This window comes from Scyliorhinus canicula, chromosome 7 (assembly GCF_902713615.1).
Source record: "Scyliorhinus canicula chromosome 7, sScyCan1.1, whole genome shotgun sequence".
Classification (NCBI taxonomy): Eukaryota; Metazoa; Chordata; class Chondrichthyes; order Carcharhiniformes; family Scyliorhinidae; genus Scyliorhinus; species Scyliorhinus canicula.
In genome coordinates this window covers 158847055-159134443 of record NC_052152.1, presented here as the reverse complement: position 1 = coordinate 159134443, position 287389 = coordinate 158847055, and the positions used below count along the sequence as shown (strand labels likewise).

Here is a 287389-nt window from a genome sequence, read left to right as displayed (position 1 = left end):
GACCCGATGACAGTTCCAACGCAAGCCCTGGTGTGATGTCACATAGACCCTTGGAGGGCGGGAGAACAGGGTGGTCGGGAAGGGGTAAGAGGGTAATTGGGGAAGTGGTGATGGGGTGATGGGGGAAGAGGATAATGAGGGAAGGGGGAATAGGATGGCCAGGGAAGGGGTAGTGGGATGAGGGGTGTTGTGCTAACAGACACAGAGCCTTTTGTCATGCGAATCTGGAGGCTATGTGGGCCTCCTTGAACCTCCTGGCACATTGGGCCCTTGCGTCCAATTGTCCTCCATCCTCTGGGTCCTCCTCAGACTCTTCCCCCACCCCCTCCTGATCATTTTCCTCCTCTTTAGACAAGGCCCTCCTTCCCCTCCTCCTCGTCCAGCACGTCGCCCCTCAGCTGAGTCAGGTGATGGACACAGCAGACCACAACAAATCAAGAGGCCTTCTGGGGTTGTACTGCCATGCAATACCAGTGGGTTCCAGTCATCAGAAGCGCACTTTTAGCAGTCCGATGCACCACTCAATGACAGTCCAGATGGCAGCGTAGGCCTCATTGTAATGGGACCCTGCCTGAGTCTGAGACCTCCACACTGATATATCATTTGGAAATTCAGGGAGTGGAACGCTTTCCTGTTACTAAAGGGCACTCCTTGATGTTACTGTGCATGCAGGGCGACATTGATGATTACCTGCACCTGGGGCACCCCAGCGATGGTGGCGAATTCTGCAGACCAGGCATCTTGTTGGGCCAGGTTGAAGTTGGTGTAGTCAGATACTCGGGTATACAGTGCATCCATTTATTTATTTATTTTTTAAAAATAAATTTAGAGTACCCAATTCATTTTTTTTTCCAATTAAGGGGCAATTTAGCGTGTTCAATCCACCTACCCTGCACATCTTTGGGTTGTGGGGGCAAACCCACACAGACACGGGGAGAATGTGCAAACTCCACACGGACAGTGACCCAGAGCCAGGATCGAACCTGGGACCTCAGCGCCGTGAGGCTGCAGGGCTAACCCACTGCACCACCGTGCTGCCCTTACAGTGCATCCGTGACCTCCCGGATGCACCTGTAGTCTGACAACTGCAAGATGCCACATAGGTCTCCACTCGAGCCCTGGAATGACCCAGTGACGTTGAAATTGAGGGCAGCTGTGACCTTCACACTCACCACAAGTAGGTGTCCTCCTCCTCCACTGGATGGCAGGTATGAGAGGATGTGGCACAGGTGCCGCACTGGCCTCCATCTTGGTAAGACGCAGTCTTCTGCAGCACATCAAGTATTGTATGATCTAGATCATCATCAGTTTATGCTTCTGGCACCCTCCACTGCCTGATGGAAGCTGGCCCGATATGGATCCCCGCACATCCAGGTTAGAGGCCGCGCATGCATACGGCAGCGGCCTCCAGCGGCCGTGTCGTGCTCCATGGCGGACTCAGCCCGCGGACCTGGACCGGCAAAATAGTGCCCCGCATTGGCCGCTTGCGTTCCCCGGACCGCCCGCACACATTGCCTCCAGCCTCGAATGAAGCACCCCCCCCCCCCCCCGCCCATCGATCGGCCCTCCCCCGACTGAGGCGGCCCTGGACTAAGTCCGCAGCCGCCACATGAGGATCACGGATGGTGAGACCATGTTAGAACCACGCCGTTGTGAATTCCGCCGGTCGGCAACGGAGCATCGCGGGGGGGGGGGGGCTTCAGGCAATGGCCTGAAGCGGTGGATACTCGGCGTGGCCTACTCCATGAGTACGCCGATTTTCCGGGGGGTGGGGAAGAATTTGAAAACCGCCACCGTTTCCAATTTCAACGCCAAAACGGATTCTCCGCCCCATTGCCGAACTCGATTTCGACGTTGGGGACCGGGAAATTAAAACCCTGATCTTTCAAGGAGGCACTTTAGAGTTCTAGGACTGTCCCAGTGCGATTTCAGCTAACAAGGTTAATCTCTCCTGTGAGATAGCCTTCAGCTGTCAAACGAGAGGCTAATCACAGTCAATGGGGTGTGAAATGGAATGTAAACAAAGGTAGAAAAGAGGAAATACTGTAACATTGAAACCACAGAGCCTATTGAAACATCAAGGGGGCTGAAATAGACAAGCAAGTTCAAAGCGGTAAAACGGACTTTCATGAGAAGTTGCTCCTTTGTCCTGTAAGAATGTTGTAGGACAGACAGGCTGCAGCTGTGGTTTGCCCCTGTTATGGCTGGTCTCAAGAAATAAAGATGGCTTCAATGCTTTGCATACCCAAATCTGCCCCCAAACCCAGGGGCAACCTCTGACCTGGCCCCCTCCAATTCCCCAACCCCCAGCTTCCTTGAAACCCCCCCTCCCCCCTCCCACAGCACCTGGCCAGCAGCTATGGTGCCCTTGAGCTGAATGGAGGGAGGTGGAGAGGGTTCCATGATCTCCCTCTGTGCCTATGGCACCTGTTTTTGTAGAGAATACTAAATGATGCCTGCATAACTTCCCACTTGGGGTGGGGAGGGGGGGGGGGGGGGGGGGTAGTAATTGCCGAGCTGCAACTGCATTATACTTGAATCTCGCTAATGAGATTAAAATGAATACAAAAGAGCTGTGATCATCAGGTACCTGGTCCTGATCATGGGAGCTTTAATGGACTGAGAGAATGGCAAACTGTTTGGCGCCCGTTTTGGTGCTCTCTCACTATTCTCCCATCATAGCCGGATCGGCGCTGGGTGCATCTCAGCCAGGGAATTGCCTCTTTTATCTTTCTCGCTTTGCTATTTCAATGTGGTGAAACCTTTGTGCCTTGAGCAGGGCTAGAGGAATTCTTGCATGCTCACGGCTGATATTCTCTGAGTTTTGGGGGCAGGGAGGGCCTTCCAAAGACCGCCCCAAATGCATCTGAACAGACAGATTCAGCCACAGGTGCAGGTGGCAGCAGGTGGGGCTCTCATTGAGATGGGACAGGTTCAAGGGGTCAGAAGTGGAAGCACTTTGAGCATTGTCCCCACTTACATGTCTGCTTTCTCTATCATCCCTCCCATGGCCCAACTGCATTCATTTCCCTGTCAGCCAAAACCTAGAGAGAACTTCAGCATTGAAGATGCATGGTGAGGCTTTCCTCCATCCTGCTTAACGTGATAGATTGACTATGCAGGACATTGCATGCACTTGGTGGTTTGTTGCATCTGATGCACCATGCCGATGGCCACTCTTTCCATGGGGGTGAACATCAACATAAAGACTTGAGAAATCATGAGACAATCATGGTTGGAGAGACAGATTACTCCAATCTCTCTCCAGGCATGCACATTGCCTCTAGAAATGCTGACAGAACCTCACATTTTCTGCGACCAGCCCAGAATTGTTCACAACAGAGCTAGCTGTGTACGACACCCTCTCACAGCTGGGACTCACCATTGCTGTCACTTGTTTCAACATCTGTTTCTGTTCAGTTGTGGTTTATGTTTCACCATGTGACAACTCAACTATCTGTCTTGGCAGCCTCACCACGTTGGGCATATCTGAGCTGATGGATTATGTGCGTGCGTCTTATAACAGCGCATCCTCAGAGTAAGCTACTCAGAAGACACTTCATTCTCCTGTTGCTCGTTCTGGTGAGTGTGCTCTACACTCAATTGGCTCTGTTTTATTACCTCGCTCTAGAGTTGCCAGGTATTATGATACCACCACGAGTTTCAAGTTCAAGTGCTGATCAATAACTCGGTACACCAATTAGTAAGGTTCAAATCAAAACGCGTTTATTATATACACAGTTAATTGCTACTCATGCATAAACGCTACAAAACTAGACTATCTCTACCACTACAGGCCAATACTTATCTTTGGAAAAGAACCCACTGGGTCAGGGAACAATGGCCTCTTGTTCAATCCTGAGGCTGCGGGCTTCCAACTGGTACGGACTAAGGGTCAGGAGCGCCTATCTCGTAGCGTGTGTTGACTGGACACTTACTTGTCGGTGTAGCTGTTAGCTAGGCCTCTCCTCACGGTCAAGAGTTCTTCCAAGCTGCTAAGATGTTCTGCTGGGAGGGCCGGCTAAGAGACTGAATTGAACTTGGGACCTGTCTTTTATAGGCCCCAGGGGCTTCACGCCCTTTTTGGCGGTCCCCGTTCCTGCCTCCAATCGATTGGATCACGTACCAATTGATCGGTTTGAATTCCCCAATACTGGGGCTGTTCCCTGATCGCTGGGCGGTCCTTGGGTGCTCTTTAGCCTCTTTTGTCTTGGACTCCTGCTGGCGCCGAGGAGTCTGACTTGTTATTGAGTATCTCAAATGTAGCTAATTGTTCCCAGGGATCGCTCATCAATATGCAGATTACAACTGGTTTCAGTGCTGTCTGCTTTCTGCAGACTGAATACACGAAGGAACTCTGAAAAACTGCTTGTTTTCGAATGCTGTCCATTTTTTCCTGTGCTCTTTGCGAAACTCCATTTTAAGTCGGGAAGTGGCCAACCCAGGTGGCTACACTCCTCATACACTGCCCCCTTAAGAGCACTTGAACGGCATCTGGGAGCAGAAAGGATTAATTAGAACTGACGAGGTGAGAGATTTCTAAGTTATCATTGCGCACATTATCATTTTTCATTGCCTGCTGATATCAAGTCAGCAAGAGTGAGATGCCATGTGGCTGGGTGATATTTAATTCTGTCATATTGTAACTAAAAGGTCCCAACTCTCCATCTCCAATGACAGACATGTCAACACCAGGCTTAACTCTAGCCCTCTTCCCCTGCAGCTGTTAAAGTGGCTGTGATTGGATGACTACCTCCGCTTCTCTGACTTTCTCTGGTTTTTTGTGCCCTTTTCTGCTGCCAGGAGAGAAAGAAGAGACCTCGGTGAGTGTGAGCTGTGGAATATTTTGCGAGTGTGAAAGGGCAAGATTTGTGGATTGTCAGCTGTGAGATATGACGTTGCAATAAGATGAGTGAGTGTCAGTGGTGACTGATAGGATCAGAATGTGGAATAATGTTAAAAAGAAAAAGTTAAGGGTACTCTATCTTAATGAATGCAGCATTCACTATAAGGTAGATGGTTTGAAGGTGCAAACAGAGGTCAATTGGGAGGATTTAATTGTGATTTCAGAAATGTGGTCACAGAGTGACCAGGACTGGGAACTGAATATTCATCATTTAGGAAAGTTAGGCAGAGAGGAAAAGGAGATGTGGTGGCACTGTTAATAAGGAATGAGATTAGCATATTAGTGAGAGAATCTTAGATTGAAGGATCAAGACATAGAGTCAGTTTGGGTGCAACTAAGAACAGCAAGAGGCAGGAAATATTAGTGGGAGTTGTTTATAGGCCAGCAACGTGTAGTGGTAAATGGCATGGTTAAATACAGAAAGTAGAGCTGCATGTAACATACATAATATAGTAGTAATGGGTGACTTTAATTTATATATAGACTATGTAAACCTAATTAGCACTAATGCTATGGAGGATGAACTCCTGTAGTGTGTGTGAGTTGGATTTCTGGGGCAATACACTGAGGAACCAAATAGGGATTGGGCTATTTTTGATTTACTATTATCTAATTAAAATTCAATAACCTTTCTATAAAGAAACTATTAGGGAAAGTGATCACAATATAGAGTTTGGGGTGGCACTGTGGCACAGTGGTTAACATTGCTGACTCATGGTGCCAAGGACCCGGGTTCGATCCTGGCCCCGGGTCACTGACTGTGTGGGATTTGCATTTTATCCCTGTGTCTGCATGGGTCTCACCCCCACAACACAATAATTGCAGGGAAGGCCACGTTAAATTCCCCCTTAATTGGAGACTCAAAACAAAAATCATAATAATATGATAGAGTTTTACATTAAGTTTGAAAGTGATATTATTCATTCTGAAATTAGTGTCCTAAACCTGAACAAAATAAATTATGAGGGGATGAGAAGCAAGTTAGCTATGATGGCTTGGGAAAATACATGAACAGATTTGATGGTAGATGTGATGTTCTTTGTGATTCTTATTCTCAGGATGGATGTTGTAGTGTTCACAAAGACAATTTACTAATCCAAGAAAGAGCAAAGTTCTGTGGCATCTTACAGAGTGGGTGCCATGTTGATTGCCCGTACCTTCTCGGTGACCATGTGTAGGCCGACTTGGTCCACCCGATATACCAGATATAGCACTTCTTTTGCATGAAACACGCACTTCGTGCAGGCGAACCCCATATTCGGAAAAACACTGCCTCGAGATTCTGCAAATGTTCTTGTTCCGTGGCCCCTGTGACTAACACATCGGGCGGGATTCTCCACTGGGAGGGTGCTCCGCTTTGCCGGTGCCTGGGGGTTTCCCGACGGCACGAGGCTGTCCCACCATGAGAAACCCCATTCACCGGCCGGCGTAACGCAGAATCCCATCGGCAGGTCGAGGCAGAAATGTGGCACGGCGGGGCGGAGAATCCAACCCATCATCTAAGTAAACCGCAATCCACACAGGATGTTTCTCCATGATGCACTTGACACACCAAGGAGACTCGAAACGGAAGCCAGGTGCACTCATAAAGTCCGTTGTGCATATTAATTGTGGCGTACCTCCGTGAGGATTTATCGAGCTCCAGCTGTGGATAAGTGTTGTTCATGTCCAATTTTGTGAATATACTGTCACTGGCCAATGTTGCATTTAAATCCTCAATGGACAGTAAAGCGTAACGGTCTAATCTCAATGCCGTGTTCACTGTCAATTTATAATGTCCATAGAACATAATAAGAACTAGGAGCAGGAGTCGGCCATCTGGCCCCTCGAGCCTGCTCCGCCATTCAATTAGATCATGGCTGATCTTTTGTGGACTCAGCTCCACTTTCCGGCCCGAACACCATAACCCTTAATCCCTTTATTCTTCAAAAAACTATCTATCTTTACCTTAAAAACATGTAATGAAGGAGCCTCAACTGCTTCACTGGGCAAGGAATTCCATAGATTCACAACCCTTTGGGTGAAGAAGTTCCTCCTAAACTCAGTCCTAAATCTACTTCCCCTTATTTTGAGGCTATGTCCCCTAGTTCTGCTGTCACCCACCAGTGGAAACAACCTGCCCGCATCTATCCTATCTATTCCCTTCATAATTTTAAATGTTTCTATAAGATCCCCCCTCATCCTTCTAAATTCCAATGAGTACAGTCCCAGTCTACTCAACCTCTCCTCATAATCCAACCCCTTCATCTCTGGGGTTAACCTAGTGAATCTCCTCTGCACACCCTCCAGCGCCAGTACGTCCTTTCTCAAGTAAGGAGACCAAAACTGAACACAATACTCCAGGTGTGGCCGCACTAACACCTTATACAATTGCAACATAACCTCCCTAGTCTTAAACTCCATCCCTCTAGCAATGAAGGACAAAATTCCATTTGCCTTCTTAATCACCTGTTGCACCCTGTAAACCAACCTTCTGTGACTCATGCACTAGCACACCCAAGTCTCTCTGAACAGCGGCATGCTTTAATATTTTATTGTTTAAATAATAATCCCGTTTGCTGTTATTCCTACCAAAATGGATAACCTCACATTTGTCAACATTGTATTCCATCTGCCAGACCCGAGCCCATTCACTTAACCTATCCAAATCCCTCTGCAGACTTCCAGTATCCTCTGCACTTTTCGCTTTACCACTCATCTTAGTGTCATCTGCAAACTTGGACACATTGCCCTTGGTCCCCAACTCCAAATCATCTATGTAAATTGTGAACAATTGTGGGCCCAACACGGATCCCTGAGGGACACCACTAGCTACTGATTGCCAACCAGAGAAACACCCATTTATCCCAACTCTTTGCTTTCTATTAATTAACCAATCCTCAATCCATGCTACTACTTTACCCTTAATGCCATGCATCTAGAGGCGGATTATCTTTTCCGCCTTCATTATGGGGACCACCAGCGCCGCCCAATCAGTGAAGCGCACAGCCAATAATGCCCAAACTTTCCAAATGGCGACGTTTGGTCTCAACCTTCTTCCCTATAGCACTGGGCGGGCACAAAAATAACGGGGCTGGGCTTCCAGGTCAACCTGGAGTTTAGTGATGGCCCCTTTAATGCAAAGCAGGCTGGAAAACCTCCAGGAATTTGCTCAGTACCGTACACAAACCACCAGACCCCACTTGGAGAATACGCTTGCAATCCAACTGCAGCTAGTCTAGGGGCATTTCCATGCACAACAATGAGAGGAAGGTGCACTGACTGGCGTCCATAACCCTCTGGGTTCGGTCTGGGCCGTGGAGATACCACGTAAGGGACGACGCTCCAGTGCGTTCAGCTCCATCCCTTGTATCTTTTAGATACAGATTCTTGGGATAGGGAAATCAGTAGCTTTTGCTGAAAAGTTAGGGGGACTTCATCCAAAAGTTTTTTCTGAGTTTCCAAATTATTGATACCGCAGATCACAGAGCATATCGGACAAACCAGTTCCATACTCACAGAACTTGGCTATCTTCCATAGCCGAGACACAAACTCTGCAAAGGACTCACCGATGGACCCCTCCACCATATTAAACCAACATCTTTGAACAATTATCGGCAGGATTGGGTTAAATTGTTGCACCACAAGTATCACAAGCTGGTTGAATGTTCGCATATCCGGCATTGTCGGATACGTGACACTTTGGATCATTCTGACTGTATGCGGTCCACAGGCCATCAACTGTGTGACTGTCTGACACTCGTTTTCCATGGTATTGTTGACCCGGTAGAAATAAGGCATTCGTTCAGCGTATTGGTTCCAGTCTTCAACACTGGCACATAACCACCCAAACAGAGGCATGGCGAATCAAAGAAATCCAAACCTGCGTCCAGAAAATCAGGAGGTGGCTCAACTGAGTAAGTCGCAGCATCAACAGCAAACCAGTTTACTCCTCGTTGCCAGATTAATAAGGGCACGGAGAGTCCACACCGAGTCAAAATAAGAAACAAGTTTTAAATGCAGCAAAATCTGGCCAATATCCAGGCTTGGGCTGACAAGTGACAAGTAATTCACGTCACACAAGTGCCGGGCAAAGACCATCTCCAACAAGAGAAGATTTAACTTTGATAAGGACACGGGGCCTAAATAGAGTCAAACTAAGAACAAAGTTTTATTTACAAACAATATATATACACTTTCTAGTAGACTCCTACCGATTTCTTGCTTGGTCGGTGCCTAACTAGCCAACTTTCTGTACACTGGATAATTGAGATACCCTGCCCCTAGCGGGGGAGCTCATACTCCACATGGAACACGGGAAGACAAGCATTTCCACCTCGTAGGTCCCATCCGGAATATTACACTAACCATCGTCCCTTGACATTCAATGGCATTACCATCGCTGAATCCCCCACAATCAACCTAATGGGGCTTACCATTGACCAGAAACTGAACTGCACTAGCCATATAAATAATGTGGTTACCAGAGCAGATCGAAGACTAGGACCCCTGCGGTGAGTAACTCACCTCCTGACCCCCAAAGCCTGTCAACCATGTACAAGGCACAAGTCAGGATTGTAATGGAATACTGTCCACTTGCCTAGATGAATGGAGCTCCAACAACACTCAAGAAGCTTGACACCATTCAGGTCAAAGCAGCCCACTTGATTGCTACCCCATTCACAAACATTCACTCCCTCCACCACCGATGAACAGTAGGAACTCACCAAGGTTCCTTAGGCAACACCTTCCAAACCGTTGACCACTATCATCTAGAAGGACAAGAGCAGCAGATACCTGGGAAGTCCACCAGCAGAGGTTCCCCTCCAAGTCACTCACCATCTCAACCTGGAAGTATATCACCATTCCTTCACTGCCGCTGAGTCAAAATCCTGAAATTCACTCCCTAACAGCAAGTTGTGGATGTACCTACACCTCAGGGACTGCAACTGTTCAAGAAGGCAGTTCACCACCACCTTCTGAAGGGCAACACTGGATGGGCAATAAATGCCAGCCAAGCCAGTGACGGCCACATCGCGTAAAAATGAATTTAAAAGAAGATACTGAGAGATTGTTACTCCTAGTTGGAGAGTCTAGAAGTAGGGGAAATAGTTTCAAGAGAGGAGGCTGACCATTCAAGACTTGAGATGGGGAGGAACATCTTTACTCAAAGGGTTGTGTCTCTGGAATTCTATACGCAGAGGATTGTATAAAAACAAAGTTGCTGTATATAATTGCAATATACAAGCTGTCTGTCAAGAATAAATCGCAATTCTCCTTCTGGGAGGCGTTCAGTTATCCTCTGAAAGATCTGCAAATCCAACTGGCACGTTTGATTATTTAACATTTTTGTGAACAATTTCAAAGCTGCTGTAGTTAGAACTGACTGACTGTTACCCCTGTGGTAAATAACTTTACCTTTGGATAAACCTATTTTTTTAGTTATTCTGTTACAAAAGAAACTGGCATAGCAGATATTAATCCTGTTTATTGAAATGCATGGTTAGGTAGTGAAAATCTTGTATGCAATCCAAAGTCAGTAAATGGCACCATTGTTTGCTCAGGACTCAGGATAAGATGTCGCAGATTACTTTGTGCATGAGATCTCACATCATTGAAGCAATTCAGAAGCTGACTTTTGTATTAATCATGAAGGAAGTGTCTCGTGAAAATCCATTCAATTTGATCCTTCTTTCCACGGTATGTAGGCCAGAAAAACAGGGCTGGGAAGGATGACAGAGACCTGGAGTGGGGGGGGGGGGGGGGGGGGGCGGGGGGGGGGGGGGGGGGGGGGGGGGCAGGGGGGGGGGGGGGGGGGCGGGTGGCGGTGCAGTTTTTAAAAAAAATGCCTTTGAGATGTGGGTAACTCTGACAAGGTTACATTTATTGTCCAGCCTTAACAGTCTTAATTATCTCAACTTTACAACTAATTCGCTTGCCAGTCTTATTGATATTTGAATTCTCGACATCTGTGTCATTATCTGTCACCGAACCAGCGTAGCTACCAAGTACTACCATCAGTACCCGGCTCTGCGAGGCACAGGAAATTAGAGCCGCCTTTCAAATATGCACCGTTTTGTATTTATTGGGACATCTCCCAAGTGCAGGAAAAGCGTTCCCTTAGAGGAAGACCTTAAATTCAATTGTTGCATCATTTTTCTGATTTTGTCTGATGGTCACCCAATGAAAAAAAAATCACTAAGGAAGTGAACGTTGGAACTTGTGGCTAGCCCCATTAGATTACAGAATCTGTAAATAGGCTGCAAGCAACTGCAGTTTCAGGACTGCAGAAGGACAAGTTTGACATTTATTTCAGGCAACAGGGCAGCCCAAGGGCTATAGACCATCCAGCTGCTGTTTTTAACAGAGAATGTGTTCTTCTACAAGACACCCAGTTGATCAGAACAGCAGATGCGCTGTGGCAACCATCCATTTTCCAAAGTGTTTTCCCACCAACGTGAGGACAAGGGGATGAAATGAGCTGTTCCAGGAACTTCATACTGGTTCTGCCATATTCAAAGTCGAGTGGATTATTGTACCAAGTGACGGCCAGGGAGAAAATAGTTAGGCAAAACGACACTGTTAGGTGATGTGGTTGCAGACTCTTCCACACAACTGTTTACATCCGCTTTTCTAACTCTTAACACTGGCAATGATTTCATCAACATAGTTTGATAAAATAGAACAAATATTCCTGGGCATGATGAAATGAGTTAGATAGTAAATGGGTGTGACTTATCAATAAAAAGTCAGACTATTCCATAAACTGAAACTGCTACCACATCAGCACATTTCGGCAACAGTACATGCTTTGTACCTCACAGGTTAAGATGCTGGAACCTAATCAGATTCAAGAAAAACATCATTTAATTGCTTCCCTGTCTTCAAATAGTAAGTAATCTGGGAACCCATCCATTTTAATTTAAAATAAACTATGCATACCAGTCTTAGAGTTGTCCTGAGGCCTCCGGCACTGTAGATAAAATTCAATCTGAACACTGTTTTTCTAAGGTTAAATCAATAACTTTGGTACAGTCATCTTTGACTCTGCCTTGTTTTACCACCTTATATACACATATCCAACAAGAAAGGTAAACAACTTTATTTTAGGGTATGTTCTGTCTTTAGCAATACTGTGTTCCGTGAACACTGAGCAGTGATTACATGATAGCATACACATGGAGGAGTTCAGATGATATCCTAAACTGTACGAGCATCGCTCCGGCAGCTTCACTTGCTTTTGTTATAAAGGTAATGAAGAAAAGATCACACAACAAAGACATACAATAAACATTGCAGTTTCCTCTGAGCGCAGGAATCTTAGGAAAAACTGTAATAGAATACCAAAGAGTATAAAAGTAAGGTTAAGGGGGGGTTGTTGGGTTATGGGTATAGGGTGGATACGTGGGTTTGAGTGGGGTGATCATGGCTCGGCACAACATTGAGGGCCGAAGGGCCTGTTCTGTGTGGTACTGTTCTATGTTCTAGTTCAGTAATAGATTTACCACATTTTAATAAATGAAGAGACGAGGAGCATCAGGGTTCATCAAAAGATGGTTTACTGAGTATTTTAATTTTCACCTACCAGCAATAAAGTTGCCAAGAGTTGATGCTGCTTGGCAGAGACCAGAGAAATCAGAATATCCCACTCAATTGACATGTGTTAATCCATGTTGAAGTTTTATGATTACAATGCAATTCATTTAAGTTTATTCCAACAATAATCAACAAATGATTGCCAAGGAATATAATTCTGCACATATGATTTGAAGCCCTGATCACAACATTTTTGAAGGGAGAAGTTAGCAATTCATTGCACTCATTATGGGAATATGAAATACTTTACCCACCTGGCTAATGAGGACAGATTATAACATAAATAAGAGAACATTAGATAAGTTTTTGAAAAAGAATATAAAAAGCAATGAAAAAGGGTCAGAAAAGAGGTGAGCTCCAAATGAGGAGCTAAAACTGGCACAAGCAAGATAGATTGAACAACATTCTTCTCTGATTATTTGAATTTGGTGCGACGTCCGTGACTAGAAATCAAGATCTTTGACTTATTTCTGATTTGAAGCGAGCAAAAAGAAGTCCTCAGTAAATAGTGTTTCGTGAACTTTCTTATTCAATTTACTCACACCTTAATTTGTTTTCAGTCATGTTTCTACCACATCAGAATGAAGTAAACACAGCTATGAGAGAACTTCCCACATTCAGTACCTTATACTACAGCACCACCACTGGCAGCAACAGCTGAATGTCACGGAATTGCAAAAATAACCTTGCGTTCTATAAATACTGAAGAAACACTGGAACTTTTAGGTTTTCCTAAATATTAACAAAATGTTTCAAGAATAAGTTAACTTTTCAGGTCTGTGACACCTGAAGCAGTAACTCTGTCTTTCTCTCCGCAGATGCTGCTTGAACTGCTTAGTATTTGCAGCATTTTCTGTTTTTATTTCAGATTTCCAGCATCTGCACTATTTTGCTTTTGTTTCAAATCTAAATTTGCAGTATCCCTAATCTTGTGAGTGTAAGGGCTCATTTGAAATTGCCTCTAATGACACGTATTAACAAAAGTCATTCTGATGCCTAAGTAAGGTCGTCAGTGTTGATGATCTAGCATCTTCATACTCATAGTGTATAGCATTTTTGAAGAAACATTCACATGTAGTTTTAATCTGTCCTGTTATTCTTCCCTATTTTGTGTTGGCTTCCACCTCTCTGCAGACTTGGTTCAGAAAGCTAAACTTAATAAAAAGGACAAAACTCTATTAAAGTAGTAGTAAATCATTTGTATTATGTTTGGATACATTTTTTGCAGATGCCGGTTATGTATTGCAATAAAAACAGAAAAATGCTGAAAAAAAACTCAACAGGTCTGGCAAAATCTCTGAGAGTTAGCATTTCGCGTTTTTATGTCTTCTTCAGAGGTAAAGAGAGGGAGAAATGTGATGGATTTTATACTTCACTGCTAGTTGTGTTCTTCTTATGGCTCTGGATGCAGCCTGTTTCTCTTGGAAGTCTTTTGCTATGTTTTTTAAAAATGCTTTAATTGGATTTTCACATCTTATATTTGTCAATTAGTTTTACATTACTGTGTCGATTTGTACGTTCTCCCCGTGTCTGCATGGGTTTCAGCCGGGTGCTCCGGTTTCCTGCCACAGTCCAAAGGTGTGCAGGTTAGGTGAATTGGCCATGCTCAATTTCATGTATCTTTTTTTTACCTCGCTTGTATAAACTAGAACTGCACCCTGATTAACCTTTGTAAAAATACGACTCGTGGATACGACACCTGTAACTCAACTGGAACTGAAAATCATAGAATCATAGAACACCTACAGCGCAGAAGGAGGCATTCGGCCTATCGAGTCTGCACCAACCTTTTGAATATGCACTCTGCCCATTTACAAGTGTCCATCCTACCTATCCCCTTAGTCCCATAGCCTAACCTGCACATTCGTGGTCTTTAAGGGGAAATTTAGCATGGCCAACCCACCTAACTTGCATATCTTTGGATTGTGGTAGGAAACCAGAGCACCCGGAGGAAATCTACGCACACGGGGGAGAACGTACAAACTCCACACAGACAGTGACCCAATCTTGGACGGGGCGGCTGGGGGACCCTCGCATGTTGTGCCTGGGCTGGGGGAGAGGTTGAGGATTTTATTTGTGGGACTCGGAGAACGGGACACCATTGTCCCGATCTCCCGCTACAACAGGCAGTTCCAGAGAGCATAGCTCCCCATTTTTAAAAACGGGGCTATGTGCGGCCTTGGTGAATTTTCTCCGTTCAGGCCCCTTATTCAACAAGAGTAGCGACGAATAGTCAGGGATTTCTCGGCACTGTGAGTGCCAGGAAACACGTGGCAAAAGGGGCTGGTTTAGCTCACTAAGCGGCTGGTTTAGCTCACTCGGCTAAATCGCTGGCTTTTAAAGCAGACCAAGCAGGCCAGCAGCACGGTTCCATTCCCGTACCAGCCTCCCCGGACAGGCGCCGGAATGTGGCGACTAGGGGCTTTTCACAGTGACTTCATTGAAGCCTACTCGTGACAGTAAGCAATTTTCATTTTCAAAAGCGCTCGCTAGGGGGCTTTGTTCCCTTTTGGGAAGATCGCGTCCTCACATTCTAAATACTGTCCCCATATGTGGTCTGAAAGCATGTTCTGCCTATAATCTATATTGTGTGATTCTATTTTATAGCAACAAAGCACATTGCGTTCAATAAAAGGATTGCATTTTGTAAAATAGCCCCTACAGAGGTACAAGCAGCCAGTCCCAAATATCTGATAAAGGACAGTTCACTATTCACAATCTAGCAAGGGTGGCCAACTCTGAAATGGTTTGAAACACTAATTCCAATGGCATTATTTGCATAACCTTGCTAGCATTAGTGCCTGGTTAATGATTTGCACCAGTGATATCCTTGTAACGTTAGGTAGTTAAGAATATTCCGCAACAGCAATTTTCTACTTTTCTTTCATATTTTGCAATGGTACACATATATTTCGGGGTCTTTGCATAATACATGATTAAAGTGCCATTTAAATAAGAACTTTGCTGCAACATCTGATCTCTTCCACTTGACAAGAGTCCGCCTATATTGTTACTCACATGATCCAATCTCTTCTGGATTGTTTCAGGTCAGTTGCTATCTGGCATGTGTCTGCTCCAGAAGGTAGTCCATCATTTGACACCTGCTTTACATCACCACCAACAGTTAAAACAAATCCTATTTTATTCAAGCAACATCTTCTCTATTACCCATGAAACTTTCCATATCAACTGACATGGCAAATGTTTAGTAGTTCCATGGACAGATTTATCTGTTTTATTGTTTTTCGGGATCAAAGTGTTTCAATGTGTGAGGTTTTCTCATCCTCACAGTGAATAATCCTAATTTAAATGATTCCCAGCAGCAAGCTTTTGCAAATTTAAAAATAAAGAAGATTTTTCATTAACACACATTTGCCCTGAGTGTTTAAATGTGGCATCCCACTGCTCCCCGGACCTGGAATACCTGACCATGAAGTGCCACTCATATTATCTCCCACATGAGTTCACTTCAGCCATTATGATGTGGAGATTCACCTGAGGAAGGAGCAGTGCTCCGAAAGCTCGTGTTTGAAAAAAACCTGTTGGACTTTAACCTGGTGTTGTAAGACTTCTTACTGTACTTCAGCCATTATCACAGTGGTCTACATCCCACCCCGGGCAGAAGTGAGGAAGGCGCTGGACGAACTGTACACAGCTATAAACAACTACGAAACAGATCACCCGGAGGCCTTGTTCATAGTGGCCGGAGACTTCAACAAGGCCAACCTCAAGGGTGTACTGCCAAAATTCCACCAGCACATCTCCTGTCCCACCAGGGGCGACAACACTCTTAACCACTGCTACTCAAAAGTCAAGGGTGCTTACCGTTCCATCCCCCGACCGCACTTTGGGAAATCAGACCATAAGACGGTTCTCCTCCTGGCATACAAGCAGAAACTCAAGCGGGAGAATCCAGTTAAGAAGGTGGTGCAGTGCTGGTCCAAGGAAACAGAAGAGCTCTTACATGACTGCTTAGAGACAGTGGACAGGTCCATATTTAAGAACTCAGTGACCAACTTAAATGAGTGTGCCACCACCGTCACAGACCTCATCAGCAAATGTGTGGACAACTGCGTGCCAAAGAAACCAGTACATACGTTCCCCAACCGGAAACCATGGCTCAATCACGAGATTGACTCCCTACTGAAGGACAGATCTGAGACGTTCAAGTCAGACGACCCTGACCTATACAAGAAATCCAGGAAGGACCTCCGCAAAGCCATCCGAGATGCCAAGAGAGAATATCAAACCAAGCTAGAGTCACAGACAGACTATCGGCGGTTGTGGCAAGGACTAAACAACATAACGGGCTACAAAGCGAAGCCGAGCAGTACCTCCGGCAACAGTGCACCCCTCCCCGATGAACTCAATGCATTCTATGCTTGGTTCGAGCAGGTAACCAACAGTCCGCTATCGAGTGCCCTAGCAGTCCATAACTCACCCATACCCTCCATCACAGCTTCCGAAGTCAGATCGGCCTTCCTAAAAGTTAAACATCGGAAGGTGACGAGCCCGGACGGGATCCCTGGTTGTGCATTCAGAGCCTGCGCGGACCAGCTGGCAGAGGTGTTCGTGGACATCTTTAACCTGTCCCTACTCCACTCCAAGGTCCTCACCTGCTTCAAGAAGACCACCATCATACCGGTGCCAAAGAAGAACCAGGCAACGTGCCTCAATGACTACTGTCCGGTGGCAGTGACTTCAGTCGTAATGAAGTGCTTCGAGAGGTTGATGATGAAGTGCATCACCTCCATACTCCCAGAACGCATTGATCCACTGCAATTCGCATACCGTCGCAACCGGTCCACATCAGACGCCATTTCCCTGGCCCTACACTCATCCCTAGAGCAACTACATCAGACTCCTATTTATTGACTACAGCTCTGCCTTCAACAGCATAATCCCAGCCAAGCTCATATCCAAGCTCCAAAACCTAGGACTTGGCACCCGACTCTGCAACTGGATCCTCGATTTTCTGACCAACAGACCATAATCAGTAAGAATGAATAACAAGACCTCCTCCACAATAATCCTGAATACCGGGGCCCCGCAAGACTGCGTAGTTAGCCCCCCATTCTACTCCCTGTACACACACGACTGCGTGGCAAAATTTGGTTCCAACTCCATCTACAAGTTTGCTGATGATACAACCATTGTGGGCCGGATCTCGAATAATGACGAGTCAGAATACAGGAGGGAGATAGAGAACCTAGTGGATTGGTGCAGTGATAACAATCTGTCCCTCAATGTCAGCAAAACTAAAGAGATGGTCACTGACTTCAGGAAGCAAAGTACTGTACACACTCCTGTCAGCATCAACGAGGCCGAGGTGGAGATGGTTAGCAGTTTCAAAGTCCTCGGGGTGCACATCTCCAAAAATCTGTCCTGGTCCACCCACGTCGACACTACCACCAAGAAAGCACAACAGCGCCTATACTTCCTCAGGAAACTAAGGAAATTCGGCATGTCCACATTAACTCTTACCAACTTTTACAGATGCACCATAGAAAGCATCCTATCTGGCTGCATCACAGCCTGGTATGGCAACTGCTCGGCCCAGGACCACAAGAAACTTCAGAGAGTCGTGAACACCGCCCAGTCCATCATACGGACCTGCCTCCCATCCATTCACTCCATCTACACCTCCCGCTGCCTGGGGAAAGCGGGCAGCATAATCAAACATCCCTCCCACCCGGCTTACTCACTCTTCCATCTTCTTCCATCAGGCAGGAGATACAGAAGTCTGAGAACACGCACGCACAGACTCAAAAACAGCTTCTTCCCCGCTGTTACCAGACTCCTAAATGACTAAATGACTCTCTTATGGACTGACCTCATTAACACTACACCCTGTATGCTTCATCCGATGCTGGTGCTTATGTAGTTACATTGTATACCCTGCGTTGCCCTATTATGTATTTTCTTTTATTCCTTTACTTCCCATGTACTTAATGATCTGTTGAGCTGCTCGCAGAAAAATACTCTTCACTGTACGCCGGTACACGTGACAATAAAGAAATCCAATCCAATTTACACACACTGCCACGCACATAAATATTTGTTATAGATTAAGGAGAAAAATGGTTACAATCTGTAGGTATTCAGTCTCTTTACTTGGGCTATAGTTTCTTGCTTTTTATTGCTTTAAAGCTTGTAATAGCTATTGAAATAATCTACCGGCTGCGTCGTGCCCGAACGCGATCGTGACACAGCCGGAAGATATCGGGAGAAGCCTCCATCAGGATTCCCGACAGCCATTATGCCTCATGAGATTTGTGAGGAATTGCGATCAGGATCCCGCTCACAATAACCGTGACCAAGCCTTGCGCGCCTAAGTCTAACGGCCTCCCCAGGGAATCCCCAGCCGGGCGCCGTCGTTCAGTAGTGGTCCACACAAATGTGGACAAGTTGGAACAGCACCTCAGGGATGTGAGTAGGGGTCCCCCTGGCCATCAGAGGTACTTGGGTGGTCAGAGACAGTGCAGGGTAGTCCCCTGACCCTCGCCGATGAATGTTGGTGTCTTGGTACTGCCAGCCTGGTACTTTGGCGCTGCCTCCCTGGCAATGCCAAGGTGCCTGGATGGCACTGCAAAGTCAGCAGGAACCCTGCCCGGGTGCTCAGGCACTGCCAAGGTGCCATGGTGGCATTTTTCCCATGTTGTGTTTCACTGTCTAGAGTCAGAGCCTGAGGGGGGCCATGCCCATGAAAGGAAGGTTGGGAGGCATGTGAGGGTGGGGAGGGGGTGCATGGTAGGTACAAAGGGACCTCTGGAAGTTTTGGGGGTGAAGGGTGGGGGTCTTGGATAGGGGCCGAAAGGGGTCATGGCAAGGCCTGAAAGGCGGTGGCCCTCAGCACTCCCATGGTGGGGTGTCATCACTTGGGGGAATGTGGGGTAATGTCCATATGTGTAGGGGTGACATTGCTCATGGATGGGGATTGTAGGGGACTCACAAGCCCTCTGAGACACCAGGTGAACCTTTCAAAATGGTGACCCAATCTCTGTGGAGCCAGTCGGGCCAGCGAGTTTAGCTTCCCAGTGATGAAAATAATTCTAAGTCTGGGCTTGACCGGGCAGAAACCCTCCATTGGGCAAAAAGTGTCTAATTGTGTTTAGATAGCAGTGGAGAGCTCACCGACGGAGCAGGCGGGAAACTCCCAGCAAAACCCGCCACAAATGACATTTAGAAACTTTTCCATTAGATTGCGCCCTCTGTGTCTGTATTGGATTTGACAGTAGTGCCATAGGGCGCAATCTACCGGCCGCATTACGCCCAAAAGGCAGCGTGGCGCAATGCGACCGGTAGATGCTGGGGGATTCCTCATCCGGGATCTACTCGGCTCGCCACACCTCGTGAGACCTAATGCGATCTCGAGAGATGTCATGATGTGAATCCTACCCACTGTGTGCGGATCACTTTTTGGCAAGCCTACACATTAGAGTGAGACAGCTAGTCTCTCTCACATATGCATTCCCACAATCTGTCCAAGGCGATGGGATGTAACCGAGCGACGTTCAGTGCTGGTCTCCACAAATGGGGACTAGACAGAACGGTACTCGTGGGGGTCTCCCAGGGGATCAGAGACCCCAGTTACTTGGGATCGTAACATATCACTAATTCCATGTAAAATCATATACCATTTTCCATATGATCTTGAACCTGTGCCTGTACGCTGCAGCCATTAAGTAGTAAGCAGTAAAATTAAGGGCCAGGATTCTCCGTGCCGAAATTGCGCTCGGCACGGGAGAGGAGAATGCCCGCGGTCGGGTCTGAGGCAGTGACGCGAACCTCCGGCGACCAAGAATCGGCAGCAGTCGCACACGCACAGTCGATGTGGCGGCGGTCGAGGGCCGTTGGAAGAGGCGCCCGCGACGATTCTCCACGGTCGACCAGCCGAGTTCCCGCCGAGTTCTGCCGGCATGTTTCCAACATAGTTCCACCCAGCGGGAGCTCGACGTCGCGGCTGCGGTGGCCGTCCTGGGGGAGGGCGGGGGTTATCAGTCTCCGGGGAGGGCCTCCACGACGGCCAGGCCCGTGATCGGGGGCCACCGATCAGTGGGCGCACGCGATCGGGAGGACGCATACCTTCTTCTGCGGCGGCCCGCTGTGTGGCTCCGCATGTTGCGCTGGCCCAGTGCGCAGACCCACAGCCAGCAGTGCAGGGCTGCGTATCAGTGCCGGAGCTGCGTGGAGCACTCCGGCACCATGCTGGCCCCCCGTGAGCCACACATTCGCTGGGCCAAGAGGCCCGTTGATGCCAGCATGAAACACTCCAGTGTTTACGCTGGTGTCAACACTTAGCCGTGTTTTGGGAGAAACCCGGCCAAGGTACCTCATAATTTCATACATGATGTCATACAAAATTCTGAGATGAAAATGCTGTGAGCACTTTTCCACTAAGTGTTGCAGGAATTTTTCAGTCCAAATTTCCATATGAGGGAGCTAATTTCCATTCTTTTTTGAAGGAGAATGGAGAAGTAGCACTTTGAATATCAGTACACAGAGCTTATCTGCCACCATCCATCATTTTAATTGTGATCTGGGCACAGAAGCAGGAGCGACTAACATTGAACTGGTAGGAGCCTCCTTGGTGTGAAAATCAGGGTCCAACTTTGTTAATAGGACCCCAATGCTATACCGTGCATTTAAGCAGGATGAACTACCCAGCGTCAATGAGCTGCACAGGTCAGAAACAGACACTTCTGGCAGGACTTAAAGGGGCACTTATCAGCAAATAATTAGTTCACTGGCAACTACATGGAGAGTTCTAGAGATTTATCAAGAAAGTTTTAAAGTTGAAATTGTGCATTTTTCCTCTTGCAATTTTTGTCATTTCAACCATTTGGCTAGCACAGAGAGGTGTTTGCACCACTGCTACTGGCCATCTCCTTATTGGCTATAAGAGGAGATGAAACAGTAGCAGCAACAACAGAGTAAAAAGTTTCCAAGATGATAACAAGGCCGTACTGGAGAGTCCAGAAAGGAGGGGGCGGGGGGCACACTCCGATCAGTCTTACTAAGCTAATAGAGTTTACAGGCTCAGACTGAGCTATTTGAACCTGAGTGAAATTAATGAAGGAGGAGATTGCCTATCACCAGAAGTTAGCCATGATGTGGAGATGCTGGCGTTGGACTGGGGAAGCACAGTAAGAAGTCTTATAACACCAGGTTAAAGCCCAACAGGTTTGTTTCAAATCACTTTCTTTCGGAGTGCAGCTCCTTCCTCAGGTCTCTCTGTTCCTGCACCTGCTTTAGAATTGTTCCCTTTATTTTGTCTTGCTTCTCCTCATTCTTCTTGCCAAAATATACCACTTTACACTTCTCTGCATTAAATATCATTGGCCACGTGTCCGTCCCAAACCTCTTGAAGTCCAACACTGTCTTCCTCATAGTTCAGAATACCCACAAATTTGTGTCATCTGCAAATTTTGAAATTGTGTCCTACACATTCAAGTCTAGATTACAACAAAAACAATGGTTCTCATACCAACCTACACAGAACCTGACTGTATATATTCCTCCAGTCCAAAAAAACAATCATTTACTACTACTATTTCCCTAGCTCAGTTTCACATTTACTCCTCTTCAAGCACAAGCTGAGTCCTCTGGTTCTGCTGTCCTAGACAAGATCAAATGGCCTATCATAGTCTCAAAGAATCCTAAAAAACAGTAATCATATCAGTCGGGATTCTCTGGGGCAGCCCGCTAGTCGCAATGGCTTGCTGAATCCCACACAGGCCAAAATCAGGATCCAAGACAGGCATCAAACTGGTTGCGAGTCCCCACCGGCCACAAGAAGTTTCCCGACATCACAGCTGATCTTCCTGACCCGACCCGGTGGGGCCATGCAAATAACTTATTTCAGTTGTTTTGCATCTCATTGATCGCAAGAAGCCCAATTCACTTGCCACCTGGGTTGCTCCAGGCCCGCCCCCTGCCCCACAGCCGAGAGTCCCACTGGTTTAAATTGGTGTATGTATTAAGGAACGTAGACCTGATGGCTTGCATCCCAAGTTGTGGCAAGGTGGTAAGTACCCTCCCGACAATTGCCTCCATGGTGCCAATAGCTCCTTCATGGGAGGTGGGGTCACGGGGGCTTGTGCTGGGCTTGAGGGGCTCAGTTTGGGGATCTTTCCTGGGATGGGCATGTTTGGCTGCACCGCCCATCTCCGACCTTTAAACCCTTTAAACAGTCAGTCAGTGTGTAAAAATGAAAGTTTTCTCATAATAAAGTGAAAGTGATCCCATCTGTACCTCTAAACCCATCAAACAGTCACTGAGTATCACAGAAACGCACATCTGTCATAATAAAGTGAAAGTGATCCTATCTGTACTCCTCAAACCATTAAACAGTCATGGAGTATGTCAGAAGTACACATTGTTCATAATGAAGTGAAAGTGATCACATCTGTACCCCTAAACCCTTTAAAAAGTCTGTCAGCATGCCAAGTTTAAACGTCTGTGGAATGAAGGTAAAAGTAATCTCTTTCAAGTGGTGGAAACCTTTGAAGTGGTTTTCACACAGTCAATTTCATGTCATATAAAGTGTGTACGCCTAGAAGTCTGAAAGTTTTGAACTGCATTGTTCACATTCAATTTTGTGCCCTACTGCCTGCTGAAAGCTTTTTGATTGACAGGTCGAGGCAGTTTCAATGTGGAGATTCAGATTGTTTATTTATATCGCTCTGCAGGGATCCATTAAATCAGGGGATCAGGTGTTTTCCTAACTACAGCATTTTTTATGAGGCTGCCTCCTTGTTATCAAATGCTTCCTAGAAAGAGCAGGGGCTGCCCCTACACCTGGAAAGCGTGATTCAGATTAAAATAAATTCCAAGTGCCATTGCTCGGATTCGCTCCTAGTGCCAGCGGGAATCATCTCAAAGCATTTAGTTGTGGAGCAGGCGAATCATCGCCATCATCTTTCAACTTTTTCTTATCCAGAGAGAAATGATAAAACCACACAATCATTTCTCCTAATTCTAATCTTTCCTTATTCTGGTTGTGGTCTTCAGTCTCCTGTCAACAGTTGCAAAATCTTTATGTACTGCAACGACCAGAAATGCATACAGAATCCTAAATCCGGTTTCAACAAAGTGAGATGTTGAACAAATGTTAGTAATTCAGCTCAGCCGTGACTTTTTAGTGCATCATAACACTTTAGATTAATTTATCTCACTGCTAATGAGCATTGTTAATTGTCAGTCAGGAGCCCTAGATCTCTTATTTTCCATGCACAGTATTTTCCTTCCATGTATGTAATAATCCCTTCCTGGATTTCTGTTAAATGTTACCCAATCCTGATGCAATAGTGCACAGAAACCTAACATAAGGACGCAAAATGCATTGTAGACCACCAATGGAATGTCTCGCAACTGGCTGTCAATGTATCGAGTAGCAGATCTTTACATTTGTTGAGAGATTGTGTGTGCTTAACACACTTACTGCCAGCTGGTTCAAAGAGACACTGATTCACTGGTCCAATTCAAATTCATTCAATGACAGAAGAATAACATCTTGGGGTGGGGCAGTGAAATACTTTCAAAAAAGACTAGTTTATTTTCAGAAAAAATTGAATAAGACATGTGTAATAATCTCGAACGGTCAGTCTTTCAACACCACACCCTTTTACTTACATAATGGAAAAGGCCGCAGTCATAGCTTACAACGCACAAGTCCAAAACCGGCAACCTACAGAACACCAACGAAGTTTGAAGCAGCGAGATTTAAACTCTAGCTGGAAAATCTCAGCAAGTCTGGCAGCATTTGTAGGGAGAGAAAAGAGCTAACGTTTCGAGTCCGATGACTCTTTGTCAAAACTGAGCTTTCCCTGAGCTTTGACAAAGAGTCATCGGACTCGAAACGTTAGCTCTTTTCTCTCCCTACAGATGCTGCCAGACTTGCTGAGATTTTCCAGCACTTTCCCTTTCGTTTCAGATTCCAGCATCCACAGTAATTTGCTTTTAAACTCTGTCTGCTTGTTTCCCATTGGATGAGCTCCCGCCCGTTCAACATGGAAGTTCATACTTCATGAAGCTCATGGAGAGATCTATTGATGATGTGTCCTTCCATAACAACATGGAATGAACTTCACAACATAATGGTGAAGGCAAAAATCCTGGAAAAACTTAGAAACCGCTGTATACTGTGGTTGGGGAGGATTGCAGTCTTTGGATTTTGGATATATGATAACAGGGTGGGCCTTCCTCACCTACATCTATTTTGTGACCTTGAGTAAAAGGAAAAGGTTTTGTTCAAGTTAAAATCACTACAGTAATATGTTTACCCCAGCAAGTTTTATTGCTGGTAATTGCGGAGAAGCATTCCAAAAGATCCATGAAGCGTACGATTGAAATGTTTGAGTTATTAATAAACAAAAGCATGCTGTGATCATACTATGTTATTTTATGTATGTACCATATTGGCATTGCCAGATAGTCCAAGGGCAATACAAGGAGAGCTGCACATCGGTTATTTTGAGCTTCAACGTCAAAGCCCCTAAGTTTGTATGCATGCAAATGCAAAGGGCTTATTACGCCAGCAAGCGTGAACACATTTCCACGTCCCATAACCCAGTATTGTCCGCAGATCACGATCCACTGCCATTCATTGAAGACTAGTTTGCCGGACTTTCTGGAGGTCATAAATTCAGTAAAATTGATTTATCACAGGCAAATTTTCAAATGAATGGCTGAGAAATCACAGCCACTTCTCACTAACGTGATGCACAGAGGTCTGTTACATTTCAGAATACTTCTTTTTGGAATAACATATACACCTGCTCTTTTTCAGAGGCCCATGGAACAAGATTTAAGTGTGTAAATGGGTTGCAATGTTATTTAGATGGCATTCTCATCACCAGTTCGAATGAACAGGAACGCTTGAAGAACTTGGAAGATTCTCTGATACGTCTGTAATACCATAATGTCCAAGTTAAAATGGAAAGTGTAACTTTTACAAGACATACATAAATTATATGGGGCACATCATCGATTAAGATGGCTTACACAAAGAGCTGAAGAAGATGACAGCAATCTTAGGAGCGCCACGTCCTCAAAATGTAACACAACTAAGATAATTTTTAGGATTGGTCAATTATTATGCAAAATGCATGCTGAATTTAGCAACACGATTGAATCTTTTACACACTACTATATGTCAAACAGGTATGGCACTGGACAGAAGAATGCAATGAGGTAAAAGATGCCTTTCAGAAGTCAGAACTGTTGGTTCACTACAATCCTAAGCTGAAGTTACAACTTGCTTGCGATGCATTACCCTATGGGGTTGGTGCAGTTGTCTTGTACATATGCATTCAGGAGAGGAATGACCAATAGAATTTTCTTCATGAACTCTTACTAATGCAGAAAAGGTATACATTCAATTAGAAAAAAAGGCTTTGCTCATTTTCAGGGTAAGAAGGTCCCACCATTATCTTTATAGACATAACTTTACTGTCATTTTAAAATAAATTTAGAGTATCCAATTCATTTTTCCAATTAAAGGGCAATTTAATGTGGCCAATCCACCTAACCTGCACATCTTTTGTGTTGTGAGGGTGAAACCCACGCAAACACGGGGAGAATGTGCAAACTCCACACGGACAGTGACCCAGGGCCAGGATCGAACGTAGGACCTCGTCGCCGTGAAGCAGCAATGCTACCACTGCACTACCGTGCCGCCCCTCTAATGTTACTCTCTTGACGGATCATCAACCCTTGACGACAATCATTATGCCATATAAAATGTAGTAATAATCAAGGCTTAGTTTTAAGGCCGATTAAATTGGATATCTTAAATTAAAGAATTGGGCACTTTAAAAACCACAGTCTGCAGAAGCCTGCAGCATCCGAATATACAGAACTCAAGACAAGCTGCCGGGGTCTGTCTGAAGCAGTCCCTGAATAACCCATCAAGTAATTATCATTGCTACTTGAGATTCACTGGCCTATTGTCCACAGTTCCTGATATCCCATCAACTGATAGTCGCTCCTACGTAAGATGCATTGGCCTATTGTTCACAGTTCCTATAACCCATCAAGCAATCATTGCTCCTCCCAAGACGGGCTCTGGTGCCCTGTCAACAGGTCATCAACCAGACCATTGGGCACTGAGACCCTGCCTCCTGAGACTCCATTGGCCGAAGGCCAAGGACAGGTGGAGAAAGGAGGTGGATGGCGACAGGGAGATAAAAAGATAGGCATTTTCAAGACATCTGGAGAGAAAGGACTGGAAGCTAAGGCTAGAAGCAAAAGACTCAAGGCAAAAGACTCGAAGCAAAAGAATCAAAGTAAAAGACTTGAAGCAAAAACTTGAAGCAGACTCAAAGCTTGGTGTGTGAGGTGACCTTGACCAGACCAGAAGGAAGGGAGCAAGCAAGGAACAGCCAGCGAGAATCACCTTTACAAAGAGGAACCAGGAGGACTCAGGGATCAGATCTGCAGCTTACCAAATCATCTTTACGGGAAGCATAGTCGAATCCTGGGTGTTTCTTGTATGTATAGTGGGTAATTCATGGGTTAACTATATTTAATAAAGTATGTTGCATTATATCTGTGTCCTACTTTGTTCTTCTCATAAATAAAGACACCTAGGTAAACTTTAATTAAAGAGCTGGTTGAAGTATCTGAATTGGACAGATATAACAAAAGGTATTCCTTCTTTAGCAGCTAGCAGGTTACAAAGATGGCCGGCACACATGTATGATATCGATTAGCGCAAGTCAGAGCAGTATGCAGATGCTAATGCTTTGTCAAGATTACCGTTACAAGTCAAGCATGACTCAGAAGAACATTCTGTCAACATTCTGTATTTTTCACTTGTGGATAATGTACCTGTGACTTCATCTCAAATAAAGAGGTAGAAAGAACCGATCCAGTGATGGGGAAGGTGATGGTCATGGTCCAAAAAGGAAAGCTGTCAGGCGTTCATCAGAAAAACCCAGACGTCAAGCCATACATCACACGAAGACTTGAGTTGACAGTCCAAAATGGAGTTTTATTATGGGGAATCCAAGTGATAATTCCTCCATGCTTGCATAGTAAAGTCCTTGACAACTACACGAGCTATATCCTGGTGTGGTGAGGATGGAAGAACTGGCATGCAGCTATTTTTAGTGGTCAGCATTAGATCCTCAAATCAAAGTGAAAGTGGGGTAATGTCAATCCTGATAAATCTAAGAAACACTCCACTATTGCAACCATTGCATCAGTGGGAATGGTTGAACAGCCATGGCAGAGAATACACATAGACTATGCAGGTTCAGTGGAGGGTCACATGTTCCTAGTGATTGGCGATACACACTCTAAGTCAATGTTTTTCAAACTTTTTTCCCGGGACCCACTTTTACAAACCGACCGACCTTCGGGTCCCATGCCAGCTGACCTTCGCGACCCATGCCGGCCGACATTCGTGACATACCATTTTCACTTACCTTTAATGCGACAGGTGAGCCTGCTTGGTCCTCACAATCTCACCTGCTTTGTCATTCAATGTTACATTTCTGCTAAGGTCTTCAGCTGATGATTTATGCTCTCACTGCATCCTTGAAAAAAGATCCATCTTTAGTTCTTCACAGCCCTGTTGCCTTGCTTCCTCGCAGCTAGAAAATGGAGGAACCTCTTCCCTGTTATTTCACACCAAAATTACCAACATACGTGACATCACTGTACATGCCGGGTGCGTGACCTGCTCTGTGCCACTGCTTCTGGCTGCATCATTCTATTTAATAGCCAGCCACGGCCAGCAGTCTCAATTTAAAAGCCAGTTGCGACCCAGCCCACAGTTTGAAAAACCCTGCTCTAAGTGGCTAGAAGTCATGATCATGAAATTCATGATGACAGAACCAACCATTGAGAAGCTAGAGTGGTGAATGACAATGGTCCTCAGTTCACTTTGGAGGAGTTCGAGGACTACCTGAAGGGAAACAATATACACCACATCAAGTCAGCTCCATACCATCCTGAAACAAATGGGTTAACAGAATGTTTTGTTCAATCATTGAAACATTCCATCAAGGCATCGAAGGACCAAGGTACATTGGCAGGAAGAATTTTAAAATTCTTGATGTCTTTCCAGGACACCGCACATGCAAAAACAGAGTTCACTGGTAATGCTGCTGACCAGGAGGAAACTACAAACACAGTTTGATTTGTCAATACAACCTGATACTTCTGAGATTGTCAAATGACAACAACAAGCACAGATTGTTCGGAGACAACAAAACTCTAAAAAGTGAGTATTCAATCAAGGAGAGCGAGTGCTAGCCAGAATCCACACCACCAGTGAGAAATGGGTACCTACTGTGATCCTAGCAAAGACAGGTCCAATATCAAACATGGGAGAGACAGATGATGAGAGTTTGGTGATTTCATACTGAGACTTCTTAAAAAGTATTTTCTATGGAACATTTAGACAGCAATTCTTCAGAACAGAATTCAAACACAGGGATAAGTGCAGATTCTGTTTCTGAGGACTTCCCAATACCTACAGTGATGGACACTGGAGTAACTTCCTACTGAAGGAACAGAGGACACTTCCAAGATCGCGAAAAGCCAGGTTCCAGAACGTTGAATACAAATCCATCTGAGAGACCGTCTTATTAAGTTGTATATATGCGTATAGAGATAATGCATAAATGAGTCTGTTGCATAAATGTTAAGAACTTGTCACCATACAATAAAAGTAAAGGTGGAGGGGTGTTACATATCGGAGAATACATCCCTGCTGGGCGAGCATCATGTGATTTATAGTGACGTCAGCAGAAAATGTTTTGTTCTGGTTTTAGTTCTCCATCTTGTACTGTAAGATCACATCCCCCAATAAAACCTCTCATTCAGTTTGTAAGAATCCAGAGTGTGTGCACCTCCATACCTTTTCTCTTCGTAGCACACATCGAGAATATACCAATTATCAGAAATTCAACATCACAGAGAACATCAGATTAGTACCAATTCTGCAGAATATTCCCAGAAATTTTCTATCACAGAATAATTTTTACCACTGAGTAGTTCCCAGCATCATATTTTAATATATTGCATTAAACAGAAATGTTCATTATACAGATTGGAAACACTAATGATATACATTTGAATTCCAAATGCACCACTAACAATTCAAATCTGAAAAAAATCATTACATTTTACAGTCCACCTCAATCTATTTTTCCAAAACAATGAAAGTAGTAAAGAATTAGTATGGCATGCATTTAATAAATATCTTACGCACAGAAAACGGGTATTATATTTAAGCAAAGCTTCCATAATTTTGCAATATGTACACTTGATCATACAACGAGGTTCTTTCTCATCCCACACCATTCTTGGTGCCATTCTGGAGAATATTCCTGCCAAACATGCTTTATTATTGGAATCATGAGTCATTATATTAAACCTTCTTTGAAAACTGTACACTGAAGCAAAATGCCTGCCAGCATTTTTGAATTTATACATTGTTTTTATTCCTATCCACTTTGTTTAATTTGTTTTTAAATGAAAGATTAATGTAAGGAATTTATTTTATTGGTAAACCATAGTCACAATTGCTAAACCATGGAGGCTATTTGAAACCTCCTGCCTAGTGGAAACCCAGTAGTATTGCCCTGAAAATAGATCTGGGAATGACTTTCCATCCTGTTCCTGACAGTGTGGTTTTCCCCATCTTCCACAGGATGTATTGCCAGTTGACCAAAGCCCTATAGCAGGGTCATGCAATGACATGATCCTAACTGCTATTTTAGGATAATACAAGTGTCAGTAAGTGGTCCAGTCAAAGAGGGCAAGATAAATACATTTTTTGGTCTGCGTGGACAGAAATGCTCCCCCTACTCCACAAAAACAAGCTGGCCACGGATGCCCCGAAGAGCTAGCAGACTACCCCTGGGCTGATCATTTTTCTGCCTGCAACTTGCTAGTCTCAGTATTAGGCAATGGGGGAGAAGCACTCAGCAAGGTGATTACTGAAAAATGTACCCACAGTCACAATCTACACTGCAAATTTAAAAAGACTTTCCATAACTTAAAATTACAGCAGCACGGCATGCTGGCTACCAGATATTATTTCAAAATGTATAGTAGTGCCACCACATTGAGACTACTGATCTCAGTGCTTTACAACTCTCGAAAAAGTATTCAGCTGCTGGAGGAAGCCACACATCTTAGTGTATTAAAGCCTCAGTTGTATTCAACTCTCGTCTTTGTGTAATTGATCGTGCATCAAATTAGTACACTAAAGTTTTCAGAAGATGGTCCTCCGCATCAAGCCGGATCGTGAAAGCAAAGACGTTGGAGAGATTATCCGTCCCCTTTTGTCATGGCCGCTAATTCTCACAAGAGGGCCAGAATGGGATTTGTGGCTGGGAGATTTAACTTGCAGATCTCTCCCCCCACCCCCCACACCGGTGACATAATCAGGTTCATGTCCAGCGATGGCGTGAAACTGATCATCATGTATTTAAATATATTTTAACATTCAAAAACAGCTTTATGCCATTGCTTCCGTGTTCGCCAAATATTTCCCACCAGCGGGAATCACTACTGGATCCAGTCCTGGTACAGCCCTCGGCAGTCTAACAGTGCCAGTCTGGCAGTGCCAACCTGGCAGCAGGGGGAGGGCCATCAGGGAATCGCACTGGGGCTTCCCATTACGTTGGGGGAGAGAGGCAACAAAGATGGGGGGAGTAAAAGAGGGTATGCTAGCATTGCCAGGGATGAGGAAGGGGATTGCCTGCATTTGTGGGTGGGGGTGTGTGGTAGTCACCACTGATGTATATATTAGGTGATTTGTGGTAAGGCCCTGTACTATAGGTACGGGGGTAATTCCCTGCCTGCTGGCTTCGCCCAGTAGGCAGAGTATAAATATGTGTGCTGCCTGTACAGCAGCCATTTCGTCAGCTGCTGGAGGAAGCCACACATCTTAGTGTATTAAAGCCTCAGTTGTATTCAACTCTCGTCTTTGTGTAATTGATCGTGCATCAAATTAGTACACTAAAGTTTTCAGAAGATGGTCCTCCGCATCAAGCCGGATCGCATGCAGCTGGATCCGCAATCAGGCAATGCCAAAAAGGACTTTGAACATTGGCTAGCCTGTTTCAAAGCTTACATCAGGTCTGCACCAGACCATATTCCGGAACTCAGAAGATTCAGATCCTCTACACGCGGCTGAGTTCCAACGTCTTTCCGCTTATCCAGGACGCGCCGATCTACGACGACGCCATGGCGCTACTGAAAGAAAACTACGCTCAGTGGACTAACACGCTTTACGGCAGATACGTCCTCTCCACTCATAGTCATACATCCTCTCCACTCATAGTCAACTCCCTGGTGAGTCAGTAGAAGATATCTGGCGTGCTCTAATCCTCCTAGTCAGAGACTGTGACTGTCAGGCCGTCACAGCCACGGAACACTCGAACTTGCTTATGAGGGTCGCTTTTGTTACAGGGATAGGGTCAGATTACATCCGCCAGCGCCTTTGAGAAGGGACCACGCTCGACCTCGCAGCAACCAAAAAGCTTGCGCTCTCACTGACGATCGCCTCGCACAACCCCGGCCGCGTGGCTCCCTCCTACGCATCATGGACTCAGCAGATGGCCGCCCCATTGGGGACCCCACTCAGCCAACCCCACGCCTGTGCCGCGCGCCCGCCAACCAACCCCGGGGGCCCCAGATGTTACTTCTATGGGCAGCCAAAACACCCCCGACAATGCTGCCCGGCCCGGAGCGCCCTTTGTAAGGCCTGCGGCAAGAAGGGCCACTTCGCTGCGGTGTGCCAGGCCCGCTCAGTCGTCGCTATTGTTCCGACCCCCCCCCCCCCATCGTACGGCCACGATTGACCTGTCTCGCCCACACAACCTAGCAACCGCCTCCACGAATGTGAAAATCGATGGGCACGAGATCTCCTGTGTGCTGGACTCCAGGAGCACTGAGAGCTTCATTCATAGGAATAACAGCAAACGGGATTATTATTTAAACGATAAAATATTAAAGCATGCCGCTGTTCAGAGAGACTTGGGTGTGCTAATGCATGAGTCACAGAAGGTTGGTTTACAAGTGCAACAGGTGATTAAGAAGGCAAATGGAATTTTGTCCTTCATTGCTAGAGGGATGGAGTTTAAGACTAGGGAGGTTATGTTGCAATTGTATAAGGTGTTAGTGCGGCCACACCTGGAGTATTGTGTTCAGTTTTGGTCTCCTTACTTGAGAAAGGACGTACTGGCGCTGGAGGGTGTGCAGAGGAGATTCACTAGGTTAATCCCAGAGCTGAAGGGGTTGGATTATGAGGAGAGGTTGAGTAGACTGGGACTGTACTCGTTGGAATTTAGAAGGATGAGGGGGGATCTTATAGAAACATTTAAAATTATGAAGGGAATAGATAGGATAGATGCGGGCAGGTTGTTTCCACTGGCGGGTGACAGCAGAACTAGGGGGCATAGCCTCAAAATAAGGGGAAGTAGATTTAGGACTGAGTATAGGAGGAACTTCTTCACCCAAAGGGTTGTGAATCTATGGAATTCCTTGCCCAGTGAAGCAGTTGAGGCTCCTTCATTACATGTTTTTAAGGTAAAGATAGATAGTTTTTTGAAGAATAAAGGGATTAAGGGTTATGGTGTTCGGGCCGGAAAGTGGAGCTGAGTCCACAAAAGATCAGCCATGATCTAATTGAATGGCGGAGCAGGCTCGAGGGGCCAGATGGCCTACTCCTGCTCCTAGTTCTTATGTTCTTATGTTCTTATCCCGATACGGTAAGGCACTGCTCCCTCGCGGTACACCCCGCCAATCAGAGAATCTCCCTGGCCTCCAGGTCCCACTCCGTAGCGATCCGGGGGTACTGCATAGCCACTCTCACTGTCCAGGGCGTGGAGTTTACCTGTTTCCACCTCTACGTCCTCTCCAACCTCTGCGCTGCCTTACTACTCGGCCTAAACTTCCAGTGCAACCTCCAGAGCCTAACATTGAAATTCAGCCGGCTCCTACCACCCCTCACTGTGTGCGGCCTCGCGACCCTAAAGGTCGACCCACCTTCCCTATTTGCAAACTTAACCCCAGATTGCAAACCCGTCGCCACCAGGAGCAGACGATGCAGCGACCAGGACAGGACCTTCATCAGGTCCGAAGTCCAGCGACTGCTCCGGGAAGGCATCATCGAGGCCAGCAACAGCCCATGGAGAGCCCAAGTGGTAGTGGTGAATGATGCTCTGGATCCGTGGAACACATACAGGCTACCAACACTTAACATAGTACAACACTATTTTATTAAGCTAGAAACTGTTGAACATACTTTCACTGTGGGTTAACACGATGTTAGATTAAACTAAAGACCTATGCCTATCCTAACCAGTCTATGCACTCAGCACATGGTGAAGATCTGTGCTGTAAGCTGTAAGCTCTGTCCTTCTGAAAGGCTGCATCCCGAATGAGCGGGAAAACTGATGCCCTCTGTCTTTATAGTGAGTGTGCTCTAACTGGTGATTGGCTGTGGTGTTGTGCGCGTTGATTAGTCCTACTGTGTGTCCATCAGTGTGTGCGTCTGCACCATGGTATACTGGTGTATATTATGACAGTGAAAACTGGGGAGAAATACAGAATGGTCGTGGACTACAGCCAGACCATCAATAGGTACATGCAGCTCGATGCGTACCCCCTCCCACTCATATCTGATATGGTCAATCAGATTGCACAGTACCGGGTCTTCTCAACTGTGGACCCAAAATCCGCCTACCACCAGCTCCCCAACCGTAAGGCGGACCGCCCACACACTGCCTTTGAAGCAGATGGCTGCCTCTACCACTTTCTTAGGGTTCCCTTCGGCATCACCAATGGGGTCTCGGTTTTCCAACGGAAAATGGACCAAATGGTCAACCGGCACGGGCTGCGGGCCACCTTCACGTACCTTGACAGTGTCACCATCTGCGGCCACGATCAGCAGGACCATGACGCCAACCTTGTCAATTGTCTCTGCACCACCACTCTCCTCAACCTAACTTACAACAAGGAGAAGTGTGTGTTCAGCACGACCCGCTTAGCCATCCTCGGCTATGTGGTCCAGAACGGAGTTCTGGCGCCCGATCCCGACCGCATGCGCCCCCTCATGGAACTCCCCCCTACCCCACTGCCCCAAGTCCTTCAAACGTTGCCTGGGGTTCTTTTCTTACTACGCCCAGTGGGTCCCACATTATGCGGACAAGGCCCGTCCACTCATCCAATCCACTCTTTTTCCCCTAACGGCCGAGGCTCACCAGGCCTTAAACCGTATTAAGGCCGACATCGCCAAGGCCGCGATGCAAGCAGTCGACGAGACGTTACCATTTCAAGTAGAGAGCAACGCATCAGACGTCGCTCTAGCCGCCACCCTCAACCAGGCAGGCAGACCCGTGGCATTCTTTTCACTCCTCCGTCGAAAAAGAGGCCAAGCCGTCGTTGAGTACTCCAGATTCCCCTTCGCCATCCCATGCCCTGATATGACGTCTGCCACCGTCATCAAAGCCCGCAACACCATCTTCGCTCTGTTTGGCTTCCCCGCCTACGTCCACAGCGACAGGGGATCCTCATTCATGAGCGATGAGCTGTGCCAGTCCCTGCTCAACAAGGGTATCGCCTCAAGCAGGAAGACCAGCTATAACCCCTGGGGAAACGGGCAGGTGGAGAGGGAGAATGGGACGGTCTGGAGGGCCGTCCAGTTGACCCTATGGTCCAGAAATCTCCTGGCTTCCCGCTGACAGGAAGTCCTCCCCGACGCACTGCACTCCATTCGGTCGCTCCTATGCACTGCGACTAATGACACACTCCATGAACGCCTCTTTGCCTTCCCCAGGAAGTCCACCACCGGGGTGTCACTCCCGACTTGGCTTGCAGCTCCACGACCTGTACTCCTCCGTAAGCACGTTCGACTCCACAAGGCGGTCCGTTGGTTGAAAGGGTACAGCTACTCCACGCCAACCCACAGTACGCCTACGTAGCGTATCCCGACGGTCGCCAAGATACTGTCTCCCGACGGTCGCCAAGATACTGTCTCCCTCAGGGACCTGGCACCAGCAGGTTCCACACACACACACACCCCTCCGGCCCTGCGCCACCCTGCCCTTCCCCAGCGCACCCAGCCGCAACTCCCGCTCCAGGACAACCCGTCCTCCCCCTGCCCACGCCCGAGGATGATGAGGATTTCGGCACGCTCCCGGAGTCACCGAGGACCAGACCAACACCGGAATCGCTGCCACCACTGCTGCGCTCCCAGCAGCAGATCAAGGCTCCGGACCGACTGAACCTGTAACTCGATCGGAACTCTTGAAACATCATCCTTCTGTATAATTCACCTCCACCTTGCTGGACTCAATTTTTATCTCTCTGTATTTTAAAACATGTACGTGTATATAGTTCTTCACCAACCCCACCGGACTCAATTTTAATGGAGGGTGAATGTGGTAGTCAACACTGATGTATATATTTGGCGATTTGTAGTAAGGCCCTGTACTATAGGTACGGGGGTAGTTCCCTGCCTGCTGGCTCCGCCCAGTAGGCGGAGTGTAAATATGTTTGCTGCCCGTACAGCAGCCATTTCGCCAGCTGCTGTAGGAGGCCACACATCTTAGTATATTAAAGCCTCGATTGTATCCAACTCTCGTCTTTGTGTAATTGATCGTGCATCAGGGTGGAAGGGGTCTAATGCCCTGATACTGGCGATGATGTGCATGAGAGTCTTTAACTTCAATTTGAGATCAGGTGTCCTTTACAAAGGGGGCCCCGATATCTGATTCCTGGCTCGGCCAGTGAGTTTAGACCATACTCTCCCATGCTGTCTGTGTGATTCTCGCCAGCACTTTGAAATTGCAAAGAGTGCTGTTTGATCTCACTAGAAATGACATCTGCGAAATCAATGAGTTTCACACTGCTTTCCTCACCTGATCCAGCACTCTGCAATTTTTGGGAAATGGTACCCATTGTATAAAGATATGCAGCATGTCGTGAATCAGAAAATGACCGTCAAGCAAAAGCCTAGAAGTAAATCCACGTCGTTCCTTTCTGACCTCCAACTGCATATAGAAAGAAACAAGAAAATAGCCTTGTCCACCCAACCCCTTCCTCACGAAGAAATAAATTCTTGACTGTTGTATACTGTTTATGTTTCCACCCTTCATTTAGAAAGTGAAGATCAGACTTTCACAGTAAGAAGTAATAAACATAAAAACAGGCAATCAATTCATTTATTGTGCTCTATATTGACATTGGGTGTGCATCATATAATGGATGCTTTCATTGTAAAGTATACCTCCTTAGGCCTTCGGGGCCAACATCCATTAAAAAAAACATTTCTAATAGCAAAATGTCAATGTGACATTTTCCAATTATTGAAACAAATGGAGCATGAATTTGTCCTCACACGGGGAACAATAAAACTGAACATAATGTTTTGCCAAGTGCCTTAGTGAAGTCTTTGTTTCTCTCTTTTATAACTTAATAAATATCAGGAAAAAGTGTTTTTTTAAATCTTTGTTTTGTGGGGTGAAGGTTGGGACTTTTCCGAAGAAAGACGGGTGAATTCTCAGTGCAACGTGCATGATGGAGAGATGCAGAGTGTGCAATTATTTTCTTGGGTTATCCTTTCACTCTGCCACAATACCCTATTTCAACATGTATTCTGACACTTAGATATTGTCTTGTAATAAAGGTTCTGACATGTTGTACGGATTCACTCACACAGCTGAATCTTACCTGACCCTGGATTGCTCACTGATGCTGTTCTGCTGCTGGACACGTTCCCCAGCTGTGGACAAGAGTCTGTCTGGTATGGGACAGTCTGTTCACCTCCATGATATCTATTATTAAGACTCCAATTAGGGCCATTAGCGAGCTGTTAACAATTTGTCAGCGTTGGGACCAACGCCCCACCCCCATTGCATGGGATGTTGTCAGCTTCATGGAGTCAACCACCATGTGGAGGGCTGAGGGGGCCATTGGAGACAGAGGTGGGCAGGATAGGCAGCACCCATCCAGCAATCTGGCCGAGAAGTGATTTCCTTTGGACCCTCTGACTTTCTGAATTTACTATTTCTATTTTATTTACCTGGTGCGCCCCAAATTTTTTGGCAAGCCTCAGCAATGCCCACCTCTCCCAGCAACATTCCTGATGCTTCCGAGCTGTCGGTCTTCTGATTAGGTTGGTAGTTCCGGGAACCTAGCCCCAGTCCTTAATTGTATGGCCCGCGGTAAAATCGGCAAGCGGGTACTGCTGCCGGCAGCTGGCGACTCAGCAGGCATTCTTCACCGTGATGTCGGGGTCCCAAATCCTGTGTAGAATTCAGCCCTATTTATCTTGGAGCTGAGCAATTTTGCAACACTAGCACAAGATCTGGTGGGACTATTTCAGTGGGCCTGAGAGTAAGGTAGACAACGTTGGCCAAGTCGCACAAATATGTACCGCGTACCTGGTGGGTGGTGTTCTCACGTGTAATGGTGGTACCCATGTCAATGATCTGGCATGTCTTGCAGAGAGGACTGCATCTACATCTCCCGCTGCCTGGGAAAAGTGGGCACCATGATCAAAGACCCCTCCCACCTGGCTTACTCACTCTTCCAACTTCTTCCATCGGGCACGAGGTACAATTCTGAAAAATTCTGAGAACACGCACGAACAGACTCAAAAACAGCTCCTTCCCCGCTGCTACCGGACTCCTAAACGACCCTCTTATGGACTGACCTCATTAACACTACACCCCTGTATGCTTCACCCGATGCTGGTGTTATGTAGTTACATTGTGTACCTTGTGTTTCCCTATTAGGTATTTTCTTTTATTGCCTTTTCTTTTCATGTACTTAATGATCTGTTGAGCTGCTCGCAGAAAAATACTTTTCACTGTACCTCGATAGACATGACGATAAACAAAATCCAAATCCAAATCCAATCTGCTATATTGTGGATTCTATTCCAGCTATTTCATTTCCTGAAATATCCCTTATTCCATAAAAGTAATTAACTGAACCCGAGAGAAACTTTCCAGTACTATGTTCAACCCAATCCAACTGGTCCCTGCAGATGATAAAACCCCCAAGCCCCAGTGGCACAATAACCATTGAATATTTCATCAGTTTGGGCAATATTAAAGCCTCAATTGTATGTCCTAATATTTAACAGCTCTTGATTATGTCAACTCACTTAACTTTGAATTTGGTCTCCATATATTATTACTTTGTTGAAGGAGGGTATGGTAACCTGCAGCCCTGAAAGTTCTGGGGGCCCAACCACAAATGCAATACTTCTACATCACCACAGCCTCAAACTAGAGATCATATCCCATACCCCAGGGACAAAGTTTATATTTCAATCATTTGTGGGATGTGACCAACACAAGCAATGCACAAGCACAAGCAACGTCAGCATTTGTTGCATATCCCTAATCTCTAATGAAGATGACGATGAACTGACTACTTAAACCACTGCAATCCAAGTAGTGTAGGCACACCTACAGTGCTGTTAGTGGGGGAGTTCCAGGAATTTGACCCAGGGACAGGGAAGGAATGGTGATATAATTACAAGTCAGGGTGGTGCATGTCTTTAAGACAACTTGCAGGTAGTGGCGTTCCATTCATCAGTTTGGCCAGGGGTGCGGCTAGTTCTGGAGCACAAGTGCTCACTACTACAGCAGAGATATTGTCAGGGCCCGTGGCCTTTGTTGTGTCCAGTGTCTTTAGCCTTTCTTTAATATCACATGGAGTGAATTGAATCGGCTGAAGACAGGCATCAGTGATGCTGGGAACTTCAGACATAGGCTGCAATGGATCGTCCACTCAGCGCTTCTGGCTGAAGATGCTTCCACCTTGCCTTTTGCAATTAAGCACTGGGCCCATTGAGGATGTGAATGTCCATAGGAGCTCCTCCTGCAATTAGTTGGTTAGTTGTACAACACCATTCACAACTAGACGTAGCAGAATTGCAGAGCTTGGGTCTGATTGTTTGTTCTGGAGCAAATGTGAATTTGTGAGATTCATTGTCATGCCATGGTATGTTTGTACTCTTGTCATTGTTTTTGAGTGTAATGTTACATTGTCCTTCATGTGCAGAGTTGTACCATGTTGTACAGGTCCTTGTTTCATTGTTGTTTCTGTCGTTTCTGTCTTTGTTGTTTTCATTGTTGTTGTTTTTGTCATGCTTGTTGGTGTTGTTGTTGCTGTTGTTGTCTTTGTTATGCTTCTTATTGTTTTTGTTGTTGTTCTTGTAGTTGCGCTTGTAGTTTTTGTTGTTGTTCTTGTTCTTGTTATGCTTCTTGTTTTTGTTGTTGCTGTTGTTGTTCTTGTTTCTGTTATGCTTCTTGTGGTTTTTATTGTTTTTGTTGCGCTCAATGACTGCTCCGTGGGGATAATTTGAGTCATTCTCCAAGTTATTGGTGTCAGCGTCCTCTGTGGTATCTGCTGTTTCATTGAGCATTTCTTCTTGAGGATTGTGAGAATGATCTGATGTTGCATTGATCTTGGTGACATCAGTCATCTGTAGTGGATTTGATTCCTCTTCTTTGCTTCCTTGGTGCTCCTCTTCTGGAGTCATTTCTGGTACATTTGAATCATCTTTGGTTTCATGGTGCTCCTCTTCTGGAGTCAAAATCTTCAAGATTCCATTTTCCTGTGAGTCGTTTAGAGTGGATGACGTTTCAATCGACGTGGCCTCTCTGGACTCATGAGTAGCCCTACTCTGATTATTGAGTGCTTCTGTGCAGACAAGCTCAGATCTGTCAGTCTCGCTGTGATCCTGCACATCCTGTATGTCGATTGTGATCACATTGTCACTGTTTTCACATACAGTGGGTAGACTTACATTGTCTTCTTGTTGATTATGTGAGCTTGGTAGACTTTCATAGTCTGCTTCTGGTTGCTCAGATACGGTGGGTAGACCTTCATGGTCTTGATCATGCATAGCGTTAGCTATGGAGTGTTTAATTGCTTCCATTTTGGAGTCTGTGAACGAGCTCTCTGTGGAGGCTTGCGTTGCTCTCTCTGTGGAGTCTTTCATTGCTCTCTGTGTGGAGTTGTGCAGTGTTCTCTCTGTGGAGTCGATCTGTGCTCTCTCAACGAAGTCGGTCAGTACTCGCTGTGTGGCGTTGTGTTCTTCTTGGGTTTCTGTCATCCAATGTATCGCCGATCTGCCATTCATCATGGTATGGGATTCATCTACCATGAGTAGAGTCATGTTGAGCTTTGCAACCGTGTTGCTGATGCAGTGATCAACATATCCGAATAACTCAGCCATGTATGAGTAGTATTTTTCGATAAACAAATCATATCTTTTTGTTTCAGAGTTGTTCTCTTCATGTTCAATGAACAAATCATCTTTTTGGTTTCGGAGTTGTCATTGTGCTCTTCACTTTGGGTGGTGCAAACTGCTTGTTCCAGGGTGCTACGAAAGTTATTTTCAACTGCTGGTAGAAGTTCAGGCATTGTTCTGCCTTTTGAGGTTACATTTGTTGGTTTTGTGCCTTTAAACGTCTTGTTTGTGATTGTTGGGCATTTCCCCTTTTCGTGGGCGTGGTCTGAGTCATTTGACATCATGACGCTCATGATGCAAAGCGTAGGAATTGATTGTGCATGCGCAAATCGATGTTTCTTTACTGTGCGCTCTTTTGTAAACTGCGCATGCGTGGCTTGCACATGCGCAGAACAATCTGCGCCAAAAACTTTTTTTTTCAATTGCTCATGCGCTCATTGCGCATGCGCAGAGCGATCTGAATCCAAAATGACTGTTTTCAACTGTGCATGCGCGGTTGCGGTTTCCTGCACATGCACAGACCCAGATTTGCGTCTTTTGTTCCCCGGGCAGTTTAAAATGTGCTTAGATGCCATTTTAACTGCTTCAGGCCTGTGGAAAAGAACTTTATTGGTGTTTTTCTAGGTATGCATTTAAAAGTTATCTTTTTCTTACAATCTGCACTTTTCGTGATTTCCAGCATTAAACCTTTCTGTTCTGGTAATGATTGGTTGAGTTTTGCATCACTCATTCCGTATGCAATTTGGTCTCCGAGCATTGTTTGTCTTAAAGCAGCATTGTTACTGGTGTTACAGTAATCTTCAAATTTTTTCAGTATTACCTCTAATTTGGTGTTGTCTTCACCTTTCAAGTATTTAAAACCATTATATATTTCTCTAATTTCATGTCCTGTGAGGAGCAGTGCTATTTTCATTTCTTCTGAGGCTGCTTTCAAACCATTAGCTATGATATATATGTCAAACACTTGTTTAAAACTTTTCCAGCTACGACTAAAATTACTGGTTGTGTTCAGCTGCGGTGGATTCCAACAAATTTCATTAAATCAGCGAAGTCTTTCCACGTCGAATGTCCGGTACGGGTTTTCTTGTCATTTCGATCTTTCTTTGTCTTCATCTTCTAGTAAGCATTCTGAAGTCTCCTGGTACCATGTGTTGTTCCCTGTGTCTGAATAAAGCTCGTAGTCTTAGAGTTGAAACAGATGCTTTATTTTGAGTTTGTTCTCTCTCCAGCGCTCATACTATGTTACATCTGTGTTGCCTGTCTGTGTTCTTCTCACCAACTGCCGTTCCTGTGAAGAGTGCACAGACTTCCTGTCTGTCTGTATTCATACATCTCCCGTGCTCCCTCTAGTGATTGCTTAGTTGTAGTGCATCTACATTGACCCCTGATATATACACAGATATGCAGATCACTACACTCACCTCCTGCTGAAGAACTGGTGATGCATATGCTGCCATCGCCCTTCTAGATGGTAGCAGTCGCGGGTTTGGAAGGTGCTATCTAAGGAGCCTTGGTGAGTTCCCAGACCAAGGGCCGGACACTGAGGACTACAGGATTCAGCACACAGATAAAAGCCAATATCTGTATGGTACTTGCTAGTTACTCTGAAGTGAAGTAAAGGTCTAGTATGAACTTATCATACTCTGTAGTGTAACTTATGTTGATAGTGTGATTTTGTAACTCTAATATTCTATGAATGCGAATAAATAATGTTTGATTTAAACAACTAGACTTGTAGTCATTTGTCCACCGTATATGGGTTAAGACATACTGTGGTAGAAACACTACTAAATCACACATTTCTTAAACTCCCAAAAAGCATACCCATGAAAAGCTGGCCGTAAAAACACTTCCCCAGATCTGCGTCTTCTTACAATTTAATGAATGGCCCATCAACTCCATGTGATGGTGGTTTTGATAGGGAAGATCCTGGTTATGATATCCAGTAGGTTTCACTATAATTGAAATATTTTCTGAGATTAACATTTGCAAGGAATGTTGGGGCATGTTCAGATGCAGTGGCTCAAAATCTATAGTTCTTTTTACAGTTCTACAGTTTGTACACATGCCCATTGTGTGGTCTGAGGTTTTGTTAGTTGTTTTGGACTAGTACATTAAAAGTGTCACTCAACGTCCAGCTTTCAATGTCCTGTGGAATGCTGGGAATACAGAGATTTGCCAATTTCTGAAAATTGTCCGTGACAAACAGACCGGTTTTTGGAGTACATTCTTTTTCTTTTTAAGTGTTGGCTTCTTTTAAGTTGAATGCGTTCTTGCTGAAGGACCCACCACAGGATATACTCAGGAATGGTGATGGAGGAGTGGGTCATTTTTTAAAATGGAATCCCTCCAGCGCCGAAGGAGGCCATTTGGCCCATGGAGTCTGCATTGATCCTCTGAAAGGGCATTCTACCTAGGTCCACACCCCCTCTCCCACCAGAACGTGCAAATTCCACACAGTCACCGAAGGCTGGAATTGAACTCCGGTCCCCGATGCTATGAGACAGCAGTGCTAAACAACTGTGCCGCCCTTTGTAAGGTCGTCAGGTTTGTACGGTTGTATGGTTTTATTCAGTGTGTATGATTATGTCAGGTTGGTGCCTGACTAACATATGGCACAACTCTCCCAGTTTTAGCACAATCCCCTGATGTTAGTAAAAAGGATGTTGCAAGGGCAACTGGGGACATCTCACTCTTTCCCAAGTTCAATTTGTACCCCAAAACCAGCGAATTCCCTCAAAATCTCCATGATCCCTCCAATGCTGCCCATCGGGTCCGAATTTTATAATAAATCGTCTGCACATAGCCAAACTCTATGCTTAGCACCTTCCCTGCTCAATCCCTTTCCAGACCCTCGATGCCCTAAGCACCACTTCCAACGTCTCTACTGCCAAAGTGAAAAGCAATGGGGAGAGAGGGCACCCCTGTCTCATCCTATGATAAGAAGTCTTACAACACCAGGTTAAAGTCCAACAGGTTTGGTTCAAACACGAGCTTTCGGAGCACTGCTCCTTCCTCGTGTTTGAAACAAACCTGTTGGACTTTAACCTGGTGTTGTAAGACTTCTTACTGTGCTCACCCCAGTCCAACGCCGGCATCTCCACATCATGGCTATCATCCTATGATATAACCCAAAATACCCGGAAATTGTTCTGTTCATCCGAACGCTCACCACTGGCACCCTGTACAACAGCCGAACGCACTCCATGACAATCTGCCTAAACCCGAAGTGGCCCAGCACCTCCAACATATATGCCCCACTGCACCTGATCAAAGGCCTTCTCTACGTACATAGCCACTGCTATTTCTACCTCCTGCCCCTCCAAGGGCATCATAATTACATTAAGCAGCCTGCGTACATTCGCCGACAACTGACCCCCCCCTTCACAAATCCCGCCGATCACCCGGCACACAGACCTCTATTCGTGATGCCAAAACCTTCGCCAACAACTTTGCATCAACATTCAGCAGCAATATCGGGCATTACGACCCACACTGCTCCGGGTCTTTATCTTTCTTTAAGATAAGGGAGATGGAAGCCTGTGACAATGTGGATGGGAGCTTTCCTCAGTCCCTCTCCTCATTGTACGCCCTCACTAACAAAGCCCCAGCTCCGCATCAAACTTCTTAGAAAACTACTGGGAACCTGTCTGGACCCAGGGCCTTCCCTGCCCGTATCCCACCATGCTTCCATCACTTCCCTCAACCCAGTTGGGGCCCCAGTCCTTGCACCCTCTCTTCCTTCACCTTGGGTAATTCCAACCTACCCATGAACCGTCTCATCCCCTCCTCCCCATGCGGGGGCTCCAACACGTACAATCTCCTGTAAAGGCCTCAAATACCCCATTTACCCCCTCTGGATCCACGGCCACCTTACCATTCTCATCCCTCACCCTGCCAATCTCGCTTGCCGCTGCCTGCTTTCCTAGCTGGTGCACCAGCATTCTACTTGTCTTTTCCCCATACTCGTACACTGCCCTCCCACCTTCCCCGTGCACACTAAACCAAATGCCATCTGGAGCCTCTGCCTCGCTTTTAACAACCCCTCCTCTGAGGCCGAGTACCTCCGATCCTCTCTCAGAATTTATGTACGTCCGCCTTCAAGCTTCTCAAATGTGTGAAAACATGCGACCGTTTAACCGGCCCATTCAACCCTCGCACATTTCGCCCCGCCCCCCCTCCCCTGTCTATCAGCAATACTTGTTTTTAAGCCAGCCCCTGCCCATATCCAGGCCCGCCCCAAATGTCCGCTGCCATCTCTCCCTTCCCAACTGCGCCACATCATGTCATAAACCCTCCACCCCCACAATAAAACAAAAAACCAACTCAATCCCCTATCCCACAACCCTCCACTTCAGTCCCGTAACTAGCCCACCAACTAGCATAGTGGCCCCCAGCCAAGGCCTCCGTCTTCCCCTCACCCCTCCAATCCACACCTGCCCTCTCAACCCTCCCAACCACCAACAAACAAAAATAAACCTGACCATCACCACTGCCCCGTTGGACCTACCCCAATTCAACCACCTAATGTGCCCCACAATTTACACAGAACTCCTCTCCAAAGTTCAATGTCCTCATACTCCTCCCTGCCCACGGTCCCTCATAAAGTCCATTGCCTCCTTTGGCGAGTCAAAATAAAATTACTGTTTTTGATGAATCACCCACAAGTGGACAGGGTACAAAACCTCGAACATCATCCCCTTCTTTTAGAGAGTGGCCTTGATCCGATTATACCCGGCCCTCTGCTTAGCAAACTCGGAGCCCAGGTCTTGATAAATCCGCAGCTCACTCCCCTCCCAGGTGCATTTCTTGGTCTGCCTCGCCTCCCTCAGGATCTTTTCTTTATCCAGGAACCAATGCAGCCTCATCACCATCGTCCTCGGCATTTCCCCCACCTGCGGCCTCCTCATCAGTTCCATGTGCACCCTACCCACCTTGAGGGGCCCGGCCAAAGATCCTTTCCCCCATCAGCTTCTCCAGCATTCTTGCCCAAACTTGGTGACTTCTGCACCTTCGATGCCTTCAGGCATCACAACAATCCTCAAATTCTGTCCCCTGGAGTGGTTCTCGAGGTCCTCAGCACTCATACACATTTTGCCCTCAAAGAGCACAACATTCTGGTGGGTAAGGACCAAAACAATCCACCTTGAGCAGGAGCCACCAAATGTGCGACCACTCACTCCATGGCTGCCACCGGAAGTCCCCATCCTTTTTTATCTAACGCTATCAGAAAACCCTCCTATTGCTTTCTCCTTTGTGTACATAGAACATAGAACAGTACAGCACAGAACAGGCCCTTCGGCCCTCGATGTTGTGCCGAGCCATGATCACCCTACTCAAACCCACGTATCCACCCTATACCCGTAACCCAACAACCCCCACCCCCCCCTTAACCTTACTTTTTAGGACACTGCGGGCAATTTAGCATGGCCAATCCACCTAACCCGCACATCTTTGGACTGTGGGAGGAAACCGGAGCACCCGGAGGAAACCCACGCACACACGGGGAGGACGTGCAGACTCCGCACAGACAGTGACCCAGCCGGGAATCGAACCTGGGACCCTGGAGCTGTGAAGCATTTATGCTAACCACCATGCTACCGTGCTTCCCCTTAATGTGCCAATACCATGTACCCTTGTGTAGCTGCCCCTTAATGTGCCAATACCATGTACACCTCAACTATTTCATGTGGTACTGAATTTCACATTCTAACCACTCTGAAAAGTGACCTGAATTTTCGATTGTATTTATTGATGACTATCTTATATTTATGGTCCCTAGTATTGGTCACCCCCACCAAGTGGAAATGTCTTTTCTATATCATCACTATTAGGTTGCTTCTTAATCTTGTGATTAAATATGACATAAGTAAATGTATTATTTTCAGCCTGAGAGATATAGACTGAGGGTGCGCTGTTTTTCACCTTTTGGAGTGACCAGGGCTGTTCATTGGGCACCATTGGTGAGAAACCTCAAGGTGAAAGGGGAAATTATTAATCCTGCTATTTAAATTTGCAGAATGGATAAATGTGTCAACTTCTTTCAAAATGCTCCAGAATTTATAAATAGGGGGCGGAATTTACTAATCACCCGCCGCGTGTTTCTCGGTGGGGAGATGGCCCTCCAGCGGGATCTACCGGATTTACTGCTGGCAGCGTCCCTCATCGCCGGGAAACCCATGCACTGGCATGGGACCGGAATTTCCCGCCGCCGTGAATAGCCAGTAAATCCCACCCAATATGTGTAAACCGAGTGGTCATGTGAGAAAGTGATGGCACAGCTACATAAGAGGTCACGCGCCGGGATCATGGGAGTTATCCCCAACACAGGCAGAGTACAGGCATGAAATAGCTGTTAAGCTAGTGAATAAACTACTCTTTGTTACAAGTCCTTGTTGTCTGTGATTCTGGAACCCAGCACATTCACATCGTGAAATGGTGTTTGTATGGCACAAGGTCTTTGCCGCAGGGACCCGCTTGTCTTTGATGAAAAAATTGCAGATCGTTGGGAAAAGTTTGAGGTGTGCCATATTTACTGCAGCACTGCATTGTCTTATAAGTCAAAAAATGTATAGGCTTATACCTTGTTAAATGTTGTGGCCCCAAGGCCCTTGAAAAATTCGAGTTGTTTGTTTTCCAAATGGAGGAGGAAAAGAATCATTCTACAAAAGTTTGAGGATATCTGTCTTCCGGTAAAAAATATAATCCTCAACAGACATCTATTCAACAAATCAAAAAGCAGATGAATCAATACAATCTTACACAGTTAAAAATATTGGCAAAGAAAAGTGCGTTTGGGACTCACCGACGAGCTAATCCGGGATTGAGTAATTTGTGGAAATCGCAGCGATTTAGTCTGCAAGCAGCTGTTATATGAGAAAGGTCTAAGGTTACAATCAGCTATTAGTATCTGCAGGTTAAACAAACAATCAGAAAAGAGCAGAGATTTTATGCACGAAACAGAAATATTCACTGTACGGGGCACACCCTGCTCCAACTGCCATGGCCTCAGAACACATTGTTTTGCAGATATTAAAAGATACAACAAATGTTGGAAATGGAATCGCTTCGCTGCAGATCAAAATCACAACAGCCCTCCTCTGCCATCAGAAAATTGGGAGCTGGTATGTCCCCCAGGAGTAAGAGTGTCAGTAAGGTGATTGAACGGGAGCTCAGCCAAAGCAGCACAGCTACAGAGCCTCCAGAAACACTTTATTGTGAGGATTCTATGATTCTATGGTTCTATTGCAAGAGCGTTGACACAATCACAGGAAAGGGTGAGACCTTCACCACTCTCAACATGATTTGCAGTAGCGTAAAACTGAAGGTAAAGATTAACACTGGAGCAAAGTATAACCTATTGTCCAGCAAAATGTTACAGAAATTAGACCCATATGCAGCACCAGATCTGTGCACCCAGATGGACCTCATGGCTTACAGTGGACAAACCATCCGCACCGAAGGCACACAGGGTAGCTTCAAGTTTCATGGATGTGCAGGTTAGGTGGATTGGCCATGCTAAATTGCCTTTTAGTGCCCAAGGACGTGCAGGTTAGATAGGGTTACGGGGATAGGGTTACAGGGCTAGGGCAGGGGAGTGGGCCGAGGTAGGGTTCTCTTTCAGAGGAGCGGTGCAGACCCGATGGGCAAAATGGCCTCCATCTGCACTGTAGAAATTCTATGACTATAGTTCACTAGAATGTAAGGCCACCTTGGGACAACATTACATTGGGGGTCATTCAACTTGGTCCAGAAGTGCATGTTTTATAACACCAGGCCTTAGAAATGATAACATATAAAGACTTTTCCCCTGTGATATCATTGATAAGCTACCAATTGTATACCACATGAGACTAGATGATTCAGTACCACCAACAGTCTGTCCTCCAAGAAGAGTACTTGTAGCCGTGAAACAGTAAGTAGTCAATGAGCTACATCGGATGACAGTACTGGGTGTCATAACTCCTACAGACGAGGCCACAGAATGGGTTTCAGCAGTGGTGGCCGCAGTAAAGAAAGGTGGCATGGTCACGATATGTATTGGCACAGTCCACCTAAACAGGGTGCTGTTCTGCCCTCATCACCCTATGAAGACAGTGGAACAAGTGATAGCAGACATGCCAAATGCTAAGTATCCTCGATGTGAAATGCAGGTTCTGGCAGACCCCATTAGATGAGAAACGATGCAAGTCTTTGTCTCGTCCTCAATAGAGTCAGAACCATACAGCTCAAGCTTAATCCTGCAAAGTGCAGGTTCAGGATTGATCAGGTTCCTTACATGGATCACCTACTCACAGCCAATGGTGTAAATCCCAACCTAGACAAGATAATGGCTATACGACAGATGGCCATGCCTATGGATAAGCACACTTTGTTGCACTTCCTTGGTATGATGAATTAACTGTCTAACTTTATCCTGTATTATAGTGAGGTCACAGAACCTCTTTGTCAACTCCTCCACCAGAATGTTGAATGGCGCTGGCAAGGACACCAGACAGCGGTCTTTAACAGACTAAAACAAGCACTCTCAGACCCACCAGTGCTACAGTGCTTTGACGTTTGAGCAACTGTACTTATATCAGCAGATGCCACCCAACAAGGATTTGGTGCAATCTGCATCCAGAATGGCAGACCAATCATCTTTGCTTCAAGGACCCTCACTGACACTGAGGCATGTTATGCACAAATTGAAAAGGATCTCCTTGCTTTAGTTTTCACCTGTCAAAGTTTCATGACTTTGTCAACCCGCAACTGCTGAAACAGATCATCAGCCATTAATAACTATCATAAAAAAACTTCTCCACATTGCGTCTGCACAGCTGCTATGCATGATGCTAAAGCTGCAACATCACAGGGTTGCCTACAAATGTGGTAAGGGGCTGTACTAGGCTGATGCCCTCTCCAGAGCCTTATCCCCTACTGTAGACCAGGAAGATCGTGAGGAAGGACTGACATTAGGACAATAGAGGCTTTATCCTCTCATTGAATTCAGGAACTCAAAGATGCCATCGAGGCAGGCATCACATAGAGACAATTGCACAACAATTTGAGGGGCTGGTCAAAGTCCTCAAGGGAGCTTCCCCACATGCTTTGCCATCAGAAATTAACTAACCGAACAGGATGGACTAATTCATCATCCATAGTTCTCTTCATCGCTACTGCACCCAACAACTTCACCCTGAGTTGCAAGCAACCAGTTACAGGGAAAAGAATCTAGGGTACTGGCCCTCCACATATGCAGACATAGAAAGGGAAGTTTCCAGTTGTGCACATGCAATGCATAAGCCAAACCAAGCAAATGAACTGTTGCATTTACATGAGGTCCGGCCTCCCGAGGTCATTCACAGCAGTTGACCTCTTTGAATGGAATGGTAATCCACATTTAGTCTTCGCTGATTCGTATTCTAGGTTTGAATTCAACTACCTGCCAAACAGGACGAGTGTTGCAATCATCATCGAGCTCAAGAGACATTTCACTCCACACAGCATCCCTCAGAGACTCATGACAGACAACCCTCACCAATTCATATCCATAGAATTTTGTGGGTGGCACAGTGCTGTCTCACAGTACCACAGGGTTCAATTCTGGCACTGGGTCATTGTCTGTGTGGAGTTTCTATGTTCTCCTCGTATCTGCGTGGGTTTCCTCCGGTTTCCTCCTGCAGTCCCAAGATATGCGGGTTAGGTGGATTGCCCCTAGTGTCCAGAGGTGTGCAGGCTAGATTATTGGGTTACAGGGATAGGGCGGGGTGAACGGGGGAGTGTAAATGGGTAGCTCATTTGAAAGGGTCAGTGCAGATTCGATGGGCTGAATGGCCTCATGCTGCATGTAGGAATTCTATTCTATTCTATTCTAGAATTTTGCACAGATATGGAATTTTGAGCATATGGTGAACAGCCCCCTATGGTGGAATGGGCGGTACACTCAGCCAAACATCTTCCAGAGAAATGGCATGGGATCAAACAGGCTGCTATGCTGCACTGTGAAATCTACCTTAACAGGGCCTGCCGTCGTCAGTATGACTCTTTTCCAAGCACACCAGGACCAGCATTCCTACTGCTAAGGCCCTGCTGAAACCAATGTGAATGATGCCTTCATGCAATGCACACTGAGAAGCAAACACACTATGATCGGAATGCCGAGAGTCGGCCCTCTAATACCTGGTCAAACAGTCAGGATTCAGACCTCACGTGGCATGATCAGCCATATCTGCAACCGAACAGTTACGTAGTAGCCTCAGATGGTGCCCACTAAGTACGCAATCACATCACCACCAGCAGGTATCAGAACCAGCACCAAAAGTTAACACAGCACTTCAGTCATCCGACCTATGACAAAGGCCCCTACACCAGTGGACATGCAGACTCCTCCAGAGGCCAGTGCAGCAAGTCCCACACCCACCGAACACACTGATGGAACACCCCAGAATGCCCACACTGAGGATGCCGGCTTGAGAAAGACAAAGAATGCACCGACAAAATGCTCCAGGTCCTTCACAATGAGCACACTGGCCAGAAAAATACTACAATACCACCAACCAGCATAACCACATGCTGAGGGTGCCTGAACAAACCAAACACAAGGTTCAAGGACATTATTACCACCTAGTCCAGAACTGGCTTTTGAATCTCATCTTTCTGCAACAAAAAGTGGCGGGGGAAAAGGAGACGCGTTGAGCTATGCACTAGCTCCAACAACTTAACCTGCACGTCACTCTACATGGAAATAGTTATCCCTGTTTAACTTGTATGTTATAAAATGGTCTGTACATAGTTTCCTATTGTGCACATTGTTATATTCATGTTACCCAGTGTTCAAGCTAAACGGGGAAGATGTAGATCACGTAGTCACGTGAGAATATGATGACACAACTTCCAGTGGCGGCCATGGAGTGATGGTCGCACATTTAGCAGCCGCTCAAGGTGGATTTTCTGCACATTTTCCCCATTCATAGGGTGGAGGTTTGGATGGAAAAAGGTGCAGGAGTGATAGGAGAGAGTGGGATTCCACTGGTGTGATTGGTGGATGGATCCATGGACGTGGGGCGAGAAGAAAGGAGCTGGTGGAGCAAGAGAATCTTTGTGTACCACAGGTCAAGATGGCAGAGGGCAAAGGGCCTGTCCTGCCCATCCTGAGGTCGACAGAGCAGCTGGTGGACTTTTTAAATGAGAAGTTCACAAGCCGAGGAGGGAAGCCCATGAGGATCTAGCCAGGGTGGTAGAGCCGCTGAAAACGGGGACTGACCGTATGGAGCAGAGGCTGGAGTCCCAGGGCCAGGCGATTCAGAAAGTGGAGGAGATGGTGGAGGAGTACAGGAGCAGCACGTCTCATTGGTGGCCGAGATGGGAGTGATGCAAGACCCAAAAGCGGCTGAAGGAGGAGGTGGGGGATCTGGAGAACTGCTCCAGAAGACAAAACCTGCAGATCACGGGATACCCGAGGGCATTGAGGGAGCAGACGTCAGCACGTGTATGGCCAAGATGTTGGAAAAGCTGCTGGGGGAAGAGTGCCTTCGACCGGCCCCTGGAGGGTGCTGATGAGGAGGCCTCAGGCGGGTGAGCCACCGAAAGCGATGGGGGTGCGGCTGTACAAGGAAAAGATTTTGTGAAGGGCGAGGCAAACGAGGAATTGCACCTGGGAAAGGAATGAACTGTGGGTGTACCAGGACCTGGGCGCAGAACTGGCGAAGAGGGGTTTAACCGGGTCAAGGCTGCCCTCTTTAAGAAGGGGGTGAAGTTCAGGATGTTGTACTCAGCCCACCTCTGGGTGACCTTTCAGAATCGGGTATATTATTTTGGAACGCCAGGGAAAGTAACGGAATTTTTGAGGAACAATGGACTGGCAGGAGAGGGAGGACATTGATCTTTTGAGGAGGTGTTTCTTGTCTTTTGATGGTTGTTGGAGAGCTCTTCTCCTTTGAGATGTTTTGTTGGGCTTGGTGTCGGTATGCTTGGGGAGCATCAAGGGTGAGTGCGCCTTTTTTCTGTTTGTTTGATTCGTGGGGGAGTGCGAAGGGGGGCAGGGGAATCTGTAGGGGGGGGAGGAAGCTTGGACGCCTTGGGCGGGGGGCCGTCAGGCTAGCTGGGCTGGCTAGTTAACGGGAGCACAGTGTGGGGCGTTCATGTGGTTGGTGCAGGGGAGGAGGATGGGGTTGTTATTTTGTTTAAGGGAGGGGGAAGGCGGGGGGGGGGGGCGCTGCTGACAAGGGTGTGGTTGTTGTGGAGCAGTGGGAAAGGGAGTGATGATGGTGGATATCCGAGGATGGACCTGGAAGGTCGCGTGACACGGACTGGGGGCTGGCCCACAAAGGGATATGGTTGATCGGCAGGGGAGGGGGGTGGGGAGCTTCCCAACCAGGCTGGTCACATGGAACATGAATGGGCTGGTCAAACAGTCACATGTATTCGCGCAACTGAGGAGTCTGAAGGCTGACATGAGATTTGGGAGGCTGAGAGTGAAAGTGTTTTTGTACTTTTCCATGTGCTCCCAAATTGATTTATTTGTGGTGGACAAGGCGTAGCTGGCGGGAGTGGTTGATTCAGGGTATTCGGCGATTGTGGTTTAGGACCAAATGCTGCATTGGGTGGATTTGCGAGTGGACTGGGGGGGCAACAATACGGGGAGGTTATGGCCGCCACGCTGTGGGAGGCATTCAAGGCATTGGTCAGGGGGAGTTTATTTCAATTCGGGTGCACAGGAAAAAGGAGGAATGAGCAGAGATGGCAAGATTGGTGAAAGAGGTTTTGAAGGTCGATAGGAGGTAGCCCCAGAGGCAGGGTTGTTGAAGGAGAGGCAGAGGCTCCTGATGGAGTATGTGCTGGTGCCCACAGGGAAGACAGTAGGGCTGTTGCAGAGGACTAGGGGGCAATATACAAGTACAGGGAGAAGATGAGTAGGATGCTGGCATACCAACCTGGAAAGCAGGAGGCGGCGAGGGAGATTGGAAGATGAAGGATGGACAGGATGGATGGGACTGGACCCGTTGGGATTGAATGGAGTCTTCGAGGAGTTTTATTGTAAGCTATAGGAGTCGGAGCCCCTGGCTAGGGGGCAAGGAAATGCAACGGTTTCTGGATGGGTTGGAGTTTCCCAAAGTTGATGAGGACCAGGTGGAGGGGCTGTGGCCCTCATTGGGTTGACGGAGGTGATGGAGAGTATGGGGGCGATGCTGGCTGGGAAGACCCCTGGTCCGGATGTTTGGGAGGGATTTCGGGCCTCTGCTGGTGAGGACATATAATGAGGCTGGGGAGAGTGGGAGCTCCCCCTGCACTATTGCAGGCGTCTATTTCCCTGACACTGAAGAAAGATAAGGATCCGGAGCAGTGCGGGTCCTACAGTCCAACATCATTGCTAAATGTGGATGCCAAGCTGCTGGTGAAGGTGCTGGCCTCGCGAATCGAGGACTGTGTCCCGGGGGTGATAGGTGAGGATCAGACAGGGTTTGTGAAGGGGAGGCAATTGTCAGTAATGGAAGGAGGTTACTTAACGTGATTGTGATGCCCCCAGAGGAACAGGAAGTGGAGGTGGAAGTGGCAATGAATGCAGAGAAGGCTTTTGACTGGGTGGAGTGGGAGTATCTGTGGGAGGTGTTGGGACGGTTTGTGTTTGGGCAGGGCTTTGTGGATTAGGTTCCGTTGCTGTATAAGGTGCCAGTAGCAAGCGTGCGGACGAACCAGGTAAGCTCGAGATATTTTGGGTTGCACCTTGAGACAAGGCAGGGATTCCCGCTCTCCCTGTTGCTTTTTGCCTTCGTGATTGATCGCCGAGGGGTTGGAAAGGGATTGTGCGGGGGGCGGGCACAGGGTATTGTTGTACGCGGATGACCTAGTGCTATATATTTCGGACCCACAGGGGGGCATCGGCAGCATAATCGGGATTTGGGAGGACTTTGGCCGATTTTCCGCATACAAGCTGAACATGGGAAAGAGTGAGGTGTTTCCGAATGAGACCAGGGGGCAGGAGTGGAGGTTAGAATAGCTGCCGTTCAAGGTGGTGGGGGCGAGTTTCAGATACTTGGGCATCCAGGTGAGGCGGGGTTGGGCGCAGCTGCACAAGTTGAATTTGGCTCAGTTGGTGAAATGAAAAATGAAAATGAAAATCGCTTATTGTCACAAGTAGGCTTCAAATGAAATAACTGCGAAAAGCCCCTAGTCGCCACATTCTGGTGCCTGTTCGGGGAGGCTGGTACGGGGATTGAACCATGCTACTGACCTGCCTTGGTCTGCTTTCAAAGCCAATGATTTAGCCCTGTGCTAAACCAGCAGATGGAGCAGATGGTGGAGCAGATGAAGGGGGATTTTAAGAGGTGGGATGTGCTTCCATTGTCGTTGGCAGGACGGGTGCAGACATGATGATGACGGTGCTGCCAACACCTTTGTTTGTATTTCAGAATCTCCCGATCCTCATACCAAAGTCATTTTTTTAAAAAGGTCAATGCGTTGATTTTGGGGTTTGTGTGGGCGGGGAAGGACCCACGGATCAAGAGAGCATTTTTGGAATGGTGGCAAGGAGCGAAGGGGGATAGACATTGCCGAAGATAATGAATTATTACTGGGAGGTAAAATCACTATGGTTAGGAAACGGGTAGTGGTGGAGGGGTCGTTATGGGGGCGGATGGAGACGGCTTCTTGGAGGGGAACGAGTTTAGGTGCACTGTTGACGGCGCCTCTGCTGTTCTCCCTGGCCAGGTACTCCGTGAGCCCAGTGGTGGTGTCAGCCTGAGAGTATGGGGGCAGTGGAGGCAGCAACTGAGATTGAAGGGTGCCTTGGTGTGGGCACCGATTTGTCACAACCATAGTTAGCACCAGGGATACTGGACGCGAGGTTTTGGGGATGGTGGCAGAGGGGGATTGAGCTGTTTGTGGACCTCTTCGTAGGGGGCAGCTTTGCGAGCTTAGAGGATCTGGAGGAGAAAATGAACTGCCCAGCGGGAATGGGTTTAGATACTTACAGGTCCGGGAATTTGTGAGGAGGCAGGTGCCTGCCTTTCCCAGGTTGCCACCACCGGGGCTGTCGGATAAGGTGCGGTCAAGAGAGGGTGTCCGAGGTTCATAAGGAGCTGATGGACTGGGAGGGATCCCTAATAGGAGATGTTAAGCGGAAATGGGAGGAGGAGCTGGGAGGGGGGTGAAGTGAGGTGGAGGCTGGGATGTGGGAAGAGGCCCTGCTGAGGGTGAAGGGGTCCTCATGGTGTATAAGGCTCAGCCTTATTCAGTTCAAAATAGTTCACAGGGCACATATGGCGGTGGTGAGGATGAGTAAGTTCTTTGAGGGAGTAGAGGATTGTGTGGCCGGTGTGTGGGGAGGTCTGCGAACCATGTACACATGTTTTGGGCGGGAAGGGGTTCTGGCAAGGGTTTGCGGATGTAATGTCTGAGGTGTTGGGGGTAAAGGTGGGCCAGAGCCCAGAGGTAGCAATATTTGGGGTGTCAGAAGACCCAGGAGCCCAGTGGGTGAAAGAGGCAGGTGGCTTGGTCTTTGGCTCCCTGATAACCCGGAGATGGATTTTGCTTGGGTGGAAGGACTCGGAGCCACCGAAAGCAAGGGTGTGGGTGGGCGATCTGGCGGAATTCCTGAGGTTGGAAAAGGTTACGTTTATCTTCAGAGGGTCGATTGATGGGTTCGCCCAGAAGTGGAAGTCGTTCATTGACTTCTTTAAGGAGGATTGAGGTGTCAGCAGAGATGGGGGGGGGGGGGGGGGGGGGGAGGTGGGGGAGAGGGGTTATCAGAGGGTTAAAATGGGGATGGCAGGGTGGGAGGAGGGGACGGGCGGGGAGGGTTGGTTATTTATTATGGTGTACAAGTTTGCTTTTGCTCTTATTTATGTGCTTGTTTATATCAATAAAATATTTTTTTATAAAGAAAGAGAATGTGATGACACGGCTACAAAAGAGATCACATATCGGGAGCACGAGAGTAATCCCAGAGTGCGCGGGTAGAATACAAGCATGAATTAGTTGCTAAGCTCGTGAATGAACTACACTCTTCGTTATTCGTCTTTGTTGTCTGTGATTCGGGAACCTAACACATTTACAATGTGAAATGATTTTAAATTACATGCTGTCGAAAACCAAGAGTTAATTATTGGTACAAACATTAAACCAAAAACATAGGTTTTACAATTACAACTGTAAATATTGGCACAGAAGCTATAATCCATTTTTATGTCATGGTTTTATCTGCTGTTTTAACAGAGGCATTAACTTGTCAATTGGGGAGGAATTCGGTCTACCCCCCCCCCCCCCCCCCCCCAACACTAACCATGTTTTTCTCCCTGAGGCAATCTGCAGACGGAAGGTGAGCTCCTTGGTCTCTGCTGGGGAGTTACACTAGACTGAGGCAGAAACTTGCTACAACAGGCCTTGGGAGCCTTCGCCAATGAGGGAAAGAGAATCAGCCGAGAGCTATTTTCTATATTGGTAGCACTGTGTTCCAATGGCCCAGAGTTTCTGCACAGGTTCCTCCTTCAATTGAAATCCCAAAGCTCCTTCCAATACTTGTATCCAGGACCCAGTGACCACAAAATCCAACATTTGAGCTGGGTTAATTCAGGAAGCACTGCCTTCAAGGTGATTTCCTCACTACCATAGGATTTGAACGTGCCAGTCACATTTAGGTTGGGAACATTTACTTTAAATAATTTTTTAAAAAGTATTAAACCAGTTTTCTGACCCTCTCACCCAAGACACCAAATTCTCCATTTTCCAGTTTGTTTTGTACTTAACATGCTACCTGCAGGAAAACAGAAATGTAGGTTGTGCTGGGGGAACACAACTGGTGAGCTGCCAAGTGTAGAAATTCCAGATTTGTAATGATATCCCAGCCGTATATTCTATTTTGCCAGCCCAGATCTGAACACTTTACCTGAAACATATATCAACTTGGCCTCAGTATTTTAAAGATTTGGATCATGCTTCTCAATCTTTTACAGAATTTAAGTTTTACTATTGGGTCTGGAAAATAGTGAACACTACCCCGTAGCGTTTTACTACATGCCAGCAGTGTGCAAGGTATCTTGCTGCCAGTTCAAGCTCAGGAAATTTATCCTCAGAATTTGCATGAACTCTTCATTGAGACATTGGCATGACAACATCCTGGCACAATCGATTCCCTGTGTAGCTCCAGGGACTGCTAGCATTCACACACATAAAATATTTTGTAAGTCATTGGCTGGTTGCCTCATGTAAAGCCTTGAGGCACTCAATCCAAGAAAAGGAATAAAAACAAAAACTGGCATTTATGTAGTGCCTTTGACCACAGCAGGGCACCCCAAAGCAGCTTACAGACAATGGAGTGCTTTTGAAGTGTAGTCAGTGTGCAATGTGGAAATTGCAACAGCAAACACATACACAGCAAGCTCCCCAAAACATTGTGATAATAACTAGATAACCTGCTCTAGTTACATTGGTTGAGGGATAACTATTATACAGGACACCAGGGAGAAACGGAGAGGAAGTCAGAGGGTCATGATATTTCAACCTATTAGTCAGGAAGAAATATTGTCATCAACATTTTGGAAGTCTTTTCTTATCTGTTCCAGCAAGTGTGTCTTAGGGTAAACAGAGAATAATAATTTTTAAATGTTTCCATAAAATATGTCACCATGGCTGGGATTTGACAACCTTACGGGGGCAGGTTGGCAGATATTTGGGGTCCATAAAATTAGGCACCAATTGAAGTGCCTACCTGCTAGCTCATGAGTCAGCTGAGGCCCGGCCCTTAAGGGACTCCTCTCCCTGCTGCTGAGATTTTACCTGCAGTTGTAACACCACACCAAGTGTACAGTCCAGCAGCTTCCACTGCCCGGACTCATCACGGGAAGGGTGTAGCTTCTTTTTGGGCCCCTCTATGCTCGTTGGAGACCCCACCCCAATATCTTCCCACCCGTGAATTTTCTCTCTGCTCACCGGCCCACCTCCCCTCACCCCACCTCACCTCACCGGGCTGGCAGAACAGCCAATAAATGGCTTGAGGGAAAGCCACCAAAGCAGGGGAATGCTCATCTGACTTTTATGCTGGGGGTGCGGGGTGGGGGGGGAGGGGGGGGGGGGGGGGGGGGTTGCAAGGACCCTGCCCACAGCATAAAATTTAGTCCCATGTGGATAAACACAGTTTTGAATGGAACCAAATTTTAGCTCTCAATGAAATGTGTGGTCAAAATAAGTCAGTCAATTACATTGTTTTTCCCTTCCAAGTGCTCTATGGAAACCTATTCTTTCCTTACATTTAAGTATTTATTTAAAAAATCCGGCAGACACGAGGATAAAGATTAAACCAAATTTATTTTAACTCAAAAGTAAAGCCACACCCACGGCATACAATGCAAGTGTCCCAGCTCAGGACTAACAGGAACTCCCCTTCCAGATGTGAGACGGCATTTAAAATGCTTGATAATGAGTCCAGTTGGAAGGACCTCTACCCATTACCATTGGAACTCATACTCCACATGCTCTACCGGGAGACCAGTGAGGTGGCCAGTTAGGGATACATTCCCCATAATAATTGATGAGGCCTAGGAACAACTTTGTGTTCCACGGGGTCGGTGCCTCATTTATGGCGTCCACCTTGTTCTCTACCGGGTGCAGGCCGTCTCTGTCAACGCGGTAACCAAAGTATGTCACCTTGCTCGACTGAAACACCCACTTTTCCTGCTTGAGGTGAACGCCTGCATCTGAGAATTGTTGCAGAACTTCCTCCAAGTGTGCCAGGTGTCCTTTGCTGGTGGCTCCTGCAATTAACACATCATTTAGGTACACCTAATCGTTGATCGTTGACTCCGGGTGATCGTTGACCCGGAGCTTAATTTTGATAGGGGCAAATTACATTAGCTCATCCTATTCTGGCTGATAGATTTGCAGGTCCGTCCTGGGCCTGAGGTGGCTTTGGCTTCCGACATGGGCGATACGCATACTGACGATTCTGGTAGCCTTGCCTTGGGTGTATCCTTCAGCTGCAGGTACAACCCTTGCTGCCAGTGTAGTAATCCAGACTGCCTCCAAATACTTCTGGGAAGTTTCTCTCACAGTCCTGGACTTTTGCAATTGGCAGCTCTTGTCCTTGTGTGCCATGGCTGAGTAGTGAACAGGTGGTGGGTGGGGCATAAGTGCTGCGGTTTTCCGATATGGGGGGGCATCCGACACTGAACACACTGTAGTCCATTGAACCTTGGACTTCATGGGCCCCTTTTTTTGGCATTTTCCAGGAACAGTGCCAGTTCAATGACTCTTTTAAGATCAAGAGCGGGTTTTGTAAGCAGCTTTTTCTGTGTCGCGATGTTGTTTATCCCGCATAGTAGTCCCATAGCATCTCCCATACTCACAGTGCTCAGTCAATTTCATGAGCCTGGTCAGGAACTCTGTTACAGATTAACCTGGCTGTATCAAACCTGTAGCTCTGGAGGATAACTGATGGCCTTGGTCACAGTGGTTCGCCACTAAGTCTACCAGCTCAGTAAAAGTCTCTGAGTCCAGGGCCGCTGGGACATTTCCAGGTTCCTTTCGTACACTTCTTACCAGAGACATTTTTTAAAGCAGAATCCTGTTCTTGCTCCTCATTGCCAGTGTAGTAATCCAGGAGACACGAAGATTAAGGTTAAGCCAAATTTATTTTGACTCAAAAATAAAGCCGTACCTACGGCATACAACACAAGTGTCCCAGCCAGGGACTAACAGTACCTCCCATTCCGGGACTGGGACGGTATTTAAAAGGCTTGATAATGAATCCCAACTGGATGGGCCCCGCCCATTACCATGGAACTTGTATTCCATGAGCCCCATGGGGAGATCAACGAGTGATCACTCGTGGTTCTCATGGCTCGGTGCCCACATTCCTGAGAATCGACAGAGAATGCATCCCCAGCAATTGTGACAGACCCGTCGCCCTTTTACACTCAATTGGCAGCAGGCAGGGGCTCTGGCTGCATATGATGGAAGTCTCGCCTTGGAGCGCTGTTGGCCAAACAGATTGGCCGACAGCTCTCCAGTCTCTCCAGGTATCATGTTGGAAGAGATACTGTAGTGCCGTGCCTGAGCCTAAATCCCAGGACCGCGCTTCAGATAAGTACCAGGGGTCTTGGAGAGGGGTGGGGCTGCTCAAGGAGGCCGTGAGGGTGGTGATAACGGTGTCAGTGGAGTTGGCCAGGAGTGGGAGGGAGAGCTGTAGTTCCCAGGTCCCGGAGGGGAGGGTTCCCCCACTCTGAAGAGACCTTCCAAATGAGAAGTAGCTGCACTCTTCCCATATGTGATTGAGGGTGAAAAGATTTTCCCACCCTCGCTCATTGGGTATCCTCCAGCATACAAATTAAAGCCGGATGGGGAAAAGCTCTCAAGTGACCTTTAAGTGGGCACTCAAGAACCTTAATGGGTGCATGGGCAGGCTTCCTGTCCGATTCCCTGCCTGCCCCATTGTAAAAACATGTCAGGATTAGGGGGATAGAATCCCAGAGGGAACCCTATCCATGCAAATTTACGCTCCTGCTCCAAGCCCCCCACCCACCTCAGAACTCACCGGGGGCAAAGCACAAAATTCTAGCCTATTAATCAAGAAGTTGTGAGTTCAAGCTGCATGCCCAAGACTTGAGCTCATAGCTTAGTCTGCCAATGGTGCGAGTTACATTATCACAGGTGTTATCTTTCAGATAAGGCATTAAACCTGCCAGATAAAAATAAGAGGGCGGACAATGATATTTAAAGAGAAATGGAATTTTTGCATTGATCGTGTCTACATTTATCCCTTAACTAACAATTAAATCAAATGATCTGGTTATTTATTTCATACTTTCTCTTTCAATGAAGTGCCAATTCCACTTAACTCACAATTTAACAAAATAAGACTCTGCTAGGGAAGTAATTGCTTGCTGACTCCATTTGCCCACTTGAGATTAAGTATTAGGAATTCACTGATGTAAAACTTATACTCGTGATATCAACTATGTATGGATACCAGTAAATACAGAAGCAGTTCAAACAATAGTTACTGTAACATATTACTCATCAAAACCACAAGCAATAATATTTAACAAGCACTCATAGGCAGGCAATGGCTAATGACGCTATTGCATGTTTTCCCAAGGAGTATCTATGGAAAGAAAAACAGATGTTTTGGCATGGTATTCAAGTGCTTGACGGGACTAGTCTGGATAGTGTTCTTCAAAATAATGCAGCCAAGGTACATTTAATCATTAGGCATGTATAAATACCATATACAGCAAATGTATTTTAAACCAGAAAATACATACTTCTTAAAAAAAATACACATTCATAAAATGACCACCACTTTTATTTCTCAGAGATTCTATTAATTCTCCGTCTTGTATGGCACATATTTGCAGAAATCAATTAATGGTAAATCATCAATGGGCTGATTTTCTTTTCCACAAACGTACACTATATAGCTGAATATGTCCATATGCATAAATTGCTTGCATATGTTAATGTTGATGTTCGCATTGTCTGCAATTTGTGGTATTGTTTATTTTCTGTTTTATCGATAATGGTGGAATACCATTAAAGTAATTCAACAGCAAGATCATTACGTCCAAGGTTCCATTCCAATCAGACACCAACCTGGCTTGACATTTACCACCATTTCTTTATGGTCACTGAATCAAAATCCGAGAGCTCTTTGTCTGACAGAATTTCAGCACAAGGATGGCACAGACTCAAGAAAAAACCACTGTTCATTGGCGGTGGAGGGATTGAATGTTTGTGGAAGGGGTAGCAATCAAATGGGCTGTTTTGACCTGTATGTTGAGTTTCATGACGGCAAATGAGTTGCACTCAGCGAGGCAAATGGAGAGTATTACATTACACTCCTGACTTGCACCTTGTACGTTGGGATAGGCTTTGGGGCATCACAAGTTGGGTTACTTACCACAGGATTCCCAGTCTTTGACTTGCTCTTGCAGCCACAGTGTTTATATGGCTAGTGTAGTTCAATTTCTAGTAAATGGTAACCCCAAGGATGCTGATCACATTGGTTGCATAAAAATATTAATAGAATATAATCATAGATTTTCTACAATCCAGAAGGAGGCCATTCAGCCCATCGAGTCTGCACTGACCCTCTGAAAGAAAACCCTACCTCTACCTCCGTAACCCATCCTAACCTATATATCTTTGGGCACTAAGGGGCAATTATAGCATGGCTAATCCACCTAACCTGCATATTTCTGGACTATGGGAGCAAGCTGGAGTACCCGGAGGAAACCCACGCAGACACGACAAGAAAGTGCAAACTCCACACAGACTGTCACGCAAGGCCAGAATTGAACCAGGGTCCCTGGCGCTATTAGGCAGCAGTGCTAACCACTGTGCTTTCAGTATCATTATTATTATTAAGATCTCAGTTGGTGTTGTAGCTGGATGGGAAGATCCTAGAATGGAACTCCAGCTCAAAAGACCGTAACTTTTATTTTTCTTTTGAAAAATGTGGAGGAAAAAAGTCCAGGAACATGAATTAGTTTAAACAAGGAAAAGAACATTTATTAAACGTGAAAAATATTGGAATTTGATACTATACCCATTTACTTCCCCTTAACTAAACAAATACACATGATTTTACGATTAACATGGATTACAAAGTACTCCTTGTAGTATTAAGCTACAATGGTCTCAGTGACACAAAGTCCCTTTAAGCACATGGATTGACTGGGTCAAATACACACACTCTGTCTGAACATAAGTTACTACCTGCGGATTTCTCTTCAGAATTCCCCCAGATGATTGTCACATGAGAGTTTCCAAACTTCACTCCCAGAAACATACTTTAAATTCTTCTCTCACGGGCAGCACGGTGTGCAGTGGGTTAGCCCTGTTGCCTCAGGACGCCGAGGTCCCAGGTTCGATCTTGGCTTTGGGTCACTGTCCATGTGGAGTTTGCACATTCTCCCCGTGTTTCCTTGGGTTTTGCCCCCACAACCCAAAAATGTGCAGACTAGATGGATTGGTCACGCTTAATTGCCCCTTAATTGGAAAAAATGAATTGGGTACTCTAAATTTAAAAAAAAAAATTAATTTTTAAAAAAATTTCTCTCGCAATAATGCCTTTCCTTAGCAGTTTTCATTCAAAACTCCAGTCCATGTTTTCCAAATGACACTTATAAACAAAGTTCTGTTCCACATTTAACAGTAACTCCAGTCCAGGATATTCAACTCCCCCTTTAGGATTTATTTGTCTTGACTGCAGTACAAACTGTTCACAGTTGCTTTAAATCTCGATTCCCAGATTTGAGTAAAACGGCATCAAACCTTTGATTTACCTCTGAAGAATACTGTCCCACTTTAAATGTGGTTACTGCAATTGTCTCTTTAACTCTGAATACTTTGTTTAAAATAAATGGGAGAGGGGGCGGTTGGTTCTGTAGAAGGGCTATATAAGCTTACAAAACAAAAGGATATGACAGTATTAGAAGGCAGCTATTTAGGTCATGATACCCAAAGTGTGACAGAAAGGGACAGGGTGCACAAACAAAAAATAAACAGCAATAAATAGGGTCAAATGGGGGGGGGGGAGGAGAAATTGTAACAAGGCAACATTAATGGCTCTTTACTTAAATGCACATAACATTTGGCACAAAATGAAATGACTTAACGGCTCGAATTGAGGTTAATAGGTCTGATCTTACAGCCATGCCAGAGACATGGTTACAAGGAGATCAGAACTGGGAACAAAATATTCAGGGATATGTGACTATTCATAAGGACAGGAAGGAAGTAAAGGGTGGTAGGGTAGCTTTGAGATTAAATAAGTATAACAGCAAGAAATGATCTTGGATCGGAAGATAGAGAATCCATATGGGTGGAGGTAAGATGTAACAAGGGGAAGAAGACACTGGTGGGAGTAGTCTATAGGCCTCCAAACAATAATATACTGTAGGATGGCGAATACATCAGGAGATAATAAAGGAATGTAAAAATGGCAGTACTTTAATTATGGGTGGCTTTAATCTTCATGTAGATTGAGAAAATCAAATTGGCCGAGGTAGCCATAAGGACGAATTCGGAGAGTGCATTCGGGACAATTTCCTAGAACAATATGTTTTGGATTCGGGACAATTTCCGAGAACAAAATGTTTTGGATCCAACGGGGGATCAAGCTATTTTGGATTTGGTAATGTATAATGAGGCAGGTTAATAAACAGTCTCAGAGTAAAAGATTGCCTAGAAGTAGTGACCATAGCATTAAATTTGAGAGTAAAGAAACTTTAGTCAGAAACAACTGTGCTACACTTAAATAAGGGTAATTATAAAGGAATAAGGGCAGAGTTGGCAGAAGTGGAATGGGAAAGGATTAGCAAGAAGGACAGTTGATCACCAATGACAGCAGTTTCTGAAAATAGTTCATGACTCACAACAAAGATATATCCTAGTGAGGAAGAAGGATTCTAGGAAGGGGATAACTCAACCATGGTTAACCAAGAAAGTGAAGGATAGCATTAAACATAAAGAAAAAACATAGAGGGCGGGATTCTCTGATTCTGAGGCTAAGTGTTGACGCCGTCGTATTCCCCTAGGAGCAGCGATCCTGCGCCGCACAGGGGATCAGCACAGCACTGGAGCAACTCACCCAGCTCCAGCTGCCGATACCGGCATCAGAACGGGCGCCACGGGTCTGTGCATGCGCGCTATGGCCGACGCAAGTTTGCGCATGAGCGCTATGGCTGGCTCAAATTCACGCGCGCGCATGGGTTTCCTTTTCCGCGCCAGCCCTGACGCAACATGGCGGAGAACTACAGGGCCCGGCGCGGAGGAACATAGGCCCCCACCAGGACAAGCCAGCCCGCCGATCGGTAGGCCCTGTTCACTAGCCAGGCCACTGTGGTCAGATGCCCCCTTCCCCCCACCAGGTCGCCCCCCCAAAGGATGAACGCCGAGGTCCCGCCAGGTAGGACCGCATGTGAACGGCGTCGGTGGGACTCGGCCTATCTCGGCGGCCACTTGTGCCATCACACGTGGAGAATCGCCGGGGGGGGGTCCACGTAGAGCGGCCCCTGACTGGCACCGTGCCAGCGCCAATTCTCCACTGACTGGAGAATCAGCAGACCGGCGTCGGAGCAGCGTCATGTGAATTGCGCCCCCCCCCCCCCCCTGCCCCCCGCCCCCCCGCCCCCCCCCGCCCCGGCCCGACCCGGTGTCGGAGAATTCCACCCATAATGTGGCAAAGATTAGTGGTAAGCCAGAGGATTGGGATAGTTTTAAAAAACAATAAAAGAATAACCAAAGAATAATAACGAGGGAGAAGATAAATTAAGAGGATAAATTAGCAAACAACATAAAGACAGTAAGCGCTTCTTTAAATATATAAAACGGAAGAGAGAGACCAAAGTGAATGTAGGCCTCTAAGAGAATGTGACCAGGAAAATAATAATGGGAACCAGGAAATTACAGAGGAGTTAAACAAATACTTGTGTCAATCTTCATGGTGGAAGACACTAATACCATTCCAAAAATACTAAATAATCAAGTGGTAGAAGTGGAGAGGGAGGAAATAAATGCAATAACTATCACAAGGAAAAAAGAACGAGGAAAACTAATGGCACTTAATGCCAACTTAAACTGGACCTGATGGGTTGCATCCCACAATATAAAAGGAAGTAGCTACAGAAATAGTGGATGCGTCAATAGTAATTATCTAAGAATCCTTAAATCCTGGAAAAATTCCAGAGGATTGGAAAACTGACAATGCGATACCTTTATTCAAAAAAGGAGGAAGACAAAAACCAAGTAACTATAAGCCAATTAGCTTAACTTCTGTCATTGGAGAAATTGAGTCCATTATAGAGGATATAATAGCAGAGCATTTAGAAATAAATAATATAATCAAGCAAAGTCAGCATGGCTTCATGAAGGGGAAATCATGGCTGAAAAATTTATTCAAATTCTTTGAAGTGGTAGCAAGCAGGATAGATGAGGGGGAACCAGTAGATACAATATAATTGGATTTCCAAAAAGCATTCAGTAAGGTACCACACACTACTTAATAGGATAAGAGTCCGTGATGTTGGGGTAGTATATTAACATGGATAGAGGATTGGATAACTGATAGAAGACAAAGAGTTGGGATAAGATGGACATTTTCAGGACAGCAACCTGTAACTGTTGGAACGGTAATGAGATCCATGCTGGGGCCACAATTATTTACAATATATATTAGTGACATAGATGAGTAAGCACTATTGCCAAGTTTGTGGATGACACAAAAACAGGTGGGAAGGCAAGTGGTGAGGATGATACAACGAGTCTACAGAGGGATAGAGACAGGTTAGATGTGTGGGCAAAAAACTGTCAGATGAATATAATGGTGAAATTGTGCATTATGGTAGGAAGAATATAGGCGCTGAATATAAATGGAAAAAGACTGCAGAAAACTGCAGCACAAAGGGATTTTGGAGTCCTTCTGCATAAATCACAAAACGTTAGCATGCAGGATCATCAAGTGATTGGGAAGGTAAATGGAACATTTGCCTTTATTTCAAAGGGAATGGAGTACAAAAATAGGGAAGGCCAGCTAAAACTATACAAGGCACTAGTGTTATGGGAGAGGTGTATACAGAACCCCAAAATGTATCATGGAGTTCAACCAACCCCACCTTTAATGGATTGTAGTTTTTGAAGCACAGGGCTTGTTCCCCAGGTGTAGTATTACAATTATGGACACGTGGTTTTTAAACACAAAACAATGTTTATTCCATAAACTCAATTTAACCTTTTAAGATAAATATTGGATCTCTTAACACCCATTACTTCAAAGATAACCCCGAAAATAATACAACACTACCCAATCCTGCAAACTGTTCTTTTAAACATCCAAAAGATTTCAACCCTTCAAAAATAGGAACACAACAGGTTACATTCAATATATTTATAGTCTTTGGATTTGCAGAAATCACCAGACCAGCTCTTTTCCTTCCTGCAGCTCTCAGCAAAACACAGACACTCCCAGCTGCTCTCTCAAACTGAAACTAAAAACTTCAAAATGGCCGAGCTGAAGCCCAGCTCCGCCCACACTCTGACATCACTATTTTCTTAAAGGTACATTACTTAAACATCTATTTCTTAAAGGTACTCTCACATGACACCTCCCCCAAGAAAAAAAACCCATCAACTTCAAGATTGTTTCATTTTTAGCCTTGCACCATCAATTTAAAAATGCACACAGTAAAAATACTTTTTTGTTTAAAAAGAAACAACACACGCAAACAGGCATAATAATATAGTCCATTTTTATTACGTACTGGAATGGCCTCTGGAAATCTAGTAGATACATCCATTATCGTCAAAAGATATTGATTCCCAATTTTTGTTTTAGGAAGCGGTCCTACACAATCATTAGGACCCTCGTAAAAGGTTCCTCAAATGCTGGAATGGGTATTAAGCGCGCTGTTTGTATCACTGCTTGAGGTTTCCCTATCACTTGAAATGTATAACATCATTGACAAAATTTAACTACATCTTTATGTACTCCAGGCCAATAAAAATGTTTCTGGATTTTAGCTTGAGTTTTCCTGATTCCTAAATGACCTCCCACTGGTACCTCATGTGCAACTCGCAACACCTCCTTTCTATACCCCACCGGCAATACTACTTGATGAACTTCTGCCCACCTTTCATCTGCCTGCATATGTACAGGTCTCCATTTTCTCATCAAGACATCAGTTTTACGGTAATAACACTCTGGTATACTCTCAGATTCCTCTTCCGTATATGCTTTCTGATATATCCATTTTATTTCTACATCTTTCTGTTGTAACTCCGTCAATTTTCCTGAGCTAAAAATATCCACCTCATCCTCCACCTGTTCTTTTTCTTTTTCAACCACCTGATCAAAAATCGTTTCTGATAATTGCACTTCAGCTTCATCTTCACTCTTTGATTTCTCCTTTGTCTTAACCTGTGACTTTGCGACCTTGTTACTACACAATCCGGAAAAATCCTAGGGTATTCGTCCTTCAACACTTCAGTTGTCTGATTTTCCACAGGCTTATTAACCACAGTAGGCATCACTCCCACCTGCGATCCAGCTATATCATTACCCAAGATAAACTGGATTCTAGGACAAAATAGTTTATCTATTACTCCTACTACCACTTCACCACTCTTCATTGGACTTTCGAACCTTAACCTATATAATGGAACACTACTCTTCTCACCCTGAATTCCACATATTACCCCCTTTTGAAATGAAATGAAATGAAAACCGCTTATTGTCATGAGTAGGCTTCAATGAAGTTACTGTGAAAAGCCCCTAGTCGCCACATTCCGACACCTGTTCAGGGAGGCTGTTACGGGCATTGAACCATGCTACTGACCTTCCAGATGTGGAAAGAATATTTAAAACATCGTATGGAGTTCTTCGATCGACTTCAGGAGGCGGGTTTGGTGATTTACCTAGTCGAAAGTGAATTTGGAGAAGCCCGAATCACTTTCCTTGCGGAGTTTCCGTGTCGCTCAAGACGAAGGGAAATAATGCGATCTCTTAGCATGAATGAATTTGATCGAAACTTTGAAAAGATTTGTAGTGTGGTTGCTCCACTGATGGAATTGCTGAAAAAAAGTAAAACATTTCAATGGACAGGGGGCTTTCAACAGGCATTTGACTGCCTGAAAGCTGTGATCACCAATGCTCCTGTATTGGAGAATTGCAAGGGGCTCTGTGGTCAGATTGAACTAAAGTATCTGATTCTAAAGAGAAATGCCGAGGAGTAGAGGAATGGATGGATCGTGCAGAGACTTTCTTGTTCAAAGAGACTGTCAATCGAGAAGGTTTTCTGTTGGAGGAAGAAGAACAAAGAAAAATTGTACAGCCAGTTCAAGAAGTAATTGTTAAGAAGGTGCCAGATGTCTTTAAATAATTTACTTGTGTGGGTAAAGTTTACTCATGTGTATCAGGAGGAGCAGGTAAAGAAGTCACAATTTTAAGAGATACAGGGGCTAGTCAATCTTTAATGGTAAGAGATGAGGAGTTATGTAGTTTGGGAAGAATGTTGCCAGAAAAATATCCAGTTAAAACTAAAATGTAAAAGCTTTCCAATTTGACAAGGGTGTCCCATTGCTAAGCGACCTCTGCTGTTACTATTTCTTCTTCACGTCGTAACGTCTCTAAGCACAATAGAATTGCAGTAGGAACCAAACCAACCCCCACACATACATTTATCTTTGTCCAGCTGAATATTACTCTAGGTTTTACTCTTTCAGGCACAGAAACGTTACATTAAATCCACTTAAACTATACCTTATTTCTAATGTTTGCCAATATAAATATAAATCCCTTAAAACTACTTTTGTTTTCCTAACATTATGCAATTAAGGAAAAGTATATCAGGCTTGTGTTTTTGGGACATTAAGCAGTATGGAGTTGTTCTTTTTTTAAGATTATAAAGCAAAAGATCTAAACAAACTCCCAGCAGCAGTAAAATTCCCTTCCTAAGAGCACCTGTGGGTGTATTCTCAGGCTATTAGTGATGGGCAATAAATGTTGGCTGAACTAGCCTTGTCCAAGTTCCATGAAAGAATAGGGGTAAAAAACTTAAATTGGGAACATTTCAGATCTCTTTTAATTAATTGGAAATGGCCAAATTCCTGGCAGTTCAGAAAACTCCATGTAAAATACAGTTCACAAGCATAATTTAGAAGGCATTCAGTTCTTGATTTCAGCAGGTGGAAGAAGAAGAGGCAGAGAAGAGACAGAGAGACATGAATAATGTCTGGACATTCTATACCTGAGGGGAAAAAGTAAATCTTTGGAAACTAATTACAGCAGCTAAGAAATTTCCAGAATGCATTCGACAAGTTGCCACACAAAAGGCTGCGGCATAAGATAAAGGTACACGGCGTTACGGGTAATGTATTAGCATAGATAAAGGGTTGATTAACGAACAGAAAGAAAAGAGTGGGATAAATGGGTGTTTATCTGGTTGGCGATTAGTGGCTTGCGATGTGCCTCTGGGATCAGTGTTGAGACGGCAATTGTTTATGATTTACATAGATGATTTGGAGTTACCAATTGTAATGTATCAAAGTTTGCAGATGACACTAAGGTGAGTGGGACAACAAAGTGTGCAGAGGACACTGAAAGTCTGCAGAGGGATACACATAGCTTAAGTGATTAGGCAACGGTCTGGCAGATGGAGTACAATGTTGGTAAATGTGAGGTCATCCATTTTGGTAGGTATAACTGCAAAATTGACTAATATTTAAATGGTAAAAAATTGCAGCATGCTGCTGTGCAGAGGGACCTGGGAGTCCTTGTGCATGTGGGACCTGGGAGTCCTTGTGCATGAATCTCAAAAAGTTGGTTTGCAGGTGCAGCAGGTAATTAAGAAGGCAAATGGAATTTTATCCTTCATTGCTTGAGGGATGGAGTTCAAAAACAGGGAGGTTATGTTGCTGCTGTATAGGGTGCTGGTGAGGCCACACCTGGAGAATTGTGCACAGTTTTGGTCTCCTTACTTGAGAATGATACACTGGCACTGGAGAGGGTGCAGAGAAGATTCACTAGGTTAATTCCGGAGTTGAGAGATTGGCTTATGAGGAAAGACTGAGTAGACTGGGACTATACTCACTAGAATTCAGAAGAATGAGGGGGATCTTATAGAAATAAATAAAATTATGAGGGAATAGATAAGATAGAAGCAAGAAGGTTGTTTCCACTAGCGGGTGAAATGAGAACTAGGGGGCATAGCCTCAAAATAAGGGGGAGCCGATTTAGGACTGGGTTGAGGAGGAACTTCTTTACCCAAAGGGTTGTGAATCTTTGGAATTCCCCGCCCAGTGAAGCAGTTGAGGCTACCTCGTTGAATGTTTTTAAGGCAAAGATAGATAGATTTTTGAACAGTAAAGGAAGTAAGGGTTCAGGTGAGCAGGCAGGTAAGTGGAGCTGAGTCTACAAAAAGATCAGTCATGATCTTATTGAACGGCGGAGCAGGCTTGAGGGGCCAAATAGGCTACTCCTGCTCCTCGTTCTTATGTTCTTATCATAGTGCAAAAATAACTTTTTAAAAGTCAATAAATATTTTTAGGAAGAGATCTGAGAAGGACTGAACAAGCTTTTGTTGAGTCTACAGCTGTGTAATTGATCTTCACAGAGCAAACCAGGTGATGGCAAATCACCAATCACTTTGCACCCAGCCTAATTGAATTGGATTGAAATAATTTTTAACATGTGGTGGATCAGTGCGACTTGATTCCAGAGTAGGTGGTATACTTGGAGGCTGGAAAGTAATTGAAGCCCAACCCATAACAGCATTCTAATATTGTATCTGTTGGCATAAATTACATCAAGGCAGATCAGTTGAAGCAATTGGGGCGGTTGTCAGAGGCTACTGGCAATACAAGGGGCTTTTTTTTTGGTATATATGTGCTGGTGTGAGGAGGAGAATGGAAGACAGGGGCAGGAGCAGCCCAAGGATTCATTCCAGCTTGGGCCAATAGGACTGCTCTCAGCCCTCCAGTAATCCTCCTGAAAAATTAAAACACAAAATTGACATTGCCCGTGAGTGATCACAGCCTCGTGTTCTCTGGTGGGCTTACCACGAGGCATGCCTTACGACCAAGTTCTAAATAAAGTAGCATAACAGCATTGAGAACATTATCGAGCCATGAATTTTGCATTTCAGTAAGGCCATGGCATATTGCCAAGTTAAAAGTCATCAAAGAGCAGCAGAGAACAGGGAAAATCCGGGCGAAAGACGGAACGAACGGCTGAAGCGGAGCTGATCGCGAGATGACAACGATAGTGAAAACCGTCCGGGAGAAGCAAGCAACAACACCAACACCAGATCCATTCACGTATTGCCCTCTGTAATTGTTCTGTAATTGTTTCCCCGGTGCCCAAATGTATATGTACCTCCGCCCACCGCCCCCCCCCCCCCCCGCCCCCCACAAACAGATACCTACTTATGTGCTAAAAACAATGCTGCCAATTGTACAGAGCTGCTGTTGTTGAGCCAGCACATAATACCCTACCAGTTATTTTATTCTAACTTTTTTTTTGTTTGTTGTTGTTTGTTTTGTTTTTTGTGCGTGTTCTCTTCTCTTATATATATGTATTCTAATTTGTGTACATAACGGTAAATATACTTTATTCAAAAACCTATAAAAAACATTTATTTTAAAAAATCAAAGAGCAAAGGGCACCAATTGGAAACAGAGTAATAATCACCCAATTTAATTTTTTCCTATTCACCAGTGGTGGGGTTAAAATTGACATGCATTGAAATGAATATATTGTAATGTATAAAACAGCCTGGCAATTTTTTTCGTCATGATTGTTGAAGACTAATTTCACCCTTACTGGTTTAACACTGTATGGTAACAAGGTTCAGTCTTGAGTGCTGTTCTGAAGATATATTTAATGAGATTGATCCAGATGGATGCTGGAAGCACATGAAAGTACAGATATCATCTCTCTTTGGCAACAGTTTGTTGTTCTGAGATGGTTCTTCTATCTTGGACTCGAGGCATGGGATTTGATTAGTAGACAAAATGTAGTCATACTTTGATGTGCTTGTATGCCGGAGCCACTACATTTGACAGAGCATGAACATATTCCTCCATCCTTTGTTGCAGTCTGGTGATGACCTCTGACAGCTCTGCCTGATGTTTTTATGTATGTCCTTGCACCTTCAACAATTCTCTCATGGTCATTTCCAGAGGCTCATCATTGGACTCGGACTCAGCAGTGGCATAGTTTACAGCAGTTGCCCAAGTGTGTAGAGCTCAGCTGTCACTGCCTCCACCTCCTACAGACACAGGTCCATGAGGTGATCACCAGGCTGTGACCCCAAATCTATTCCAGAACTGTGGCCCACCAAATGCGTGTACGTGCACTGGTGGAGGGTGCAGGTGAACGTAGTGATGGGTCTTCCTCAATTGCTTCATCTACTTCCTCATTGAGGTCCTCTGCCTATTCTTGCTACTGGCTGGAAGAAAGAGAAAATACAATTAGTGATTGACTAGACGGGCTCCTACACGGGTTTGTTTCCTTCGAGTGCCATGATAATGCAGAAGATCACAATTTCCTGGTTTGTAGTGACTAAATGTCTGAGCAGTTGCTGTTTAAATATGACGGAGACCTCCGACCCCATGAGATAGTGGACAAAGTGCTGAATTTCTGCCCACACTGCCACAAGATTCGATTAACTCCTCGTTGATGTGTAATTAATTAACTGAAAAGTGAAAAATCAGGGTACAAAATTCCATCCTGCTGCCCAACAGGAATCTCACCATCACACATAGGGCGGAATTCAATGGAAAACTTTCTAAGTTCATTCTTGGCGGGTTTTTCAGGGAGTTTCCTGCCAGCTGTGCCGATGAGTTCCCATGTGCAGTATCCACCAGCATTCGGTTCCGCGGCCAATTCAGGGAGGCGGCAGCTGGGCACCAATCAGTGCTGGTCCAGACAAACATGGACCAGGTGGAACGGCACCCGGGGTCTCCTGGGCCACTGGAGACCCCAGGATGGTCAGGTCAGTGCACGGTGGCTCCCAGGCCCTCCCCCTGGAACGTCGGCACCTTGGCACTGCCAAGGTGCACAGATGGCACTGCCAATCCAGCAGGAGGACTGCCTGGATTCCAGGATGGCAGTGCCAGGGTGCCCAAATGCCAGCGTGGCACTGCCAAGGGCCAGGGGGCAAGGAGGGCCTTGCCCATAAAATGAGGGTGGGAGGGTTGAAGGGTGGGAGACTGCAGGGCAGGTAATTAGGGGTCTCTGGGAAGTTGAGGGCTTGATGGGTGGGGGTCCTGGAAGGGAGAGGTTGTTGTAAGGGGGCTGGGAGGCCTGAAAAAGGGGGGCCCCAGGGACCCCATAGCGGAGTGTTTGCACTTGGGGGGGTGTGGGGCAGTTTCCATGTGTGTGGGGGGTGACATTGCCCATGGGTGGGGGTGAGGGGGACCCACAAGCTCACTTAGAGATCGAGGCGTGCATGACGGCCAGTATGGGTGCCAGAATGTGATGCATGGAGGGGCTCTGTCACCCTCTGGGTGTGGGGGGGGGGTGTCAGATTACGAGTGTGTGGGATGGGGGTCAGTGCCAGGGCACACTGCTGTCTATTCCCCCGGCCGTCCTGAAGAGGTTGTGCAGTTTTTTTCGACACTGCTGGCCGGACCGGACGGTGTTGCCCACGACGCTGACAGCCTCTGTCACCTGCGCCCAGGCACGGTGAATGGCAGCAGCTGGCAACCTCCTCCCAGGGCCAGGGTACAGGGTCATCCGTCTCTCCTGCACTGTATCCAGGAGGGTCCCTAGCTCAGCGTCAGTGAATCTTGGGGTCGCGCGTCTTACTGCCATCTTCTTAACTGGAATGGTTTGTGTGGGGAGTGAAGTGTATATTTGCAGCTGAACCTTGTCAGCCTCCTGAGTGCCGATTGCAAAACCGGCGAATCCTGCATCATTTCTTATTGGAATCGATTGTGCAGTAGCGGAAATGGTCCAGGTGCGGCGCCAGCCTTGCTGTCGTGGAACTCCATGAATTCTGCGTCGGCATCAAAACTTAGGGCGCGGTTCTCCGGAAATAATTATAATAATAATAAGCGCTTATTGTCACAAGTGGGCTTTAATGTAGTTACTGTGAAAAGCCCCTAGTCGCCACATACCGGCGCCTGTTCTGGGAGGCCAGTACGGGAATTGAACCCGCGCTGCTGGTTTTGTTCTGCATTAGAAACCAGCTGTTTAACCCACTGTTTAACCCCTTCTTAAGTGCTGAAGTGCTGTAGCGAGCGGGACATGCCGCGAGCTTCCGGATGCTCGGCACAGCAAGGCCGACAACGCAATTCAACATTAATTGATCCACTTAACGAGGCCTCACGGGCTTCTCACTGCAAATGAAGGCTCGCCAGCTGATTCGCTGGTACTGCGCTCACTAGCCCCTCACTAACACTAAAGTTGCACTTGCTCAGCCAACCCCAGCCAGTTCGCAATAATGGTGATGAGGAGACCAGCCCCAAGATTCGGGGACACTGTCAGAGGGCTGCTAGATCCCAGGACCCAGCTGGGTCCCAGCCTGATGCTGAGCCTCTGGAACAGAGTTACCCGGAGCTGATGGAGATGTTAGGGAGCAGCCGGGACATTCAGAGGGGGATGTTTGCGTCCAGCAGATCCATAGCCACTTGGAGGAGTCCCAGAGGCTATGGGCGCAGGAGATGTCGCTGGCAATGCGTGGCACTGAGGCCACCCCTACTAGAGTGGCGACTGCAGTGGAAGGTCTGGTGCACGACGTCGGCACCATGAGTGAAGGTGTCCAAGGTGTCACGCAGTCGGTGACGGCTATGGCTGAGGGTCTCAGCAGAATGTCCCACTTGCTGGGGTACATGTCTCCTGAAGTATTTTCAAAGCATCCACCAGTATCCCTCTCCTGTGTCTCCTGAAATACTTTCAGAACATCCACCACTATCCCTCACCTGAGTCTCCAGCAGTACCTCCAGAGCATTCACCACTATCCCTCTCCTGGGCTTCCTGCAATACCTGCAGAGCCTCCAACTTTGTCCTTCTCCTGAGCCTCATGCAGCACCTCTGGGGCCTCTATCACTATCCCTCTCCCGGGCCTGCTGCAATTCCTCCAGGGCACCCACCACTGTCCCTCTCCTAGGCCTCCTGGTATGTCCAGTGCCTCCACCACTATCTATCTCCTGAGTTTCCTGCAGTACCTGCCAGGCCTCTAGTGGGCATCCAGCAGTACCTCTTGGGCTTCCACCATTGTCCCTCGCAGGTTGCCTGCAGTGCCTCCCGGGTCTCCACCACCACCCCTCTTCCAAACCTCCTGCAACGCCTCCAGGGCCTCCACCACTGTCTCTCTCCTGGGTCTCCTTTAGTATCTCCTGGGCTTCCACCATTGTTCCTCTCCAGGTTGCCTGCAGTACCTCCGGGGCCTCCACCATTGTCCCTCGCCCAGGCCTCCTGCAGTACCTCCGGGGCCTCCACCATTGTCCCTCGCCCAGGCCTCCTGCAGTACCTCCGGGGCCTCCACCATTGTCCCTCGCCCAGGCCTCCTGCAGTACCTCCTGGGTATCCACTATTGCTGGGTCAGAAAAAAATTGCCAGTCTCTGATTGGCTTGCAGCTCTTGGGAGCAGGATCTTCATCCTGAAGACCCCTAAAAGCAGGCAGGCCTGATTGGATTAATCTCATTGGAGCTTCCAGAGATGGCTGTGGTGGGGTTAGGCACTGGCTCTCTGGCTAGTGATGGGACCATTGTCATGATCATTAAATTTAATTTGATATTTCCGTATTTGGGGTTACCAACACTGTCATTCCGCACAAGAGGATCAATGGCAAGGTTATACTCAATGGGCTAATCTCACCCACGCAGAAGTGAGAGAGACAGCACAATTACATCTACATGTAGTGAAGTCTACAGAAAAGCAGTGGGGGGTATTCAGAAAGGAAATGGAGAGGGTACAGGCCCAAAATGTTCCTTCTCGGGTGGCAGAAAGGAGTAACAAGCCCAGAGAACCATGGATGATCAGAGATACGATGAGAAGGAAAGGAGAGGCTTTTAGTAGGTATAAGGGGAGCAAATCATTGGAGCATTAGTGGGGTACAGAAAGTACAGAGTGGAGTTTAAAAAAGCAATTAGGAGAGCAAATAGGGGAAATGTGAAAGCTCTGGCTAGTAAAAATAGGGAAGATCCCAAGATGTTTGACGTATATCAATGGCAGAGGATAACGAGGGAAAGAGTAAGGCCCATTTGAGACCAAGGGGCAATCTGTGGCTGGAGCTAGAGGACATTGGTAGGATGTTGAATGAATACTTCCCATCCATCTTCACCCAAGAGAATGAGGATGTAGGTATGGAACTCAGGGAGAGAGACTGTGAGGTTCTTGAGAAAATTGACATAGGGAATGACAAGGTATTGGAGGCTTAAAAGTGGACAAATCTCCAGGTCCGATGAATTGTGTCCCTGGCTGCCGTGGGAGAACAGGGATATTCAGCATGGCTTTGTCAGGAGGAAGGCATACCTAACAAATTTGATTGATTTTGAGGTGACCAGGTATATAAATGAGGGTAGTGCAGCTGATGCATTTTGTATGGATTTCAACAAAGCCTTTGACAAGGTCCCACATGGAAGACATATAAAGAAGGCAAATGCTTATGGGATTCAAAGTAATTTGATAAGGTGGATTCAACATTGGCTGAGCTATAGGAGACAGAAGACGATGATAGATGGCTGCTTTAGTAACTGGAAGCCAGTGTCCAATGGTGTACCACAGGAATCTGTGCTAGGTCCCCTATTTGTCATTTATATAAACACATAGATGATGATGTGGCGGGGGGAGGAGGGGGGGGGGGGGCGGTAGGATCAGTAAGTTTGCTGATGACACAAAGATTGGCTGGGTGGTTACCAGTGAGGTTGAGTGTTGTGGGTTACAGGAAGATATTGACGGGATGGTCAAATGGGTAGATAAGTGGCAGGTAGAATTTAACCCTGAAAAGTATGAGGTGATATACTTTGGAAGGAGTAATTTGACATGGAAATATTCAATGAAAGGCATGACGTAGGTGATGAAAATGGCAAATGGGACACTTGCCTTTATCAACCAAGGCATAGATTACAAAAACAACAAGATCATGTTGGAGTTGTATAGAACTTTAGTGAGGCTGTGTGCAATTCTGGTTGCCACATTATAGGAAGGCTGTGGTTGCACTGGAGGAGGTGAACAGGAGATTCACCAAGATGTTGTCTGGGATGGAACATTTGAGTTATGAAGAGAGGTTGAGCAGGCTTGGGTTGTTTTTGCTGGAGAAGAGAAAACTGAGGGGCAACCTGATCGAGTTGTACAAAATTATGAGGAACATGGACGGGGCAGCTAGGAAACAGCTGTTCCCCTTAATTGAAGGGTAAGACAGGCGGGGACTCAAGTTCAAGGTGAGGAACAGGAGGTTTAGGGGGTATGTGAGGAAAACCTTTGTTACCCAGAGGGTGGCGATGGTCTGGAATGCACTGCCTGGGAGCGAGGTAGAGGTGGGTTGCCTCACATCCTTTAAGAAGTACCTGGAGGAGCATGTCATAACATTCAAGGCTATCGGCCTGGTAAATGGGATTAGGTCGGTAGGTCCAGTATTTTTCACATGTCGGTGCAGACTCGATGGGCTGAAGGGCATTTTACGCACTGAGGGATTCTGTGATTCATTCAACTCTCCTGCTATGCTCCTACAAGCACCCCAGAATCAAAATGTACAATGGCTTGATTATACAGATATGTAAATGACCACTGAAACGTTTTGGCATCCTTCCATCTATGAAAGGTGAAAGCGGTGGCATTGTGGTATTTTCACTGGACTAGTAATACCAGAGATCCAGAGTAATGCTCTGAAGACCCAGGTTCAAATCCCTCCACTGCAGATTATGATACTTGAATTCAATGAAAATCTGGAATTAAAGGTCTGATGATGACCATGAAACCATTGTTGATTCTCGTAAAAACCATCTGCTTCAGTAATGTCCTTCAGGGAAGGGAATCTGTCATCCTTATCTACTCTGGCCTATATGTGACTTCAGATCCACAGCAACTAGATTAACTCTTAACTGCCCCTCAAGGGTAATTAGGGATGGAAAATAAATGCTGGCTCAGTCTGCGATGCCCACATCCCATAAACAATTTTTTTTTTAAACGGACAGGCTGCAAGCAAATTCATTTTTTTTTAAAAATAATTTTTATTGAAAAATTTTGAATTTATACAACAATGACGCACCATAGTAAAATACCAAAAATAACAATAATATTAACAATCATAAACATTCGCCCCACCTCCATGCACAACACAGTATTTTAACAACAACGCAAATTAACCCAATATAAAGTTACAGAATAGACACTACAATAAGGAACCCCCCCGGGTTGCTGCTGCTATTGACCAAGTTACCTATCTTTGAGCCAGGAAGTCCAGAAAAGACTGCCATTGTTTATAGAACCCTTGTATTGATCCTCTCAGGGCAAATTTGACCCTTTCCAATTTTATAAATCCTGCCATGTCACTGATCCAGGTCTCCACACTTGGGGGCCTCGCATCCTTCCACTGTAGCAGAATCCTTCGTCGGGCTACTAGGGACGCAAAGGCCAGGACACCGACCTCTTTCGCCTCCTGCATTCCCGGCTCTACCGCAACTGCAAAAATCGCGAGTCCCCACCCTGGTTTGACCCTGGATCCAACCACCCTCGACACCGTCCCCGCCACCCCCTTCCAGAATTCTTCCAGTGCTGGGCATGCCCAGAACATATAGGCGTGGTTCGCTGGACTCCCCGAACATCTGGTGCACCTGTCCTCACCCCCAAAGAACCTACTCATCCTAGTCCCGGACATGTGGGCCCGATGCAGCACCTTAAATTGGATGAGACTAAGCCTCGCACATGAGGAGGAAGAGTTGACTCTCTCCAAGGCATCTGCCCAAGTCCCGTCCTCTATCTGCTCCCCAAGTTCCTCCTCCCATTTAGGCTTCAGCTCCTCCATTGATGACTCCTCCACCTCCTGCATTACCTTATACAGTAGTCCCCCGTTATACCGCGCTCCGCAATACCGCGGTTCGCGATATACCGCGGGGGGGTTTATGGACCCCAACTGTCAGTTGTGTCAATTTCAGCGGCCGGCTCACTTTGATCCGGAGAGGGAAGCTGCTCTCACTGAAGCAATCAGCCGGCCGCTGAAATTGACACTGCCGGCTGCTCTCTCCCTCCAATCAGAAACATTAAAACTTAAAAGTTGGATTGGAGGGAGAGAGCAGCGGGCAGTGTCAATTTCAGCGGCCGGCTGATTGTTTCAGTGAGAGCAGCTTCCCTCTCCGGATCAAAGTGAGCCGGCCGCTGAAATTGACACTGTTTTAATTGGATCCACGATGGGGGTTTTAAATTTATTTAAAAATCTATGCTAGCGCTTCCCATTGTGAGTCTACGGGGGTCTGACCTCTCCCCCCGCCCCCCGTAGACTCACAATGGGAAGCGCTAGCATAGATTTTTAAATAAATTTAAAACCCCCATCATGGATATCCGCGGCTCGGATACAACGCGGGTGGCTGTCTTGGACCCCAACACCCGCGTTATAAAGGGGGACTACTGTAGATGTCAGACATCTTCCCCTCTCCGACCCACACCCCCGAAAGCACTCTGTCCATCATCCCCCGCGACGGCAGCAGAGGGAATCCCTCTACCTGTCGCCTAGCAAACGCCTTTACCTGCAAGTATCTGAACAAGTTCCCTTGGGGAAGGCCAAATTTATCTTCCAGTTCCCCCAGGCCCGCAAACCTCCCGCCAATAAACAGGTCCCTCAATTTGCTGATGCCCGCCCTTTGCCACCCCCTAAATCCCCCATCCTTGTTCCCCGGGATGAACCGATGGTTGCCACCCAGTGGAGCCTCCATCGAGCCCCCTGTTTCCCCCCGATGCCATCTCCACTGTCCCCAGATTCTTAGGGTCGCTGCCACCACCGGGCTCGTGGTAAACCTCTTAGGGGAGAGTGGCAACGGTGCCGTTACCATGGCACCCAGGCTCGTACCTCTACATGACGCCATCTCCATTTTTTTCCACGCTGCCCCTCCCCCCTCCAAGCAAATTCATTTTAAGTGAGGTGTCTTCATATGACACAATGTTGCTGATGGCTGGAGATGCCAATCCTTGAGAGGCAGGTTCTGCCATAAGTGCCGCACATGAAGCTACCAAGTCTTATTGTGTGTTGTTGTTTTTGGTGTTGGCATCGATAGCCAAGCTGCTGTAGCCATTATTCTTCATCCTGGTGCATGCCAGTCCACAGGAGGTGTTACCAATTTCCTCTAATGTCAGCTTGAATTCCAATAATTGGCATTTAGGTTCTTCATGTCATGCCTGCAAACACCCTTGAAGCAGAGCTTTGGACATCCTACTGGTTGTAAAAGTCCTTGGATATGCAACCACCTTCTATCCTGCTAATGTGTCCAAGCCAACAAAGCCAATTTGGCGAGTGCTAACGAACTTGGAAGCTCTGCCTTTGAGAGGTGTAAGAAGTCTTACAACACCAGATTAAAGTCCAACAGGTTTGTTCTGAATCACTAGCTTTCGGAGCGCAGCTCCTTCCTCAGGTGAATGAAGAGGTGGGTTCCAGAAATACATATATAGACAAAGTTAATGATGGAAGACGATATTTTGAATGTGAGTCTTTGCAGGTAATTAAGTCTTTACAGGTCCAGATGGAGTGACTGAAGAGAGGAATAATCACAGGTTAAAGAGGTGTGAATTGTCTCAATCCAGGACAGTTGGTAGGATTTTGCAAGCCCAGGCCAGATGGTGGGGGGTGAATGTAATGCAACATGAATCCAAGGTCCCAGTTGAGGGCGTACTCATGTGTGCGGAACTTGGCTATCAGTTTCAGCTCGGTGATTTTGCGTTGTCACGCGTCCTGAACACCGCCTTGGAGAACGCTTAACTGAAGATCAGACGCTGAATGCCCTTGACTGTTGAAGTGTTCCCGATTAGAAGGGAACATTCCTGCCTGGCGATTGTCGCACGATGTCCGTTCATCCGTTGTTGCAGTATCTACATGGTCTCGCCAACGTACCACGCCTCGGGACATCCTTTCCTGCAGCGTATGAGGTAGACAACGTTGGCCGAGTCGCACGAATATGTACCGCGTACCTGGTGGGTGGTGTTCTCATGTGTAATGGCGGTACCCATGTTGATGATCTGGCACGTCTTGCAGAGGTTGCCATGGCAGGGTTGTGTGGTGTTGGGGGTCGCTGTTCTGAAGGCTGGGTAGTTTGCTGCATACAATGGTTTGTTTGAGGTTGCGCGGTTGTTTGAAGGCAAGTAGTGGGGTTGTGGGGATGGCCTTGGCAAGATGTTCATCTTCATCGATGGCATGTTGAAGGCTGCGAAGAAGATGTCATAGTTTCTCCGCTCAAGGGAAGTACTGGACGACGAAGGGTACTCTGTCGGTTGTGCCCCGTGTTTGCCTTCTGAGGAGGTTGGTGTGGTTTTTTTTGCTGCGGCACGTTGGAACTGTCGCTCGATGAGTCGAGCGCCGTATCCCGTTCGTACGAGGGCATCTTTCAGCGTCTGTAAATGTCTGTTACGTTCCTCCTCGTCTGAGCAGATCCTGTGTATACGGAGGGTTGTCCATAGGAGATGGCTTCTTTAATCTGCTTAGGGTGGAAGCTGGAGCAGTGGAGCATCGTGAGGTTATCCGTGGGCTTACGGTAAAGCAAAGTGCTGAGGTGACCGTCCTTGATGGAGATGAGTGTGTCCAAGAATGCAACCGAGAGGAAGAATGCATTTGAGAGGAGTGGCACATTTGTTCGCACTGTCTCTGTGGAGTTTGCACTCGATAGGCCAAATGGCCTCCTTCTGCACTGAAGGGATTCTATTCCATTCTATCTTATTTGTGATTTTGTCCTGCCAGGACATACTCAAAACGCTCTGTAGACAGCGAAGATGGAAATTGTTGAATTTCTTTTCTTGATAGCTGTAAGCCGCCAACGTTTCACAGCCATACACAGCAAGGTGTTGAAGGGTCAGTTTGGCATTCTTCCATGCATGTTTTGTGAGTTGGCCAAAGCTGGTGGCTGCTTTCCCTATGTGTGCATGAAGCTCTGATCATTGCCTGTCAGTGTGGATCCAAGGTAACAGAATTTGTTAACCATTTCCAGTGAGGTGTTAATCTGATCAAAATGTGGAGATGTCGGCGTTGGACTGGGGTGGGCAGTCCACGGCAATCCTACTTAATCAGATCAAAGACAGAGATGCAAAACGTTGTCCTATAACCAGTTTTGTTGACATTTAAAGTCAGAAGAACAAGCTACAGGCATGTGAGAGCGAGTCCATGAGTCTTTGTAGCCGAGTTTCCATGTGGGTGACTAACACAGTATCATCAGCACGGGCAGCACGGTAGCATTGTGGATAGCACAATCGCTTCACAGCTCCAGGGTCCCAGGTTCAATTCCGGCTTGGGTCACTGTCTGTGCGGAGTCGGCACATCCTCCCCGTGTGTGCGTGGGTTTCCTCCGGGTGCTCCGGTTTCCTCCCACAGTCCAAAGATGTGCAAGTTAGGTGGATTGGACATGATAAATTGCCCTTAGTGTCCAAAATTGCCATTAGTGTTGGGTGGGGTTACTGGGTTATGCGGATAGGGTGGAGGTCTTAACCTTGGGTAGGGTGCTCTTTCCAGGAGCTGGTGCAGACTCGATGGGCCAAATGGCCTCCTTCTGCACTGTAAGTTCTATGATCTGTGATCAGCATAAAGGAGTTCTCTGATAAGAATGCAATGCATTGTTGACTTTGCTTTCAGTCTTGACAGATTGTAGAGCATGTCATCTATGTGAGTAGACTCCTTCCAAATATGTTGGGAAGACAAAGGTCAGAAGCCTGAAACAAATGTCAGAGTTGGGTCCTGGAAATTGTCAGAATTGGAGCCATCAAATCAGTGTATGTTGTCATGCAAGAAGCAGATTAAGGTGTGAAGCTTTGATGGACAGGCAATTTCCCTCCAAATCTTGTAGAGCCTTGCTGTGCCGATGCCTTTGTGAAATCTATGTAAAGATTCCCTATGTTCTATATTCCCTACATTTCTTTTGTAGTGGATACACCCAAAGGAACAATTTACCTAGTGTCATTCCCCCATCTCCTCTCCATGGCCCTGCAAATTCTTCCTTTTCAGATAATAACCTTGAATGCCATGATTGGACCTTCCTTCCCCACTGATGTACCCACACTCTCAGATTTCAGGTCCCAACCATAAATCAATGAATGAAACTCCCCACTGCGGTGGTGATTTGAACTCATGCCTCAGGATCATTGGACCAGGTATCTGGATTAGTAGCCCAGTAACTTAACCATTATGTCGCCATTCCATGATCATGCCCACACTAGATCTGCCACCATGTTTCCAGGTCCGCTCGGTCCACAAGTAAACCAAGTTTTTAAAGTTTGACCATAACAATTGAGGCCTTCCCCGTAACATTAAGAAGTGAGATGCCCCTGTAGTTGTAGTCTTCTGCTGCCTTTGTTTTTGTATAGCATGATGATTTTTGCATCATTCATCTCATGTGGAATAGTGCCTACTTTTCAGCAGAGAAGGAGAAAATCATAAAGTTTTGGCAATAGATGGAACTTTCCTTGCTTGAGCAGTTCAGCTGGGATTCCATCCTTGACGGCTGTCGTTTTTTTTGCTAAGTAGTCAATTGAGTTCAAGTGATGAGGTTTCTTCAACTAACTCATCCATGACAGGACATCTAAGTTTATGCTTAAACAGTTGATAAATAGTTTCCTAAAATTTTAGTATAGAAATATTGAAATGTACAATGCCTGCAGAAGAAATGTATGAAGGAATTTTTAAGAAGTCAATAAAATATCACAGAACATTTATTTATTCAGATTGAGCTACTAGTCAAGGCACAGGTATGTGTGGAGAATCTGGCACTCTGTGTCACCAGATATGCATTAAGAAGTCTGACTTGATACTTGTCTGGACTGGAGTAACCTTATCATACACCAAGCCCTCATGCTTGTAGGATATACCAGCCAGTTTGCACAGATTTAGAATAAATGGCAGCCAATAGGTTAAATGATGTCTTCCATGTTCAGTAGAGCTAGTCAGTGCTGGATAAAAGTAAGCATTGAAAGCAATCCAGTACGAAAAGAACTACTGAGTGACCCTGAAAAGAGTAAAATATGCCAATTGCATTTTCATATTTTCTTCTTACTCAACTCAAGAATCTGCAGCTAGATAAGATTCAGTATACAAAGCCTGACACATGAATGAAAATGTCAGAAATACATGGATGTAATAAATTAGTTCCCAAAAGGCTTTTCTCTTCTTAGGAAAGCATTCCTGTCCAAATCATGCCTCTGCCTATGGTATCCTCAACAAGCTTAATCTATTTTATGGCCCGTTGAAAGAGATGGATAGTCTCATTTATTTCTGAGTGCATTAGAAGTAAGTCCAAGGTACTTAGGTCAGGATTTGCAAAAATTCTGCAACATTAAGATTCAGGGTGAGAAATTGCCTCAATTGCCTATTGCTTGTAGTGACACTATGGAGACTTCATGCCAATCTACCAGTGTTCCTCGTACCAACAGCCACTCACTGTGTGATCGTGTGACGGTTTGTACATCAGAAGGCACTGATATAGCAATATTCAAACTTCACTTAGCTCTTCAGTTGATGTGAAGCCAGGATCCCAAATGTGGGCAACAATATCCAGGCAGTATCTCCATTATTTACTCAAGAAAACAAGCATGACATTGCAAGATGGGCCCTGCAGGAGCATTATTGAAAAGGTCAAGCACCTTTTCAAGAGGTAGCTCGGATGGCCCAGCCCGGTCTGGTATGGTCTGATGGTGATCATGGCTGATATTTTTCTCATCCCCATTCTCCTGCCCTCTCCCCATAACTCTTGATCCCCTTATTAATCACCTCTCCTCCACCCTGTCCAAAATTCTGTCCAGCTCTGACTCCGTGAATCGGGACACAGGTCTCCGTGCAGCCACTTTCTTGGCTGGAATGAGAATGTGTGGGGAGTGTAGTGCTTATAAGCAGCTCCAGCTTGTCAGGTTGTCCTGCACCAATTCCGGCCCCAGCGAATCAGATGCCAGCGGGAGTGGGAATTGCTCCAGATTCACGTGGGTAGTGTGTTGGCCCATTAGCATGTCCTCACTCACTCCCTGAATAGCACCGCCAACCAGAACGCAAAACACACGCAATTCAGTCCCAACGACAACCTCTCCCAAACAGAGAATCCTGCTCCAGATCATCTGTTTTTGTGATGTTAGTTAAGGAATGAATATTGGGTGAAACACCGAGGGATAATTTCTTTGCTTTCTTCAAAATAAGTACCATGGAATCTTATTTATCCACTTGAGAAGGCAGATGTTGCCTTGGTTTAATATCTCATCTGAAAGACAGCACCTCTGACAGTACTACATTACAGTGTCGCATTTGTGTTTCGTGCTCCAGTTGCAGAGTAAGACTCGAAACCTTGAATTCAAATGCAAAAATGCTATCAACTGAGGTTTGTGTGCTCGGATTAAGTACCTCAATCACCATGTGGTTTGCTTTCCTGTCATCTATTCTGGCATAAATCCAATGCTTAACATTGGCATTGAGGCATTTTGTTGAAGCTAAACTACAGAAATCGAAATAAAATCAATTATAAAGCTACCTTTGATAACATGCAAAACAGCACTGACAGGGAATTTAAAATTTCAGGGTCGACTTCCCACTACATTGCAGTTTGGTTGTTTCAGTCAAAAATAAACACAAACAAGCAGCTGAATGATGTCAGTAGTGAACTGTGGTTTGACAGGAAATACAAGCCGCAACCCAAAAACGGGCAGCGTCAAGCCAAGTAATAATGTTTATCAAAGACAGATAAATAACTTTGTAATGGCCTATTTATTTAAAGGGTCAGTAAAAGCCACAAATGACGTTCTACACAGCACAACATTTTTTTTTTAAATCACCACAAAGAAGGAAATCATTTTGTTTGCAGGGAGCTGTATGTGTGAGTTTGCCACAAAGGAGTCGGGGAAAATGAGAGGAGGAAATCGTAAAGTTCAAAAACTTTACACTATTTTGGCAGAGCAGAGTTGACATTTGAAAGATGCCTTTCTTGCTCAGTCATACCAGGCACAATGTTAGGAACAAGTTGTTTTTCCACAAAACATTTATTCATTGGTAGAAAAAAGCTAAGTATTTCTATCTTTAAAATGTCTTTAAAACTCCAAAGTATTTTGCTTTTCTCATGTCGAGTGGATGACTCTCGGACAAATGGACGTAACCACAAGAGGACAGACAGGCCAATCAGAAGAGAACTTAGAGGCAAATTTTAATGGACGCCTGGGTGGTAATGGCGGACATGGTACAATAGTGGGGAACCGCGCGGGATGACTCCCTGATGTCGCCTTGCCACCAGGACACTTATCCAGCGAAAGGACCAAATGCACATCAGCTGCCTTCTTCAAGAAAGTGGGCAACTGATTTGCATAATTGCCTTATTAAGGGCCACTTTACAGGGAAGCAGTTCCTGTGACATTTAACTCCCAGACTTACCCTGGCTCTGAATTTTAAAAAAAAATCTTACCTTAGAGCTCCTCGGATCTTCTGCATGCTCAGTGCCCTCTGATCAGGCTGGCAGTGGCTGGCAGTATCAGGAGCCCACCTGCCATCCTTAATTGGACTACAAGGCTGCCTGTGGTAAGATTGCAGAGCTGGTCCCAGCAAATACGGGCTTCTGGACCTGCTTTTCATGCCAATGTTAGGGTCCTAAAGCTCAGAGTACAAGTTAGGTCAAGAAACATTTCTCCATACGCAGAAAGTAGTTGAAACTAACATAATTAATAATTTAAAATTTGGTGCTGATAGATTTTTGCCAGTCAAACGTATAAGAGAATCTGGTGCCAAATCAGGTGAGTAGAGTTAAGATATAGATTAACCATTATTTAATTGAACAGGGAGCTGAATAGCCTTCTATTTCTCCTGTTTGTATGTCTCCAAATATACATTTTCTTCTTTTGTGTCATAATGCTGAGTCATGGTTACAAAAGCAAGTAGCTGTAGAAGGTACCAAATGCAATCCTGTTTTCACCTGATCATCCGCATTTCTAGCTAAAGTCACTGGATTGTGGTCAGAAGTAAAGAAACTAAATTGATTTTCCCCTTCCTAACCCGAGGAAGTGTAAGCCAATTGTAGAATCTCTACAGCCACCCTGTGAGGTTAATAAATTGGACTTCATATCTGATTTATTTTGCTTCAACATTCATGGAGATTAACATTGATAGGGACAAAGAACAAGGGGTTGGGAAGGGAAGAAATACTGGGAACCTCAACTGCCAATTGAAGCATAAGAAGCAGTGCATTGCCAATTTGATTCATTCCATGTTAACATTAAGAGGTGAAGGACTCACCAGCACCATTACAACTGCAGTACTGAGGGCCTGCACACAGAGCTAGCTGCACCCTTGACCAAGCTGGTTTCGTACAACTGGCATTGACCTGATAATGTGGAAGATTGCATAGGTATGTTCTATCCACAAAAAAGGGATACATCTAACCCAACCGGTCAATGCCCTGACATAAAAGCAAATGCTGGAAAAACGAAGAAGGTCTGGCAGCATCTGTGGAACTCTAGTTTTATCTCTGAAGAAGAGTCATACAGGCTTGAAGCATTGGGATCATTTTTCTGGTCTTGCCCACCACGGGAATTGTCACGGGCAGGACGGAAAATCTGGCAAACCAATGAAAGGACTGTCCACCTTGGGCAAGAATTTCCGGTTTTGGGACATTCGTGACCAGAAAAGTTGCGCCCATTAGCTCTTGTCTCACTCTACAGATGCTGCCAGACTGGCTGAGTTTTTACAGCACTTTCTGTTTGAATGTCCTTACAGACTCCTTACATTCACACAATACATGATGGAAGGAGTCATCAATAATGCTACCAAGTGACACCTACTCATCTATACTCAATTCAGGCTCTGTCAGAACCACTTAGCTCCAAAAATGGATATATGAACTTACTGTGAGAGAAATGCGAGAGTATTTAAAGATTACTGCAAATAGTCTACAAAAGAGGTGCAATTTAAGCAGTAAACAACAGCTTTGCTTTGTCAGCTTCCCATCACAAAGCAAAAGTATTTATTTCTAAAGTATGTCCATTGTGGCTTGAAGTGGCAAACCACATTGGTTTCTCATGCCAAGGAGTGGTGGGACATAGTTCCATAGCCAGGATTCCTCATATGATAAATATTCTATTTCAACTTGATTGTTACAAGAAAACTTAGTGTGGTCAAAGTTGTTCCCCACACAAAGAAAGGGAAAACTGGAGATCAGAATGTCACTCTGATCTGTTCCATTGCATTCCCAAGTGTCCACAGAGAACACGGCATTGGCAGCCCACGATACATAAAGGAATAAAATGAAAATAGATGTCACAAAAGAGGCTGAAAACAGAAATTTCTATTCACTGTATACACAGAAATATCATAGAATTTAGAGTGCAGAAGGAGGCCATTCGGCCCATCAGGTCTGCACAGGCTCTTGGAAAGAGCACCCTACCCAAGCCCACACCTCCACCCTATCCCCATAACCCAGTAACCCCACACAACACTAAGGGCAATTTTGGACACTAAGGGCAATTTATCATGGCCAATCCACCTAACCTGCACATTTTTGGACTGTGGGAGGAAACTGGAGCACCTGGAGGAAACCCACGCAAACATGGGGAGAACGTGCAGACTCCGCACAGACAGTGACCCAAGCTGGGAATCGAACCTGGGACCCTGGAGCGGTGAAGCAATTGTGCTAACCACTATGCTACCGTGCTGTCAACCAGATCGCACACTCGTAGAATGGTTAGAGGAGAGAGGACATTGAACTTGTTGTGTCCTTGGTGTCTCTGCAACAGCAATTTACCTAGTCCCACTCCCCTGATTATTTCACAATGCCCTGCAAAGACTTTCACTTCAGATAATTATCTAATTTTCTTTGAAGGCCATGATTGAAACTTTCCACCACACTGTCAGGCAGAGATTCCAGATCTTAATTAAAAAGGTGGTTCCTCCTGTCATTGTTGGTTCTTTTGCTGATCACCTTAAATCGGTGTCCTCTGGCTCTTGGCCCTTCTGCCAACATGACTGTTTCTCCCTATTTACTCTTCCTTCCTTTCATAATTTTGAACACCTCTATCACATCTCTCTTACTCTTCTCAAAGGAGAACAGCCAAAGATTCTCAAACCTATCCAGAAAGCTGAAGCTTCTCATCCTGGAACCATTCTTGTCAATCTTTCCTGCATCCTTTCTAAGCCATCACATCCTTCCTAAAGTGTGGTGCCTAGAATTGAACACAATATTCCAGGTGAGGGCAAATCAGTGTTTTATATAGGTTTATTAGAACCGTCTTGCCTTTGTACTCTATGCCCCTATTTATTAAGTCCAGGATCTCAAGGCAGTTCGCATTATGGATTATTGGCTAGAGCCCAGCCATCCATTAATCTTCTAAAACAGCTACACCCAAGGGAAATCTTTGTTTCATTGACAGCTCTTTCTCTTAGATCTATTTGCCATTTCTACAATGTTTATTTACACAAGATAAAAAAGTGTCAAGTGTCTGCAATCTCAACTGTTGATACATTGAAGGTTTGGATGATTGATACTTTTCTAAGGCTGCAGTAAAGGTAGTCTTTTTAAACAAGTTAAGAATGAATGACATTTGTTTTTAAACTTGTCCACGGATGGCATTGTACTATAGGATTTTGTATAGAGTGTATACTGGGTGGATGGCGATTCTGTATAGAGTCTATACTGGGTGTATGGCAATGGAAGTTCCATAGGTTGGCATGGTGGGTTTTTAGGGGCCTTTGGGGTTGGATGGAGGGGCATTGTTTGGTATAAAGGGTATGAAGGACCATTAGGGATGGGTTGAGCGCTATGAGTTGGCATGGACTTGGCACAAGTAGTGTATGTTTGGATGAAGGGATGGATTCAATGAGAAATCCTATTGACAGCGGGGGGACCAGAATATCCCATCGCTGGCAAATAGCGGGCTGTCTCTCACAGCCAGGAAACATGATGCCCCCCCCCCCCCCCCACCCCAGTTAATCTTGTTTCTCTTCACTTTTATGACCGTTCCCTGGACAAAGTCCCTAATTTGTCATGATTCTGGATGAGATACCCTCAAATTGTTATGATCCCGGCCGAAGAGAGATGAACTGGCTCCCCTTCTTTATTCAACCCCTTCAGTTGGTTGCAACAAAGTTAATTTAAAAAGGATCCCTTCACCCATGGGTACCATTTCCCAGTCCAAATGTATTTCATGTTTTTAAAGGAGTGTGGTGAATGTAATATATATGTATATATGATAATTCACACTGTCTTTGTAAGCACAGTAGCGCTATCCTACCACTAGGGGGAGTAGCTCTGGGAGTACTCAGGAACTTGTACTGGGCTCCACCCTTGGCTCTGCCCACGACTCCTTCCCCTAGTGCAGCTGTATAAATACCCTTGTCCAGAGTCAGCCTGAGTCACTAAGAGTTCATCAACGGGTAACAGGCTGGCTCTGAAGTAAGTCGATTAAAGCCTAGATTCATATCAGAAACACGTGTCTGGTGAATTGATGGTTCCATCAAGGAGCCAATTTAACTAGGCTTTTATGAGTTAAAAAGTGATTTTATTAGTTTTGTAAACATAATAATAAGAAAGATAATAAAAACACACCCACAAACTCACACAGTATAAATAAAAATTGAGTCCAAAAATATAAGTTAAAGCAATATACGAATCAGTTTTTGGCTTGTCCAGGAGTCAATGGTGAAACTCTGTGGCCGTTAAGTTGGATGATTCTGGTAGCGTTGAATTTGGCAGTTGAGCAGTTAGTTTGGGTGTCGTTGGTTCTGCTGGTTAGCTGAAAAGAGTTTTCCTGTTTCCTTTCCGACTTTTTCTTTGCTGACTTGTGACTTGATTGCAACAATCAGAGATAGAGAGACCTTTTTACCTGCAAGTGCAGGGATGCTGAGTGGATGTTCTTCAGCTGTGATCTTCACATCAGACATTAGCACAATAGAACCAGAACATCATACTACCATACACAGGTCAGGGCTGCAGACACTGCTTTTTATCCTGTTTCTTGTGCATCCATGGAAGGGGAAAAACAAACATGCCTTTTGCCCAGAAACTGATTTCTTTCAACTCACATCACTTTTTTTTTAATATAAATTTAGATTACCCAATTATTTTTTCCAATTAAGGGGCAATTTAGCGGGGCCAATCCACCTACTCTGCACATTTTTGGGTTGTGGGGGCGAAACCCACGCAGACACGGGGAGATCAACTCACATCATGTCGCCCATCTTGGATATAACTCTCAGAAGATGGTTTGTGATGAGATGGTAATCAGCCTCCATTATCTCCGCAGGACATTACTGTTCAGATTTTGAATATGCAACTCTTCCTTTGAAGTGTCTCTGTCTTAAATTCTTTGGCACCCTCCAAGTACGACATTCCATGGTCTCCGGGTTGAGTATAATCCATACAGGAACATTCCAGACAGTCACTGAATTACTTTGTCAGAATTTACATTCTCAGCCATTTTTGTCTTGTATGTCCTGTTTTTAAAATAAATGTCTTAAATAAAAGTTCAATATATCCATATGTAATTTGGGGCTATTATCCATTGTCATTACACAATAGATGCTGTCTTGACCTGCAGAGTATTTCCAACATTTTCTGTTTTTAATTTCAGATTTCCAGCATCTGCAATATTCTGTTTTTTGGAGGCAATTCAGTCCATTTATTGCAAGTAATACACTCCTAAAATCTGGAACAGCACCCAAGTAGTTCAATATGTTTCAGGCACATGGGAGTCTTATAATAATTGAACTTCTTCTCTGAAACATTAAAATAATGCAAATGGATTCCAAATACAACAAAATCTTCCCAGTAAGCAGTTGGCTGGACAATATTTAACAGTCTTATTGATATCTTAGAAATACCAGGCTGTTAATGTCTTCAGTGCTGTCATCTTCAATGCTAAAATTAGGGCGGAAGGGAGTGGGTGAATTTAAATTTAGATTTGGACGATTAAAAAATCTGAACCAGTAAAATCCAAAACACATTGCAAAATGCTGAAGTTGGTGATTTTAATCAAAGTACTCATAACAGAAATATTGTAGTATGGGAATTGTGTTATGATTCCGCTCAGGTCATCAAATGAATTGTTAATAGTATTTTCTACTCAAGCAGGTGGTGGGCAAAATATTTCCCCATAGCAATAGTACAAAAACTAGCTGCAATGATGTAAAAATTCTGGTACCAAATCCAGTGGTGTGTCCATATCTCTTAAATGTCCCATTTGATTTCAGACTTGCTGAAATGAAACAGTACCAGGGAAAAGTTGCAAGGTTGTACAAATGTCCTGAATAGAAAAATCAGCTGATAACGAAGAAAGCCATTACCCCCATTCCAACTGCGAAGCAGAGTTCCACCCAAGCAAGCCCTATGAATAAATGGTCTGGAAACGGGGATGTGATAGTTCGGTGAAGGAGTAGGGAAAAGCTAAGAAACCATTAAAGAGTTAATTGAACAATCAAGAAAAGAAGAAAAACAAGTGTAAAACTGACTTTTCTTTCATCTGTCATGAGCGTCTAGAAGAGTTGCTTAAGCTTCTATTTAAATCATTTGTTTTATTTACATTGATCACCATTTATTCACTTGTATCCACATTCGTTTCTGCTTTGTTGAACTTCGAGGTATTTAACAAGTTTTGAAAGGTTAAGTCACTTATAGCCTTTGATCAATCATAATCAGCCACCATAGAACAATTAATTCACTACGGAGCTGATAAGCTAAAGTCTGGATTAAATTTAAGACAAAATGCTGTTTGTCAAGAATTTTCAGACATCAAATGAAAAAGAGTAATTACCTTCAATCCAATGGTTGTAATGATGATAAATAGCGAAATAAGTGGATAAAAAGATTAATAGCCAGCTCTGTTCTTTCATTAAAATAACAAAAGAATGCTGATGTTGAAATCCAAAGCAAAAACAGGGGAAGTTGAAAAAACTCAGTTGTAGAGAAAACAGGGTTAATGTTTCGAGTCCGCAAGACCCTTCTTCAGAACTAAAGAGGGAAAAATGTGATTATATATAACCACTCCCTCCTTGACAACCTGGCCACTCCTCCATCATGCCCAACTCCTCATCCCCTTCCCACGGTTCCTTCCCTTGTTAATCACAGAAGGCACAACACCTGTCCCGTTATTTCCACCCTATTGACTATTTAGGAGCCCCAAGCACTCCTTTCAGGTGAACAACAAATATTTGCCATGATGTGGAGATGCCGGCGTTGGACTGGGGTGAGCACAGTAAGAAGTCTTACAACACCAGGTTAAAGTCCAACAGGTTTGTTTCAAACACGAGCTTTCGGAGCACGGCTCCTTCTTCAGGTGAATGGTGATCTTCTCCATTCACCTGAAGAAGGAGCCGTGCTCCGAAAGCTCGTGTTTGAAACAAACCTGTTGGACTTTAACCTGGTGTTGTAAGACTTCTTACTGAACAAATATTTGCATTTCCTTCAATTTGGTCTATTGTATTCACAGCTCCAAATGTGGTCTCCTCTACATTGGAGAGACTGAATGCAAACTGAGTGACCACTTTGTGGATCACCTTCACTCAGCACGCAAGCTTGACCCCAACCTTCCCACTGCTTGCAATTTAAACTCAGCACTTGCTCTCATGCCCACATGTCCATCTTTGGCCTGCTATAATGCTCCAGTGAAACCCAGCGCAAACCGGAGGAGAAGCAACTCATTTTCCTGCTCTTTAGCTCTGAAGAAGGTTCATGCAGCCTTGAAATATTAGGCTTGTTTTCTCTCCCTATGGATGCTGCCAGATATGCTGAGTTTTCCGGCTTCCTCTGTCTTTGCTTGTTCTTTCATTACTTTATGTCAGACAACCTTCAAAATGATTTTCTCCCCAATAGAAGAGGCAGGGAACCACAGTGAGCATGGGTCAAAGCACATGCCTTTGATCTAGCTTCCCATCATGAGTGAAATAAACACTGGGTGAAATTTTATAACCCCTCCTGCCAGCAGGATTTTCAGTGCTGCCGAAGTCAATGGACTTTTCAATATCTCGCTGCGTTTTATGGCCCCACACCCACTGATACAGGGCCGTAAAATTTTGCCCATCATTTTGTCTTGGCAAATGCTGAATCCCCAGAGATAAAGGGATTCTAGAATTATCTGTGATCACTCATTACTTCCACCATGTTATATTATTATGCACCATGTTGTATTATCCATTAGTCTATAGTGTCTCAATTATGAGATCTGGAGACCGCTATGTTTAAACATGAGCTATTTATTGTTAATCTTTAATTATATATAGATCCCAGTTAATGGCATGCATTGTGCTGCTTCTCCAATGCAGGCAGCTTCTAGAGTGTTCTATAAGCATTACCATGTGACTCTATACATCATACCTTGGGCAATGCTATTCTCCAATCCCACATTAATCCTTGCTCTACTGAGCACCTTTACATTACAATGGCATGCAGGCACATAATACAACACACTACATTACAATCACAAACAGCAATGTAAAGAAGTTAACATGGTTGCCACAGCTATGCAAAATCCATCTTTCTTTCCATTTCCTCACTCCCAATTTTAAATGTTTAATGATTCTCTAAACATACATCGTTCGCTCACAATTAAACTGAAATGGGTTCTTCTCCTAGGCCAACTGTGTGAAGCTGTGCAAAGACATGGCTTGGCAATTTTCCTTCCTTTGCTGTAGGGCAATGTTTGACCTGTGCAGGCCTCTTTCTCAGGTAACATGCTGGCAATCCGGACATTGGTATCTGAGCAGTGGCAATCTAAATCCAGCAATGTATTATTTTGCAACTGAACGTTGAGCCATTAGTACTGCCCAGAAAGCTATTTGGCCCATTGAGTCTGCATTGGCTCTTTTGAAGAATTAATCCCCATTCTTTCACCATGTAACTGCAATTATTATCTCCTTCAAGTCCAACGTTTGAACAGTCCTATGTTTCCACCACCCTATCAGGCAGTGAATTCAAAATCCAACAAGAGAAAGCCGAACAATCGCTACCTGACATTCAATGCCATTACCATCAGCACATCCCAAAGCTTTCACATCCTGAGGATCATCAATAATAAAGGTAAATATAAACACATAAATACTGTGGCTTCTGAATTCCCTATGGTCGAATGGGTTTCAGATATACTGATTTTGAGTTAAGATTGTTGAGTAATCTCGAGCAGAGAACACTCTCCACTTGATTTTGGCATAATCGTATTGCCACCCTAAATATGATTTGCCTTGACTTCAGTAACAAACATTTCAACTTGGGGGCTAACATCAAATTTGGGACCAAGTCATTTCTTGATTTTGGGAATTTCTGGATTATAAAATGATGTTAGAATGCCAAACCATAAGTGTTTGAACCGGAAAACACCATGGATATAAATAAACCGATACATTAAACAGTGATGAGACACAACAACACAGGAATAAAAATTGTCTTACTTATCTAAATACAGTATCTTCCATTTCCGCTTCCAAAAGTACTCTTGTAAAATGATGCTGATAATGCTAAGGGTCTGCTCAAATTATTTCCGGACAACTGGCCCGGGATTCTCCTACCCCATGCCAGGTCGGAGAATCACCGGGGGGGGGGGGGGCACGTGAATCGCGCCACGCCGCCCCGATGCCAGCTCGCCGATTCTCTGGCGGCGATTCTCGGGCACCCACGGGATCACCACTGCACCGGTCGGGGTTTCACCGTTGAAAGCGGCCCCCCGGCGATTCCCCGGTTCTCGATGGACCGAGTGCCCGCCGAGTTCGGCGGTTATGTATGGTCCAGCGGGACCTCAGAGTTCTGGTTGCGGGGGCCATCCTGGTTCGGGTGGGGAGGGATTTGACCCTGGGGGGGCCTCCATGGTGACCTGGCCCGCGATAGGGGCCTACCGATCGACCGGAGGGCTTGTTCCATGGGGGGGCCTACGTTCCTCCGGGCCGGGCCCCTGTAGGGCTCCGCTATATTACCCGAGGGCCGGCGTGGAGACAGGAACCCATGCGCATGCGTGGACTCGTGCTGGCCGTGGCGTGCATTTTGTCACTGAGTACTTGCTCTTTTGTTGGTCATCCTGTTAAACGCAACTGAAATTAAATATGTAAATAAACAAGACCAAAGTTTTCTGTTGGGAAACTTTACCTGACATATGAGCTGTCTCAATGTCTCAAAGATTGGCTGGCAATCAATGGGGTATCTCAACGTTACGAATACTTAAAAAATTTACAGCATGAGTAAATTTAAAATAAATGTTTTTGGAGCATGGAGTCCAAAATAAATGTCCCAACTGAAGTACATTTGATGTAAACTGGATAATAATTTTACTAGCCTAAGATTTAATAGCCTAGAAATTCTGGTTATTTGTGTTATTGTATATGTAGAACATTCCTTTGCCCGTTATTATTACACATTCATTAACTTGTATATTTCAAACAGGTTAATGCCTCGATTAAAATAGCAAAGGAAAAACAGAGCAGAATTTAATGCTTTCCCTGAGGCAGGTTTGGTGACGATGAAGGCATTCAATCAGGTTTAGATTTGGATTTGTTCATTGTCACGTGTACCGAGGTACAGTGAAAAGTATTTTTCTGCGAGCAGCTCAACAGATCATTAAGTACATGGGAAGAAAGGGGCGGCACGGTGGCACAGTGGTTAGCATTGCTGCCTACGGCGCTGAGGACCTGGGTTTGAATCCCGGCCCTGGGTCACTGTCTGTGAGGCGTTTGCACATTCTCCCCGTGTCTGCATGGGTTTCATCCCCACAACCCAAAGATGTGCAGGTTAGGTGGATTGGCCACGTTAAATTGCCCCTTAATTGGAAAAAATGAATTGGATATTCTAAATTTATTTTTTAAAAAGAACATGGGAAGAACAGGAAATAAAAGAAAATAAATAATAGGGCAAACACAAGGTGTACAATGAAAATGAAAATGAAAATAGCTTATTGTCACAAGTAGGCTTCAAATGAAGTTACTGTGAAAAGCCCCTAGTTGCCACATTCTGGCACCTGTTCGGGGAGGCTGGCACAGGAATTGAACCATGCTGCTGGCCTGCCTTGGTGTGCTTCCAAAGCCAGCGATTTAGCACTGTGCTAAACAGCCCCTGTGTAACTACATAAGCACCGACCGGACGAAGCATACAGGGTGTAGTGTAAATGAGGTCAGTCCATAAGAGGGTCATTTAGGAGTCTGGTAACTGCGGGGAAGAAGCTGTTTTTGAGTCTGTTCGTGCGTGTTCTCAGACTTCTGTATCTCCTGCCTGATGGAAGAATTTGAAAGAGTGATTAAGCCGGGTGGGCGGGGTCTTTGATTATGCTGCCAGCTTTTCCCAGACAGCAGGAGGTGTAGATGGAGTCAGTGGATGGGAGGCAGGTTCTTGTGATGGACTGGGCGGTGTTCACAAACTCTCTGCAGTTCCTTGTGGCCCTGGGCCGAGTAGTTGCCATACCAGGCAGTGATGCAGCCACATAGGATGCTTTCTATGATGCATCTGTAAAAGTTGGTAAGGATTAATGTGGACATGCCGAATTACCTTAGTTTCCTGAGGAAGTATAGGCACTGTTGTGCTTTCTTGGTGGTAGTGTCGACGTGGGTGGACCGGGACAGATTTTTGGAGATGTGCACCCCTAGGAATTTGAAACTGCTAACCATCTCCACCTCGGCCCCGTTGATGCTGACAGGGGTGTGTACAGTACTTTGCTTCCTGAAGTCAATGACCAGCTCTTTAGTTTTGCTGGCATTGAGGGAGAGATTGTGGACGCTGCACCACTCCACTAGGTTCTCTATCTCCCTCCTGTATTCTGACTTGTCGTTATTCGAGGTCCGGCCCACTGTGGTCGTATCGTCAGCAAACTTGTAGATGGAGTTGGAACCAAATTTTGCCACGCAGTCGTGTGTCTACAGGGAGTAGAGTAGGGGGCTAAGTGCGCAGCCTTGCGGGGCCCCGGTATTGAGGACTATTGTGGAGGAGATGTTGTTGTTCACTCTTATTGATTGTGGTCTGTTGGTCAGAAAATCGAGGATACAGTTACAGAGTGGGGAGCCAAGTCCTAGGTTTTGTAGCTTTGATATGATCTTCGCTGGGATTATGGTGTTGAAGGCGGAGCTGTAGTCAATAAATAGGAGTCTGATGTAGGAGTTCTTGTCAAGATGCTCTAGGGATGAGTGTAGGGCCACGGAAATGGCATCTGCTGTGGACCAGTTGCGACGGTATGCGGATTGCAGTGGATCAAGGTGTTCTGGGAGGATGGAGGTGATGCGCTTCAAGATCAACCTGTCAAAGCACTTCATTACGGCTGAAGTCAGGGCCACCGGATGGTAGTCCTTGAGACATGTTGCCTGGTTCTTCTTTGGCACCGGTATGATGGTGGTCTTCTTGAAGCAGGTGAGGACCTCGGAGTGGAGTAGGGACAGGTCAAAGATGTCCGTGAACACCTCTACCAGCTGGTCCATGCAGGCTCTGAGTGCGCGACCAGGAATCCCGTCAGGGCCCTTCGCCTTCCAAGGGTTCACTTTCAGGAACGCCGATCTGACTTCGGAAGCTGTGATGGTGGGTATGGATGAGTTATGGGCGGCTGGGGCACTCGACAGCGGATTGTTGGTTACCTACTTGACCCGAGCATAGAATGGATTGAGTTCATCGGGGAGGTGCGCTGCTGCCAGAGATACTGCTCGGCTTCGCTTTGTAGCCTGTTATGTTGTTTAGTCCTTGCCACAACCGCCGAGAGTCTGTCTGTGGCTCTAGCTTGGTTTGATATTCTCTCTTGGTATCTCGGATGTTTTTGCGGAGGTCGTACCTGGATTTCTTGTATAGGTCAGGGTCGTCTGACTTGAACGCCTCAGATTTGTCCTTCAGTAGGGAGTCAATCTCGCGATGAGTGGAGCTGGGGCAGGGTAGTGGATGGATGGTTGGGATTGGTAGGGTTAGTTCAGTCTTCACTGAGATTGAGGATAGCCCCCCCCCCTCAGTTAGAGCTAATCAGAGTCGGAGTGATTTTTGTTGTTTTTTTTAAATGTTACTTCAATTTAAGAATTTGTGCCTTTCTCCTTCAATGACCTGGGCAGATTTTGTATCCTGGAGAGGACTGGGTCCATTTGACTCTTCCTTGAAGTTGAGTTTCTACTTTGGATCTCTCTTTTTATTCCTCTTTGGACCTATTGGAATGGGAAGATTTAGTAATGGTGCTCGCTGTGATGAGGTTGGCAAGTCTATGGTTGGTTTGCTGAGAGGGATTATTCTTGGTATCCTCTCTGTGTTTGCGGATGATGTGGGGTGGTAGTGGCTGTTTCTGGGTCAGTTCAAGCATTCCTTCCTTGGGATGTTTTTCTATTTTTTTTGTTCTCGTGTTTTCCTCATCTGGGTGAGAAGGTTACTGTTTCTAATCCTGGTTCAGTGGTTTGAGAATTTCCCCATCTCAGGCAAGATCATCATCATCATCATGATGATTGGCATCATCAGCCAAGATCCCGAACATAATGCATGTACTTCTGAGAAAGAGGAACAAATAGACAGGAGAAAAACAGGGTGAGAGAGAGACTAGAGTATAAACCAGTTCATGCAAACCTTGCACACTCCACATGATCAACTAAAATGCAACTTCAGGAAAGATCCTCTGCAGGCCACTGAGCCACCTCGCCTGCTTTACCTCTTCGCCAAATAAAGCGGTGAAACATATAATAAAAAATATAAAAATAAATGGTTTTATGCATCCTAAATTCTAACCAAGTGTTCTTGTGTTTAATAGCAGTTTACAGAAAATTATTTTGTTTTTGAATAAAATCAGCTATTTATAAGGCAGATAAGCTCTCTAATATAAATAGAATTAGTCAGAAACATTTACTGTACTTTGATCTGTTTAATATTACATATGTGATTTATCACCATTAGTTTGTTCTCACATATTGCAAGGCACAGCACTTTAGAGCAGGCACCCCAGCACATGACACCATTGCTCAGTCAACACAGGAAGTGACTTTGCAAATCTCCTTATATGAATTTGCATATAAATCAATCATATTAAAAACTGCATGAAAATACATTTGAGAAGTCTTGAATGAATTTCACATTCAAAATAACTGGTCCATTCTCTATATGGACCAAGGCTACTCCTTATCATCCTGTTCAGCAGTCCAATGCTACCATCAGGACAACCTTTAGGAGCTGCTCTTTGCAAAACCAGAACAGCGAAATCAAAAGGAGCTCTAATTAACTGAAATTTAATTGCTGGGTTAGGCTTAGCTTGTGTTATCAATTTACAGGAATTTTATTTCTTAATGTGCTCATCTATAACTTATTCAAATTGCACCAGCATCATAAGTGAGGCTCTTGTTCCATTGACACTGGAAGATTAATGTTTGCATGAGGTATAATTCCCTATTGGGTATGTTATGTACTCTAAAATAATAGTCAGCAACAACACTTAACTGAGATTGTGTTGGAAAACGTTGATGCACAACAGATTGTCAAAGAAAATTCAATGCACAATGAGCAAAGTATTTACAGCCTGTAAATCTTTCTGCCGTTATGCACGTAAGATATACATAAAGTAGGGAAAGTAATCAGCAAATAAAACTTGTTCCAATCCTTTGCACGTAATGAAATAATCCATCAGAGAGTAAATGCTAATTACGCATGTAATAATTTTGAACATAAAAGTGCAATGCAGTTACAGACAGGTTCACGTGAAACCGCATCAGTCCTTCTCAACAACTACGCATTTCATGTATACAGAGGAAATTAGTACTTCCTCCCTCTGTACTAAATTCACCTCGCAAGCTTTAGGCAGCAGTGACGTACCAATCTCCAACTGATGTCATCAGAACAACATCTTCAGTAGATCTAACCACCTTCAAAACATCCACATCCAGAAGAGCCATTAATGCTGACAAGGTAAGTACATTTGATACATGCACAACAGCATCACAGCAAGATGGCTCATTAGCATATGCTGTTTGTGGTTTACTGCTAATAATCCATTTCACTCTATGCTTTCTGCCCAAAGATATGTGTTACTTATTCCTGTTTGCTATTTTTAAAATAACCCCGCTATAGTTCCCCACAATTTTTTAATGACATTTTAATTGGTGTGCATCCTTACTTGCATAAAAATTTCTGAACATGGCTAAAAAAATTTCAAGTATTTTCAGGGCCACTTATCTGGGTTACAAATATTTCCAGCCAGGCATATTGTTTGTATAAAATGTACTACAAGCATAGTGTAAATACAGGAGAAGAGTAACAACGACAAGCTCAGTGGTAGCTCTCTCACTTCGGAGTCAGAAAATTGTGAGTTCAAGTACCACATAATTCAGGCTGACACTTCAGTGAAGTGATTCTTTTGGTGCAGCAGCAGCATTTATCACACAACTAACATCCTCAAAACAGCTTAACTAGTTACTTACGACATTGAAGGACTTTACTGTATGCAAATTAGCTGTCATGTTTCTCTATCATTATAAAAATTCAAATGGTAGTTCATTAGCTATTAAACACAGTGGCGCTTCCTGAGGTACAATAAAAAGGTGGAAGACAAATGCATAGGGCAGGATTCTGAAAAGGCGATTGGGGAAGAATGGTTCCCGACACCGAAATCACAGCAGCCACCGGTTTGACGGTGGGTCGTGATGCTCCGCCCCCTCCAAATCGGCAACATCGAGACGTGCGGCGCGCGCAGTCGCAACCCCGTTGGAATGTCATTAGCGGGCCCACCAGTGATGTTCCACCTCCGATGGGCCGGGTTCTCGGCGGCACAGGCCACGTGTGGTCTCAGCAATTGTGAGCCTGGCATGGCGCCTGCGGAGGGATAGAGAAGGCGAGCAGGCAGTGTCCAGCACCGCCACACTTGGTCGAGATACGTGCCACTGGCCAGGGGCTTCTGTCAGGGCTGGGGGGAGTGGTGGGCATGACCAGGTGGGCGAGGTGCGCAGGTATGCAATCCAGCACAGTCGGCGCCATCTTTTCCGGTGCGATTAGTGCATGTGTGGGGGTGTAGGCGTACGCGTGGCTGTCAGCCCTGCGCATGTGCAGCATGGACCCGGCGATTTTACAACCATTTTCCGCGCGTTCTGCGGGTGTTTTATGCGGTGCCAGTGCTGGCCCCTCACCAGTCGTGGAATCGGTGAGGATTTTCCTGTTGGGAAACACTATGGTTCCTCCGTTGACATCGGCACTTAACCTCAGGTACGGAGAATCCAGCCTTTGATTCATGCAAGAGGCTGTGCAATCTTCATTGCCTTACATCGGAAAAATCAAGAGGATCATATAGTTAGACTTGATTGTTAAGCACAACACACCAGTTAAAATATGTGGTGCAATCCAATGGCCACGCGCTGCCTGAAAAGCAGCTCGCTGCGATGCAGCATGGCCAATAAAAAACGGGAGACCCCATCCCCGGGATCTACCCAGCTCATAACGCCTCACGAGATCCAATGCGATTTTGCGAGTCATTGTGATGCAAATCCCTCTCGTTGTGGGCGGGATCACATTTTAGCAAATCTGCATATTGGAGCGAGACAGCTAGTCTCACTCTAATGTGCAGATTCGTGAGGTGACTGAGACTTTGGGATTCATCCCCTTTGCCTTGGAGATCTTGGGCAAGTGCTGATCAGAACTGGTCCCCCACTTGCGGGGGTTTCCCAGGGGAATGGAGGTTCCCAGTTGCATGCCCTTTGGGCAGGGTGGTGCCCTGGTTCTGCTTATACCACCTGAACACCCTGGCAGTGCTAGGCAAGCACTCCAGCAGTGCTAATGGGTGCCAGACTGGCATTGCCAAGGTGCCCAGGTGGCACTGCCAGCTGGCATAGGCACTGCCATGTTGGTGGTGCCAGGTTGGCATTTTATGTGTGTGCGTGATTAGGTCAGGGATGTTGGGGGGCAGGGGACTCTCCCATATTGTGTTTGGGCTGGGGGGGGGGGTTGCTTCAAGAGCCTCGGAGATTGGGATGCCATTTAAAAATGGCGCCCGGATCACTCAATACACTGGGGAGTTCCAGCGAGCAGAGCTCCCCAGTGTATAAAACGGAGCTGTATGTGGCCTTAGCCGTGCGTTCCTCGCTGCCACTTATAGCCATGTGTTTCGCGGCGCTGCAAGCTACGGAACCTTGGGCGGAATTCTCCGCTCCCGAGAAAAATCGTGAAGGCCGTCGTGAACTCGACCGAGTTTCACGACGGCCTCGGAGGCCGCTCCTCTCACCTTATTCATCCCCACCCGGGGGGCTAGGAGAGGCGCTCCGTTATTTCGGCGTTTGCGTCAAGGCGGCGTGCCGAGAATGACGCGACGGCGGCGTCTATGTGACATCAGCCGCGCATGCGCAGGTTGGCCGGCTCCAACCCGCGCATGCGCAGCTGACGTCACTACTGCTGAGGGCTCAAACCTGCGCATGCGCGGTGGCCATCTTCCCCTCTGCTGCCCCGCAAGACATGGCAGCTTGATCTTGCGGGGCGGCGGAGGGGAAAGAGTGCGTCGCTTTGAGACGCCGGCCCGACGATCGGTGGGCACCGATCGCGGGCCAGGCCCCTCCCAAGCACGGCCGTGGTGCTCACTCCCCTCTCCGCCCCCCACAAGCTTCAAACGGGCCTTTGGCGCCCATGTTCACGACGGCAGTGACCAGGTGTGGTTGCCGCCATCGTGAAACGGTCGCGAACGGCAGGCCGCTCGGCCCATTCGGGTCGGAGAATCGCCGGTCGCCATGAAAAACGGCGAGCTGCGATTCTTCCTAGCAAGGGGTGGGAGAATCGCAGGGGGGCGCCACGGGGGCGTGAAATTAGTCACCCGGCCCTCCCGCAATTCTCCCACCCGGCGTGGGGAGCGGAGAATCGCGCCCTGGTTCCTAATTAGTTGAATCGTGCCATGTATATATGTTGGTATTAAGAGCCTCCTGGGTTGGATTTATCACAAGTATCTTTAATTGACTTTAATTACCCTGCCTTCAATCAGGTTATTCTTCTATTACACCAAAACATTGAGGTTTCGTACAATCAAAGCAGAAATATTCTGCTTTGCGGGGAAAATGCAGGAGAGCCGCTAAACAGGGTTCACACCACGCACTGTACAGTGCGTGATGCTCTCGGCCGGCTGCAGCTGACATAATCTGGTTCACCCTCTCATTAGGTGTGATCCAGATTAGTTTATTTAAATAGGCATTTAAATATGCTTCATCAACTATAAACCGGATCCTCCACCCCCATCCACTGCCGCCAGCACAGAGTGAGGCCGGCAGGAATCACTATTCGTCTACACCACTGGAGACCAGACCTGATGACCATGTCAGGGGGTTCGGAGGCCACTGAACCCTCCGAGTAGTAGGGAGCATGGCAGCGTGGTGTGGCACCCTGGCAATGCCAGCCTGACGCTGTCATGTTGGCACAGACAGGGTGCCAGGTTGGCATTGCCAAGTGATGGGGCCATGAAGGGGAACATTTGCCAACCCTATGGTGGGGTGTCACTCGCCTGGGGGTCATTGACACCGGCGTTTGAGGTGTTGGCTGGTGCTGGCTAGAGGGTGAGGCGTCTCTTGTCAACGAGAAGGTATCACAAATTACTCTTCTAGCTCTTTGTTTTCTCCAACTTTTCCATCACTGTGCCAGGCTGGTCAGCTGTCCACAGTGCCTGTGGTATTACAAATTAACCTGGCTCAGGTACTAGTTTCTGTCATGAAAGCCTCATTGGCTCAGCCAAAATCTCCGAGTCACTTTATGAAACACTCTGAAGTCGATGTCAACTGGTACAGGTTGTATCAGTTTCTATTGATTGCACCAGATACATAAACTGCAAGCATAGTTCGCATAAAAGCAGGCTTAACATGTGAAGATGGGCCTATGTTGATCCTACAGTCAATTTATTTCCTGCTTCTCTCGCATCACTTGCTCCTGATCAGCTGTGCCTCGAGTTTCTGACGTCCTTAAAGCACTAGAGAAATTGAAGAGGAAAAACAGCCTACAATACTGGCATCAACACAACCCTTGAAATATGGATTGCAACATGATGTAATTTGCTTTCATATATGGTTTGTGGGCAACACTGAGAAGAGTAGGATGGAAAGTAAATTATTAATATTGAGATGGGGGTTTCAATTGTCCCATCATTTACTCAGGACCATAGCTTGAGGGAAATCTTCTCAATATCAGTCAAATTAGGATACCTTCTTCAGTTTGAATCTATTGCCTTCCATTTTATGTATCTTTTGTCTGCAAATATAAGAACTGAGGTGGCTAGTTGAAATTATCAGAAGCATGCACACAACTGCTATAATGCAAATTAGCGGTGATAACGTATATACATTGAAAGAGGATAAATATTGCAAGATAGTGTGAGTGGAAAGAAATAAAGATATGTGCCATACCACTGAACAAATAATTATGACGATATTACGGTGGTATTTTGCAGCTCAGCAGATCTGGTGAGATCTGTAAACTTGTTCTGGAATCAGGTACAGATTCACTGGCTGCACTACTTTGCAATCATATGTATCACCATTGCCTTTTAGGCACTTTTCAATGTTCATTACTATATCCAGTATCCTGAATGCTGAAGAGTGCCACCCTCTTCTGAGCACTTGCTTAATCAATACTTCAATTGAAGCGTTCACAAACCTGGCTGCTTATGGTACAGCTGCTCTGGAAGTTGACAATTTGTTTAGCAGCATAAATTCTGCTGAAAGTTTCAAGTAGATGGCCTTTTGAAACATGACCTTTAATTTAGGATGATTCTTCACTGTGTCTATACTTTGTAGCGCCGTCTTATTCTTGGTTGTCACAAAACAATGGGATCGCAATCAAAGGTGTTATTCATGCTTCAGGCTCACTTTTTTACAATGAGCTTGAGCCTGGGGTTTCTGGCAGGTTTGGCATTCCAACAGACAACCTTTAAACTATGCCATGCCCATCTCCTTCCAGCTTCGTGCTGAAAATCTGCACGCCTATTTTGTTTTCCAAAATAATTCTTTAAGATCATTTCTGAAATTCTGAATTTTATTTGACATGAAAAACTTGCAACAAATGATAAAGGTCAAAAGTCTTTTTTTTTTGTATGCAATGTCTTTAAACCCTCTTCAAAAAAGAAAGGTGTATCCTGAATGACCTCTCTGAAATCAGTTACTAGGATGCCTGAAACCCACTACAGTTAAAACAAAAGTACAAGCATTCACGATGAAGTCGGGTTGTGTTTCAAATATTTACAATTTGACCGCCTGACCCTCGCCTACCCACCATGGCAAAGGTTGAAATACCTCTATCCTTTCTACTTTTTAAATTATTAAATCTCTGTAAGCTCATTTACAGCAGTTTGGGCACCAGCTTCAGAGGGAAAAGGGATGGAAACTAACACTCACTGAACATTTGTAGACCCAGTAGGCCAACAAAAGATTTTAATTTGTTTTAATTTTAATCTGATATTTTTTTAAAAACTAGGTCTGCAGTTAACAGCAGCAGTAAAACTGTGGGTGAAATTCTCTCATCTTGCCCGTGGCGTGTTTGGTGGAACAGGACAATGTAGAGGAGCCAAAAGATTTAGATTTATTGTCACATGTACTGAGGTACAGTGAAAAGTATCATTCTCCGTACAGTCCAGGTAGATTGTTCCATACATTTAAAATAGGACACACAATAAATACACAACTGTAAGGGACGAGCTCGCAGAGAGTCACCACGCTCCGGCGCCATCTTGAGACCAAAAGTTCAGAAACCTGCTGACGTAAAATCACATTTCAATTCTCCCAATGGTGGGTTAATGGCAGGTTGGTCTTCTCGCTAGCTGGTGGTGTAAATTCCATTTTCATTCATTTGCATCTCATGAATGTTCATTAAAACAGCTGCCTGTCAGTCCTTCCAATCTTGCATCGTGCCAGTGTGAAATTATGTCAGTCTAAAACCCGATTGTCAAGAGTGGCATGCACAAGGCAGTCCTTAGTTCACAAGAGACGTTGAGGTAAGTACAATAAAGCCAGTCAGTCATAGTGCTGCACTGCTCCTGATGCACTGTTCACCATTCTGCCACACCAGACCTGTGCTTGCCTTCCATCTCCATGCCGAGGTGGACTTCATGGGCAGTACCATGCTGCTGGATGCTCCTGTATCACCAAGGCGGATCAGTACAGCACCTGGGGTTGGTGAGTACAGGGGTTTCCTTTGTCCTGGTGCCACATACCTGTGTCTATCTGGACAGCACTGATCTGTGGGACTCATGCAGCCACTGCAACAAAGGTCCGGACTTCAACGGGGTTGGAGGTGAGGCCAGGAGTGGAGGGATGACCTGGGACGAAGATAAATGGGGCGATGTAGATGGAGAGCTGTGAAGGAAGGGTGGGGATGTGTGAGGGCTCATGATGGCAAGCAGAGGACAAGGAGGTGAATGAAGACGACGAACAGTGCAAGGCTGAGGCACGTCCAAGGGAAGCTGGAGCTTATTGTGCCTCCAAAATTATTTTGGCCTGTTCCACCCATAGTGACTGGCTAAACAAGGTCAAATGCCTTGTCCTGTTTCTGCCTCTGGAGTTCTGGACAACTTTACCTTGAAAGCACAAATTATGAAGTTTTAGAAAATAACGACATACCGTAACCACTACTCCAGTGTCCAGTCCAGCTCTGTTCCTGTATGTTGACATTGAAAGGCATGATTATGGTGGCGATGCCTCTTCAAATAGAAATTTGAACAGTTCAATACTGGAACTATGTCACAGAGTCAAAGCGGTCTACAACACAGAAAAGACCCTTCACCTCATCACGTCTGCACCTGTCAAAAAAACAACCTAAGTATTTTAAGCCCATTTTCCAGCACTTGGCCCATTGCCTTGTATGCCTTGGCATTGCAAGTGCACATATAAATACTTCTTAAATGTTATAATGGTCTCTGCCTCCACCACCCTTTCAGGCAGTGAGTTCCAGACTCGCACCACCCTCTGGGTGAAAAAGCTTTACCTCACATTCAATAAAGAATGCGGAGAAAAGATTCTCTCAAAACATTGTAAGCATACAGTAATTCAATAATACATTTATGGGTTTATTTACCCTGCTGCTTGCTGATGCTATTGAATTTGTTTTACATATGTTCCCAAACCTGGGAGACTGTGCCACTTTGCTCCATGGCCTCCATCTATACAGCATGTATCTGTGCTTTAACAGAGACTGGCTTGCGCAGCAGCATCTATAATCTTCAAGTCAAATTTAGGTGGCAGCAGGTAAAACCTATACATGCTTCTCTGAACAACTAGGTCCAGAATTTATTATGCGGCTGATTATCTGAGGTTGCAGTTAACATCGGAGTATAGCATAGGATACTGTGACTTCATTATTGTATGTGTTCACATATCAATAGCATTTTTCAGGGACTTTCTGAGAGAAATATATTTTAAAAATATATCTGCATTGCTATTTCACAGAAGACGATATAAAGCTGATGTAAACCTGCTAACAAGTTTTTCAAAGTTTGTCATCCGTTCTTTTATTGCATATGTTTGTACTCTAATTATATTAGCTGCCACTGCGCAGTACTGCTTTACAAAAACCATGGGCGGAATTCTCCGCTCCCGTGGAAAATCGAGAAGGCCATCGTGAACTCGGCCGAGTTTCACGACGGCGCCGGAGGCCACTCCTCTCACCTTATTCACCCCCGCCCGGGGGGCTAGGAGCGGCGCTCTGTTATTCTCGGCCGCTGGGCCTTGTCGCTGGCGTCAAGGCCCGGCGTGCCGAGAATGACGCGGCCGGCGCGCCTAATGACGTCAGCCGCGCATGCGCAGGTTGGCCGGCGCCAACCCACGCATGCACGGTTGCCGTCTTCCCCTCCGCCGCCCCGCAAGATGTGGCGGCTTGATCTTGCAGGGCGGCGGAGGGGAAAGAGTGCGTTCCCTTGAGACGCCGGCCCGACGATCGGTGGGCACCGATCGCAGGCCAGTCCCCTCCCGAGCACGGCCGTGGTGCTCACTCCCGTCTCCGCTCCCCACAAGCGTCAAACCAGCGTTTGGCGCCATGTTCACGACGGCAGCGACCAGGTGTGGTTGCCGCCGTCATGAACCGGTCGCGAACGGCAGGCCGCTCGGCCCATCCGGGTCGGAGAATCGGCGGTCGCTGTGAAAAACGGCAAGCAGCGATTCTTCCAAGCGGGGGGGTGGGAGAATCGCAGGGGGTGCCAGGGGGGCGTGTCATGAGTCGCCCAGCCCTCCCGCAATTCTCCCACCCGACGTGGGGAGCAGAGAATTGCGCCCCATCTGTGAAATCCTGAAAAAGTTTTCAATGAGCATTAATCTGGTTAATAACTGGTGCACCTCCTGCAGTACTTGGAGTTTTTGGTTTATGGTTGTCTGTCACATTCAGCAAGAGGTCTTACAACACCAGGCTAAAGTCCAACAGGCTTATTTGGAATCACTAGTTTACAGAGCATAACTTCTCCATCACCTGATGAAGGAGCTACCCTCCGAAAGCTATTGATTCCAAATAAACCTGTTGGACTTTAACCTGGTGTTGTAAGACTTCTGAATGTACCCACAGCCGTCCAAAGGCGGCATCTTCACATCACATCAAGAGTTAAGGCAGTACATTTGTAATCTGAAGGCAAAGTTAAATAGAAGGGCTTATATTCCATAATCAGGCATGTTTGACAGTTCAGCTAGCTGCTGTCAAGCACACTTTTACTGCTGCCTATGCTTACAGAATGATGTTTGACAAGTTAAATTGGGTATTGACTTTACTAAGTCCATTGAATGTCATCATGCAATCACAGCAGAAATAGCAAAACCAAAAATTGAAATCTTTCTGTCAACTGTCAGTCACTGTGCTTTTTATGCTATGGCTCAAATATTAGTTTATAATGTAAAGCTATTAAGCAGGTTTTCAATAGTAATATTAAATGTGTGCTTGAAAAATCAATCGAAGAATGTATTTGTTTTTGGTTGGCATTTTTACTGCTGTAATTTTCCTTTCTCGTCTCCACAATCCTCTAATGCATGAAAATTAGTTGTACTTGGAGGACAGCCAGCCCTCCAATGGTGTCCCTCCAAATGCTACTATTACACAACTCAACAGGAGGGCCTTCACTTGAAAAGCTTCCGCTTAGGCTGGTTTCCCCTTACTTCCAGCAAATGCTGATAAAAAAACAGCAAGGCTCACCTCTCAAAAAGTCAGACTCTTACTCCACATACACATTCCCTAACACTCTGCCTAGGCTGTACTTTGGTCAACATATTAGATTTTTATGTAAAATATAAAAATGCCCATACTTTTCTGGCCCACTGGAAAGTTATTTAGATACCTTACTTTTTGGGGTCCACACTGGCATCCGCTTCCAGCTTTACTGATATGCTTGGCATTCAGCAGATGTTTTGTGGATAGGGATTACAACCCTACTGAGAACTGAATGATGTAATTGGTCACAAAATTTCAAGTTTTAATTTGGGCGACCATCCTTGACAAGTACCTCACACATCTCCTGAAACCAAGGAGTTTACACATCAGATGGAGGAAGTGTGGTAAGAAGGGGAGATGCTACCTGGCCCCAATTTAAAACCACTCCCCTCCCTATCATGCGCCATTCTCACTGGAAGCAGGGGGTTATAATTGGGGCTTACGTGATTATCGGAGAGAAAAACATTTCTCCATCTTCCCTTCAAGGCTTTGTTCTTTCTATTCCTAAACGCTATAAGCAATTGTAGCTTGCTTAGTTATTTTATTAACTATGGTGACCAGAAAGATATGTTGGGGGTGATTTTGAGCCCGGGTTAGCTGTGCGTGAAAATGGGAAAGCAGGCGCAAAATTCTGTGAGAATCATAAAACGCGATTCTTTTCAGCGAGATCGTGATTTTCAATTTTCCAGGCCCCTCAACAGCGGCATAACGTGAAATACGCTGCAGAAGGTTGGGAACCACGCTTTAATACATTATAATTTCATTAGCCAGCCTTCCCTTCCTCACTCATTAAATATTCATCAGTCACCAATGTGACATCACGCCAGCGTGATTTATAACAACTGTATAAAAACAAGAACCTGTCGACCTCGCCTGTGAAGGGGCTATCAGAGGTGAGCGCTCAGTCGTCATTACCGTCCAGCATGCCAGTCACAGAGAGGGCAGCAGAGAAAACGCAGGGACCCACATAAATTCAACTCGGGACCGGGGGTGGGGGGAGTCGCTCACAGGCGTTAGCAGACTTTATGGCTGTGAGCCTTTAGTGGTCTGGTGGCTGGTATGCAGGCAGCGATTCCCCTGTCCTCCTTACTGGGCTTGTGGATATATAACCACTGAGGGATTGCCCTTCCAGAGTGGGAGCTGGAAAATGCATGGGAGCAGGTGAATCCATAGGGTCTGTTCATATATAGCTGTTCACCATATATATTAATGATCTGGATGAAGGGACTGGGGGCATTCTAGCGAAGTTTGCCGATGATACAAAGTTAGGTGGTCAGGCAGGTAGTGCTGAGGAAGTGGGGAGGCTGCAGAAGGATCTAGACAGTTTGGGAGAGTGGTGCAGGAAATGGCTGATGCAATTCAACGTGAGAAAATATGAGGTCTTGCACTTTGGAAAAAAGAATCCAAGCATAGACTACTTTCTAAACGGTGAGAAAATTCATAATGCCAAAGTACAAAGGGATCTGGGAGTGCTAGTCGAGGATTCCTTAAAGGTAAACATGCAGGTTGAATCTGTGATTAAGAAAGCGAATGCAATGTTGTCATTTATCTCAAGAGGGTTGGAATATAAAAGCAGCAATGTGCTACTGAGCCTTTATAAGGCTCTGGTTAGGCCCCATTTGGAGTACTGTGTCCAGTTTTGGGCCCCTCATCTCAGGAAGGACATACTGGCACTGGAGCGTGTCCAGCGGAGATTCACACGGATGATCCCTGGAATGGCGGGTCTAACATATGATGAACGGCTGAGGATCCTGGGATTGTATTCATTGGAGTTTAGAAGGTTAAGGGGAGATCTAATAGAAACTTACAAGATAATACATGGCTTAGAAAGGGTGGACGCAAAGAAACTGTTTCCGTTAGGCGAGGAGACAAGGACCCGTGGGCACAGCCTTAGAATTAGAGGGGGTAAATTCAGAACAGAAATGCGGAGACATTTCTTCAGCCAGAGAGTGGTGGGCCTGTGGAATTCATTGCCGCGGAGTGCAGTGGAGGCCAGGACGCTAAATGGCTTCAAGGCAGAGATAGATAAATTCTTGATGTCGCGAGGAATTAAGGGCTACGGGGAGAATGCTGGTAGGTGGAGTTGAAATGCCCATCAGCCATGATTGAATGGCGGAGTGGACTCGATGGGCCGAATGGCCTTACTTCCACTCCTATGTCTTATGGTCTTATGGTCAGCACTGGAGTGGCTGTGAGATTCTTGGGTGGGGTCCCATGAGAGGCCAGGCTGCATGGGCAGAGTGGGGGATTCTGAGGACTGTTGTCCAACCTCATGAGGCCTGAAGATCCCTACAGGGGAGGTGCAGGACAACTGCAGTGAGAAGGAACTGGCAGACTCAGGAAGCACTGTGAAGCCAGAAGGCATGAGCCATATGGAATTTCAAGTCACTGATTATGGAGGTCAGTCTGTCTGGGATTAGTGTCTGGATGGCTGGTTGTTCCAGTTGGCAGGCTCATATAATCCTCAGCCCATGTGAGCTGGGGGAATGAGGGTGTCTTCTGAGGATGAAGTTGACATACTGATTGCAGTATTCACACAAATCAGCTGTGCCTCACCTGCCACAAGGGCAAAACAGTTGATCAGCTACCTGACCCTTCCTTGATGTGTCAATTTAGTTGGCATTGCAATGCATAAGTGTGCCACTGATTGGCACCCAATTTTTAACCCTTTAGAAGCATTATCCTGAAGCATTAAACACCAAATCTACATTACAGAGAGATAACGCAGATGTGACACCAATTCCTGGTGTTATGGTGAAGTCTCTCATCGGTCACCCTGTTCAAGGGATGTCTGGGGGAAGTGCCTTGTTCTCCCATGAGATTAGAATGCTAATTCATTGAATGCACTCAACTCTCCGAACTTGTTACCCTTGGGATGGCGGGAGGGGGGGGGGGGGGGGGGGGGGGGGCAGACCCTTGAGTCGCTCAAGGGTCCAAGCTTCTCATTCAGGTGGAGTTCAGAGGGACAACTGTGGGGAAGTTGCTATTGTGTGACACAGGGGAAACTGAGGCTTCATGGAAAGGCGCTCACAGAGAGGGATGCAGACTGGTAGATATTCCAGATCCTGGGAGGGCTGAGGGTCAGGGCACTGTCAGGAATCCTCTGCTCACTTTGATGTTCTCTTCCTTTCAATTTGATTCCAGAAGTTATGGAGCCAGTCGAGTTGGCAATTCTTTTGATTGCAATCAGCCAGCAGCGACATTGACTGATCAAACATAGAGGGCGCGATTCAGCGACCACATTGAGCCTGCCATGGGTCCCAGCGTAACGGGTAAATCGCGCCCCAGCCCCAAATCGGGCTCCCCACCAAGTCACCCGACTCACTCTGCCCGCAGCATCTGGATCTAGCCAGATATGGGCGTGATCCTGATCTGAGTATTTAAATGAGCTGATATCCAGAGGCCTGATTCACCCGCAGCCTGGGACTCACCGGCCACATCTGGGAGACCTCACCTTGGCGCCGTTTAGTATTGGTCCTCACAAACATGGATTAGTTGTAACAGCACGTGAGGGGGGAGTGGGTTTACTCAGGCCATTGGTGAGGTTATGGACAGGGCAGGGTGGCATCCTGGCACTACCTCTGGCACCTGGGCACCTTGGCACTGCCATGGGTCAGGCCCAGGGGACCGAGGGGGCCTTGCCAAGTAGACAGGGGTGAGGGTTTCTGCTCACCAGCAGGAAATCTCTCTAAGTGCGGCTTCAGCAGAGGGCATCTCCCCAGGGTCAAAGAAAGGCAAAGTGCCGTTGGGTAGCTGGGTGTTTCGTGACGTTGCAGCCACCGAGAAACAGCCCACTAAACATGCCATTCAGCAGACTTTAACTTGCGTCAGCTAAACTGCGCCCACAGTAAATAAATTGTAACTGGAAAATTAAGTTCAATTCCATCGTGTACAATCCCACTCTATAGTCAGGTAGAGGAATAGATTATAAAGACAGAACATGTTTTCATAGTATCTGTCAATTATCCAAAACTGTATATCTACAAGTGAGAGGAACCATTCAAAATATAAATACATGGTCTCACAATCAATATTTTTTGAGAATCATAGCCCTGCAATTAGTTAGATGAAAAAATTTATATTATATGTGGTCATAGACATTTATCACCCTCGGATGAAGTGCTCACTAATCATCCATTGTAAATATTCTCCATACCATATATTAAACACACAGATTTAGATCCGCAATTTTTAATTTCTGCCAAATCCAGACACATTTTGACTATGGTGGAAATTTGTATGAGAAGTCTTGCCATCGTGAACTTTATATACATATACATACCCATGCTAGACATCTGAATGATCTCCCGGAAGCCACCTGCCGCCTCAGCTGATAGGCTAAAAGATGGCTGACCTTCTCCTCATACTCGTAAAAGCCCCCCTCCAAGCTCTGCAGCTAGCTCACTGCCTTGCCCCTGGATAGCAGATAAAACTGTGTCCACAGCTTCTTCCTGTTTGCCAGAAGCTCCGGGGTAGGATCACACGGGTATCTGAGGTCCACCTCAAGGATAGCATCAACCAGCCTCTGTTGCTCCACCCTTACCTCCCTATCCGTTTGCACTTTATATTTTTCCCCCCTACTAACCGCCTTCAGGACTTCCCAAAGTGTGGAGGCTGAGACAGGCTCATTCTTAATTGAACCTGACATACTCCTCAATGGCCGTAGACATATGCCCATTAAACCCTTATCTGCTAATACATCCTCATTATGTGCCAGGCTTAGCCGGATACAGTTCAAGGTAGTCCACTGGGCACACATGACAGTGGCTAGGATGAGTAAATTTTTCGGGGTGGAGGACAGGGTTGCGAGGTGCGCGGGAGGCCCAGCAAATCATGTCCACATGTTGTGGGCATGCCTGAAGCTTAGAGGGTTTTGGCAGGGTTTTGCTAAGGCAATGTCCATGGTACTAAAAACACGGGTGGTGCCGAGTCCGGAGGTAGCGATCTTTGGAGTGTCGGAAGAGCTGAGAGTTCAGGGGGCGAAATAGGCTGACGTCTTGGCCTTTGCCTCCCTGTTAGCCCGGAGACGGATCTTGTTAATGTGGAGAGACTCGAAGCCCCCGAGTGTAGAGACCTGGGTTAGTGACATGGCTGAGTTTCTCAGTCTCGAGAAGATAAAATTCGCCTTAAGAGGGTCAATGGTTGGGTTCGGAGGTGGCAGCCGTGCGTCGACTTTCTTGGGGAAAATTAAGATGTCAGCAGAGGCAGAATCCCAAAGGGGGGGGGGGGGGGGGGGGGGAGAGGGCCAGATTGTTGTTTTATGCTTGGGGTGTGTGAAGATTGGGAGGGGGGGGGAAATGTTTATTATACCATGTTGATGTCATTGTGAATGTTATTATTATTAAAATTTTCAAATGCCTCAATAAAAATATTAAAAAGAAACTTTTATCTGCTATTTGAGCTGCATCCAACCTCCACAGTGGGCGCTGAGCGGAACCCAACTCCAAAACTATGTCTATTAGATATGAAGCATGGACCAAAATTACAATGGCCGAGTACTCCACCTTCCTCAACCAGGGGAGTAAAGACCTACCCACTAGAAAAAAGTTTATCTGAGAATACACCTGTGGACCTTGGAAAAGAATAAGCATTCTTTTTATTCTAAGTGTTAATAACACCACGGATCTGATCCCCCCCCCCCCCCCCTCCCCGCCATCTGCTCCGTAAGAACTAACAGCACCTTTGCTACCCTCGATGGAACCAACAACTTAGGCCTAGAGCGATCCAGATTAGGATCAAGTACATGGTTTAAATCCCCTCCGAAAATCAGTTGACGCGTGTCCAGATCAGGAATGGATGCCAATAGTTCCCTGTTAAATGCTGTATCGTCCTAATTCGGTGCATAAGCATTGACCAACATCACCAAAATGCCCGCCAAAGACCTGGTGATCATCACGTATCTCCTGTAAGGATCTGTCACGGTCCTGGTAGCCAAAAAAAATAACCTGTTTGTTAATCAAAATTGCAACCTTCCGGGCCCTGCCATCGAATGGAGTACCTGACTCACCCACCCCTTCTGCAATCTCATCTGATCCCTCATCCACAAATGGGTCTCCTGCAAAAACACGTCAGCCCTCAGATTCTTTAGATAAGCAAATACTCTTGATCTGTTCACTGAGCCACTCAACCCCCTCACATTCCAGGTAATCAACGGAATCGGGGGCCTCCCACCTCCCTCAGCCCGGAGTCAGTCATTTCTACTGAAAGGGATTATCAAGCTCTCTGCCTGCCAGAGAGTGCGTAGACCCAAGGCCGACCGGAAATGGCCGCCAAACTCACCCACAAAGTGAAACAAAGAAAAGTCGATAGTCACCATCAGCAAACTAGCCCTTCCCCAACCACCCTCTCCCCCCTCCCTTGAAAAACACCCCTCCCATACATATTGATTACATGGAAATGAACAATACCCCCTCTTAACAAACCCCAACCCTCAACAAAAGATGCTATCAAGCAAAACTGGTTCAACAAGCCGCAGCTCCTCCCCCCACCTTGCTCCCATTAGCTGGCTAAACTTACTGCTACTAGGCCACCCCACCCAGGGTAGAACAAATAAAAAGAAAACTCGACTGCCTGACCCTGGTATAAAAAGTAAAACATAATCCAGCACCCCTACCAAAACCAAATTCCCACCGAGACCTATATGTTTCCAAAAATATTATCAAAACCGAAACCCCTCAGAATCGAGTGAGGAGGAAGAACCTCAAAATCATGGGATTGCCGGAGGGTATGAAGGGCCTGACTCCCACTGCGTACTTCTTGATAGGGGAGGATGAAGCCGCGTCTCCTCCCGGTTCTACACCAATATACAATATGTGAAACAACCATCCCACCCAAGAACAAAGAAATACCAACAGAAAGATACAAAATGCCCCAAAACCCTTCCCCATCCATAACAACATAAGTCCCCACAGAACCCAATTAGTTTGAGCCAAATTCATGCTTTTTAACAAAGGCATTAGTCTCCTCTAGCGTATCAAAAGAATAGACTTGTAGGTAATCCGCAGCCTCGCCAGTTCTTGTATAAGGCGGCCTTAGCCTTACTTAAGCCCACCGCTTCCTCGCCAGTTCTGCACCAATGTCCTGGTAAATCTTGATGAGGTTACCTTCCCATTTCCAATCTTGATGTTCCTTGGCCCACTTCAGGACACACACCTTCTCCTGGAAACTGTGAAATCGAATGATCACTTCCCATGGTGGTTCATTTGATCGAGGCTTCTGCTGGAGTGTTCGATGGGCCCTGTCGAGCTCCATAGGGGACACAGGTGCACCCTCCTGCACCATCTTCCCAGACACCTGTGAGAAATACACTTCTTTATTGAAACCTGTCCTCACTCCCCCCTATCACTGACCTCCTACACTGCTGAAGCTGCTCCACTCCATCTTATACAGTGTATAATCCAGCACATTTCCCCCTCTCTTTAACTCTGAAGAAGAGTTATATGGACTCAAAACATTAACTCTGCCTCTCCCTCTCTCTACAGATGCTACCAGACCTGCTATGTTTTTCCAGCATTTCCATTTTTCATTTCGGATTTCCAGCATCTGCAGTATTTTGCCATTATTATAAACTATTAACCTTCTTGCCCTAGTGAAATCCAGATAATGTTCACGTATAATGGTCTCAAAAGACTCATGGGTAAAAATATGCAAACAACACATTGCAAAAGAAGCACAGTCACCCACAGAGTACCCAACATCTTTGTCTTAATCACTGATGGGAATATTTACATATTGAGTTGTAGTTTGAGTTATTTCACAATATTTTATATTTTTCTGGGATTTCCTCCTTATTACAGATGCTTGAGAACACCCACATATGTAAAATTAATAATTAACAAAAGCCACGTCTCTACCCACATTATGTGGAAAGGCATACCTGAGCTCACTCTAATTATGTGATTGAATTCAAGTCTAACCACCTTCGGTTTACAAGTATAGAAATAATGAATAATATTCCATATTAAAACTCTTCCGGTTATCAATTTTTCTCCTAGCATTCATATGGTCTGAGAATTATATGCATACGATGCAGCAATAATTTGTTTTTCTCCCAAATTAACACTCATTAACAAAATTAAGATCTATATATTTTAATTAGCTAGCTTTCTTCAGTTGCTAATATAGTCATGTTTTATTATTACAAGGTCATGGGCACTGGTAAAGTTCAATTTTTGTTATCTCGTGTTAATTTCAGCTCATCTTCTAACTACTCTGTACTGGGGTCAGGGAACACAAATGTTAGGATAGGTTTGCTATAAAGTTTCACTATATTTTAGGTATTGCAGGTCATGGTTCAGTAATTTCCCATATCAAAAACATATCATTATTTGATTATTTTTTTCCAATTAAGGGGCAATTTAGCATGGCCAATCCACCTAACCTGCACATTTTTGGGATGTGGGGATGAAACCCATGCTGACACGGGGTGAATGTGCAAACTCCACACAGAAAGTGACCGAGGGCTGGATCGAACCTGGGTCCTCGCCGCCTGAGGCAACAGTGCTAACCACTGCACCACCGTGCTGCCCCTATTAAAAGCATACTTAAGACATTTAAAATGTGAACTGCCATTTCACTGTCAATTGCAAATTGTGTCGTTAAATATTGAATGGAACTTGGAGAATAACTTGGCAGAATCATGTTGTAAACGGGGGAGTGATCCTCAGACCCAGAAGCAGGAAAATTCCAAATGCTATGTTTATGTCCTTTCTGCCATCACGAGTAAGCAGGAGTATTTATATTGAGATCCATTCATTCATACTGAAGACTATTTCTGGGCCTAGTGCCAGCTTTCAGCTGACGTCATGCTGCACACTAGGAACACAATGTGCTGGCAGAGATACAAAAATTCACTCTGGTAAAGAACAAGCAAAAGCATGTCCAGAAAATGTATACTCAGTGGCGGAGCTAGTTAAATAGTCTTAAATCATTTCACCTGGCTTTCGTCATAATATGCTCTTCCTCCTAGAACTGCCTCTGGCTGGAAAGTGCAACAGGTACAAGGAATTAATCATATATTTCATGGGAACATAAAGCAGATGAACGTAGCTCCATTATATGTTCATTTACTTAGAGAAAGTTAAACTAGAAGAATAACCATGCCAAAGGCGAGTCAGAAAGTGAGGCAAATTCACAATTGCGCCAGGTCACCATCCTTCCTTGCATTACTTCGGAAGCGGGGGATGATGCTCAATTTGAAGTTTGATATTAAACTCATCAGTTTCATCATTGTAGGTTGACATTTCAATAAAGACGCTTTATAGAAGAAAACCTGAAAGGAATAGGCTTAGGTGTTTTTACGTTGTTGGTCCTTTTCTGTATAAAAAGGGAAATGCAGAGAGATTGGAAATGAGAGCCGTCACCCTAAAGCTGTCATAATTTTAGTAATAACAAAGCTTCAAAGGTAAATGTTTATAGAAAGTGTAATATAGACTTAAGTTGGATGCAATGACCAATATTCTTAAGTGAACTATTTTGACTCCCATTTGCTGCCCCTCATTTTATGTTAATGGATGATCCAGTTTAAATAAACTTCCCAATTGCAATAATAACTTACATTTCCATGATGTGGAGATGCCGGCGTTGGACTGGGGTGAGCACAGTAAGAAGTCTTACAACACCAGGTTAAAGTCCAACAGGTTTGTTTCAAACACGAGCTTTCGGAGCACGGCTCCTTCTTCACCTGAAGAAGGAGCCGTGCTCCGAAAGCTCGTGTTTGAAACAAACCTGTTGGACTTTAACCTGGTGTTGTAAGACTTCTTACATTTCCATAGCATCATTGATAAAACAAAATATCTCAAAATACTCCACAGTTCAGGGTCAGAACTGAGAAGGAGTAGGACAGTAAAGAGGTTCAATATCGATCTTGAAGTCAAATAAAGTACAGATGAAATCAGGGCCTCTGGATAATGTATTTAAAGGAATTATGAATCATTAATATTGCAAATCATCTACCAACCAGATGGCAATTAAAAACCATGCACATTACCTCTACCCTGCTAAAGCCACAATTTTTAGAATGGTTCCCAGCTACTCACTTCAGGCTGTCTGGAATTACAGATAATGGGCAGGAATCACCGGTCCCCAAGCCACATGTTACTCGGCAGCGCACTGTTTCCTGGTGGCAAGATTCCCTCTTCCCACCATTTGTCAATGGGATTTCCCATTGAAGCTGCCCCATGCTACTGGGAAACCTGCGGGCAGGGGATTCACTGCAAGGGGAGAAAAGAGAATCCCAACAGTCGGGAAATTCCAGCCAATATCTTGTGAAATGTATTGGTTGGGACGTAAAGAGGAAAAGAAGAGAAGCATTGGGAACATCTGCCTGACAGTATGTGACGAGAGGTATTCCCCATGAATCTGCAGCCATACATATAAAATTACTTGAAGGAAGGAATAGAGAGCTGTGTGATGAAGTTTGCAAATGACTCTTAAGAGGTATTTATTCATCACAAGCTGGGAATAGGAAACTATAAAGAAACAAATGAGTGGGTAAAATGATAGCAGATGGAGTCCAATGTGAGAAAGTGTGAGGTTGGAATGTGGACCTTTATCTCAAAGGGGTAGGAAAAGAAAAGTGAAAAAGTGATGCTTCCATTGGACAGAGCTTTGGTAAGATCCTATCTGTAATACAGTGGAACCTTCTGCCCTCTCTAGTGGCATGTTTGGACGTGAGCAAGATATTGAATAAGGTTGAGGGTGAAAAGCCCAACGTCACCTTCCTACCTTCAACCCGATAAAGTCCAATGTGGGAAGGTCGTGGCCGACCGTCCTGTCCTATCTCAAATTGAGGGCCTCATCCTGCTGCTACTGGTATTTACCTCACTGCGAGTGGACCTGTCAAAAAGCGGTGTGCACAACAAGTAAAGCTTTGCAGGCTGTTTAATCTTCCAGGGTAGACGGTCTCTCCTTCAAAGCCACTCAGTGCCTGATTGAGGAACCTCCATCAGGAGGTGGGGTCCACTGAGATCCAACTCTGCCTTTGCTGCCAAACCCCCCTATCTGAGACCACCTCCCCACGAAACTCATTCTGTCAATACTTACCTGTGGCCTGGATAACTCCACGACCCTGGGCCTCTGGTGAGTGTCTTTCCTCCAGCAGCCACTAAGGTGCCACTGAGCAAAAGAGATGGCTCTCAGCAGCTGGGACCTCTTCCCCCGCGGTCCTAATCCCTGCCACTGACCTCTGTTGTTTGATTGGCTTATGAATTGTCAGGCTTTTCTAAAAGGAGGCAATCTTGGGTCCCTTGCTGACTCTCCAGCCGGCAGTTGAGGCCTGCACCACCTTCACAAGATTCTGCCCACAATGTACAGATTTGGGTATTACAAATCAGAGAATGCATATTTTTATTTTAAACGTGTTACAATTTGGAAATTATCTGGGGTAAGGGTAAGCAATGCAGATTTACCAGAATTATGAAAATGGCTTATTGTCACAAGTAGGCTTCAAATGAAGTTACTGTGAAAAGCCCCTAGTCGCCACATTCCGGCGCTTGTTCAGGGAGGCTGGTCCTGGAATTGAACCATGCGGCTGGCCTGCCTTGGTCTGCTTTGAAAGCCAGCGATTTAGCCCTGTGCTAAACCAGCCTCTATACTAAGGTTTACATAAGTATGAGAACTGGTTGCATAAACTTGGTCTGCCTTCGCTTAAGTTTAGAAGGTTGAGGAATGATTTAATCAAATTGTTTAAAACAAATAAGGATCCAGTAAAGTTAAAAACTGATGACCTGGTGGCAGAAGGCAATCTAAAAATTAGAGATAAGCCATTAAGGAGTGAAACCAGGAAGCAGTTTTTTGCAAAATTATGGCAGCAATTTTGACTTTTCTCCCTTAAAAAGCGGAGGATGTTGAATTAGGTAAAGGCATGGAACAAAGGTAAATTCACACAATTAAAATAGGTTATCCAGAATCTACATGAATAGTGGAACAACCTCAAAGAGGTTAAATATTCTGTCTTTGTTCCAATGATGTGTAACAGTGACATGCTGACATAATAATGAACCTGTTATATCTGTCACGCTGCGTGATCTGATGAAAATTAGGTTAGGGGGTACAAGAGCAACATTTAAAAGCAAATATCATGGAGGGTTTGGGCGCGATTCTGCCATCTGAAGGCAGAGTGTTGACGCCGTCGTAAAAACTGGAGAGTTTAACGACGGCATCATCAGACCGCTATGTGTAGCGATCCTCTGCCCTACAGGAGGCCAGCACGGCACTGGAGTGACCCGCGCCGCTCCAGCTGCCATTACCGGCATCAAATGGGCGCCACAGGTCTGCGCATGCGCACTGCGACCAGCGTGAGTGCGCGCATGCGTGGTAGCTTCCTTCTTCATGTCGGCCCCGACGCAACATGGCGTAGGGCTCCAGGGGCCGGTGCGGAGCAAAAAAGGTCCCCACCACGAGAGGCCGGCCCGCTGATTGGTAGGCCCCAATCGCGGGCCAGGCCACGGTGGAGGTCCCCCGGGGTCGGACCACCCCCACTCCCAAACCCCCCCCCCCCCCGCTGCCCACCAGGCCGCCCCAGACAGGTTGGATGCTAAGGTCCCGCAGGGTAAGACCAGATGTGAACGGTGTTGGCGGGATTCGGGCTTTTTTGGGCGGCCACTCGGCCCATCCCGGGCGGAGAATCGCCAGGGGGGCCGCGCCAACGCCAATGCCGCCGATTCTCCGCTCACCAGAGAATCGGAGGGCTGGCATCGGGGTGCGTCGCACGATTCGCACCCGGCCCGGTGATTCTCTGACCCAGCGTGGGCTGACAGAATCCCACCCCATATATATTCAAACATTCTATTTAAAATCCATTTCCAAAAATTAAAAGGCAAATAGAAACACTGGTAATAAAACTATCTTGGAATTGTAAGATCTAACAACGCATTTTTGCAAAAACATATTTTGTTGGAAATGTTTGAGAAAGGCACTTGCTCCACATTCTGCAATATTACACCGCAATGGGTACTAATGTTATGTACAAAACCAACAAAGCATCACATCAGGATAGAAGCCGCACACCAGATAAATATCACTCACATACCATATTTTCTGGTCCACAGCACCACCTAAAGGATTTGTTTCAGTGATCAAATACATTTTCTTGAATGGTGTGCCGGGCGGGATGGTCGAAGGTGAGCCACAACTGGCCTCGACACTTTTGGTTGGAAAGAAGAAAATTAGCTGGGACTCACACCAGTAATAAAGTGTTTGTGTGTTTGTGTGTGCGCGTGCGTGATGGATCTCAGGTAAGAACAGAATCCGGCTCAGCTACAATGTCCTCTACAGGTGAATAGCTTTCTGAAAATCACTTGTCAGCAATCACACATGAAGAATGACCACTCAGGCATGGTACAGCAGGGTTGTTGATACCTGTGGAAAAACACTGCAGCAGAAATCACCTGAAAAGAGGAAAAGGGAAAGAAAGTTGAGGAAAACAAACACCTTGCAGCGATTTCCAAAGCATGCCTCTTGATATTTGTTAAATAATGTTACAACTGAGGGTGAACGCATCCTCGTCATGTGCAAGGCTAATCCTCATCCAGTTTAAAGTGATGCATAGGGCGCATATGACGGCAGTAAGGATAAGTAGGTTCTTCAAGGGGATAGATGTGGGCGGTGTGCGGGGAGGCCCGCAAATCACGTCCACATGTTGTGTGTCCAAGTTTGAGGGGATTCTGGCAGGGGTTCGCGGATGATATTCAAGGTGCTGGGGGTGGAGGTGGTCCCAAGTCCAGAGGTGGCAACATTCTGGGTGTCGGCAAACCCGTGAGTCCAGGGGGTGAGAGAGGCCGATGTCTTGGCCTTTGCCTTGGCGTTTGCTCGGGTGGCAGGACTCGGAGGCACAGAAAGCCGGGTGGGGGGTGGGGGGGGGGGTGAGTGACCTGGTGAAATTCCTGAGGCTGGAGAAAGCTAGGTTTGACTTGAGGGGGTTGGTGGATGAGTTCACCTGGATGTGGGAGCCGTTTACTGATTTCTTTAAGGAGGTTTGAGGGGTCAGCGGTGGCGGGGGGTAAGGGGGTTAAAATGGGGGTGGGGTGGTATTACGGGAACTGAAGGGGGGGGGAGTGGATGTTGGTTGTTTATAAAGGTTTTTTTTCCTTTTTTTAATTTAGAGTACCCAATTCATTTGTCACGATGCCCCTTAAATGTCACTATCGTCCCTGCTTCCACCACCTCCTCCGGCAGCGAGTTCCAGGCACCCACTACCCTCTGTGTAAAAAACCTTGCCTTGTACATCTCCTCTAAACCTTGCCCCTCGCACCTTAAACCTATGCCCCCTAGTAACTGACCCCTCTACCCTGGGAAAAAGCCTCTGACTATCCACTCTGTCTATGCCCCTCATAATTTTGTAGACCTCTATCAGGTTGCCCCTCAACCTCCATCGTTCCAGTGAGAACAAACCAAGTTTATTCAACCGCTCCTCATAGCTAATGCCCTCCATACCAGGCAACATTGCCAAGATGTCACCGCCTCCCCTTTGTTATTTAACTTAATTAGATTTCAAGTTTAGAATATTATTCAACAATTATTCAGTTGTGTTGTAGAGTTTAACTATTTATAATATAAATTTAATATGATACTTGTATTTCCCTAATACTTGGGGGGGGGGGGGGGGGGGGGGCAGGGTGGCACAGTGGTTAGCACTGTTGCTTCACAGCGCTGAGGCCCCGGGTTCAATCCCGGGTTCAATCCCAGCCCCAGGTCACTGTCCGTGTGGAGTTTGCACATTCTCCTCGTGCCTGCGTGGGTCTCACCCCTACAAACCAAAGATGTGCAGCGTAGGAGGATTGGCCATGCTAAATTGCCCCTTAATTGGAAAAGAATTGGGTACTTTAAATTTTAAATATATATATTTCCCGAATACTGCTATAAACAACTATCCCAGTTTAGAGGATAAAAAACATAAATCATCTACTTGCATATCGAATTAATGTCTTCAGCCTTTGTCTCTCAGGTCTTGCTGTCTCTGGCTCCCTCTTCTGGACTACGTTTTGGTGACGGCTATAACATCTCCCTCACGGTACTTCTCTCTCTTGCCAAATTCACAAATTTAAGCACTCAGCCTCTAGCTGCCTCGTTTGTGCTATTTAATCATCTTGGTATGAACTATGTAAAGTATGAATTTCTATTCTGATTACAATCTCTGTTTTGACATTAGAAAATTCAATCACTGTGGGCAAAATACAAAACTATTTGTTTTCCAGAAAACATTAAATGGCGCAAATCTTCCGATCTCCATATTATCGGCAAGCTGATGTATAACTCAAGATGCATATCGTTACTCCACGGAAGTCCTGATACAGTGACAGGAATATTGAAATTCTAATGGTCAATTTCCCTGCTTGCTGGAATCCTCCCCAAACGTTTCAGCCTCCCGAGTTCAGCAATTTCAGACAGTTGCGACATACTAACCTGGATAGTTATGCAGAAAATGCAAGACAGAAAAATCCTAGTACAACTCCTGGGTAACTATACAACTCGCTTCCTCTCCCTGACTTCCATATCAACTACCCGGGCAGCAGGGTAGCACAGTGGTTAGCATTGTGGCTTCACAGCGCCAGGGTCCCAGGTTCGATTCCCTGCTGGGTCATTGTCTGTGCGGAGTCTGCACGTTCTCCCCGTTTCTGTGTGGGTTTCCTCTGGGTGCTCCGGTTTCCTCCCACAGTCCAAAGATGTGCAGGTTAGGTGGGATTGGCCATGATAAATTGCCCTTAGTATCCAAAAAGGGTAGGATGGGTTATTGGGTTATGGGGATAGGGTGGAAGTGAGGGTTAAAGTGGGTTAATGCAGACTCGATGGGCTGAATGGCCTCAATCTGCACTGTATGTTCTATGTACCCAATTACCCACCAAACCCCCACCTATACCCACTCCCCCACAGTCAAGATTAGCCCTCACCATATGACCACCCCATCCCTTAACAACTCCGCAACCGTCAGACTCCCCCAAACCCAATCTGACTAGACTCCACAACCTAACTCCACTCCCAACCATCCGACACCAACCTGACCCCAAGTGCCCCCACCAACTCGACCTGATTAGACACACCTCCTGAACCCCGACCCCCAAACCGATTTAACTGCTCCCAAACTGACAACCCCTCCCAACCCAACTCCCTGCATTCATCTCACCTGCTTGCCACCTAACCCATCAGCCACCTTACCACTTCACTCACTGGCAATCACACTGGACATTTAAAGTTACCTGACGACAGCTAGTGCCGTAAAAGGAGGCATAATGCATAGCTTAATGCGGTGATTCTCTTTGCTGCTCTGTGAGGATTCCTGTGCTGAGGGAGTTCTTCTTCATCTTGGAGATGCAGAATTCAGAACTGTATCAACGTATGCAACTAAGTGGGTAATATTCTGTGATCTGCGTTGGATGCATTGGTGTCATTTCTGATCAGATATTTTGAGTAATTCAATTGGTTTATCAGTAAACCATGGTGATAGAATATTTGTATATATTTCTTCATTTTAAATTATGTACATGCAGAATCCCATTCAAAATGTTTGCATATGTTTACTTTGTAGTGATAACAAAAGTGTTACATGAAGAAGAGTTTGCGCACTAGAAAGTACCATACACAGATCTCGTGCTATATTGCTCACTGGAATTTGGAGGTTTTATAAGAATTGGCGTGTTATACCAAGTAGTATTTCTAGGTTTATCAGGACTGACCCTGGGATATGGAAGCATTGGGAAGGAGGCTTGGGGTTTGATATCACTGGGCTAAGATCATAGGGGCCAGCAGTATTTTAAGTAGTTGTTGTTCAGTAATCAGGCAGTAATGAATTTTAAACAATTGCTAAAATATAAATTGTTACTACTGGGGGAGGTGTTCTGCTGTAAGCAAGATATAGATAAAACTATTAAAAGGATCCACTAAGGCAAACCCTTACTTAAACGTATAGGAAAATTGAAAAGGGACACCAGGAAACAATAAAATTAACAAAGGAACAACAGATATAATAAAATATGCAGAAAGGATGCAAATGGAAGGGTAGTAAATAGTAGAAAAGAAGAAAGAGACTTTGTGATATATTTATTGTGGAATGTTGGTGCGATGATAAAGTCTGTCCCCTGCATTTTTGTTTGGAAGGAGAGATGAATTTGTTAATTGATGCTGAAAAAACAAGAAAGGATGAAGAAGAATATGTTAAAGTAAATGAATCCATGTATTCCTCACGACTGAGAACAGTTATAATTCTGAATTCACCAAATGATCAAGAGATAGTATTTTCATGGAAGAGAGTTCAATAGTACACCTGCTCTGTCTGGATTCAGCTCCAACGCTGAAAACGAAATTAAAACACACCCTGCAGCAAACAGCCCAGCTCCACCCACTCTCTGACATCACTGCAGTAGTAAACACCCATTTCTTAAAGGTACTCTCACTACAGATATTTATATACACAGCCATTTATAAACACCCATTTCTTAAAGGTACTCTCACATGACACATGCACTGCCAAGAGAATGCACTGCCTGCTCACACTGTTCTTCAAAACTCAGTTCATTCCGAAGAAGATCCTGCAATGGGCATCAGTTCTGGGAGTACATAAATTAGAAACCAGCACCACCCCTCAAACATTCATTGTCATTTTGACAAAATAAATGTGGACAGCGTTTTGCCGTAGAATAATGCAGGAAATTATCTTCTGTCTTTTCTGCTAGAATGATTTTATGAGTGATCAGGAGAAACAAGACATCGGGGCGGGATTCTCTGATCCTGAGGCTAAGTGTTGATGCCGTTGTAAATGCCGTTGCGTTTTACGACAGCGTCAACAGGCCCCCAGGATCAGCTATTCCGAGCCATACAGGAGGCCAACACGGCACTGGAGTGACCCAAGCCGCTCCAGCTGCCGATACCGGCCTCAAATGGGTGCCGCGGGTCTGCACATGCACGCTGCGACCGGTGTGAATGCGCGGTGACTTCCTTCTCTGCGCCGGCCCTGACGCAACATGGCATAGGGCTACAGGGTCCGGCGCTGAGCAAAAGAGGTCCCCCGCCCGAAAGGCCGGCCCGCCGATCAGTAGCCCAGGCCACAGCGAAGGCCCCCCTGGGGTCGGACCCCACCTCCCCCCCCACCAGGCCACCCCTGAAAGGATGCACGCCGAGGTCCCGCTGGGTAACACCACACGTGGATGGCGCTGGCGGGGCTCGGATTTCTTTTGCGCCCACTCGGCCCATCCCGGGCGGAGAAACACCGTCGGGGCATCGTCGCACGATTCGCGTCCGGCCCGGCGTGGGCTGAGAGAATCCCACCCCAGATTCTGCCTGCGTCTTGAAAAAAAAACTACAACTTACTGCAGAGTACAGAATCTTTTATTTAAAAAATTCCCATTCTTTATTCATAGAGAGCTTTAATGATCTATTTGACCATTTTGCTCCCTTGTGACCGTTTTGCTTCTATTGATACTGCTTTTGTTTTCATTGTCTCCCCTTAATCCAACCAGAACTTGTATATCCCAGAAACAATTACTCCATCTAACTCCTCTACTTTGCAGTGCATTGGCATGATAATAAACTGTACCTGTGAGAGAGTACAGTGGATTTAATGTCAAGCTTACCAAATTAACTTTATTTTTGTCTACAGAAGTGAGAATTATACAACAGCCACTTGATGGCAGAATATGTTCAAAGCAAATTTGAGGGTCTCTACATCAAGAAACAAAGTTAATTAAATATCCAATCTAGGTACATACTGGTTTCCATGACCAAACAATTAATTCCTATCAAATCATTTCAGGTGTTAGGACTGTGAATATCTGCATAATAATCATCGATACTGCCAACAGAAGCTATGGATAAAGAAGGACTTACATTTTTATAGTGCAATTTCAGGACACCCAGCTAACGTTAGAGACAACAAACTACTTTTGAAGTGCAGTTACACGTATAATGTAAGAAATACGACATCTAATTTACACACACACAGCAAGATTCCACAAACAACAATGTAATAATAGCCAGATAATTTGTACCAGTTGAGGTTGAGGTTATTCATGAAGGCTCCACCTTCTCAGCCTTGCCCCTCACCTGAGGTATGATGATTATCAGGTTAAATCACTACCATTCAGCTCTCCCCCCTCAAAGGGGAAAGCAGCCTAATGCCATCTGGGACTATGGCGATTTAACTTACTTTAATAGCCAAAAGTTTGTTTTAGGTGTGGGATAAACAATTAATATTGGACAAGGCATGAGGAAAAATGCCCCTGCTCTTCGTCAAATACTGTTGTGGATTCTTTCACTTCCACCTGAAAGGGAGACAGGCCATAATTTAACTTTTCACCTGAAAGATAGAGCAAGTCAATTTTTCCTTCTCCTTCTCGGTCAAGGCAACCTTGAGGAGGAGTTTATAGAATGTATCCGCGATAGTTTCCTAGAACAGTATGTAATGGAACCTACGAGGGAACAAGCGGTCCTAGATCTTGTCCTGTGTAATGAGACAGGATTGATTCATGATCTAATAGTTAGGGATCCTCTCGGAAGGAGCGATCACAATATGGTGGAATTTAAAATACAGATGGAGGGTGAGAAAGTAAAATCAAATACTAGTGTTTTGTGTTTAAACAAAGGAGATTACAAGGGGATGAGAGAAGAACTAGCTAAGGTAGACTGGGAGCTAAGACTTTATGGTGGAACAGTTGAGGAACAGTGGAGAACCTTCCAAGCGATTTTTCACAGTGCTCAGCAAAGGTTTATACCAACAAAAAGGAAGGACGGAAGAAAGAGGGAAAATCGACCGTGGATATCTAAGGAAATAAGGGAGAGTATCAAATTGAAGGAAAAAGCATATAAAGTGGCAAAGATTGCTGGGAGATTAGAGGACTGGGAAATCTTTAGGGTGCAACAGAAAGCTACTAAAAAAGCTATAAAGAAGAGTATATAAGACAAAAAAGAGTGGCTAAGGTAAATATTGGTCCTTTAGAGGATGAGAAGGGAGTTTTAATAATGGGAAATGAGGAAATGGCTGAGGAACTGAACAGGTTTTTTGGGTCGGTCTTCACAGTGGAAGACACAAATAACATGCCAGCGACTGATAGAAATGAGGCTATGACAGGTGAGGACCTTGAGAGGATTGTTATCACTAAGGAGGGAGTGATGGGCAAGCTAATGGGGCTAAAGGTAGACAAGTCTCCTGGCCCTGATGGAATGCATCCCAGAGTGCTAAAAGAGATGGCTAGGGAAATTGCAGATGCACTAGTGATAATTTACCGAAATTCACTAGACTCTGGGGTGGTCCCGGTGGATTGGAAATTAGCAAACGTGACGCCACTGTTTAAAAAAGGAGGTAGGCAGAAAGCAGGAAATTATAGGCCAGTGAGCTTAACTTCGGTAGTAGGGAAGATGCTGGAATCTATCATCAAGGAAGAAATTGCGAGGCATCTGGATAGAAATTGTCCCATTGGGCAGACACAGCATGGGTTCGTAAAGGGCAGGTCATGCCTAACTAATTTAGTGGAATTTTCTGAGGACATTACCAGTGCAGTAGATAACGGGGAGCCGATGGATGTGGTATATCTGGATTTCCAGAAAGCCTTTGACAAGGTGCCACACAAAAGGTTGCTGCATAAGATAAAGATGCATGGCATTAAGGGTAAAGTAGTAGCATGGATAGAGGATTGGTTAATTAATAGAAAGCAAAGAGTTGGGATAAATGGGTGTTTCTCTGGTTGGCAATCAGTAGCTAGTGGTGTCCCTCAGGGATCCGTGTTGGGCCCACAATTGTTCACAATTTACATTGATGATTTGGAGTTGGGGACCAAGGGCAATGTGTCCAAGTTTGCAGATGACACTAAGATGAGTGGTAAAGTGAAAAGTGCAGAGGATACTGGAAGTCTGCAGAGGGATTTGGATAGGTTAAGTGAATGGGCTAGGGTCTGGCAGATGGAATACAATGTTGACAAATGTGAGGTTATCCATTTTGGTAGGAATAACAGCAAACGGGATTATTATTTAAACGATAAAATATTAAAGCATGCCGCTGTTCAGAGAGACTTGGGTGTGCTAGTGCATGAGTCACAGAAGGTTGGTTTACAAGTGCAACAGGTGATTAAGAAGGCAAATGGAATTTTGTCCTTCATTGCTAGAGGGATGGAGTTTAAGACTAGGGAGGTTATGTTGCAATTGTATAAGGTGTTAGTGCGGCCACACCTGGAGTATTGTGTTCAGTTTTGGTCTCCTTACTTGAGAAAGGACGTACTGGCGCTGGAGGGTGTGCAGAGGAGATTCACTAGGTTAATCACAGAGCTGAAGGGGTTGGATTATGAGGAGAGGTTGAGTAGACTGGGACTGTACTCGTTGGAATTTAGAAGGATGAGGGGGGATCTTATAGAAACATTTAAAATTATGAAGGGAATAGATAGGATAGATGCGGGCAGGTTGTTTCCACTGGCGGGTGACAGCAGAACTAGGGGACATAGCCTCAAAATAAGGGGAAGTAGATTTAAGACTGAGTTTAGGAGGAACTTCTTCACCCAAAGGGTTGTGAATCTATGGAATTCCTTGCCCAGTGAAGCAGTTGAGGCTCCTTCATTACATGTTTTTAAGGTAAAGATAGATAGTTTTTTGAAGAATAAAGGGATTAAGGGTTATGGTGTTCGGGCCGGAAAGTGGAGCTGAGTCCACACAAGATCAGCTATGATCTAATTGAATGGCGGAGCAGGCTCGAGGGGCCAGATGGCCTACTCCTGCTCCTAGTTCTTATGTTATTATGTTCTTATGATACAATGGTATCAGTCACTTACAAGCATATGAATCGGAAGCAGGAGTTGGCCACTCGGCCCATCAAGCCTGCTCCGTTATTCAATGAGATCATGGTTATTCTAACTATAACCTCTATGAGAAAAGGTGGGGGATGTGTGTGACTGTGTTTGAGGAGCTGTTCGTCACAGAGAGAGGGTGATAAAGGAGACAAAATTTGTACAGACTGCACAGTTGATTGTTGGGAAGTTTGTTTCCCGGGGTGTTTATGTGTTGTAACCTGTTTTGATAGATGTTGGTAATAAAATAATTTATCTTTTATAACTATAAGCTCAACGCCACATTTCTGCCTATCACCAATAATCTTCCACCCCCTTGTTAATCAAGAATCTTTCTCACACTGTCTTAAAAATATTCAAAGGGTTTTCCACTGCCTTTTGAGGAAGAGAGTTCCGAAGACTCACAATCCTCTGGGAGAAGAAAATTCTCCTTATCTCTATTTAAAATGGGTGATCCTTCATATTTAAACCATGATCCCTTGCTCTATATTCTCCCACAAGAGGAAATATCCTCTCCATGCATTTTATCAAGACCCCTCAGGATCTTAAAGGTCTCAATCTGATAAACAAGCCGAACCTGTCCAACCTTTCCTCATCAGACAACCTAGCCATTTCAGATATTAGTCCAATAAACCTTCTCTGAACTGCATTTACATATTTTCTTAAATAAGGTGACCAATAATGCACACCAGTGTTTTTCAAACTTTTATTTTGGTGACCCATTTTTACAAAATGGCCACCTCTCACGACCCACGCCAAGTTCACAATAGATTCTCCATAGTTACTTTTTAAAACATCACGTTCATTGTTGCCAATTCTGTATTATTACGTGTAAAAAATTGTATATGAAAATATGTTCTCTATTTTCTGTTGTTATGGATATCTAATTAACTTGTAATAAAAATCTCTGCACAGATGAGTGTGCGAGACTTTTGATCACAGACTCCTGAAGAAATTCTTGTAAACACGCCTTGATTTTGGGCTGGTGGAGAAGGAAGGAGAGTCACCATTGATCGCAAATTCAGTGTCACTCAGAGAGCGACTGATCTCAGAAAGCAAGGGGAGTGGCTCCCCATTTTAAATATACATCAAACCCCTTATGCACACACAGCACATCCTTTAATATAGATCTGATTGACAAGGTTAATAGTAACTGAAACTCAACAGACATCAACAAGATTAACAGTCGCATAAATTGAACCAATACTGACAATGTTAATGGTAACAGAAATTCAAGATTAATTGACGATTGTAACAGTGGCAGACATTAAACATGCATCTGTTTCAGAACGTTAACCCTGAAGTCAGTCTCTTTGTGTGATCATTGAGTCCCTGCTTCATAAGAGCTGTAATTAAACATTTGTATTTCTTCCCTGACTGGGATGGATGGAGTTCCCAAACACACACCCGTCGCCCCAGAGCCAAGTTCAGAATGAGGCAAACATAAATCAGCTTTGTGTCAATGGACCAATTGAAAGGTTGGGAGATCCCCACAGGATACACAGGAATTATCTGCTAGAGCGAGGTCCTGTAAAAGAGAGAGAATTCAGCCAGTGTCACCTGTATTGTATGCCCTTTATTTACATGGTGCTCAGTAAAAACTATGAAACAAGAAAACAATTAAAACACAAATTCCAACTCAGGGAACTTAACTATTTTCTAACAGATTCCCCCTTTTTAAAGGAAAGAAGAGTTCATCATAGATTACAATATAAAACTCCAAAAATATATATTTTATTTCCTGCCTTCAATGCACCTTATTCCCATTTCTTAATTTTTTTCTCACATATCTTTTCCTGGTTGGAAAAGCCTCCCCTCTAAGAATCTCCTTAATTTCTTTGAGCGAGCCCTCTTTTGTTCAACCAAATTGGTGACTGCCATCAACCCACTTGACCTCGTCAATCTCCCTGTTTTCTAGCATCTGTTTTATGTTTGCTATGTCAATCTGCAGTCTCTTTTCATTGATGCATTTTGTGACTGCACATTCACCCAAAGGGTCCTATTCGCCGACCACCCACCGGGTCAGAGAATCCCCGTGGGGCATCGCGAATCCTGCCTCGCCGCTCCGCCGCCGGCTGCTGTATTCTCCGGCCCGCGATAAAGCCCGCTGACGGGAATTGCGCTGTGTGCCTCACAAAACTGGCAAGAATCGGCGCGACGTGATGGTCCCCGGGCCTGCTGTAAATCTCCGGCCCGGACGGGCCGAAGTACCGCCGACAGCGGTGTAAATCAAAGTATGTTTTAAACGGTGTCAACCAGTCATGCTGGCTGACGCCGGCGAGCGAGGAGGTACAGGTCGGCGTGGGGAGGCCATCACATAAGAGAAGACACGGCCGTACCTGGGGGGCGGGGGTTGCGGGTGTCGGATGCCCCACAGGGTGCGTGGTGGGGTCGGTGTGGGGGTGGGGGTGGGGGTGGGAGGGAACCGGGGGTGCTGAGGAGGGGATCGGGGGTGCCAGGGAGGGGATCGGGTGTGCCGGGAGGAGAGTGCTGTGGAGGGGAGTGCCGGGGAGGGGAGGGGAGTGCTGGGAGGGGATCGGGAGTGCCGGGGAGGGGAGTGCCGGGGAGGGGATCGGGAGTGCAGGGGAGGGGAGTGTCGTGGAGGGGATCGGGAGTGCCGGGGAGGGGATCGGGGAGGGGATTGCTGAGGAGGGGAGTGTCGGGGAGGGGATTGCTGGGGAGGGGGGTGTCAGGGATGGGATTGGGGGTATTGGGGAGGGTATCGGGAGTGCCGGGGAGGGGATTGCCAGGGAGGGGTGTCGGGGAGGAGATTGCCGGGGAGGGGAGTGGCGGGGAGGGGATCGGGGGTGTCGGGAGGAGATCGGGAGTGCCGGAGAGGGGATTGCCGGGGAGGGGTGTTGGGGACGGATTGCCGGGGAGGGGCCCGGTGGTGTCAGGGAGGGGATCGGGGGTGTCGGGGAGGGGCATGTCAGGGAGGGGATCAGGAGTGCCGGGGAGGAGATCAGGAGTGCCGGGGAGGGGGGTGTCAGGGAGGGGATCGGTGGTGTCGGGGAGGGGATCAGGAGTGCCGGGGAGGGGGGTGTCAGGGAGGGGATCGGTGGTGTCGGGGAGGGGATCAGGAGTGCCAGGGAGGGGGGTGTCGGGGAGGGGACCAGGAGTGCCGGGGAGGGGATCAGGAGTGCCAGGGAGGGGGGTGTCGGGGAGGGGATTGGGGGTGCCGGGGAGGGAGGTGTCGGGGAGGGGCATGTCGGGGAGGGGATCAGGAGTGCCGGAGAGGGGATCAGGAGTGCCGGGGAGGGGGATGTCGGGGAGGGCATCAGGAGTGCCGGGGAGGGAGGTGTCGGGGAGGGGGGTGTCGGGGAGGGGATCGACGGTGTTGGGGAGGGGGGTGTTGGGGAGGGGATTGGGGGTGCCGGGGAGGGAGGTGTCGGGGAGGGGATTGGAGGTGTCGGGGAGGGGATCGGGAGTGCCGGGGTGGGAGGTGTCGGGGAGGGGATTGGGGGTGCCGGGAGGAGATCGGGAGTGCCGGAGAGGGGATTGCCGGGGAGGGGTGTTGGGGAGGGATTGCCGGGGAGGGGCCCGGTGGTGTCAAGTTGAGGATCGGGAGTGTCGGGGAGGGGCATGTCGGGGAGGGGATCAGGAGTGCCGGGGAGGGGGGTGTCGGGGAGGGGATCGGGTGGGGATCGGGGATGTCGGGGAGGGGGATCGGGGATGTTGCGGAGGGGATTGGGTATGTCGGGGAGGGGATCGGGATGTTGGGGAGGGGATCGGGGTGCGCAGAGGAGATCGGGGGTGTCGGGGAGGGGATCGGGGATGTCGGGGAGGGGGTGTGTCGGGGAGGGGATCGGGGATGTCGGGGAGGGGAGTGCCGGGGAGGGGGGTGTTGGGGAGGGGATCGGGGGTGTTGGGGAGGGGGGTGTCGGGGAGGGGATCGGGGATGTCGGGGAGGGGAGTGCGGGGAGGGGGGTGTCATGGAGCGGATCGGGGGTGTTGGGGAGGGGGATGTCGGGGAGAGGATCGGGGTGTTGGGGAGGAGATTGGGGGTGTTGGGGAGGGGAATGCCGGGAGGGGGGTGTCGGGGAGGGGATTGGGGGTGCCAGGGAGGGATTTGTCGGGGAGGGGATCGGGAGTGCCGGGGGGGAGTGTCGGGGAGGGGATTGGGGGTGCCGGGGAGGGAGGTGTCGGGGAGGGGATTGGGGTGTCGGGGAGGGGATCGCTGGTGTCGGGGAGGGGGTGCCGTGGAGTGGATTGTGGGTGTTGGGGAGGGGATTGTGGGTGTCGGGGAGGGGATTGCCTGTGTCGGGGAGGGGATCCCTGGTGTTGGGGAGGGGGGTGTTGGGGAGGGGATTGGGGGTGTCGGGGAGGGGATTGGGGGTGTTGGGGAGGGGATCTGGTATGTCGGGGAGGGGATCTGGTATGTCGGGGAGGGGATCGAGGGTGTTGGGAGGGGATCGGGTATGTCGGGGAGGGGATCGGGGGTGTTGGGGACGGGATCGGGGATGTCGGGGAGGGGGATCGGGGATGTTGCGGAGGGGATCGGGTATGTCGGGGAGGGGATTGGGTGTGTCGGGGAGGGGATCGCTGGTGTCGGGGAGGGGGGTGTCGGGGAGTGGATTGTGGGTGTTGGGGAGGGGATTGGGGGTGTCGGGGAGGGTATCGGGCAGTGCCAGGGAGGGGGGTATCAGGGAGGGGATCGCTGGTGTCAGGGAGGGGATTGGGGGTTTTGGGGAGGGGATCTGGTATGTCGGGGAGGAGATCCGGGGTGTTGGGGAGGGGATCGGGTATGTCGGGGAGGGGATCGGGGGGTGTTGGGGAGGGGATCGGGTATGTCGGGGAGGGGATCGGGGGTGTTGGGGAGGGGATCGGGTATGTCGGGGAGGGGATCGGGGGTGTTGGGGAGGGGATCGGGTATGTCGGGGAGGGGATCGGGGGTGTTGGGGACAGGATCGGGGATGTCGGGGAGGGGGATCGGGGATGTTGCGGAGGGGATTGGGTATGTCGGGGAGGGGATCGGGGATGTTGGGGAGGGGATCGGGGGTGCCGCAGAGGAGATCGGGGGTGTCGGGGAGGGGATCGGGGATGTCGGGGAGGGGTGTGTCGGGGAGGGGATCGGGGATGTCGGGGAGGGGAGTGCCGGGGAGGTGGGTGTTGGGGAGGGGATCGGGGGTGTTGGGGAGGGGGGTGTCGGGGAGGAGATCGGGATGTCGGGGAGGGGAGTGCGGGGAGGGGGGTGTCATGGAGCGGATCGGGGGTGTTGGGGAGGGGGGTGTCGGGGAGAGGATCGGGGGTGTTGGGGAGGAGATTGGGGGTGCCAGGGTGGGAGGTGTCGGGGAGGGGATTGGGTGTGTCGGGGAGGAGATCCCTGGTGTTGGGGAGGGGGGTGTCGGGGAGTGGATTGTGGGTGTCGGGGAGGGGATTGGGTGTGTCGGGGAGGAGATCCCTGGTGTTGGGGAGGGGGGTGTCGGGGAGTGGATTGTGGGTGTCGGGGAGTGGATTGGGGGTGTCGGGGAGGAGATCCCTGGTGTCGGGGAGGGGGTGTCGGGGAGGGGATTGGGGGTGCCGGGGTGGGAGGTGTCGGGGAGGGGATTGGGTGTGTCGGGGAGGAGATCCCTGGTGTTGGGGAGGGGGGTGTCGGGGAGTGGATTGTGGGTGTCGGGGAGGGGATTGGGTGTGTCGGGGAGGAGATCCCTGGTGTCGGGGGGGGGGGGGTGTCGGGGAGTGGATTGTGGGTGTCGGGGAGGGGATTGGGGGTGTCGGGGAGGGTATTGGGCAGTGCCAGGGAGGGGGGTATCAGGGAGGGGATCGGGGGTGTCGGGGAGGGGATCGGGGGTGTTCGGGAGGGGATCGGGGATGTCGGGGAGGGGGGTGTCGGGGAGGGGATCGGGGATGTCGGGGAAGGGATCGGGGGTGTTGGGGAGGGGATCGGGGATGTCGGGGAGGGGGGTGTCGGGGAGGGGATCGGGGATGTCGAGGAGGGGATCGGGGATGTCGGGGAGGGGGGTGTCGGGGAGGGGATCGGGGATGTCGGGGAGGGGATCGGGGGGTGCTGCGGAGGGGTGGTGTTGAGGAGGGAGGTGTCAGGGAGCGGAGTGCCGGGGAGGGGGGTGTCGTGGAGCAGATCGGGGGTGTTGGGGAGGGGGCTGTCGGGGAGGGGATCGGGGGTGTTGGGGAGGGAGGTGTCGGGGAGGGGGATGCCGGGGAGGGGATCGGCGGTGTTGGGGAGGGGAATGCCAGGAGGGTGGTGTCGGGGAGGGGATCGGGAGTGCCGGGGGGGGGTGTCGGGGAGGGGATTGGGTGTGTCGGGGAGGGTATCGGGCAGTGCCAGGGAGGGGGTTATCAGGGAGGGGATCGCTGGTGTCAGGGAGGGGTTCGGGGGTGTTGGGGAGGGGATCTGGTATGTCGGGGAGGGGATCGGGGGTGTTCGGGACGGGATTGGGGATGTCGGGGAGGGGATCGTGGATGTTGGGGAGGGGATCGGGGATGTCGGGGTGGGGGGTGTCGGGATAGGGGATCGGGGATGTCGGGGAGGAGGATGTCGGGGAGGGGGGTGTTGGGGAGGGGATCGGGGATGTCGGGGAGGGGATCGGGGGTGTCGGGGAGGGGATCGGGGGGTGCTGCGGAGGGGGTGTGTTGGGGAGGGAGGTGTTGGGGATGGGATCGGGGATGTCGGGGAGAGGATCGGGGATGTCGAGGAGGGGATCGGGGGTGTCGGGGTGGGGATCGGGTGGTGCTGCGGAGAGGGGTGTTGGGGAGGGAGGTGTCAGGGAGGGGAGTGCCGGGGAGGGGGGTGTCGTGGAGCAGATCGGGGGTGTTGGGGTGGAGGGTGTCGGGGAGGGGATCGGTGGTGTTGGGGAGGAGATTAGGGGGTGCTGCGGAGGGGGGTGTTGGGGAGGGAGGTGTCAGGGAGGGGAGTGCCGGGGAGGGGGGTGTCGTGGAGCAGATCGGGGGTGTTGGGGAGGGGGGTGTTGGGGAGGCGATTGGGGGTGTTGGGGAGGGGATCGGGGTGTTGGGGAGGGGAATGCCGGGGAGGTGATTGGGGATGTCGGGGAGGGGGTGTCGGGGAGGGGATCAGGGAGGAGGGTGCCGGGGAGGGGATCGGCGATGTTGGGGAGGGGAATGCCGGGAGGGGGGTGTCGGGGAGGGGATCGGCGGTGTCGGGGAGGGGGGTGTCGGGGAGGGGGGTGTCGGGGAGGGGGTGTCGGGAAGAGGATCGGGGAGGGGGGTGCCAGGGAGGGGATCGGGGGTGTTGGGGAAGGGAATGCCAGGGAGGGGCGTGGCGGGGAGGGGCGTGTCGGGGAGGGGATCGGGGGTGTCGGGGAGGGGATTGGGGAGGGGGGTGTCGGGGAGGGGATCAGGGAGGGGTGTGCCGGGGTTGGGATCGGCTGTGTTGGGGAGGGAAATGCCGGGCAGGGGGGTGTCGGGGAGGGGATCGGGGGTGTCGGGGAGGGGATCGGGATGAACCGGGAAACTGTCGCCCATATCTGCCACCTGATGGCACACCTGGCACCGCGTGGGTCTGGTGGAGGACACCCTCTCCCTGTGGACATCAAGGTAACCCTGAGGGTCTTGAGCTTCTATGCGACGGGATCATTCCAGTCGCCGAGTGGGGACCTGTCTGGCATCTTCCAAGCGTCGGTGCACAGATGCATCCTGGCAGTGACTGACGCCCTGTATCATATCGTGGCCCGCTACATCAGGTTCCCTGTGGACCACACCAACCAGGATGCCCGGGCAGCAGGCTTCGTTGCCGTCGCCAGGATACCCATGGTCCAGCGGGCGATCAGTGGGGTGCATGTCGCCATGCGGCCATCAGCGGATAACAGGGCCATGTTCATGAAGAGGAAGGGGTTCTACTCCATGAACATACAGGTGGTCTGTGACCACCGCATGAAGGTCCTAGAATTTACAGTGCAGAAGGAGGTCATTCGGCCCATCGAGTCTGCACCGGCTCTTGGAAAGAGCACCCTACCCAAGGTCAACACCTCCACCCTATCCCCATAACCCAGCAACTTCACCCAACACTAAGGGCAATTTTGGACACTAAGGGCAATTTATCATGGCCAATCCACCTAATCTGCACATCTTTGGACTGTGGGAGGAAACCGGAGCACCCGGCGGAAACCCACGCACACACAGGGAGGATAACACACATGTGCTGCATGTCTGCGCCCGGTACCCGGGCAGTATGCATGACTCGTTCATATGTTAAGTAATGGGTTAAGAGACATTGCAATTAATTGTCTCATTGCTATATGTTAAGTGTTCAATGATTGACACTGATATGTAAAGGGGCTTCAAGTGGACTCTGGATCTGGTGATGTGATGATTGAGTTTACTGTAGAGTCTGTTAAAGTGAAATAAAGGTGTTTGTGAAAAGGAGCTGGACTTTTGTCTCTTCACACCACAGCATCCATTCATTTAACAAATGGTAGCAGAGGACGGTTGCTGTGTAAATGTGAAGGGTTGAAAGATACAGGGCGCGATTCTCCGCAAATGCGGCGAATCGTAAAGGCTGCCGTGAAACTGGCCGTGTTTCACGGCAGCCTCCGCGCCCCCTCCCGGGACCCGATTCTCCCCCCCGGGCAGGGCTAGCAGCGGGGCCCCTTGAAGCACGGCATCGCGGCTTAGCGACCGTCGCTAAGTCCGCGCGCCAAGCGTCATGCCAGCTGACGCGCACGATGACGTCAGCCGCGCATGTGCGGGTTGGACAGCTCCAACCCGCGCATGCGCGGGGCCGTCATCTCCCTCGGCCGCCCCGCGGACTGATCCTGCGGGGCGGCGGAGGGAGAAAGTGTGCGTCCATTACGGACGCACTGCCCGCGATCAGTGGGCACCGATCGCGGGCCCTTGCCCCCTTGGCACGGCCGTGGCACTGCCGTGACAAACGGGGCCCTGGATGCCCAGAGCGGGCATGTTGCGGCCGTTTGTACGACGGCAGCAAGCAGGTGTGTTTGCTGCCGTAAAAACGGCCGTAAAGGCCTGGGAACTCGGCCCATCGGCCTGGGGAGAATCGCTGTTCGCCGTAGAAAACGGCGAGCAGCGATTCGTGTTGTGGGGCGGCCGTGGGGGGGGGAAATAGCAGGAGGGCGTGAAAAATGTCGGGGACGCCCTCCCGCTATTCTCCAACCCGTCATGGGCAGCGGAGAATTGCGCCCACAATTTTTCCAGATCAAACCAAGGACTGAAAAAAAAAAGGGGATATATGGCTGAACCCAGGACGAAGACGGCCGGATATGATTATCCTCCCTTATTCTCTGAAAGGGAATCATACGACCAATGGAGAAGTGTGGTAGTTATGTGGACTAAGGTGATTGCTTTAGGAAAGAGAAAACAAGGTATGGCATTGGCTCTTTCTTTACCGTATGGCAGTAAAATCCAAAACAAAGAGATTTCTGAGCTGGAGTTGGAAGAGTTAGTCTCAGAAGAAGGTCTGGCGACGTTATTACTTTATATGGATAAGATTTATAAGAAAGATGACTTGTTAAGTGCGTATGAAGCATGGTCGGATTTTGATAAGTTCCGGAAAATGGAGGATTTATCTATGGAAGACTATATAATGGAATTTGGCAGACTTTATAAAAGGCTGCAGAAACACAGGCTTGAATTTCCACAGTCTGTGTTGGCCTTTAAATTACTTGACTGTGCTAGAGTGAGCAACATGGATAGGCTCTTGGTTTTCACAGGAGTTCAGTTTACGGATAACGATATCTTATTCGAACAGATGACAACAGCTTTAAAAAAAATTTGGGGGAAACATTCAATTCCAATGGCTCTGATGATCCAAATAGGTCAGCCTGCAATAAGGCAGCATATGAAAGATACACTACTAACAGGATGGCGAAATCGTATGGCTACGAACAGGCTCAAGACTATAAAAGGAGACCGAGACAAGGAAATTATGAAGACAGAAACCCAGTTAGAACCTACAATCGGAGGATGAACCCCAGAAATGCACGGGGCATGATAAATCGATGTTTTCGATGTGACTCTCAATACCATTATGCTTTCAACTGTCCAACTCGTTATGATATAGTATTTGAAGTGACACATGTCACGGAAGAGTCAGAAGAGGAAAAAGATAGTGACCAGAAAGAAGGCATTGTCCTATTAACAAGCTGTTTTACGCCGGTAATGAGGGTGTTGGTTGCAGAATCTTTTAACTGTGCTGTATTGGACAGTGGCTGCACATCTACTGTGTGTGGGATTGACTGGTTAAAATGTTATCTGGACTCATTGGATGCTGAAAATCGTAACAAGGTTAAGGAATTTAAAAGTTCCACAAGTTTCAGGTTTGGGGATGATAATACTCTGAAGTCGCTGAAAAGAGTGGTGATCCCTTGCAATATTGCTGGAGTGAATCATTTTATTAGCATGGATGTTGTATCAAGTGAGATACCTTTGCTTCTGAGCAGACTGTCGATGAAGAAAGCACACATGAAGCTGGATATGGAACAGGAAAAGGCAACAGTTTTTGGAATGACGGTGGACTTACAATTTACACAGTCAGGACATTATTGTATTCCATTATTGACAAATAATGTTTCGAGTAGAGTGGTTAAGGATGTGTTAATGACAGTTGATACTGCGACTTTAGCTGGTAAAAAGCTTATTGTAGTAAAACTGCATAGGCAATTTGTACATCCGTCTCCTCGGAGGCTGAAAAATTTATTAAAGGATGCAGGGGTAAGGGATGACGATTATACTAAACTGATAGAACAGGTTAGTGATCGCTGTGAAGTTTGCAGGAAGTACAGAAGGACACCAGCACGGCCGATAGTAACCCTACCTTTGGCCAGGGATTTTAATGACATTGTGACCATGGACCTTAAGATCTGGGATAAAGCAAATAATATATTTATTTTGCATTTTGTAGATTTAGCAACCAGATTTAGTCAACCAAAGATTGTACGAAGTAAAGAAAAGAGAGTAATTTTGGATAAAATTGTGGAAAAATGGATCGGGACAGGAATGGGTCCACCAGCAAAATTCTTTACGGACAATGGGGGAGAATTTGCAAATGATGAGTTTAGGGATATGTGTGGAAACATGAATATCAGAGTTATGAACACGGCTGCAGAAAGCCCGTTTACTAATGGTGTCTGCGAAAGAAATCATGCTGTTATCGATGACATGCTTCGGAAAATTTTGGGAGATCGACCAAACTGCACGCTAAATTCAGCTTTAGTATGGGCGGTACATGCAAATAATTCATTGCAGATGGTTGGGGGCTATAGTCCTTACCAATTAGTGTTTGGTAGAAATCCTAAAATTCCTTCCATTTTGGATGACCAGCCTCCAGCTTGGGAAGGGACTACAATTAGCTCAGGTTTTGCTGAACATTTAAACGCGTTACATAGCAGTAGAAAAGCTTTTTTGGAAGCAGAAGTCTCTGAAAGAATTCGCAGAGCTTTAAGACATAATGTACGGCCATCGGATGCCGTTTTTCAGCAAGGAGACATGGTATCCTATAAGAGAGACAATTCTAATGAATGGAAAGGCCCAGGGAAGATCATAGGCATAGATGGCAAAACATTTATTTTGCAATATAGTAATCAAACTGTTAGGGTACATTCATCAAGGATAATGGGTACCGATTACAAATTTTCAAATTTAGACAGAGCAGACAGACATGACGAGGAACCAGAGTCATCTGGTACGCATGTGTTACAGAACTATGAGGACCAGTTAACTGATATAGACAGGGTTTCTGTAGAGGAACACGACATTTCTGATAAATTAGATCAGGCCATTTGTCCGAAAGGGCAACTGCCAAAGGTTGGTACAAAAGTGACATACTTGCCTGAAGGGTCTAGTCAATGGAAGGATGCAACTGTTATTAGTAGAGCAGGGAAGGCCACTGGAAAGTATAAACATTGGTTGAATGTACGGCATTCAGGGGAGGAAGTTAAGACAATAGATTGGGAAAACAAAGTTCAAAAATGGAGGACACAGAAACGCAGTGCTAGTTCAGATAAGACATCGGATAGTGACAGGTTCGCAGGAAAAGGTCGAGAACTATTGAAAGGACATCCCGCTACAGAAGAGAAAGATCAAGCAATAGCAGTACAGAACGAGATACCAGGCAGGAAAGGGGACGTAGTTTATCAAGATCTCGGAACAGGAGTAAGACTACGAATACTAAAAGAAGTAGAAGCCCACATGCACGTGAGATTTTGGTGGCTTCAAATAAATTAGATGAAAAAGTTATCAAAGATGCTAAACAGCAAGAACTGCATAGTTGGAGTGAATTTGGGGTATACACGGAAGTACCGGATAGAGGACAAAAAGCTCTATCCCACAGATGGATTTGTACAGAAAAGGTTCTTCCAGATGGAACTTATAAGGCAAAGGCCAGGCTTGTGGCAAGGGGATTTGAAGAAAACTTAGATGATCAGGACTTAAGGGTAGATTAACCTACAGCAGGAAAGGTTATTTTAAAGATCTTATTGGCTCTATTAGCCACAAAGGCATGGGAATGCAAATCTATAGATATAAAAGCTGCTTTTTTGCAGGGGCATCAGCTCCAGAGAGACATTTTTCTCCGTCCTCCTAAAGAAGCAGCTAACACAGAAGGGGTACTGTGGAAGTTGATCAAATGTGTATATGGATTAAATGATACATCTAGAGTGTGGTACTTTTCGGTAAGGTCAGTCTTGTTAAAGTTAGGCTGTTGCCAGTTGAAAGCAGATCCTGCAATGTTTTACTGCCATTATAAAGGAAATCTTGCTGGCATCTTCATGATGCATGTTGATGATTTTTTGTGGGGTGGGACTAGTGATTTTGAAGCCATTGTAATCTCTGGTTTGAGGAAAGAATTCAGGGTTGGAAGTCAGGCTTCAGGTGCATTTAAATATATTGGTTTGGAAATCGGACGGACTCAGTTAGGGGCAACTTTACGTCAGCAATCTTACTTGGAAAGCATCAGCCCAATAGCAATTAGTCGTGACCGGGTTTCACAAAAAGACAAAATGGTTTCGGAGATAGAAAAAGAGCAACTGCGAAGTTTAATTGGGCAACTGAACTGGTTAGGAAGACAGACTAGACCGGATGTGAGTTTTGATGTTTTAGAGTTGAGTACAAAGGTGAATGATCCCAAAGTGGAAGACATAATAAGAGCAAATAAAGTGTTGGCCAAACTAAAAATGCAGGAGTGTGTTTTGAAGTTCCCTGTTTTAGGTGATCCTAGGCATTTGAAACTCATAGTTTATAGTGATGCGTCCTATGCAAATTTATGTGATGGAGTTTCAAGCGCAGGAGGTTTTATAATTTTCCTTTTGGGGAACAATGGTAAATGTTGCCCTCTTGTGTGGGAAACAAAGAAAATAGGGAGAGTGGTCAAAAGCACTTTGGCTGCTGAGACGTTAAGCTTGGTGGAGGTGGTGGATATGGCCTTTTATATACGTCAGATATTGACAGAAATTTTGGGATTAGGGGATTTGGGTAATATACCTATTGACTGTCACATTGACAATAAATCCCTGTGGAAAAATGTGCACTCTACAAAAAGTGTCAATGAAAAGAGGTTACGGATAGACATCGCAAGTTTAAAGCAGATGTTGGACAGAGGGGAAATAACTAAAATTAAATGGGTTGACAGTAGCTATCAACTGTCAGACTGTTTCACGAAAAAAGGGGCCAGTTCACAGAAACTTTTAGCTATTGTGAATGAAGGGCGCCTGTTTCTGTGAATGGTTTTTTTCTTCTACTTAAAAAAAAAGCGGGGGGGGGGAATCAGGTGTGTGTTTTAGTTTCTTGAAATTTTAGTTTCTTGAAATGTTGTTTTCACCTAATTGGTTTGTTTTCTCCAAGGAAGGGGAGACTGTTAAGTAATGGGTTAGCAATGTTAAGACATTGCAATTAGTTGTCTCATTTATGTTAAATGTTCAATGATTGTCTCATTTATGTTAAGTGTTCAATGATTGACACTGATGTGTAAAGGGGCTTCAGGTGGACTCTGGATCTGGTGATGTGATGATTGAGTTTAGTGCAGAGTCTGTTAAAGTGAAATAAAGGTGTTTGTGAAAAGGAGCTGGACTTTTGTCTCTTCACACCACAGCATCCGTTCGTTTAACATCATATTGGCACAATCGTGCATCCCCAGCATGTTCGAGGGACACCCCCCCCCCCCCCCCCCCTCACCAGCTGTGGGGCTGGTTGCTGGGCGACAAGGGTTACCCGCTGTGGTGTTGGCTGATGACGCCTATACGGAATGCCCATTGTGTAACCAGGGGTGTGGTCGAGAGGTGCTCTGGGCTGCTGAAGATGCACTTCAGGTGCCTGGACCGCTGTAGAGGGGCCCTCCAGTACCCGTCGGATAGGGTAGGCCGCATCATTGTGGTCTCCTGCATCCTGCACAATATAGCCCAGCAGAGGGGCGATGTGCTGGAGGTAGAGAAGGGGGAGGAGCTACATGACGAAGGGTAAGCCTCCCCAGATGAGGAGAATGTGGAGGGAGCAGCAATGCACGGGACATACGGGCTGGTCAGGGACGGGAGGCTGCCAACCGATACCGGCTGGGCCAGCGAGCATGGAAGCAGTTGATAGCCGCACGGTTCACAGACTGAGGGAGGGGGGATTCACTTAGCATGGGCGCGGACAACACAGTACGACACCCCGCCCACCACCCACACCCCGCCCACCACCCACACCCCGTCCACCACCGCATCACCCTCATGCACACCACCCCTCCACTGCACATCTACCTGCGGCACAACGGGCAAGGCTCACACGGTCGCCAGTTGAAGCGGGTCTATTGCATGCCATGGCGGATGATGACAAACCACTCTGCGATGAGCTCTGGGCTCCAGATCGTTAGACAATGTCTGACTCATGGCCACAGTAACACCCTCCATCTGGGAGGTCCCTGCATGCGGCCTGGACACTGCAGCGCACAGACCCATCGTCTGCCGGGGAGGGAGGGGGGGCACACTCACCTGAGCTCAACGTCCTGTCACCCCTCACACACAAACTGGCGCTCATCTCATACCCCACCCATCAAGCATCGGCAGAGCACAGAAGCAGCTTCTGTAGTTGTGAAAGTGATTTTAACTCCAAACAATTCATACATGTGCCCTAGCCCCTATGACTAATCTGTGCCCTGCATCCGTGCCAACTTACTCAGTGTCTAATTTTATGGCTTTACGGGCCCTATGACTAGGTCTTGGTGGTTTCCCAGACGGTACAGCAGAACTGGAGGCGGACTCCTGGATTCCTGCCCTGTGACTAGGGTCTTCTTTTGCGGCCATTTCCTGGATGGGCCAAGCTGCGCCTTAGGTGAGCGGGATGGCGTGCTGCCAGCCTGTTCTGCCCGTTGCCCACCGGGGGGGGGGGGGGGTTGTCCGAAGTGTCGAGGTGTTCAGGGACCTCCCCTGCAGTGGGACCCGGAACAGGCCCCAGCACCTGCTCCTGGCACCTGGCGCTGCCAGTCCTGGAGGCCTGCCCTGGTATCGACAAGGGTCTGCAGGTTTGCAGCCATGGAGCTCAGGGAGTTGGCCTTCCCTGTCTGTGCCTGGGCGACGCCGGCCAGCACCTGTGCAATGACGCCGATGCCCTCAGAGATGGCCTGCTGAGACTGGGCCACTGCCTGCTGAGACTGGGCCATGGCCTGCCGAGACTGGGCCGCGGCATTGAGCGCCTCTGCGATCTGCAGCTGGCACTGGCTCATGGCTGCCTGTGAGAGGGCAGCCATGTCCTGGGCCACGGACGCCACCTGCACGGAAAGCCCCAGGCTTTGCATACTTATACCCATGTCTGACGCCGTCGCACCCATTGCCTCCACCGCAGACGCCAACCGTGCGGTCTCGGCCTGGGTGACATGCATGACTGGCACCACTCCCAGCTCCTGCACGCGGGTGGACTTCTCCAACTGTGTCTGCAGGTGCTGCAAGCCAGCCGTCATCCCGTTCATTTGTCCCTGGGTCCGTGACTGCATCGGGTCTATGGGTGGGCAAATCCAGGAACCCGGGACCTGTCTCGGCGGCAGTTGGTTGCTGGGGCTGGTCTGCCCTCCGACCATCAGGCCCCTCGTCTGCTCCTACCTCCACCTGCAGTACCGTAACGGCTGTGTAGTGAGTGTACCAGAAGCCTCATCGCTAAAGTGACCAACCGAGGTTAGTGTCTCTGCGATGGTGGTGGGTGTAGGAGGTAGCAGTGGCATTATGTCGAGGACCTCATCGGACCCGAAGTCCGTGGTCCTCTGGGATGGTATATCCTGTCCGACCGTCCCCTGTCTTTGGGTGTCCTGGGCGGGTGTGTCATGCGTCTCAGTCTCCTGGGTGGGTGTGTGTTGTGTGTCGGTGTCCTGGGTGGGTGTGTCCTGTGTCGGTGTCCTGGGTGGGTGTGTCCTGTGTGTCGGTGTCCTGGGTGGGTATGTCCTGTGTGTCAGTGTCCTGGGTGGGTGAGTCCTGTGTGTCAGTGTCCTGGGTCAACTGGGACGGGGGCCTGTTGGTGTGGCTGCCCTCCCCATCACTGGATGTGGCCCTACGGCAACGCCGCACTGGCACTAGATGAGGGCGGTGTATGCCTGGTGGTCCGGGTTGGTCCCTGGCGTGTGGTCTCCCTGGCACGTCCTGGGGGTGGTCAGCATCTGCAGGGACAGGTGGGTCGACGTTTTGTCCAGCAATACACAATACAGCATGCATGGTTAGACACGCAATGGGGGCGGGGGAGTTGGGGGGTGGGGAAGATGGGGGGGGTGGGGAAGATGGGGGGGGTGGGGAAGATGGGGGGAGGGAAAGATGGGGGGAGGGAAAGATGGGGGGAGGGAAGATGGGGGGGAAGATTGGGAGGGGGGAGATGGGGGAAGGTAGAAACATGGGAGGGGGACAGGCAGTGGGGGGTCTCACTTGGTGCTGGGCCCCCCATCTCTGCATCCGCAACCTCCCGGTCCTCAGGTCCGCCTGCAAGATCCAGGGCCCTCTCGTCATGAGCGGTGAGGGGGCACAATTCAGGTGGACGGTCCTGTTACGCTCCCGGTTGTTATGGGCATACTTCTCTAGGGGGTGGGGAAGAGGGGTGACAGAGATAAAGGTCAACAGTGTTAGGCGGACATTGCAGACCAGCGGTTGTGTGTATGTTGGCATAGGTTCGCAGCCCATCCTGCATGGGTGGGTGCAGCCATGTCGGTTTGTACTAGGGCTGTGCTGCCCATCCTGGGGGTTGGGGGGTACTCACCCTGGCTGGCTTGACTAGGTCATTGACTTTCTTGTGGCACTGGCTGCCTGTCCTCGCTGTTACGACCACGGCGCTAACGGCCTCTGCCACCTCCCTCCACAGGCGCCGGCTGAAGTTTGGTGCGACCTTGCGGTCGTGCCTGGGGTGCAGGACCTCCCTTCTCGACTCCACTGCGTCCAGGAGCACCTCGGTGTCCCGCTCCTGGAACCTCGGTGCTGTGCGGCGGGCGGCCATGTTCCAGCGTTGCTTTCTTTCCGCCGGTGGCGTCGTTTGAGGAGCGATACCCCGTTCCGGGTCACGCCGTTGCACTTGGCGTCACGCCGTTGCTGGCCCCTTCTGAGGCGGAGGATTCTGCCACTTCCGGTCGGCCCGACGCCGGAGTACTTAGCGTCGTTTTTGACGCCAGCGTCGGGTCATTGCGCTGATTTCGGAGAATCCCGCCTACCGTCTATGTGACACTCTATAGGTACTGTTCCTGGATGCCCTGTTCCACTTAATCCTGGATATTAAAAAATGCCATCTCTACTGCCTCCACTAGGGCAAGTGTCTCCACTGCCAATGTACTTTTTATCACTCTTCAGGACAGAGATTCTCCGAAAATGGGGCTGTATCCCCACGCCCGCCGGAAAACCGGCGCGAATCACTCCGGACTTTTTTCCAAAAAGTCCGGGGTGATTCTCCGATTTCAAAAGGGATAGCAGAGCCCCGGCGTGTGACTCGCAGCTCCTGCTGCCGATACGGGGCCCTGCACCTCCGGCCGCGGGGTCCCGGATGCACGCGGCGGCGGGCCGTGGGTCTGCTCATGCACGCGGCGGCCGTTTTCATGCTGGCCCCCACGCAACGTGGCGAAGTCACACAGCGGGCCGGCGCGGAAGAAGATAGCCCCCCCCGGATCGCATGCACCCATCAATCGGTAGCCCCTGATCGCAGGCCTTGCCGTCGTTGCGGCCCCCCCCACCAGGACAGCCACCGCGGCTGCGAGTCTGAGCTCCCGCTGGGTGGAACCAGGTTGGAACCACACCGGTGGAACTCGGCCGGTCGATCGCAGAGAATCGGTGCGGAAGCCTCTTTCAACGACCCCGACCGGCGCCGTGTGGATCGCACACTCGCAGCTGGTGGCGAGAATTGCGAACCGACGTCGGAGCCAATCGTAGGTCTGAGATCCCATTCTCTGCCCGCGTGCCAAGTGCATTTCGGCGCGGAGGGTCAGAGAATCCCGCCCCATATCCTTTTAGTTTCCCATGCCAAAGGCAACATTTCCCTTTCTCACCTGGGAGAAAAATTATAAATCCTCCCATACTCGAAAAGCCATCACAGCGATTTGCATAAGGTGCGTCACTACAAACAATCATTTTCAGTTGTCTAATACAGTGCTTTTCAAACTTTTTGCCCGGCGGCCTATTTTTACAAAATGGCCACCCATGCCACGTTCACAAGAGATTCCGCACAGTTAATTTTTAAAACATAACGTTCATTGTTGTCACTTCTGTATTATGAAATGTAAAAAAATGTCAATGAAAACATATTTTCTATGTTTTGCTATTGTTTGTAGATCTAAATAACTTTTAATAATAATCTCTGCACTGATCATTTAGCACAGGGCTAAATTGCTGGCTTTGAAAGCAGACCAAAGCAGGCCAGCAACATGGTTCGATTCCCGTACCAGCCTCCCCGGACAGGCGCCGGAATGTGGCGACTAGGGGCTTTTCACAGTAACTTCATTGAAGCCTACTCGTGACAATAAGTGATTTTCATTTCATTTCATTTCAGTGTGCGAGACATTTGATCCTGAGGTGTTTGAAGGGGGAATGAGGAAATTTTTGGAAACACGTCTGGATTTTGGGCTGTTAGGGAAGGATCGCAAAGTCAGTCTCACTGAGAGAGTGACTGATCTCAGAAAGTGAACGGAGAGCAGCTCCCCATTTTAAACATACACCAACCCCTTATCCACACACAGCACAACTTTAAACATAGATCTGATTGACAATAGTAACAAGATTATCAACAAAATTAATTGTCACAGAAATTGAACCAACACTGATGACGTGTATTGTAACAGAAATTCAAGATTAATTGACAATGACAGACATTAGACATGCATCGGATTGACAACGTTAACCATGAAGTTGGTCACTTTGTGTGATCAAGGAAATCTGTAACTGACTTTGTAAGCAAATATCAACGATAACCCACTACCAGCGGACCGGCCTCATTGACGCTGTGCTTCTTATGAGCTGTACTTAAACAGATGTATTTCCCCCTGACTGGGATGGTAAAATTCCCAAACCCAGACTATCGCACCAGAGCTGAGTTCAGAATGGAGCAAATACAATTCAGCTTTGTGACAATGGACCAATTGAAAGGTGAGGACACACATGAATTATGTACTGGAGCTAAATCCTGTATAAGGGAATATTCCAGCTATGAGTTACTGACTGGGATACTTGTTGAAGTCACTTGGTTTTGGATGGGTGATGCAGGCCTGGAAAAAAAGAAGAGGGCGATGTACTACTGGAAACTAACTTTCTGCAGAAGGAGAATCTGCAGGAAATACATTTAAAGATAATTGCTTTTTTTTCTTTTAAACTCTTCAGTTGTAGGTGCAGGTGCTGACTAACCTGTCTGAAGAAACGGGAGTGGCTGCTGGAGGCTGTGTCGGTGGCGGTGAATATAACAGTGACCCAGGGAGGCAGAAAGTCCACGGCACCGTCTCTGCATCAGCCTCATGTGGCCACACACACGCAGTGTAACCAGGAGTCACCCAGGGAACAAAATGGGAAAAACGGTCAGGCGATCCTTGGGGATCATTTTTGGAGACCTTTTGGCGACCCTTTTTACATCATCCTGTGACCCACCTAATATCACCTAAAGATGGGAATTTCAAAACAATTCTCAAATTTTAATTTCACCAATGTTTCGTCTGCTCGAACAATTTCTTCAATTTTGGGATCGTTCAGTTTCGTACTTAGTTCGAAAACATCAAAACTGGTGATCGGTCTGGTTTGTCTGGCTCGCCAATTCAGCTGCCCAATTAAACTCCGGAGTTCCTCTTTTTCTATTTCAGAAGCTGCTGTATCTTTTTGTGAAACCCTACCACGAGTGATTGTTGTGGAGTTAATATTCTCCAAGTAAGGGTGCTAATACAGAGTGACATGCGAACCGCTCTGCCCGATTTCTAACCCAATGAATTTGAATGCACCAGAGGCCTGACTTCCAATCTTAAACTGTATTCTAAGCCTGTTAATAACATTTGTCTCAAATTCACTCCGATCACCACAAAAAAAATCATCTACATGCATCATGAAGATGCCCAAAAGTTTCCCTCCATGGTGCCAATAAAACATTGCAGGGTCTGCTTTCAACTAAAAACAACCCAACTTTAACAAAATCAACCTTACTGAATAATACCAAATTCCGGTGTCATCATTCAACCTATGTAATTTAGCAGAGTATCCCTTCTGTGTTTGTCACCTCTTTAAGAGGACAAAGATCGATTTCTCTTTGAAGCTGATGACCCTATAAAAAAGCAGCTTTAATATCTATCGACTTGCATTCCTAAGCATTTGTTGCTAACAGAACCAAGAAGATCTTCAAAATAACTTCTTCTGCCATAGGTGAATCTACCCTTACATCTTCATCACCCAGATTTTCTTCAAAACTTGTGCTATTAGTCTGGCTTTGGCCTTAAAAGTTTCAACGGGAAGCACTTTTTCCATGCATATCCAATAATTTTTTTTCTTTTTTTATAAATTTAGAATACTCTAAAAAAAATTAGAATTTTCCAATTAAGGGCCAATTTAGCATGGCCAATCCACCTAACCTGCAAATCCTTGGGTTGTAGGGGTGAAACCCAAGCAGACATGGGGAGAATGTGCAAACTCCACACGGACAGTGACCCAGGGCTGGGATTCGATCCCAGTGCTAACCACTGCGCCGCATGCCGCCCTCTCATGCATATCCATTCATGAATCAAAACTCGTTGTCCTCCATCTGGGACCTCTGTGTATACCCCAAATTCTTTCAAACTTTGCAGTTCTTGCTGTTTTGCATCTTTTATTAATTTATCACCTAATTTGTTGGAAGCCATGAAGACCTCTCGCTCACATGGGCTTCTGCTCCTTGTATAATTCCTAGTCTGTAGCATTTGTTTTTTGACCTTGTTAAGCTGCACCCTCTATCCTGCCTTATATCTCATTCCAAATGCTACTGCTTGACCTTCCCTCCTGTTGTGAGATGTTCTGGCAACATTCCTTGATCGATTCCTATGAGCATGTTCACTGTCAGACCTACTGTCCAAACTGACATGATGTTTCTGTGCTATCCATTTTTGTACTTCATGTTCCCAATCCATGGTCTTAACCTCCTCTCCTTTATCTTATACATTCAACCAGTTTTTATATTTTCCCGTGGCCTATAGTTGTGTCCTCACATTGACTGTCCCATTCTGGTAAGTATGTTACTTCAGTGCCAACTTTTGGCAGTTTCCTTTGGGACAAATAGCCTCGTGCAGTTCGTCAAAATTACAATGTCTCTCTTCAATGATCTATGTTTCTGTAATCTGGTCCTCATAATTCTGTAACATTTGTTTATGAGAAGTACCTGGTTCCTCAATGCTTTCAACAACCCCTTTCGAATCTGCAAACTTGTAATCTGTGCCCACTATTCTTCTTGATGAGTGTACCCGAACCCGGTTTTACTATATGTACCTATAATTTTCCTGGAGCTTTCCAACAATAGTATGCCATGTCTCTCGATTTGAAAATAGTTTCCGATGGCTGCACATTGTGTCTCAGACCGCTCAGAATTATTTGAGACTTCTGCTTTAAGGAATGCTCCTTCACTTCCGGTGGTGGCATGTAGGTGGAAGTCGCACATTGGATGGCTCCTGCCCAAGGTTAACTTTTTTGTGAATTTAATGCCTGGTCCCAGGGACAATTTTTAGATGAGCTGGTGCAGGAAGATATAAAGAAGGAGGGGAATGCCAAAGAACCTGAAAAAAGCCATCAGGTAAAGTGGGTAAGTGAAGGTTCGCCATCGAGCAAACGGGTCAGCCCATCTGCAGGAAAGATGGCGGAGGCTGGGTCGTTGGGTAGGGCCACACCCTTCACAGTAGAGAAAATAACCAAGGTGATGGCTTGAGAATTCAAAAAGCAGTTTTCCAAGCATATGGAAGTGATGCGTAAAGAGATGATGGCAGTGATGAAGGAGCTGGTGGAGGAGGCAATAGCCCCGGTGAAGACATCGGCCAAGGTATAGGAGCAAGGAGAGAAATTGAAGGAGGCGGACGAAGCTCTGTCGCAACATAGTGACCAGTTCGCCTCGATGGGTGAGGAACTGCGGAGGTGATGGAGGCCAACAAAGGACTGAGAGCCAAGGTGGAGGACCTGGAGAACAGGTCGAGGCGGCAGAATTTAAGAATAGTGGACATGCCCAAGGGGGTGGAGGGCCCGAGGCCAATTGAGTACTTTGCAAAGATGCTGCCGGAGTTGCTGGGAAAGGGGTAGGAACCCTCCCGGTATGAACTGGACTGGTCTCGTCGATCACTCAGGTCCAAGCCTAAGACAAATGTATAATTTGTTTTCATAAATACCACATTAAGGAGAAGGTCCTGGGTTGGGTGAAACAAAGGCGTGAGGTGCAGTGGGAAGGAGCTGCACCAGGACTTAACTGTGGAGCTTGCAGGAAGACGGCACTCTACAGTAATGGTGTAAGGTTCGGCGGGGTCTACCCGGTGAAGCTGAAGGTGACCTATAACTCGAAGGACTTCAGCTTTAGAGATGGTGGAGGCGTTCATGAAGGCTAAAGGACTGCAGTTAAAATGGGAGATGGAACTGGGGGTTGGCTTTGGACTGAGGGTAGGGGGTTATAATGCTGTATATAGTTTAATTTCTTGTTTGTTGTTTAAGGATGTTTAATTGTTGTGTATGAGGGAGGGGAATGGTTGGGAGTTTGTTTTTTGGGGGTTGGTTTTTTTGGGGTTGGTTGGTGGGGAAGGGCAGTGTACCCTGTGGTATGGGATACAGCGGGTAGGAGGTTAGTGAACTTTGGGGTTACTGTGGTTTTCTGGGGTGCGTTGTTTTGCACTGGTTATGGCTGTTTGTCTTTTGTTTTTAGAGACCGGGCATGGGGCAGCCACACTAGCAAGTGTTGGTTGGTTGGGAACAGGACTGTGGTGGGGGGAGGGGCCATGGTCATTAGAACCTGGTTGAACAAGTTTCGATGGGCCTGAGAGATGTGAAAGGTGGGGGGATGGGATCAATACTGGGAGAGGAGTTTTCAAGAGGAGGTGGATGGGGGGGATTCTGGGAGGATGGGGGGGGGGGATTCTGGGAGGATGGGGGGATTCTGGGAGGATGAGGGGGGATTCTGGGAGGGTGGGGGGGGGGATTCAACGATAACAAAAGGACAGGTCAGGCCCAGTGGACAGGGTCTGGGGTTATGATGATGGTGGATAGGAGGGGTGGGGTGGTGAGAGACTCCCAGTCAGAATAGTAATGTGGTACGTGGGGGGATCGGTGAAGAGGTCGAGGGTGTTTGCGCATTTAAGGAGCCTAAAGGCCGATGTGGTGATGCTGCCGGACACTCACCTGAGAGTGAAGGGTCAGTTGAGGCTCAGGGAAGGTTGAGTGAGTCAGGTGTTCCATTCTGAGTTTGATAATAGGGTTCGGGGGGTAGCGGTGTTGGTGGGCAAGAGGGTGAGGGAGGGGGGTGAAAGCGCTGATTGGGCTCATGAGAGAGATGGGAGGAGTGGACCCGCAGAGGTTCCTGCACCCGAGGGAGCAGGAATACTCATTTTTCTCCCCGGTGCATCAAGTCTATTCGAGAATAGACTTTTTTGTGGTGGGGAAGGCATTATTGGCTGCAGTCAAGGGGTCGGAGTATTCTGCAATAGTGATCTCGGACCATGCGTGGCATTGGGTGGATGTGGTCTTGGAGAAGGGGGTAGCCCAGAGGCCGGGGTAGAGAATGGATGTGGGTTGTTGTGGGACCGGAGTTTTTGTGATAAGATTAGGAAGGTGAATGAGGAATATGTGGGATTCCCTTGTACAGGGGAAATTTCACAGGCGGTGGTTTGGGAGGCTCTGAAGGTAGTAGTGAGGGAGGAGGTGATCTTGTTTAAAGCGAAGATGGGTAAGGAGAAGACGGAGGAGAGCCAAACGTTGACAGAGAAGATGCTGGAGGTGGATAGGAGGTATGCGGGGCACTCAGACCTGGCCCTCCTAAACAGGAGAAAGGAGCTTCAGGCAAAGTTTGATCGGTTGTCCACAGGGATATAGATAGTTTAGGAAATTGGGCCAAAATTTGGAGTTTAATGTGGATAGGTTGAAGGGGTGTAAGTTAGGTTGATCTTAGATTAGGATAAGTGGTCAGCACAACATCATGGGCTGAAGGGCCTGTACTGTGCTGTACTGTTCTATGTTCTAAGGCAGTGCGCCAATTGAGACGGGCGAGGGGGCAGTCTATGAATATAGGGAGAAGGCGGGCGTATATTACCGGCTAGCTCCGGAAGGAGGCAGCGGCAATGGAGATAGTCCAGGTACGGGATAGGACGGGGAAGTTGGGATGGGCTCCGAAGGTATAATTTTTCTAGTTTGGTGGGGAGGGTGCAGTCTGATTTGGCAAGGTGGGACAACCTCCCTCTGTCATTGGCAGGCCGGGTGCAGGCAGTTAAAATCAATGTGCCACCGCGATGTCTGTTCCTATTTCAGTGCTTGTCGGTCTTTCTACCCAAATCTTTTTTCAAGGAGGTGGACAAGTTGGTCACCTTGTTTATTTTGGGGGCGGGGGCAGGGTTAGGAGAGTGGTCCTGCAGAGAGGGCAACTGGCGGCGAATGCTGAGAAGATGTGGGATGGGTCGAGAGTGGGTGGTGGGGGAGTCCTGGTGGGTTAAGATAGAGGAGGGCTCACTTAGAGGGTCGGGGTTGAGGGCGCTGGCAATGGTGCCGCTCCAGGGCATGTATTCAGTGAGCTCAGTTGTGGGGGCAGCTTTGAAGATCTGCAGGCAGTTTAGATAGCACTTTAAGCTGGGTCCGGGTAGGGGGAATGCCAATTAGGGGGAATCATAGGTTCAAGCCGGGGAGGCTGGATGCGAGGTTTCGGAGGCGAAAGCAGAGGGGCATTAGGGCAGTGAAGATTTGTTCCTGGGGCGACGATTTGCGAGTTTGGAGGAGCTGGGAGAGAAGAACGGATTGGAGCAGGAGGAAGGGTTTAGGTACCTACAAGTCCAAGATTTTGCGAGGAAGGAGCTCCCGACCTTCCTGATAGCACCGGCCCCCTCGCTGTTGAAGGCGGTACTGTCGGCGGGGGGATTGGAGAACGGGGTGTTATCGGTGATCTATGGTAGGATTCTGGAGGACGATAGGGGCTGGAATTCTACAAAATCTCAGCTAAGTGTTGACGCCGGCGTAAACTCCAGAGTGTTTCATGTCGGCATCAACAGGCCTCTTGGCCCAGCGATTCAGTGGCTCACAGGGGGCCAGCACGGCGGCCGAGTGCTGCACACAGTTCCGGCGGCAGTACGCGGCCCTGCACTGCTGGCGTGGGTCCTCGCATGCGCGTGGCGGCCGTTTCCGTGCCGGCGCATGCGCGTGGTGGCCGTTTCTGCGCCGGCACCGCGCAACATGGTGTAGCGACACAGTGGCCCGGCTTGGAAGAAGGTAGCGCCCCCCCCCCCCCATCTCGGCAGCTGCGGGTCCGAGCTCCCGCCGGGTGAAAACAGGGTGGAACCATGCCAGCGGAACTCAGCGGGAACTCAGCCGGTCGATTGCGGAGAGTCACCGTGGGAGCCGACCGGCGCCGTGTCGACTGCGTGCGCGACTGCCGCTGATTCTCTGGTCGGAGTGGCGTGGCGGGAATTTCCGGCATCACTGGCGATTCTCCGACCTGGCGCGAGCTCGGAGAATCCCGGCCAGGATGTCCATGGAGGGGATTAAGGTTAATTGGGAGGAAGAGCTGGGGAAGGCGATGGAAGAAGTCTGGCTGTGAGGTGCTGCGAAGGGTGAATGCTTCAACCTCACGCTGAGGCTGATACAAGGTCGGAATCGAACCCGGGTCCCTGGTGCTTTGAGGCAGCAGTGCTAACCACCGTGCCACCACTTGGACTGGATATTCCACTTGATTGGGATATTTGTCCCTACACTGGACTTTTTCTGTCTCATTCTGTCCTGCACTGACCTGCTGTGCTGCAGTCATATCATTGGCTGATTTCTCCATCAAATTGTTCATCAGCCAGTTCATGTTTGCTCACCTCAAGACAAAGAGATCACAATACTGACCATCTCTACTGTCATGCTGACAACAGCTAAACTGGGATTCCATTTATCAATTAATGCAGGCTTATTGTTTTCATAAGTTATAAAGAGCACTATAAGAATCTGTCAAGCAGTGATTTTGGGATTCTGTAACTTGAATATTGTGCATTTCAAATAGATTATCAATACTGTCGGCCTGTTTTTTTTCACAGAATTCCTACAGTACAGAAGGAGGCCATTAGGCCCATCGAGTCTGCACTGACCCTTCGAAAGAGCACTCTACCCAGTCCACTCACCCGTCCACCTAGCCCTTACCCCGTAATTTCATTACTGAACCCGCACATCCTGGGCACCAAGGGGAAATTTTATCATGGCCAATCCACCAAACCCATACATCTTTGGACTGTGGGAGGAAACCCACGCAGACACGTGAAGAAAGTACAAACTTCACACAGACAGTGACCCAAGGCCGGAATGGAAGCCGGGTCACTAGTGCTGAGAGGCAGCAGTGCTAACCACTGTGTCCTCGTGCCGCCCGTTGTTGTCATAAGTTAAAGAGAACTACAGAATTCTGTCAAGCAGTGATTTTGGGATTCTGTGCCTTGTATATTGTGCATTTCAAATAATTTATCAATATCGTAGGCCTGTTGCTGTCATAGGTAAAAGAACACTACAGCAGTCTGTCAAGCAATAATTTGGGTTTCTGTGCCTTACAATGTATAAGATGAGAGTAGTCTGAGTCAGGAGGACATTGACATTGTTTGGGGTCGGATTCGACATCATGGAATCATAGAATTTACAGTGCAGAAGGAGGCCATTCGGCCCATCGAGTCTGCACCGGCCCTTGGAAAGAGCACCCTATCCTCGTAACCTAGTAACCCTACCCAAACTTTGTGGACACTAAGGGCAATTTAGCATGGCCAATCCACCTAACCTGCACATCTTTGGACTGTGGGAGGAAACCGGAGCACCCGGAGGAAACCCACGCAGACACAGGGAGAATGTGCACTCCGCACAGACAGTGACCCAAGCCGGGAATCGGACCTGGGACTGTGAAGCAACTGTGCTCAATGTCATGGGGGCAGGCCGCCATGTCACCAGGGGACAGGGCGTGACATGGGGCCCCCGCAAAGAGGGGGGGCACGGGCCTTTGTTTTGGGGCATGCGAGGTATTAACTGGAAGAGGTCGGGGCTCTCTGACATTGGGGTACGTGGAAGACTAAGAATTATAGCTTGGAAGCACTCAGTGGAGCACTGAAACTTGAAAAATAGAGGCAGGTACCATTTAGTTGAGAAGAGGGGGTGTGAGAGCTAACAATATTTTGAGGGGTGGCTCTTGGGGAATGTGGTCTGGGTGTAGCAGTAAGGTGTTACAATTTAGGAATTCTAAATACAATTTCTCTCTCACTGGTTACTGTACACTTAACTCAGGAAGTGCTCCTTACGATCAAGTGATGGTTGCATGTTCTAGGGTTAAGAATGACCTTATTTTGCTATGATTTTGCTGCATGCTCATATTACTGTAGTATTCTGTGTTGTATGTGGATCTGAAAAGCCAAAAACATTACACACAGAATCTGGGTGTACAAAAAAAAGCAAAATGTATTAAAACAAATTTTCTTTGCACTAAAAAATCCTAGGAATTTCAGATTCCTATTGCCTTCATCTCTATAGAGTGGCCAGTAACCAAAATGGACCAGATCAACAAGATTTGGCTAGCCATTGTGTTGCTGTCATGGTCTGTGCTCAGAAACTATTTGGATGAAAGTTTCCTTTGTGGCAGGACGGTGTCTCTGTTTGAAATGGTATTGGACACAAAACTGCACTCAAGAGGTAAATAGACCAATTGGAAGCCACCCAGAACTCCAGGCTGAATTCCAGCTTGGAAAGACTGCTAATGTCTCACTTTAACAGCTGTGATATGAAAGACTTGTTTTGACCTGCATTCGCTTCTAAATGTAGTTCAGTTCACTGGTGAAATTGAAATGCTTTATTAGCAAATCTCAACACCCGAGTATTGCATTTTACTGCATGTGCAGTTTTATTCATTAGTCTTGCAAACTATAGATTGTAAGAAATAGTTTTATAACAAGTGTTGCAATCGCTTGTAATCTGGTTCTATCTTTGCTAAATGCTTGCCCCATCATTAATTTACTGTATTTCTATTTATTTTTAATCTAAATCTGTAGTTCAACTTGATTATAATAGTTTGAAAGTGCCATATTTAGGGCTTTTCTGTAGGCAGGAAAACATGGTGATCACTTTATGTGGCCTCTGATGCAATGTATTAAGAGGCAATGAGTTATTCCATTCGAACTTGATCCCATTTGGGCAGCACGGTGGTGCAGTGGTTAGCACTGCTACCTCACAGCGCCAAGGTCCCAGGTTCGATGCCGGCTCTGGGTCGCTGTCCGTGTGGAGTTTGCACATTCTCCCCCTGTTTGCGTGGGTTTTGCACCCCACAACCCAAAGATGTGCAGGGTAGGTGGATTGGCCACACTAAATTGGCACTTAATTAAAAAAAATAATTGGTTACTCTAAATTTATGAAAAAAAACTTGATCCCACTCACCAACCACATCGAGCTGCAGTTTTCAGTTCATGGGAGACTCAATCTGCTTATGAAAATTGCTCCTTTGCGATAAGCAGTGCTGGGTGAAAGCTTGAACTGTGAGCGATGAAGGTAACCAAGATTAGAGACATTGAATAATGTCATAAAATGCGATGCAGGTTTGAATATTACTGCAAAATTATACCCAGAAACTTTCAGGATTTCTTATTTAGTTGGGCAGTTTTGATAATTTCTTTAATGTTTCACAATCAATTGTAAGAATCTCATGGAGAATCCATTGTTGAAATCTTCATGATTTGTCAAGTTTATCTTAAGTATTCCTAAGAAAAAACACTATTTGGGTAAGATGGACACTTTGCACTTTCTGGACTCGCACCCAATGCCAGAATTTTGTTTTGTTTTTTTCACAATTGTTTCACCATGGAGATCAAATCATCTTTTTAAACTCAGGAATTACAAACAGAAAATGCAGGAAATACTCAGCAACACAGGAAGCTTCTGTGGAGGGGCTGATAAACAAAATTAACATTATAGGTCTATGATCCCTCATCAGAGGGCGGCACATTGGCGCAGTGGTTAGCACTGCTGTCTCATGTCACCGAGAACCTGGGTTCGATCCCGGCCCCGGGTCACTGTCCGTGTGGAGTTGGTACATTCCCCCTGTGTCTATGTGGGTCCCACCCTCACAACCCAAAACGATGGGCAGGGTAGGTGGACTGGCCATGCTAAATTACCCCTTAATTGGAAAAAAATAATTGGGTATTCTAAATGTTAAAAAAAAATGATCTTTCATCAGAATTGGGAAAATTGCAATAGGTTTTGAGCAAGGAATATGTGGGAGAAGGACAAAAGGGAGGTATGTGATAGGGTAGAGGACCGCACAGATCAAATGACGGAAGTGTTCGTCTTGAAGGGCCAAGGGAAAGGGTGATGGGGCAGGAAAAGAAATAATGAACCAAAGGATGTACCTAGAGCAGGTGTGTTGCTGTCCGAAATCAAAGCTCACGAAAAAAATCGAGTGAGATCAAGAAGCTGTAAAGTGCCTAATTGAAAGATAAGGTACTGTTCCTCCACCTGACATTGTGTCACAGACATGTCATATATGCAGTTTGCACACTTGCGCTGCGTCTGTGTGGGTCTCACCCCCACAACTCAAAGCTGTGCCGGATAGGTGGATTGACCACGCTAAATTGCCCCTTAAGTGGAATTTTTTTTTAAAGGCATGTCATATGACCTTAAAACTTATTAGCAAGATGTACATTTTGTTTTTAAATGAACCATAAACTATGAATAATTTACCTTTACAAAATTGACTTGAAATTTCCGGAAATAGGAGGAGAAGGGGATTAAGACACTAAAAGATTTGATTCTTGGGGGTCACGTTGCAGGATTGAATGAGCTGGGAGCGAAGTATGGGCTGGAGCAGAGGGAAATGTTTAGATACATGCAGGTTCAAGATTTTGCCAGGAAGGAGAGCTTCCCAGTGGAGCCGACCTCCACATTGCTGGAAGAGGTGCTGACAGGGGGACTGGAGAAGGGGATACTGTCGGCTGTTTACAGGGCTATTTTTGAGGCAGAGAAGGCACCACTGGAAGGGATCAAGGCAAAGTTTGAGGAAGAGTTGCGAGAGGGTATGGAGGATAATCACGTTCATATGTTTTGGTCCTGTCCAAAGCTGGAGGATTACTGGAAGGAGGTTTTTAGGATAATCTCTAAAGTGGTGCACATGAAACTGGACACGGGCCCTCGGGAGGCCATATTCGGGGTGTCGGACCAGACGGGGGTTGGGAACGAGTGCTGAGGCAGATGTTGTAGCCTTCGCCTTGTTAATCGCCCAAAGGCGGTCTATGATCCCTCATCAGAGGGCAGCACGTGCCCTGTACCCTGGCGTGGTGGGGGGATCTTGACCCTTAAGAAGGTTAAGTTTGAACTGAGAGGAAGGATGGAGGGGTTCTACAATACATGGGCGTTATTCATTATACACTTTCAAGAACTGGATGACATCGAACATTAGTGGGGGGTGTTGGGAGGGTTAGGGGGACTCTATGTGTTAATGGTCACTATGGGTGATTCCTGATTCCTTTTTGTTTTTTGTTTATTTTAACATGTGGGCAGTTGTTTGGCGGTTGGTGGGAGGACGGGATTGTTATTGTTGATATGGGGATTGACATTATATTCGTTACTGCTTATTGTTGGTGTGTGCAAATTTGGGAGAAAATGGGAAAAAGGAGAATAAAAATAGTTTTTAAAAAATTGACTTGAGGGACAGGTGACTTATTTTTTGGTTTCTGCGTACATATCTGAACATTGCCCTGTAGCTACTTAAAATGCAAGTTGCCTTCCCAGGTTCTGATTGACTACTGCTCTTCATTGCTAGAGCTAAACCTGCTGGCCCCATGCTGGCGTGGCAATGTAGCATAGTGGTTAGCACTGTGCTTTGCAGCTCCAGGGTCCCAGTTCAGTTCCTAGCTTGGGTCACTGTCTGTGCAAAGTCTGCACATTCTCCCCGTGTTTGCATGGGTTTTCTCCGGGTGCTTCGGTTTCCTTTCACAGCCCAAATATGTGCAGGTTGGGTGGATTGGCCATGCTAAATTGCCGTTAGTGTCCAAACGGGTTAGGTGGGGTTACTGGGTTATGGCAATAGGGTAAAGATGTGGGCTTGGGTGGGGTGCTCTTTCCAAAGGCTGGTGCGGACCCGAGGGGCCGGATGGCCTCCTTTTGCACTGCAAATTCTATGATTCTAGCATGAAATTTCAAATAAAGATGCTTTGAAAGCTAATCATAGCTAGACTACTGTATAGCAAATAGCCTCCATTGTGCGCACAATGTGCGCTACATTGATACTATTGCCACATGATCGAAAACTGGTGTGTGATAGGAAAAGTCAGAAATCCACGAGGACAGGACAAGTCAGTCTGGGTTGCGGCATCCAGAAGGAAGCCATTTTGTTCAACACAAGAGAAGATCCTTCCTGAAAAATCCTTCATTGGCAGAAACGTGGGGCCAATTCATTTCACCTACAAAATCATATTTCTTCGCTACAGAAGCTCAACCACAGCTTTGACTGAAAAAAACCAACAAAGATCTCTGACCTTCATTTTGTCTTCAGTGAACTAAAAAGTAATTTCATCCTGTAATGTTTCCAACCACAATCTTGGAGATCTAAAATATTACTATTTAGAGATATCAATGCATGTATGGTTTTGGAATCATTTTTTGTGTAATTGTGTGTGTGAATGAAGGGTGGGTAATTGTTGTGTACATTTTTTGGTGTCGTCAGATAAACATTTATCCTTTAGTTTGATTTGAAGTTACCAGTAAGCCTGCTTTATACGTCTCTTTATAAAATTCACAGCATTCAAAAGGGTTAAAACACACCTCAAAATATACCTTGTTGAAAAGGCAAACATTATACCAAATCTCTCCTTAACAAGAGCTGGAAGAGTGCAGCAGGCCAAGGTCATAGATGTCAGTTACTAGTTCTCTTTCAAATAAGGCGGCACTTTGCAAAGTGCAAATTGTTAATCCAGTCTTCATCAGCAGTGTCGACTGGAAACCCTGGCAACAGGCAAACGGTTTCATGATTCCTTTTTTTTTACTTTTCAGAGTCAAAGCCAGAGCTCAGAGTGTGGACAGAGGCAAACCACTAATCCAGCTCCTTGCCTGCTCCAAAAACCAATTCAAATTGAATTCAATTCATGGTCCCCACAAGAGACATGCCAGATCCAGGCATTACACCTGACCTTACGCTCACCTTAGCCAAAAGGCCGAGAAGCGATGATTCCTCTATAACTAAAAGTTTTGAGGAATATTCATCAACCATTTCATTGAATTTACAATGCAGAAGGAGGCCATTCGGCCCATCTAGTCTGCACCGGCTCTTGGAAAGAGCACCCTACCCAAACCCATACCTCCACCCTCTCCCCATAACCCAGTAACCCCACCTAACACTAAGGGAAATTTGGACCCTAAGGGCAATTTAGCATGGCCAATCCACCTAACTTGCACATCGTTGGACTGTGGGAGGAAACTGGAGCACCCGGAAGAAACCCACGTACACACGGTTAGAACGTGCAGACGCCACACAGACAGTGACCCAAGCTGGGATTCGAACCTGAGACCCTGAAGCTGTGAAGTATTTGTGCTAACCACTCTGCTACCGAGCTGACCAAATTTCAAATCAAGTGGGGGGAAAAAACAGTAGAGCTAGCATATATGAATACTGGTCCGAACCGTTTCTTCCCCCTCTTGGATGTGAGGACAATTCCTAAAGTAGAGATTAAAGAACTTGAATATGCCATTAGGAAAGTGATGCCTTTCTTTTAGCACGTTAACTCGGTTGTGTTGGTTACTGACTCTGACCCACTTCAGCCTTGTCAGCTTCACTTATTGTGGGTTTGTGCAGTTAACTTGTTGGATCTGGAACAGGTTCTGAATGTAAGAGCGCGCCTTACCCATTGCGAGACGCCAAGCGTCTCCCCCCTCCCTTCCAGAAACTTCAATCAGCAGCTGCAAGGCCTCTGGGCTCGGAAAGGGGGGGGGGGGGGAGAACTACATCCCCCTTCAGGCATTGCGAAACTCATGATGAAATGTAACCGCAGAGAAGGTAAACTCCGCCCCCCCCAACCCACCAAATCCATTTTAATTTCAGCGAAGGGAATTCTGGCTTTACAGACCTGAAAATGTTTTTTTTTGGTGGGTGGTTATATCGAAATGCCGCCTCGGGGACCTGTCGGTGACGTCACTTCCTGAGGAGGGAACTACAAGTCCCGACAGACAACAGTTCCCTCTCCTCCCACCTTCCGATTGGTGGAGGATCCCGTCAGTCATGGCGAGAGGAGGTGGAAGGAGGGGGTGTATTTCCGGCGTGTGGGGGATGTGAGGGAGCTGACATGAAGCGGTAGGAGTGGAACGAAGCGAGACGGGGATTTACAGCGTCAGGGAAAGGCCCACCGGGGGGCGGGGTGGGTGGCGACGGCGACGACGAAGAAGGCGCAACGGCACTGACAGCAGCCATGGAGCAGGAGTTTGCGGAGATCGACAAAAACGGGAGCTGGGCGACTTTGTACCAGGTGAGGACGGTGCGAAGTGTCCGGGGCACCCCCAGCCCCGGGGGTCGGTTTACAGGCTGGCTGGAAGGAAGTGCAGGCCGGGGGTGGGGATAAGAATGTACCTTGGGTCTGTGTACCGGCACCGCCAGTGTCTGTCTGGGGCCGGTTCTGAGCATCACCAGTTGGTGTGGGAGTCGTTTGCGGATTGTGGCGTGGTTGTCCAATTAATTAGTGCTGTCAACAGCCACTCCGACAAATTAATGTGCATTAAAACCAAACTGTCGCTGGTCTACCTTGGTGGCATATTGTCCCTCACCGGCCTTTTGAGCTGCGTAAACCAAGCGTCCTGGACGGAGCTATTTGTCTAGTTTCTTGGATTATTTTACACTTTAGTGCCGGGCAAACTTGGTCATGACTTCACTATCAAACTTCAGTTGTTATTAAATAATACCCGGGTTCTATTTTTTTTCTACAACGGTGGTTACTGTCGCATATACTAATCTTGCGTTTTAAAATCATCTCCATCAGATCAACCCTACAACATTAATGGTCGTCTCCCACATGCTCGGTTGACGATACGTTTTCCTGTACATGAGGTTGACTCTTTATTCGTGCGGGTAATGTGGCAAATTCAAAAGTATGACCCGCAAATTTTGACGCTTGTATAGGGATGTAAAATTTACTTGGTAAGATGTATCTAACGACTTGTTAATTTTTTAACTCCTTTTTTTTTACTTCTGTAAACATCGGTATCTTCGTTTAAAAAAAATTGCTCCCAGCAAAATATGCAGGGCCTCAGAGCAGTTCACTTGCCTGTATTTTGTCTGCAGCAAATGGACCTTTCGTCGAATCATAGAATTTACAGTGCAAAAAGAAGTCATTTGGCCCACCAATATATAAAACTTTTCAATGTGGGACCAGCTCATTTGGTTGTGGAGACTTAAGTGGGTCTGATAAGCTTTTGAGGGATAATTTTGGAAATGTGTTTAGGAATGATTTGAGGTTTGGAATTTTCACCATTTGTTGTAGAGGACAATGTGTGGCAACTTTGAGTGATTTACAACAGTTCTAATTTGTTTAGTGCATTTAATATATCGCACTGCTTTGCAGAGGGGTGAGTGGAAAGATCTGACCAGCCAAATGCTGAGGTAGGGGGATGTGGGAAAAAGATGGATTGGCATGTCAGTGAAGGTTGGTGAAGGCAGTAATAGTTGAGCAAGAATGAATATGGTGAAATGAAATGAAAAAAGCTTATTGTCACAAGTAGGCTTCAAATGAAGTTACTGTGAAAAGCCCCTAGTCGCCACATTCTGGCGCCTGTTCGGGGAGGCTGGTACGGGAATTGAACCGTGCTGCTGGCCTGCCTTGATCTGCTATCAAAGCCAGTGATTTAGCCCAGTGTGCTAAACCACTGTGGAGTGAGGGCAGTAATTTGAGTGTATTAGGTGTAGCTTGGGAGGTTGTTGATCTGTGAAAAAGTTTTAGTCTGGCAATGGTGAAACCACAGTATCTAACAAACCTGTCCCAATTTCAACCTCCTCACTTTGCCATCACTCAATTCCACCCCTTACCCAGACTGGATTTTTTTTGACTCTTGGACCACTTCTGCTGGTCACTGCAATTCCAGGACTGCATCCACGGAAATGGTGGTACAGCTGTACAATCCATTGTCATGTAAAAGTTGTGTCCATTTTTACTTCCACTGTCTAAATTTGCATTTCTTATTGCTTGAAGCCTTTACCACAGTAAACAATTTGTCTCGATTAAGAATATCAATCTACTGCAGGATCTTAAACTTCAAATGAATTATGATTCCTTTGTTACAAAAAATCCCCAATTAAATTTTCCCCTCAGTTTTGGATTTGGATGTCAGAAGTTATATTCCTTCACTTTTTGTCAATAATGGTTGTATAACTGTTTAATATCTTCAGGATTAGATGCTGACGGTGCTCAAGGAACAAAGTTGTTGGTGTCTGCCACAGTGTTAGATGTAACAATCTAGCAACTTGATTTTTGTGTGTGTTTGATACACCATTTGGCATATTTGTTTTTTTTCTTACTAGAGTCCAGCTGACCATTTAGTAGATCCTCTGTTAATGAAGGTCAGAACTAACTGCTGGGTAGCACAAGTGGATAGCACTGTGGCTTCAGCGCCAGAATCCCAGGTTCGATTCCCCGCTAGGTCACTGTCTGTGCGGAGTCTGCACATTCTCCACGTGTCTGCGTGGGTTTCCTCTCACGGTCCAAAAACGTGCAGGTTAGGTGGTTTGGCCATGATAAATTGCCCTTAATGGCCAAAAAGGTTAGGAGGGGTTATTGGGTTATGGGGATAGGGTGGAAGTGAAGACTTAAGTGGGTCGGTGGGCCGGTGGACCTTCTGCACTGTATGTTCTATGTGCTCCAAATGTTTATCCTGGTTTTGTTCCTTGCTTTGTTATATTACTCTTGTCTCCATTGTATAGTGTTTGCCATTATCTTAAAAGACCCAAAAGTCCCTAAATATGACTTGACTTTTATTAGTGTTGCCACCTATAACTAGCTATTATCAGCTTGTACATTCAAATTTTTTGTGTGGCAATTTGCTCATAATCTGAATGCGTGGCAATTTGCTCATAATCTGAATGTGTGGCAATTTGCTCAAAATATGAATGTGCAAGGTTAAGTTTAACTGTCAGACATTAGATATCCTGCTGCTGCAAGATCTGAGCCGTTGTGCTCTACTTGTCAGATCTAGAGTAATGTTGTACCGTAACCGTTCTATGCTTTGAGAGCATGTTACTTACTTCCTGTACCCGCTTGCCACTTTTCTTATGCTGTACACACAATGGTGTTTCTAAGTATTCAATGTGCAATAATTTTGGGCAACTGTAGGCAGCATTGCCATCATTCAGACTGCAGGTAGAATGCTCTGAATGATATCTGTGATATGACTGGCGTAGAAACTAGGAACAGAAGTAGGCCATCCAGCCTCGAGAGTCCACTCAGTCATTCATTTAGATGATGGATGATCTTTGACTTCAATGCCAATTTCCTGCACTATTCCCATATTGTTAAAACTTCCAGGTGGTAAAGATATCAGTCGATCTCCGTCTTAAGCGCACTCAATGACTGAGCCTTCCCAGCCCTCTGGGATAGAGAATTCCAGAGACCTAACACCCTCTGTGAAGTAATGCCTCCTCTGTAGAGCTGATGTCAATAACAATGCTCCGCCAACATGCTTACAGTGGGTACTTGTCTGAACAGAATTTAACATGTGAGCTTGTCCAGAACTGCATTGACTTAAGTCATGCTCCAACTCATCGTTAATTGCATTGAAGAGCCACTTTTTGATAAAAGTCTAATTCATAGGTTGGTTATAACAAGTTACTTGAAACATCTTGGCACTTAGTCGTGCTAGCTGCAGGGAGCTCTTTTGGTGATGTTCAAGTTGTAGCCATTTGGTTGAGAAGAAAGTTGGCAACTTGTGCCTCACTTTAATTGCTTCCACTATTGTAACTGTATACAGTATCTGTGTCTCTAGTCTTAGCCAGAGGTTTTAATGACCAAAAATTAATGTTTTTAGATCACCAAAGCTTGGCTGCTTTCAGATTGTAGCCATGTAAGCTTGGCTGCTTTCAGATTGTAACCATGTAATTGAAACAAATTTTATTTATTCCTGTAATGTAGGTCTGTTTTTTTTTTTGAATGTTGTTAATTTATCATAGTTGACCCTAGAATCATTACATTGATCAGTCTCATTGATTATTTGTATGCTTGGGATAATGGGCAGTGGGAGAAGTAGCTCATAAATTTCAATGGGATGTGTACTATTCTAAAATCTGTTTAGACCTTCGGGGATTAAAACCAGTTTCACTCGGAGCAAACAGATTTTGTGATAGTAGTGTATTCAAACAGAGAGACAAACAGGCTCGCTGGTTTATTCTTGTTAATTGCAGTAAATTTAGTCAAGTCAACATCATTGAAATAATTTCCTGATAACTACGAAGGTGGTTCCCTAAGTGGAGAATTCCATTTCAAAAAAGATCACCGATGAGCAATGTAATTTTGCCATCTAGCTGAGACATCCAGATCTAGATTCACAAAATATGTTCAGGCATGGATGAAGCACTGGTTCAAACAAATTTTGAACCAGTTTTGAATACGTTTTGAATCTTGTTTCTTAACATAGATGTGTTGTACGAATAACGCATGCATTTTAAAATAGTATCTTGTTTTCCAAAATTAAGATGAAACTAGGAATCTGAGTTTGAACAAGCTTTTTAAATATTCAGTCCATGTAATGCTATTGAAATAATAAATATCAAAAACTGCAAAATGGTGTAGGAGATGAAAGTGTTTGTTTTGTTAGATTGCTGTAAAATCTCGTATATTAATTGAGGTTAGCAAGCTGCCTTGGACATCTTGTAAATTTTTGTAAAAGTTGGTGCACCATACAAAATCCAGGTTTCAATAGATAAGTTGATCACATAAAAATGATCCTTTTGCATAAGATGGATATCCAGCAAAAATTGTACTTTTTCCTTCAAATTGCTATTAAGCACATTACTGCATTTATTAGATGAAGGCTGGCTCAGCAATGTTTGCAAATGACAAGGAAAGTTCACGAGACCAAACCTCCAGGAATATGCCCAGAATTAATAAGTCTAACCAGAGTGCTATAAAGTTTGCTCTTGCTTCTTCTGCCTTGTATTCTCTTAATTCAGCTTTGTAGTTGAATATTCTATTAGCGTCTGTGTGATTTTAAAAATTCCAAGATGCTTCACAGCAATGTAATTAACCAAGCTTAATGGGGACATTAGGACAGGTGATCATAATCTTTGTCGAAGTGGTATTATTTTAAGGAATTTTAAGGAACATTTTTTAAAAACAGTGGTCAGGTTTTCAGAGGGAATTTCGAGGCCAAGGCAGATGAATGCCCAGCCACCTGTGGTGGGGTGAAGGAAGGTGGGATGCATAAGGCCAGAATTGGAGGAACATAGTTTTCTGAGAGTTCTGAACAGAGAAAAAAGAGTTGGAGAGGGATGAGACTATAGAGGGATTTGAACACAAAGATGCAGGGCCAATGTTGCCATTGAGATTTGGGGTGGAAGGTGAGAGTCCACAGTATTGGATTAGTCTACTCAGAAGGAATTCTATAAATATGTGAGGAGGAAGAGATTGGTAAAGACAAATGTAGGCCCCCGACAGACATAGAACATAGAACGATACAGCGCAGTACAGGCCCTTCGGCCCTCGATGTTGCACCGACATGGAAAAAATCTAAAGGCCATCTAACCTACACTATGCCCTTATCATCCATATGCTTATCCAATAAATTTTTAATGCCCTCAATGTTGGCGAGTTCACTACTGTTGCAGGTAGGGCATTCCACGGCCTCACCACTCTTTGCGTAAAAACCCACCTCTGACCTCTGTCCTATATCTATTACCCCTCAATTTAAGGCTATGTCCCCTCGTGCTAGCCACCTCCATCCGCGGGAGAAGGCTCTCGCTGTCCACCCTATCTAACCCTCTGATCATTTTGTATGCCTCTATTAAGTCACCTCTTAACCTTCTTCTCTCTAACGAAAACAACCTCAAGTCCATCAGCCTTTCCTCATAAGATTTTCCCTCCATACCAGGCAACATCCTGGTAAATCTCCTCTGCACCCGTTCCAAAGCTTCCACGTCCTTCCTATAATGAGGCGACCAGAACTGTACGCAATACTCCAAATGCGGCCGTACTAGAGTTTTGTACAACTGCAACATGACCTCATGGCTCCGGAACTCAATCCCTCTACCAATAAAGGCCAACACACCATAGGCCTTCTTCACAACCCTATCAACCTGGGTGGCAACTTTCAGGGATCTATGTACATGGACACCGAGATCCCTCTGCTCATCCACACTACCAAGAATTTTACCATTAGCCAAATATTCCGCATTTCTGTTATTCTTTCCAAAGTGAATCACCTCACACTTCTCCACATTAAACTCCATTTGCCACCTCTCAGCCCAGCTCTGCAGCTTATCTATGTCCCTCTGTAACCTGCAACATCCTTCCGCACTGTCTACAACTCCACCGACTTTAGTGTCGTCTGCAAATTTACTCACCCATCCTTCTGCGCCCTCCTCTAGGTCATTTATAAAAATGACAAACAGCAACGGCCCCAGAACAGATCCTTGTGGTACGCCACTCGTAACTGAACTCCATTCTGAACATTTCCCATCAACTACCACTCTCTGTCTTCTTTCAACTAGCCAATTTCTGATCCACATCTCTAAATCACCCTCAATCCCCAGCCTCCGTATTTTCTGCAATAGACGACCGTGGGGAACCTTATCAAACGCTTTACTGAAATCCATATACACCACATCAACTGCTCTACCCTCGTCTACCTGTTCAGTCACCTTCTCAAAGAACTCGATAAGGTTTGTGAGGCATGACCTACCCTTCACAAAACCATGCTGACTGTCCCTAATCATATTATTCCTATCTAGATGATTATAAATTGTATCTTTTATAATCCTCTCCAAGACTTTACCCACCACAGACGTTAGGCTCACCGGCCTATAGTTACCGGGGTTATCTCTACTCCCCTTCTTGAACAAAGGGACCACATTTGCTATCCTCCAGTCCTCTGGCACTATTCCTGTAGCCAATGATGACCTAAAAATCAAAGCCAAAGGCTCAGCAATCTCTTCCCTGGCTTCCCAGAGAATCCTAGGATAAATCCCATCTGGCCCCGGGGACTTATCTATTTTCACCTTGTCCAGAATTGCCAACACTTCTTCCCTACGCACCTCAATGCCATCTATTCTAATAGCCTGGGTCTCAGCATTCTCCTCCACAATATTATCTTTTTCTTGAGTGAATACTGACGAAAAGTATTCATTTAGTATCTCGCTTATCTCCTCAGCCTCCACACACAACTTCCCACCACTGTCCTTGACTGGCCCTACTCTTACCCTAGTCATTCTTTTATTCCTGACATACCTATAGAAAGCTTTTGGGTTTTCCTTGATCCTACCTGCCAAAGACTTCTCATGTCCCCATCCTTGCTCGTCTCAGCTCTCTCTTTAGATCCTTCCTCGCTTCCTTGTAACTATCAAGCGCCCCAACTGAAACTTCACGCCTCATCTTCACATAGGCCTCCTTCTTCCTCTTAACAAGAGATTCCACTTCTTTGGTAAACCACGGTTCCCTCGCTCGACCCCTTCCTCCCTGCCTGACTGGTACGTACTTATCAAGAACATGCAATAGCTGTTCCTTGAACAAGCTCCACATATCCAGTGTGCCCAACCCTTGCAGCCTACTTCTCCAACCAACACATCCTAAGTCATGTCTAATGGCATCATAATTGCCCTTCCCCCAGCTATAACTCTTGCCCTGCGGGGTATACTTATCCCTTTCCATCACTAATGTAAAGGTCACCGAATTGTGGTCACTGTTTCCAAAGTGCTCACCTACCTCCAGATCTAACACCTGGCCTGGTTTATTACCCAAAACCAAATCCAATGTGGCCTTGCCTCTTGTTGGCCTGTCAACATATTGTGTCAGGAAACCCTCCTGCACACATTGTACAAAGAATGACCCATCTAATGTACTCGAACTATATCTTTTCCAGTCAATATTTGGAAAGTTAAAGTCTCCCATAACAACTACCCTGTTACTTTCGCTCTTTTCCAGAATCATCTTCGCCATCCTTTCCTCTACATCCCTAGAACTATTAGGTGGCCTATAGAAAACTCCCAACAGGGTGACCTCTCCTTTCCTGTTTCTAACCTCAGCCCATACTTCCTCAGAAGAAGAGTCCCCATCTAGCATCCTTTCCACCACCGTAATACTGTCCTTGACTAGCAGCGCCACACCTCCCCCTCTTTTGCCCCCTTCTCTGAGCTTACTAAAACACCTAAATCCCGGAACCTGCAACAACCATTCCTGTCCCTGCTCTATCCATGTCTCTGAAATGGCCACAACATCGAAGTCCCAGGTACCAACCCATGCTGCCAGTTCCCCTACCTTATTTCGTATACTCCTGGCATTGAAGTAGACACACTTCAAACCACCTACCTGAACACTGGCACCCTCCTGCGAAGTCAAATCTGTGCTCCTGACCTCTATACTCTCAATCTCCCGTACCCCAAAACTACAATCCAGGTTCCCATGCCCCTGCTGAATTAGTTTAAACCCCTCCAAAGAGCACTAACAAATCTCCCCCCCAGGATATTGGTGCCCCTCAGGTTCAGATGTAGACCATCCTGTCTATAGAGGTCCCACCTTCCCCAGAAAGAGCCCCAGTTATCCAGAAATCTGAATCCCTCCCGCCTGCACCATCCCTGTAGCCACGTGTTTAATTGCTCTCTCTCCCTATTCCTCATCTCACTATCACGTGGATAGACAGAAACAGGGGAATGTATAATAAGGTATAATATTGCTGAGCAATTGAATACATTGGTTCTGTCTTCACAAAAGAGGACGCAAATCAGATACCAGAAATGTTGGCGAATGAAAGGTTTAGTGAGAGGAAAGAACTGAGGGAGATCAATATTAGTAGAGAAATTATGCTGGGAAAATTGATGGGATTGAAGGTGGATAAATCCCCAGTACCTGATAATCTTCATCCCAGAGTGCTTAAGGAGGTGGCTCTGGAAATAATGGATGCATTGGTGGTCATCTTCTGGGATTCTATAGTCTCTGGAACAGTCCTTGCAGATTGGAAGGTAGTTAATGCCACTCGAATATTCAAAAAAGGAAATAGAGAGAAAACAGGGAATTATAGACCAGTAAGCCTAACATTGGTAGTGGGGAAAATGCTTGAATCCATTATCAAGGACTTTATAGTGGAACATTTTAGAAAGCAGTGGCAAGATCAGTCAGACTCCGCATGGAGTTATGAAGGGAAAATCATGCTTGACAAATCTGTTGGAATTATTAAGGTTAAGGGGGGGGGGTTGTTGGGTTACGGGTATAGGGTGGATACGTGGGTGTGAGTAGGGTGATCATTTCTCGGCACAACATCGAGGGCCGAAGGGCCTGTACTGTTCTATGTTCTATGTAACTAGTACAGTTGACGAGGGGGAGCCAGTCAACGTGGTATATTTAGACTTTCAGAAGGCATTTGACAAATGCCTTTGCTTAAGAGATTATTGTGCAAAATTAAAGCACATGGGATGGGGGAAGTGTATTAAGGTGGATAGAAAAGTGTTGGTGGAGAGAAAACAAAGAGTAGAAATTAATTGGTCAATCTCAAATTGGCAGGCAGTAACTAGTGGGGTGCCACAGGGACCCAACTATTCACAATATACATTAATGATTTGGATGAGGGAACAAATGTAACATCTCAAAGTTTGCAGATGATACCAAGTTGGGTGGGAGGGTGAACTGTGATGAGGATGGAGAGATCCTACAGCAGAATCTGGACAGTTTGGGCGAGTGGGTAAACCAATGGCAGATGCAGTATAATTTGGATAAGCGTGAGGTTATTCATTTTGGAAGCAAAAACAGGAAGGCAGATTATTATCTGAACAGTTGGAAATTGGGAGAGGGGAGAGCGCAGCAGGACCTGGGTGTCCTTGTGCACCAGTCGCTGAAGGTAAGCATGCAGGAGCAACAGGCGGGAAAGAAGGCTAATGGTATGTCGGCCTTCATTGTGAGAGGTTTTGAGTACAGGAGTAGGGATGTGTTGCAATTATACAGGGCCTTGGAGAGGCCGCACCTAGGATATTTTGTGCAGTTTTGGTCTCCTTTTCTGAGAGAGGATGTTCTTGCTCTCAAGACTGATTCCAGGGATGGCGAGACTGTCATATGAGGAGAGATTGACTAGGTTGGGATTTTTCTCGCTGGAGTTTAGGAGAATGAGGGGGGAATCTCATAGAGACTTATAAAATTCTAACAGGCCCAGACATTGTAGATGCAAGGAAGATATTCCCGATGGTTGGTGTGTCCAGAACGAGGGATCACAGTCTGAGGATTCCGAGTAAACTATTTTGGGCAGAGATGAGGCAGTTCTTCACCCAAAGAGTGGTGAGCCTGTGCAATTCATTACCACAGGCGGTAGTTGATGCTAAAACATTGAATATATTCAAGGCAGCTAGATATAGCACGTGGGGCGAATGGGATCAAAGGTTATGGAGAGAAAGCAGGATTAGGCTATTGAGTTGGATATCAGGCATGATCGTAATCAATGGCGGAGCAGGCTCAAAGGACCAAAAGGCCTCCCCTGGCTCCTATCTTCTTTTGTCTATGTAACAAAAGCCTGGAGGTTGGTTTCAACAACGAATGAACAGGTGGGGAGTGGTGGGAGGTGACTAGAGATGGGCGATTATTATGGAGGTGAAAGTAAGCAATCTTGGTAACGGAGAGGGTATGGAGTCAGGGACTTATTCCTGGGCCAAATGAGGCAGTGAGGTTGCGAACAGTGTCGTTCATCTATTTTACATTCCCAATCGGAAGCAGTTTTCTGCATTAAATCACCTGCCATTGTTCTGCTCCCTCTTGTAATTTCTGAACCTGCTTCCTCTGGTTAGGACAGAGGGTCGGCAATCTTTTGTTTTTTTTTTACCTGAAAAACCCTTTTTTTAAAAAAGCTAATGGAAACTGCCAGATGAAAATTTGGCATTGTGAAGCAAAATATTTTGAATGTTGCTAAATATCTTTGGTAGAATGCATAATTTGCAGTTGCAATAAAATGAATGTATTGAATTAATGTATTATAATAGTGTCTCAAATCTACCTAAAAACTGGTTACTTTTTTTAATGAGTAAAAAAAACTCTCACCTGGGTAATTCAGTTAGGCACTATTGGTGCAATGTAGTGCCTCGCTAGTTGTCCTCTTTGCCATTACACACCTGTCTATTCCTGTGCCGACCTTGGAATCTGGCAAATTATGTCTGAACGTTTTGGGCTTTGAGACATTCTGCCTGTATTTGAAAATAATTTGGATTAATAGACCTAGCTCTGAATTTTATGTTTGTGATTTCTAATAAGTTTCAAGTCAGCTTTGCGGGGAGGGGAGGATAAACTTGTGGGAATTAAGACTTTCTGGCTATTCCCTTGCTTTTTAAAAAAAAAATCTTTTAATGACACATTCAGCATAATTTATCAATTCTATTGCAAATAATAATGGTCGTAACTATAAAATTGTTTGCTGAATCCAAGGCATTATCTACAATGATGGCTTACTTATACCACCTCAAACGGGTTTATATAGAGAATGATTTTATTAAAATAATTTGAAACTGCACCTTCATCATAATGACTAACCTTTTATCCCCAGAATAATACTACAATTCCCCCCCCCCCCCCATTTTTTGGGTTGGACTTTCTTTCATGTTAATGTGATCCAACTGAAAAAAGTTAGGATGCACAAATGAGACGTTGAAGAACAGCAGATTGCCAACTCCTGCTCCAGCCTATCTAATTTGATGATTACTTTGAGGTTGGGTCGCTTTTGTAAATTAACGTAGTAGTCTCTATGCGAAGCTCAGAAGAACCCCATTTAGACCTTCCCACTGTAATTTCAACGTTTCTCCAATTTGTACTCCTTTGCTTACTAATACTCGTTATTTATACGTTCCTAGAGTTTGCCTAGAATCACAAAAACGTTTTGTTTAGTTAATAGCCTTTCACATGGAACTTTATCAGCAGCCTTTAGGAAGTCATGGTATCGCATATTATTTACTGCAGTCCATTTGGGTTGACTTTTTAAAAAAAAAATGTTAGTGGTGAAACAGTATCTTTTCCTTCCAAGTTCATGTTGACTGCTTTTAACTATTATTGCACATTAATCAATTTTGCTCCATGATTGATTTATTTTTCTGGAATGGAAGGAAATTTAATGGATCGGTAATTATCACTGTTTTTGAATTTGCCACCAGTCCTTTTTGGAATCCATCTGTTCAGTGGCCATTGATGCCATCATAGGAATAATGACCTCCTGAATGTGATGAGATAAATACTAATCTTCCCATGGGATTTCCTTGTTTTAAGCAAATTTAACCTGTTTAAAACTTATCTCATTTATAATGAAGTTATTGATTATACTTAAAATGTCCCTAACTGGAGAGGACATGTTGCTGATCTTGTGAAAACCTGGAGGAAATAGTCCTTAAAAATACGAGCTGTAAGGTGAGTTTTATTGCTATGCTCACATGAGATGCTGTAACTTTTCCAACTCATGCTATTCTGATAATCCCTAACATGTTTATGCATTTTCTTCTAACTACCCAACTGACTGTCTTTTACCCTGCAGAATTTGTGCAGGACATTTTTTTTCTGTCTGTTTTGACTCTCCGATCATATTGAAGTTCATCACTCTGTAGTTGACCTGGGATGCTGATACTTCCACATCTAGCACATATTCCAGCTAATTAACAAATACCATCTGAGTTCAGAATCACTATTATTTCCGTGACATGATTGGTCAAAAAGCAATCATGATGTATACCAATTTTGAATACAAACCACTTCCTGAATTTAAATAAAAACAATTGAAGTTTCTCAAAATTTTCACACTCGCCCTTTTAAGGTCTAACTGAACTTGCGCTGAACACATTTAGGTGAAATCTGCTGACACTTCAAGGGATAATCATGTTTAATTTTTCTAATGCTTTGGAATTCTACATACTGCTGAAACTGTGTACTGGTGTTGGAGAGAATGAATGTTTAAGGTGGTTGTTGGGATGTAGTTTCTTTTCTGCTATAGTTCATCTCAGACAATATTTTGTGTACAGATGCCATCCACCTTTTTACTTCTAGACTTTTGAGATATTTTGAGTGCCTTGTATGAAAGATCTTTTGAAGGCTATTGTAACTGAGAAGGAAAAGGCATAGTTGCAGAGATAAAGTGGAAGGACTCTGAAATGTATGAGATTACACTGATAAGATGTAACAAATTAAAGAGTAAGGATTTTAGTTAAGTTTGTGGGCCACTGGATCCATTTGAGATTGTGGACATGGTCTTTTCCTATATCCAGTAAAATTCTTCAACAGAATCAGTATCTGGCCATGGCACATGGCAACAGATATTACTCCAATCGTATTAGCTACCACAGGTAAAGTGAAGCATGAATGTGAGCTGTGAACGAGGTCACATGCTCTGTTGCATCTTCTGCCACTGGAAGTATATTCCAACTGCATCCAACAGCTAGCCCTATACTGGTGTCTGGGAGTTTACTCTGGCAACTAAAAATCCAGCAGGCAGACCTGTTTAAACAAAAGATCATGGTTCACTTGCAAGGAAGATGAACTCTGGGTTAAACAGTACTCGGTTACCCTTGGATAGCAACTGGGAAAGTTGATCAAGTGACAAGAGGTAGCGTGGAATGTTACAGTACTTGTAGACGTTTAATATACTTCCAGTTGCGGCTTGAAATTAATTGTAAAAGTGCAGCTTCAGCAACATTTCACAGTATGATTTTTAAAAAATGTATTTTTTCCAAACGTTACACCACATAAACATTTTGGGAAACAAACTTCCCAACACACAGCTTTATAGTTTGTACAAATACCAAGGCACGGTCACAAACATTCCCCACCTTGCCTCAAAAGAGACTGCTGGACCCCTCAACTCCATACACTACCCCCCAGTGGTGTAGCTGACTGCCTCTCTAATACGGTTCGCTGCCGGACAATCAGAGGAGAACGGCACAACATTGGCATTCCTCCCCTCCATCAGTTCCAGCTTCTCCGATGCCCCAAATATTGCCTTCAAAGGCTCCGGCTACACCTCCTCCCCCATTATCCTTGCTACCCCCGGCCTGAATTTCTACAACTTTTCACAACCCTAGGACATATGTGCGTGATTCACTGGCTCCTGCCCACAGTTCTCACACTAGTCTGCCACCCCCTGAAAGAACCCACTCATTCTTGCCTGCATCATGTGTACTCGAACTGTATGAGGCTCATCCTTGTGCATGAGCAGGTCGCATTTACCCTTCGTAGCGCCTCACTCCATACTCTCCCAGTTTATCTCCCCACCCAGCTTCCCCTCCCACCTCCTTAATCTTCACCTCCCTGCTCTCCCAGCCACCTGAATATGTTGCTGATCCTCCCCTCCCCTTCCTCATCCGGAAGCAACAGTTGTTCCAGCAGAGTGTACCTCAGCAACCTGGGGAACTCTTTCCGTGCAAAGTTCCTTACCTGCAGGTACCTAAACTCACTTCCTCTCGGAAACTCTATCCTCTCCTTCAATTCAAATATACTGGCAAACCCTTCCTCCAAATACAAATCCCTCATCTTAACCAGCTCCACTTCCTATACGTGTTATCTATCTCTTCTTCTCTCTCTTCTCTCCTCTCTCCCCCCCCCCCCCCCCCCCCCCCCCCCCCCCCCCTCCCCCTCGGCTCAAAACTGTTTTTCATACAACGGCATTAACACTGACATCCTCTCTATCCTAAAGTGCCACCTAAGCTGGTTCCGTGGACTGCACTACTGGGCTCCGAGTATATGCTCGGCGCCATTGGCAACACTGCCATCACCATAGCCCTTAAGCTGGACCCCTTACAGTATTACAGTAGTCCTCCTCCACCCTAACCCATTCTACCCCCTCTCCTTCCCACCACCACCTTGCATTATCCACATTTGCTGTCCAATAGTAATGAAACAGGTTCGGCAACGCCAACCCTCTCTGTTGCCTCTGCCTCTAACAGGGTCCTCTTAACCCATGGCACCTTCCCCTTGCCCAAACGAAGTCCAAAATAATTGTGTCCAGTTTCTGAAAGAAGGCCTTCGGTATAAAGACCGTGTGTGTCTGGAATATGAACAGGCACCTTGGCAGAATGTTCATGTTCTCTACTTGGACCCTCGCTGCCAAGCAGCGTATCCCACTTCTTGAGCCCCTCCACCAGTTTTGTTAAATTTCATTTGTGTAGCATGGCCCATTCCCTCGCTGTCTGAATCTCCAGGTCTCAACCTATCTCAAGCCACCTTAAATGGCATTCGTCCTAAATTGGCTCGCCGACTCACTAGAACACTTTGCTTTTTCCTACATTTAACTTGTATCCTGAGACCACCCCAAACTTCCCCAACAGGCCCATGATCCTCTCCATGCTCTCCAGTGGGTCCAAAACATACAATTGTAGGTCTTTGGCATAGACCGACACCCGATGCTCCCTTCGTCCTCTCATAACTCCTTGCCACTCTGCTGACCCCCTAAGAGCCATTGCCAGAGGCTCTAAAGCCAGCGCAAACAGTAGTGGTGAGAGTGCCTTGTTCCCCTTTTATAGTTCAAAGATCCGTGAACCCATGTCATTGGTCCGCACACTCCCTCGGTGCCACATATAACAGGTGCACCCATGTCACAAACTTTACTATTACTAGAAAGCTGCCTGCCCTTCACAAAGCCTGTTTGGTCCTGCGCAACCACACCCGGGACACAACCTTCCATCCTTCCCGCCATCAACTTAGCCAGCACTTTCACGTCTGCAACAGCGTTGTGGACCTATACGGACAACGTTCCGATGGGTTCTTCCCCCTTTTTCGTATAAATGTGATCGTTGCTTGCGTCATTATCTCCAGAAGCTGCCCTCACCAACGTCCCATTAAACTCCCCCAAGAGATGTGGTGCCAGGTCCGCTGTGAACTCCTTATAAAATTCCGCCGGGTAGCTGTCAGGCTCCGGGGCTTTTCCCGACTTCATACCCTTTATACTGTCTAATATCTCCCTCAGCCCCAGGGGTTCCTCGAGCGCCTGCCTCTTCTCTTCCTCCAGCTGTGGAAACTCCAGTCCATCTAAGAACTGTCCCATGTCCATGCCCCCCCCCCCCCCCCCCGCCCTGTACAGCTACTTATAATAATCCGTAAACGCCTCATGTATTTTCCCTGGCTCCGACACCAGATCCCCTGCTCCAGTCTGCATTTTCAATATTTCCCTGGACGCTGCCTGCCTCCGCTGCTGATGTGCTAACATTCATAAGAACTAGGAGCAGGAGTAGGCTATCTGGCCCCTCGAGCCTGCTCCACCATTCAATGAGATCATGTCTGATCTTTTGTGGACTCAGCTCCACTTTCTGGCCCGAACACCATAACCCTTAATTCGTTTTATTCTTCAAAAAACGATCTATCTTTATCTTAAAAACATTTAATGAAGGAGCCTCAACTGCTTCACTGGGCAAGGAATTCCATAGATTCACAACCCTTTGGGTGAAGAAGTTCCTCCTAAGCTCAGTCCTATATCTACTTCCCTTATTTTGCTGCGTCTGCCCAATGGGGCAATTTCTATCCAGATGCCTCGCTATTTCTTCCTTGATAGATTCCAGCATCTTCTCTACTACCGAAGTTAAGATAACTGGCCTATAATTACCCGCTTTCTGCCTACCTCCTTCTTTTTTAAACCGTGATGTCACGTTTGCTAATTTCCAATTCGCTGGGACCACCCCAGAGTCTAGTGGATTTTGGTAAATTATCACTAGGGCATTTGCAATTTCCCTAGCCATCTCTTTTAGCACTCTGGGATGCATTCCATCAGGGCCAGGAGACCTGTCTACCTTTAGCCCCATTAGCTTGCCAATCACTACCTCCTTAGTGATAACAATCATCTCAAGGTCCTCACCTGTCATTGCCCCACTTCTATCAGTCACTGGCATGTTATTTGTGTCTTCCACTACGAAGACTGACCCAAAAAACCTGTTCAGTTCCTCAGCCATTTCCTCATCTCCCATTATTAAATCTTCCTTCTCATCCTCTAAAGGACCAATATTTACCTTAGCCACTCTTTTGTTTTATATATTTGTAGAAACTTTTACTATCTGTTTTTATATTCTGAGCAAGTTTACTGTCATAATCTATCTTGCTCTTTATAGCTTTTTTAGTAGCTTTCTGTTGCCCCCTAAAGATTTCCCAGTCCTCTTGTCTCCCACTAATCTTTGCCACTTAGTATGCTTTTCCTTCAATTTGTTACACTCCCTTATTTCCTTTGATATCCACGGTCGATTTTTCCTCTTTCTACCATCCTTCCTTTTGCCTTGCCTTCTCTCTGTATTCGTACTGCACCCGTCTTGCCCTACATGGCTGTCCTACCACCCCCACTGTTGTCAGCCTATCAAATTGCCCCTGTATTTTTTTTCCTCCTCGCCAATCCCTCTGTGGTGGGCACCACCGTAGTCCCTATCTGCCTCCACTATCTTGTTCATATTCCTCCCTCCTTTTCTTATCCGCATGAGCCTTGAACAAGATAATCTCCCCTCGGACCACTGCTTTAGCGCTTCCCAAAAAGTGGCCGGCGACACCTCCCCATTTTGGTTCAGTTCTACATCATCTTTAATTACAGCCCACACACTGCAAAAACCTTGAATCGAGCCTCCGTCCCGGCTCCTGTCCCGATCTAAGCCGAATCTCCAGCCAATGGGGCGCATGGTCCGAGATTACTATCCCCGTGTACTCTGCCCCCCCACACCCCAACCAAAATCTCCCGGCTCCCCACAAAATAGTCAATTCTGGAATTCACTCTGTACACGTGCGAAAAAAGGAGTACTCCCTTCCCTCTGGGGTCTTGAAGTGCCATGGGTCCCCCATGCCCAACTTCTCCATAAACCCACCCAGCTCCTTTGCCATTCATATCCTACCCATTGACCTGGGGTTCGATCTATCTGCCCTCGGCTCTAGGATACAATTAAAATCTCCCATAATCAACTGGTATGTGGCCAAGTCTGGGATTGTTGCCAGCAACCGCCTCATAAAACCTACTTCATCCTAATGCATAGAATTTACTGTGCAGAAGGAGGCCATTCGGCTCATCAGATCTGCACCAGCCCTTGGAAAGAGCACCCTACTTAAGCCCACTTCTCCACCTTATCCCTGTAACCCCGCCTAACCTTTTGGACACCGAGGGGCAATTTAGCATGGCCAATCCACTTGACCTGCACATCGTTGGACTGTAGGAGGAAACCGAAGCACCCGGAGGAAACCCATGAAGACACGGGGAGAAAGTGCAAACTCTACACACACTATCACCCGAGGCCGGAATTGAACCCGGGATCCAGGAGCTGTGAGGCAGCAGTGCTAAATATTGTGCTGCCCTGTGTATACACATTCACCAACACCACCGACATCCCTTCTAATACCCCACTCGCAATCACATATCTCCCACCTGGGTCCGTCACTCCCCGCAACTGAATCAAACCTCAAGTGGAAAATATGACCTAACTATCCTCTCCTTAGCCTTAGTCTAACCTGGACCTTCACGTGGAGGTAGTCTCCTGCAGAAAGGCTTCCTCCGCTTTCAAGCTCCTAAGGTGTGCAAAGACCATAGATCCTTTGACCGGTCCATTGAGCCCCTGCATGTTCCACGTTATCAGCATTACCGAGGGCATACACCTCCATTCCCCCCTATGATCCGCTATCCTTCCATTTGGCTTTATCACCCTATACCTGGCTCATCCTAGATGGCCCCTCTCTCTGCCCATGACAATGTTTCTTCTTCAACCTCGCCTCATCGTGTCTCCCCCCGCACCCACCTCACCTGACATTGCTTGCCAGTGGGGCAACTCCTGCCTAAAAGCTTCTCCCACTGACCCCCCGCCCTCTCCTCTGAAGAAGGCTCCCTGCTGACCCCCCCCCCACCCAAACAAAGACTCCTATCGAACCACAGGTCACCCTCCCCAAGAACAAACAGATTAAAAAAACAGTCTCAGGCAGCAGGAGTGGGATGGGGACAGCAGTCCCCTTGCAAATTTTTCTTCTTTGCCTCCCTTTGTCAATTCAACAGTAAAATAAGAAATAAACCTCCATATCGGAGGAAAAGAAAACCCTCCCAGCTCCAACCCCACTCCACCCATGTTGCCAACTACTTCAAAGCGCCAGCACGTCAGTCTCTCAGAATTGTTCATTTCAGTTCTCTCCTAGTTTATGCTCCTTGATAAAGTCATTGGCTGCTTCTCATGTCTCAAAATAGCACTTCCGGCCTAGATATGTCACCCAAAGCTTCGCTGGGTAGAGCACTCCAAACCTTGATCTGCCTTCAATATAGCGCTGCCTTGACTTTGTTGAACCCCGCGCGCCGTTTTGCCAGCTCAGCTCCAATGTCCTGGTATATTCGGACGTTGTTGCACTTCTCCCTGGCCCAATGCAGAATTTCCTTTTTCTCCGCAAACTTACGGAGCCTCACGATCACCGCCCGCGGCGGCCCCCCCGCTTAAGCCTCTGCCTCAGAGACCTGTGCGCTCTGTCCACTTCGGGGGCCTTTTCCAACACCCACTCTGTCACCACCCCTGACAGCATTCTCGAAATCTACCACATGGCAATCATACCTTCCACTTCTTCAGGCAGGCCCAGTATCCGCAGAATCTACCTTCTTTATCTATTTTCCTGCTCGTCCACCTTTGCTCTCAACGTCTTACAAAGGTCTCCTTAGGGCCCCACCTCTGTCTTCAATGCTGTGGTCTGACATCACCCTTCAGTCTCGGATCTACGACCACTGCGCCTCCAAACATTTCTCCACCCTCCCCATCGAGCCCTTCAGGAGTGCCACAGCTCTTTTGATAGCCTTCAAGCCATCCTCATGCATCTCCTTCCTCTGCTGGTGGAACTCTTCCTTGACGAAAGCCATCAACTGTTCCATCTGGGGCTTTCCAGCTTGCACTCGCCCTCCCCCTCTGCCATCCTTCCATTGGCTGCTGCACCACAGGTCTCTTCTAACTCCTTGGCCAGGTATTTCACCTTCTGTTGGGTTTGGTAACCAGCAAACATACCACTCCCGGGGGGTGGGATCTTTTCTGACCCTGAGCTACACTCTTTTGTCGAAGTTGCTTAGAATTTTGGGTAAAAAGAGCTCTTTTCTATGTCTTCAAGTTGGAGCTGCCCTGTGCGCGACCACTAACACCATAGCCACCACCGGAAGACCACAATATAATTTTAACGATGGCTTGTATTATGTGGGGTGAGGGAAGAAAGGCAAAAGCCACAGCTTTTGTGCATTTCTGGATGCAGTATACAATGTTGGGTGTGACACCTTCATGTGCTCTCGAGTTTAGAAATTTCTTAACTGTTGGCCCAACGAGCTTATTTTCATGCACTCAGCAGATTTGATGATTTAACTCCAAATGCTCTGGATTCAGTTATAAAGGCAAGGTGGATTACTTTTTTAATCTTGGGTTTCCTGCTTAATTACACCTGCTGCATGTTGGGAACTTCATATAAAGAATTGGGGCATGTGCTCCGATATGGTTCAATATTTCAATAAATAGAATAACATTTGTTGGGTTTGCCTGCTTCAGAGACGTAGCAACATATGTGGAAATATTTGGGAAGGTTAGATTGTGTAACTATTGATGAGCAGATGTGACTAAGCCTTCTGTCTTGACAACCTTGATTCAGTAATAGCACATTTGCCTCTGACTCAGTTGTGGGCTCAGCTCCTGCCCTATCAATTGGACATGCAAGATCCAATGGCATTATTCAAAAGAGAACAATAGTAGTGGCCTGTTCATTAAGCCAATATTTATTTCTCAATCAGAACAGTTTTTAAAAAAAGCTCAATTAGTTGATACTTAGTGTTAGTAGGACATTGTGTGATACAAGGCTGCTGCATATTTTACAACACTGAGGACATGCCAAGAGTGAGTAATTGGCAGTGCAACACTTCAGGATATCCTAAAGTTGCAAAAGGTATGATTATAATACAACTTTTGTCGTCTTGTGTCATGCTCTTGTACACTCGTTTCACTGAGAAGTAATTGGGTGATCCTTACTGTTGTTTTGGGACTAGCAATTCCGAAGAACCATATTTCTATAACCTGTGATCATCATTTGGGCGGTTTCAAAAGCACTGTTTGAGAATCCTAAGCTCTTCAGAGATGCTTGTAATTTTAAGGCTGAGAAAGTGTTTAATTCAAGTCACAGCACAAATATAACTGAAGCTGCGATATTAAATTGAAGTTAATTGAGAATACTTCTGTTTACTCTTGTGAACAGGTTCATTCCATTAGCACCTGGGGCAGATTGAATGGGTTGAAACAACTGATCTGCTTCCATTAACCTGTCTAGGGCAGATATGAAATTGCAGTGATGTACATTTTAATCCTATTATGATGAACAATCAACCTGCTTTTCAATCATTGCCCTGGAGCACTTTCACATTTGGGCGACCTTAAGACAATGCCGGTTATTTTATGATAAGTTCAAATTGGCAGGGGTTTTACTCTTCAGTTGCACTTCACATTTCTGTATTCCATCAACTAACCACAAAGTAGTCTTGGCATGGCTTAGGATATGTCAATGATTGTCCAACTATCTCAGTCTAATTACAAAGTTCTATGAAAGAGTTTAGAAGAAAGGAGAATGAGAATCCCATTTTAGATGTTTAAATTGCGCATATTGCATCAAAGTACAGATATTAGTACTTAACACTGTGTATTTCAGTTTTTGCAACAGAGTCTAGGAACCATTGTGGAATTATATATTTTTAAGTGGAATTAACTAGGCCAGTATGCTTTGGCTTCTAGGCAGTTTCTGTACCTTGGGTGCATAGTTTGTATCTGTAATCTGCAAGGTTGATCAGATGTTAGGAGCTCGAACATGAGCTCACATGTGAAAAACCAACAGTTCATACTCCATCTCCCTGGAGGTTGCAATGTATTTAATTGCTTGTTGGGAGAGGATCGGAGACTAGTTGCTACATGAGGAAAAACACTTTTGTTCTGAGGTCTGAGTAAACTGCTCAATTTGTTCTGAGGCCTGAGCAAACTGATGTATCGGTTGCAGTCGGGTAGTAAAATTAGATGCGTTCTTGTTGCAATGACTCAAAGGATCTTTTGGAAAAGAACTGAAGATGGAGAATTTTCTTCCCAGTCTCATAGTTGCTATTATACTGATTTGTAAATGGTCTTATTACATGTGGTATTTTCAGAGAATAAGTTTTGTGGTCATATGTCTGTGAATAGTATTGTACATAGTTAGCAATGTGACCTCCAACCAGCTGCTGGCGTCAGACCTTGGTGACGTGGGACACTCGAGAGTTGGTAGTAGGACGTACAACGCGACAGTACTTCGAGTAGCTCCCAAGGAATTCAAGTGACTTTGTACATCAGTCTGTTGGTTATCTTTCCACGTGTTTGACAATAAATTATCGTTTAGTTAAACGCATACGTTCTGTGTATCCTTGTCAATGGTGTCACCACAGAACACAACATGGTACCAGGAGTGCAGAACATTTAAAGGTAACAACAGAAGAGACGAGGCGAAGAAAGAAGAAATTTCTCCACAAACCTGGTGAATTATGGCTATTTGCAACTTAATGCAATAAACGATGGTGAAGTTTGAGATGGAAAGTTTAAAGGCACCCCACCAACTTCAAGTCTCTGGTAACGTAGACGAAAACTGGCACATTTTAAAATAACAGTTTGGCCTCTGTCTTCTTGGCCTCCAGACACAGCCTGACTAGAGGTGCATTGGGCTGCTACTCACGGTAGCAGGTCCTCAAGCAGTCGAAATCTACAGTACCTTTGCTTTTGACAGCAAAGAGGCAAGCAGGAGCTACGATGAGGTGATAAATTACTTTGATCGGCCCTGCTGTCTGGGGGGAAAAAATGAAACATTAAAAAAAAAACTTTTGTATGCATATCAAAAAAGCTGATGAATCCTATGATAGTTTTGTGACAGATTTGAGTTGAAGGCCCAGTCGGCCAATTTTGATCATCTGCAGTCATCGATGATCTGTCTTTGGCACATCGAATGATAGACTCTGAGAGATTGTGACGCAGTCGAAAAATAAACGTGATTTCAGCGCGGGCAGCCATTTTGAGGGCACTGTTGTGCAGCCTCACAAGAAACATGGGCGTCAGGAATGTGGCAATAGACATTTGCCACACATGTCCGGCACTTAGAAAGGTTTGTCACGAGTATGGCAGGATGGATCATTTTGCTATGTGGTGCACCTTGTGTCCAGCAGTTGACTGAACAGAATCGATGAGTGTTGTTAAGGATAAGTGCATCGAAGACCGACTGATGTGCACATGATCTCAGAAAGGGACACAATCTGCAGCCACAGTGAGGCGAATGAGGAGAACCATAAGAGGACAGATGGACAATCTCATTAATGGTTAATGGCATGCCAATCAACTGTAAGCTCGACACAGGAGCAAGGGCCAATCCGATCCCATTGTCAGTGGTGGAACGACTAAAAGTCAAGCCAACAATGGTCCCAGGAGCAGTACTCCTGAAGAATTACAACAGTCATCAGATCACGACCTTAGGAGCATGCGAGCTAGAAGTCACTGTTAAGGACAGAACACACACGATAATATTCTCCATAGTGGAGACGGAGCAAATTGTTCAATGGAGACTGAATAGCTTTGGCTCATCAAGTGGGTGTACACGGCAGACAGCAAGGCACCCCACAGATATATCTCCATTGAATCAATCATGAAGAACTATCCAGAGGTGTTTCAAGGATTTGGTACTGTGCCTGTTCCCACCGAAGGACCAGCTGAAGGCCGAGCGACACAGAATGGCGGCTCTGGGAGTTGTCGGGTGCATAGAGGAGCCCACCGACTGGGTCAACTCCATGGTGTGTGTAAAAAATGGAATGGCGACCTGAGGATATGTATGGATCCCAAGGATCTCGAGGCGACCTGAGGATATGTATGGATCCCAAGGATCTCAACCCTGGCAGCACGGTAGCGCAGAGGGTAGCACAGTTGCTTCACTGCTCGGGGTCCCAGACCCCTCGTTTCCATAGTGCAAACAATTTGTGTGAATATCCCTGAGAATACAATGCCTGTTGATGAAGCTCCAGCGCTACGACTTTGACCTCGCCTATACGCCAGGCAAGTACCTTGCAGTCGCTGATGCACTCTCTCGAGCCACGGGCATCAATGAGTTATGCCTGGTGGATGCCGATATCCAGCTTCATGTCAATCTCGTCGCTTCTGGTCTCTGATGAGAAATTGCACCTGATAAAGGCAGAAACAGGACCTAGTCCTTCAAAAGGTACTCCAATGTCTGAGGGTCGGTCTAAAGGTTCCTGCTCTGGGTACTACAATGTACGTTCGGAACTCAGTGAGACGAATGGTCTTCTCCTGCGGCAACAGAGAATCGTCATCCTGCATTCTTTGAGGCTGCTCATGGTTAAGAAACTTCATGAATGGCATCTGGGCATTGAGAAGTGCAAGCGCAGGGCCAGGGAGACAGTTGATTGGCCAGGTATCACCCAAGACATTGCAGGTATGGTACACCACTGTGGCGTCTGTCAGAAATTCTGCTGCAAGCAAACCAAAGAGCCGATGGATGTGGGTGACATCATTGCAAGTCCATGGTAGAAATTGGGCATGGATTTGTTCAATTTCAACGGAAGAGACAATCGGGTAGTGATTGATTACTTCTGAAGCTATCCATTGACGAACTCGACTGCTTGGTGTGTCAATACAACATGCCAAAGTGATTTTTGTCTGAAATGGCACACCAGCTATCAGACAACGGGCTGTATTACAAGAATGGTGAATGGACTGATTTCGGGTGTCATGTGGTGCAGTGGATAGCACTGGGACTGCGGCCCTGAGGACCCGAGTTTGAATTCTGGCTCTGGGTCACTGTCCGTGTGGAGTTTGCACTTCTCCCCATGTCTGCGTGGGTTTCACCCCAGCAACCCAAAGATGTGCAGGATAGGTGGGTTGGCTAAACTAAATTGCCCCTTAATTGGGAAAAAAAAATAATTGGGTACTCTAATTTATATATTTTTAAAAAATGAATGGACTGAATTTGCCCGTTACTTATGATTTCAGGCACATCATCTCTATCCCTAGTCAAACGGGAAGGTGGAAAAGAGTATACAAATAGTGAAGCAGCTGCTAAATAAAGCCATTGATAGCCGGGAAGCTATCTGTTTGGTGCTTCTCGGCTATCGCTTGGCGCCACTCATCAATGGACTAACGCCGGCACAACTGCTCATGAATAGGCAGCTACGAACGATCCTGCCGTGCCCCCCCCCCCCCCCCCCCCCCTGTAAATTGACGAATAACAAGGAAATAATTTTTGCAAAAGAGGAGGCAGAAAAAGATTTATGACTGGTCTACAAGGAAACGCCAGCCACTGCAGCCAGGGGACACAGTCAGACTCTAATGGCAATGGATGGGTAAAACTGGTAAAGGTTTTGCAACCGGCAGGTCCATAGTCGTTTATGGCAATTACTGAGGATGGTTCAATCCTGCAAAGGATCCGAAGAGCATTACTAAAAGTGCAACGGCATTTTGTGCTGAATCCAGTGCAAGAGTTGAGGTGCAATCCTAAATCTGAGGAAGACGCACACCACCCAACAGAACCAGTGATCAACGACAAATCTGCAATAGTGATTGTGGAACGAGCAGTGTTGACCAATTCAAACACTCAGGAGGTGGAGGTCAACCAGATTATGGCACACACCTGACAGACTGAACTTATAAACACATGTTTAAAGCCATTATGCGTTTGTAAATATCAATACAAATAATGTTTCCGTATATTACAAATAATACTTATGTATATAAACGTTTACATCTCCAAAAAAGGGGATGTGGTGATGTCTGTGAATAGTATTGTACATAGTTAGCAATGTGACCTCCAACCAGCTGATGGCGTCAGACCTTGGTGACGTGGGACACTCGAGAGTTGGTAGTAGGACGTACAACGGGACAGTTGCTCTTAGAGTAGCTCCCAAGGAATTTAAGTAACTTTGTACATAAATCTGTTGGTTATCTTTCTATGTGTTTGACAATAAATCATTGTTTTAGTTAAACACCTAATACATTCTATGTGGCACCATAGAACACAGCATTTGTTAACTTTAAGTGTTACTGTCGCACATTTTAATTGAACTGGTTTTACATGTGCCATTCTCTAATTTTTTTTCTTGATGTTCTTAAGGACAGTGACTGTTGTAGTCAAATAAAAATGGAAAATCTGTGGCAGAGAAGTAAGCATTTGGCCCATTGTAGCCAAAACCGATATTAGCCATATCCTACTTTCAGCTGCAGCTCCGTGGCCCTTTAGTGTATTTCAAGTGCATAGTTATATTTTCTTTTTAAATGCAATGAAGGTTTCTGCCTCGCACTTAGAGTTTGGGACATTTCCCCATGGCTTCCCTCTGATCCTTCCTTCTGTCAATGAATTTATGCCTGGCCATCAACTCCATCACACCACCACCCCTCTGCTGGGCAGGGCCTCCGTTGCCACATGAGTGCTAATACACTTGGTCCCTGAGACATCCTGACACTTGCTGCTATGTGGCAGCTAGTGCGGAAGCGGATGCCTGGAGCCAACAACACATGCTGCTCCGTGAAAATTGAGAGTAATCAGCACTGAAGTGCTGAACCTGCAGGTGCATTTTTAGCACCTTCAGGCAAATTCAAATTATGGTAATCAGCAATTAGGACCAGCTGAATCCAGACTTCTAAACAGACCTAATGTATTAGTGCAGCATCCCTTTAACTCATTTTTCAAATTTTCACCAAATAACCATTTCAAAATTTATCTACACTTCACTAAAATATTCTTTAACCAATATGATGTTGTCTGTGCAGAACTGGTGCAGGATTATTTTTATATAATCACATTGTCACAAGTAGGCTTCAATGAAGTTACTGTGAAAAGCCCCTTTAGGACGATTAGGAAAAAGGTATCTTGATCTTCCAGGAATTAATCCATTCACTCATCCACTCCCTCAAATATCAATTCAAGTCACCCTTAAACTCACATTATCTGCCTCATGTTCACCACTCTGTGCAGTTAAATTTAAACCTGTGCGTGCAGTTTGTCTCTTCTAAACCTGCCCCCAGGTCCCTTGTTGCAGTTTGAAGCAATCTTGGACATTACTGTTCAAATAATCTGTTCCCTTACAAATTTTTAATAAAGGCTCCGTAATAACGGAAAGACATGTTGCAGATGCTGGAAATCTGAACTAAAACAAGGTGCTGGAATACTCAGCACATTTGTCAGCATCTGTGGAGAGCAAGAAGCAGTTAATGAGGTGATATGGTAATTTGATGTGTTAACTCTTTTTCTCTTTCCATGAATGCTGCCAGACCACATGAGATTTCCAGTGCTTTCTATTGAAAATTTATTCTGTTCTTCTCAGTCCCAGAATGAATGATCCCAGGGTTCTCGATCTCTTGCAACCCAGCGACCGACCAATCGCTAGATATCAATTCTGTTGCCATTTTCTACACTACCTTTGGTTCCTGGATATTCTTGCTACAGAATAACAACCAGAATTGGACTCATTGGGTTAATATTTCCCAATTTTATTAACTTCAATTGCTCTGTCACTTCACTACAGAACAAGAGACCACACTACAGAACAAGAGACCAATGTAAAATGGGCTACTAGTCTATTATCACCTATTGTGCTGTTATGAGTCAGGGTTTAGAGAACCCCAAAGTGTATCATGGAGTTCACCTGACCCCACAACTATTAATAGATTGTGGTATGGGAAGAACACGGCCCACTTTATAAGTGTGGTACTTCAGAAAAGGACAGGTATTTTTAAAACCAAAACAATGTTTATTCTATGAACGCAAGTTAACATTTAAAAAAACAAAAACAAACAGTGAACATCTAAGCAACCATTAATTCAAATCCGACCCCAAAAACTACAACCCTAAGTAACCCTGTAAGCTGTCCTTTTAACATCCAAAAGATTTAACAAACCTTCAAACAGGAGTTTTACATTCAATACTGAGACCGTAGAATTCTGGGTTCACCAACTGATCCATAGATAGCCTTTGGATGGCAGAGATCAACATTACATCTTTGTTTAAACTTCAGATGCAGCTCACTGAAAAACACAGACACACCCAAGCTTTTTCTCTAACGGAACCTAAAAATCCGAAGTAGAGCTCAGCTCCACCCACACTCTGACATCACTCCAGTAACCTGAGCAGCACTATTTCTTAAAGGTACATTTCTTAAACACCCATTTCTTAAAGGTACTCTCACATGACCGTGCAAGAGTGAAAAATGTTAAAATTGTCCCCTTTTTTAATCATCCAGGGTTTGTGCTCAATCTCTCTGGCTATACACCCCCAAATGCAAAAGTAATGAGATTGGCATAAAGAAGTAAACAGTAGAAATCTAAACTATATGACAGGATGCAAGACACATCGTGGAATGGTCTGAGGTTGCATCTGGGTTCATTATTTTGCCTAAAGTAAGACTGTACGCATGTCGGTCAACTAGTCTCATCCTGAAGTATTTTTATTAGCTGTAATCTAAATTCATGTCAAACATTTGGGATTTTTTCAAATATTTGTACATTATCTAAAATATGGTTACAGTCTGATCTCATGAGTATGTGGACAATGTATCAATTTCAGAGATGTTGCTGCCCAGCATGCTTGGACGTGTGAGCAGAATTCTGCTGCAGGCACTTGCCTTCAGTGCGAGTGGGAATATCTACTTTCAGAACACTATTTAATGTTTTGGTTTAACCATTTGTCTGATTACTCTTCAAATTTAGGTTTTTACTTCTCAAATCTGGTCTCACATTAATAATTTACCGCTTCTGTGTTGACAAATGGTAATCAGCATTGTCTTGCTGTGAGAGTTGCAGTAAAATTGCAATCCTGGATCAGAAATAGCAGGGGAAGAAACAAAAAGCATGCATTTTAGTTGTTTATAGAGTTTAATCTGCTAGTTAATATAAAGTACTCAAATTTGGGTGGTTTTATGCACACTTTCTAACAGCAATTGTATATGATGTAATCCCTTTTGTAGATCAAGAAATTACACTTGGCTTTTTCAAGTCCAAGCATGCAGTAATTTTTTTGTGAAAATTCCAAAATCCATTCTCGGTGATTTTTGCCTTCTGCATTTACTGCGATAGTTTTAATGATAAAGAAGCAATGGAAGGAGAAAACTAAATTCAGACTGTGTTCTACAAGTGCTGTTTTTGTTTGTCCATTATTACTGGTTGAGGGTTTTTGTTCAGTTGTCTAAAATTAACGATTCATCATCTAGAATCATGATTGGATTAATGATTTATCAATCAATATTAATTAATGATTAATAATTAATGATTTGGATGAGGGAACAAAATTTAACATCTCAATGTTTGCAGATGATACCCAATTAGGTGGGAGTGTGAATTGTGACGAGGATGCAGGGATCCTGCAGCAAGATCTGGACAGGTTGAGCGAGTGGGCAAACCAATGGCAGATGCAGTACAAGTTGGATAAGTGTGAGGTTATTCATTTTGGAAGCAAAAACAGCAAGGAAGATTACTACCTGAATGGTTGTAAATTGGGAGAGGGGAGAGTGCAGCGGGACCTGGGTGTCCTTGTGCACCAGTCGCTGAAGGTAAGCATGCAGGTGCAGCAGGCGGTAAAGAAGGCGAATGGTATGTTGGCCTTCATTGCAAGAGATTTTGAGTATAGAAACAGGGATGTGTTGCTGTAATTGTACAGTGCCTTGGTGAGACCACACTTGGAGTACTGTGTGCAGTTTTGGTTTCCTTTTCTGAGGAAGGATGTTCTTCTCTCAAGGGTGTGCAGCGAAGGTTAACCAGACTGATTCCAGGGATGGCGGAACTGTCATGAGGAGAGATTGACTAGGTTGGGATTGTTTTTGCTGGTGTTCAGAAGAATGAGGGGGATCCCATAGAGACTTATAAAATTCTAACAGGCCTAGACAGTGTAGATGCAAGGAAGATATTCCCGATGGTGGGTGTGTCCAGAACGAGGGATCACAGTCTGAGGAGGCTCACCACTCTTTGGGTGAAGAAGTGTCTCCTTTTGTCTGTCTCAACCATTTCGGACAGACAAAAGGAGACACTTCTTCACCCAAAGAGTGGTGAGCCTGTGGAATTCATTACCACAGGAAGTCGTTGATGCTAAACTTTGAATATATTCAAGAGGCGGCTGGATATAACACTTGGGGAGAATGGGATTATAGGCTATGGGGAGAAAGCAGGATTAGGCTATTGAGTTGGATGATCAGCCATGATCATGATGAATGGCGGAGCAGACTCCAAGGGCCAAAAGGTCTCCTCCTGCTCCTATCTTCTATGTATCAGTGCAGAAGGTGGCCATTCGGCCCATCAAGTCTGCACCTGCCCTTGGAAAGAGCACCCTACCCAATCACACACCTCCACCCTATCCCTGTAACCCAGTAACCCCACCCAACCATTTTGGACAGGGCAATTTAGCATGACCAATCCACCTAACCTGCACATCTTTGGACTGTGGGTGGAAACCGGAGCACCCGGAGAAAACCCATGCAGATGCGGGGAGAACGTGCAGACTCCACAAAGTGACCAAAGCCAGGAATCAAACCTGGGACCTTGGAGCTGTGAAGCAACTGTGCTAAGTACTATGCTGCCCTAGCAATGAGAGAAAATAAATTGAAGGGTGTATGCTTATTGGGGAATGTTTCCCAATGTCAATCAGTATTTATAGTTTTTTTTTGTTGACATTTTTCTAAAAGGTTGATGTATGATTCCACAGTAGTGGAGCATTATCAGCTTTGTGACTAAACAAGTAATAGGTCTGCTTTCACAAGGGAGTGTTGGTATTATCCGAATATACCAGTATGTCGGAATAGAATTAGCGGAGTGGCCTTTAAAACGGCAAAGTCAGTGCTATACCAGAGCAATAAGGCAATGTCAGTGCTATACCAGAGCAGAGTAAATTTGGCGTGGTGTATCCGGTGAGGATGAGAATTACTTTGGGTCGAAAGACCATTTCTTCAATACGCCAGAGGAGGCGGAGGCTTTTGTCAAGGGGCAAGGACTTGCACTTGATTAAAAGGGTTCAATTGGAACACTAGGGGTGGATACGAAGGATTTCATCAATGTTGTTGAGGGGGTGGGAAGGGAGGGATTGTGGTTAAATTAACAAGGTGGAGAATGCATGGCCCCTGGTGAGAAGCTAAGCATTGCAAGAATGTTGTATTTTGTTATCTATCTGTAGTGGGAGGAGGCTAGGAAGCTTATTTGTTCTTTGATGATATACCCTGGGTGGGGGTTACCACATTAACAGCAAAGGTTTAGCCAGTGAATGGGAGTGAGGAGGGGCTGTGGCTTATTGGACACGTTTGGACAGGGTTCATTTAGCATAGCTTTGTTTGGTGGGAATTGGGGAGGAGGGAGTATTGTTCTCTGGTAGACAAGTGACCCTGTTGGGTGGGCCTAGGTATTTGGTGTAAGAACTGAATAGCCCTTCACAGTGGAAATGGCTGACTGGAGGTTGGGGTTGAGTGGCCCCACAATTAGACTGCCATTTGGAACATAAGGTGTTTGGGGGAGTCTGGTGCAAAGATCGAGAGAGTGTCTCACCTGAAGAAGTTGAGGGCTGATGTGGTGCTTTTGCAGGAGATTGTCTTGCAGGTGAGACACCACACTCCGGAGGGGGTGGATTAGCCAGAGCGCCAGAAGCTAATGGATGAGATTATGGAAGTGGATTGCAGGTACTCAAAAGACTCTACCTTGGAGCTCCTGACAAGCAGGAAGAAACGGGTAAGACGGTGTGCCAGCTGCCACATTGGTGGGGGAGGGGTGTTATTTACGAATATGGCTCCCCATCTTATAGCTCACCTGTTAGGTGGCCTCTCAGAAAATTATTCCAGTTCAGGACTCGAGTGGTGGGTTGATGGCCCACCCTCCACCACGGAGAAAGTTAACTGAGCATTTGAAACTTTCTAGAAGAAGCTTTACAGGTTGGAGCTGCCAAAGGGGAGTCAGATATGTCTTGAGTTCTTAGATGGCTTCAAGTTCCCTGTGGTGGGGGAGGAAAGGCGCAAAGAGTTGATGGCGTCATTGGTTCTGGACGAGGTCCTGGTAGTGATAGGATGGATGCAAACAGGTAAGGCCTCGGGGCTGGATGGGTTTCATGTGGTGTTTTAAAAGACATTTGCTGGGCAGTTGGTTCTGTTACTAGTAGAGATGTTTAAGGACTCTTTTTGGCATTGTTGGAGCATAGTGTCCCTGTATGCTGACAACCTTTTGCTTTTAAGGGACAGGCCCAGTCCCCACAATGAGTGATATAATGGAGCTACTGAAGAACTTTTGCTCTTTTTCAGGATATAAATTAAATCTGGAAGAGTATTTTCTGGTTAAGCCCCCCCCCCCCCCAGGGAGGGGAGCCAATCTTGGGTTGCTTCCTTTTCACTTGGCCAGATCTAACTTTTGAGTATGTGGATGTCTGAATGGCTTGGGATTGGACTTGGCTTCGTAAACTGAATTATACTAATCTGGTAAATAAGGTCAAGACCAGCTTGCAAATGTGGGATAACTGTCCCCTGTCCTTAGCGGGCAGGGTCCAGTTGATTTAAGGTGAACATTCTTCCACAGTATGCCTCTAATTCAGTGCTAGCAGTCTTACTCTCCGTCTGTTAAGCTCTAAATTGCCCACTACATCTTCGATCCAGTTTCCTAATATCTCCCTATTGTAACACAAAATAGTCTTCAATGCCAGTGGTAGTTTCCACTCTTTAAAAGCATGGAGACAATTTAGACAACATTTTAATCTTGGGTCAGTGTCGAAGCTTTCCCCATCTGTGTCAACCATCTGTTTGAGCTGGTGAGATTGGACGCCACGTTTAGGTGTGGGGAGGGAGGGGGCTTGAGAGATTGGTAGACCTGTTTCTGGAGGGACGGTTTGCCAGTCCAGAGGAATTGGTGGTGAAGTTGGTCTCTGGCTCATTCACATCTCCAGGTTCAGAATTTTATACGACGGACCTTTCAGACTTTCCCCTTGGCTCGCAGGATCGGAGGAGTGTAGTACTTTGGGCATTTATGGATGAATTTTGACAGAATATTGTCAGTGGAAAGGGTAAAGGCTAGGTGGGAGGATGAGTTATAATAGATTATGTCCTTCGCAAAGTGAACTCTGTCTTCATGTGCAAGGCTGGGTTAGATACAACTTAAAGTAGTCCTCTGAGTGCACCTGACCGGAATGGCACATTGCTTCTGAGGTGGATGACCAATGCAACGCTGTTCTGGGGGTTTGGCAAACCACGCGCACACGTTCTGGTCTTATCCCAAACTTGTGAGCTTTTGTGTCTCCTTATTTAGCACCATGTTGCCTATTTTGAATATTTAATTGGAGCCCTGTCCGCTCGTTGCCATATTTGGGATGTTGGACTAGCTGAGACTGTAGACGGGTGTTCTTGCCTTTGCCTCATTGATTGCCCAGAGACGGGTTCTGCTGGGGTGGAGGTCGTTGTCTCCACCCAGCGCCTCAGTATAGTTTGGAGACTTGATTGAGTATTTGTACATAGGGAATGTGAAATTCACCGTGAGGGGTTCAGTCAATGGATTCTACCGGAGTTGACAATCTTTCACTGTTTATTTTAAGGAACTAATCACCTTTGGGGCGATGGTCTGGTTGTGTGAATGTTACTTTTAATGCCTTTTTTCTGTAAATTGAATTTGGTTTGTATAGATTGGTTAATTTTGTAATTTATAAAACGAAAAACTCTAATAAAAAGATTTCAACAATGGGAGAAACATGTCGGGTTAATATTTCAGGTCGATGTCCATCCATCAGTTGGTAGCCCTACTTTTTCTCTACAGATGTTGCTTGACAAGCTGGGTGTCTTCCCCTATCTTTCTTTGGTTGAGCAGAAGTTTAAAAACCAAGGTCCTGTCTGGTTCCTTGGATTGATGCCAAACATCCTATGGCATATTTCTAAGAAAAACTATGGCTGCACCCATATGAGGATTTTTAATTTCCATTCCAGCCATTTTGTGTACTGTCTGATCTTGCCAATTTGTTGAATAAGGAGTAGTTGTGCTGTTGGCCCATGCCCCCGAAGAACTGTGTTTACTTCCTAAACTTTATTATGTTAGAGGGTCAGTTGTTCTTTGGCTTGAGGTTTTTAAAGTAAGGCATTATATGCCAAGCAGGTGTTATGTGCCAAGCATTCAGTAAGTGCAGCAGTAAGGCAGCACTTGGAACAAAACCTGATAGTTTGATTGGCGAATCAAATGTTACAGTTCTGGATTCAATATCTTGGATCTTTACAAATCCAAATATATGTCACAAACGGACAATTTTTATTTTTATTTTAAATTTTTCCAATTAAGGGGCAATTTAGCATGGCCAAGCCACCTACCCTGCATATCTTTGGGTTGTGGGGGTAAGACCCACGCAGAAAAGGGGAAAATGTACAAACAGCCAATTTATAAGCAGTTCTATTATTCCCTCTGACACAATTCTGCTTGCTTATGTTAAAGTACAGTTTCATAGGAGAATTTAATTGATTCCCATCAGTAATTTTATTTTTTCTTATTTTACAAACTTGTTTTCCATTGGGATAAATCCATACTGCCTTAGGAATAGTTTCACTCTAATTCCATTTGATTCCTATTCTACCAAGTGGAACAGTTTTAAGTCTGTTTCTGTTTCTTTTGTCATTGGAACCAAATAACAAGGTTGAGGCATTTTTCCTTCACAGTACTAACTTCTCCCACGCTGTTGGCTAATATGTTGAAACCGGTGTGGTATCAGTATATAATATAACATCTTTCAGCTTCTTGTTACCTTGTCCTGTAATGGATCATTGCTATAGGGTCAACCTTGGCCCAACAGCTTGGTGATTTTTTTTTTAAATTAAAAAATATATATTTTTATTTCCCCCCCCCCCCCCCCCCCCCAAATGTTCGATTGTAATCCAATTCGCGAAAGTGCATAATGAATAACGTCCATGAATTGTAGAACCCCTCCATCCTTCCCTTCAGTTCAAATTTGACCTTCTCAAGCATCAAGAATTCCAGCAGGTCCCCCCCCCCCCCCCCCCCCCCCCCCCCCCCCCCCCGCCAAGCCAGGGTGGAGGGTTTGATCTCCACCCTAACAGGATCTGCCTTCCGGCAATCAATGAGGCGAAGATGCATCTGCTTCCACACCCGTTTCCAACCCTGGCTGGTCCAACCCCGAATATGGCCTCCTGAGGGCCCGGGTCCGGTTTCACGTGCTCCACTTTAGAGATTACCCTAAAAACCTCCTTCCAGTAATCCTCCAGTTTTGGACAGGACCAAAACATATGAACATGGTTTGTGCCCCCCCCCGGCAACATTCACACACATCTTCTACCCCTAAAAGAGCCGGCTCATCCTCACCCTTGTGAGGTGTGCTCTGCTCTGTGTATCATCTTCAGCTTTATTGGCCCCAACTTTGCACACCAGGTGGAGGCGTTCACCCTCCGGAGCACCTCACACCAAAACCCCTCCTCCATACCCTCTCTCAACTCTTCTTCCCACTTTGCCTTGATCCCTACCAGCGGTGCCTTCTCCTCTTCCAAAATAGCTCCATAAACCACTGATACAACCCCCTTCTCCAGTCTCCCTGTTGTCAGCACCTCCTCCAGTAAAGTGGAAGTCGGCTGTACTGGGAAGCTCTGTATCTCCTTTCTGGCAAAGTCTCGCTGGTGATATTTTTAATTGACTAGTATTTCTCTGCTTCACAGGCAAAGGCTAATTAAAATGACTAAATATAAAAAGAAATCCATATTAGTATAACTTTTTTTGCCAGGACAGTTTAATTATTTTCTTACTAGGAAAATGTTATTCTTATTAGGATAATTTTAACTAATGGATAGAGTAATCCTTCGTCCTGCCTGTCCAGGCTGGATTCAAACTCGGAGGCCAATAATTTAAAATGTCAGTGCTAAAATCACATTTTATGAATTGGCCACTGCCTATTTACATATTCCCAGAGCCCATGTTTTTCATGCATGCACTCGATGTTGAAAATGTATTTGGAATTTGGTTGCTTTATATTGTACAGGTTACTGTTGATTCTGTTTTGTAATGGGCTGTGGAACCATTGTTTGTTTATATTGTATAGTTACATTAGAGATCCTTGCCACTTTATTGAAATTAATTGTGACCTACATGGTTTTGTTAATCATATTTGCTGTTGGTTGTGTTGCTTCAAGTTATTTTACCTGAAACTTTTTAAATGTTGGATAGACAATTTAATTCCTCCAATGGAAAGACTTCATCATTGTGGTTTAGAGACCTGTCACTAGCATAGAAAAATCATAGAATCCCTACAATGCAGAAGGAGGCTATTTGGGTCTGCACCGACCATGCGAAAGAGCACCCCACCTTGACCTCTACATATCCCCATAACACCACCTAATTTAGCATGGGCAATCCATCTAATTTAAGCATTTTGCTGGATTTCTGTGTTTTATACTTGTTCAAATTTTTTTTTTCTCATTTCCCCAACTCTCCCCACCTGCATTTAATTCACAAGTGATAACCCTGAAAATGTGGACCATATTTTGTATGCTGGGAGCTGCTCCTTGATGAAGGCAAACCTAGACAACAAAATACATCATTGCTTGCCAGCTTCCAATCTTCAGCTGATTGAGAAGTGTATTTGAGGACCAGGATCTCAACCTGAGACTAAGGTCCTGGTTTGCCTGGCAACAGTGATCCCTGTGCTTGTATGCTTTGGAGACTTAAAAACAATCTAGAGCAAGCAGCTCAAAGCACTGGAGAAGTACCACCAGCCATATCTTTGCAAGATCCTCCACATTAGTGGCAGGAAAAGCAGTTCAATGGTAGGGTCCTCTCCCAAGCCAAAATGCCCAACATTGAGGGGTTAATTACTCAAAACCAGCTCCACTAGGCGGATCATGTTATTGTGACACCAAACACCTGAAGCAGTTGCTCTGCTTGGAACTCCGTCAGCAAGAGATCCCTGCCGGGACAGTGGAAATGTATTAGGGGTGTTCGAAGACATCCCTGATGAGAGCAACTCTTGCCTTGCCCTTCAAGCACCAGCTGCCTGCAGAGCGCATGTTGGATTTGCAACCATCTCGGATCCTATTGATCCAGTGGAGACATCCCCCTCAATCCTGAGGGATTGCCTATGATGTGTAATTCAATCTGCCAGAAAAATTGCTGTAGTGCTAGTCACTCTGGCTTTATCTAGAATCCAATATTTGTTGAAGGAAACATCACTCGTGTCACATTTTGACCAACTCGTCTATTAAAGAAAATTATTTTTGTTATACCCATATCCAGTAAAGGTAAAGTTACTATAGTCCCAGGTGACCATAGGCTGCTTTCCCCTTTGAAGGGGAGAGCTAACTGGTGGTGGTAGTTTTAACCTGAGGAATATCACATCTCGGACGAGGGGCAAGGTTGAGAAGGCGGGGCCTTGATGAATAACCTCACCCAGTACGGGAATTAAACGTGCGCTGCTGGCCTCTCACTGCATCACAAACCAGCTGTTTAGCCAGCTGAGCTAAGTCTGGCAACCTCAGGACCATGCCAGATTTAGATCTAGCAGATTTTCAGGTTTTTCAAGTAAGGATTGCAAAGGGAAGTTTTGAAAGAAATAGGCAGTGTTGGAAAATGTTTTGTAAATATAAATTTATCCAATTATTTTTTTCCAATTAAGGGGCAATTTAGCATGGCCAATTCAGCTGCTCTACACATATTTGGGTTGTGGGGAGTGAGATCCACGCAAACACGGGGAGAATGTGCAAACTCCACACGGACAGTGACCTGGAATCCAGATTAAACCCGCGTCCTCTCCACCGTGAGGCTGCAGTTCTAACCACTGTGCCGCATTGGCAGTTAAGTCATGAAATTCTTTGAAGCTGTTTCTGAACCTTCACTGTTACTTTGTTGGAAGCATGGCAGGGGTTCAGTTTGTGCATGTAAATGGGGTTCCTGCTATACTTCAAAGTGTTGGTGGTGGAGTGGGAATAGTGACGAGGAATTTTCTTGCTGTACAGTTAAATAAAACTGTAATGAGGAAAAGTCAGGTGTTGGCGGCATCTTAGTTTTTAGACATTGGTAGGTTTTGGAGAGCCGGTTTTGAGACAGTGTGTCATATTCAACCTTTATCTAATTAGCATTTAGTCCCCCTCGCTACCTAATTAGCATTTAGACCCTTTTGCAACCATAAACAAAAAAAAGTACAGCACAGGAACAGGTCCTTCGACCCTCCAAGCCTGCGCCAACCATGGTACCTGCCTAAACTAAAACCGAATCCTTCCATTCCCATCCTATTCATATATTTGTCTAGATGCCCCATAAATGTTGCTATTGTACCTGCTCCCACCACCACCCCAGGCAGTACGTTCCATATATTTATCACCCTCTGTATAAAAACTTAGAACATCTGTTCTAAACTTTTCCCCACACACTTTAAACCTATGTCCTCTAGTACTTGACTGACTCTCCTACCCGAGGAAAGAGCATCTGACTATCCGCTCTGTCCATGCCACTCATAATCTTGTACACCTCTATCAGACGCCTCTTAATCTCTGTTGTTCCAGTGAGAGCAGACCGTGTTTATCTAATCTCTCCTCATAGCTAATGCCCCTCATGCCTGGCAACATCCTAGTAAACCGCTTCTGTACCCTCTCCAAAGCATCCACATCCTTCTGGTAGTGTGGCAACCAGAATTGTACACAATATTCCAAATGAATCCTAACTAAGGTCCTGTACAGCTGCAACATGACTTGCCAATTTTTATATTCAGTGCCCCGACTGATGAAGGCCAACATGCCGTCTGCCTTCTTGACCACCTTATCCACGTGCGTTACCACTTTTAGTGATCGGTGGACGTGCACACCTAGATCTCTCTGCCTGTCAGTACTCGCAAGAGTTCTACCATTTATTGTGTAATTCCTACATGCATTGGACCTTCCAAAGTGCGTTACCTCACACTGTCCCTTGTCCGGATTAAATTCCATCTGCTATTTCTCCAAGACTCCAAGATATATACAGAGGATATATCCTGCTGTATCCTCTGACAATCCTCTTCACTATCTGCAACTCCACCAATTTTTGTGTCGTCTGCGAACTTACTAATCATACCAGCTACATTTTCTTCAAAATCATTTATGTACACCACAAACAATGAAGGCCCCAGAACTGATCCCTGTGGAACGCCGCTAGTCACAGCCTTCCATTCAGAAAAGCACCCATCGAACCTAAAACCTCCTACTCTGCCAGAGTCTGTATCCCTCTATTCCGATCCTATTCATGAATTTGTCAAGACTCCTCTTAAACATCACTATCGTACCTGCTTCCACCACCACCTCTGGCAGCAAGTTCCAAGCACCCACTACTGTGTTTATATTTTAATAAAAAATAAATTCCCCTGCACATCTCTAAACTTTGCCTCTTGCACCTCTGGCAGTGAGTTCCAGGCACCTACTACCCTCTGTGTTTTTTAAAAAAAAACTTTCCCCATGCACCTCTAAACTTTGCCCCTCTCACCTTAAACCTATGTCTGCTAGTAACTGACTCTTCCACCCAGGGGAAAAAACCTCTGACTATCCACTCTGTCCATGCCCCTCATAATTTTGTAGACTTCTATCAGTTCACCCCTCAACGTCCGTCATTCTAGTGAGAACAAAGCGAGTTTATCCAACCCGTCCTCATAGCTAATGCCTTTCATACCAGGCAACATCCTTGTAAACCTCTTCCGTACCTTCTCCCAAAACCTCCATATCTTGTAGTGTGGTGCCCAGAATCGAACACTACATTCCAAGTGTGGCCTAACTAATGTCCTATACAGCTGCAGCATGACTTGCCAAGTTTTATACTCAAATGCCCCGGCCAATGAAGGCAAGCATGCCGTCTGCCTTCTTGACTACCTTCTCCACCTGCGTAGCCACTTTCAGTGACCTGTGTACCTGTACACCCAGATCCCTCTACCTATCCATACTCTTAAAGGCTCTCCCAGTTACTGTATAATTCCCACCTATGTTAGACCTTCCAAGATGCATTAACTCCCATTCATCCAGATTAAACTCCATCTGCCATCGCGCTGCCCCAGTCTTCAACCAATTTATATCCTGCTGTATCCTCTGACAGTCCTGATCACTATCCGCAGTTCCACCAACCTTTGTGTCGTCCCTCCAACTGATTTATATATTACGAACAACAAAGGTCCCAGCACTGAACCCTGCGGAACACCACTAGTCTCAGCCCTCCATTCAGAAACCAAACTAGACTAGTCATACAAGTATTATGGCTACAAGAATAAGTCTCTCCCTGACAGCACTGTGGATGTACCTTCATCACAAGGACTGCAGCAGCTCAAGAGGAAGCTCACCACCTTGCCAAGGGCAATTAGGGATGAGCAATGTCTGCTCACCTAGCTAGCAGAGCCCTTATCCCTTGAATGAATGAATGAATGAATGAAGAAAAAGTCAGAGGCTAGGAATCCTGCCATGAGTAACTCTAGTCCTAACTCGTAAAAGCTTGTCATTTCCACAATCTGCAAGGCACAAGTCAGGAGTGTGATGGAATACTGTCCACTTGCCTGGATGAATGCAATTCCAACAAAAGAAGCTTGCCACCATCCAGGACAAAGCCCAATTCACTGACACCCCATACATACATATTCACTCCCTGCACCACTGGAGTACAATGGCCGCCCTGTGTACCATCTAGACAATGCACTGCAACAACACAAGCCTCCTTAGCCAGCACATTCCAAACTGTAGACTGTCACCATCTAGAAGGACAAGAGTTCTCCAAGCCACAAACATTCTGACTTGGTAAGATATAACCATTCCTTCCCTCAGTGGGTCACAATCCTGGAACTCCCTCTCTAACAGTATTGTGGGTGCATCACCTACAGTGATTGCAGTGGTTAAAGAAGGTAGTTCATCACCAACTTCTTGAGGACAATTAAGGAAGGGCAATAAATGCTGGTCGAACCATTGATGCCCACATCCCTTGAATGAGTTTTAAAAAAGGTGACAATGGCTCTTCACCCTCCCTCTCGTGTCTTGAGATTCTTTCCAGGCCCCTCTTCCCCTTTTTTCCTTGCCTTCCGCTTTGCCTCTCCTTGCCTTCTGCTTCTCTACCTTCTCATTAGAAATTGTGGAAAATATGAATGTAATTAAAGCAATCTATAGCTTGAAATAAATACTGGTATTTGGCCAGTTTGAGTGACTCCCTACATGTTTATTTACATTTCATGCACAGATGCTGATTCTTTTTATAAAAATACTTAGTTTCATGTGCGGTCCTTCAACATCATGTGTACTCAAATGACACTCTTTAGTGATAAAGGCAGGCCAGCAACACGGTTCAATTCCCATACCAGCCTCCCCGAACAGGCGTCGGAATGTGGTGACTAGGGGCTTTTCATAGTAACTTCATTTGAAGCCTACTTGTGACAAGCGATTTTCATTCATTCATTTTGGCTGCAGGGTGTTAATTTTGAGTACTAGAAATACTTTTCCAGGCATTTAACTAATATTGGTGACCGATACGTTTTTGGGCCACAACTGAGCAGCATGCTGCACACAAGTCATTTTGTCAAATGACAATAGGTTGTTCTGCATTGTAAAACGGCATTTCCTTGTAATAAAGACAAGTGTTGGAAAAACACAGCGGGTCTGGCAGCACATGTGGAGAGAGAAACGGTTAACGTTTCAACTGCAGTATGATTCTTCTTCAAAACTGGGCATTCACTTGTAAGTGAACTAAATGCACTTTCTTTATGCTTCAAAAATGATAAAGAACAGAACCGTTTGAGGCTACTACTGCTCTTTTCTACTTTCACATGATAGCAGAAGTGTTTTTTTTTTAAGATGGGGTAATAACAGTTTTGCAGGTGCCATTTCCTTTTATATTTACATGTTCGAGACCAGTTATTTTTGGCCCATTTGCTGTAGTGCAGGCAGTAGATTTGTTGCATTTATAGGAGGAAAATGGACTCCAGTTTCTGAAAGCTTCCTTTCTAACTCCGTGACAATTCTGATTTTGTAAGTCATGTGCACCATGTAATAGGCATTTCTTTAAAGTGGTCCGAGTGCTAAGAATTTGTGTGTATGTAGCTACCTTTTCATTTGAATGATTCAAACTAAAAATAACTCCGCAGTCTAGTCTGGTTAATCAAGGTAAAGGTTAGTTAATTACAAAACTAAGGTTGAAAGTTACTTAGTAGCTTTATCACTTAATGCAGACAAAGAAGAGGAGATACTTGGAGACTGATTTTGACTTTGGAGACGAGGGGTTTGGGAGTCCATTAATTTAGTGTTTTGGATAAGTCCACAAAAAGACATGAATTCAACAGATGGTTTTAATCTTGGTATATCCATTCAAGGAGGCATTCCACCCATGGTTGTTCAATTAGGAACTTTTCCCGAGACGTGAAGTAGTTCTAAATCAGTGAAGAAATTTCAAAAATGACCTGACCCGTGACAGCCTTTTAATGTTCATTTTTAAAAGAGATTAAAGTTATGAATATGACATGCCTTTGATCGGATGACTTTATTTATTCACTAATTAAAAAGGAATTATCCATATTGCTGTGTTCTCATAAACAGATTTTTTATGATCCTTCATTTGTTTTTTAACTGGTCAGAGTAGAAGTTTGAGGGTGTAGGAAAAAATTATATTACAAAAAAGACGTGCATATTTTACTTCAGTCATGTATAATTTTCTCCTTTCCCTGACCACTTGACCCCAGTTTGTAAACATTGAATGCATATGTAAACATGTGTAATGGAAATGCATTTAAACAAGTAAATGATTACATTTTTAGATAAAGATTTCCATTATAAATGTTATACAGACATGTCAATGTTAAATATTGACATGAAAAACCAAACTCAAAATAGTCGAAGTAAGGTTTGAGGAGATTAAATTGCAGAAATACACAATTTAACATGTAGATATTTGTATGACCAAACACTTTGGTAATTTTGGCAGTCATGAATAATTTGCGTGTGGGGTTCACGGTAAAGAATAATCGGGGGGGGGATTTTGAGGCGAAATCCACAATCACTTGGGTTCAGAGAGTAAGGACTGTTTTACCACAGACCTCTTGTGTGCTTAAAGGGACTTTTAATGTGTTAATGAGACCACTGTATTTAAGATGTACTCTGTAATCTGTATTAATCTAAAATTTGTATATAATTGTTAAAATAAAGGGGAGTAAAGGAGTATTCTAATCCATTTTTTTTTCTTGTTGTTAAAACGGATTGGTGATCTTGTAACTCTGTTTCCTCCCCCCCCCCCCCCCCCCCCCCCCCCCCCGCCCCCAAGTTTTATTTTAAAGAAGGTAGAGAGTTACAGGGCACCAGGCATACACACTGATTTAATTTCTCTCCAAACACATTTGTGTTTAGAGGAAACCTTTTATGTCAGCATGTGGGTTCACTTTCAAACTGGACATTTTTTGCTCCTCAGCTAAAAGTAAAGCACTAAGAAGTCTTACAACATCTGAGGAAGGAGCAGTGCTCTGAAAGCTAGTGATTCAAACAAACGTGTTGGACTTTAACCTGGTGTTATAAGACTTCTTGCTGTGCTCACCCCAGTCAAACGCTGGCATCTCCACATCATGATTAAAAATAAAGCAATATCATTTTAAAATAAATTTAGAGCACCCAATTCTGTTTTTTTTCACAATTTAACATGGCCAATCCACTTAACCTGTACATCTTTGGATTGTGGGGATGAAACCCACACAGACACGGGAAGAATGTGTAAACTCCACACGGACAGTGATCAAGGGCTGGGATTCAAACCCAGATCCTCTGCTCCGTATGCAGAAAAAAAAGCAATATTTACATAATTGTAACAAAGTAGAATCTGTTTGTAGGCAGAGGTCTCGTTGGTCCTATTTTGTCTCACATTTTGGAATATCTCTATCTTTTTGTTAATAATTACATAGAATTGTCAGCTGTTGCACACTTGGTAGCATTCTCACATTTGTGACAAAAGACATTCCACTCCAGAGACTTGAGTACAAAAATCTTGGCCGACACTTGGTTCTGTGTTGAGGGAATGCTACACTGTTGGAGGTGTCATTTTCGGAAGTGACATTAAACACACACTAGGTATAAAAGATCACATGACGTTACTTTGAAGAACAGTAGAGGAGTTATTCCCAGTGTCCTAGCCAATATTCGTCCCACCATTGACGTAACTGTACCAGTTTATCTCATCGTTAACACATTGTTTGTCAGTCTTGCTGTGCTCAGGATTGTCTGCCAGGTTTTCTAGATTGCAACAGTGACTACCAGAGTTGACAACTAGCCTGGATTTTCCATATTTTGCATGGAACATCCGTTCGAATACGGAAGTGCGCTTTTTCTCATTGAAATATGCAAAAGGAGACAGCTGATTTGTTAGCCGTCTCCTGAAATGCATTATTAAGTTTCCTTGGCGACAGGCCCTGCGCAGAGGCTTCCCCCTTCTCTCTCTGCCCTGCACATAACAGCGCATGCATGTCTGCCACACATGCGCTGTTAGTGTGAGGGGCGGAGGAGAGGGTGGGACCCTGTTGCCAAGGAAGCCAATATGTACCTCGATGCCTCATGAGAGACTTTGCGAAGGTCGGGATCACCTGACACTGGCATCGGGGTGCCTGGATTTTATTGAGATTTAAAAAAAAAATCATGTCAAGGTAGGGTGGATACAATAAGTAGACTCAATACTAGCGAGCTCTATCACTAAAATTTCAGAATTGTTGAAAGGTCATCGATCTGAAATTTTAACTCTACTTCCCTCTTTCTATGTGACATCAGATAATTGAGTTGGTGATGCAGGGCCCGATGGGGCAAGTAAAGAAACAAATATGTGAACGTAGTGTCAATGACAGAAGCTGCCATCTGGAAGCAGGAACAAACAAGAGTTACACAAAAAACCATCAAGATGGAGGAAGTCAAATGAGGGTATGTAATAACTTGTCCAGAATCGATCTAAGGCAGAGCCTGCATTTGCTTGGGTGAACCCCCCTCCCTGGTTCTCCGGTTTTGCCAGGTCATGTGACCCTATCTGCCGATCTCCTCTTAAAAGGGGTCAGGCACCACATCCCTCCCCTCCAATGATAAGTTAAACTTATTGCGGACTGTATAGTTTAACATTTAGCCCATTCAACCAGTCCATCATAGATTTGCTTTCTCCGGTTTCTGCTTTCTGACAGAGTGGCATAACTCCACCGACTTGGGTGCTTCTGCTGGGATACTTCAGAAACTGCTGCATCTGGTACTGGCAACTCTGCCTCATCCGTTTCTGTAATGATGGCAGGTGTCACAGGTTGACTCGGTATTTCACTACTTGGACAACTTGCAACGTTCCCGCTGGCAATATGGTTTTGGGCTGTAGTTCTGGCTGCTGGGACAACTCTTGTCCACATAAGTGGTCCACGTGTTTCCTGACAGTTCTATCTTGTACAGTCACTTAGTAAGACAGTGGTCCTGTCTTGGCTACAACAACTGCTGGGACCAAGCTTGGTCCACTTCTGAACCTTTGCCTGAATTGTCATTTTTCTTCTGACTGGCCTCTACCCTTCCCGGCAAATTTGGAAACACCAGTCTTAGTCTGGTCCTAAGATGTTGGCCTGTCAATAATTCCGCTGGCGGCACTCCTGTCGCCGAATGCCATGTTTTCCGGTATTCTAGATGGAATTGAGACATTCTGGTTTCAGAGTTCACCTGACTGCTTTTTAAGACCTGCCTTGAAAGTTTGAACTGCTCGCTCAACCAGTCCATTAGATATGGGGTGGTATAGCACAGTCCGGATATGCTTTATACCATTCATGGAGGTGAAATCTGAAATTCCACACTCGTGAAGGCCATTTTATTATCTGACACATTTACTTCAGGTATCGCGTTGGATGCAAAACACTAACACGATTTCTCGACTTTGGCATGTGACATCATAGACTTCATTTTGAACACTTCCATCCACCTCGAACGGGGATCTATCTGGAGCAAAAACATTGATTATGTGGGGCTCTTTTTGGGCACATTGTGGACATCCATGGCCGACCAGGTCATTCCCAAGCAAGCAGGGGCTGGTTTAGCGCACTGGCTAAATCGCTGGCTTTGAAAGCAGGCCAGCAGCATGGTTCAATTCCCGTACCAGCCTCCCCGAACAGGCACCGGAATGTGGCGACTAGGGGCTTTTCACTGAAGCCTACTCGTGACAATAAGCGATTTTCATTTCATTTTTCATTTCAACTTCTGTTGCAACTGGAACTGATAGCATTGCTTCGCTAACCTCTTAACTCTGCATCTAAGCCAGGTCACCAAAAATAACTCCTGTTCTGCATCTTCATTTTTGACACACCCAAATGGGCACTGTGTAATTTAGCCAAGGAAAATGCCCTTCCTGGTACAGGACGATTAGTTGTGTTCCCGAAAGTATGATGCCATCTTCACAACTTTGTCTTTCAGAATACAATATAACTTCAACTCTACAGACACTGGCTCGTTAATCCATCTTGTTAATATTCTATGCTTCACTTTGAACAATAGTGACACTCTCAATTAGGTAGAAAGAGAAAACGTTGGTCGGTAACACATGGATAACCACATGCAACTGCTTTGTATTTTAAAAATCAAGATCAACCAACAAAAATGGCCAAGGAGCATGCTTTTAGTCTCTTGGCTTGTGGATACTGTAGTTGAATTGCCTTGAAGCCTCCAAGTTGTTGGATTATCCTGTTCAACGGTTTTAGCTCTGTTTAAATTTGATTCATGGGGACAAAAGAGGTATGGTTGCTAAAGACACCTAATTATCTTAATATTTGTCTATTAAAATTCTGTGGACACGATAGATGACTTTGCAGTAATAATAATTCAACAAGTTCTTGGTTTATAATTATGCTCTGGGCTGAAAATGGAAACAGATATTTTTTCTGCTGTCACTTATTAATGGACAATACTGTCCAGTTGCATTAACACGATAAGTTGTGCAATAAGTGTGAATCAAATTTGTAAGAAGTTATCTGTTTTTTCTCCACAGGTGCTGCTTGATGGCTGAGTACTTCCAGCATTTTTATTTTGGCTTACTTTTCTGATTTCCAGCAATTGTAGTATTTTGCTTTTAAAATAAACCTGGTTATTGCTATAGTGCTTCTCTATATTTGATACAGCACCATTTAAATTTTTCTATGCTTATTTCTATCCCTCTTTTTAAAGAAAGTCACCATCTATTTCAACAAGATCATATTGACCTGAAAGGTCAACTCCTTTTCTCCCCACAGATGCTGCCTGGTCTATTGAGTATTTTTAACTTTTATTTCTCCAGTAGTTATTGAATATAGACTTCAGTGTTCTTTGAGGGGTTGGACAGCAAACGGACACGGTTAGAAAGGCAAAAAAAAAGTAGACCTGGAGAGAACTCTAGGTGGTAAGCCTGAGATGCTAAGGGACTGTGTCCCAAAGGAGGGGTACAAAGGCTGATATTGGAATGAAAAGTCGACCAGTTTAGGAGAGTGGGAAACTCGTGAGCATGGAATCGAGCAATCCACCGGGGATATATAGATCTAGGCTTGAGGTGGCTGCTTTTGTGATTGAAGGCACCCGGGTGTTTACAGAAACTGACATTGAGCATAAGGAAGTTTTAGCTTATCCTGTTAGACACTTGAAAACTTGGCAACAGCTATGAGTTTGAAGGAAGTGAACGTACTGACTTCTGTGTTTAAGGTATACAGGCTTAAGAATATTTTTGTGATTGCAGCTTCTACCAGTGAGAGGGTATGGTGAATAATGCTTGCAATCAATTTATATTATTTTCAACAATGGTGTTAGAATTTAGTGGACTGGAATTTCCTCCTCCTGTGCCGTAAATGACCTTGATTCTTATGACTATTTCAACCCAATAACAGCTTAATCTGTGCAGAATAAAATCAAATAGCACCTTGGATTCTCAAATGCAATGTCACGAGCAATCAATTAAAGTCCATTCACAAAGTAAAGCCAAAGAGCACCAATCGAGTTTCCAGCTGCGGCAGAAATAATCATTTAGTTTAAAAAGTTGAAAAAAACCTCCCCTCATGATGCTGGAAGGTGTTCTGTTCCAGTCATTGAGTCTAATGCACTGTGAATATGCAGATTAAAAGGGATTTAACATTCTGTTTATGCTGAATTTTCTCTCTAATTTGGACCTAACCTCAACACTGCAAAACTGGCTGAATCTAATGCATCCTGAGACAATTTGTCAATTGCACACTTAGCAGAAACCGGTGTTTAGCTGAAATACTGACCATGGAGGATTCGGAATATAAATGGAATAATAGATGCAGAGTGCCAATGACAAATGGATGTGCAAACCAGATTTCTGAAGGGTATAATGTTCCAATTTTTATTGGTTACAAAAATATCTGTTTACATATGACCTAAAAAACAGTTGCTGTTTAACCAGTCTTTCCTGTTTCAGGAAATTGGTGCCATAATTGTTCAACTATTCCACAGATAATCGCAGTAAACATTTCTCAGAAATAGAAACTGGTAGCAATATATTTCCAAAGGTTTGTACATTAGAAATGTTTTAGAAATATAACAATGCTGAATACATTCCTAGAAATAGTCTGGTTCAGCACATTGCTAAATCGCTGGCTTTGAAAGCAGACCAAGTCAGGCCAGCAGCACGGTTCAATTCCCATACCAGCCTCTCCGAACAGGTGCCGGAATGTGGCAACTAGGGGCTTTTTACAGTAACTTCATTTGAAGCCTGCTTGTGACCATAAGCGATTTTCGTTTCATTTCAGAAAGTATTTTCTGCTGATAACTCCAAATATACGTAAAACTATTGCAGCTAGACCAAGAACTATAGAACTGATCTCTTGTACATTTAAAATGGATGTGTTCATGTTTTAAGTTGATTTGTTTTACTGACTGTTTTCTATCCTTTAATCCTGTTTTTTTTACTTTGAAATGTGTGAGGCTAGTCTGAGCATCTTTTGAGATGCTGTAGGTCCTGCTAGTGAGGGGGGCCAGTTGCACCTGGCAGCTGAGCTGGCCAAATATTACATAACTGCTGTGTGTCAATGTCCATATAAAAGGATACCAACTCAAAAGCAGAATATTCACTGCTGTGTGAGCTGTCAGGCAGAGATTCCCATGTTTTCCAGAGTTCAGTTTGCACACTGAGCATCATTCTTCTATGAGCTGGGACCGCAAGATGATTTCTGTTCTATACAGTGGAGATTGATGTGCTTTCTGGGAAGTTGCCTTCTCGACCAACCACTCCATCAGCATGTGATGATTGGTTTTGCCACTTGTTTCAACCGGTGCAGTGTTTTCTAATTTTCTCTCTAATTTGCAGGCTTGAGTTTTATGTTATTTATGGCATGTGGATGTCATTGGCTAAACCAGCTTTTATTGCCCATCCCTTATTGTGTTTACGAAGATGATTGTAAGCCACCTTCTTAAACCATTGTGGTCTATGAAAGGTGGTGGTGAGCAAAGAAAATTGGAGATGGGCAATAAAAGCTGGCTTAGCACAAGACACCTGCATTCGACTTTCTGAAACCATTGCGGTCCATGTGAGGCAAGTACACTCCGTGCTGTTGTGAAGGAGGTTCCTGGATTTTCACCCAGTAAATAAACAGCGAATTAGTTCCAAGTCAGGATGGTTTGTGGCTTAGTGGGTAGTGATGGCTTCCATGCAACTGCTGCTAGTCCTTGTTGGGGCAAAGGTTATGGGTTTGGAGGTGCTTTTGAAGGAGCCTCAGTGAGTTACTCCAGTCCATCTTGTAGCTGGTGTACACCATCTTTACTGTCGCACCATCTGTGCTGCCACTGTGTGGCAATGGTGGAGGAAGGAGTGAAAGTTGACTTTGGTGAAAGGTACAAATTCAGCAGCCTGCTTTGTCCAGGATGATGAGCTTCTTGAATATTGTTGGAGCTGCACCCATCCAGGCAAATGGAGAATACTTCATCACACCCCTGACTTGTAGATGGTGGACAGGCTTTTGGGAGTCAAGAGTTGAGATACTGCAGAATTTCCAGTCCCCTCCAACCTCCTTTGTAGTCACAGTATTTATATGGCTTGTCTAGCTTGGTTTCTTGTCAATGGTAGCCTCCAGGATGATGATGCTAGTGGGGGGATTAAACTAAAGGGATGCAATTGAATGTCAGAGGGAGGCAGTTTGATTCTCTTATTGGAGATGGTCATTGTCTGGCACTGGTATTGTGAGACTCTGTCAGTTATCAGCCCAAGTCTGAAGTTGTCCAGGTCTTGTTGCCCATGGATGCAAACTGCTTTAGTATCCGAGTAGTGGCAAATGATAAATGTCATGCAATCATTGGTGAACATCCCCACTTCTTCTGACTTTAGATGGAAGGCTGGTCATTGAAGCGGCTGGAGATTGTGGGCATAGGACACTATCCTGAGGAACTCCTGCAGTAATGTTCTGGGGCTGAGATGACTGACCGTCAAAAAACATCATCTTCCTTTCCGCTAGGTATGACTCCGACAAATGTAGAACTTTTCCTCTGATTCCCATTGACCTCAACTTTGCTAGGGCTCCTTGGTGCCACACCTGGTCGAATGCTGCTAAGGGTAGTCATTCTTGTTTCCCATCAGGAGTTCAGCTTTTTTGTTCATGTTTGGGCCAAGGCTCTAAGGAGGCCAGGAGCCAAGTGACCCTGGTGAAACCCAAATTAAGCATTTTGTGAGCAGGTTGTTCCTGAGTAAGTGCTGCTTGATGGCACCATTGATGATTCATTCCATCACTTTGCTGATGATTGAAAGTAGACTGATTTGACAGTACTTGGCCAGATTGCATTTGTCCCACCTTTTTCTACAGCGTGTACCTGGACAATTTTCCATTTTGCTGGGTAGATCTCAGTGTTGTAGCTGTACTGGAATAGTTTGGCTAGAGATGTAGCTAGTTCTGGAGCACAAGTCTTCCATGCTATTACCATAATAATGTCAGAGCCATATCGTTTGTAGTATCCAGTGTTTTCAGACAATGGGGTTCCTTTTAAAGCACTTCTGTTTGCAAATGCTTCCGCCTTTTCTTTGCACTAGTATTCTGGACTCCCTCGTCATTAGGATGGGGTATTTGTGGAGCCACCTCCTCCAGTTGGATGTGGGATCTCTTAGCCCTGTCATTGCATGCAGCTTCCACTTTTTGGCATGCAAATAGTCCTATGTTGTAGCCTCACCAGGTCGAAACCTAATCTAGTTATGCCTGGTGCTGCTCCTGGCATGCCCTCCCTCACTCTATATTAAGCTAGGGTTAATCACTGTGCCCCACCCCCTAAACAAAATACCACTTGATGGTGGCAGAGGTGGGAATATGCTGGGGCATGAGGTTGTATATTGTAGTTTCTGCTGCTGTTGTGTTGGCCCATGGTGCCTTGCCAATTTTTGAGTTGCTGGATCTGTTCAAAATCTATCCCGTTTAGCACGGTAATAATGCCACACAACACAATGGATGGTACCCTCCATATGAGACAGGACGTTATCAGCACGAGGATAATGCAATGGTCACTCCGACCGACACTGTTGGGCAGCTACTTCTATGACAGATTGAGGTGAAAGACAAGTAGGTATTGTTCTCTTGCTGTGTCTGTGGCAAAAGGTGAGGGAACCTGTCTAGCAATTATGTCCTTCAGGACTTGCCAGCTTAGTCAGTAGTGACACTACCGAACACCTCTTGGCGATGGACATTGAAGTCCCCCAACCAGAATGCATTGTTTCCTTGCCACCCTCTATGCTTTGACTTGGTGGTTAACATGGGAGTATTGACTTATCAGCTTGGGGATGGTGAGGGAGAAAAGTATGACTTGGGTGGTAGAGGTTTCTTTGCCCAGAATGGGTTTCTGAACTGATAATTGTAGGGGCTGAGTGAAAAAGGATTTGTTTTGAGGGCACCGTTGAGGTAGTTGACAGGAAGAGCAGCAGCAGCTTTTTTATGAACGACAAGGGAAGCTTTTTAGTGCTGTGTCTAGATGTGAATGGAATTCTTTCCTTAGCAGCAGTCCTGTTGGGTTGTTGAATTTGTGGCATTTGCTGCTTTGTCCTGGGAATGATTTTTAAATAAAAGTTTTTATTCATTTACAGGATGTGGCTGGTTAGACCAGCATTTGTTGCCCATCCCTAGTTGCCCTTCAGAAGGTGGTGGTGAGTTGCCTTCTTGAACTGCTGCAGTCCTTGAAGTGTAGGTACAGCCATTGTGCTGTTTGGGAGTTTCAGGATTTTGCCCCAGCCACAGTGAAGGAACGGCAATATATTTATAAGTCCGAGTGGTTAGTAACTTGAAGAGGAACCTCCAGATAGTGGGGTTCCTATGTGTTTGCTGACCATGTCCTTCTGGTTGGTTGTGGTTGAAGATTGTACATACGGCTGCCACTGTTTGTTGTGGTGGAGGGCTTGAATGTGGAAGGAGGAGCAATCAAGCGGGCTGCTTTGTCCTGGATGGTGTTGTGCTTTTGTGTTGTTGAAGCTGCAAGTGGAGAGTATTCCATTACACTCCTGATTTGTGCCTTGTAGATGATGGACAAGCTGAGGGGGGTGTGTGTGTGTGTGTGTTCGGGAGGTGAGTTACTCACCGTAGGATTCCTAGCCTTTGACCTGCCCTGGGGTAGCCACAGTATTAAATTGGCTAGTCCAGATCAGTTTCTGATCAATGATCACTCCCAGGCTAATGATTTGTGGGGGATTCAGCAATGGTAATGCCATTGAATGTCAAGGGATGCTGGAGTTATTCGCATGAGTGCCCACCTCTGTTCATTGTTGCTGTGAAATATACCAGGCAAGGATCACATGGGAAGACAGCTTCCTTTCTACTATATTCTCCCAAACGTATTTCCGCTCGCACCACCTGCCAAATCTGGGGCCTGACCTGCAATTTGTCCCAATGGAGGAACTATTATTCTATTGCGAACCATGGAAAAGTGCACGTCCCTTTAAGAGATGCACACTGCCTTTAAATTGCAAGAACTCTGGTGTTATGCAGCCATTAAAATGGGTGAACAGCCAAATAGATTGTGCAAATTGTGATGGTAACCCCACTTGTCAAATAGTTCAGGACACCCACTGAGATGGTCAGATAGGAATCCACCACCTGCCTGATGTACGTAGTCAACCAAAATCGACCACACTGTTCCATTCCTTTCACACCAGTTTCAGTTTTTTAGTTCTTAGATCGGCATTGCTTTGAATGAGGTGATAATTAGTGTTGAAAGTTGCACTTGGTTCCTACATTGGGAGTTGAAACTCTCAACTGAATTTCACTTGAATTCCCTGTAGCAGGTGGCAACATCTGTTTCAGTGGCTTATACAGACATGTAATTCAAATTTATTATGTTGCAAGGGGATTTTCACCATTTTTGGACAAAGTGGATGGGTGTACTAGTTCTGATTGAGTTATGTAAATTGCATGCATCATTTAGCGACATTTTGAAAACTAACGGAGACAACAGTTGTCTTCTAGTTAGCCTGCATAAGTACTGCACAATTGAGAATGTAGTCAGTTTTCCTGGTGATTAGGGTTATTGCACACAAATGGCATTTAAACAAAACAAAGGTGTACATCCAGTTACACTTTGCAATTGTCTAAAGACAATTTTTATTTTATCCGCGACCATAAGGGGGTAAGAAGTGAAGATCATGTCCTTCTCCGTAAATGCTATAATAAAATGTTGCTATGGTTCTGGAGGACTATCGGCTGCTCCTCCCTTTGAGAGTTGGCTCGTGGTGATTTAACCTGGGAGTCACCATACCTCAGGCGAGGCTCAAAGTTGTGAAGGCAGGGCCATCATGAATAACCTCAGCTGGTACAGGAATTAAACCCGCGCTGTTGGTGTCACTCTGCATCGCAAACGAGCTGTCCAGTCAACTGAGCAAACCGACCCCCAATATAATCCTATATTAGTTTATTGTTGGATACTCCATAGCTGAGGAAGCTTTTTAATAAGTAATTCATGATGACTTGAACTGTTGTCCTGTTTTTCCCCAGTAACACATCTTTTAACCATAAAAATAGATTTTGTTCCTTCTGCCTGAAGCATGTCAGCAGTCTGGCAGTTTGCACTTTTCTCTGTTCTGTAATTATATGTTGTATAAACTGTGTGAATTACTGGCAGCCAACCTATCTATCCAGAAAAAAAATCACAGGATCAAAAATGCGAAAAATTTTTGCATTGGTACTTCAGAGAAATATTTGTTGTACTGTTAGTTGGGCCATATTCTATAAATAAGGATGCAGTTGAAAGGTATAAGACTCAACAAGTACAATTCATGCATGCAGTGAGGAAAACTAATTGTAGGTTCTATAAGGAAACTTCTCTGTGCAGTTCAAAATTAACTTTACTGCTCTTGTGGTTACAAAATGTACACAAGGAAAGGTAAGTAAAAGGGTAAATATGATTCTGGTTTTGATTTTCAATGGGTTAAATAAACAAACCAGCAAACTGATGATGTACTAGACATCAGATGGGGCCTCAGATGGAGCAGGGATATCTCAGTTGCATCTTGTCAGTGAGTAGGCTATATATGGTGAAAATAATTACTTGTATTTAACACTGTAAACTTCCAAATACAGTTCACGGATATGTTATCCAATAAAATTTCACACTGAGCAAAATAAAATTGCAGATGAGCAAAGGCTTTGTCAGAGATGTAGGTTTTAAGGAGATGTAGGTCTTGAAGGAGGAATGAGGAAGAGAGGCAGAGATTGAGGGGAAATCCCAGAGCTGGAGGTATTAATGCTCCAATTAATACCATTGGAAGTATTAATTGCTCCAATGGCAGAGCAATTAAAATCTTGGATTTCTTTATTTATTGGTCTATGGGATATGGGCATTGTTGCCAAAGCTAGCATTATTGACCATCCCTGATTGTCCTTGGAAGATGATGGAGAAATATATTTTTGGACCACTGTAGGGCAGCACGGTAGCATAGTGGTTAGCATCAATGCTTTACAGCTCCAGGGTCCCAGGTTCGGTTCCCGGCTGGGTCACTGTCTGTGCGGAGTTTGCACGTCCTCCCCGTGTGTGCGTGGGTTTCCTCCGGGTGCTCCGGTTTCCTCCCACAGTCCAAAGATGTGCGGGTTAGGTGGATTGGCCATGATAAATTGCCCGTAGTGTCCAAAAAAGTAAGGTTAAGGGGGAGTTGTTGGGTTACGGGTATAGGGTGGATATGTGAGTTTGAGTAGGGTGATCATTGCTCGGCACAACATCGAGGGCCGAAGGGCCTGTTCTGTGCTGTACTGTTCTAAATCTAAAATGTACTCCCATGTGGCATTTGTTGCTGTTCTAAAGGAAGATCCAGGAATTTGACACAATGCCAGTGATGGATCATCAATATTGTTCTAAGGCAGGATGATGTGTTTAACTGTAGAAGTTACAGATGGTGGTTTCCCACCTGCCTGCTGCCATTGTCCTTCTAGGTGGTAGATATTGTGGGTTTGGAAGGTGCTGTCTCAGGAGCCTTGGTAAGTTTCTGCAGTCCAACTTGCAGATGGTACACACTGCAACCATGTTGCAACAGAGGTGGATACGGTGCTGATGAAGGACCAACTTTGTCCTAGAAGGTGTTGAGCTTCTCGAGTGTGGCTAGAACGTCACTTCTCCAGATAAATAGGGAGCATTCCACCATATTCCCAACTTACTGCCTGTAGATGGTGGTCAGGCCTGTGAATCGGGGGAATGTTAAGTGCTGCTGAATTCCTACCTTTAACTTGCTCTTCTAGCCACATTGTTTCTGGTCAATGGTATCTCCAGGATGGTATTGGAGGAAAATTTGGCAATGGTAATACTTGGTGGGCATAGGACACTACCCTGAGAATGTCCTGGGGCTGAGACAATTGACTTCCCACAGTCCCCTTTGTGCTTGGTATGACTCCAACCAACAGAATTGTCCCCTGAGCCCCATTGACTTAAATTTTGCTTGGGCTTTTGATGACAGCACTTGATCAAATGCTGCCTTGGTATTGAGTGCAGTCTCTCTCATCTAACCCCTTGGATTTCAGCTTTATTGTCCATGTTTGGATCATGGCTGTAATGAGTTCTGGAGCTGACTGTCCAAACTCAAACTGAACATCAGTTGCTGAGTAACTACAGCTTGTTAGCATTGTCAATGATTCAATCATCAGAAAAGTAATGGAATGTGAGATTGGTGCAGTAATTGACCAGGTTGGATTTTGTGTGTTTTTTGTGAACAGGACATTCCTGGGCAATTTTCCACATTGTTAAATGTTAGTGTAGCTATACTGAAATAGCTTGGCAAAGGACATGACTGGTTCTGGAGCATAGGCCTTCAGTACTACAGCCAGATGTTGTTGAGGCCTTTAGTCTATGCTATTTCCAGTGCATTCAGCTATTTCTTTGTTAGATTTCTTTGTGCTGCAAAGAAAAACGCTATGGAAGTGCCCACACTCTAGATTCTTGTAAAACAAATTTATTAAGAGATGTTGCTTTTACAATCAAAGATGTTGATATGCCCAAAACCCATGCAAACACTCTGCTGGTGTCACTACACATCATACGATGCATAATCAGCAGGAATGTATTCTCTGATACATAACACCCTTGCCTCTTTATTAGTGTAATGGCAATGATGAACATTTATACAGCAGATCCACTTGTGCATTATTTCTATGTATATATACTATTTAATAAGACTGTCTCTGTGGTAGAATTTGGCGTTCTTGGACTTGCCTACTTAAGACCTCGGAAGTGTCCTCTGAGTTTTCTGTTGATTGTGGTACTTGGGTAGCTATTTCAGTATCTGTCACTATAGATATTCAAAAGTCCTCAACAAAATCTGAACTCATCACTGTCTCTGGGTCTCTGTTCCGAAGTATTACTCTCTAGATTTTCCAAGAGAAGAACGTCTTGATAAGCTTTTGCAAACTCACTTTATACAACATGTAAGTGATCAGCATGATGTCACCAAACACTTTCATCATCTGTCCGCATGGTGCATGATATTGGACCTGTCATTGCTTGGGATCATAGCTGGTATCCATTTCTCGTTGGTGGTGTAACTCCTAGTTTGCACTCCTCTCCCTGGTTAAATACTCACTACTTTATAGAGTTTTTCCTCTTTCTGAGCAATTTGTGCTGCTTGTTGTTTTACAATCTCTGAAGTATCAGGTGGAGTTCACAAATCAAGCTGTGTTCAGAGTTTCCTCTTGAACAACAACATTTCCGGTGAACTTTGCGTGGTAGCATGCACAGTGTTCTGGTCAGATATTAGGAATTTTTTACTACTCTTGATGTCCCTGGTCCTTCACTTTGATGCTTTAATGATTACATAAAATGTTTGGCCAATCCATTTGTTGCTGGAAGATATGCAGCTGACTTGATACGGTTCCCCTTCAAGTAGTCCTCAAACTCCTTTTGAAGTAAATTACATACCACTAGCGCCAGATCCCAGGTTTGTTTTTTTGGCTTGGGTCACTGTGCAGAGTCTGTACGTTCTCCCTATGTCTGCGTGGGTTTCCTCCGGGTGCTCCAGTTTCCTCCCACAAGTCCCGAAAGACAAGCTGTTAGGTAATTTGGACATTCTGAATTCTCCCTCTTTGTACCCTAAAGGTGCTGGAATGTGGCGACTAGGGACTTTTCACAGTAACTTCATTGCAGTGTTAATGTAAGCCTACTTGTGACGATAAAGATTATTGTCACTGACCATCTGCTCCGGTTTTCCAATCTTGCGAATATTTAATCTAGTTTCTCAATGATCTGTTCAAGTCTTTGGTGACTTCAGTATCGAGACTTCTGGCCATTTCGATGTGCGTTCACAATCAGAAAGAATATGTGACCTTCCAGTGGAGCTGCATAATTGATGTGTATTCTTTGCCATGACTGTTGGCCATTCCCATGGGTGTAACGATGGAGTGTCCCTTAGTTTTGCACAAGATTGACATTGCCCAACTTTCTCTTCAATTTGAGCATCTAATAAATATTCTTCAGGAGCATGCTATACTTATAATGGCAATCGTGATGGAGCATCAGCATTTGCATGTTGCTCTGACTTATGGCATTGAATATCGTAAGTGTGTGCTGACAGTATCAATGATCATCTTTGTGGTCCACACCTGAGGTATGGTGACCCTCTGGTTAAACCACCACCAGTCAGCTCTGCCCCTCAAAGGGGAAAGCAGCCTATGGTCATTTGGGACTATGGCGACTTTACCTTTATACGGCTCAAAATTTTAGCCAAGGGCCGAGGATCTGTCAAAGTAAAATTGTACCTATGAAGGTTCTGGTGGAAGCATCTTACACTGAAATGATGCTCAAAGCTGCTTGCTGAGTGTAATTCACTTGTGTGAATCAAATGCTTTCAGTCGTTTCCCCCCTGAAGGGATAATGTGCAAGATGACTGCACCAGTCCAATAGGGTGAGGGATCGCGAGCGAGTTATAACTTCATCATGGAAATATAATGAACCAACAGCTTTGACTTCAGTAAAGCTTTAATTTCATTGTGTGCATTCTGTCATTCTTTTGACCAGTGCCATGTCTGTTTGGCACATAGCAAAGTGTAGAGGCTTCAATCGTGTTGCTAAATTTGACACAAATTTACCATAATTGACCAATCCTAAAAATGCCCTTAATTGTCATATTTTGAGGATATGGTGTTTCTAAGTTACTGGCATTTGTCTTCGTCTCCTTGTGTAAGCCACTTTTGGTGCTAATATGACCAAGGTAATTTATGGATCACTTGGTAAAAGATGCACTTTTTCTCTTTAACACTCGGGTTGTGGCTTGGTAACCATTTCAAGATAGCTCCCGTACCAGCCTCCCCGGACAGGCGCCGGAATGTGTCGACTAGGGGCTTTTCACAGTAACTCAATTGAAGCCTACTTGTGACAATAATCGATTTTCATTTCATAGCTTTCAAATTCTCCCAAGTGTTCCTATTCACTCGAACTAGTGAGGAGTATGTTATCTGAATGCGCTCCATTTAACCCACAGGATTTGATCCATGGATTTTTGACAAAGAGCAGGTGCAGATGTTATTCCAAAGGAAATATTCTGTAGCGAAAGAGACCTTTGTGTCACCATGGTGAGATGTGGCCACATTCATTTGCAGATATGCTCGTGAAAGATCAATTTTATAATTTCTGCCCTCCAGAAGATCCAGGAAACAAGTCTTCAATCAGCAACAGTGGATAATGATCTTTGCACAGTACTAGGTTGAAGGTAGTTTTAAAATCTCCACAAATTATCACTGAGCATCCCGTATCAATACAGGAACGATTGGTGTTTCCCAATCATTTGTAGCAGCAGTTTCAATGACTTCTGTTTGCACTAATCTTTCTATCTAAACTTTAGACCAAATAGTGTATGGTACAGTTCTAGCATTGTGACATTTGGTTGTGCTGTGTGGATTGATTTATAGGTGTACCTCAACTCCGGTCATTAGAGTCTAGCGAATCTTCAAACATCTTGTCCTTCAGAAGTCATTGCAAGTTGTACTTTGAATCTACAAGTTGATTGACTGTTTCCCAGTAAAGCCTGATCTTGGCCATCCATGCTATACCGAATGGAGCAGGAAAGTTTCCACGGACAACTTTGCCGTTTGTCCGTTTGCTTAGTTTGTATAACTGTTTTTCTTCTTGGACCTTCGTGGTGTAGGAGAAGCCCAATATGCCATGGCAGTGTGGCCCTTCTTGCATGTATTTGTTTTACTTCAGCATTTCCCCCCCACTGGCGGAAGTTACCATGAAGGCCCTGCCTTTGCAACTTTGCCCCTTGCCTGAGGTGTGGTGAATCTCAAGTTTAAATCAGCTCCATCTCAAAAGAGAAGAGCAGCCTATGGTCCTCAGCAACTATGGCAACTTTCACTTTCATATATACTTTGTACATGAACTTTCCAGTTGTTGGGAGGTAAAAGATATCCTCCGAATAGCTTCACTAAGGGGTCCTCAAACCAGCCTGTCACGAAGAGTATCATGTGTTGCAACAAATTCACAATTATATTTTTAAAGGGGAAATTTAGCATGGCCAATCCTACCCTGCACATCTTTGGGTTGTGGGGTGAGACCCACACACGGAGAGACTGTGCAACCTCCACATAGACAGTGACCCAGAGCTGGGATCTAACCCGGTTCTCGGCGCCGTGAGGCAGCAAGGCTAACCACTGTGCCATGTACCGCCCAACTAACCTTCTTAAAGATATTGTGACCATAAAATGCTTTCACCTTCTTCCTGACTGCGGCTGTAGAACTGAAACCTTCTGCAATCAGTGGCGGTTTAGAGAGGTGTCCTCTAAGATTTTCATTATCATCTGGTTTTGTTGGGTGAACTAAATTCTGTAAACCCTACTGAGTTGAAGAATCTTGCTACATTTCATAGAATTTACAGTGCAGGAGGCCATTTGGCCCATCGAGTCTGCACCGGTTCTTAGAAAGAGCACCCTATCCAAGGTCAACACCTCCACCCTATCCCCATAACCCAGTAACCCCACCCAACACTAAGGGCAATTTTGGACACTTAAGGGCAATCCATCTAACATGCACATCTTTGGACTGTGGGAGGAAACCGGAGCACCCGGAGGAAACACACGCACACACGGGGAGGATGTGCAGACTCCGCACAGACAATGACCCAAGCTGAAATCTAACCTGGGACCCGAGAGCTGTGAAGCAATTGTGCTATCCACAATGCTACCGTGCTGCCCCGTGGGTCCTCTGGTGTATGATTTTCTGTAAGAAATAATTAGAATCTTTCCTTACATGAATTCCGTGTCATATAGTCCACAGCGCATCCCTGGCGCTCATTTTTCCTGCCGTTTTTGGATCCCGGCTCCTAGGGTCTACACTTCCCATTTTTTTTAAATCAGAAGGAAGAAGTATGGCACAAACAACCCTTTTTAATGAACACTAGAAATTATTTCCTATTTTGCCTGAGTGTCGTTCCAATTTTTCTCCGAGTAGTGACTCGTGCAGAGTCAGCAGACTTCAAAATCCCCATTTCCCCCCTGCAGCCCGTTTCACTTCACCATGTGCGCAGACCCTACAGCCCAGACCCCGCTCACTTCAACAGCAAGCACGTTATCCCCAAAGGTCAGTCGTCTTAATGAAAGTTGCAATCAATTTTTTTAAAAAAAGCTTCAGCATTGGCAACAACACTTCGCCCCACGTCTGTCTGGGTGCATGTCCAGTCCCAAGAATCTGCTGTTGTTCCTGATATGGTCCCACTGTTAATCAGCAAATTATTTTTCAGTGAATTTTCCTGCCTCTGTCCTAGTCCCTAGTTTTCTCTTCTGTAAATATATGGAGGTGCCCACACTCTGCAATTGTGCAAAACACGATGAGTTTTATTTATTAAGAGATGTTGCTCATACAATCAAAGTTGGTGATCGCTCCAAAGTCTGCTTCATTACGCATCACATGATGCATAACCAGCAGGAATGTATTCACTGCATAACACTAATGTATATTGAATTGGCAGAAGATTGACATCTGAAGCTGAAGGCTGATGATGGTTGTAAATCTTTAGCTTGTCTTTTGCACTGACATGATGGATCTCCCCCAACATTTGAGGAGAGGGATATTTGTGGAACCTTGTCCTCTGGTTAGTTTAATTGTCCACCACCATTCACAACAGTATATAGCAAGACTCGAGTTTTGATCTGCTCCATTGGTTGGGGGATCGCTTGTTTTGTCTATAGCTTATTCCTTCTGTTTAAAAATCATGTAGTCGTGCATTATAGCTTCACCGTGTAGACATCTCATTTTTATACCTATATCATTTTTATGTCTGCTGCTGTGGCATTCTTTCCTTTTTTTTAACTGAACTAACATTGGTCCCCTGGATTGATCGTAATTGTTGAGAAAAGGAAATGACAGGCCCTGAGGTGTTAGACTGTGGTCAAATACAGTTTTGCTGCTGGTGGCTCACAGTGCCTCACTTTTGCATGGCTGTAGACTCATGCAACATAATGGAAGATATCCTCCATGTGAATAAAAGCAAATTACTGCAGATGCTGGAATCTGAAACACAATAAAATGCTGGAAAATCTCAGCATGTCTGGCAGCACCTTGGGGAGAGAAAAGAGCTAACGTTTTGAGTCCGATGACTCTTTGTCAAAGCTAACAGACAGAGAAAGTGGGAAATATTTATACTGTGGAGTGAGAATAAAAGATTAGTCATAGCCACAGAAACCCAGGGAAACCGGGTGCTAATGGCCACAGAAACCCAGGGGAAAGAATGCTAATGGCAGTCCCCAGAGAGAACAAAAGATGTGAAAGGTCAAACAGCAGGGAAACTAACATCAGAGGATGAACTGTAGATGTGGGGGGAGGGGAAGGGGAAGCAGAAGCAAAGAGGAGAAAGGTGAAGGAAAGTGTTGCTCATTATGCTTTTACTTAATTGCTCTGTTTTAATAACCTTTGCTCTAGAGTCGCCAGGTATCTTTCTGATACCACCACGAGGTTCAAAGCCAAGTGCTGATCAATAACTCAATACACCAGTTAGTAAGTTTCAAATCAATACACATTTATTATACACACAGTCAATCACCACTCATGCATAAACTCTACTTACTAAACTATCACTGCTACTAACCGCCAATACTTAGCTTTCGAATGGCCCACCAGGTCAGAGGAACAATGGCCATTGCCCGGTTCTGAATCTGCTGGCTTCAAACTAGTACGGAATAGTAGCTAGGAGCGTCTATCTCGTATCGTGCGTTGACTTGAGACTTACTTGGTTGATGCAGCTGCTAGGTAGGTCTCTCCTCGCTGAGAGTCACGGTCAAGACTTCTTTGAGAGCTGCCAAGAGAGCGAACTGAACTTGGGACTCTACTTTATAGTCCCCAGCGGTTTCGCGCCCTTTTGGGCGGATCCCGGACTTTATCCCAATTAATTGGACCATGTCTCAATCGTCCTCATCGATTTTCTCCAATACTAGAGTTGTTCCCTGATCATTGGGTGGGCCCTATGTGTCCGTTGGCCTGCCTTTGTACCAGCTCCCACTGGCGCCGAGGAGTTTGGTTTGGTCCCGATTGATTCAATGTTTCTGATTGTTTCTGGGGATCACTCATTAGTATGTAGATGGCTATTGGTTTCGGTTCTGTCTGGGTTCTGCAAATCTTAATACACAGGGAACCTTGCACCTGCTTGTTTTTCCTGTGGCTGGCCAATTTTCCCTGTACTCTTTGCAGGCATCCATTTTGGAATCTGGACGTGGCCACCCCAGATGGCTACAAAAGGTGGATAAGATTGGGGGGGGGGAAATTAAATATATATTAAGAAAGAAATAAATGGTAAAAGACAGTTAAAATGAAATGTGAAGATGGGAGTGTAATGCTCACTGCTGTAATGGAGTGATGCATCTGCGACAGATTGTTGAGGATGAGGTCAAACTGTTTTTTCCCCCTCTTGTACCTCTCACCACCTGCTGCAAATCTAGTCTTGCAGATATGTCCTTCAGGGCTCAGTAAGCAGTGTTGTGACTGAGTCACTTTGGGTATTGAATATTCTCCCATCCACAGTACACGCTATACCCTTGCTATCTTTACTGCTTCTTTCAAATATGTTCAAGGAGGATTGCTTCATCAGTTGAAGGAGGGTAATATGTTGTAATTAAGTAATTCCACCCATGTTTGACCTTTTACCTTGAGGTTTTGTGTCCAGAATCTATGGTGATGACTCCCAGGATCACTCCTCCCAATTCTCTACTGCAACCACTGATACGTGACATATTCTGGGTTAGTGATGGAGGAGTCTGGGACAAATCTTATTCTAGATCCTTATCCATTGATGTCAGACGATTACTTAAATAGGCTGACCGACAGCTTGGGGGTCAACTGAGTGGGGTGTATCTTTGTCGTTTCTGTTGTGTAGGCCAATGCAGAGGTCTGTCCAGCTTTATTCTTTAATGTTTCTTTAGTGGTTTGCAGAATTCAAGATACATGAGCTACAGGCTAATTAACCCTCTGTCCCCCCCCCCCCCCCCCCCAAAAAAAATCAATGATGGGGGTGAAAAATGAGGGAAGTTAACATTTTCCACCGCTGCTTCACTGCGCTAGACACCTGGATTAAATTCCCGGCTTGGATCACTGTTTGTGCGGAATCTGCACGTTCTCCCCATGTCTGCATGGGTTTCCTCCGGGTGCTTTGGTTTTCTCCCATAAGTCCTGAAAGACGTGCTTGTTGGGTGTGTTGGGCATTCTGAATTCTCCTGTGTACCCGAACAGGCGCCGTAGTGTGGCGGCAAGGAAATTTTCACAGTAACTTAATTGCAGTGTTAATGTAAGCCTACTTGTGACGCTAATAAAGATTATTATTATTATAATATTAGTAGAGACTGAATCTGTGAGGACTGCTCCTCCAAACTACTGTGCCAGGCTCACTGCTCCAATTGCAAGTTCCCTCTCACCTTGCTCTTGGAGCTTCTCGAGAGACCAATATGATTGGAGGAGAAGCAAAGCTGGGCGAGTGGTTCTGTGATTGGTGGAGCTGAAGCTGAACTTTTCGTATTTTAAAAAAAACCTATTGACTTTACACGATCATGATTTTCGAGTGTCATGTTACCACCTCCCTTAATATTGAATCCCAGTGTTTTCCTAATGACTGTCAGGCTAATGGGCCTGTTGTTCCTTTTTTTCTCTTTTCTTCCTTTCTTCAATGGCCAGTGTTATATATGCTACCATCAATCCAGCCAAGATTTGTTCCATGATCCAGGGAATCCCTATTTCCCATTATAACTTGTATCTAAATTGCAGATATTTAGAAACTCTTGCAATCTGAGTCCACTTTTTTTAAGGCTCCTCTATGCCAGACAGTCAAATGCAGTCTTGATATCAAGGGCAGTCACTCGCCTCTCCTCGGACATTCGGCTCTTTTGTCCACGTTTGGACTCTGGCTGTAATTACATCAGGAGCTCAGTGACCCTGTCAGAACCCAAATTGAACATCAACATGCAGGCTGTTTGAGTTTGTGCTATTTGATAGCGCACTCACCGCTGTTTTTATAATATGATAACCAGAATTGCACGCGGCACTCCAAGATTGTGTGTGTATCCAATGAGGAAATTTTTTAAAAATTAAAAAACAAAGGATATGAAAATTGCTAATTTTTCCACATACTCCCATCTATCAGATTTTTGCCCAATCACTTAACCTGTCTATATCCCTTTGCAGATTCATTGCGCCATCTTCCACAATTTGTTTTCAACCTATGATTCTTTTATCAAATTTAGCTGCAATACACCTTGTCCCTTCATCCAAGTTATTTATGTGTCTTAGAAATATTTGAGGCCAGCATTGATGCTTGTGGCACTCACGAGTTACAGTTTGCCAATTTGAAAATTACTCTTTTCCTGACGCTGTTTCCTGTTAGCCAATCCTCCATCTAAACAAATATAACACCATATCTTGTGTACTGTAGTAAGCTTTTATATGGCACCTTAAAGAATGCCTTTTGGAAATCCAGCACAATGCTTCTCTGGTTTTCCTTTATCCATCTTGCTGCATCCTCACAGAACTTTAATAAATTTGTTGAACACTTTCCCTTTCATAAAATCTTATTGATTCTAGCAGTAACTCTTAGAATCTCTACAATGCAAATGGAGGCTATTCAGCCCATCATGTAAAGCAGCAGTGCTAACCCTCCAAAAGAGCACCTTACCTAGCCCCCACTCCCCTGCCCTATCCCAATAACCTCTCCCAACCTGAACATCTTTGGACTGTGGGAGGAAATCAGAGCACCCAGAGGAAACCCAGCAGACATTGGGAGAATGTGCAAACTCCACACACTCACCCAAGGATGGGATTGCACTCGGGTCCCTGGGGATGAGACAGTAGTGCTAAGAACTGATGCCATGATCAAACACTTGGTTGTGGGCAATGATTTGTTTTCCATGTGGTTATCCATAGGTTCATTTGAAGGGCAGGTTAAGTCAGGGCAGGTTAAGTCACAGTTCAGAATGAAATGGCAGAGCAGTACCGAAGCAAAATACTGTCAACAACAATGGTGGAAATAGTCAATGGTGGAAGACAGTGATCAGGCATTGCTCTACTGAAACTGTTGAACTGCTGGAGTGTGTACATGAATGAAAATATAGAGGCTTCCACTCTTAAGCTGTTAGTCTCACTGTTTGAAAGCCTTGGGAGAGAGGATGTATGTATTTTTAATGGTGTACTAACTTTCCACAAATGTTTTAGCAGTAATTGTAATGTCAAATTTCCCCAAAGAAATGCATTTTAAAAAATCACTGTTAAAAATGTGTTTATCTTGGTTTTTGCTAATTCTGTTAATCCAATCATTTAATTCATAATCTGAAAATTTAAATGAAAAGTAAAGGATATTAGTTTTGCAGCTTGTTTGCTCACGTCACTGCTGTAGGGCAACATTTCTCCTTGACTTGGTGCTGGATTTAAACCATCATCAGGGAAGAGGCACACAGGGATTGTTAAATCTTTGTGGACCGCTTTCTTTTAGGTTAGCTTTGTTTTGAATCAGACTGCAAAATCTGAACTATTCTTTCAGGCCAATGGCCCATTGATAGGACTTGAAAAAGCTTAAGATGTAATTAAATTCAAGCAAGTACAGAGGCAGGGAAGCCCTATGCATTGGTGGAAGGCAATAAAGTGTGGACAGAGGTTATGATCAGAAATTGTTGAACTCTTGTATTGAATCTGGAAGGCTGTAAAATACCTATTATTTTTAAAAAGCGCTCTTCCCTAAACTGGTTGGATTCCATTGGAACAATGTAGAAAGCAGAGGTCAGAGTGGAAATAGGGTAGAATATAAAATGACAGAACTAAAAGTTTAGGGTCGCAGCTGTAGACAGGAGATGATCCTCCTAATCTGCATTTGACCTCCCCAATGAGCAGCAATTACAGTACAGGATAACAGGATATATTAAACTGAAAGAAGTACAAAAATGATTGTTTCACTGCCACTCCCAGGATCTGTTCGCCTTTACTACTCCCCTTCAACCCAAGTGACATTGAATGCCCTCCAGTTGAATCTTTCTTTACAAACCAGCACCTCCTCTTTCCCCCCCCCCCCCCCCCCCCCCCCTCAAAAAATAAAAATCTGGAGCTCCCCAAAACTAAACCACTTTGCACATCTTCATGTTAAACTGTAAATTTGGACCACGTGACTACACGTGTTCACCTAAATACCATTCTAAAAGAAAATGTGTTATGTTATGAGCCAAACTTAAAATCTAAAACCTCTCACACAGTTACGTACTGGGCATCCAAATGCCTGTTCAGGCCAAGAATATCATTTTTGGTACATGTAACAACTTGTTTTAAACATCTTTTCACAAGTCTTGACATCAAGGCAACATTTGATAAAGTATGACACTAACGATCCAAGCAAAACCAACTGGGGTTAAAAAGGAAAAAATAATTGAGGTCATGTCTGATATGAAGAAATGTGATTGTCTCTGGTCATTCATCACTGTTGCAGGGTTTTGCCAGAGTTCCTTTGGTCAGCATCCTTGACCCAACCATTTTCTGTTGCTCCATCAATGACCGTGTCTCCATGAGATCAGTAGTGGAGCTGTTGTGATGATTCCACAACGTGATGAGCTCCATTCACATTCTCACCTAGGAATCGGCAATAGAGACCCATATCCCAAATGCAAATTTTTAGTTTTTCTTTTGTAGTTATGCATCATGTATCTATGATTTAAAACTAATCTGAGCTGCATTTGTGCAATACTAATGCCCTCTTCCAAATGTGCAATATTACTTTCCCCTCTCATGCACCAAAAATGTGAGATCACACTCTGCACACAAATAGATTTAATAAAATGCACAATTCTAACACAATTAGCAGCCCTCCTTGGTAGTGTTTCACTCCATCCCTTTGTAACCTGGAAGTGTCTAAATGTGGGCAATGGTTTTGTATTTTAGTGCATTGGAATGCAGAGCCAAGAGAGGGTGGCATGGGCAATAAGTAAAAAGGTGGCAGGACTTAGTGGGATTAGAATGTATGCGAGTTGAGTTATCAGTAAGTTGTAGCCTGAGTATGTTTTAACTTGGGTAGTGTGTAACATATGAACTCAAAAGTGTATCGGAGAACTTGAACTAGGAGATGACCTTTGTTAATGAGTGATTTGGCGGAATGATGTTGTGAAGGTGGAACAGTTGGGATTTGAAGTTCGGCTCAGCATCAAAGGGGAGAGTCAAATTGCATGTGTGTTTTATCAGGTTTGGTACTTTATTTTCCAGTTGCAATCTGTTTGTACTCAAATGTAGAGAGCTCTGATACTTGATCAAATCAATTCCAATCTGGGGCAGTGTTCAAAATATGGTCAGTACTTTCAATTTAAATTTGCTTGAATTCCTGTCTCATGAATCATAAAATAGCCGTTCAACCCTTTTTTATGCTTTTATAAATTTGTGGACTCTTGTCAAATAAACTTTGCATTAAAGGAATCTTGTTAAACTGCCCTTTGCACAGTAACATGTTCCTTTTTACTTCTTAGAGACAACTTTTTTTTGTATGGGATGTGAACTTGTTCACTCTTTGTTCCAAGTCAAATCACCCGAGTCATCCTTTTGATTTTGTTTCACTTCTTCGTCTGGTGACCGTTGTTCCCTTCATCATTTTTTTTCTTGCTGAGATCTGTATCTTGAATGCTGTACTGCTTATGTATGGAATTGATTTGAAATCTAAAATTGAAACAATTTTTAACTTCCAGCATTTACATTGAAGCAATTTTAAAAATATGTTCGTTCATGTTACTATGTTTGCATGTTATCACTTGTTGGACGGAAGTAGCAGTTTGCCTGATAATCTATCCTTTTGAAGAATGGCACATATTGAAGATCGTTTTAGCCAGCGTACCAAATTATGTCTGAGAAGTAAGAAAATTTGAAATGATTGGATGAAGTCATGTGTGCACTAGCTACGATGCTTTGAAAAAATGTAATTGATATTTAAAGTGGCAGTTGTGTGCAGAAAACCGCAGATCAGCATACTGCCTTAATTTCTATATTTGTGCATTTAGAGAAGTGAAGTATAGATATTTTTGTCATCCACTAAAATGAACAGATGATAAGTCAAGCTTGTCATCTATGATATGAAATCGCATTATCATTTTTCCAGCAAGAAAATTCCTCCATTTTTAAACTACAATCTATTTCTAGTCAAATTTGTGTATTAATCTTGAGTACAATGGAACCATGAGGGTAGACCGATTGACTTGGGACTAGAAGGATGAAGAAATACACCTCCGTACCTTGTACTACAGGCACGTTGCACATTGTTCCGAGATGTGAGTCAATAATTTACTTGAATGGTTTGATTACTTATGCGGCCAGTGTTTTCCATGTCATTGCCCTTACTGTTTTTGGCCTAAGATACCAGATAGCTAGCTGAATTACACCCGCATCAATGAGGGTTCTGATATCATTTGTCGCATTGAACTATGCTCTGCAACATAATCCCTGCAATTTTAATCGTATTCTTAATGTTATTGCTAACTATTTGCCCTGTCATAGATTAAGTGTTTTATGCAGCAAGCATAAACGCAGATTTAAAGAGCTTGCGATTATGTATGTACCTTTCATATCCCAAAGCACTTACTTAATCAACAACACCTTTTCAATCCTGCAATCTCTAGCATCTTTTTTTTTTAAAAAGGGCAGTAGGTACATGGGTACACTGTCTGCAAATTTCCCTCCAAACTGCACATTATCCTGACTTGGAAATATACCCCCATTTCTTCTGTCACCTGGGTCAAACTCCTGGAACTCCTTTCATGACAGCACTTCAGGTGTACCTAGATGACATGAACTGTAGTGATTTCAAGCAAGTGCTTCACCCCACTTTATGGGCAATTGGGGATGGACAATGAATGCTGACTTTGCCAGTGATGGGCATATCCCATGAAGAAAGTTTTAAAGACATTGAATGGAGGAAAGGGAAATTAGAAATCTTTATGTAACCAGTTGGTTGGTATCATGACCGGTAGCCAATAGGTTGGTATCATGACCGGTACAGGCTTGTAGGGCCAAAGGGCCTGTTCCTCTGCTGTAGTGTTCTTTGTTCAGCTCAACAAACATCCCTTCTGTAATTGCCAGATAATTTGTTTTAATGATGATGTCTGAGGGATAAATGCTGGCCAGAAGATCTGTCATGTTCTTCAAAGACTGTCTTGGAATCCTGTACATCAGGGGTGGGCAAACGCCCGCGGGCCGCATGCGGCCCGCCAAAGGTATTTCTGCGGCCCACCAAGTCATTAAAAAAAAAAAAAAAAAAAAAAAAATTTTTTTTAAAAAAATTTTTTTTTTTTAAAAAAATTTTTTTTTAAAGGTTAATGGGTGGGGGGGCTGTTGGGTTACTTACTGGTATAGGTGGATACGTTGACTTGAGTAGGGTGATCATTGCTTGGCACAACGTCGAGGGCCGAAGGGCCTGTTCTGTGCTGTACTGTTCCATGTTCTATATGACGCGCCCACAATCATAACCGGGTGAAGTAATTATTTTACTTAATATACTATGCGGCCCTTTGTGAATTGTGAATTTCTGAATGCGGCCCTTGCACGGAAAAGTTTGCCCACCCCTGCTGTACATCTACACGAAAGCCAATATGAGCCTTGCATTAACATCCACTCTAACAGGCGGCATGTATCTCTCACACCATGGTACTATCTATAATAATATAATATAATTGCTTATTGTCACAAGTAGGCTTCAATGAAGTTAGTGCAAAAATCCCCTAGTTGCCACATTCCGGCGCCTGTTCGAGGAGGCCGGTACGGGAATTGAACCCTGCGCTGCACTAGCAACCTTTCCTTGCCTGTCTGTAGTAAAACTTGAATACACAACCTTTTGACTTTAATACAGTTAGCTCTAGTCCAAATACTTTTAATTACTTTGCCACTGACCCCATGCATCAGCCATTTTTACACCAATCTGGATGTAGAATTCTATGAATCAGCCACAAGAAAATATCTGAACTTGAATATGAAAAGGATGTGTTAAGGATCCACTTTTATTTTTTTCTTCATTTGCACTAAATTCTTTTGCTAGTGTCTGTGTGTCAGTGAAATGTTATCAAATCCATGATTTCTTGGGACTTTGAGCTGCTGCATCCTCCTCCTTCCTCACAAACTGCTCCTCTCTTTTTGGCCAGAATTCATAGCTGTGCTGGTTTCACATTCTCTGCCCTACACACCCCAGATCAAGTTTTAGCATCAGAAGAACTGGTGTGCAATGAGTGGTTGAGATAAGGGGAAGATCGAAGTGGAAGCAAGTGTCATGGCATTGAATATGGATATGTTCCATTGATCATTCTGCAGCAACTTCCTGAAGAGAAATTTAGGTTAAATTAGTGTTACCAAAACCATTCTAAATTATATCAGGAAAATGCTTTTATTTCATGTTCCCAAATTTGTAAAAGTTGTAAAGCACTGGAGCGTATTCAGTCTTTACAAACTTGAATAGTTGTTGACACAGTACAGGCTTGTAAAATGTGACATCTACAGCAGGTAATGTCTTCACACAGGCACAGTTGATGGGGATAAACATTTGACTTTTGCTCTGCACAATAATGAGACAATATGATTGAAATAATTAGAAGGATTGAGGATGTTAAATTTAGTTCATAGAATCAAACAGTACAAAAGAGGCCCTTTGGCCCATCTAGCCTGCACCGACAAAATTAAACTAATGTACACGAATCCCGCTTCCCAGCATTTGGCCCATAGCTTTGAATGTTACGACATTTCAAGTGGTCATCCAAGTATTGCTTAAAGATTGAGGTTTCCCACCTCAACTACCTTGCATTCCAGATTGCCACCACCCTCCTGGGTGAAAAGATTTTCCTCAAATCCTCTGCCTTTCATCTTAAAATTATACCCCCTTGTTATTGACCCTTCAACTAAGGGGAATAGCTGTTTTCTATCTACCCTGTACACCTCTAATCTTGTACACCTCAATCAGGTGTTCTCTTGGCCTTCTCGGCTCCAAAGAAAACAACCCAATCTTATCTGGCCTCTCTTCATAGCTAAAATGCTCCATCCAGCAACATCCTGGTGAATCGCCTCTGCACCCTCTCTCGTGCAATCATATCCTTCTATACATAGTGTGGAACTGGACACATGTTAGCCAGTTGTGGCCTAACCAAAGTCCTGTACAGTTCCACCATAACTTCCCTGCTCCATAATCTATGCCAGACTGCTAAAGGCAAGTGCCCCGTGTTCTGCCTTAACTACTCTATTAACCTGTCCTCCTGCCTTCAGGGATCTGTGGGCAAGCACCCTAAGATCCATCTGAGCTATCTAGTGTCCTTTCATTCATTGAATACTCCCTGGTCATGTTACTTCTTCCAAAGTGCATCACGTCACTCGTTTCAAGGTTAAATTTCATCTGCCGCTGATCTGCCCCTCCGACCAATCCTTCTATAAATCCTCCTGTAACAACCTTCACTGTCAACCACCTGGACAATCTTCGTGACAACCACAAGATGAGATACCTTGTGGGATTAAAAGTTTTGCATATATACATTGCCTGTGTAGGATAATAAAATCTGAGAAGTTAACGGTTTACATTAAATAATGCAAATAAGGGAACTAAATACCCATCGGGCTTCAGTCAAACATCTGTTTTTCACTAGATTGCTAGAACAGCTATTGAGTTCTGACATTTTTAGACTTCCAAGATGTCTTTGACTTGATCAGCTTTGTACTATTGTAACATGATGTGTTAACTACAACAGTGATGTTTTGGCAGCACTTGTTAACCACATTTCTGGCAAGAGTGCTCGTGTTTTCTCAGAAAGGACTGTACAAGAGGTTAAAACAAATAAAGGCTATCCTGGCAGCAATCTACAGGATGTGACACGGAAATGCCTCGGAACTTGTATTTTTTTGTTCTGCTAGTTGTGTGAGCATGGAGGCTTTAAGACAGCTTTAGACCCAGAGTATCAAACGTGATCAAATATTACTAAATTCCTTTCATAGCTACCAAGTTAATTACCTGTGTAAACCAGGCTCTCTTATCAACCTGAAAAAATATAATTTTCTGATCTAAAGGTCATAAAGGCTTTGCTTTACAATTAAGCTCCTCTCTCGTGGATCGCCCAAGTCACATGTGAGGGCAGTTGCTTCTTGCTATTTCTGCTCAAACTGTTGCAAGGGAATTTGTGGTCATGACAATGGTGATTTTTGGACTCACTTCAGAGCAAGTGCTTTTCTCTGCTCAGACATCTCCAACACAGGCCATCAGATAAGGCTGTAACACAAATCCTGCCATTCTCTTCCACACTTCATCAGAGTTCCAGCATGCTGCAGGATCTTGTAGCCATTTAAGTAATTGTTCTTTAAGGAGCAATCATGACAGTGCATATATGATCCTGGACCAGACCCCCAACTGTTTGAAATTATCTAGTTCAGGACCAGCAACGTTTTGTTTAAAGTATAATTATTGAGATTCAGTGCACATAGTAAGAAAATAAAGATTCCATGGGTTTTGAACAAACAAAAATCAACAATACCAGGTCAGAAAGCTAAAAGCAATTTACAATATCTAACTTGTACGCCAGCATTCCGGGTTAATGAGTTATACATGAATGTAGTTTTGCCACTATACAATAATAGCAAATGCGACTAAGGCAGATGCCATGGATTTCTCCCAACCAGACATCAGGACATCGCCTCTCCCCCTCACTCTCACCCCTTCCTCGCGTGCCCGACTCCGTTCCATTAGATCCCTAGATTTCCGAGTCTGCACTCTAACCGCTACTTGCACAATTTGAGTTCTTCACTGGCTTTACTGTGTTAGCACTGCCCCTGGATTTCACCAAGCTCCAATTTCTCCAGCTGCATCAACTATAAATGGCTCTCCTGACTCTAGCCCTTTCCAACAAGGAGCCAGTGATCTTCTGCCGTGTTCTCCACTCCTCAGGAATTCTCCTGAACACTAACTGCACAAAACTGTCATAGCCCTTGGAACTTGAGCCCCAACTACACAGCCAGCTAACAGAAATTCCTTTTGCTACCTGGAGCCTGTTAACAGCAGCACCTTTACCTCTGCTGATAAATATTCTCCCTGCAAACACACAGAGAAATTGAAATCCTAAAACTTTCTTAAGCTCCAACCATCTTTAGGATGATGTAGTTTTCCAGGGTTCACTGCTTTTAAATTGATTATAGCTATAGCTTCCAAACAACTCTCTGGGCTGCATGCGCAGCCACGGACCCGGCAATTCTCTGGCTGCTAGCCCCCCACCAAACGAAGGATCGGTGCAGCTCTTGTGCCATTTTTTCGGGTGTGAAACACCACTGTTCCCACGCCGGCGTCAGCACATAGCCTCCCAAATGGAGAATCCAGCTCCTGGCCTCCATTTCCCCAGCTAAATAAGCACCCACCTGCTGTTAACCCATTAAGTCATCATGGTTCCACCCTTTGTGTATAGTCTTCAAGCTGCTTTAGGTGCATTTGTCCCATTTTCTACAGTTAACTTTAATCTTTCCAGAACTACAAATTGTCTCAAAAATATTAGATTTCATGCAAGGAAGTTCAGCAGATAATTGGTCTTTATTGCAAAGGAAATGGAGTATAAAAATAGGGAAGTCCACAAGGCACTGAACAATTTTTGTCCCTGTTATCTACAGAAAGATAACTGGCAATGGAGGCAACCCAGAGAAGGCTCACTAGGGTATGGGTGTAGGATCCAAGGGATGGAGGGATTTTCTTATGAGGGTGGGTTAAGTAGGTTGGGCCCATAATTGGAGTTTAAAGTTTCCTCCCACAGTCCAAAGATGTGCATATTAGGTGGATTTGCCATGCTGAGCTGCCCCATAGGGTGGGGTTGTAGGAATAGGATGTGGGATTTGGCCTGAACAGGGTGGACTTCCAAAGAGCCGGTGCAGACGCGATGGGCTGAATAGCCTCCTTCTGCACTGTAGGGATTCTGAAGACTGGGTAGATGCTGAGAGGATGTTTCCTCTTGTAAGAGAGTCTGGGACTAGAGGGCATGATCTGAGTAAGGGGTTGTCTGTTTAAGACAGATGAGGAGGAAATATTCGCTGCAGAGGCTGGATCGTTAAGTATGTTTCAGTATGTTGGATAGACAGATTTTTAATCAGTAAGGGAATTAAGCCTTATGGGGATAAGGCGTGAAAGTGGGGCTGAATGGCATAGCTCTGCTCCACAGTCTTGCAACTCTTTACTCTAGTTCGTAGTAATAAGGTAATTGTGGAAGTTTTACTTATGGTTCAGCCAGCTTTAGAATATTGACTTCTGGTGCAATGGTTATTTACACTGTTATTAAACAAACCTTTTGAATCCCAATTGTTACCAGTTTTCAAGCTCAGCTATGTAGATTTGGAAACAAAACCTTGTTACATCTTTGACTGGAATTATAGTAGTGAATACAGCAGCGTGCAACCAAAGCAGCAATTTTGGATTGTCAAATTGAACAGTATAAATAAATGCAAGCCCTGAAAGTTAAGCACAGACATGTTTTAAAAAGCTCAACAAGTAATCTGCATTTGTCAAGAGAAAATGCAAATTACTATTTCGGAGTACCACTGCCAGCTTCTCCAGTTATCAATCTTTCTGATGCACCGATTTATCCCATTTATTTTGTACAACTCTAATGAGCAGGCTAGTTTTCATATGCAGTTTTTTATTTTCCATATTCCCACTATTGAGTAATAATTCTGTACCAAGTAAACACCCAGTAAACTTTCTTTTGTTAAGATATTTTGTCAATTTAGGGACTTCTGGGTGCGGCGACGCGGTGAGCGGTTGCGTACAAAGGGGCCATTCAGCGATGCCCGTTTGACCCTTGCCACCCGATTATTGGGTGTAATGTTTTTTTAAAAAGCAAGGCAAATTTGCCCTTAACTAGTCTCCTTCGGTGTGGAATGCCTGCAGGGGGTAAAACCAGGCAAAAGGCACTTAAAGCACCTCACCTGAAAAGGCAGCACCTCGTGGTAAGGGGAAGTAAAACATGGTGGAGCCCTCTGGATTGTTGACACCCACCCTGGAGCCAGCGGAGAAATTGATGGACTTCTTTCCGGACAAGTTTCATCAACAAAGGCAGTTGATGGCAGAAGATGTTTCTCAAGGAAGCGGTGGCCCCCTTCGCTTAACCTTGGAGAGTGTGGAGCAGCAGATTGAGGCACAAGGCACGCAGATCCGTGAGATGGAAGAGGCGGTCACTGATCTTAGCGACTGATTGCCCCTTTGGAGGCTGAGGTTAAGTTGATGGCGAAGACACAAAAGGTTTTACAAGTCAAGGTTGATTTGTTGGGCTGTCAGATGGCATCGAAGGCACGAATGCCACAGAATTTGTGGCATAGGTGCTTGGTAAATTAGTGGGGGAGGGTTTTTTTCTAAATCGCGGGGTAGCACAGTGGTTAGCACTGTTTGCTTCACAGTGCCAGTATCCCAGGTTCGATTCCCAGCTTGGGTCACCTGTGTGTGCAGAGTCTGCACATTCTCCCTGTGTCTGCGTGGATTTCCTCCTGGGTGCTCAAGTTTCCTCCCCCCCCCAAGTCCCAAACTGGGTGCTGTTAGGTGAACTGGCCATTCTGAAATCTCCCTCGTGTACCCAAACAGGTGCCGGAATCTGGCGATTAGGGGCTTTTAACAGTAACTTCATTGCAATGTTAATGTAAGCCTACTTGTGACAATATAGATTAATGTTATAACCCTCCCAAGAAACCAAAATCCGGCGATCCACCAGGAGCAGTTGTAGTTCGCCTCCATAGATTTCTTGTTAAAGAGCGGATCTTGAAATAGGCAAAGGAAAGATATTGGGACGGGCACGGTGTTCAAATTTACCAGGACATTGGGGTGGATTGGATTCTGGAACATTGGAACTGGCAAAGCGACTAGCTGGGTTCAACAAGGCCAAGGTGGTACTTTACAAAAAAGAGGTGCAATTTGGTATGGTGTACCCAGCTCGACTGTGTTTAAAAACAAAGGCCATTACTTTAATACGCCACAGGAGGTGAATGGCGAATGACTTTGTGAGGAGGAGCGGACTAGGAGAGATTTGATTGTGGTTATGGGATGTTTTTTGGAGTTTTACAGTTTCATGTGTATATAGTTCCTGTTACTGTTTTTGTTTTGGCTATTTGGGGTTCCGTGTTCTTCTTCTCGCACATGATGCTATGGAATTGTTTTATTGGTCAATTAGGGGTGTGGAGTCTTTATTTATTTACTGTTTTGCCGAATGTGCATTTTTGGTTTGGATGAGGGGCTGGGGTAAATGGGTGCCTGGCTCTTTCTAGTTAGGATTTCCCTTTGTTTTTGTTTTCTCTTTCGGACTTGCTGGACGTAGGCCGCCTGGCTAGCGATGAGCGGGGCAGGTGTTCCACTCAAATGTTGATTCCAGGTCGAGAGGAGTTGCGACCTTGATCAATAAGAGGATGGCATTTATGGCAGCTAGAATTTTGAAAGACCCTGGGGGCGATATGTTATGGTGAGTGGAGTGTTGGCGGGTGCACCAGTGGTATCAGTGAACATTTATGCACCAAATTGGGGCGAGGGTGTTGGCAACCATCTCTGATCTGGACTCACACCAGTTGATTATGGGGGAAGATTTCTTGTGTATTTGACCCAAGAATGGACCGGTCAACTCCCAGGTCTCTGGTTGCTGCTGAGAGGGCAAGAGAGTTGGCTGTGTTCATGGAAAAGGGGGGGATCCATGGAGATTTAGTTACCCAAGGGAGTGGGAGTTTTCCTCCTTCTCTCAGGCGCACAGAGTCTACTCTTTTCATAGTGGAAAAGGCGTTACTCTGGTGTTGGAGTTGGGTAATCAGCGAAAGTATTATCGACCATGCTCCACACTGTGGATATGTGATTTGAGATGGGTCGAGCCCAGCGCCCACCATGGAGCTGGACACATCACTCCTGGCAGATAAGGGGTTTTGTGAAAGGGTGACTTTGGCCATAGGGAATTATGTAGATTCCAACCAGAATGGGGAGGTGATCCGAGGCAAAATTATATCATATAGGGCCCACAAGGTTAAGGCTGGCAGGGCTAAAAGGCAGAGTTGGATCAGCAGTACTTCACTACGTCTACGTCAAGTTGATGGCAGAGAGAAAGAGGCGACAAATAATGTTTGAGTTTGAATTGATGGGGAATGCGGCGAGTCAGCTTTGCCGTTTGCAAGGTACGTTTCATGAATATGGGGATAAAGGTAGTAATTATTGGCACACCAATTGAGACGGCAGGCAGCAACATGGGAAATAGCTCAGGTTAAAGATGAGGGGGGAGAGCTGGTTATTGCCCCGGATAAGATTAATGGAGCTTTTGAGGTTTTTTTATCGAGGGCTATACAAGTCTGAACCGCCAGAGGATGGCTCGGAGATGGAGCGATTTTTTGGCAGATTGGACTTCCCAGTGGCAGGAAGGGTGAAGGGAGAGGGGCTGAAGGCACCTTTGGGGTTGGAGGAAGTTAAAGACTGTATCGGTCCCATGCAATCGGGGGCAGCACCAGGGCCGGATGGTTTTCCAGCCAAATTTTACAAACTGTTCTGGGCCTTGTTGGCACCTCACTGGGAATGTTCTACGACTCTTTCTGCTTAGAGGGATGCTGCCTGCCACTCTACACAGGGCTCAATTTTTTAATCCCGAAAAACTACAAATCCCCTTGAGGGTGGGTCTTATAGGCCTATTTCACTGTTAAACACTGATGTGAAAGTACTAGCTAAGGTTCTGGTGAAACATGGAGGGTGCCTATCAGAAGTAATCTCCGAGGACCAGACGGGATTTGTCAGGGGCCGACAGTTGTCGTCCAACATCAGGAGGCTTTTGAATGTGGTCATATCACCCTCTGTGGAGCAGGTGGATTTCATTTGGTCATGGGACGTGGGCATCATTGACTCATGGCCAGCATTTATTACCCAGCCCTAATTGCCCTTGAGGGGGCAGTTAAGAGACAGACATATTGCTGTGGGTTTGGAATCATGTGTAGGCCAGACCAGGTAAGGATGGCAGATTTCCTTCCTTAGAGGACATTAGTGAACCAGACGGGTTTTTACGACAATCAACAATGGTTTCATGGTCATCATTAAACGTTTAATTCCAGATTTTTGTTGAATTCAAATTTCACCATCTACAGTGGAGGGATTTGAACCCAAGTCCCCAGAGCCTTAACCTTGTGTTTCTGGTTTACAAGTCCAGTGACAATACCGCTGTGCCACCACCTCACTGGAAATGCCGGAAGTAATCCTCTCCATGTATGCGGAGAAGGCTTTTGACCGTGTGTAGTGGAGCTACATCTTTAAGGTCGTGGGCGATTTGGATTTGGTCCTGCTTTTATTTCCTGGGTGAAACTGCTGTATAATGCTCCCACAGCTAGTGTCTGGACCAATGCTGTGAGCTCACTATATTTCCGATTTACACAGGGGCACGCGACAGGGGTGCCTATAGTCTCCACTATTGTTCGTACTAGCGATTTGAACCATTGCCCATTGCACTTAGATCGTCTGGGAATGGAAAGGTATTGAGCAAGGGGTGTGAGGAACAGAGTGTCCCTTTTAGCTGACTATGTGTTGTTATATGTTTCATCCTCTCACAGGTATGGGAGAAATTTTGGAACTGTTGAAAAAATTTGGATCCTTTTTTTTAGGGTATAGATTGAACATGAGCAAGAGCGATATGTTCCTTGTAAATTCCCTGGGGAAGAGGACCAATCTGGGGAGGCTGCCTTTTAAGCTGGCCAAGACTAAGTTTCGGGATTCAGGTGGTGCACAATTGGATACTGATGCATAAGCTGAACTTGACTACTCTGGTGGAAAAAGTGAAGGGGAACCTGAGGAGGTGGGATGCCGTCCCACTAACTTTGGCTGGTAGAGTACACATGGTCAAAATGAACCTTTTTACTGATGTTTCTATTCGTGTTCCAGAGTCTTCCTCCCTAAATCTTTTTTCACTAGGGTTGATGGACTAATCTCTGCTTTTGTTTGGATGGGAAAGACTTTTAGGACTAGAAGAGCTTTCCTGCAGTGAAGACGACAATCAGGTGGAGTGGCCATACTGAACCTGATGCTCTATTACTGGGCGGCAAACATTGGGCAACTACGAAGTTGGTTTGAGGAGCCTGGTGCGGGTTGCAGTCAGATGGAGGAAAGCACTTGCATAGGGTCATGCTTAAGGGCATTGGTTGTGGCACTTCTTCCGTTCTCCACGTTGTTGGGGTCAAACTTGAAGAATTTGATAATGTTTGGAATAAAATATATTTAAAAGTATATATTTTGTCAATTTAAAAGAATATGGTACTGCTGTTTATTCATATGGCAGGTAAACTGAATGATGAACCGTATTAGAATACAACATATAGAATGAAGTCTCATTCTGTGCTGCATTTAGATGCTGTCCAATTAGTCCCATTCCCCTTTTCGTATAGGGATTTTGTTTTTCTCCCTTCAAGTATTTATCCAAGTCTCTTTTGAATGTCACTGAATCGGCTTCCAGCATAAATTCAATATGTCTATATTGTGAATTAGTCCTCTGATTATCAACTCTTCTTCCATTGGAAACAATCTTGCCTCTGTTTACTTTACCAGAATCCTTCATATTTTTGCATGATAGTCTATTCCAGAATCTCATGCTTGCATTTATATATGCAATGAACAAGATTTACCCACCACTCCGACACATGTTTTTTGATGGTGGACATGGCCTGCCACAGGGATCTGCCAGTCTTGAGTTGTCAATGGGATTTCCCATTGACCACATGCCTCGTCGCTGGGAAACCAGTGCGCTGGAGTGGAACCAGAATTTCCCGCCTGCGTGAACAGCAGGTAAACCCTGCCCACTGTCTTTCATGACTTCAGAATGTGCCAAAGCACTTACAGCTAACAAAGTGCTTGGAAGTTTAGTCACGGTTATAATGTGGAAATATGACATCCAGTGCACAGCAAGGTTCAACAAATGACAATGAAATCTATTTTTTTTAAATGTAGTTCGAGAGCTAAATTTTAGCCAGAACGGGCTGTCAGTCCCATGGGATCATTAATGCCCTCCTGAAGAGGTGGAAATGTTTCTGTTAGAAAATATGCCACCTCCATCATTGCAGAACTACCTCAAGTACTGAAGTGCCAGGTTAAATTATGTACTCCAGTTTCCAGAGTGGAGCGTGATGCCAACATTTTTAATGAAAACACCCTGGCTTTGGGAATGTTTTTAACAGGTACTAATCCACTGCCATTAAAGTAAATATATCAAAAAAAATTCAATGATTGCAATTGCAACAATTCCAGCACAGCCGAAACCAAATATTATGTCTAAAACCAAAATTATTGTAATTGTGGAAAACTAGATTATGGGGTTTAGTTTTTTCTGTTAATGTCTCACTTTCAGTAATGTGACCTAATATTCCTACAAACGTAAACAATAGCACAGCACAGAAGGCAGTCATTCCGTCCCTTAAACTTGAACTAGCTCCTTCAATGAGCTCTTCAGTTAGTCTCAATCTTCCCTTCACTTTGCCATTTTTTCTCCTCCATATGTTTATCCAATTCCCTTTTTGAGGACTAATATTGAAACTGTATTAACCATCCTATCTGAGTGTATTCCAACTCTTAAGCTCTCAGTGCAGCATTTAAAAAAAATATATTTCCCCTCCTCTATGCTACCACTGATTCTTTTGCCAATCGCTATAAACCTGTGACCTCTTTTTCTTGACCCTTCAGTTATTGGAAAAGGTTTCCCATCTCTCTTTATTTGGTGCTTATAACTTCATATTGAAGATCTCCACTGCATTAAACCCTCCAATCCATAAAAACAGCCATCACCACAACTTTCTGTCCTGTGGCCAATTTGTATCCACACTGTTAAGGTCCCTTTTGTCTCCTTGGCTTCAATGTTGCATATAGCTTAATCAAACCCCTTTTGGAAATCTGTGACTTCACTGCCCTCTCGACCTCATCAAAGAAACTCAAATCAAGATGGTTGAATGTGATTTACCTTTATCAGATCCATACTAGATCTTATTTAAATGCTTGTCAAAATGGCTAATAATTTTGAAAGAAAATGAGCACTTCTGAAGTTTCTACCCTTCTCCCTGCAACCTAAAATGTATCATTGGGGTTAGGTGACTCGGCCTCTTTTAGAAGTGCATTAGAACATTTTACTCCATTTATAGTGTGCTATAACTGCAAGTTGGTGCGATAATGGTTACATAATGCATAAATTATGCTTAATGGAACTTGTTTCATGCTTTATACTCTGATTCTACTGAAATTTTGACCCAGTGATTGCGAATGATGGTATGTGACTTAAAGCTTTCCCATGATGTTACATTATATTTATCCCATTGGCTACTGTTCATGTATGATTATAGAGCCATAGAATTCCTACAGTGCAGAAGGCGGCCATTTGGCCCACTGAGTCTGCACCAACCCTCTGAAAGAGCACCCTTCCTAGGTCCATTCCCCTGTCCCATCCCCATAACTCCACCTAACCTGCACATCCCTGGACACAGGGTCAATTTATCATAGCCAATCCGCCTAACCTGCACATCTTCGGATTGTGGGAGGGAACTAGAGCACCCAGCGGAAACCCACGCAGACACGGGGAGAATATGCAAACTCCACACACACCTAAGGCCAGAATTGACCCAGAGTCCCTGGTGCTGTGAGGCAGTATCATTGGCACGATATCCAACCATGAAGAACTTCCATTAAACCCAGTGAGCAGCACCCATTTTCTTTAGAGATCAGTACACCAGTATAAGAGTGCTGCAGCCAACAAGGAACAATCAGCAAACTATGCAACCAATAATCTTTCGAAAGCCATGCATTTGATAGATACCTGTTCTAATAACCTGCTGCTTATTAGACTAATTTCCTTTATTCTACGTTTGATTTACATATTTTACATTGTTTTCATATATAGCTGTGTGTTCATATCTACAGATAGGAAGGATTAAATAGCACCTCTAGTTCTGCTCACAGAAGTTATTGTATTTGCTACAATTAAATGTAATGGGGTTTGTGTTTTTTTTCAAATGAATGCATTTGTGAGCAGAAGTGAAGTTGAGTGTGAAGGTAAGTGTTTATCGGTAGTTGATTCTGGAGAGAGGCAAGATAAATTGAAGAGAGTGCCAAGTTAACACTGGCTGCAAACACACCAGTATATTTTTAGACTTGTTTGGATTTGTTATTTCCTTGAAGCTTCTCGCCATACTGCAGAATGGAGACTCAGTTGTGATGCTGAAAGTGTAAGCCTGAAAAAGAAAGCAAATCATTCTGGTTTTATGTGCTCTCTGCTCTAATCTATTTCCATAGAAGGATATAAAAAGGTTGGTTAGGGTTACTGGGTTACAGGGATAGGGTGAAGGTGGGCTGAAGTGGGATGCTCTTTCCAAGGGCTGGTGCAGACTCGATGGGCCGAATGGCCGCATTCTGCACTGTAGATTCTGAGATATATATTGTTAACTAATATCTTCCCTGAAAGGGACAATTTGGGTTTCCCTTATTTGCAAAAATTGTGAAAATATCTGGAAATATTGTGGTGAAAAGGTAAATATCAAACTAGAATCAACTTTTACTGCCAAACAAATCTAACTCACTGGCAGGACAGATCTGTTTGGTAATTTTACTCCACTGGTGTATGAAATCATTCATTGCATACTACCCAAGCCCACATTTTATAGGACAGTTCGGGTTCCCTGCAGCCAGTCTCTTCTCTTCTCTCTCTACTTGAAAATCCAACTTTGTATGCTGTGGATGAAAATGCCTCCTGTTCGGAGTGTTTTGAAATATTAGGAACGTGTCTACAAAACACTGCAGTTGGATTTCAAGGAAAATGGCAAGAAAATTCAGAAACAGCGATGTGTACCTCTTTCCAGGGTGAGTTGAATGGAAGATAAAATCTCCGTGATTGGGGGAGCAAGAGTTTAAGAAGTGAGGATGTGGAGAGAAGAATGATTGTACAAAGTACAAAACTGCAGGGAAAGTCAGGCATGATTCGAGCTGTTTGCCGTACTGTTTTAATTAAGTCATTGTCTTGGCCAGTGGTTTGCCAGTTTTTGTCTGTCTCCTTAATGCAATTGTGCAATCTAATTATGCTATTAGAATGTAGTTATCTTGGGATGTTCTTACCTCTTTACAATATTTCCCATTTTGCAATTCCAGGATATCCGACATCAAGCCAGTGACTTCCCTTGTAAAGTCGCCAAGCTTCCAGAAAACAGAAATCGAAACAGATATAGAGACGTCAGCCCATGTAAGTACAAGGAAAAAGGTCTTGATTGCTGCAAAAGGTGTGCATGTATTACATTTTAATTTCCTGCTGGAATGGCATTTTCTCGATGCGAAGCATTTCAGCAATGTTAAACATTAATTGAATAGTAGGGGTCAAACTATGTTGCATGCTAACGAATACCAGCAAGTGCTGCACTTAATTATTGGTAAAAGCTGTGCATTTATTGACTGCATGTCTGTCCTAGGCTAGATGGTGGATACTTCTTACTATTCAAAAGTGTGTTGAGAAATTGATTTTATTTCTTGCATTTTCTTTCTCCAAACTACCAATTGCCTTCTAACTGATGTGTGAAGTAAGCAACCCTTATTTGAATTTTTTTTTTGACCAGCATATATTTTCAGACAAAAATATGATAGCCTCCACTGAATTGCTAAATATACTCCAACTGTCTTATTGCCCAGATCAGCTCATAATCTGGGCCAGGGGTTTACAGTTAATTAATTTGATGAAATATTTTTACAAATTTGTGGTTTTTGTCAGTGTTTTAAAGAATGTAGTTCACAATTTCATGAAAAGTTATTTGCGTAAAGTTTAGTCCATAATATTGACTCCTGTACTATCTCATGTGAAAGTAAATGTAAGATTCCCTGATCATGTTTGTTCCAAGTGATAAGAATTCACTTATTCATGAATAAGTCGTATCAGCTCAACTCGTTCTTCCTTTCCCACCCCCAATCTACATCAATCCCCTTCTCCAAGTCACACTTTCATCTAAAATCTACTACTTAACTAGGTAATTTAAGGCCCTCTTTGCCCGTTGGGGCAAATGAGTTCTGTTTTCTCTATCTTGCACATCACTCACTTAGTACTTTCATGGGAAAATTCTCATCTGCCCATGAAAAAGAATCCCCCTCTTTTCCTTTCAGACTCATTCAGACGTGACCCATCCTTGCATTTAGCCCTCCACTGGCCAAGCTAATTTGGCCACTGTCAGCTTGCTTAATTTCTTCCATGCCTTGACTGACCTTGTTCCTAGCAATCACATATGGTCAGCTCCTGTATTGGTCACCAACTTTGCTCCCTCAAATCAGAGGGCTCAAACTCTTAATACATTTGAAATAAATTGCCTAGGCATCAATTACTAGATCTGTCTGAACCACATTGTATTATCATTCTCGTCTTCATCAGCCAAACAATTTCTTCCTCCAGGAAGATCCTGTAGACTGACAACTTTTTTCTTTACAACCGAAAGCTGCTGTTCTCTTCCCTCTTCCAGATATCGTATCCAAGGAGCTTGTGCATTCATTTTGTCTCAAAGATAGATATTATTAATGGAATTGGAATTGTGGCTACTGTATTCTCCCTCTTTCCTGCACCAAGTTACATTGTTACAAATCTTATGGGGAAAATGTCCCATGGCACTTGTAAATGGGCATATGTTAAACAGATGCTAACCAGGGATAGCTTTGGAGGGATGAACAAAAGTTTAACCAAAAAGATGTTTTGGAGAATCATATAATCACAGAGTCCCAACAGTGCAGATGGAAGCCATTCAGCCCATCGAATCTGCACCGATCTCCGAAAGAGCACCCGATCCAGGCCCAATCCCCCTCGGGGGCAATTTATAATGGCCAATCCACTTAACTGGCACATTTTTGGACTGTGCGAGGAAACTGGACCGGCACCCAGAAGAAACCCATGCGGACATGGGGAGAATGTGCAAACTCCATACAGATAGACAACCCGAGATCTGAATCGAACCTGGGTCCCTGGCGCTGAAAATTAGAGAGGAACGTAAACTCCAATCAAAACAAAATAGCACAGTAGTATCTGGAAGTTTAAAAATTCTCCTGATATTATATGGGTTCTAGACTGGAGGGTAAATGTGCAATTGATCTTCAAAGCATATGTTGAAACAGTACTGTAATAGAATGCTGGATGTAGCATTAAAACTAATATATAAATGGAAGATTGAAGAAAGAATAATGATTGGATAGATAGTCTGATCAGAAGAGGATTGTAATCATTAAAATCTATGTTGATAATTGTACTGTCTGGCTAGTGTCCAGAATACTTGTGAATGTGAGAGCCTATGCCATGAACATTGACTCATATTTAATGTTCACTTGTGGTCCTCCTTCTGTTTCATTTCCACAATATATTTTTAAGAGTTGATGCTTCTCCTGGTCACTCCAGCCTCTTCTAAACCTAATTCCCCATGAGTGCTCGCAGACGTGTACTCCTCCATTTACGTGTCTGTCTCCCACCCTTTCCTGACGCACTCTATTTGATCTTGTGGTCTAACAGTTCATTGGTACTCCTTTCTTGCCTGATCCATACTAACCTTAAGCTCATCCCCCATTCATTGCCATTTTGTTGAGTAGCTGAGCTTTTTTATCAAAAAAAAAAGGTAGAGAAATATAGCACTCTGGTTTAAAAAGAAATTGAGAGAAATGCAAATGGAACACATCTAGAAGTGAGAGGCAGAAGGAAGGAAGAGAAACCTGCTCAAAGTACGCAGAGATAAAAGCTGGGATAATTTGACAAGTTTGTGACGAATTGTGCCCCAGGCCGAATGAGGGAGCAGAAGATTTACTGAGGTGGCCTAAAGAATAGCAGGAAAGTAGCAAAAAGATTTATAAAAAATCGAAGGCAGTGCATCAACTAGTGATTTAAAAACAGTTGAGATATTTATGAATTTAGCCACCTACTTTCTCAAGTTCTTAGACATGCTTACCTTTTCAGGAAGACCACAGACCTAATTGACTGCATTCTGGTTTGAAGTCCAGGTCACAAAAAAAATGGTACATAAAATGCAGGATTAAACAGAATAGTTTTTATAGTGATCGCCATAGAGATGGATAATTCTGATTCTAATTTCCAGTTAATGGCTCAAAGGATGACCTGACCAGATGTTTTAAGACTTTTTACTGTAATAAAAGACAAAGAACTATTGACTAAATGCATTCCCCTAACTTCCCCAGCGTTACATTTAGGGGATACCCCCAAGATGCCCTAAGAATCCCTCCAGGACGTTCCCCCTTAAAGGTCTACCCAGCAATTGCCCAGAAGAGCTAACTTCCTCTGGACAACTACCTGGGCTGGCCGAAGTGATTTAAATCACCAACTTCAGACGGTTCTGCCAGTTTTACCCTGATAGTTACTCTGAAAGAGCGAAACAGGGGGAAAAAAACTTCTAACTCAGAGTAACAAGTTGAACCAGCCTTGCACTTGACACCCTGCACAAACGTGACCTCCACCCCCTTCCCCAGGGGACCCACCACATCACACACACACACCTGCTTTTATTTATTTTCCTTCCATCAGAAGTTCTTCCTCTACTGAAAACTAGGTTAATCTTCCAGCCTCATTTTAACTCATTAATTTGGGCTTTTCAATCCGACAGCAAGTTTCCCACCCTCATTCTTGCATCTTGCTACCTGCCCTCCATGTCCTGTATCCTGAGAGACTACCTTGTCTCAATGTGTTCAGGGATATCTTGGACCCTTTCCATCTAAGCCCAAGTGGTTATCGAGTTCCGTCCAAAAATTGCATGGACTTTGTATCCAGGTAGAAATGTTGAGACCCAATTCCGGCTTGGAAGTAAATGGACAGTTTAAAGCATCACTGTTTACAACCCAACATTTTCAACACTTTCTGGGACTTTTGGGATTCTCTCTTTGTTTTATCATTTTCCCCCTTCCAGATGACCACCTTCAGCGCGGTAGCATAATGGTGGTTAGCATAATTGCTTCACAGCTCCAGGGTCCCAGATTCGATTCCCGGCTTGGGTCACTGTCTGTGCAGAGTCTGCACGTTCTCCCCGTGTGTGCGTGGGTTTCCTCCGGGTACTCCGGTTTCCTCCCACAATCCAAAGATGTGCAGGTTAGGTGGATTAGCCATGCTAAATTGCCCTTAGTGTCCAAAATTGCCCTTAGTGTTGGATTGGGTTACTGGGTTATGGGCATAGGGTGGAGGTGTGTGCTTGGATCGGGTGCTCTTTCAAAGAGCCGGTGCAGACTCGAATGGCCTCCTTCTGCACTGTAAATTCTATGATTCATTTTACTTTGTATTCATAACAGTCTAAAGCATAACAATCTTTTGAATCTCAATTGTAACAAAGGCCTTGGATCATGAAACGCAGAAGCCCATTTAAAATGAAACTTCACCTCCTCGAGAAAATAAAATTGCATCTGATTTTTTTTCTCTCGATGATAACAATCGTCAAGATCCAGATTTTCACCGATTTAGAATAGTTTGACGTTTTGAGATAGAGAAGCCCTATATTGTAACAGGTCAGATTTTAAAACTTGGGTTATACTGTGTAATAATAATATCACAAGTAGGCTTTTATTAACACTGCAATGAAGTTAGGGCAGCATGGTGGCGCAGTGGATAGCACTGCTGCCTCACGGCGCCAAGGTCCCAGGTTAGATCCCGACCCTGGGTTGCTGTCCGTGTGGAGTTTGCACATTCTCCCCGTGTTTGCGTGCGTTTTGCCTCCACAACCCAAAGGATGGGCAGGGTAGGCCATGCTAAATTGCCCCTTAATTGAAAACAAAATAATTGGATACTCTAAATTTATTACAAAAACACATTGCAATGAAGTTACTGTGAAAGTCCCCTAGTCACCACATTGCAGCGCCTGTTCGGGTACACTGAGGGAGAATTCAGAATTTCCAATTCACCTAATAAGCACGTCTTTCAGGACTTGTGGGAGGAAATCAGAGCACCCGGAGGAAACCCACACAGACCTAGGGAGACCGTGCAGACTCTGCACAATGACCCAAACCAGGAATTGAACCCTGGCATTGTGAAGCAATAATGCTAACTCTAATCTGGTCACTGAATATCCCTCCCTTTATTTATCCTTATTTATAACTTACTTGTATTTCCAGGAAAGCCATTCCTACAGACTTAAAAAGAGAAGTGTGTGTGTTTCATTATTTTATGCTGAATTAATATTTAATGCAGTATGATTGATGACCCAAACGGGGGTGTTTCTTAACCACTTCTTTCGCTTATTGTACACATAATGAAACTACCAACATTTATAAATGTCAGAAGGGTTTGGCTTCCCTGTTAGTTTTTTTTTAAACTACTCTTGGTTTCATTTTATTACATCTGATCCAGCCAGAGCCATGTTCAGACCATTTTTAAGCTGAACTGTCACAGTCCAAAAGATATTTCTTGTTTATTTATTGTTGATCTGGGTAAAATGTTTGGCTCTGAAGAATGCAGTTTGCACATTTATCACAAAAAAATTAAATCTGTTATATATGTGTCCTCCTGTTACTGATAGTTTGAACTCTGGGTGCTTGAGTGCATTATCAACCATATAGTCAAAATGCTCATCACTGACTTTTTTTCTAAATATAAAGTTGATCACAGTCGAATTAAGCTACAGCAAGGTGATAATGACTACGTCAATGCAAGCTTGATTAAAATGGAAGAGGCTCAAAGTAGTTATATTCTAACACAGGTGAGCAATTTTAAGAGTTTCACAGAGTTAAAGGAAAATCTTTTGTTTGACAAATTACTTGTTATTTTATCTTAATGTTTTATTGGCGTTAAGCCATCAATTAATTTCTGAAGCATTGTTTTGAGCTTCAAATTAAGGGACTATGATTCTGAGGAATTAAACATCTTCCTCTTTTTTTTTACCCAATATGATTTAGTCAGCTTTAACATTATCTAAATGCATTTGATTTGATACCTTTCAGCAACAGGGAGAAAACTTAGTCCCATCATTTCTGGGCCTTGTATCAAACAGGAGGAGCTCCATAGGTTGCAAAGAAAATTTTTCTGGCCCACTATCACCTTTGCCTCCAGAATTGTTTCCTTTTTTGAACACATCTAAATCTGAAGTTTGACAAAATATGAAAATTCAATTGTCGAATCTACTGGCACCCTAAAGTACTGATTGGACAGGGATTCTCACCCTGTCACCCAAAGTCCGAGGATCATGCATTCCCACTGATGCTAGCTGTCCTACAGCTATTTAATGCAAGCGTTAATTGACTGAAAATGCGACTTCCCACCCCTTATTCGGGAGGAAGCCCTACTTTGGAGAACTGCTAGCTAATCTGATTGTAGCTCTGTAGACACCGCAGCACCAGTAGCAGCAGTGACCAAGATTTGGGATTACAAGCATTCCCTAGCTTCAATGTCCCAGAGTCCTGGATCAGGCAAGTCGAGTGCAGGTACTTCTGTGATGAGGTGAGGCCTGGGAGGTTCGGAGATGGGGGTTAGAGATCCTGATTAAGAAGCTGGCTGGGGAAGGAGCATGCAATGGGTGGGGGAGTAGGAGTGACTATTAATTACCCCCTTAAGGCCATTAATTGGAGCAGGGGTGGGCAGGCAGACTAGCTAAGGCCTTGACCATCCCCTGCAAAACTGTGAACAGGTTGGGGTGGGTGGTAAGGCCATGTGGGGAATTTTGCAGCCCCACCATCCAACCTGCAAACCCATCACTGGGCAACTATAGTATTCCGCCCATGGTGAAATTTTGGTAGACCTATTACATTATGCAAGGACAAATGTTCTATTGTCAAATTGCTTTCAGCATTTCCTACTGCCAAATCTAAAATTCTAGCTTGCCTTCACATTAAAGTATTTATTTATATTTTCCTGTATCTGATACATTCAGAAATTAGAAATCCATATTGCATTAAACAGCATTGATTTTTGCATTGTGACCAAACAATTGTCTCTTGCAGACACAAATTGAAATATTTGATTTTTTTTTTTAAATGCTTCAATTTTATTTCATTGTCTCATATATATATATACTGCAAAATTGTCATGTAATCTGTTTGTTTGGAAGAAGAGCAGCCATCAACTAATATAGACTTTGGGTGGGATTCTCCACCCCAACCCGAGCTGGGTGTTTCTTGCTGATGTGGCATTTGCTGGTGGTGTGATTCTCTCTCCCCGCCGCTTGTCAATGGGATTTCCCATGAAGCCATCCCATTGTGCCAGGAAACCTGTGGGTGGGGTTGCGCTGTCAGCGGGAAAAGAGAACACCCAACAGCTGGAGAATTCCAGCCTTTGTTATTGATTTGCATGTTGCGCATCCATTGCAAATTAATTGGAGACTACAACTTGTTGAGCCTCCAGACAATAATCCTCTCCACTGTCCCGCAACCCAACCATTAAAAACAAATAGAGCTGTTTATGTTGGATATTCTGAATCTGTAATGTTCGTTCATTATTCTTTAAATCAACTAGCACAAAACTTTCAGTGGGCCTGTGAAGTTTGAATCCTTTTATAGCTTTAAAAATATTTTATATATGGCACCTTTCACAGCCCATTTTATAAGGCGACACAGTGGTTAACACTACTGCCTGACGGCTCCAGGGTCCCAGGTTCAATTCTGGCCTTGGATGACTCTGTGTGGAGTTTGTACGTTCTCCTGTGTCTGTGTGGATTTCCTCCAGATGCTCCTGTTTTCTCCCACAGTCCAAAGATGTGCAGGTTGGTGGATTGGCCATGCTAAATGGCTCCTTGGTGTCCAAAAAATGGTTAGGTGGGGTTACGGGCTTAGGGTGGAGGCATGGGCTTAAAGGGTTTTATTTCCAAGGGCCGGTGCAGACTCGATCGGCCGAATGGTCTCCTTCTGCACTAAATTCTATGAATTGAATACTTTTAAAGTGTAGTCATGTAGAAAAGTGTTCTGGTTAAATATTTAATTTCTAATTAAGGATTTGGCCAATGTTATCTTCTATCCCTTTTCACTAGGAAAGGGACTAAATTTACAGATGCACTTCACTTCGAGGTGTGGAAAGGAAATATGTTTTTAAAAATGTTCATTACCAGTCAGAGGTATGGAAAGGATCACTAAAGGAATTCCTCAGTTGATATCAATTGAGCCCTCGCTCATCCTCCAAACTGCCTGGAATGGAAATTTTGAGGCTCTGAAAAAATTCTACAAATGAAAATAACCATCTAAGCCACAGAACTCCTTCATGGCATATATATTTTCAATAGAATGTCTGCCATTTTGATGGGTGTAATCTATAGATTCTTCATTTTATATTTAATTTGCTAAATTGAATATGTTTACTACTTATGTTTTTTCCTTAATTATTAATCAGTTGAAGCTGCCAACTCCGATCCTACTGACTTTGAGAGTTCTATAAGGAGTTGGTAACTATGATTTTGGGTAACACAATTGTTTAGATTTTGCACTGTACTTAATCACACACAATAGCAGCCTGGATCAATTAATTTGTGTTGCTTTGACAGGGTCCTCTTCCACATACTTGTGGTCATTTCTGGGAAATGGTTTGGGAGCAGAAGTCTAGGGGCGTTGTCATGCTCAACAGAGTAATTGAAAAGGGATCAGTAAGTAAATTAATATAATTGCATTCATTGAATAAGCCTTTGCACAGAGAAGTTGTCAAGAACGGTATGAAACCATTAATTTGATTGAACGGTAATTGGGATTGTAGATTAACTCCTGCACATTGAAATTTACTGACTCCAGCAGTGTTTGAGTTTGTTAGAGAATGACATTGTCCGTAAAGAAATTTACTACTTTACCAGAGCATGTGCTAGTTTTAATGCACCATGATAATAGAGCATAGTTGCATGCATCTATCTTGACTTTCACCCAACACAAGATAATCTTGGGTAAAGCGAAATTGCTTCAGAAATGCCTTGATGTATAGTTTGTATAGAAATGGAAGATGTATAGTTTTATTTGTAAATTACTCTTCTCTTCCGTGTCCATCCTCTTCCACCCCACCCACCAGTGTCACGTGTCACTCATACATCTGATTGCCAGAAGTTAAAATCACTCTGACCACTACTGTTATATATGTACCTGTAACAGTGAGGACGAGGTCAAGTGAGTTGATAAAATTTTCCAATTTGGGGTAAGAACAGGAAATGGCACATAATCCTCAGTGTGCATTTAAAAAAGGAAGAGGACCCAAGTAGGAATATAACAAAGAATTTTCCACCTCTCCCACAAAAAGGCAGGCACACCTGGAACCCATACTTTTTTGGGTGAAATTATTAGGGTCAATAGTCCTTCAATGTATGAAGTTGTGCAGCCAGGCAGAACTGGATGGTAGTGAGTGGAGACTGGGTATCCATTCAAGATAAAAGCAAGGGCCCTTGAGCTGATTTGGATGGGTGCGGGAATATGGAAGGATTGGATTTGCATAATATGCTGATATTTAGGGCCAGTAAACTGGAAACCTAAAAACAACTGGCCAAAGGATTATTGAGATAGGTAAGATCAAACAGGACATGGAGAAAACAAATTGGCAAGATGGGAGGAAATCAGTTCTGTGAAGCAATAACAGTTGACAAAATGGATCTACATTTGTGAATCTTAAGTAGGCAGAAGACGACTGCAGTATTGGGAGGTGAGCAATTTGAGGCCAAGAAGCTGAGATCAGTGGCTCATATGGGAAGTTATTACTTTCTTGCCACGTTGACTGCTGTCACCTCAACTGGAAAATTGTATCAACATTGTTACCAGTTCTGTCCTTTACCTACATGTGGTTCATTTCTGATCCTTCCCTTCTTTATCTCAATTTCTGGGTCAAATGTCTATTATAAGCCCAGCAACCTCCAGAGCAACTTGGACCACACTTCCAATAAGGACACTGTTCAATCTCTCAAGTCTTATCTTCTGACTATGCCTCCTTCTTTACCATTATCTTCCCTTCCCTTCCTTGTTGTCTCTTTCTCTTCCCCCCCCCCCCCCCCACCTGCCCCCCGAACCACAATAGGGTTCCCTTTGTCCTCACCGTCCACCCCACCAGCCTCCCAACAAATCATGTGCCATCTCCAACACGGTGCCATCATTAAGCACATCTTCTCCTCCCTTGCAGGCAATTATTCCCTCAACGCACACTGGTCCATTCTCAACCCCAACCATAAACACAATTTTTCACTATCTGATCTTTTTGCAGTTAACATACGAGTTTCAAGCCTCTTTTTTTAATATGAATTAATTGCAGCGAATTACTGTATTTCAAAAGCAGAGCTGCTGAATGTCCTATGCTAAAAATAATTGAGTAAGGAAAAATAGAGTATATCATTGAGGGAAGTTTGCAGCTCACGTGTTGGGTGTTGGCATGAGTTATCAAATCTGGATTCAGAGGGAATTACATATGTGTTACGTGACTAAGGGAAGGTAAATTTTATAAGGCTGAGAGGTGAACTGAAAGTGAACTGGTTGTAGTTACTGGAAGGGCAAACCGTGTCATATTAGTTTGAGCAGGGGTGCGATCAAAAGGCACCGTGTAGACATGAATCACAAAGGAAAAAGATGGTTCTGCCAAATCTAGAGTGCCCTGGTTATCCATCAGCATGCAGGGTAAGATGAAGCAGAAAAAGAAAGCTTATGACGGTCATAAAAAGCATAATACTGTCAAGTCTAGAAAAGTATAGGGGTGAAGTAAAAAAGGAAATTAGGAAAGCAACAGGAGGATACAAAAAATACTAGCAGGTAAAATCAAAGATAACCCGCAGATATTTTACCCGTAAATCTAATAGCAAGAAAGTAGAGGTGTACATGGTAACTTGGGTGTTGATGCTGAAGATGGCAGCATCCTCAATGAGTACTTTGTCTCCTGCCTTCACTATTGTAGAGAGGTGATGTAGACATTCGAGTTAGAAGAGCAGTGTGAAATATTAGATATAGTAAGCATAATGAGAGAGTGAGCAAGTACTAGAAGGATTGGCATCCGTGGAAGGTGGATAAATTGTCACTGCTGATGGATTATATCCCAGGAAGCCAGGGAGGAAGTGCTGAGGGTCATTTTCCAATCCTCACGAGATATCGATGAGGAATTGGAGGTTTATGAACATTGTACTATGTGAGGGATACGCCAGAAATTTAGTTGGTAGGTAAGCACTGATTGCTTAAAAATTCCGGTATAATTGCCATATTTTCTCTTGCTTCTCCTTCCACAATCACACAACTTTTTTTCTTCCTGGAGTCACTTAATCCTCTTAATTTTTTGTATGGTCTGCAAATTTTAATATTCTCTTCATATCAAAGCACTTCGCCGTCTTGCCCTAAATCTTAATTTTTAAAATTCTTGCTGGCTAATCCAGCATCTCTCTAATTGTCCTTGAGGAGATCGTGGTGAACGGCCTTCTTGAACCACTGCAGTCAGCCTTCTTGAACCATTGCAGTCAGTATGGTAAAGGTACACCCACAATACTGTTAAGGATGGATTCCTAGGATTTTGCCTGTGACAGTGAAGGAATTGCAATATAGTTCCAAGTCAATATGGTGTGTTTATGTGTGGCTTGGAGGAGAGCTTGCAGGTGGTGGTGTTCCAATGCATCTGAAGCCCTTGATCGTTCCTGTTTATTTCCTTTGTTCCCAATTCTTTTGTCATTTTATTATTTTGGTCGGTGGACTCATAATCAGAATATGCCTTTAAGCAGAAGACCAGGTTGAAGCAGCCTACTTGTCATAAAATCATAGAATCCCGACAATGCAGAAGGAGGCCATTCGGCCCATCGGGTCTACACCGACCCTACGAAAGAGCTCCCCGGGCCCACTCCATTCCCATATCCACGTAACCGCACCTCACCTTTGGACACGCCAAGGGGCGGGTTAGCATGGCCAATACACCTATCCTGCACATTTTTGGACTGAGGAAACCGGTGGACATGCATGTGGAGAACATGCAAACTCTACACAGACAGTCGCCCAAGGTTGAAATCTAATCTGGGTCCCTGGTGCTGTGAGACAGCAATGCTAACCACTATGCCACCCACAGTGCCAGGACATTCTATTCCCAGGTTTTGTTTTTTGAGGAGTAGCCAGACTGCTCGGCACAGGGTGGATCTTGGGAACTAGATTTGGAGGGAATCCAATTGACCGGTTTGCTGACAACCGATGGATTGGCCAGAGACAGTGTTCTGCCTGACAGGCAGCGATTGGTTCCGACGTGATGCTTTCTGGGAAAACTGGGCAAAAGTGTTTAGACTTTGGAAGTGAAAGGAACGTGCTTTCTCTCTCATTTAGTGAAGCGAAAGAACTGCTTTATTGTTATAAAAACAGTGAGTGTCTGTACCATCCTTTGCTGTGAACTTGGAACGATACCAAGTCTACAGAGAAGATCGACAACCTTGCCAGAGAAAACCATCTCTAGCTTAGAAGGAAGTAGTATCAAAACTGAAGTGCTGAACCTCAGAAAAACATTAACTAAAAGTCATCCCAGTGAACCAAAGATCTTTTTTATGATTTTCTTTCCATTTCCCGGGTGTGTGGGACAGTGGGGGGAAAGAGGGGAGGAGGGAGTCTGTGTGGGGGGTTATTAGATAGTCATGTACATTTCCTGTTTGTTTTAATTCTAATATTGTACATAATAAAAGTTTACTTGTGTTAAATTTACAAACCTGATGCCTGCAGTTTATTGGGCTCAACCTAGGACTTCAGGTGTTTGAAACCAAATCTTATTTCTCTTGTGTTGGTGGAGCTAAAATTGACCATGCACTAGTCCAGGGTGTTGTGACGTTTGTTCTTCTAGTGCTAGAGATTGCAGGTTTGTAAGGTGCTATTCAAAAAGCCTTGATGAGTTCCTTGCAGTACATGATTTAGATGGTGCACACTGGTGCCAGTGGTGGAGAGAGTGAATGTGTTGAATGGCATGCCACTCAAGAGGGCTGCTTTGTCCTGGACCATGCCAAGCTTGAGTGTTGTTGGAGCTGTGCTCATTCAAGCAAGTGGAGAGTATTGATGCCACACTTAGTCAAATGCTGTGTCAATGTCAAGAGCAGCCACCTCCCCTCTCGAATTCCGCTCTTTTGTCCATGTTTGGACAAAGGCTGTAATGAGATCAGGAGCGGCGTTCCCTGGCAGAATCACAAACTCAGCGACAATGAGCAGATTACTATTGGCCGAGATGGATCATCCACTCGATACTTCTAGCAGAAGATTGTTCCAACTGCTTCAGTGTTCATCTTTGCACTCCTCAGCTCTCCCATCACTGAGGATGGGGATATTATAAAGCATCCTCAAGTTAGTTGGTTAATTGTCCTCCATCATTCACGACTGGGTGTGGTAGGACTGCAGAGCTTGGATCTGATCTCTTGCTTAGCTGGGTCTTGTCACATGCTGCTTTCACTCTTTGACATGCAAGTAGTCCTGTGTTGTAGCTTCACCAGATTAACACATTTTTAGGTAAGCCTGCTGCTGTCCCTGGCAAGGCCTCCTGCATTCTATTTTTGAACCAGGGGTCATCCCCTGGTTTGATGGTAATGATAGAGTCCGGATATGCTGGGCTGTGAGATTACAAATTGTGGTTTTATACAATTCTGCTGCCTCCAATGGCTCACTGTGTCTCATGGGTGGATCTGTTAGAAATCTATCCCAATTAGCATGTGCCAGTGCCAGACAACACGATGGAGGCTGCATCCTCAATGTGAAGGTGAGACTGACTCCAAAAGACTGTGCAGTGTTCACACTACCAATGCGGTCATTCAGATAAATATGTGACGGGTAGATTGGCGAGGACAAGATAAATTAGGTCATTCCCCCGTCCCCCACCATGCCAGTTCCCTCTGTCTGCTGCAAACCTACTATGTCTTTTGGGACCCGACCCCCTCTGTCATTTATTGGTACTACCCAGCCCCTCTTGGTGATGGACAGTGAAGTCCCCCCGCCCAGAGTACGTTCTACACCCGTGTCACCCTCCATTCTTCTTCCAAGTGGCGATCAACATGAGTACTGATTCATTAGTTGAGGGGGAGGCTAGGTGGTAATCAGTAGGAGGCTTCCTTGCCCTTGATTGACCTGATGGCAGGAGATTTCATGGGGTCCAGAATCTGTGTCCCTAATCTTTTTACACCAGTTGAACAACAACTTGCTGTAACCAAATCTCTCATAATCCTCATCTATAGCACATCTGTTGGATCTCCCCTCAGCCTCTTTGTTCACCTTTTGTACAGAACATAGAACGATACAGCGCAGTACAGGCCCTTCGGCCCACGATGTTGCACCAACATGGGAAGTCAAAAACTAAAGGCCATCTAACCTACACTATGCCATTATCATCCATATGCTTATCCAATAAACTTTTAAATGCCCTCAATGTTGGCGAGTTCACTACTATTGCAGGTAGGGCATTCCACGGCCTCACCACTCTTTGCGTAAAAAGCCTACCTCTGACCTCTGTCCTATATCTATTACCCCTCAATTTAAGGCTATGTCCCCTCGTGCTAGCCACCTCCATCCGTGGGAGAAGGCTCTCACTGTCCACCCTATCTAACCCTCTGATCATTTTGTATGCCTCTATTAAGTCACCTCTTAACCACCTTCTCTCTAACGAAAATAACCTTCAAGTCCATCAGCCTTTCCTCATAAGATTTTCCCTCCATACCAGGCAACATCCTGGTAAATCTCCTCTGCACCCGTTCCAAAGCTTCCATGTCCTTCCTATAATGAGGCGACCAGAACTGTATGCAATACTCCAAATGCGGCCGTACCAGAGTTTTGTACAGCTGCAACATGACCTCATGGCTCCGGAACTCAATCCCTCTACCAATAAAGGCCAGCACACCATAGGCCTTCTTCACAACCCTATCAACCTGGGTGGCAACTTTCAGGGATCTATGTACATGGACACCGAGATCCCTCTGCTCATCCACACTACCAAGAATTTTACCATTAGCCAAATATTCCGCATTCCTGTTATTCTTTCCAAAGTGAATCACCTCACACTTCTCCACATTAAACTCCATTTGCCACCTCTCAGCCCAGCTCTGCAGCTTATCTATGTCCCTCTGTAACCTGCAACACCCTTCCGCACTGTTTACAACTCCACCGACTTTAGTGTCGTCTGCAAATTTACTCACCCAACCTTCTGCGCCTTCCTCTAGGTCATTTATAAAAATGACAAACAGCAACGGTCCCAGAACAGATCCTTGTGGTACGCCACTCGTAACTGAACTCCATTCTGGACATTTCCCATCAACCACCACCCTCGGTCTTTCAACTAGCCAATTTCTGATCCACATCTCTAAATCACCCTCAATCCCCAGCCTCCGTATTTTCTGCAATAGCCGACTGTGGGGAACCTTATCAAACGCTTTACTGAAATCCATATACACCACATCAACTGCTCTACCCTCGTCTACCTGTTCAGTCACCTTCTCAAAGAACTCGATAAGGTTTGTGAGGCATGACCTACCCTTCACAAAACCATGCTGACTATCCCTAATCATATTATTCCTATCTAGATGATTATAAATCGTATCTCTTATAATCCTCTCCAAGACTTTACCCACAACAGACGTGAGGCTCACCGGCCTATAGTTACCGGGGTTATCTCTACTCCCCTTCTTGAACAAAGTGACCACATTTGCTATCCTCCAGTCCTCTGGCACTATTCCTGTAGCCAATGATGACATAAAAATCAAAGCCAGAGGATCAGCAATCTCTTCCCTAGCTTCCCAGAGAATCCTAGGATAAATCCCATCAGGCCCCGGGGACTTATCTATTTTCACCTTGTCCAGAATTGCCAACACTTCTTCCCTATGCACCTCAATGCCATCTATTCTAATAGCCTGGGTCTCAGCATTCTCCTCCACAACATTATCTTTTTCCTGAGTGAATACTGACGAAAAGTATTCATTTAGTATCTCGCTTATCTCCTCAGCCTCCACACACAACTTTCCTTGACTGGCCCTACTCTTACCCTAGTCATTCTTTTATCTCTTATATACCTATAGAAAGCTTTTGGGTTTTCCTTGATCCTACCTGCCAAAGACTTCTCATGTCCCCTCCTTGCTCGACTTAGCTCTTTCTTTAGATCCTTCCTCGCTTCCTTGTAACTATCAAGCGCCCCAACTGAAACTTCACGCCTCATCTTCACATAGGCCTCCTTCTTCTTAACAAGAGATTCCACTTCTTTGATAAACCACGGTTCCCTCGCTCGACCCCTTCCTCCCTGCCTGACTGGTACGTACTTATCAAGAACACGCAATAGCTGTTCCTTGAACAAGCTCCACATATCCAGTGTGCCCAACCCTTGCAGCCTACTTCTGCAACCTACACATCCTAAGTCATGTCTAATGGCATCATAATTGCCCTTCCCCCAGCTATACCTCTTGCCCTGCGGGGTATACTTATCCCTTTCCATCACTAACGTAAAGGTCACCGAATTGTGGTCACTGTCTCCAAAGTGCTCACCTACCTCCAGATCTAACACCTGGCCTGGTTCATTACCCAATACCAAATCCAATGTGGCCTCTCCTCTTGTTGGCCTGTCAACATATTGTGTCAGGAAACCCACCTGCACACATTGTACAAAGAACGACCCATCTAATGTTCTCGAACTATATCTTTTCCAGTCAATATTTGGAAAGTTAAAGTCTCCCATAACAACTACCCTGTTACTTTCGCTCTTTTCCAGAATCATCTTCGGCATCCTTTCCTCTGCATCCCTAGAACTATTAGGTGGCCTATAGAAAACTCCCAACAGGGTGACCTCTCCTTTCCTGTTTCTAACCTCAGCCCATACTACCTCGGAAGAAGAGTCCCCATCTAGCATCCTTTCCGCCACCGTAATCCTGTCCTTGACTAGCAGCGCCACACCTCCCCCTCTTTTGCCCCCTTCTCTGAGCTTACTAAAACACCTAAACCCCGGAACCTGCAACAACCATTCCTGTCCCTGCTCTATCCATGTCTCTGAAATGGCCACAACATCGAAGTCCCAGGTACCAACCCATGCTGCCAGTTCCCCTACCTTATTTTGTATACTCCTGGCATTGAAGTAGACACACTTCAAACCACCTACCTGAACACTGGCACCCTCCTGCAAAGTCAAATCTGTGCTCCTGACCTCAATACTCTCAATCTCCCGTACCCCAAAACTACAATCCAGGTTCCCATGCCCCTGCTGAATTAGTTTAAACCCCCCCCCCCCCAAGAGTATGTTGTTGAACTGACTGCCTTTGGTTGCCAACACCCCAACCAGTAGAAATAGTTCACTACTTGGGTTGCAAAGACTCTTTGTTTTGATTACCAGTATCTATCATTTTTTTACCAATACACTCTGCCCTAATGAAAAGAGTCCCACTTTCTATCAGTGCTCATTATAGTAAAATCACTTGTTGCTAGTAACATTGTGGTGCACCTTTTTTTTCCCCCCATCCTCTCCCATGGGTTTGCCACCGTTCCTAAAGTGGGATGCTCAAAATTAGACGCACCATTATAACTTTAATCTTAACCAATGATTTGTATTGGGGCTTTTCACAGTAACTTCATTGAAGCCTACTTGTGACAATAAGCGATATGTATTGGTTTATATGTATTGGGACATCTGGTCAGATTTATGAATCCTGTTTTTTGTAGCACTGCCAAATCATCCAGTACTCTTATTTCTGAATTTTTTTGTGTACTTGAACCATTAAATCTCTGCTCTTCACTTATCATTTCTGTTTTCTGCATTAAATAATTTCGCATCTCCCTAAATCTGTTAACCCATGTTGTCTTGTAGTCAGCCAATTTTTTTGATTGCGAATTTTAATATTCTCCAGTCCAGAGCAATTGTACAAATGTAAAATGACCTAACATTGATCTCTTACTGGACAACATGGTTTGCATCAGTTTCCATTTTTAGTTTAGTTTTTCAGACCAATTTGTAAACCATTTCTCACATTCTCAAATAATATGCAAGTAGGTTCTACTCCAGAGCCACCTATGTATTACTGTCAAACCACATGGTTATGCAACTGCTGCATTTCCTTCATCAATGTATTTTAGTTTTCCATAATTCTTTAATTTGTCAAAATTTACTTGTATTTCACACGTCGGTGTTTGCTGTCCTAATTAAAACTATTTCTCCCAAATTGAGTATCAATTTTACCCCATATTATGCTCTGTAGAAGTTTGGTCATTGCTAAGATTAGGTTGACCTGTCTATAGCTACCTGGTTATTCCTTGCTCCCTTCATGAATAGTTTGTTGGTTCACTTTTAATAGCAGAAAACATTAATGTTATGAGATAAAGTCAACTTTTATTTAAAAATATTATTTCAATTCCAGGTCAAATGTGCACGGTATTGGCCAAGTAAAGAAGAAGTGGACATAATATTTGCAGATACAAAATTCAAATTAACATTGATTTCTGAGGATGTAAAATCATACTACACAGTACGGCAATTGGAAGTGGAAAACCTTGCAGTAAGTGCATCATGCAGATGCTGAATTTGGGAATTTCAGTTTTTGAAATATAACTCTTTCCATTATGTGGAACTCCCAGTGGGTAACAGTGGCTTAATTTCCATAGAGAAGGGTAACCAAAGTTAAATAAAATGTTAGTGAAGTATTTATATTAGATGCACTTGTATGGTATTTTAAGGCATACAAACTTTAAACTATAGTTTTGCTCCTTCAAGATCACCAAATGAAAAGGATTTCTTATGTCCATGGATGGGAGAATGAATAGGTATGAAGGAAACAGTAAAGGAATGCGTGCTTGAGATTTTAAATAATCAAGTCACTTGGTGGAAATTATTTCTTCAGTCAGAGATAATCTGTAAAGAATTTGAATATTTATAGAGCCTTTCATAACCTTAATGTATCCTCAAATTGTTTTGCGTCCATCTAGTTACTTTAGAAGTGTACTCGTATTTTTATAGGCAAAGGCAGAAAGACCCCACAAAAAAATTACTCCCTAAAACATTATTCTGAGTATCTAGCTTAACTTTGAAATCTAAGTAAATTAGCAGTGACAAATCTTGGGTAATGAAGCAGTTGATCCTTTATTTAAATAGTCACTTAGTACAAAACTTGAATTGCTGAAAAAAGAGGCATGCTGCTGCAGCTTTTCGACTTGCATTTATCAGGATAGATGTAAGAATGCCAAATTTCAAAGGAAGTAACAATTCCTACTGCTGCCTTCTGCACTGTAACCATTTTATGTTTCTACATGCCATCTATGCAAAGACAAGTTCCTTCTGTGAAGAAATGAAAATTACTGTGGGTGGATACCATTTTTCCATTAATCGTAGCTAGAAAATAATGGTTTTGCAGATCAGCAGAAATTCCAGACCTTAAATTAAATTGGAACCTTTTTCAGTTTGTTGGCTCAATTCACAAATAATGACTTAGTTGGTAGCACTCTCCTGATTCAAGGTTGTAGGTGCAAATTCCATGACCAAGTTGAGCATATCACCTAACTGACATCTCAATGCAGAAACGACAAATGTTCCATGGGCACATTGTTGCCATATAATGAATGAAGCAACAAACTGAAGTTCTATCTGCAGCTTCAAGTGATGCAAAAGCTCCCATGGCAATCTGAAGGGGGAGCAGGAGGTTCTTTGTTTCGGTCAACATCCATCATTGGCAGCATGGTCAAAACAGCTGGTCATTTCATCTAGTAACTATTTGTGATACTTACCTGTGCGCAAACTGGTTGCTGTATTGGCCTATTGGAATGATTACACTTCAAAACAAATGATTTTTTAAATGTTCCTTTCTTGTATGTAAGCATAACTGACAAGGCCAGCAGTTATTGCCCATTCCTAAACACCCTCGAAGGTGGTGGTGCGCTACCTTCTTGAGCCACTGCAGTCCAGTGCTGTTGGGGAAGAAGATCCAGAGTTTGACTCGGTGACAGTGAAACAAAGGCAATATCGTTCTAAATCAGGATGATGTGTAACTTAGAAGGGAACTCCCAGGCAATGTTCCCATGCATGGCTGCTCTTGTCCTTTGAGGTCATAAAGGTTTAGTTTGGGAGGTGCTGTCGAAGGAGCCTTGGCTAGTTTGTGCAGTGCATGTTGTAGATGTTATACACTGCTTTCACTGTACACCCACAATGGAAGGAATGAATGTTCGAAGGCCGTTGATTGGGTTAACAATCGAGAGGGATGTTTTTCCTTGAATGGTGTCAAGCTGGAGCTGCACTCATCCAGGCAAGTGGAGTGTATTTCATCACACCCTGACTTCTGCCTTGTAGATGGTGAGAAAGCTTCTTTTGATGTGTCAGAGGTTTGTTACTGCCCACAGGATTGCTAGCCTCAAAACCTACTCTTGTGCCACATTATTTATTTGGCTGGTCCAGTTAAGTTTCTAGTCAGTGGAAACCCACGCAGTATGTGTTAATGGGGGATTCTGTGATGGTAGACTATCATGGAGAGTAGAGGATTTGGTTCTCATTAGAGATGGTCATTGTCTGACACCTTGTCGTGGTAATTGACTGTTTGAGGAGGAAAGAGGCTTAGTAAGGGGATTCCAATGCTTGTGGCTGAGGCAGCTGTAAGCGTGGCCTCCAATTGCAAAGCATTTAGTATCTGGGAGGCCTGAGGCCAGACTTGGATGAACACAGATGGCTTGGAAGGGTTTGAGGTTTCACAGGACTGGGAAGGACAAGGTCATGGGAGTGTTTGAAAGCAAGAATGAGACTTCCAAAATCTATCTGTTGCTTGTCTGAAGCCAATGTAGCCAGTATAAGTTGATCAGTTCTGGGTTAATGGGATTTGGTCTGCGTTAGGACATAGGCAGCAGAGTTTTGGATGACCCAAGTTTAATAAATAGAATGTGGGCAATGGCTAGGATTGCATTGGAATGGTCAAGTCTAGAGTTAATAAGACATAAATGAAGGTTTCAGCAGTAGATGAGGTAGGGTGGAGTTGGGCAAGGTTATGGGTGATCCTAATGATGGCGAATTGTTTTGCATTAATAGTTCGAACTTGGTTTTAAAATTGTGCTTTTACATTCATTTATATTCCTACTTTGATAATACTAAAAGGCAGCAATGTACAGTCAGACTGATCCCGATCTGTGTTTTGATATGGTAACTGGAAGGGAGAAGCACTCCTGCTGGATGTTTATGATTTCTTATCTGATTATCAGAATCTGCTCTGACGCAGTAAGCCATGGAATCTCTCCAAAAGATGCTAATTGTCACTGTGGTACATGTCCATGGGTGGCATTTTCATGCACAAATCCAAACCAATAAGTACTTTGAAGTACTTTAATGTAGCAAATGTAGCAACCAGTTTGTGAAGAGCAAGGTCCCACAAACTGCAGTGTGATGTTGATTGAGGGATAAATATTGGCCTCGACACTTAGGATATCTCCCCTGCTTCCCTTCAAATTATGCTATTAGATATTTTGCATTCAGCTCTGTTTAACTTCTGCAAGAGGTGACAACTCAGTGCAGCACTCCCTCAATGAGTTGTTAGTCTGGATTTTTGTGCTCTCAAGTCTCTGGAGTAAGACTGAACTCACAATCTTCTCTCAGATGTGCGGGAGCTCCCAACTACTGAGGCACCACTGACGCACAATGGTGAAGGTTAGGATCTGTTTAACTAAGAAGGGAACCACAGCTAACCTCACCCTCAGTTGCCTCCATACACAATTACTCTCCAATATGGGATATTAGTTAACAGTCTGAATAGAAAATCCTGATTTTTGCTTTTCCTCCTAGCTGGGTAGAATGGGTAAAACCAATTGCATTGTCCTAACTAGTCGAAAACTAAAATAACAGCAAACTACTGTGGATGTTGATCTGAAATAAAAGCAGAAAATGTTGGATAAACTCAGCAGCATCTGTGGCGAGAGAAACAGATTTAACACTTCAAGTGCATATAGAATTAATCTGTGTAGAGTAAAAATCGAGCCATGGAACCCCTTGACCTGTGTAGCTTAATACAATGCTGAGTCCTCAATTTATTAAACATTAAACAATTCATTCTGTTGTCGAAGTCATATTTCAAAGTTAAAAGGTGATTTTGAATGTAATGTTATTGCTGGTGTGTCTGAATATCTGTGGTGTTTAGTTGAAATGCAATTGGCATTGTGCAGTGCACTGAATATCCACTGGCATGTGTCTAATGGGAGTTTTATTTCTAAAGCTAGTGTGATCAATATAATTGAAATATTAAAGCAAATGTTCCTGATGCAAATGATTCGTATATCGAGAATTGCCTGAAGGGAAGTGCATGGTTTTCACAAGTTACTATGATCTGTTATTCATTAACTTACTTTATTCCTAGTTCCTTCTGACTTCTATTAACATAAGAAATTAGATATTTCCAAAAATAAGTTTGTATTTTGGAAGATGTATGTGTTGAAGTCTAAAAGCTTTTAATGGAAAACATTTCATATGGAACAGTATGACATATTTATTCCTCCATTATCATTTTGCCTATTTAGACCAAAGAAACCAGGGAAATTTTGCACTTTCATTATACCACATGGCCTGATTTTGGAGTTCCAGAATCTCCTGCCTCCTTCCTTAACTTCCTTTTCAAAGTGAGAGAATCTGGCTCACTGAACCCAGAGCATGGACCTATTATGGTTCATTGTAGTGCAGGAATAGGACGATCTGGCACTTTTTCTCTGGTTGATACTTGTCTTCTTCTGGTAAGTAGATTTTAATATTTTGTACTGACTTTTTTAAACTGATAATTCTTGTTGTGATCTTAAAAAATGTGTTTTGCCTTTTCAATGAAAACCAAGTGATTATGACTGCGCACGTAGAAGGAAATTTATTAGTCCAATGATCTAGTTCTCTTTCTGGCCACAATTGGCATAAACAGCAGACTTCCTAGCAGCACACTGTACTTAATTCTCAGAAAAAGTACTGGATATAATTATCATCCAGGAAAAGCTCTCAAGAAACCCAAGAGAAAATAAGGAGATAAACAACTTGAGCAACAGCTGTTGCTCAAAAGATTCACTTCTTCTGTTTGAGACTTTTACCAAAGGATATTCATTTGTTTTCTTAATTAGCTCTGAAGAAAATGTTGCTGCAAGCTCAGTATTTTGGCTACGGAATATTTATTCCTACAAATAGATGGTCAATCCAGCTATCACTCTTTGTTACTGGTGGTTGATGAATAGTCAAGTTTACAAGAATATTGCTGCCGTCTAATTTGTTTTAGGAATTCAGAAATAAAATTACTTTTCCCACAGGACATGTTAGCAGACTTGTCTTGCAACAGTTCTTTTCCAGCTATGCTCCAGATCCCAGACAAATAGCATGACTTATCAGTTACTACTTGGAGTGTCACATTTAGTGTAGATATAGAGACTAATTTTGAGAAAAAGACTGAATGCAAATTTTTTGAATGTTCTTGTATAGGACATTAACCAACGCACTTGAGCTTGTGTAACTGTTTGCATTCAAGTGGTTCACCTTCTTCACTTAATCACTCCTCATAACAGACATACCCGTGCTCTCGCATGCGCTAAAACACCTGTGCAGATGCACTTGTTATGCAAAGCAGTGAGGATACTTGGTGTCCCAAAGAGGTCAGACAAGCATGACTGGAACTGTGACACAGCTGTGATTTTCTTGATTTGATACCAATGTTTGACTTATTTGCAGATGGGCAAGCGGAAAGATCCTTTGTCCGTGAATGTTAAACAAGTTTTATTAGAAATGAGGAAATATCGTATGGGCCTCATCCAAACAGCTGATCAAATGCGTTTCTCCTATATGGCTATTATCGAAGGGGCAAAATTCATTATGGGAGACTCCTCTGTACAAGTAAGTACTTCAGTTTTGTTCATTGATTTGTCTGTTTACAGAAAATAATTAAATTGCTTTTATATAGCACTTTACACAGGGCACAATTGGCCAAAGAGTTTCACACCCAGCAGGATTCTTTTGGAGTGTTATGGGGATAAATACAAAAAACAGTTTATGCACATTAAGGTGCTACAAACAGCAAAAAGATAATTATTTTAATGGTGTTAGTTGAGGGATGTCTTCAGATAGTGCCATGGGATTCTTTACACACAACCGAATAGACACTTTGACAAGTCACCTCCATCAATGCAGCATTCCCTTAGTGCAGTGACATGTGTGCTCATGTCTGGAGTGGGGTTTGAATTCACAATCTTCTACTGTACTAGCCCAAGCTGGTTCTAATTACAGAATTTATCATTGGTTTCTAAACCAAAATATCACAATGTTAACCAGAATTCTACCTCTTTGTGTCATTTTTAATCCAATCAAGAATAAGAAATGATCATATAAGGCCTTCATCCTTTGAATGATCTTTTGGAGAATGCCTGAACAGGTTAGGCCTATATCCAATGGGGTTTAGAAGAATGAAAGGAGATCTTAGTGAAACATGCAAGATCATGAAGGGGCTGGATATGTGGATATGGGGAAGATGTTTCCTCTTGAGGGAGACTAGAACTAGGGGACATGGTTTAAAAGTAAGATGTCTCCCTTTTAAGATGGAGATGAGAAGGAATTTCTTTGGAGGGTCAGTAATCTGAGGAATTCGCTTTCCGAGAGAGTAGTGGAGGCTAGTCATTACATTTATTCAAGGTTGAGTTGGATAGATTTTTGATAGACAAGGGGATTAAGTTGAAACCACAATCAACTCAACCATGATCTTATGAAATGGTCGAGCAAGCACGAAGTGCCAAATGGCCTACTCGAAGTCCTATGTCCCTATATATATCTGTTGCCTCGCTCTCCCAGCTTCAACATTTCTTACGAGAAATGAGTGAACGGCCTCAGCTGTTTTCCTAAATACGTTTGCAAAGCATACAACTGTCTAAACCTTGACATGAAATGGATCTAATTTAACAGTCTCACTTCAGGCACAGCAGTGGTTGGCATAGGAAATGGAAAATTAATTTTGGTTTTGTAGCAGATACTGATCTGTGCCTGGGGTTATACTGATATGGCACTCTATTTGAAAACTACAAAATGAGTGACTGAAAATTCTCTAGAAGGATGGGTGGGTTAGTTAACTGGTGTGGTTGGAGCCTGCAGACCACAAGGTCCTGGGCTCAATTCCTAGTGAATGTGTAGTTAGCTGTTATCAGCTGAGCTATTAGTGGAAGCACTAAAATTAGCCTTGTTTATTGAGTGGTGTTGAAGAAAAATATAAACCATGTTTCTGCACCTTATTCCTGAGCAGTGATCTCATTCTGTTTGAAATTCCATGTCCATGCTTATCTGGTTAGAACTGGATTAGGCTGAACAGTACTATCCCCAATCCACTAATGGCAGCTGCCTACGTTCAAGCATGATGAATAGCTGTCTGTTACGATGGAAACTTATGCAACATAAGGTGGGGAAGGGACCAAGAGGAAGGTAGAGGGAGAAAATAATTTGATCAACCAACTTGGTTACCTTTTAAAACATGTTTTAATTTAAGGAACAATGGAAAGAGCTGTCCAATGAAGACCTTGACCCACCTCCAGAGCATAGTCCTCCACCTCCACGGCCTCCAAAAAGGGCAACTGAGACACCCAATGGTAAAACGCCGGATCATAGGATAGGCTTTGCCGACCCAGATGAGAGAATGTGTAAAGAAAACATGGAAGAAATCCACGATGGCATGAAGATCCAACTTAACAGGTCGAGAACAGAAAGGTAGTTATAAGGATGAAACTACCCTGACCGGTTTAAAGCCATTTAAAACCGTGTTCCAGTGCATAAAGTTGTTACGTCATCATTGTATATTTTGAGTGCATTCTGACATTGCATTATTCAAATTTGAAAGCAGCAGTTTACAGGGGGAAGAAGTCTAAACTTATTGGTGCATGGTACATTTTTGCTAACTAAAAAGGAAGCTCGTAAAAGCTGTTTTGAGGATACCAGCTGACCTTCCTGAATTTAGTTGTGAATCAATAGCTCTGCAACAGCATTGTTTGAAAGTCTTCACTCCCAGTTGAGGTGTGGACAATTAAACTTAGTTTCACTATGCATTGCATTTCAGTCCAAAATAAAATTGATGCATTCAACAACCAGTCATTTAAAGGCAAATTATTTTATTTATTTACAGTTCTCCTGTAAATCAAAAATTGTACTTGCTTTTCCACCTGAGAAAATAATCCACCTGCCATTTGTATTTAAACAGTAATTCTGGGGAATCTAGTGCAATTGCCTGGGGAATTTACTCGTGCCACAATTGCTTTAAGCATGGGTGGTATGACTGGACCAAATACTCGCTTCCATTTGCAGTATTTAAATTGTAGAAATTCCCATTTTATTGAGCTGACAATTAAGCCTTAGCGGCAATTTGAAGCCAGGCAAAAAGAAAATGTCTTTTACTCATCCAAGTTTTAAAATTCCTTCACTTACAAATCTCTTTTTACAAGTGAAAGTTTACTTGGTGTTATTCAGAATGGTTCAACATGTTGATCCAACAACTTGATGCAGTGAGTAAAAGAGTCCGACTAATCAAGACGGACACAGGTTCAATCTTCAGTCTGATCCTTGAGAAGGGGAAATATTGACCTGCCTTATCTCCCAATTATTATCCAGCAGTTCTTTTTTTAAATACTTTTGTGTTCACAGTGGAGAGTAAAGTTCGGTTTAGTTGTCACTCCCCCATTTTTTAAAAATTTGTTCATGGGATGTGGATATTGAGGCTGTGCCAGCATTTATTGCTCATCCCTAATTGCCCTTGATGGGGCAGCTAAGAGTCTAAACCACATATGTGAGGCTTTTCGGGTCTTTGCACCCCTTTAACGTAGGGATAGATTTGTCAGCAATGCTTGTTATGAATCAACTTTATTGAGAGAAAGAGGACAGATTTGTTAAGTCCTGAGGTAAAATGTGTTGTCAAAGTTGGTGGTGGTTTACATAGAACAGTACAGCACAAAGCAGGCCCTTCAACCCTCTATGTTGTGCCGAGCATTGTCCGAAACCGAGATCAAGCTATCCAACTCCCCGTCTTTCTGGTGTGCTGCATGTGCCTATCCAATAACCGCTTGAAAGTAACTAAAGTGTCTGACTCCACTATCACAGCAGGCAGTCCATTCCACACCCTACCACTCTGAGTAAAGAACCTACTTCGGACATTCTTCCTATATCTCCCACCCTGAATCTTATAGTTATGCCCCCTTGTAACAGCTACATCCACCCGAGGAAATAGTCTCTGAATGTCCACTGTATCTATCCCCCTCATCATCTTTTAAACCTCTATTAAGTCGCCTCTCATCCTCCTCCGTTCCAAAGAGAAAAGCCCTATCTCCCTCAACCTTTGCTCATAAGACCTATCCTGCAAACCAGGCAGCATCCTGGTAAATCTCCTTTGCACCCTTTCCAATGCTTCCGCATCCTTCCTATAATGAGGTGACCAGAACGGCGCGCACAACTCCAAATATGATCTCGCCATGGTCATGTATAGTTGCAGCATAACCCCGCAGCTCTTAAACTCAAGCCCCCTGTTAATAAACGCTAACACACTATAAGCCTTCTTCACGGCTCTGTCCACTTGAGTGGCAACCTTCAGAGATCTGTGGACATGAACCCCAAGATCTCTCTATTCCTCCACATTCCTCGGAACCCGGCTGTTGACCCTGTAATCCGCATTCAAATTTTTCCTAACAAAATGAATCACCTCGCACTTAACGGGGTTAAACTCCATCTGCCGTTTTTCGGCCCAGCTCTGCATCCTATCAATGTCTCTTTACAGCCTACAACAGCCCTCCACCTCATCCACTACTCCACCAACCTTGGTGTCATCAGCAAATTTACTGACCAACCCTTCATCCCACTCCTCCACGTCATTGATAAAAATCACAAATAGTAGAGGACCCAGCACTGATCCCTGTGGTACACCGCTGGTAACTGGTCTTCAGTCTGAGAATTTTCCATCCTCCACCACCCTCTGTCTTCTGTGATAGCCAGTTAGTTATCCAATTGGCCAAATTTCCCTCTATCCCACACCTCCTTATTTTCTTCATGAGACGACCATGGGGTACCTTATCAAACGCCTTGCTAAAATCCATGTATATAACATCAACTGCTCTACCTTCATCTACACACTTAGTTACCTCCTCAAAGAATTCAATCAAATTTGTGAGGCAAGACTTGCCCTTCACAAATCCGTGTTGACTATCCCGGGTTAAGCTGCATCTTTCCAAATGGTCACAAATCCTATCCTTCAGGACCTTTTCCATTAACTTAACGACCACCGAAGTAAGACAAACTGGCCTATAATTACGAGGGTCATTCCTATTCCCTTTCTTGAACAGAGGAACAACATTCACCACTCTCCAGTCCTCTGGCACTATCCCCGTGGACAGTGAGGACCCAAAGATCAAAGCCAAAGCCACTGCAATCTCATCCCTTGCCTCCCAAAGAATCCTTGGATATATCCCATGTGGCCCAGGGGACTTGGCGACCCTCAAGTTTTTCAAAATTGCTAATACATCCTTCCTCAGAACATCTGCCTCCTCCAGCCTACCTGCCTGTGTGAATTGCGCTTTCACGTATCTGATCGTCAGTCCAGAAGTAAAACACTCGAACACGTCAGTAACGAATATTCGTTTATTTACGGCCGGGACAAATCTCTAAGCAGTCGGGTAACCACCTTCGAGAAGTGCCAAAATCCCAGAATAAGGACGGTATTTTTATACATCTTACAGCTTAGGGGTGGTCCCCTTAAATTCCTAGATACACCTATGATTTGGCAAGGATCCAGAACATGTACATATATGGAATTATTCTTCGAGGTCGGGAGGTTATTTTTGACATAATCATTAGCACAAGTCACTATCAATATTAATACAAAGGTTTTTGTATCCCATGGCCATCTGGCTTATCTCATTCCAAGGCCCTTCCTTTTACATTTCAATGTTTATTTGTTCCAACTGGTCAAACGAGCTTAATTACGTTATCTCTGCAATAAAGTAACGGTTCCCATTCATTCCATTCTTTGACTTTTTGACCTCTCTGCTTTCACAGATGCAGGTCAGAACATTAATTAGTACCAAAGTCACACTCCCTATATTCCATCCCATAACCTTCTGACATCTTTGCTTTCACAGATGCCGGTCAGACACACTCCCTTTATTTCATCCCTTGACCTGTTGACATCTCTTTCACAGAGCATTTCAGAACTGTTATATTAACCCTATCAGCGAAGTTCCAAATGAAATCCACTTCTGCACCTGTATCACACACTCATCCTCAAAAACATGGCCCCTCTCCTTGGTGAACACTGAAGAAACGTATTCATTCAACGCCTCTCCTATTTCTTCTGACTCCATGCACAATTTCTCACTACTCTCCTTGACCAGCCCTACCCTCACCCTGGTCATCCTTTTATTTCTCAGAGTAAAAAGCCTTGGGGTTTTCCTTGATCCGACCTGCCAAGGACTTCTCATGCCCCCTCCTAGCTCTCCTAAGCCCTTTATTTTAGCTCATTCCTTGCTACCTTGTCACCCTCGAGCGACCCAACTGAACCTTGTTTTCTCATCCTTACATGCTCTTCCTTTTTCTTCTTGACAAGACATTCAACCTCTTTTGTGAGCCATGGTTCCCTCACACGGCCATTTCCTCCCTGCCTGACGGGGACATACCTATCAAGGACATGCAGTATTTGTTCCTTGAACAAGCTCCACTTTTCATTTGTGCCTTTCCCTGACAGTTTCTGTTCCCATCTTATGCTCCCTAACTAGGTTAACAAGGAAAATACTCCCGAGTCTAGATTTGCACATCAGAGTACACAAAAATATTTTTTCACAGCTTGAGTCTTTGAGCCCCATATTGTGCATCAATTGACCCCTGGAGACTGATCTTGCTGCTGAAAGATTATTCAGCCATCTGTGATTGTGTTCACTGAAACATTTGAGTTCTAGAACGACTGTGCTGGCATCGGCGTTACCTGCTGATTGACATAGTGATCAGCCTACCCTGTCACTTCTGGCAGATGCTCACTTCATGTGAACTAATGCCCTCACCAATGTGATAAATTGGCGGGAAAAATGAGACACAGTTTCTATAATTGACATCGTGCAAATGTTTGTTTATAGGATATATTATTCAATAAAATGCATATTGGCAATTTGATCATTGCAAAACTGCAGGGTCTACTTTCATTTTACTGGGATTTATTGTTGTCTAGTTGTCCCAAAATACAACAGCATTAACATTCAGTAAGAAGCAGTAAAAAATGCCGATTTAGATGTGTGTTGTACATTATGTTCTTTAAAGTTGACAAATTAAGAATCTTCAGAAAACTGCATATCCTGCAATATAGGTGCGAATTGTGTCATTTTTATCCAGATCTGAAAAATCCCATTATTTGACATTTTCAGTATATCCGGTGTAGAAACCAGTACTATACTGTTCTCAATATTTTTTTTGCTTCATCCTTTTAGTTCAGAACCAGAACTTCGGAAGAGGCATATTGGAGAAAGTACATCTGTGCCCACACAGACAAGTGAACAGATTAATTCAGGAAGAAGTGAAGAGGATGATGAGGTGGCAGAGGAGAAACCTTCCTGGTTACATTGGAAACCTTTTGTGGTTAATGTATGTGTGGTCACTGCTTTTGCAGCTGGGGCTTACCTCTGTTATAAGGCATGCTTCCATTGACAAACACCCTAGCGGATAAATGTATGTATTATCCAGTATAGTAAACAAAATATTTGATGTTTTGAAAAGCTGGAGGACCCATGTCTTAAGAAGCAAACCTAGTTTCTAGGGCTGGAGCTCGGTGCGATTATAGGGATATGATGATGCACTATGGTTTGTTGTAGTTCCATGGTCCCAAGAGCATAACATTCAAATCTCAGGGCCTTGAATATTCAGGAGAAAGCAGTAAAAATGCCAAATAGCTCTTTTTTTGTGTGTATGTGTGTGTGCCAGGAGAGGGGAGGGAGGGTGTTGTACATTGCATTCTTTTAATATTGAAAAATGAATCACTTTCCGAAAAATACATGTCCTGTGACCTGAGCAAATATAATTCATGATTACTTTGTTAATGTCAATTGTGCCATTTTTTTCAACCTGATGAAAAATGCCCAATATATGTTCTTAGAAACAGAATGTAGCATTTGTGTTTAAATTGTGTTTTACTTCCAAACACTTTCCAAGAGTCAAATTTATTTTCTAACAAAACTTGGGCTGCATCTGTGGTGAAATTGAATTAATCTCAGCAAAGCTTTGGCTCTACATTGTCGCTTTTGTTAAAACCGGTCTGCTTAAGAAGCTTCCACTGCTGCTCAGGGTATCCCAGCAAAATAGACCTCTTCAACTGTGTCTGTTAAACATTTTGCATTATACAAATGCTTGTGTTCTTGTTTGCACAAACCATCTGAATGCAAAGTAAGTTAACTGGCGCTTGGCCTTTTCCTATTTAGCAACCATATAATGGAGATGGGGGTAATACAACAAAATGCAAAACACTTCCACCAGCATTTTTACAGCTGAACCACAAATAAAATCGAAACTGTTATGTCAACAACTTAACATCTTTCACTCCATATTTATTTGTAACTGTAGTCATTTTTTTAGCCATCAGTGTACTTAAAAATATACAATTTTTCATCAGAGCCTTTCATCAAAGGCTCATAGTAAAATAAAATACCTCATGCCGGTATTGGAAGCTGACCACCAACTGCCCCGTAAAGCATTGGGTACCAGTACTTCATCTTGAGGGAAAATTGTAAGTAATCGGTATATAGTTTTGTTGTCTTAAAATGAAAAGATTTGACATTTTTGGATCATGTATATCAAAATACAGGGATACTAATATATAATAGGAAATCAGTGTGTAAGCTATAGAATTGTTTTTTAATGGTCTGGAAGTATATTGTATCCTGGCAGTTGTACATTGAATAACAATGTAGTAGAATGCATGCAGGCTCTATTAGCATCATTAAATATGAAATTGCTTGGAAGATGAAAGATGTATATCTTAATTACTACTGTGAACATGTGTTGCATAAGTTGAAAATAATTGCATGATTGTTCTGGTTGGTAATAATGGCAGTGGTTATGAGGAAGACACTGAAAAGTTAAGCCTTCAGTGGTTGATTTCCATGATGGGTGTTTATATAAAAGCGAGCATACCTGTGTTTCAACCTATTATGGCATGTGTATATATAAATATATATATATATCGAGTGTTTTTTTTCTAATCAGTGTAATTGAAATGTTCGTCACATTTCAGGTATTTAGGATCTAGTTCAAACATTCCAAAATTGTCTACAGGGTTTGTTCACATCTCGCCTTTTCTGCTGTCATAATTGGGGCAGTTCTATAAGTGCTTAAATGTGATGGTAAAGGTCAACTTTGGAGAGATTTTTTCAGGTATGGCTCTCAACTGGCCTCCTGCATCTTAATACAGGAATGTGACTGACTAATCTGGTGACTCCCTCTATTTTATACATTACCAGTTTCTTGGCTGACTTGAGGCACTTTGTAGAACTTCATCCAGAAAAGTTTGCATTTTAAAAGTCGTGATCAACTTTAAGCCCTATTCCAAATAAATCCAGCAGAAGTGAGGAGTGAATAACCTCAAGATTTTAAACTTAAAGACTCTTGTATAATGTAGTTTGGTGTGTACAGAAGAATTAAAAGGTGGTGTGTTGGTGTACCTCTTAAATGACAAGAATGCTAAATAGCTGCTTTAATATAAACAAGCTATTGAGCTGCTATGCTACATGCCTTAATTAAAATTCTCCTTGGCTCTTGCTCTTTACTGCATGGTCATACCAATAAAATAATTGAACAGATTAAACCATTAGATTGTGGTAATGAATATTTTGCACATTTTGATACTATGAACAGATTGTGGACCATTAATAAAATGTACATTTTCAATTAAAACAAAATGATGATTCAAGGGATATGTAATGTTTCAAAGAGTTGATCTTTAACAGTTTTACCGAGGAGTTGTGCTTTTCCTTCTCCAGTCAGAAAAACAGTAAGGTGAACCCCACTGTAGATTTTACTGTGTTGTGTCAACAGTGCATCCCAGAACCCCAGTTCATTACCTTTAATTAGATTTTGTACAATTCCAAATTCAACGTGCAATAAAGTTTGCATTGTGGATATGTTATCCCCAACTTCTGGACAAATATGTAAGAGATGTCAACCCTTCTAAGTAAAGCATATTTTAAATATGAAAGAATCTTTGCCACACACCCTGCCATCTTCTATTTAGATCATTCCATGCCTCTGGCTTAACTAGGAAAGAAAGGCAAAAGGTATAGAAAGGTGGAGAACATGTGTAATGGGAGCAGTTTGCAGCCACTTTTCTGATGCTAAAATCTGGCAGCGTGCGCAGCTGATCAGTAAAATATTACCAGTTACGGGGTATGGAAGTTAATTTAATTTGGAATGATCAATATTGTCATTAGCAGCAAATGTAATCACTGACTCATGAAATTACCTTTGATAAACATATCTTTATTAAAATAACAGCTTGTAATTGGAATACTTTGTTTTATTCAAGCTATAAAAAAAAATGAACTTTCTCAAATATGTGAAGGTGTATAAAAAGTTGTGTACTTGAATTTTGGTCTAGACTGTCCAGCAAATTTTCAAGGAACAAGCAAATAAACTCATATTTAATACTGATTATCATTATGGGGTCTAAAGTTGAAAGGATTAGGGTAACCAAAAATTCAGCATAACAACCAGTTCTGCAAAGGTTATAGGCAAGAGATAAATTGTCAAAGTGATGGAAGCTGTTAGAAACTCCCGCATCACCGTTCATTTAGATCAGTATTGTCTAATATGTTGGCCACTAAACACCTGGGGCAAATTGAAGCTCTTCATTTAGAACTGCTCAAAACTGAATTATGTTAAAATTTGCAGCAGTGGATATGAATATGGGTGTGACTCGCGACTACTTTTTGTCATCCATCTCTAATAGAGCAAGGACGAATCAACCACGTTCTTAGACAGAAGTCACCTATGTTTATTAGATTATTGTTCAGCTGTAGGGTTTTTAGTACATCTGTAAGCTGGAGGGCCGCTTGTTCAATTAAACCAGAAAAGTAGTGTGCCATTTGTTACCTTTGTCCCTGTTCACGCTGAATGCCTCTAACTGATACATTTAAATCCATGAACTGAAGCTTGTAAAAGCAGGGCTGACCTTCAGAAGGACAATGGTCGAATAATTTTCTGGTGAATCTAGTGACGAGATTTTAACTAAACATCTTGATTATGTCTGGCTGGTAATTGGTGGCTTTTGAAAACAACTGAGGTGCATGAACAAAGCATAGCACTGTATAGCTGCCAATAAGGTTTGAATTTGGAGTTTAGGCAAGCTGGGGCCTTGCAGCAAGGTCCAAAGTGCTCTGTCTTCATCTTATTAGCTTTTTTCAACAGATCTATTGAAAGGCATAGAGAGCTCTTGACGTAAAAAGAGAGATTACAGGAGGCTGTTCATGAGCCGGAGTTCTATTAAATGTCCAGACAGTGTTCAGAAATGGCAAGCAACCGAACCTGAGCAAGACAAGTCTGCGCAGAAACTAACATGTAGAGATCTGTCAACTCTTCCTGAGTTTTCTGATATAACAATTCTGATAAAATAGAGACAGTTTACTCTTCAAGATTTTTTAAAATAAGCTGAAGCACGGCCAAAGACGGGATGCTTTATTGAGCAGATTGTCACCACCATGTGAGACGATTTGCTTTGCAGAATAGTTGGATTGTAAAACTCAAAAGTTCTCCAGACTGGCAGTGAGCGTCAGTCTTGATTGCTGACTGTTTAAAACTTTGAATCCATTCTCAAAAGATTGTGCACATGTTTTATTAATATTGCATATGTTTTGCATCATGTGGCAGATGTTGTTGCCCTGATTACCGGAAGTTTGGTAAGCATTGAAATCCAATTTGGCAGCAGTGATTGAGATAGAATAGTATTCCATTATTGTGATGGCTACCTCCATATAATTAATATTCACCGTGATCTTCTCTTCATTTTGTAAGGGGCGCTGGAGTGTGTCTTTTGGATTAACAGAAATCTATGGCCCCACCTATAATTGATCACAAAGTATCTTTGCCGCATAACTTTACATCATTTGGTGAATGATGTAAACCAACATCCATTGACAGTATTGCAGCAGTATTATCCATAACACGACATCAGGTGTAGTTCATTAATGAATCTTATTATGCAAAGGTATTTGTCTGTGTAATTAACTAACTAGATTTTCATTTTCTGTACTTTAAATGGCTGAGGAACAGGGAAATCTGTTCAGTGTTTTATTTGTATGGCCTTACACAATTCTTATGTCTGGTGTTGCTGAGAATGCCTCTAGGTAGGAACACATTTGAGTGCTAATGATTCTTTTTCTCCTGTTGTCTTCCCAGCAATGTGATTGTTTTTTTAAATGGTTAACAAATTCTATAAGATCACACTAGTTTTCATAAATTTCAGGGATGTGTCTGACTTAACTGGAATTATTTTTGATTTTATCGATATACTTTTGGACCAAATATATACAATTTTTTTAAAAATACCAACTTGTTTTCATTGTGATCTGTTGAACACGAGGCTTGTTTTTTAAAAATTTCTCAGTGGAATTATAGCTTTTAATTTATAATTATAAATTAATTGCTTGCACTAAGTGTTTGTCAACAGCATGACTTCAAATGAAACTGTAAATTAGAAAGTTTGATCTTTGAATGTCCTCTCCTAAGTGCGCTGCCAAACAACGTCCAATGCTAAACAGCCCACTCCCAGAATTATGAACTGCAAATTGTGCAGCATTTTTTTTTTCAGTTTGGTTTATTTATGTAAATTACAGGTAAGCACTTGGGAGCTTAAAGTTGCACTTTTCTGTACCTATAAACTTAACATTTGAGGTACACTTTTTTTTACTTGAGCTGGTGTGATCTTTTAACTTCCTACTTGACTGTTTCACATTTTTATTAGCTTTTTGCCACAAAACAGCTTCATGTATTTTACTTTTTCTTGTACAATATCTTGTAGGCTAAGAATAATTGTATTGCTGTTTTCTCGGCAGCATTAGCCACTTCTGCATGTATTGATATTGTATAATTTTTCTACGGTTTTATATTGTTCAACCATTTAACCAAAAAAGAGTCTGAGGGCTTTTTGAGCATTTACAGACTTTGCAGACCATTTTCAACTTTACAAGCTGGCTTTCAAATGCACCACATAAATCATTAATTCAAAATAAAACCAATTTGAAAGCAAATCTCATGTTTCACAATGGTATATGTGATATTTTGAACTGCAACCTTCACCTCCAGTTATAGGCTTAAAACATTGGTCAGTTAGTTGTAAAGCAGTGTGTAATAAATGTAATTTTTTTTTAACAGCAACCACTTTGATTATCAGTTGATGATAACGAATTGGGAAGATTCTTAGTTGGTTTTTAATCTTTACAATTATTAATTTGGGACTTTTTGTTTCATTGACAAAGGTTCTTTTTCAATTCCATGTGTACTTTCTCTTATCATGCATTCATTAACAACCCTGTAGCCACATACAGTACTAATTTGCTTGTTAAGATGGACTGCACAATATTTTTCTATTTGTTTTTCCATTGTGAAAATCATCTTTTATGGATTTTTACTTTTTTCATGAGATGCATGTGTCGCTGGCAAGGCCAGCAATTATTGCTCATCCATAATTGCCCTTGAATTGAGTGGCTTGCTAAGCCACTCAGAGGACAATTAAGAGTCAACCATATTGTTGTGGACCTGGCGTTGCATAAAACTAGACTGGGTAAAGATGGTAGATTTCCTTCCCTAAAGGGCATTGGTGAACTAGATAGTACTTGGGCTTCTGGATTATTAGTCCAGATTACTAGACATTATCACCACCACAGCCCACTCTACATGACTACAGTA

General features: G+C 44.9%; 1 protein-coding gene and 2 long non-coding RNA genes across 5 annotated transcripts; 1 reads left to right on the top strand and 2 right to left on the bottom strand.

Moving 5' to 3' along the window:
• Positions 1-72802: 72802 nt before the first annotated feature.
• On the bottom strand, positions 72803-86965 carry LOC119969480. The gene is made up of 2 exons (XR_005461378.1): positions 86834-86965; positions 72803-73640 (listed from the first exon to the last, which is right to left on the bottom strand). It is a non-coding gene; the product is annotated as an uncharacterized LOC119969480 (long non-coding RNA).
• Positions 86966-133820: 46855 nt separating this feature from the next.
• Positions 133821-166844, bottom strand: LOC119969479. Of its 2 annotated transcripts, none has more exons than XR_005461376.1 (3): positions 166760-166844; positions 162084-162179; positions 133821-134656 (listed from the first exon to the last, which is right to left on the bottom strand). It is a non-coding gene; the product is annotated as an uncharacterized LOC119969479 (long non-coding RNA). The 2 variants fall into 2 exon arrangements; XR_005461377.1 differs by lacking the exon at positions 166760-166844 and adding an exon at positions 166538-166610.
• Positions 166845-166947: 103 nt separating this feature from the next.
• On the top strand, positions 166948-286731 carry LOC119969478 (tyrosine-protein phosphatase non-receptor type 1-like). Of its 2 annotated transcripts, XM_038803157.1 has the most exons (9): positions 166948-167155; positions 250780-250870; positions 256231-256331; positions 259098-259196; positions 268878-269015; positions 272998-273207; positions 274175-274336; positions 275970-276187; positions 280930-286731. In XM_038803157.1, the coding sequence occupies exons 1-9, from the start codon at positions 167099-167101 to the stop codon at positions 281144-281146; spliced, it is 1293 nt and encodes a 430-aa protein (XP_038659085.1). In that variant the 5' UTR covers positions 166948-167098; the 3' UTR covers positions 281147-286731. The 2 variants fall into 2 exon arrangements, with proteins under 2 accessions (XP_038659085.1, XP_038659086.1); XM_038803158.1 differs by lacking the exons at positions 166948-167155; positions 250780-250870 and adding an exon at positions 252517-253653.
• The last annotated feature ends 658 nt before the right edge of the window (positions 286732-287389 follow it).

Excerpts from the sequence above, each read along its gene's own strand:
- LOC119969478 (XM_038803157.1), top strand. The coding sequence starts at position 167,099 with ATGGAGCAGGAGTTTGCGGAGATCGACAAAAACGGGAGCTGGGCGACT. Across the intron at positions 250,871-256,230 it reads ATATAGAGACGTCAGCCCAT|TTGATCACAGTCGAATTAAG; the intron begins GTAAGTACAAGG and ends CTAAATATAAAG. Across the intron at positions 269,016-272,997 it reads TGGAAGTGGAAAACCTTGCA|ACCAAAGAAACCAGGGAAAT; the intron begins GTAAGTGCATCA and ends TTGCCTATTTAG.